The sequence below is a fragment of the Bombus vancouverensis genome, chromosome 1 (assembly GCF_051014615.1).
Source record: "Bombus vancouverensis nearcticus chromosome 1, iyBomVanc1_principal, whole genome shotgun sequence".
NCBI classification, from domain to species: Eukaryota; Metazoa; Arthropoda; class Insecta; order Hymenoptera; family Apidae; genus Bombus; species Bombus vancouverensis.
Genome location: NC_134911.1, coordinates 5709302 through 5953094, shown reverse-complemented (window position 1 = coordinate 5953094; position 243793 = coordinate 5709302). Strand labels below are relative to the sequence as shown.

Genomic DNA, 243793 nt, shown 5'->3' with positions numbered 1-243793 from the left:
AAGTGGGATAATGCAAACGTGTGTAAAATGTACACGGTAAATTAGTTTGCTAATGTGTAATTAGCAGGACACCCCCTAGTCGTATGCATTATTCATTACGTCTTCATATCATAAGAAACAATCACATTCAATGGATTTTTCTTAGTGCAAGTGACTGCATTAGGCTTGTGTATTACTGGAGTAGATAATTGTATATTATAAATTATCATGCGAGCAACGATCTACTTGTTTGATGAAGCATGACACTGGTAGTTCGCAGAAACATATTAAGTAATAAAATCAACTAGTGTATGTCATTTTTCACTAGCAAATAGCGAGGTAAATAGTATTCAATAGTAGAGATGATAAAATATAATTTTTCTCGTTTATTTATATGTATAAATTATGTATTAATTTATTGAGTCATATTTTTTATAGTATTGTCCATTTTACGCTACAAAAAGTTTGCACGCTGAGTCATAGTGCAGTTTGTATAATTTCTTAGTAAGAAGTCCATCAAAGTGAAATTCATTGTTTCCTTAGAACGCAAGCACCTTTGATATATTGTAGAGTGCAGACACGTGTACGAGTGAGTAATTGAATGGGTATAAATTCGTCATTTGATAGGAATAAGTTAATTTATGCGATTTTTGACGGTAATTATAAGGCTATAAATTATAAATAAGAATACATATATATATATATATATATTGCAAATAAAGTGCTATAAAAAGAATGAATATTCTAATTTCTGTTTAAAGGTATTCCATTATTTATTTACTCTATTCAATTATTTATTCAAAATGTCTCGTGCATGGGCTCTTTATTCTGAATAAATTTATTTATCTCTGAATTTAATAAATACGTTCTAAATTTTCGAACATGAAATAAGTAATATAATGGTACACCATGCACGAATCATAGTTAATTATTTCAAGGACGAAATGCGTGCCTTCTTGTGCGCTTGTTGAAAAACTTCTCGAGACAATTATTTTGCAAATTGTTGCAAGCAAAGATATCGCATTGATCAAGGCTATTGAATCGATAAACAATAGGAACTGTGATCATTTGTAGCCTCCTGTCAAGATCAGATTTATTTGAGTATTTAGTAGTGATATAATCTTCATACTATGTTTCTGAAGAAGTTGTCAATTACCATTAATTCAAATTTTTTTTCTATTTTTAATCTACGTAACGAAAAAAATTTGTTTCTTCTTATCGTGGAAAACTGTGTTTTAATCCTTTACGTTATAGGTTTGAAATGATTGAAATATTCAAGAATACTTACAATTATAGACATCATTTATTTTTAATTAATAGGAATAAATATGATACTGTAAGATTAGAATTTTTAATAAATCAACGTTTATCAATACTGAGGTTAACATTTTTTATTTTCTATAATCCGAAAAAATTGGTTTTGTAATATGTCGTTTGATACTTAAAATTATAATTTTTAATTTTCAACTTTTCATATTGTAGAATAGATGAATCTGTTATATTATGTGCAATGTTCATGACATTGCACACATGTTTTGAAATGATAATGGTCTATCAAGAATCGTACTTAATAATTATCATGTTCTGTTTTATCGACGTTACCAGTTTCGTTAGATTACACATTACACATTATTTTCTGTCGAAGCTGTTAGTTTTGATATAGTACTGATATCGATTATGCAAAAATGTCGTACAGTAGAGGAAGTATCGACGAAAGAACATCATTGTTGAGTAAGTTTTATCTCTCAAGTTTCAATTTGTCAACAACATTTGTATATTGTAAACTACAACTCGCCTTATTTATTGTTTCATGATGATTTTAATGTTTTGTACACAATGAACGTATCTTTTGGATTAGACAAATTTTTAATTATGTGGAACTTCTGTATCATTCTGTTATGATTCGTAGATGCATTCCTATTTATATACAATAGTTTAATAGAGATTTTCATCTAGTTACCAAGTAGAATAAATGTTATAATAGTATATAACCATTCTTTTGGTTTTAGAATACTATCTTTACGTTCTATTATATTTATACTATAATAATAGCATATGGAAACTGTGGCAGTCGTGGCCGAGTGGTTAAGGCGTCTGACTAGAAATCAGATTCCCTCTGGGAGCGTAGGTTCGAGTCCTACCGACTGCGGCTGGTAAATACAAAAAATTGTATTTTTGTTTTTTCCTTTTCTACTATTCTCTCAATTACTATGCAGTATATGTTTCGAATCAATTATTTCCGATATATTTATAAAAAATTTGTGATAAAAAGTAAATGTATATATTTTATAGGTCTTTGCTGAATTATATATTTTTGATCATAATGTTTTTAATTAAAATTTATGACAATTAAGTATATTAAATTTTTATAGTAACATCTTGTACATAATACATTTATTTTGTACGTATATATAGATAACTCTTACACGATACTGCACGTCTTAACTCTAAGTTCCATACTCATATGTGTATGACATAGTTGTATGAAAATATGTAGTAGGTATACTTCGAATAGCTCCAAATCTAATACTGAATTCGCAAGAGTAACAGGTTAAGTAACTGGCCAAAGTTTCGTCTACTTTATATCGATGGATATCGTTCGTAAACATTAGATAAGCTCAGAACGCACCAAGGCACGTAGTAGCGTGTTGCAAGAGGCGAGAATTTTGAAAATTTTCTTTCATTATGCATAACTCGAAAACTAAAGTATCATATATAATGTAATATATATAAGACATATAATATGCCTGCTTTAACTGGAAGTGCCTAAATATCTGGAAAAAAACGATTGATACGAAAAAATGTTTCAGACAGAAGTTGTATGGTATTGAGGGGGACATATTCTGTTTTTATCAATTAGATCTCGCGGTGGTCTTGAAAAGTTCTATAAAGATGAGATGAAAATTTTTTAATGGATACTCCACTCTTTGTTACACATTCTTCTAGCTAACATTCAGATGTTTTCAAAACGCAACAAACGTGTGTCTCTTGCATTATTCGGAATCGAGATGTGAGCTTTCTGATTCGACGGATAAATACAAAAAACTGAATTTACTACTAAATGTAGCACGAAACTGACGATTTATTTTGGAAAGTTATGGAACATTGGAAAATTATGACTTGGTGTTCCGACAATGTCATACTAGTAGCGCCACTATCAGACACATTTTTCTGTGCTACTGCGGTGTACATCGGGTAACGCTAATGCCGGCGGCGCATTGAATTTTAAAATTTATATCTCTATGGCGGATGATGCAAAAGACACAAGTTAGTAGTATTTCAAAAACGTTTGAATGTCGGCTACAAGAATATGTAATAAAAATTGGAGGTACCCATTAAAAAATGTTAATGTCACCTTTACAGGACGTTTCAAGATCGCAAGGTTGAATAGATAAAAGCACAGTGTGCCCCCCTCGTACCATACATTTTTTGTCTCAAATATTTTTTCGTATCATTCGTACTTTTCCAGATATTTGAGAGTTTCCAGTTAAACCAGACCATGCTATATATTCGTATATCATTTTTTCGCTTAGATTTACCCTCTGACGTATTCACATGCAGTTGTGAATCTACCTCTATACATATGTATTCCAATTTTGTCGTGTCTTTATTTCAATTTTGTATTTAAAAAGTTATCCTCTTTATTAATAACACTTGATGTATTAATTAATAATTTTAATTAATAATAATAATTTAATAATAAGTGTAAACATATTTTTGTAAGATCCATTCATGTGAATGTTTGATGTATTTCAGTAATATTAATTATATTTAAACTAAATGTAATTTATTAGAATAGATAATTTATTTTTGAATATATAGAATATATCCTATTATATGTGCCCATTATAATTTAAAATGACGAGACTATTTGATTATAAAGAAAGGTAGATTAGAAAGAAACCATTAAGTTTTGAAAAATTTTGTAAGAATATGTAGAAATTATCTGGGTAATGTATAGCAAATTTTGAAGTACATATACATATTCGCGTATGATAACACACAAGACAATCGATATAAAGATAAAGAATTGCAAGGACGGACGTTGCGTTGTCCTTGTTTTTATTATCTGCCTTGTTCTATTTGAACATTACATCTAAGTTAATGGTTCATTATTATTGACTATAAACTAATCTCCTTTTAGAAGTTGAATTTATTTATTTTCATAGTAGGAATGAATAAATATATCGTTGTTATATATTTCCATGATGGAAATCAATAGATAGTAATCCATCTTAATATTAATAACATAATAATATTAATCACAATTTACCTAATACTTTTGAAGCTTAAAATTTGAAATTTATGGTATTTTAGAACCAATGTAAAATTGATATAAATTTATAAAATTGATTTATTAAGTCAAATATTAAATTCGTAAAATTGTAACATTGATCGAATTTAGTATTTCTTGTGAATATGATGTTATATTCTTATCATTATTTTCTATTATTGTATCTTTCATAATATACTTCGCGGGATTTAAATGTACTAAACTATTTGAAAATGTTTTCAATTACTAGTTGCACATTTCAGATTTTTTCCGGTATCTTTTTTGTTTTCTCATACAATAGAAATATGAGATTAAAATATGTAAAGTCGTGGTAAAGTAATCATTTCAATGCTATTTTTCAACTAAATAAATGCCAATTATTCGTAATATCGTATATAATTAAACGATAGTTGCACATTTGGGAAAAGTACCAGCTTTCAATTATAGTCGTTTATTTGTTCTAAATGAAATTATCGTGCCAGAGAAAATGGTTTCTAACTTAAGAATAATAGTATACACAATCAGATATATTGTTTGTACTTTGATTTTAAGTGTCATATGCTTCTTATTACATAGTATTATGGCTCACATTTTATTGCTGTGTATTCACGGGGAATATAGCACAAGATTATTGTCTTTATCAATTTGATGTTAATTTAACGTCTTACGAATTTTACGGTACATACTGTTGATTTTATTAACACATATCGACTGACTGTTTCTCAACGATGATTGCTATTCATTTTTAGTAAAAATTTCATTTGATCGTATTTTTGAAGTTATTCTAGGCATAGAAGTAATAAAATTTGATAAATAATTTAATTCAACACATTAAATAAATATTCTTTATTCAATTAGTTCGAGGATTGTATATCGAAGAAATGTTCTAAATGTCACTCGATAAACGTGTCAGATCATGTTTGTTCTTTGTTTTCGGACAGTGCGTTTACGTATTGTACTTTATCCATTGAATAGTATGTACCAATATTGATCGGCCTGTATGGAATTCAATTTATCGACTCATCATTGAAATTTTCGTCATAAGCTTCTCTTTGCTAATTTCTAGTCTTTCTATGTCAGGCTGCTGTCGTTATTTGTCACTCAAGCGGAACAGATTGCTGACAAAAATACATCTTTTAATTTCATGGAATTATTATATTCGTAGAATATTATATTATCGTTGAAATACATTTTTTCAATTCTATCATAATTTGATGTTTTTATCATTTTTGCATTATCATTGAGGTTAAAGTAAAATTTACACTTGGATGAAATAAATCTCTCCAGACGTTCAAAATCCATTGATAAAAAATATATTTATTATCGATTAATAAATTGCCACATACATATGTATACTTATAGTATCTATAGTAACTGATATTATTCCGTCACACGCTACTTCAAGCATATCGCGTTTGTCTCATAGATCTTAATAGATTTGGCTTTTTATGGATCGGATGTAAAAAGAATCCTTAATAATTACTCAAACATCAACTATCCTTCTCCAATTTTCATATTTATAATCTTCTTTTTCTTACCAACATTTGAAACGTCGATATATAACAATAATAATTATACGTTTTTATGTTATTGAAAAGTTGCCCAAAACTCGATATCCGAATATATATTTGTTCCTTCTGGAAGAAATATATATTAAATAGTACTATACTTCAAAGTATTATATATAGGACTAGCATTTCCTATATTATGATACTACAATAGTATATTCGCTATATTTAGTACAGTATGGTATTCTATAATATTTTCTATATATTATAGTATAGTAATATTTCGTAGTATATTAAATATCATTATACAAATTCTCTAAAAAATTCATCGTTAAAAAATTCTCTATTGAAGCGTGCATATGTAACTCTACATGTAAGTATAAATAAAATGAAATTTCGACATCGTTCTGTTTCCTTTTCTTTTAAGGATTTATCTTTCAAAATCTTTACACTTTATTAAATCGTGTGCTCAACTGTGATTCAAAAGCGGATCAGGGATTTTTCGTACTGAAATGCAATTTCATTGTTGTTATTAATCATGTGATCTGTTATCAAATGGAATTAGTGGGCTCGTCCGATAAAACGTTTCATCTAGACCAGTGTATCTCGGCGAATAAAGAAAGTCCCTCTATGCAGTGTCAATATATCGTCGTGTCGTTAGCTTGAACCGTTGTTATCTACAGAGCTGGGTGGTAATCACACGGCTAAACGTGCTATCTGAATGTTCATCTTACCGCTGAAAATTTATGTTTCAGTGTCTTGACTGCTACGATTTTAATTATAACTGTACTATCTATTAAGCGTGCCACCGTGAAAAACGTGGACGAATAGTGAGAAAGAATACGCCGGTGATATTCTGTGAATCTTACTTTTTACTTTGACGAAGATCGTATTTGATTTTAATCAATTTACGACATCGGTATAGGATTGCTTTATCGATTAAGAGAAGATTGTGGTGCATTTAAATAATGGTGCTATGTAGGTACACATATAAAAACAATATAAGAGATAAATGAATATAGAAATTTTCAAGTCCGGTCGTTTATCGAAATATTTAATAGAAACATGCGAGCGATAATTTAAATGATTCGAAATAAAATATGACATAAAGTATGCCTCTGTTATTTGAAAAAGTCCATCGCTTAGGGTTCGATCTTTGATAGATTCTATACGTAATGTATTTTATTTCCTTTTGCGACATACATGATATCTGATGTCTGAAAGTATAGTAATACAGATAAAGTTGTTTATTAATACTTTAAGATTTTTTAAAGGATTATATGTGACATATATATGGTAAGTGTGTACTCGTAGGAAACAGAAGCTGCTCCTGCAAACGTAATAATTAAACGTAATAATTTAATTCTTATTTAAATTTATTAATCCTTAATTATCAATTCTCGTTCAATTTTTGTACATTTCATTTCTGTAAGAATATTTTAGTTTCATCACTAACGAGAAATACTTTTATGAAAAAGGTTCTGAAGTAAAATAAATATATATATCAAGTTTTTAAATGCATGGTTTATTATTATTTATTAAATATATTTTTATAAATTGCTTCGTTAATATTTTGTTAATATACCGACGTATTAAATTTCTCTGGCTTTTACGTACGTACATTTAACAAGAAAAATGTGCATGTTATTCTAGCTTCAGGAGGATTATTCAAAAGTTTATGCGTTATTTGAAAAATGGGATATGAGTTGTGTACAAACATAAAAGTTGAAAATATAGCTTAGAATATTTTATCTGCTTCAATTTGATATATGTACAACGCAAACACAATTTATGTTATAGCGTTATCTCGAATTACAAATATTGAATTCTTCAGGAAAGTGGACGTGGCTGATATTTCAAGACATTTTTTTTTAAATATACGATGGCCTAAATTACGCAATATTTAAATTCAGTAATAATCCTCGAAACGATGCAGAAGATTTCCACCCCTTTTTAACAAGAAATACAAAAATAAAAACACATCTTGCAAATATTTTGCATGTTTTGTATCTCCAATCAATAGTTCGTACAATTATATCATTGATTCACTTAATTATCTTCAAATTTTGTTTCGACATTTCCTAAATCTGAAAATTTTTCGAAGAAATCCTTGAAATTTCTCATTTTCAGAAATAATCTTCACGAAGATACTTTCAAACTATTTTTAAGCTTATTTCGTCATTATATCGAAAAGAACAGATTTGCAAAATAACGTCGTACTTAGATTAACGTAAAATGATACAGTGCTTCTATAACATAATTATTTAGTTAAACTAAATAATAATCTAATACGTAAGTAGATAGTATACGAGACACATTTCCTGTTTCATACGGCATAACGTTATATGTATTTATCAGTAATGTTTTATTATGAAAGTAATTTCGTGAAAATATGCTGACATCATGAAAATATTAACGGTGTATGCAAAGATTGCAGTCAATGTAACGAACATGTTGTAATGCCTTGCTATTCAAGGACTTAATTTCCGTTCTCTCGATTTTTCATCCGGTGTTTATTGTGTAAGATCAGAGTCTTGTTTCATTCGTCTTGATATCGTCTTGAAACAAGCTTCCTTTACGTAAAATTCCTACGTGAAATATTGATTCATAACAACAGCTCGTTGCTCTCTGTAAAGTGAAGTTTACCGTAAAATAATTAGTGAAAGATGTCGGATGTGGTGTATATTGCCGTTTCGACGAGTAAGAATGTTTCAAAATACAATGCATGTCTATATACTTTAAGGATACGAATAAAAAGATCTTTGTACTTTGAAGTTGATACTTTGAATCAGGAAACTTAGACACATATTTTATCCTGGCTGATTTAACACGAACACGTACATACTTTCAATTTTTCAAATTACTATGACGTTACTATGATTACGTAGATGAATTAGAGATAAAAGTTTCCAACACTGTACTGTTGTATCATATTTAAACATTATAGTAGCAGTAGTTTTTTTTACTAGGAAATTATGAAATGCGAATGTACTAATATAAATATAAATATTTCAATATAAATATTATTTCCAAGAATAATTTTTCGAGAAGCTACGCCCGATTATTTTTGCAACCTATTTTGTCACGATATTAAAAATATAGATATTAAGATAATATTAATATTAAGATAAATATAAATATTAAAACAATATTAAAAAATGCCGTTATTTTGCGTTATCAGCACCGGTGTTGAATAAGATAGTTTACCGACGAATAATACGAAAATTCTTTTACAATACGATGTATTGTATAATTTGATCACCTGATATCCAATTACCCGTTGTATTAATTTTTCATTAAACAAAATTACGTAATATGTGTATGAAACATCAGATTTATTCTGATAATATTCTCCTCGTAGGAGTAAAAGTTAAGAGCCGAAAGCAGAGTTTTATTAATCTCAATATACATATCTTTAACCAAGCGACTTAACTCTATTTATCAGAGAAAGAGAGAGAAAGAGAGAGAAAGAGAGGATACCGTGGCCCGGACATTATTTTCACGGATAAATTAATGTTCATCGGTGCATTATCAATTTATTCGCTGATATATGTATCCGTTATCGCTCAACACAGAATAGTATTTGTCAACGTACGATTGTTTATTCCAGAATTTTTAGTAAATTATCGAAGATGACGGATTTGTTTAAAACGCGATATCCAATACAACAAACCTAATGTTTCATTGATCGAAAAACGTTGTTGGTCGTGATTACAATGGTTGCTTGGTGAGATAGACGAATTCTCGTTCATCTGGCAATCATATCGTATAAACTGTGAAACTTGGGAAATTTCAGGTAGGAACGTGACTTCCAGATTCGATTTGAAGCAGCTCCTTCTACGAAGGATACCGATCCTGGCATGGCTGCCTCAATATAGTTTGTCGAAACTTCTGCACGATGTTTTGGCAGGATTGACCGTTGGTTTGACTGCTATACCACAGGGCATAGCTTACGCAATTGTGGCCGGACTTCCAGCTCAGGTGTGTACATTTGTTCGATAGTGTTGAACTTTCTTCTTGTTGAATTTAAAATAAAGTTTCGGAGAACACAGACGCGAGATAGATCTCCATCGTTGAAACGTAGCTAGCAATTCTTTTACGTTACGCTCTGTCATTTTGTTTTTCATCGATTTTTTTTTATTCCAGGTATTTAAATAGAATGTTTCCATGTTTTTCATTCAGATCGATCCATTCGTCGAAAGTATTTAAACGAATCTGTTGGTTTGAAATTGAACGCGTCGCGTTTTTAAAAGAAGCGTTACGGTGCGAAGAAGCGCGAAAAAAGTAAAATGTAGAATAATCTTATAATTTTATCGCATAATCGTACATTTGATAGTGACAGTCGTTACGAATGATAATTATTCAAAGTCGTTAATTATTTGAGATTTATTGAACACCGAGAGATGGTTTATCCTAACGTTAGAAGTGCTTCGATTTCTTCAAAATTTCATAAAGAACGTAGAATCTAAGTGGACGTAACAACGACGGAAAAAATGTTATGCAAATTTCTGGAATTCCTTTTTACAGCACGTAATGTTAACACTTTGACTGCTACGTTGGTCATATATGACCGGCCACGGTTTCTCCTGTGACGCCACGATGGTCATTGGTAACCGGAGTGCTTGAACTTCTTACGATTGTAAAAATTGCATCAAAATTCACAGTTAGGGCATTTTCAATATAACCGATAAATAGAAGATACTTTGAAACAAAAAGTGCCCCATTGAACAATTAAACATTTTTATTAGAACATCAATAAAAAAAAATGAGAACAAATCTTGCATCTAACGGTGCACTGTGTTTGCGTCCATATCCTTGAGGGATAATCTACGAATATTATTATAAACACAGCTTAGAAAATAATCGTAAATGCTGCTTCATAATCATATAATTGAAGTTAGAAATGTGCACATACCTTACAATTATATATAGAACGAGCAAATACTGTGTACTAATATCTTCTACACGTTTCAACGATATATTCTGGACGTTTTGTTTACCACGTAATAACGAATGCGAATGCTTTGTTGAAATAAACGAAGCCTTGTTATAATATGTCGTCACTATGGTCACCCGTGACCACCGACAAAATAAACGGTTCATCGGTGTAGAATGTGGTCTTACATCATTAATTTATTATTATTTTGCCATTATATGCTTCGAACAATAAAAATACTCCCGTGGCGTCCTGAGCGAAACATGTGATTTCGGCGTGGCAGCCGAAGTGTTAAGAAACAAAATTTCATATAAATCGATTGAAAGAAAAGAGTGTAAATGAAGAATATTAAGGCAAAGTTGATCCTTAACGAGTTAAGATTCGCACATTTCACATTTGCACGTTAGGATAATTAGTAAAAGTATCACTATTAGTGGTAGATGCACAGTCGAAGGAAGTAGGTTTTTAGGTGACTTTTTACGCAAATAAATCATTTGAAATATTCTTTCGAATGTTTTACACGGTTTCACGAGCAATAAAATCCTTCCTAATCGTTGCATGAATTTTAAACGCCGCTATTTTAATTATTCCGAGCGTTCCTGTTAACATATACGAAACAATAAAAATGTATTTATTCGCGTTGCTCGTCACTTTCGTTACTATTTTATATTATTAATTATCGTTTCGAGCGAAACAATATCGTTTGGTTTGTTGAAAAATGCTTTTTGTTAATCAACTCGTTTCCATAAAAGAGAGAAACGTTGTTCGTTTCACAGCGCGAGAAAATCAAGGTAAACGTATTGATCATCCGATATAAACGAATCTTTCACGAATCGAAGCTAGGCTATTGTTCAAATTGCAAGTTTTACATTTTGAATAAAATGAAAATGAAAGAGGGAAGAGATGGAACGTGTGGATAAAACATAAAAGGAAGACTGTAGCGTGACGTTTAGTTTACCTTGCGAATGTAATCGCTTGTTATTGTTTCTCGACGATCGGAAAAAAAATATTGATAAAAACGAACAGTTCGATGGAATGGTAGCCGGAAAGGCGGTTCTCGTTAGATAAACTTTTGAAAACTTCAGTACGGCCTCTACAGCAGTTTCATGGGATGCTTGGTTTACTTGGTGTTCGGTAGCTGCAAGGACATCACTGTGGGTCCTACGGCAATAATGGCATTACTGTCGCAAAATCATGTTATAAGACTGGGAGATGATATCGCGGTAAGTGCAGCTTCGCGTTTCTCATAAGACTAAGCTATCTCTATTTTCGAATCGGAAATTTCTGCTAGAAAATCAAACGTGCTTGATAATAAAAAAATAAAAATCTTTAGAAGCAAACTTTGTAAGCAACTTTAATATTGCTCTTTTCAAGTATATACGCTTTGTTTTTGAGAACTTTTGCGAAATAACGCGATAAACTAATTTATCGCTATTCAAAGGATAAGAGTTGCATCGTTCAGATATTGGCCACTTTGTTATCTAAACTCTACATGTAAGTAAAATAGTTATCTTTTCGTTTAAATAGATATTTCTTTAAATAGATAGTTTCCTTATTTGCAATATTTTGTAATTATGTATTTTCTAATTGAGCGGTATTTATCAACGGTATGTTTAAATAATGTGAAAAAAGGAATTGTATTTAAAATATGAAACAAAGTTCTGAGAAAGAATGATATAGTAAATTTGAAGTGAAGGATAGTGTACGAGATAACTGATATATTTGAGACGGAAATAGCGACTTTTTAAGAAATTGTAGGTGCTACTGGGTTACAAAGTTTTTCCTCGTCCGTTTTGCTCGCCAGACCTTTCTCTTTTAGATTGCTATCTACAATATTTAGAAGTCTGGTTAACTTTCTTAAAGAAAAGCGTCTGATTAACCAGGAAAGAGCGGAAATTCCATTTGAAAGAAGCTCGTCAAATTCGTACAAGGCCAGTTTCTCGCGTCGCAGATTACAATCTCGTTGTTTCATAAAGCTTTCAATGTACCTTTCTAAACATTTCGCGGAGTACATAAAACTATCGCATGCAAAATCTCATAACTTATCCAAATCTCAGAACGTATATGTACATACGTTGCTAAAAACATCGTTGATCATATCTGATTTCCATTACAAAGTAAATGGAATAATTGTTAAATAGAATCTAAAGTAAATGCGATAATTTTCTGAAATTGCAACAAGCGAATCTTTTACTTTCTCAGGTGCTTCTATGTTTCCTGACAGGCTGCGTGATTACGTTTATGGGATTGTTCCGCTTGGGATTTCTTGTGCAGTTTGTTAGCATGCCAGTGATCTCTGGATTCACTAATGCAGCTGCAATAATAATTGGAACATCTCAATTGGGCACGTTGCTTGGTTTGAGTGGCAGAAGCGATTCCTTTATCGACGCAGTTACCAAAGTTGTCAATCACGTAAATGAAATTACTTTCTGGGACCCGATATTAGGAGTCTGTTCGATGATCTTACTCGTTTGTCTTAAAGTAAGATTATTTTTTTTTTCGCTATTTTAATATATGCTTTTAATATATTATATACATATATGTATTTTTTATTGTAATTCCAAATTCGTGATTCGGTAGTATATGGATGGAGGTAGCTGAAAGACACGAAAATATTTTTAGCGTAAATTCCACCTTAATGCGCGTTTTAATTTTTGGAGATTTTAATTCCGCGAATATTTTGATTATGAAATATTCTCCATAAAGTAACCACGTTAAACATAAATTTAGTACTTTTAATTATTGCAATTTATCTATTTACGATTTGGTTGACATTTGTTGATCGGCGATTGATGAAAATTATATCTTCGTCTATTTCTTTTAATTATATTTCTACCGAAAAGTAACAGAATCACAAAAAACATAATTATAGAAACTTCGGAAACGAAAATGATTCACCGCAGAACATATTTAATACTAATCGTTGAAAGTTCCTGCAACGAGAACGCAATATTTGAGATCATTAACGATGTTGTATTAAAAATATCCTGTAAAAATGAATTATATTTAGGAACTGAACTTCACTCTCTTAAATAACATGTTTGCTTAACTATCGCGAAACAGAAATTACCTGCAAAGAAAAGCGGCACGGCGTTGCAAAAATTCATGTGGGTAACATCGTTGGCGAGGAACGCCGTAGTCGTCATTGTTGGAATAATATTAAGCTATTCGTTATACTCTTACGGTATTAAACCCTTCAAAATTACTGGACATATAACGGAAGGTTTACCGCCGTTCTCTCCGCCACCATTTTCTCTCGTGAAAGGAAACCATACGTATAACTTTGAGGAGTTAATTGGTGAACTCGGAAGCACTGTCATTTCAGTCCCGCTGATTGCCATTTTGGAGAGCATTGCCATTGCTAAAGCTTTTGGTACGTCGTTTAGAGTTAAATGAAAATATTAATCTTATAATTTCTTTACGATATATACATCTTTTATCTATATAAATTACTGAATATATAAACACGATTGTTCGTCATTTTTATTTTCTTTGTTCAATCCTCGTTTTATTCGCCGTATCTTAACGCAAAAACGAAGAATTTCTCAACTGTACTTATATTTAAAGATTACAAATAACTCGGCAGCAACGTTAAAACATTAAATTAAAATTCAAACAAAATGGAAGTTAAATTAAGAGAAAACAAAGCTCGTACTTTCAAAGATCCGAAGTTGCTACGTTAAATTATATCGTTTCAACTTCGCATGGAAGTTTCAGTAACGAGTATTTGAAAACAAAATTAATTATAATATCCCTTTGTGCGTATTGTAACGTAACGCAACAACAGATACATCAAATATATTCAATAATTTAATATAAATAAAAAATGCTTCCTTCGCTACTAGTTTATATTACTTGTACGCATATCAGAATCACTGACTTTCCATCGCTAATTATATTTCATAATTTCACGTTTAATATTTTCATCTTTCACAATTATTGTTACCAATGATTTTTCTTGATACCGCGCTGTCTGTTTCGCGTATTTAACACTTTGATTGCCACGTTGAAATCACATGTTTCGCTCAGGAAGCCACGGGAATATTCTTATTATTCAAAGCATATAATGGCAAAATAATAATAAATTGATGATGTAAGACAACATTGTTCCCCAATGGACCGTTTATCTTATTGGTGGTCACTGGTGACCATAGTGACGACATATTATAACAAGGCTTCGTTTATTTCAACAAAGCATTCGCATTCGTTATTTCGTGGTAAGCGAAACGTCCAGAATATATCGTTGAAACGCGTAGATGATACTAGTAAACAGTACTTGCTCGTTCTATATATAATTGTAAGGTATGTGCACATTTCTAACTTCAATTATATGATTATGAAGCAGCATTTACGATTATTTTCTAAGCTGTGTTTATAATAATATTCGTAGATTATCCCTCAAAGATATGGACGCAAACGTAGTGCACCGTTAGATGCAAGATTTGTTCTCATTTTTTTTTTATTGATGTTCTAATAAAAATGTTTAATTGTTCAATGGGTCACTTTTTGTTTCAAAGTACCTTCTATTTATCGGTTATATTGAAAATGCCCTAACTGTGAATTTTGATGCAATTTTTACAATTGTAAGAAGTTCAAGCGCTCCGGTCACCAATGACCACCGTGGCAGTCAAAGTATTAAATGCCTCTTACGTATAACAAAATGATTATATTTTGATATTACGAACGATCCTTCATTTCAACGATTATATTTATTCGAAATTGTATTGCAACTAGTAGAAACGTTTTAATCATTGGAAATCCTAATTTCTAATATTTCTAAATAAATAAAAAGACCCTACATTAGTTTGTATGGTAAAATCTGTGTCTTGTAGCCAAAGGGAAGACCGTTGATGCTAATCAAGAGATGCTGGCTTTGGGACTGTGCAACCTTTTCGGCAGCTTTTCTCGATCAATGCCAACCACAGGGAGCTTCACAAGAACCGCCGTAAACAACGCTTCGGGTGTAAAAACACCGATGGGCGGTGTAATTACTGGATGCCTGGTGCTTTTAGCGTGTGGCCTTCTGACCTCGACTTTCCAATTCATCCCGAAGGCAACACTCGCTGCAGTCATTATAGTCGCCATGTACTACATGCTTGAACTTCATATTTTCACCGTACTTTGGAGAACGAAAAGTAAAGATCCGATTAAGAGGAAAAAAATTACGTTCAACGCATCGTATCCGGCTTCGTCTCAGCTTTTTACCCCTAAGAGATTGAAAAGTCTTTCAAAAGTCTCTCTATGCGTATACTCTGGCGGAAAAATATTAGACGCAATATTCTTTCGTTTATTTAGTCCTTCAACGTGAAAGCAACCGAGACACGTCTCATGGTGAATTTATTTCTTAAAAAGAATATGCTCGTTAACAGGGTAACCGTTAAGCTTCACTAAAGCTTGACGTTGCATAAAAGTCGTAGAAAGTATCGAACAAGGTTTTGCAGTTAGTTATCCAATATTAGAACTATCAAGCCAGCCAAAACCATCGGTACTGGGCTCCTCGTTCTTGTAATTACTAAACGAACGAATGTTTTTAATAACAATATCGATTTTTATTATTATCACAAATACGATGACATATATTCATGTATTTTCGTCATACTGTTTCGTAATTCTGATTAGTAGAATGAAGATTGTAAGCCTTGACAGCCTTGTAAGATACGTTGATATGCATCAACTATACAAAACTGGGATTAAGGAAACGTTTGATACATTTTGATAGTTTACAATGATATTACGTGATAGAGTAATAAGTTACGATTGAAGACCGCGGTATAATTAAATATTTTACAAATCGAAAGGATTTGAACTTTCAATAATTAATTTATACACGAAGATCACGGGAGAAAAACATGACAAGTACATTTTTCCTGATATTCCGATTTTAATGTCGTTTTACGATTAAACCAGTTGAATCCTGATACGATATAATCGAAGACCACAGGACGAGAACGTGAGCGATCTTAAGATTCAATATTCGATTGTATCAACATTAATCACCCCTACGCTATCAAAATTTGTTTGATTGTGGGTTGTGGTCGGTTCATAGATTTATCACCTATTTCTGAGAGACAGTTTGAAACCTAACAAGAAAAGAAAAAAAACGCTGTTCATATTATTTAAACACGACTGTTATTCATCTTGATCAAAGTTCACACGGTAAAACACGATAAATCCATTTCTATTTATTTTGTACTTTCTACGTTAATTTGTTATGTAGTAATATAATATATGAAAATCGTTAATTTTCATGTTTCAACATTGTCGAGCGTAGCAAAGTTAACCACAACAACTGTTATTTGTTAACTTAAATAGAACATTTTAATGCAATGTAGTTTAACGAAAGTTGCCACTTCAGCCTAAAGATTACACCTCCGAAATAAGCGATAAATATATTTATAAACATCGGAAAAATACCATGAGCATAATAAATATTAATCGTTGAAAGGTTCAAGGAACAGAATATACGCGCACTTAATCTCAAATAACTTTAGTACACGAAGATAGTCGACAGCATAGTGAATTTAAAAATTTCCCCGCTACAAAAGAGAAAAATATGATTTATCGTATTTTCCCTGTGATCTTCCATTCATTGTATAATTTATTTTCACGCGCGAACTGGCAACATCTGCCATGTAGAATGCTATTTTACGATATCATCGGTCCTCTTGTCTAGTCCCAATGATAGTTCACTTGCCTCACGGGAATTCTATTCATACGACAATCGGCTGTGTCGTAGGACTGTAGTAATTTAGCGTTTGTCTCTACTCGTAGAGACCGATTTGATACCTTTGACGGTGACTTTGTTGAGCTGCTTGGCAATTGGTCCAGAATACGGCATGATTGCTGGGATCGCGGTAAATCTAATTCTCCTGCTCTATTTCGCGGCCAGACCTGGATTATTGATCGAGGAACGTGTTGTCGATGGGCTGACGATTCTGTTTGTATCGCCGAAACAATCGTTGAGCTACCCAGCTGCGGAATATCTTCGTGAACGGGTGATGTCGTGGTGAGTAAAGTCACCATAATCGCGTTTCACTGGCTTTGTAATTGGATCATAAATCGGCGGTTTCGCGAGCCTCCTGTCAGACCGTTCGTTTTATTTACCTCGAGTAACCTGACATTATTGTTCTTTAGGTGTGATGCCAGAGTAGGAACTATTCCCGTGGTAGTGGAAGGTCGTCACGTGCTTAGAATCGATGCAACCGTCGCCAAGAACCTCGCTTTGCTGCTGGCCGACTTGGAAACCAGGGACCAGAAGCTGGTGTTCTGGAATTGGTGCGAGGAAGCTAAGAGAACTTTGATAAGCTACGACGCTTCTCTCACGATGTCCTTCAGAAGTTCCGGCAGCATAGCTCAAATATTTTCAGGTAGAATCGCGTCACCTCATGTTCCACGCGAGTGAAATTTTGAATCTAACGAATGCACGGGACACTTGCCTCTGAAATCTTCCTAAGCTTCGTTCAACGAGAGCTGCTCTTCTCTTTTCAACCTGTTCGCGTTTAACGAAGCCTCACGAAACGCTGAACGTATTTTATTTAACGATGGAACACGCCTCGGCCAAGATTAGTTCTTCGTGCAACTTCAGTCGCCTTCAATTTGCCTTTCGATGCACCAACATCTATTGAAATTCCACGAACCGCGCCGAAGGTGTCATTTCAAACAGCATCTCGACCAATCGTTTTATGAAAAGACGATCAAGAAATCGTGCTTCTCGTTATTCGATGAAAAATCCGATGGAATAAAGGCGCCACGTTTTTATATGCATGTAAAAAGAGGAAACGTATTTAATCATTCGTATGAAGAAATAATTTTCTTTATCGCGAAACATTTGTACAGCATTTGGCTTGATCGAACGCGTTATTTAAATATTTTTAATTGTTTTCTGTAAAATATTCGATTGCGATGACGATTTAAATGATGTTAGATCCAAATATCCATACGTAGTTATATCGTAATATTTACAGTACTCTAAAATTGACTTCTTTTCTTTTTCTATTTAACGATAGAGATGGAATATGAGAGAGGAATACTATTTCATCTGACATTGGCTTACGAAAGAAGACGAATAAGTCTGATAACGTTTGCTTTAAGAAAATTACCTGCACTCATATTAAAATTAATTCCGCAAATGGTTACTTAACTATTCCGTGGAAAAATAGTGAAAATTTCTGCCACATTTCGTAAAATCACAATTTTAACCATTATTTTAAACGGTACGTTTATTTCAAGATAATACACGTTTTTTATTCTTATCTTCCTAATTTATCTAATTTTACGCTTCAGACGGGAAAACACGAACTATAATCATGTTTTTCCAATTTACAATTATAGATGTAATCTTTTTCAATTTTTCTTCAATTATTGTGAAATAATCGTGATCGCGTGTTGTTTTGCGCTCAACCACGATAACGATAGATTTTTTAGTCCTTAACTATCATGTGTGAAAGTTTTCCATAGTGTATATTTAAAAAATTGAACAATTAATACAGTTGAATGTATCGAATTAAATGTTTTACTATTATTCGATATTAGATAAAGAGTAGAAAATTATTGTTTGCAGCGAATGCAAACGATAACGTTGCGGTAATATTATTACAGGATGGTAATGTTAAAACAAAATTATTCATAGAGGGTACAATTTCACTTGTAATAGCTTTTAAGGATTAACGTTGAATCGTGTAAATATAGGATTCAGTATTGAAAGTATTGAAGGATTTCGATTCGTTTCACCTATAAATAACGTTTGCGTAACCGCGCGATGCCGATTGACGGAAATGCTTTGCTCGGAAAATGAAACTTTATTCGAATGTTTCCATGAATAATCAGCAGAAGGTTTCATACGAGAAATTTTCATCGTGACTATATGATTCTGACGCAGAATTGCGAGTATTTACATATGGTTCTACTATTTTGTATGTACATGTAAAATTAATCTTTCCAGATGTGCATGAGAGTATCGGTTGAATTGAATCAAACGATGATGTCCAATTTTATTTGTTATTCGGTATAAATTATCGCTCGTATATCTGAGAACTTTAGCCGTTTTGTAACAGAAATATGTGTCAACATGTTCAAATTAATAATAAATTAACAATTTGAAGCAACACTTATTATGTTTCCTATGGAGTTATCAGTCTGGAAATCCAAATTACCTGTTAAACATCACAAAAATATATATTATTATTTACTACTCTAATAGACTTTATTATATACTACTTCATGTATTTACCATTTAAATATTGCAACCAGTTATATTAACATCAGAAGACATTTTTTTTACAGTTTGAAAGTCCCACTTTTATTTGTTCCATAACGTAAAAATTTAAGAAACTGGATATTAAGAATTTGTCAAGTAACGAAACAGTTCTACGATACTGGACAATTACAAATATCAATTTTATTATCGCATATTGGTTTTTGCAAATTAATTTTATTGCAAATTATAATCACGATATTTTATTATACATAGCTGAATGTATGTATGGTGATTATACGGAACAAAATCATTGCAATTCGATTTATTCGTAATTTTGTGATTAAAATACATTTTGTCAAAACTAAGTAAGTACTCGGATACTTTCGAGTGATAACGTATGCGTTACATTTGAGATTATGTTTGAGTAGCTTCTTTCAGAAATCTAACATTATCAAATTAGTAATTCGTTTACAATGATAATGTTTACAAATGCACTTGTAATTTAGAAAAAAGTTTAAACAGAAAGATCTGGATATCAAATTATAACTATGTCTGCATAATTATTATTCATATTTCTAATTTGGTATTACGTTGGAATATAATTCTACTCTGTAGCTTTGACGCGAATCTTTTAAATAGTAATCAAATTTCCGAGTTTAGTTCAGTATAATTGAAACAAAATCATATTGTACCTGCAATAGAAATATAATAGTATTTTTATTATGAAATATTTCTATATTTCTTTTACATATACTTTTTGCACTCAAGGTCAGCAGAAATTCATACTATTACAGATCGTTGGATTTGCTTTGATCTTACGTATCATATCGTAATGGAAAAAATACGTAGATTCATTTAAAAAATCTGTGATGACCTTAAAACCTTGAGAAAAATGACCTTCAGGAAATATTTTACCTGTCATCACGTTAACCCCTTCGAACTAAATGTTCTTCTTCTCTGACATTTTTGCGAGATATATCGGATGCTCGAGTTAGGTGGGACATCCTGTACATTACTCTAATACATTTAACTGTAACGACACAAACATGCATTATTTTCACACTGATTGTGAAACAAAAATATCAAGATTATCTACTGTGTACGTACAATAGTTAAATTAAGCTATTATTTAACATCATACTTCTTTGCTTCATTATATCATTTATCAAAATCCAGTTTATTACATATATACACAAATACATAAATACGAAGCTTTAAAATTGCGTACTGTTTTAAACCTGATTGTTTAAATTATTGCAATAATTCTTTACCTTCGTGCCATGTTATCATTCAATTAAAAAGCGACAAGGATAGAGTATAACTAAACTTTTCGTTAATAACTGTGGAACATTCTCTTTCTACTATTTGAAAATAGATTTCTCATTTCTTTTTCTTACATCAATATAAATTATCGACTGATTTGACATGATTCAATGGTATTAAGATATAAAAGTTAAAAATATATTGCGCGAGGGTGCTTCCGCGCCCTTTTTCCCCCGCGCGAGTACGCATGCGTAAAAAATATCTCACGTTCATAGTTGCGCGCGCATCGATGATCGACCAATAAGGAAGCTGGGTAGTAGAGGGTGCTTCGATCGATGCACTCGCCCTAGGAGTGTGCGCCAGTGGGCGACCGTTTACAACGCGATAAGCGTCGCGGCGCCCTCAACGACAGGCAAGTTGAGGACGTTGTCCTAGTACGTCCGCTTTTGCATTCGGTTGTGTTTCATCGCGCGGGTTCGTTCGCGTCAATTCGTAGGGAACAAGGTCTCCGGTTCCGGTGAATCGTCGCTTGTCGGTGTTGTTATATTTTTTGTTTACGACGAGGCGACCGTCAATGCGATCGCGATGAGGCAATGAGCTAAAAGATCACGAGTAACGACGACTGTCAAAAAGATGCCGGTACACCGATTGAACACGGGAAATGCGGGCCAGCTGGAGAGTGTTGCTGCGTAATCGTGAGTAATTTTTGAATTTTATTTGTCGATGTTATTCCGCGAAATGCGATTACCGGGACGTAATTCGAACTCGTGCCAAACACTTTCCTATAAAGTTTAATGTACTTGGCAGTTCAATTTCTGTCACGATTAACCGATATACGAGGACGAAAGGTTGTCTCGTGGATTCGTACATGTGTGTCACGATTCGGATGTCCATAGTCGATTTAACCTTCCGATCAAACCAACTTTCTGTATTTTCTTTGGACTTCTAGCTTATTTTGTATCCTCTTGTTTCATTTTTTAATCTCCTGTCATTCGAATCGATTAACAATTCTCTTTGATATTTTAGAATTAGAAATTGATTCTCCTTTGCGATTTCAGTAGGTTAAGTGTAAATATCGATTGGGATTTGTTTTAAAAATATTTTCCTTGTGATTAGAAATTGTTGGATAAATTTTCTTGCACGAATCACTGTTATAATTTCGTACGTTTAAAAATTGAAATAATTCTAATTGGAGTGCAGGTGATATCATTTTTATTAAAAATACCAAATAAAGGCTGTATTTTAGTCATAAAAAATTATGTGACAGTTTTCATTTAATAATATTGCTTATTATTTACATAGTATCTGATAGAATCATAGAATGTTATACATCGTAGAAAATACATAAAAAATTTTTTATTATTTTTAATTTATTAGTTTCACTTATCGTGACGATATATAATGGGAAAAGCAAGACATGTATTAATACAAATCAATTGAAAAGACGTAACAGGCAATAACAAATTTTTGTGTAGACTGCGTGCAGTTCAGATAGCAATTTTTGATTATATACATTGTGACAACGGAAATCAACATACTGCTGACATACTTATGTACGTATATGTATACCACCTAATGAATGGCAAGAGTAGCCAGGACAAATTTTAATTTAATCGAACGATCTTGCCGACCTCGTGCATAATTATCAACCGTGTTCCATTCATTTAAAATGTTGTTGAAAAGTATTTTTAAACAAAGAGGAATTAGAGATGTGTGAAGACTTTCTATTTATATATTATTTGAAATATTTTATAAAACGAATTATAAAAATTGTAAAAGTATAAATGGAATTATAATTAATATTTTGGCAAGTAACAATATATGGGGAGAAAATTCATGAATCTTATATTTAAAATATATCATGAATTTTGAATGATTTATAAAAATATAAACGAAATTATATTAGATTATTAATTAAAGAAGAAATGAATGAAAACTACAAATATTAATTACAAATATTAAAAATTATAATCAAAATCAATGTAGCTTTATTTAATTTTTACTTAACAATTTTCTTCATATCATGTAATTGAAATAATTAAATAGAAAATAAAGATGCTTGTAGACTTTTTAATCACGTGCAAACAGGTGCTCTCGATGTCCCTTTCCGAGCCATATAAAAAATCCTCTTGATTCATTTGCTTGTGAAGTCTCAATTTTAGAAATTCTACACTGTAATTGGATAAGCTTTATTTAAAAATTAAAAGTATTTTCAACATATTGACTTTAAAGTTGAAGTCAGATAGAAATTTCTATAATGGACAATTTAATGTTTAGTGTAATGGACGAACATTTATTATATCGTAAAGAAATGACGCACAATAATGCGCCGTAATTAGGATACCTATAATTAGAAGTTCATTAGATTTCTAGATAATTTTGGTGAATTAATTAAATGCTGGAAATGAGGTTGATGCTCCGCATTTAATATGGTGGTACTGAACAGAGTGAAATTCATCATTTAATAGTTTAATGGAAATTATTGAGAAATTGGATGAATCATTCTAATTATTGTTCAATCAGTTTTCTATTTTATTAGATCATATCATATACATATTACTATATATATGTTGAATAGAATAGTATAATTTTTAGTATTTTTGTGTATATATATATGTTGAATAGAATAGTATAATTTTTAGTATTAAGTTTTATTATGTTAGTAGATATAATTAATACAGATTTATTATCTTACTTTTATTTTTTTAATAAACTGAAACCGCTACATTATGTTTATTCTATTATTTATATACCATATTTGGTAAGTAACAAATAATTGTTTCTACACAATAAAATTAAAAACTATTTAGACGATAATTGGGAGAATACAATGGTAAGAAAAGAATTCGTGTTAATTTTAAGTTATTATGAGAACATGTGATATACAAAAGTTCCTATAATATATTGTAAAGAAAAATTTTATATAAATATGGGAAAATAAAATCTTATTATGTATTTGGTTGAAAGATAGGTCTAATTTGAATAGATAATTTAACTATTTCGAGTTTCGTCCCTGAAAAATCCTTCAAAGTAACACTTTAGAGATTTTGTTGAATGTTAAACCGTTTTCAGGATCTTAGTTATCCTGTTTTAGTTACGGCAAGTAGCCTGCGGTAATTATAAAAGCTAAAGAACCTTAATTGTAAGAATTGCATAGAATAGTTGTTTTTTTTATGTATTAGTATTGGACAGTAATATCTAATTTAAAATATTAATTTACGATAATTCAAATATAATTTTGCAGTAATTCGGATGTTATTACTTGATAATATCAATATTCTTTATGAATATTAATGTTAATAGCTAATGTCACTTCGATATAATTTCAATACAGATAAATTTTCTATGTATCAATAAATACGTAATTTATAGTTTCAATACCGAAAGGTTATTATAAATAATTATATTAGTTTCATTTGTCTATATATTTTATTACAAAAGATGGTTATGCTACTTTCTCAGTATTTTTTATCATAAATGTTTGTAGCAAAGATAAAAGGGAATTTCATATTTTCATAAGCTATTTTTTGTACACAATGTCATAAATAGATTTTTTAATATTTTTTCAGTATTTTGTACACGCAATATCTTGGATCAAATAGACAATTTAAATTTGTCATAGCTTCTACGTAATGGTGAGACTATGCACGTTTTAAAATTAACAAATTCAGAAACGAATTCAAACTAATCTAAAATAAATAAAGTTATAGTTTATATAAATTGCAAATTGAAGTAAATATCTTGGAGATTTTGGAATACAAATAATTTGTTGGGTTTGAAATATTTTAAGGAATCAGGAACATCCGATGAAAAATTATTCATTTATTTATGTAGATACTAATATTTTCGTAATGCGTTTTCATGAAAACTTTTATAAGAATACGTTTACTATAGAAAACATGTACCTTATATCGAATGTTTTATTCGCAACAAAAATAACAAAATTTCAACTTGTAACAAAGTAACGAAAAAATAATCCAAGTAACAAAATTTCATATTCAGTAGTCGTTTTACATATATTTTTTTAAATTGTACTTGTTGGAAAATATTTATGTGTATAAGAGTTAGATATACGAGTAATAATATTTTGAACACCAAGTTCTAATTTCGAATATCAACTTGTCTACAAATTGGTCTCAAATAAGAAATACATAGAACATAAGATATTTTACACGAGCGTTAAGGTTTTTGGTAAATTTTCCTGTAAATATAAAAAGAAAGAAAGCACATTTATTACAAAATATTTATTCTACACGCGTTAATATATGATCCGAAACAATTGTGTTCCTTTTATTATTTGTTGCAAAATAAATTTTCGTCGATTCATTTAAAAGATTACGTAGAACATACGTATTTTGATTCCCAATTTCACGCGCACTAACTCTTCTCATATTGATTCACAGCTTCTTGCGTACAGTTAAGTGAGCTTTGTTGAATTTTCTATAACCCCGTGTTAAAAACTATATATTGATGTGTCTACGTCTCTCAACATTTTTTTGCTTCAGCCATTACTATACTCTGTTGTATTTTATCAGTGTCGTATAGGTAAGAAAGTAATAGCGTTTTTTATGGATCTTGTGAGAAGTCAAAAATTAAGAAGAAAATGAATTTATATGCATATTATATTATTAATCTTATTTAATCACTTATAATAAATAGTATTTACCAGACATTATATATTAAATATACATATATACATTATATATAATTATATATAGTAATATTATATAGTAATATATATAGTAATATACATATATAGTATATATGTAGGTAACTGTGTTCTATTTCATACTTTGTATATTGGAATATTAATTTTGTCACAAAAATATAAATTCTATTTATAATATATATATATATATATAACTTTTATGAATACAATTTATATTTTTGTGACAAAACAAACATTCCAGTACACGAGATATTAAATAGAATACAGTTAACTACATAATATCCTTTTAGTAGACATTTTTTTAAATAGAAATCAATGTATTTCTTCTTTGTATCATCCCTTACAAATGGGAGGATGTATGTAGTAGGTGCTATGATTTCCGCTGGCTGTATTCACTGGATCAAGCTGCAGAAATAGAAATATATTTTTGTATTATTTATATATGTGAATTTAATTGACAGGAAAAATAATTCCCATCGTCTATGAAGAGGTTGAAAATTAAATGTTTGTATAATTCCATCGTGAAAGTAATTTAAAATAGTAATTGGTTTGTTAAGTTAAATGAAAAGGAATTGCGTATTGTAACTTGTGATTTATGTTGTATCCTTGGAGAGTAACGTTTCAATTAGAAAATTAAATTCTCGGTTGCGATTTAAATAAATATTAAAAAGTAATAACAGAGTAATATTAAAAATAAATAATAATATACAAAATATAATATACATGTGCAGCGTTATATAAAAAATAATAAATAAATGGAATTCTTACAGGCAGATTTGTTTTTGATTGATGAAAATTTATGCATCTTTAAATTTTTACGAAATAATATTCTTTCTGCTTAAAATAATTTTATAAAACTTATCTTAGACTTATCTTAAGACGCTTACAACTTTACATTATTATCTTAATAATGCAATACACATGTTATTATGTTAGTACCAAATAGTTTAAATACAGCTGTTAGTTAGTATTTTTTATTTTTTAAATCATATTCAAAAAGCCTAGTAATTCAATTATATTATATTGTACAAAGTGTCTCACTTAATTATTTTTTGAATTATTCTCTTATGTGTCACGATAAAAAAGAAAAAACGAAATTAAGCTGTGTAAATAGGTCACACTTCTTGAAATTTTACTCGTAGTACCAATCCTTTGTAATAGAATACATATTATTTATTTATCGTTAAAATAGCCTACAAGAAAATTAAAATAGGCTGTCAGAGCCAAGATTCTAAGTCTTCTAAAAATAGTTGACAAATTGAAGAAGTTTTATAGAAGCCAAAGGTGTGATTAGCGATTAAGGCAGATAATATTTCGATATATTTAATATCGTAATACTATAACGAACAATATTTTGAAAACTTTGAAAGGAACATATATTTAACTCGAAAGTGAAGTACAACGTACAAATAATTTTGCTAATATGAGATAGATCGATAACGTAGTGGATATTAAAATTGCCCGCTTAAAAAAATAGGAAATTTCACTTATCGTGTTTTTGCTTGCAGAGAAATCATTCAATTAATAACTTTGATTACTAGTTTTAATTAATCATTTTTCGCGTCGTTAAGCAAAGAACATTCCGGTTAGAAACGTTCAACGTGTTCTGATACGAGCAGAGAAATGTTTCGGTTTCGATTCGGCGCACCTTACATTCCCATTGAAACTTTGTTAGCAATTTCCGATTGATTACCGACATCACTCGTATCAAACTTGCTTTTATGCTTATCGCCGTCTTCGCAAACATGCGTGTTGCGGCGCAGCACACGGTTATATATTATTCACGAAAGTTTATCACTGTTTCAAATGAATGCGGATTGGCACGTGGAATTCACGATGCAACTCGTAAACGGGACGATTCGGACAGTGGAAACAAGTTGAAGGTGTGTGGGGATAAAATTTCACCGTAGTTCGTTTCCTTTTTCCACGGAATTTAATTCGGGGCTCGCCCACTATATACGCGTTGTGACTCAAGTTCAATTAATATTTGATGTGTCCAGCGCAGGTTAGAAGTGCGGGCTAAAATTTGCTCGTACGAAATTTTTGTTGTTTCGGTATCAAATATTTATTCGGTTGGGTATTAAAGTTTCCAACATTGAATATTTTAAATTTTGCATTATTTTACAAATTTGTTTCTAATTAAATCAAGGTATTAGGGTGCGTAACACGGGTTGAATATTATAGCGGTGTAGGTCAAGATATCGAGCACTTTGATTTAATTACTTCAGTCAGTTGGTATTTCAACTCTTAAAATCATCATCTCACCAGGCACCATTTTAGCATGAAAGTTTCGTAATTAATTAAGTTACAACGCTATTCTTTGGCGGGATACGTTTCCATAGTTCGAAAGATATAATTACATTTTTGTAATAACAAACGCAGAACGCTATCTTATTAATGATAACAGTGGATTAACCTGCGCCACTGTTCCTTAGCTCTTTGCACAAAGCACCTATTAATTTTTAATATACGTATAGAACATACATTTTTATCCAAATCGAATATATTGAATTGGCAACTAAGTGATTGCGGATTTTGTCAATACCACATAATGACCCAATATAATATATAATGTCAATACCCGATATATTCGATTTGAATAAAACTGTATGTTCTATACGTATATTAAAAATTAATAGGTACTTTGTGCAAAGAGCTAAGATTGCGGATTTTGTCAATACTACCTAATGACAAAATCCGCAATCACTTAGTTGCCAACCTAATATTGTGACGTAGTATTTTTATTTTGAATTCCTGTTAAGCGATTGAGAATTATCTAATTCTTAAGTTTTTTAGTTTGTGGAACTTCAATTGTCAATTATTAATTTTCTTTTTTGGTTTTATTGGGTTTTTATTGGTAAAATGATCGTGCACACGAGTTATGAAAATCGATGTCAAGAAAGGTTTCGTCGATAATTTTTATGTTAGTTTGTGTCATTTTATGCGTCGTAATTATTTCTTATTCTACATTGTTTCTTTGACTTCGTTTTTTTAGATTACATTGAGAAAATCTTATTATACTACAAATTTGTCAATCGATCGATACTTGTATCTTTCTGCTTAAACCGATTACAAACATAGCTCAAGCATTTATTGCTATCTCAAGAAAAATTATTGAAACATTAATATAAATTACTTGCATATAAATCATAATTACTTCCAGACAAACGCGTCTAAAAAACAATTATATCGCTAGTCTGAGTTTAGATTTAAAGAAATTTAATATTATCAACTTATTAACGAATAAATAATGTAAATATATTCTGAAATAGAAATATTGTTGAGAAATTAGTATTCTATATAATAAGCTGGTCATGTGTGTTTTTCGATCATTTTTGTTGATCACACTGATTCGTTGATGACGATAAGTGTAATTCTTTAACACGATTTTACATCCTCTTCGTTTATTGTGCTGATAGTTCGTTAGATGCGCTCTTTTCCTATTGTATTGTGCTAATTATACTTAATAATAATACTTGAACGCAAAAAGAGAAAACACACGACCGTAGGATTTGGATGAACGCTATTATAAAATTATTACGTTAATGACGTGTCTCTGTTGAATTATTAATAAACCCAAAGGTTTTAATCACTCGGCTATATATTTAGTACGTGTTATTAATATTTTAGCTGTAACTTTGCGCGCATTTTAATGACTGTGGAACCATGATCGAGGAATTAACGATTCATAATGTGTACGGGTAATCGAGGCTAATCTTTTGTTATCAATTTTGCTTCCGCTCGGGTTAAATATCCCTGGTAAACGTGTAAATACAAACTTATAAATGTATTGTTGATGCATTTGCGCCATTACAAGCGGGAGATTAAATTTTCTATACAGGGCGAATTAGAATGTTCAGTTTATTCGCGCAATCATCTTCATTAAATGCATGGCTGTTCATAATTTTATATTTTATGTCGTCACACCCGGTATATATGCCTTCTTCATATGTTGCGTAATATCGGAGTGTTTATTAGGAAATTTTCAGCGAAATTTATGGCAATCTTATAAATAACATGATCGTGCAGAATTCTTAATTCATTAGCTATTTTTAGTATGTTAAAGTTCTTTCAGAAAACGATACCCGTTTTAAAACAACAAGAACGCAAGTTTCTACTTTCAAAATGCATTTTCTTTATTTGTAACTTTAGTGTATGTACTAAGTTATTTTCCAATACAATCATCAGCCCTATTTCAACATTCATTCTAACGTTATACGAGTTTTTGTATATCTTTATCATACACTCGTCAGTTCATACAACCATTGTCTTACGTAGTTTCTTAAATCATCGTTTCTTGCGAAGCGTCATCGACCAAACAACTCCTCAAGTTTTGCAAAAAATGGCAATCTGGTTCATTCGATGCGTTTATCATTTGCAACGAAATCGCAGACACGTTCTTCAACTCCTCCGTAACGAGAGGCGGACGAACCGAATGCTTACGATCGCGTACAATTTCTCTGTCTGTCTCTGCGGATTTTGTCAATACCACCTAATGAAAAAATCCGCAATCGCTTAGTTGTCAACCCAATGATATATATAAATAGCTAAAGAAATGATCAATTTCGGCGTTTTCATGTATGTAAGCTCTCTACTTCTTTGGTAACCGGTAGCTTAATACTGTAGAATATCGAAGTAAACCGACGTCTTTATTGCGTAAATTTAATTAATATTCGTGAATGATTGTGTAAAGTATAATAAAAGCGATAACAATAACGAAATTCTTATGTTAAATAAACATCCTTAAGGAATTCGTTTGGTATAATCAACATCTCATTTCCGTGATTTTTCATTTTGTGTCGGATAGCTTAAGTACTTTTTTCAAGATTCTCTTTCTTCGAGGTCCGCTTTTTCGTAGTACATTTTTCTAAATAGTTTTTTGAGATATTCAGTGTACATCGTAAGTATCCAGTGGCTACTGAAGTTTAGCAAAAACAAGGATGAACGATAGTCGAGCTGTATTACGTTCAGTGAATAGATTCGCTGAAGCCAAAGATCGAAAATCCTTGTTGGCTCTTCATCAATGCACGAGATGTAGCGTGTTTGTCTTGTTGAGAAACAACGTTGATTCATTCGACAAATTTGTTTTTAATTGCTGCATCTAGCTGGTTCGTTATGTAGGGATTACCATTATATGAATCTTGCTACTTGCTGCAAGTTTCCAAATACATTCTGTACGTTTATTTATGCACAACCATACTTTTATGGAAGATTAGTAATAAGATGAAATTTTACCCTTAGCAGATTTTAACCACTTATCTATTTCACATAGTTTTGCATATTTCGCATGATTTTTCTAACAGATCATGCAAAAGTATATGCACTGCATGTTTGAATTTACTGAAACATACAAATTATCAGCTTAAGCAAATGTTATTAGCCGTTTCAAGAGAACTATTAGCCGAAAAAAATTTAACGAATATAGCGGAAATTAAATGTAATTTTGAAATGATATTCTGATTTTTAAAAGCAGTTACTGAAAAATTAAGAAAAAATGGAACAGTAGTTCTGCAGCAAATTTGCATATGCTCCCATCATGTGATATGAAACTATAAATATAACATGGAATTATAAATTTATTTTAACTGATAAAGGTTTATTATTAATTACATATGGCTAATACAGGAAAAATGTTTATAGGTCATTGCAATTTTATCGTTGCAGTGTATCCTCAATTACCGCGTATTTCAGATTTCCCTGCAGATATTCGTTTTTTTCTGCATACCTTTATTTACATTTTTAGGTATAATACCTATTTAGAACACATACACATACGTTTTATTTATAAAGAAAATTTCTTCTTGATAGATATCGCAGAATCCAATACCGATACCTAAACTCAAATATTTGTATATAGCTGGAAATAGTGTGCGAAGGTGTGGCATGTTTATACGATTGGAATCTTGTGGTACAGTGTCGCGCGAAACTTCTCATCCAGAGAAATTCTTCACTTGCTGTTCGAAAAATATTTTCAAGAATTTAAAGTAATACCATATACACAGTAACTATATGTACAACGATATTTTTTTTATTGTGCTGCTTTCGTTTGCTTGCCATGTCCTTACATCCGACGTTAGACAAAATTCTGTTACATGTCGCTTTTGAAATAGTAGAATATAAGGTGAAAATTCTTGTAAAATACAAAGTGAATATTTTGCATAATGCTACGTTTGAATAGAATTAAAAATGATCGTAGTTAATATAAATTAGTTATAAATGTAATCCATCATAAAGTTATGCGTGACTTAATTAGATAATATGGGTTTCCTCGAATTGCATCATATTTAGTGGCATTAATCATAATCGCGTATTAGTTTCTAATTCCATTTGCACTTCGATGTTTATTCAGAATGATCGATGGTTTATTCGGAGCATGTAGTTTCGCATATTAATCACGTACGATAAAAGTGGATTAATTTAGAAAGTATCAATTTTCGAGAAGATATGTTTAAATTTCTTTTTTTTAGATAACAATGAATAATAATCGTAGTTTCCTCCACTTTTTTTTCAAAGCAATCCCAATGACGAATCGTCGTGGTTGATAAATTACATATACATGTTGTATGTTCGCGTGAAAGTCGTAAAAATTTCGAAATTGAGTATAAAAACAGGGGAAAATTTTTTATTTCGTTCTCAGTATTGGAAACGTGTGATATTTTATTTGCTGGAAAGTAAGCTCGTTTCAGAAAAAGCTTTTAAACATGATCGACGTTTTATTATACGACAAACGTTTTATTTCCTCGCACACCAATGGAAAAGTATTTCTTATCGCGTACTTACAGTTTACACTTTCTCAGAAAACAAAAAATGATTTTTTGCCGTGTGCTTATGCATCTAACGTAAAAATGATTTAAAATTAATGTCAAGCGCGTCAGTTTTTATTTTCCATTACGCTATCTTCTTCTCTATTATACATTTATTTAAAAATTTTTCTAACGTTCTGCTATCTACAAATTTTATTTATAAATTCTAACATGATAAATTTAAGGAAATTGAAAAGGAAAAATTTGCCGTTGCTTCGTTATATCAAATTAATCATAAGGGATATATTCATACGTAAAAGAAGAACATTTTATTGCTACAAGAATCTCTAAGATATTGAAATACCGAAATGTTTTCCGTTTACATTTTTTTTATATTGAGTTGGAAACTAAGTGATCGCGGATTTTGTCATTAGGTGGTATTGAGAAAATCCGCAATCATTTAGTCTCCAACCCAATACTTACTTTACGCCTTCCGAAATAAAATAAAACAAATCAAACGAATATTTACAAAATAACGATATTTTTAATAACTTTTTTACAATTTTTTACAATTTCTTTACGTTTTACGTTTTTTTTACAATTAAAACCAAGAGAAAACAAAATTTGCATATTCGGTAGTCGCGAGGATAAAAATTTTCTCGTAAAGAAATGAAGGGACAAATGATATTGCGAAGGAATCGTAAAAATAGTTAAAAATTGGTAAGTTTAAAGGTCTGTATTTTTTAGATAATTTCGATGACAGTAAAATATTGGCTCATGCCCCCACTATTTTTATGCGAATTACGATATATTTCAGTTCAGAAGTGATCGATGCTCTGTGGAATGCAAATTTAACCTTAATGCAAATTTAACAAATTTACCTTCGCTTAATACAAATAAGTTAATAGCCTGGTATATTTAATATCTGCTGGCTTAATAAATTTCAAACGCAAATTATATGTTCACGTACGCGTTAATTAATAGGTATCTATGCATAAGCACATGAATTAATGTATGAAGAGCTCGTACTATAAGGATAGCCTTCGCGATGAATGACTACACATTTGTTTCTTCTTACAGATCTTCCACGTTCATCTATGATTAGAAACATTAAATCACCGGCTTATCGTTGAACTGTTAGTTATACAACAAGGGAATTGCTTTCTCGAATTAGACATCACGTAGCTTGAATGACTTTTCGGCTATGAATCTTCGCTGTCTGTTAATGATCCTGTCGGTGGTGAAAAGTCTTTCGCTGTTAATCACAGCGTGAATAATCCACTGGAGTTCTTTATTATCCTACGCTCTCAAGGTTTTAAAAATGACGATAAATCATTTATCAATGTCGGTGCATCTATCGTGTTTCGTGTTCTTACCGAAACGAGAACTTGAAATCTATAATTCAAATATTTAAAAGCCATAATGTACAATAGAATTTCGACCTTGAATTTTTAATAATTCTTAGTATGTGATTTTCGTATTTTTAATTTGAATCTTCAACTGGCTATCACAGGCGACTAAAATAATTTTCTTGTTACATTTAAGACAGATTATTCGATTTTATAATAGGCATTTAACTCTAGTTTTGTATTTTATGTCAGAAATATCATTGACAGTGTTTCGTCATATAAAATACAAGACTATATAAGATTAAACTAGAACTAAATATTCTACAATTAAGTGATTTAATTCAAACTTTCGTATGTTGTCTACGATTCAATACCAGTTGGAAATTAATACTTTTTTAGCTGCATTCGATTCAGTTCTTCGATTTTTCAATTTTTAATTATCAATTCGCGTTTCAAGCTCGTAATTTGTAATTTTTAGTTTTCAATTTGCGGTTATTGCAAACCGTAAACGTTCTCGGTTCGATTTAGTATGGTTTTGTATTTACCTTATTTCATTTGTCACTCATTTTTTGTCTTTCCTTCGTATCTTTTTTTCTATTATAAATTGAATCAAATTTATCTCCTTTTAGGCTCAAGATTAAAAGTATTATATTTTTGTCTCGTAAATATTCACAAAATGTTAGAAACTTTACAAATATTAGTTAGATCTGATAGATATAAGAATTTAATTCTAATTATTTTTTATTTATATATGACATATATTTTTACGTGAAAAGCTATTATTTAAATGCATATGTATTCCAGTTTTCGTATATTTAAGTTCATAATATAATAATATTTATTTAGAACATTTTCGCATACTGATTTTCATATTTGCTTCATATTGCAGAATAAACTCGGGAGAACTGTATTTGAAATAATAGTTTCTTAATAATAAATGTTTCAAACTACTATATGATAAATATTATGTACATATGTTTCAATTAATGCTACGTTTTTTATCCGGTCAATGATAGAAATTTAAAACTAGACGAATAATTTTGAGAAGGATAAATTGAGAAGCCGATTATTTTATGAAATAACGTTTACTTGTTAATCGAAAGTTTCTTTTTCAGATAACATCTAAAAGGAGTAGTGTACATTAATGGAAAAAAAATGCAGTAACAGACCTAGTGTATAAACGTATAATAGTATTAGTATGAAACAAGCTCACTGTATTTAGTAAATCTATTATTTCCATCAAAATCGATTAACAAATACACATACTCTTAAATAGTAAATAATTTATTTCACCGACTGACAAATAAATCAGTTACAAATAATTTTGAATAAAATTAGCACGGGACATTTATGATATTCTAAAAATACATAGTGCCAGACGAAAGTATTTTTTTTATTATTTAATTTGTACTTTACACTTTATTCAGTTGGACATTTGGTAAATTTTTCTAGTTTAATTGCTAAATAACATGTGGATAGTTACCCCCAGCAGGATACCATCTTCGAGTTTGACTATCTTATTTCTTTAGTAATTTCTTTTTAGTCTTCTTTCCTTGTATTTTTCTGCGTACCTGTCGATTTCTCTTTTGACCGTTGGTATTTTTAAGTCTTTGCGTATATCGTCGTTTCTGACGTATCATGGAGCGTTGACTATTGTTCTCAGTATCTTCGATTGTAGCGACTCTAGTTTATTTATGTGGCTCATTGCTGCTGTCCCCCATAGCGGTATTCCGTGCGTCCAAATTGGTTTTATTATCGTTTCGTAGATTTTTAGTTTATTTTCTATGCTGAGTTTAGAGTTTCGACTAGTTCGCCAGTACATCTGTCTTCTTTTTATTCGCGTTTTCTCTATAATTGATTTAGTATGTTGTTTCAACGTAAGTTGTGTGTCTAAGTGGAATCCTAAGTGTTTGCACAGTTAGGATCTTCGTGTAAAATTCATTGCAAATCTGTAAAAAATGTATTCTCTATTTTCTCCATTTTCTATTTAATTTTTTTGTAAAATATAACTGTCGACTCTAAAGTGTAAGTATACCATGAGTTCTAAAAGTAGTTATAACAAGAAAAAAAGAATGAAGAACTACACATGAAGCTGCATTTTTAGCGAAACAAAAATTATATTTTACGTAAATATATTTTTATATTTACATAAATACATTTATATAACTTTAAAATTCTATTTTAAAGATTTAAATAGAGAATCGCATACTTTAGAGATTTGCAAAGAATTCTATACGAAGATCGGGCCTCTAGTGTCAATACTTTTGTTTGACACTATATATATATATATATATATATATATATATATATATATATATATTTACAGATAACTTTAAAAAGTAATTTTAAAACAACATTATTTAAAAATTTGTAAAATATTCCTACGTACATGCTTGCTACGTAATTCAATCACTGACGATTACGATTCGTTTCGTTTTTTTCCATTTGATTCTCTCATAGCTAGAAAAGAGAAAAAAAATGAATCAGATGACGATCGTTGCTCGGCCGTTCGATAATCGGTTCTTTTTTTTTAACTATATTAATTTTAATGAGAAACGATCGAGTATATATGCAAATGTATATCTGATAACCCTGAAGATAAGAGGATTAAGAGACTCCCACTAGTTAACGTTAAAAAACGTACGAAATAGTTTAGTCCATACACTGCCAGGTGCAATATGTGTAATAACATGGAATATGAATATTTTCCAGCTTTTGTATTTCATTCTGGAATATGTTTTTCTAACAGTAACGTACATTGCACACATGTACCCGTATGTGTTTAAATGATTCATTAGATTGATTAAATAGCAGCACACAAATATGATGCAAACTTGGTTAAAAGAGTGTTCCTAGAACTTGTATTATAATTTCTTGCTAGTGAATTCTATTGCTTTAGGTAAAAGGTCATTTAAAGAGAGGTAGATGCTAATTAAATAACTTGCACTAACTTTCCTGTTGAATATTCTTGTATTAATTTATGGTTAAGAGCATATTATGTCGACTAATTTTTGCTCTAATTTTTTATTTTAACTTTCCAACAGCTAACCATAAAGTACACTTATGTTCTCTTGATTCCAGTACGTATTTTTTCTGTATTTAATATTTATAATAACGATGTATATATTAGTACGAGAGAGGAAGGTTAATTGAAATTAATTTGCATCGTTGCAAAAACTTATTTTTATTTCATCGATCAAGTAAAATTTTAAAAGATTACGTATAGAAAATCATTTATCATTAAATTTATTACACATCTATTGCTATTAATCAATTCTATTATTATCAAACAAACGAATCAAATACAGGTAGTTTTTTTATTTAAGCAGTAAGAATTGTACTCGAAAAAATAATTTTCAAGTGTTTTAAAAAAATTCGGTATTTAATCTTTTTTTAAATTTCATTTGTAACATGAGGATTATTCTGCTCTGTTCTTTCTTTTTTGCTTTCTATTCTGCAATACTTGCGCTATGTAGGACGCTGCTGCGAATTTGTTCGAGACTTTAATTCCGTGACAGGAGCCGGAAGCGAACGTTTCGAACATTGTACTAAATTAGTTCGCGTTTGAACGATTGGCGTTTGTTCTGTTTTTTTTGTTAGTTTAATCTTTAAGAAAGTTGTTTCGTGGAAAGAGTGATTTTTGTATAAAAGTAATTTTAATTTATAATTCCCCACAAATCCAATCAAATTTGTAATTTGGTAAACTTTTTATTCACTTTCTTTTCATTTAATTGACAAACACAAGTTTCATTTTGTTGTGCAATCAAATATTTATATAAGTAATTCAAATTTTATATAGTTAAAGAAATTTATCAAACACCCTATAACTATGCTATCTATTATTTTCAGAGAATAATTTCTATATCATAAATAATCGCATATGCCAAAGGTTATTGTATTTGTACATTTTTGAAAAAGTTTGGTACATTTTCAGGGCTAATTTTATATTCAGTGCAACATAATCTTTTAAAATTAATATTACAAGTTAGATTTGTTTCATTCAAAATGAGTATTTTCACATTTTATATTGCAAGTTTTAATTTTATTTGAGAGTAAAGAAGAATGAAAAAGATAATATTACATCTCTGTTTTCAGATGCATTTGTGTAATTGCTTTTATAAACTTTTATTTTTAGAAAAAGATTTCTTCTTCTTCTCGTTGATGTGCATATACATAGTTTCTTAGATACTTTTATCAAACAATTTAAATATCATTCAAATGCTTGTATTTAGTGATTCAATAACAATATACCTTATTGAATTAGATACAGTGGTTGTTAGAAGTTTTCGTCCAAAGTATAATTTTACTATATCGTTGAAATAGAAAAAGCATATCCAAAAATAAAAATCTGACATATTAAGTCGTCCGAAAAATTTCTTTCGTTTTGTAAGGAAATAATGGATGCACAACATTTTTCGTTTTATATTATTTTATCCAATTACGTATGATCCATTTTGTTCCATCAAAGTAAAGATCATAATGTTCGACAGATTAGGTTTCATGTTTGTATAAAGATGAGTCGTTATAAAAGACGTGTCTGTAAAAGAAAGACACTTTTCGGACAACCTAATACAAGTATGGCCATCTTATGCGCCTTATAAAGTACAATATTGTAAAAATGTTTGTAAAAAGAAATTTACTACCATATAGGTTACTCCAAGATCTATATCTGGCTGGAAATTGTTGGTATGATCAAATTATATATTATTTTAGTATTCTCAAGAAACAAATATTTATTTCTATAAGTTTAGCCACTGTAGAAACATGACATAAATAATGTTAATTTTCAAACATTGATAGCAACTTTCTATACTTTTCTATTTACATCCCTGTATCCGTCACTCACGAAGGTGAGTACGTTGAAACACTTGTAAAAAGCTTTCATGAATGTATTACATGTGTTATATAAAATATCTTGAAATTTCATTAGCTCTGTGGCGAGACTCGCTTATCACTACAGCTACTGCTAAAGTTTGAAACAAATCTAAAAATGTATACGGAGATTATAAGATATTTGGTGGAAGTGTACCTATATTTCGCAGAGATTACAACAGCATTTAAACAATCTGCTGGTCATTACATTAATAATCCTGAATATTAATTGAGATCATATATACTTATTATATGCTTAAGATGTATACTAATGTTCCTTAAGATTCATATCAATATATACTATTGTTCTACCGAATATATGTACGCAGCAAATATCTCGTAACTTCTATATACATTTTTAGATTTGTTTTAAATTTTGTCAATACCATCAGGGTAGTCGTATCTCACTATAGTGCTAATGAAATTTAAAAATGTTTTGTATAATTCTTACAATATGTACATAAATGTTTTCTATAGTAAATGTTTAAATGTTTTTTTTTAATTATTTGTTTAAGGTCACATGCAAGGTTATCAATGACCACGTTAAAGAGCGATCAGCGTGGCAAAACGAATCTATAGCGAGTTGTATAAATTAATGTCTCTCAGGAAATCTAGAGCTTTCTTCCCGAAGTCTTCCTTTTGCAGCATGTTGAACGAATTAATTGGATCATGTTTAGATGTAGTGTAGATCTTGAACTTTTCCATTTTTCATTTCTCACTTTAATCTGATATTTTTGAAAATCTTTCTAGGATATAGATTCATCATTTATCGTAGATGTACTGGAGATAGCCAGGTTAGCCGTTGAGTCAGCTTCCTCGTTACCAGTGACATTAACATGTGGTGGGATCCAAAAATACGGAACATCTTTTTTGGCACACTCGAGTATTGCATATCCATTTCAATAATCTTCCATATCATAGTGTTACTGGTTTTCAAATTTGCTAAAGCTAACACGACGCTTTTGCGATTAAAGAAAGTGACATTGTGTTGGAAACTAAGTGATTGCGGATTTTGTCAATACCACCTTCTTTTTTTTTTGTTTTTTTTTCGTGGAGGAAACCTTCATAGGCGCCCCGCGCCCTCCGGGGAGAGGGCGCTGGGTAGTGCCGGATTCGTACCGGCTAAAACCTCCACGGTGGCTTGTCCTGACGCCTGAGTCGAGATGCACCCGGGATCTCTCCCGAATTACTACCGGTTACCCCCGGGCGTCTATCTCTCCTTTTGTCGAAGGGAGGCGTCCTGCTCTTCTTGGACCGCTGAGGGGGACCACGCCCCCTAGCGCCTCGCTCCTGCTGCGTCATCCTGGGGATCCCGTCCCCTGACGCCTCTTCCTGGTTCTTCGCGCTCCTACGGTGGCCGCGGCGGCGCCGGTGGCGGCGTCGCGCCCCTGCGGCGCGTTGTATTCCTCGGGCGCTGCGATGTCCTGGACGGATCGCGAGCTCGTTCCCGGTTTCTTTCCGCCCGCTCCTTCGCCAGCATGACCTGCTCGCAGTAGGTGCGGATGGCGGCGAACTCCTGGCGCCCTCTGAGCATGGCCGCGACGACCGCTTCGGGGGCTAAGCTCTCGCCGATTTCGAGCCGTAGGACGCGTCGTGGTTCCGCCCACGCCGGACAGAACTCCAGCGTGTGTTGCGCCGTGTCCTCCTCTTCCTCGCAGTGGTGACAGACGGACGTCGCCTCTCGTCGAATCTTTAGCAGGTACTCGCCGAACACTCCGTGGCCGGTGAGCACCTGCGTCATCCTGAAGGTCAGCGGCGCTCCGCCTCGATCCCTCCAGGCCTCCCAGTTGGGAAGCACAGCGCGAACGGCCCGGTGCGGCCGCACGGCGTCCTCCTGGATCAGCTGCGAGCGCCATCGTTCCCACGTCTCCTTCTTCGCCTCCTCCCGGATGTTCGGGGCCGGCTAGCTGGCGGTCGATGGCGTCGGGCCCCTCTAGTGTTCGTACACGCGTTCGAGCGCCAGGGCTTGCAGTTCGAACGGGGGGGATGCCGCCAGCACGGTCGCCGACGCGTACGACGTCGTCCTGTAGCCTCTCGCTATGCGGATAGCGGTCGTCCTCTGCAGCCTCCGCAGCAAGGTCAGGCTGCGGCAACTGGCCGTCAAGCTTCTGGCCCAGACGGGTGCCCCGTAGAGGACTCGGGACCGAACCACTCCCTCGTAGAGTCGGCGGATTCTCGATCCTGCTCCGCCGATGTTCGGTAGGAGGCCGCACAGGGCGTTGGCTGCGGCCGTCGCCTTCGGAACCAGTTGCTCGAAGTGCGGTCCGAAGGTCCATCTGCTGTCGATCGTGAGACCCAGGTACTTCATCTGGCGTTTCACCGGGACCTCTTCTCCGCCGATGTTCACCGACAGTCCGGGAGGAGGTGTTCCTCTTCGTCGCTGGTCGAAGAACCACAATGCCTCGGATTTGGCCGGCGACACCGTCAGGCCGAGCCTTCGAATGGCGCGCACCGCGCACGCCACGGTGTCCTCCGTGCGATTCGCCGTGTCGTGCCACCACCGTCCCCCGGCCAGGACTAGGGTGTCGTCGGCGTAGCACACCATGCCTGTTCCCGGGGGCATCGGACATCGGAGGACGGAGTCGTAGGCCGTGATCCAGAGTATCGGTCCCAACACCGACCCCTGCGGAACGCCGCGCTCGATCCGTCTTCTTTCCTCCCCGTTCTTCCCGGCGTAGACGATGTATCTGTCGGTCAGGTACGCTCGGACGATCCCTACCAGGTACGCCGGGACCTCGAAGTGTCGCAGGGCTTCCACGATCCTGGCCCAGGGGATCGAGTTGAAGGCGTTGGTGACGTCGAGTGATACCGCTACTGCCACCCCTTCTCGAGAGACCTTGTCCTCGGCCATGGTCTTCACCCTCTTCACCGCGTCCACGGTCGAGCGGCCGCGGCGGAATCCGTATTGGCTGTCGTGCCATCCGGGCGCCCTCTCGGCCATGTGAGCCCCCAGCCGGGCGGCGATGATCCTTTCGAGCATCTTGCCCACCTCGTCCAGCAGGCATATCGGCCTGTACGCGGACGGCGAGTCCGGCGGGCGGCCCTCTTTCTGCAGCAGGACCAATCTAGCCGTCCGCCATGACCGGGGGTAGACGCCCTCCTCTAGGCATCTGGTGAACAGGTGTCGCAGGCGGGGAGCCATGGTGACGATCGTCTCCACCCACGCTCGGCCCGATATTCCGTCCGGGCCGGGTGCCACGTCGCGGGATGCCATCCTCCTGGTTGCTTCGAAGAGTTCTTCTTCGGTCACTCGCAGTTCTTCGCTCCATCCTGTTGCGGTTGTCGTCGCTGCCTCCTCGTCGTCGTTGTCGTCGTCGTCTACAGAGGGGAAGGATGGCGCTGGTTGTCTCGTGTCCGTGTCCTCCGGCGGGAACAACGTCCCGATGACGTTGTCCAGCAACGCCGGATCCATGTTCGAGGTCAGTGGGGGCGCCGAGGGTCGTAGCTTCTTCGTAACTACTTTGTAGGGCCGTCCCCACGGGTCGGATTCGACCTCCTCGATCAGTTCCGTCCAACACCGAGCTTTCGCGGTTTTGATCTCCCGCTGAAGAGTGCGTCTCGCCTCTCTGTACTCCTCGTAGCAGCTGGAGATCTGTTCCTCGTCGCGCGTCAGCCTGCGACGGCGGGCCCTTAGGAATCTTCTGCGGGCCCGAACGCAGTTCTCTCGCATCTCCGCGATCTCCGGAGTCCACCAGTACGTTCTTTGGTCGCGTCTCCCCCCCGGGACGGAGCGCGGCATCGAGGCGTCGCACGCCGCGCACATGTATCTTCGGAGCTCCTCCGCCTCCTCGTCGATGCTTTCCTGCCCGGTTGTTCGTCGGGCGTCCCAGCTCCAGGCGGATACGATCGTGGCCGCCCGTAGCATCTCCTTGTCCCTTTCCTTGAAACGCCATCGCGGTGGCGGGCGGCGGCGGTTTTCTCCCGGTCGTCGTCGTCTTCCAGCGTCGTCTTCGGCTCCCAGGGCCACCTCCATCAATATGTAGAGGTGATCGGATAGCGCTTCTACCCCCTCGGCCACCCTCCAATCGTGGATTCGCCTGAGTAGCTCCGGGGTGGTCCACGTGATGTCCACTACCGAGGATCCTCTCCACGCCACGCAGGTGCTCGCCGAGCCCCTGTTTGCCAGCAGGAGCCCCAGACCCGCTGCCCAATCGGTGAGCATCCTTCCTCGAGGGTTGGTCCTGGGATTTCCCCATTGCGTCGAGTGGGCGTTGAAGTCCCCGAGGACGAGTACTTGGCGGGGGAGGCATCTTCCGATGCACTCGCCGACTCGATCCAGGAAGTCCCCGTACGCGGCCAGGTCGATGTTTGGGGAGACGTATACCGCCACCACCGCTGCTCCCTGCCACTCGACCGCGACGAAGCCGCTGCCACGGTCCAGCAGGACGCCCGGGGCTGCCGTCCACGTTATCCCTGCGGATCCGTTCAGGTCCCCGACCCAGTTGGGCGAGTCGGGAATGCGATGTGGTTCGGCCACCGCCGCCAGGGCGACCTCGTTCTCCCGGATGGTCTGAAGGAGCAGATCTTGCGCCCTTCTCGACCTATTGAGGTTGCATTGCAGGAGGCGCTTGAATTATGTGGTCACCTCCATGGCCTCCTCCCGGCCGTCCGCCGCTGTTGATTCGGCGGCGCTTCCTGGTGTCCCTTCCGCGCCTGCTGCTGCTGCTGCTGGTTGGCGGATCGGTCGCTTTCTCTTGACTTTCGGTGGGGTGCATGCCTCTCCGCCCATCCTGTGGTTCGCGGGCGCCCCGAGCGACTCGCACAGGGGGCACTTGGGAGTGGTGGCGGGACAGTCTCTGGCGCGGTGTCCGTTTCCGCCGCACCTGTAGCACAGGTGCCCTCGGTCTTCGCTGGATACGCAGGTGGCGCGTACGTGTCCCAGTTCCAGGCACCTGAAGCACTGCAACGGCCGCTTCGGGATGGCCCTTATCCTCGCGGTTGACCAGCCGATGGCTATCTTCTCTGCCTGGGCCAGCTTGCGGGCTCCTGCTGCCGGACACTTGATCCATGCCGTCCCGAGGCCGCCTCTGGTGGCGCCGATCTCGCCCACCTGTACCTCCGCGCTGCCGCATCCTGCCGCCGAGGCCAGTACTTTCTGCAGCTCCTCCCTCTTGACCGAGATGTCTATCCCGGTCACTCGTAGCTCCGCCATCCTGGTTGGAGTGGCGATTCTCACCGCCGTCGGGTCCAGCGCCTCGGCCAGACGCGTCGCCAGTAGCGTCGCCTTTCCTCTGTCCTTGTCTCCAGGGACTTTGATTATAGTGGCCCCCGTCATCGCCTTTTTCATCTCTAGACGTTCCATTCCGAGTTCCGAAAGCGGGATCCTTGTTCTGGCCGCTTCCAGGACGTCGGCGTACGACATCCTCGCTCCCTCGTTCAGCGTCAGGGTCACCGCGGATGTTCGCGGTGCGCGAGGGGGCGTGGCCACCTTGGGTGTGTTCAGTGGTTCCTTCTGCGTTGCGGGGGCACTCTGTTTCGGTGCGCCTGCCGTCCTGCCGGGCTGGGGCTGCTGCTGCCGTGCCCGCGTCGGTGGTGGCGCGGTCGGTCCTCTTCTTGCTGCCTCTCCTTCGGCGGCGACGGTTGTCCTTGTCCCGTTCGCCTTCCTCCTTTGTCAATACCACCTATTGGGTTGCCAACCCAATAAATTCGTCGTTTATCGATTTTTCTACATACTTGAAAACTTGTAAAACGGCAAATGCTTCAGTGGTGGAAACAGTAAATGTTTGTGGAAGTGGGAATAGCAGCTTATTTTCTGGAATACATACCGCGTATCCAGTTCAATTGCTTTGAGTTTCTTTGTGGTTTGGATATTCGTTAGATAGTTAGCGTATAAAGTTCTGGAAACATTAGGGTCGTTATCTTTATCTGTTTCTAGGAATTGATCGATTTTGCAAGGAATATTTACTGTTCATAATACGAGTTGCTATTGTCTTCTTTGTATAGTAGGATTTTCGATTTTGAAGTACTTTTTTTTAGTTTACCAGCTTAAGTAGTTTAAGAAAGTTTAAATATTTCTGTAAATTAGGCTTTTTCTCAAAATTAACGGTGATTATTGTCTGGGGGTGTCGTAACTTTGTATTTTGAACACTTCTTCTATACCTGCTTTGATTTGGAGAAATCTTGGGTCGAAATTTTCATTACTCGAGTTACTCGCAAAGTTATTGGCAAAGTAGATTGGCAATTTCTGTGGAATCTGTAACAGTTGAGTTGGGAATTTGAGAGCTCGTTTTTTAGTCGTTGATTTTCTTTAATCCATTCCGCGTTTCATCTCATGGAGTGTTTTCTATTAACGAAGAGATATTCTTAATTCACGAGTTTCTTTTACCTTGCTTATGGCTTTCCTCTGTTTCAACTCCGCTAAATTTGTATCGCTATTATGCTCTTTACGTTGAAAGTGTGTTTCTTTTCTTTTATCGCGTTCTGACATTCTCCTTTTCACCATGGAAGGCTGTTTTTCTTCACGATATTTGACGCTTTAGAAAGAAATTTTTGTTGCAGCATCGATTACTAATTCCTCGAACTCTTCCGCTATTTGGTTCACTTTCCTACAATTCGAGGAGTTAGGACATTGTAACATTGAAAGATCTTGAGTAATTCGTAGCGGCATAGTGATCAATCAGCTCTTTTGAATTTCCCTCTTGGCTGGATTATAAAATCTGGCAAAGTGATTTCTATCGTGTAAATCGGTTGAAGTTGAGTATTCAATGATGTTGAGAAGGCTGGGGTTACAAAAGGCTAAATCCATTGAGCTGAAAGAGCCATTTGGCATGTCGAAATGAGTGTATTCGATAATGTTTAACAAGCTGATCTTTGATTTGATTAGTTTGTTTTCAATTATTTTTCCTTTGGTATCTGTATTTGTGCAACTCCGCATCGTATTACGGCTGCTGAAATTTCTTATTAATAAAAATGATTTAGAAAGTTACTGTATACTCGACTAGCTCAGCTTCTTCGAGTTGATGATCGTTGGGGATATGGGCATTGCAGATACAAATTTCTCGTTGATGCGAGATAACTGAAACGTTAATTGCTTCAATATCGATGTTAAGCGGATTTAATTTAATTTCTGTGTAATTGATTTTTTGCTTCAAACAGATTGCAATTCTGTCACTTGCAATCAGAGCACTCGTTCTATTTATTCGAGCTACGTTGAAACTTTTAACGTTTTCATGAATTCGTTTGCTTTGAAATTTGCCTTTTGCAGGCATGGTATACATGATCAGTGATCTTGGAGTAATTTACGTAAGAATTCAAACTGTGTTTTATGGCTATTCACGTTTCACTGTAAAATTCTGCTTCGCTTTAAAGATTACTTAGAACAGTGCTGTATTTATGTTCAGTTCGTACATTCGTCTGCTGAGCTCTGGCGACTGTCAGAATATTTTGAAGGAGCCGAAGGGCTCGTTGGAAGATCAGCATTAGTAGGTTTAACTTTTAATTCCTCGTTACTTTAAATTTTTTAATAATTTTCTCTATTTTTGATGATGCGACTTGTGAGCTAGAGATTGAGAAATGCTAGACATTCTACCTCTTGGCACTGGAAGACCCACATAATTATTCAAGGAAACTTTTAACATTTTACCTGATTTTTCTGGTCTATGTTTAACTGCTTGTAGTACATATTCTATGTTTCGTTCGTTGTTTGTTGTGCTTTAGTAATTTTTTGAATTAAGTTAATTTCTTCTTTCTCCGTTTATATCTCAGATCCCTAATTAAGGTTTGCCTAATTAAGTTTCTAGGGGGTTTCTATAGTGTAGCTTAGGTCTTCGATTACTCCTGTGCTGTGGCTTCAGTCGTCGGTTATTTCCGATCTTACGCGTTTTATCGACTTATGCGAGATCTCAGTATCCGTACTTTTAATTATCTCGTCGCACTTTGTAGCGATTTCTGTTTCTTTTGGTACGTCTGTGTTATCAGTGCTACACATGGACGAGACTGACCTACATGATTTTCATATTCAGAGGTCATTTCGGTGAACCGAAGGGGAAAACTTATGTCAAAAGATTGTAGATTGCTGTAATTTACTAATATTCGCTATATACAGTGGCTCACGCAAGTATTCGAACACTTACATATGCAAACTTGAATGACCGAAATAATGTACATTAAAGTAATTTGCTTAGACAAGCAGATGTCAATAGGAAGATGGAAGTCTTAAGATTGTGTCAATAAAATTTGAAAAAGATTCAACAACGTAGATAGGAGTTATGATACGTTTATTAGTTTTCATTAGTTGGACCACTTTTAGCAGCAATAGTGTGTCTTAATCGACGTTCCATACTGTAAACCAATGATATTGTAAAATTCCATCAATAAATATTAAATTTCCGGTGTCACTGGCAGCCATGCACCCCTACACCATGACCGATCCATCTCCGTGTTTCACGGCTTCATGTAGATATCGAATTTCCAATTCTGTATTTGATTTTCTTCACACATAATTTTGACCATCCTAGCCAAAAATGTTAAATTTTGACTCGTCCGAAAACATGATTTTGTCCCAAAAAGAATTATCTTTATTAATATAGGCTTTTGCAAAAGTCAGTCTTTTTTATGATTTACCGCATTAATATATGATTTGTTTTCCGGTACTCTGCCATGAAAATCATTGCTTCGTAGGATTCGTCGACATAATTCCGGGTGAACTTCTTTATGAAACATATCAGCTACCATACTTGTGAGTTGAGGAACGGATAGTAGGATTTTTTTTTTAATTCGCGAATAATAACTTTCTCCTCTCTTCCAGTAAATTTCTTTGGTCGACCTGATCGAGCTTTGTTTGCAAGTGTTCCCTCATTCTTTCACTTTTTTATGATATAATGTATTGTAGACTTACTTCTGTTCACAATTCCGGCAATCTCGTTATACGATTTCCCATCCTCATGTAATCGGATACTATTTCTGTTTCACATTTCTTTGTTTCAGACATTTTGGTATTCGTTTTAAATACTATTGTGCACACTTTTACGGTACTGTTACTGAAACGATATCCTAACATCAAGTGAACGTACCAATATTTTCATTTAGCAATGATATTTACATTCGGTGCAAAGGAAGATGAAAAACTATCATTTTATTACAGCCTTTGAATACTTCTGTGAGACGCTTATCATGAATGTTCCTAATAAATGTATCATAACTCCTGTCTATATTATTGAATCGTTTTCAAATTTTACTGATGTAATCTTCAGACTTTCCCGTCACTATGGATAGCAAATTGTTTTAACAAATTAGTTTAGTACACTTCATTTTATTAATTGGAATTTGTAAGTGTAAGCGTTCGAATACTTTCGTCAGCCACTGTATGTATTCATATGGGCTTCACAGTTACATAAATCCTCACAAATAAAACGAATTCGGTTAAACGAGTGTACGGTGGTCGCATTCACTTCATGCACATTTATTGGTAAACATGTTCGCTAACTATCGTCTTTGACCGATCTCAAATACTCTTGTGAGCTACTTTACCTTTCATTTAATTTCATTTCATTTAATAAAATTTAATTCATTTACATTTCATTTACTTCATCAAGTATATTTAATAAAATATATTTGTCGTAATTAGTGGATGTTTATGCATTTATGGGAAACTTAAAGCAGCAAAAATGCACGGATAGCACGTAATAGGTAAAAATATTTAAAATATCAAAAGTTTAGTGTATCTAAAATATCTCAAGTTTTTGCGTTCAGAATCTATTGAATCTATTAGGTCGCCCGAAAAGTTTTTTTCATTCTATAAGGAAATAATAAATGCACATTTTCCGTTTTGTTCTATCAAAATAAAGATCACTACCTTCGACAGATTAGGTTTCATGACGGTATAAAGATGCATCGTTGTAAAAGACGTGTCTGTAAAAGAAAGACACTTTTCGGACAACCTAATATATAACCGGTGTGTCCATAAAATTTGCTTAGAGATCCGCGATTTAGTCCTGATTGAGGATTAATCGTGCTAACCGGAAATCATAGTAGCGCTGTGTTCTAGAGAAGTCTGAACGTTAGACAAGTTAAATAATGGCACTTCCACTTAAACGTTTAAAAAGCGAGTTCGAGTGCAAGAATCTCTTTGAGAAAGTCTCACTTTCTATCAAACTATTCCTCGAAGAACTTGGAAGCGCAAAAGGCGACAGGCATCCACCTTATATTTCCTTTTTCTTCCGAACGATGCGTATAGAATTCCTATTGAAAACTTTCCTTCTTTCGTTCGCGGACGAATCTCGTCGCTTTTTCCCTTGCGTTTGTATCGTGAACATCACAATGGGAGATAGTTGGATGGAAAATAACAAAGTTGTCCTCGGACAATAACGCAAACGTTCAGTAGCCTGGCGATTGTCGAAGAAATAACATTTTCTGTTCAGAATTAAAAACATCTATGTATCGATTTTTCTTTTCTTCGATACAAAAGCTTTTTTGTATCGACTGTTTGCCGTAAATCGTTAAAAACAGCACGATTATTGTTCACGAAAGAAAGGAATTTTATGGTGAAAATCGAGCGTCCGTTCGTAAGAATCTACATAGAGTTAAATATTACAGGAAAGCTGTACGCAAAATTCACGTTCTCGTCGTTAAACATTGGTATAAATCAAATCAATCGACCTTTCGTATAAATTAAATCACACCTTAACGGGTTATACCACAAATTACATATAGGACACCTTGTATATTACTCTTAACCACTTTCTTTTTATAGATCTTCCGAATTTGAATATAAATCGTTATAAACTTTGTACACGAATTAAAAAATGCTTATGATATGTAAACAACTGAAATGTACCTGCAATGGAGCAGTGTGTTTCAAGGTTTAACAGCCAAATTTTTTCAGCGCATTCTATGGTTATAATTCAATAAGAAACCGTTATAGAAACCGTTATAAGTTATTTAAAGCTTCAACCACGCCAGTCAAATTATCTGGTTTTACAATTTTATTTTAAAATTCCTACTTCACGTTATATTTTTTCCGTAATGATGTAAAGACTTTCGCAACGATAGTCAAAAGTCAAAAGTCAAAAGTCAAAAGAATAATATAAAGAATTTTATTTTATTTTTTATGTATTTCAACTGAAAATAATTTTGTATCAAGGCTATTTATATCAATACCAGTCAAAATGACTGGTTCTACAATTTTACAAATGTGTCAACCCTCGTTTAGGGATCATGGTCCTAGATGGATTAATAATACCAAAAATGTACCACATGACATGGAATTCTTTCTGTAAAAAAGTAATAAAATATTCCATTATCCTTCTGTAAAAAAATATTCTATTATTACGTATTTTTTAAAGACCAGTCATTTTAGCTTTAGTAGAAATAGCTTCGTGTTAACTATCGGTAGTTGTAGTGTTAACTGGAATTTCCTTCATAACACTAGTCGGCTCTTGCTACTTTGCACCATAATCGCAATAACCGTTTTAAAACCGTATTCCATATGTAGATATTAAAACAACGGTTCTTACGTATTTTCTTACGTGCAGCACTGTAGCAATAAGTATTCTAACAAGAATAAAAGCATCGATTTTTTACTACTATTGTTATATTTTTGTTTTTCGGTGCAACGGCCTTGAAAAGGAAACTTGGTTGGTTTGGCTCCCGGAAATAAAATTAAACCGACGAGAAAATTACATGGAGCCTAAAACTAATGCTTATTTATTGCCATCCCGCCCCATTGCACTTGCCTATTTTTGCCTGTTATTCCTTCCCTTCCCAAGCTCAATAACAGCAGCTCTAATTCTAACTATCGCCTGCAACTGACTCCGGTATCTCTGGCCTCTTCTTTCGTTCTCCATTCGACATGCTCAGCCATTCTGTCCTCTCTTTTGAACTCTTATCGCTTAAAATCTCATCAATTCTTTACACTTCCTTCTGCGAACCCGCTGCGCCACTCAATCTTTTAGGTATTATAAAACAATTATAGTAAAAGATCTTTTCCAGACTATTGAGAGAACTGGAAAGAAATCGGTGATTGATATATCTGTTTTTAAAGGTTCGAGCTTAGGTTGTTTTCTTTGGAAACAAAAGATACTAAATATTTAGATAATTGTTTTATAAGACTACGTATATCTCATTGTATGTGCAAAAACACTGGCGACTTTTTCATATACAGCAAGCGTACTCGCGCATATGTAGGCTGGAAAGGGTTAAAAGTTGTAATAAAAGTGAACAAAAGCCGCACTCTCGTTTTTAATTCGTGTCATTGGAGTTTGAAATGCGCAAAATTTTGAGAAAGAAAGATATATCAAATTATGCATATACCGTGAAAATGTGGGATGAATTCATTCAAAGAGTAAATCGGTGCATCGAGACGAAACAAAGTCAAAATGAACTTACCTGCAGAAACGAAACCAATTTTTTTTTCATTGAAATGCTATTGAATACATTAACAGCTAGTGGTTACGTTAATTGCAACTTGTTACAGGTTTCTGTTAACGATTATGTTGAATTAAACGAAGAAAAGAACACTTGTCGTGTATCTGGCATAATGAACGAATGTTCTTACTGTTTCTATTCAAACATTTTCACGAAACTTTAAGCGACCTGTTTATACAACATTTTGCGTTTAATTATACTCATAAAACTGAAGTTCAAACGTTAAATCTATGTGATACAAAACCTGTATTCTGATGTTGTACAATGATAATTAAAATATGAAATTTGTTTTATGACTTTGTTTTCGTAATACTACGCACATTTGGTCGCATAATCGTCCGAAAAGAGAAGTACGCGTGAATTTCGAAGCTTTTGAGGTTCGTCAGCTTATAGAAGAACAATTCGCCTTTTCAATGCGATGTTGAAAAATTGGATTTTGGCCACGAAAGGTTGTACCATGGTGCGACGCTTAGGTTCGCGTCCTTCTCGTGCTCCCTTTTGTCGTTTTCATTTTCACAGGGGCGAAACGTTGGGCATCCGCAGAAAGTAGCGTGGAAGAACAATTAGGGGAACGATAAATTTCCAGCTGTGCCATGAGCTTTATTGTTTTCCGTCCCGTGACAAATGATCCTCGAGTGCCTCCCTTAATTCATCATTATCATTCGGTTTACTAAACATCGTCCTGTGTCGGAGCAGATCCTCGAGGACAAAACGAAATAAGACCTATCAATACTTGCCAACCTGAACGTAGAACGATGGATAATGAATGTTGATATTTTTGTCGAGATAAACGTATTAAAGCAGATGGAGTCGTGCAATGAATAATTCTGTATCGAGGTCGTTGAATAATTTATTAGACAACAAATCGTGAAAAACGATTATCTTTGTCTGTTTTATTCCCATGGCACGTTCAAGTGGTGAGAACGATATGTTAGATCAAGTTGACTTGGAAATAGTCGGCTTAACGAAGTAGCTTGTAATGTTTTAAAATCTGTTTGAAAAATGTTCATCGTTTTGCTGCCAAACTTGTTAATATTACGCAAAGGTATTCGGTAGTTTAATTAGAAAATTTGATGAGATAATAAAGGACATGTATAGTGTGCCGATAAAAATATATCTGGAGACTTGTACAAAATTTGTTTAATAATATTATACGGTTGAAAATTTTGCAAGAAGGCCCACGTGTAAGTAACATCTTAAAATAAAGCTGTGTGATATACCGGTAAATGTAGCCGATCTATTTTTACGCTTTATCGAACGAAAAATCAATCCATTGTATTCCATTGTTATATATAGTACTTTTATTATACTCTTCTCAAAATTCTCTTGCTACTTTTACTCGCAAAATATGCAAGCATCATTTAACGAAATAAGACCAGCCACGCCTCGTGCACCGCACGAGCAATACAATTTCCCAACTACCAGGCGGTTCTTTTCATTACAACAATTTACATGTTTCGGTTTTTATCGCGAACGAGTGGGCGGTCGTTGATTTTCCTACTCGCGCGAAATTTCGCGAAAACGAGGATTTTCCAGCTGTCGTTCCCCCGTCCTCGATGCTAATTGCAAATTGTACGTGGCCGGTGCTGGCGGTATAATTTGCGCTTTAAAGGACGTAATACAGGAACAAAGCGGACGCACGCGCGTGCGTTTTGCCCACGTTAAGGTTCTCTTGAAACACGCTCCAGGCGTAAATAAATGGTGACAGATGATATTTGGGAAAGAATTTATGAAATGCAGCCTGCGTCCCGTGCATTTCCGGGTTATTAATGCTGATTTTCACGAGTGCGTTCTCGCCCCTTTCCCACCTTTTCTCTTCTTTCTCTTTTCTCTGCTTCCGCTGTCGCGTCCGTTTGATTTACGTCGTGCATTCGAAGCGTTTTACGGGAAATCCGAATTTTTCGAATTAACCGCGCGCTCTGTCGCCTGCATGCAGTTTACTGTAATTACACGTTGCTGCCCGACGAATTAGCGTTACAGTGCAAATTCAAGAGACAAGCTCGCAAAATAGAACGCAGTGTATTTTCAACGTGATATTTTTGCATTTTCTAATCGTTCGTCTGGAATTGATATAATCACCGCTCAAAAGTGTTAGGGCGATGACTGTGTTTGCTGAAAAATTGTACAAAATTTAGTACAGCTAGGGGCGAAGGTATTCGCACAGTTTGAAATTGTAGAAATAAAAGATTTTCTGTTTTGTTAAGTATATTCAATTTCTGTACAGCTATAGTATCTATTATAATATACGAGTATGTATGTGTATCTGAACATATTTAATAGTATAGGCAATTATAATAATAATGTAGATATAATATAGATAAATAAACTAATATATATTTCTAGATTCCAATTATACGAATACGTTTGTTTATCTCTGCATAAATGAATTGTTATTAACATAAACCAATTATGTTAATATGCATATGTATTTCATTAAATGTTGCCTTGCGGCTACGAAACGAGATTGATTCACGTCACAGATGAATTATACTAATAATTAATTTAATAATTCATTCGAATCGATATTTTGTATGTTAAACTGAGAATACGCTACTGATATATTAAAAATTCATTCAAACAATTCATACTGTTTAAAGAGCATAATCGAATATTATTAAGTTAAATATGAAAGTTTTATTAGCGATACGTAAGAGATATCTGAAGACTTTTGAGCAGAAATCTTTATTTTGTTAGATATTCGATCGAGTAATAAACTCGTTCAGCTGTCAAAAGTGTGTACGTTTCGAAGAATGTGTCTGATAAAACTTGTTTCAGAAAGGTCAGAATACGCATTTTTACATATTTTGATGAAAAGTATAGTAAAACTTCGATTATCCGGACCAAAACACGGATATTCAAATAATCGAATAACTCTGTATAATTTGTTGAAAGAAGAATATCAGAAAAATATATTGTGAAATATTTCGTAGATGTGTACAGATCTGAACAAACCGGCCGAAAATTACTGGACGCCACAGAAGAATGCGAAAAGTTAAACAGTTCTCTCTTTACATCTACGGATTTAGCGACATAAGTTAAATAATGTAAAAAACACCACGTGGAGTACTCACATTCGTGTCAATTTGAGTCATCACAGTTTATGCTGATTATCATTGTGTGATGATATTAGGTCGTTCGAAAAGTTTCTTTCGTTTTATAAGGAAATGATGGATGCACATTTTTCGTTTTATATTATTTTACCGAATTACGTATGATCCACTTTGTTCTAATAAAATAAAGATCACAACGTTCGACAGATCAGGTTTCATGTTTGTATAAAGATGTGTCGTTATAAAAGACGTGTCTGTAAAAGAAAGACACTTTTCGGACAACCGTATACATTACAATAAAGACACGTACATGTACATTAGTATTACAGTACACAAATAGAGAAGCTTTTCGGTCAAAATTGAATAATTTTTTTTCAGTGTCTCTCAATTTTTTTCAGCTGCCATTGGGCAATTTGCTTTAATGTTATTATTTCAGCAGCCGTACTCTCCCTTTGTGCTCCAAATCACCTGAAACTCGTTTCCAATAGAATCTAATCTGCATATGTATATACAGCTCCATTCAAAGATCTTGGTCAAAGATTATTACATTTGCCCCGAAATTGAAAAAAATTTCGAATAAATTATATTCTAACGATTCACTGCACTTGATACTTGATGTGTTGAAAAAAGTATACGTTACTAACGTATTAATAATTTTATTAAAAAATGCATGTTAAAATTTATGGTCTGCGCATGACAAAGTAAAGGAAAAATTTTTATGTTTATCGCCTAATGCCATAAAAGATACGAGCACAAAGGATAGCAATAGTAAAAACGTAAAACTAATTTGAAAGTTTTCTAAGCTTTTCTTCCATCTAGCGTTTATTCGTTTGTTTTACTGTTTACCACCCTGTTCATCTTTATTATGAAACAATTGTGTTAATAATGCATGTAAACATTGAAATGCTAAAAACGTTTCTAAATAGGATTTATTGTGTTTTAATGATTGAAGTCAACGAGACTTTCTTTCTCGTTCAACACGTGTTTGCCTAAAACGTGTACTGGATAATAAAATGTGCATGAATAGACGATGTTAATAAATAACATCAACTTTGGAAATATTTGAATCTGAAAATAATAAACGAAAAAGAAACCTGCCTGGATTTAGAATATGAATAATAGGGATGATCGTTCGATATAGGGAATTTTAAGAAAATATTCATTTTTTTATGATAATTATTTTATACCGCAGAAACAATAATATCAGCAATATTAGATTTCCACAAATTGTTTAATATGTTAAATATTACCTATTGGACTATTCAACGGGATTATTCTAATATTAGTAAAAGTAATATTAGTAATAAGTAAAAGTTATCACAAAAGAAATTTTTTTTTTTAAAAAGGGCAACGAAGGAAAGCTTTTCTAACTTTTCCAGTCCGACTTTGATTATCGTGCTATAGAAATAATAATTTTTGTTCGGAAATTTTCAAATAATTTAAAATTCAAGAGTCAGAAGCGTCGAAAGATGTAAGAATTTGTAGATTTTAGACCGAAAGTCGTGAAAATTGTGACTTTCATCATTTTTTTATATTTGCAGCTTGTAGCAATGTTAATCAATTTCGGTGGAACCTTCAGTATGTATACTTTTTTCTTCGCCATTCCGACCAATTACAATTTTTTCAAAATTATTTTATACGTTATCTAATAAATAATCCTTGTAACTTCCAACAAAAAAAAAAAAAAAAAGAAAAAAGTCGTTTGGTTCAATTATTAAAAAGTTATTTAATTTTAAAAACTTGCTCGTCACTACAATTAATAATTCACTATTATTCTGCAAAAATCCTACAGATACTTCTTATAACTATTAATTATTTTTCAAGTAATCTAGTTCGATTATACGTCACGTTCAATATGAAACCAGCAGGTGTCCTAAATAATATTTGTGTATGTCATATAAAGAAAGATGAAAAGCTTTTTATGTATCTGTCTCACTTAATTTCATAGATTTATCTTGGGAAATATTTCATGAGAACATTTGCATATCTCTGGTGAAATATTCTACTGAATCTAATACGTTTATTTACACTTTAAACCATCTAAATGATCGTCCCTTGGTACTATAAATGGTTGAAGGTGAAAATGCTTGTATATTTCAATGGCGTATATTTATACAACCTCTGTCACATTTTTATCGTTTCCTAGTTCTTAAAATGTCTTGCTTCGCTTTCACAGTATCATACGTCTCCTCTTTGATGTCATTATATATATTTTACATATAAAATGTGTTAAAATTTTCACACTACTGATTTCTATGGTATTTCTAAAAATTCGACATATATAGTAGAATATTAATAATAATATCGATATACGATATCAGTAATAATAATTATAATAACGATAATATAATTAAAATACGTATGCTAATAAAATGATGAAGGAGAGATACATGTACAGACATTCATATAATAGAACGTTCAGGTAGTAGGATATTCCAATAATGGAACGTTTAGATAATGGGTATTTAAATAACGAAGTTACTGCAATTCATATTTTAACGTTACTAATGATAATGTCTGCCAGTCAAGTTTAATTTGATATATTACAGTGACAGATGAAAATGTAAATGTTCAATAGGTACGTTAGAAATGGTCGATAAAATTAGGTATGAAACACGAAGAAATGCTTGTATATTTTAATTTCTAATAATTTAATGCATTACCAAATTCGTATAATCACCGAATTAGAAGTCAATGGAATTCAACCAATGTTAGTTAAATTGATTTCAATTCTTGCAAACGCAAATATGATATAATTTGTTGTTAACGGGAATGAAACGAAATATAAAAAGGTAGAAAATTTCTAAATCGAAAAATTATTATGTCCAAGAGATTGGTCCAACGCGAGTGACGAATTAATTCGTTTTTCACGATTAACAATTAATCGAAGCAATAATGTTTAATGGTAATCAATTAACGTTTACATTACGTTCAAGCAACTTATGCATAATTGCGAGTATTGCTATTAATTTTCGTCTTTAATTATTGACAGTAATAATTCGAGTTTTACCTTCTGAAGTTAATACATATAGAAAATATTTCAATTTTTATTATCAAATTGAACGTGAAATTTTAAATAGATACTATGTAGTAGGTATATTAGAATGTTGTTTAATAACATTTAGACAATTCTCTTCAAATATAAAATATGGTAAAAGATATAAAATTGGTACATGCTTGTAAATTACAAAAACTGTAAAATAACGTGTATTATCTAAGAAATCTACCCGTTTTGTAGATCTGTTTGAATCTAACAACATTTTTTTATTTCAAAATATCAGCAAGATATTTCAAGCTCCGAATATTCATACGTATGTGTACTATATCTCTTGATATATGAAATTTTCATTGCCCATAAAGAATCGCGCGATATCCCAAGAAAGACATTAAATCCCAGTTCACAAAGGAGCCACACCCTTGAAATAAACTCAGTTCTTATCACGGTTGATACGTATACACGTATTTAGGGATTGTCACTTCCATTATCTCAATATTTTTCCATAATTCTAAACTTATCATTAAATTATCGATATTGCAGTGTAACACTTTTAGAAACGATCATAGCTGATTATCGCTATATCGAGCGAGTACGACTAACACCGAGATATAGATACATGAAAAATCATTCTACATATCTAAATGTTTCTCATTTCTTTATTTGTTGTAAGATAAAATGAAACTACGTAAACTTCTTCGCATCACTGTACATACTTATCGTTTACGAGTTTACTCGGTCTTAACCGGTCGGTTAGTAAATCCGCGAATACCTGGTATTTACATTAAACTCGTATCGTATGGCTTTCTCTACGACGTACATTTTCAGTTTTATTTCTAAGTCCTCGATTGCTTTGTCACCAAACAAAGCTAATAAAATTTCAAACTAGTTAACAGTTAGCGCAATATCACATAGCATATTCGTAAAGGCTTTCTATGATCAACGTTCAAATTTGTTCGTGAATTCATCGTAGATCATTATTTATAATATAGATTTCAGTATGTTGTAACGTTTTGACTAACAGGCACGTGACTTTTATGTTGAAAGTACAAAATATTGACGCGGGTTGTTTTTATTATGAACCTATGAATTAGGATATAGTACAGTAATAGGATCGTAAATTCAGGAAGTAACAACGGACCGCAGGCTCAGCGAAGCCCTCTCTTGTTTCCGAGCAAAGTGGGATCAGCAGGCTTAAAAAGTGAATCGCGGGTTTTATATCCGTCTGCACAGGCTTAAATGGACCCCTCAACGCCGGATAAAATAATCCATGGACGTATAACCGTATGTTTAAACCGGCTCTCTCGGTAGACCGACGTTAAAACAGCGATTCTCATGGGGGCGTGAAAGCGACTCCGGCGCGCTACTACCTTCAACTTAAGAGGATGATTCGTTAGGGAAACCCCGCTATAATTTCCGGCTAAACGTTCGTTCTCCTTGCAGCTCGCGTGCAGACTCGTAAGTAACGCGTTTAGGACACAGCTGAGCGATATTTTTATTCGGATAACAGAGCAGGGATAAAAATAAGGAATAAAATTCTATTGGCCATTCTATTTGCCAATTCTAACGAACAATCCAGTCATGGACATATCCAATCGAATCGAAGGGTTGGATGTAAAAACAATTTATCCCCGCTTTTACTAATTTTACAGGAACACGTATTTTAGAGAAAGTTGTTTAAGGAGTTACAAAATGATATTACAAAATATCTTCTCCTGTCAATATATTAATCGTAGCTTATCCGTTATACAAGTGTATTCTGTCTTGTAGAAAAATTTTCAATTTCTCCTGCTCATAGAGCAGTAGACTTCCGGTAGAGCCAGCTGATTCTTGCAAATTTGATTAATACCAGATTTTCTGTAATTATTTGCATTCCGTGTTTCAATGTATTCTATATTCATTAATATTTTAAACGAGTATATTACACAAGGAATATGACGTTACAAATATCACATTACTTCAATCGTAGGTTACAGAAATTTTAGGTAGGTACGAATGTTTGTCTGTCCACTGTTGTTACTACCGTTATTATCCACTCGTGACTCCATTCTCAGTTGAATGTCTGGGTACGTTGTTGTCATGCTACTTGTCACTAGGATGTACATAGCGTTCGCCAAGTGTCATTACGTCCCGCAATTTCGCAGTTCCGTATATTTTGAGATGGATAGCTGCTCTTTATTTACAACAATAATATTCCTATTAAGAGATTTTCCAAGCGCTTCTTTGTACAGTTCTCGCACTAAAATTACGACGAATACTATACCCATGTGACTGCTTGCTCACTATAGCGCGAAAGGAAATTATTGGAGCTGCTTGATTCTCGTATCCAACCCTTCAATTTATCCGAAGAAGAATTTGTTCATATAAGAAATTACTGGTGTGTGAACTGACCTTGATAAAACTTTCTTCGAATAATTGATTCTTGTAAGGTGACGAAAATATTCGAACATGCGTTAACTTCTTTTATCAATATATTATGTGTTTTAAACATTTTCCATTGGTGTTGTGATAAAACAGCGCTATCATGATTTATATTGGTCAAATTTGAAACAAATCTGGAAATATATATGGAAGTTGCAAGATAATTAATACAAGTGTACATATATTTAGCATACGTTATAACGTATGTATGTATGTATATATATGTATACTAATTAATAAGGCTCAATATTCATTGGGACCGTATTTACCATTTATTATGTACTTTCTTACTTTTTACTAAATATATGTTTGCAATGCATATCGTGTAATTTCTATATATATTTCCAGATTGGTTTCAAATTGCATCTGTTATTAATGCAATCATGATAGCCACGTCTCGTTACAGCGCTAATGAAATTTCAAAATGGTTCATATAATACATGCAATATGGACATAAATGATCTCTATGATAAATGTAGAAATACAATACTTTCGTGAACTACTGTATCCTATTTGGAGAAGCAACGAAGTATTGAATGTGAAGTATACTTTCAAGATTCATCGTTCAGCTGTGGTAACACTGACTTCTGAAATTAATTCGTTTTCAAATGTTAGATCAGAAAACTTCATCGCTCTTCGATGAATTAATCATTTGGTACATTCATAGTTGAAGTTGTACTGATCGCGAGCATGTGACTGAATGTACTCATGCAAACTCGCATAAAATTAAATGAAAAGTTATGGTCATTAGTGACCATAGTTATTCTTATTATTATTCGAACATTGTTGGAGCAAATAAGGAAAATAATTTTTTATCTGTATAATTACTATTCCTCAATAATTATCATACGGATAAAATATTCTACTGAAATCTATTCCAATAATTATCTTGGATAATTAAGACAAATGTTAAAAATTCTGAGTTTCATTTGAAATAATCAATTATTTCATCTTTGTCAGGAAATCTATACTTCTAAAGTGACGTAACGTAGGAATATTGATTACTTTAGAAAGCGTCTACCAAATTTATATAATTTCTTTAATTATATAGAGTGGTTGGTAACTGGTGGTACAAGCGGAAAGGGGGTGATCCTACGCGAAAAAAGAAGTCGAAAATATAGAATAAAAATTTTTCGTTCGAGGCTTTGTTTTCGAGAAAATCGACTTTGAATGTTCTCTCGGTACGCGTGCGGTACACTATAACGGATCTCACTGTAGATCGTTGTCTCGATGGAAAAATTAAAAAAAAAAGTTAAAAAAAAATTTTATTTTATATTTCCGACTTCTTTTTCGCGTAGAATCACCCCCTTTCCGCTTGTACCTCCAGTTACCAACCACCCTGTATAATGCGAATACTTGACAGTAAATGAAATAAATTACTTCATTCGATAGTCAAATAATAAAACAGTTTCAAGAAAGATCGTTTGCTGGTTTAAATAAAGTACCTAATACGTAATTATTTCAAGATATTCTTTTTGCTTTCTTGGGAAGAACAATGAACACGAACGATGCTCGTTTTTGCTCCGAGCCTTTTAATTTCACAGGGATTCTTTCGGATTGACAGTAGACCGGTATTCTCGAAATTACACGTACGATGTACACGAGATTTTATTTCACTTTGTCGTGGTATCGGATTCTATTGATTTTGGGAGTCCCAGTTCCGAGTGTTTTAAATCTAAAATCACGTGTGTAGTGAGAGACTGTGTCAGACAGTAGAACGGTGTCAGTGGTGACCTATATTAAAATCGTGCTTGGTTTTGCGGCGAATTCTGTGCTAAACTGTAATTGCAGCTTCTTGTTTATTAACACATTTAATACGTGCATACGTTTGGGGTCTCAGTTGGCACGTACTTTTACGATATGAAGGCCACAACACCGCAATATGATAGGTCATATTTTTGCTGAGGAAGAGCGTGGTTCTAGGATACAATACAAAGCAGAGCAATTTTGTTTTACCAAAATTGTTTTGCTGTTTTCCCATGTTATGGGAACTTAACTTAACTTCTTATAGTTTTCATAACTCTTTTTACAAGATTTTAGATTAATTATTGCTTTAGTAATTTGGGTTAATTGTCGCATCTTTTATAAAACCAGGTTACGTTCCAATATGAGCCGAGCTATTTGTATAGTTTGTAATTTATAAGACGTAAGTTAAGATTCAAGAAATTTGAGAAAGTTTCCAGAATTTCATTTAGTTAAATAAGTTTAAATTAATTGATTTATTAATATATTATATTATATATTATTTATTATTAAATTAGTTTGATTTAATTGAATTTAATAAAATTTTTAATAAATTTTCTGTGAAGTCTATTTGTTAGCAAATATTATTATAGACATTTAAAGGCAAATCTGTGATGAACGTTTCGTAATGATTAATATTCGATTAATGCTTATTATACATACGATTGAATGTATCTATATGTGGTAAGCGAAAAGAATTTACGAATAATTTGTGAAAATGTAATAATCGCGGAAATGTATTAATGAAACACATTTGTAATTATTTTCGTTTTTTGTTTCCTTTCTCATTGTACACAAATATGTACATATTTATTTGTTTATATGTCTAAAAGCTGTGAATACATTTCCACGTACTGATCTAATAATTAACAATAGAAGAAACATTAAGAATAATATAATTTTCAGATTTTTTGGCCTTAGAGGACCAGGAAAATTACATTACTTCCCATTTGAATTTTTGCACGTAATCTCGTTCAGTTACGATCATTTAATTAGTTACAACGTAATTATTAAAAACAGCTGCGTTCCTGCATTTAATTACTTCGTTTTAAATCTCCTCGACAATATAATTAAATAATAGCAAGGAACAACGATTAAAATATATCCAAACAACATAATTTTCAGAAATACGATGTTCACGTACTCGCATATGTCTAGTGTCGAAATAAAACTTCAGATACACATGTTCCCAATAATAAACATTTCTTTTTTCCATGAAAATCATCTCATTCTGTTTAAGAACAACAAACTCATGTTTGTTATCGCTCGCGAAGTTAATTTCTGCAAAACATAATTGCTTAGTAAATATCGCTTTCCGATGAAATCTTGTTTCAGTCGCGCGAAAATACAGTGATAAAATATCGAATCGCGAATATCGAAATATCGGATCAGAAAATTTCAGTCCATCGTTATTCACTGGTGTGATGATATTTTAAAAGCGATTACGAATGTCATTAGTACTAGTTAATAGTAATTAGTAAGGAGTTTATGATCCTATATTTTGTTCGTTTTAGTCACAAAATACGCTACCATCGTGTTGCAGAGGAATTTGAAACACCTTATGTCCGCAATCCCATATAATTTCGCGAATAAACTGCAAATTTTTATATATCTATGGAAAATTTAAAAGTGCAGAAATGTAAAAGCACGCGCAATATACAGAAACATAAAGAAATGTTCGAAGCGAAGTATTGGGTTGGCAACTAAGTGATTGCCGGTTTTGTCATTAGATGGTAATGATAAAATCTGCAATCACTTAGTTGCCAAACCCAATATTTGTTATAACGTTCAACATTTTTACGTAGGTTCCACTTCCTTAATTATGTGTATAGTTAGTCGATGTATGAAATTGCATAAAAATCTGCAGTCTACTAATAGCGCATATTTACGTATTTATGGAGATTTAAGAATTCAAAAATGCGCGCAAAGTGTATATATGTAATATGCAAAAATATATAAAATATTCAAAAGACAGTACTCGTTATAATACCTGGTAGGTGATATATAAGCTTCCTTTAGGATCTATGTCGCCAGTTTTGCTTCTAAAAATATGAAGAGGAGGAAAAAGGGGAAGGAAAGAAAGATCATAAGAAATATTCTGCTCTTATCGTTTAATATTCTTCCATACGAAGTGCATTTTGTTTCGATACTTGACCCATAAAATATCCTTCTTTCTTACTGCCTGTAGACTTCTGCGAAATAACAGCTCGCCTTGTACAAGACAGCACGATGTCCCACTCGTGAAGAAGAAAAGGAGTCGTCTTTAGTGGTTGAATTATGTCCAGGTCACGTCTTCAAAAAGCGGCGGGAACCTTGAAGGATCGACGATATTATGAACGAGCTTGAGATCGATTCGATGCAACAAGCGGAAGAAAATAATATCCGCGATGGTCAGTCTCGTCATATTGCCTCGAATCGTTTCCCTTTTCATCTTTTCAGAGCGCACAATATTCCAGAAATAACATGGAAAGTTCGTGTTCGCAGGAAATATTTGACTTCTCATCGCCACTTTATTGCTACCCTCTTTCTTTCGTTCGAAAGGTCGGCGGATGGTGCTCGATGATTTGAATGACTTTCGGGCCCAACAAATATCTGGGATTTGTGATTCTTGGCAATCGTCAAGAATTTTCAGAATTGTTCTTGTTTCATTGAGTTTTGTTTCATGAGTTGTTCGAAATGTTCGTAGCGAAATTTGAGAAAAATTTGTAATTCATGTATTTTCGTGGAATTAGCATTTTATATCGTCTGTTGACAAATTTGAGAAACTTTTACTCTCTACTAATCTATCTGTACAGATTCACGATTATTTTTTAGAAAATAATTATAATATGTTTCTTGCACATTTAACGGGCATAAATATTCGCGGACTAGTTATTAGTATTTCATTTGTACCGGCTTTTGCTCGAGTGCAATTTATTTCGTCAGAACGAACCGTTGTTACTGCATTGTTGCAAAGTTGACGCGAAAAAGATTGCTCTTTAAATTCGAGTCTTTCTTGCTGTAGAACGGGAACGTAACCTGCATTTGCATTTAATGCGCCTTTTAATTAGTCGAATGGTCGTGTACAAAAAGCTCGTTTGACGGAGGAACATTGGAAAAAATGAAATGCAATTGTTGGATGTAAAAAGTCGTTTGTTCCGGTGTACGTCGTTTTTCATTTCTGTTAACAATCGCTTCAATGGGATGTAATAGGATGAAATTTGTTTGTCCGGAACAGGTAGAATGTTAATTGTGAATAAAGTGATTTCTATGAAGGAAAATTTATCTTTCTAAATATCATCGTAAAATCTCCTATGAATTGTATCACTGTCTGTTGAATTCCAAAGGACCATTTATTTAAATTGCATGATTCGTTTATTAAGATTTATTAGGAACTCTGAATACATTTAAATACATATGATATCGATATGTGGTATATAAATAATGAGATATAAGATTGTGTCATAAATACGAAATACCCAATAAAGAAATCATACTGAATTACATAAGAAACGTTTAGTATTATTAATTGATAATATGTTGTGTACTTCGTGTGCGTATTATGTTCAGAAAAAATAGTAGATGTCTGTTGATAATATCCTCCATATGTCGCATAATATACGAGGAAAGCGTGTACGTAAATATCGATGATAATAAATTATAATTTCATATCATTTGCGAAATGGTGGAAAGGGAGCAAGTAAAAAGAAATACATTATACTTCTACTTTTATTTGTGAATATATTACATTTTTAGTGCATCTCGTAATGTCGTAATAAAAATCGTAAATTTACCTGTCATTACTTTATCTGATAAAATTATATTATTTAATAAGAAGAATATTACAATTTCAACAACATTAGCCCTCTTTTAAATTGTAAGGTAATATTATACACGAAGATTATGAAAATCGATTGAAATTTGAAATTATTACACGTAAATGATATTTGATTCGAAATTCTTAAAATGTAATCCTTAAAAATCAACAAAGTCTTTATCGTTAAATTGTTGAATTATGAATATTTTCCTACTTCAAACTCCTTATCTTCAATCGATTTTTTAAAAGATCTATTTCAAACTGATGGTAAGAAAAGTGGTTAAGAAAACTAACACTGTTCTTAGTCGCACAGATAGCATAATATTATAATTCTAATTTCAATGAAATATTTTTATTTTCTCATTGATAATTTTCCATATCTTAAACTACCTGCTTCAAATTGGTTTCCTGAATTTTACTTCTCTCTGTTGCATCGCTCTTCTAATAAACAGACGATATCATTTGGAGAAATTAGAATTTGTTTGTTTATCTAGATACAGTGTACTAATAACGATAGAGTAATAATAATTTCAATGAAATATTTCTACACTTTATTTTCGAATTTATGGGTATACAGGAGTGTCTTCAGAGTTCTTGGGGATCGTTCGTTTGTAAGTTATTATCGACGCTTTCGAACTCAATTTTCTACTTCATAAACTGCGTTGGTAACTTCCTATAGATGTAATCTGTTTCGTAATTTTTAAATTTATTCAGATTAACTTTATATTTCTTAAATGTAAATTATATTCGTAATTAACACGACGATCCTGCAGGATTAGTTTGTCGGTAATTGCATCCGTCGAATACCTGTTAAAGTTGTCGAAAGTTAATTTAGTCCTTGCAAGCTCGACGGAAATTTAATATCTCGGAGATTTATGAACCGTCAACTAAACATTCAATAACGAATATTAAATTTCGATCTTCCATCACGGGCAAGTCACCGTCTTAATTATCTCCTTTGACGAATGAAATCAAAATAATCGTCGCTTAATTGCCCTTTATGAAGTCAACAGTTAGTTGTTTCAAAGCCATAAACTAATTCAATCTTGAAATTAGTGAAATCTAAATACCTTGTTATCCTCATAGATCAGTTTATCGTCCTCAGCTTATTTCCGCATTGCTTTCTCTCTTTTTAATATCTATCTATATATATATGATATAAATAATACATGTATGAACCAATTACTCTGAAGGCAGTGGGTCCATTTTTTGAAAAAATTGAGAAATTGAAAATTTCACATATGCCTTAACGTGAACTGTTTATTTATAAGCAGTTTATAATTTAAATGTGAAAACAATAGGGTGATGCCCAAAAGCAATAGAGTGGATCTACGTGAAAAAGGCAAGTCGAAAATATACATAAAAATTGTTCATGTGAGGGTTCATTTGCGAGTTTGTCACGTTTGCTTAAACTTGGTTAATTATGGATTAGCTGTGAATGAAGAACCAGCGTGAAAGTAAGTGAAAAATGTAAAATACAGTTACTTGTTTTGTGCTTTGTTTTCAAGAAGATAGAATTTGAACATGGCTTCCTACAAGCGCGTAATAAATTTTCGAAAATTTATATTTATGTAATATTTCATTTTACATTTTTTACCTACTTTCACGCGTAGAATGATATGTAGAATAATAACAAGAAATTATAATAGTATACAGTACGAGTAGCTGTGAATATTCTGATTAAATATTAAGACTTATTATTAGTAATGAATAATTGATTGTCTAAATAGTTTTATGAGCTTCGTGTTTTATTATTTTGTAACTTTTATGTTTTCGGATTTGTTTCAAACATTAGCATGCAGTCGTACGCCATACAAAATATTTTTTACAACACACATAATGTAATACATTCAAATTAAATCCCTACGAAGCCCAAATAATTTCACGAAACACTTTATAAGTTTCAATACTCTGTACCAAATACGCTATTACGACAGTAAATAGCTAACATTGTAGCAAACACAGCAACATTTCACTTCTAATCTGTTTCCATTTTATTTATATTACCGCGTGTTTTTTAATATCGTACTTATGAAAGAAAATTCTAAAAATGTGTTTGATATTTTCTTTATCGTTACTTTCTTTAAAACCCCACAATTTTATGAAATTTAAAGAAACTCAAGTATCTATAGCAACGTGAATTATTTCTTTTTAAATCGCGAAAGGTCAATTTGTATCTGCATTTGTATAGTGGACTTCTGGAAAGTATCTATTGTTTTAATACTTTGTTTTGTGCCCTGGTAAAACAACATATAACTTACCTTATTTATGTCTTTCGATACTGTTGCACTTACGCAACTTGATTACATTATTTCATACAAATGTTTGATCCTTCAACCAGGAACAAGGAAGCTTTGCGACACTGTTGAAAGATTCATGTTAGGAATTTTTATATTTTTATATGGATCGATACGAAGTATTGCTCGACCGAATCATTCAGGCACGTGTCCTTTTTCAAAGTCTTGAAGTAAATTTCTTATTCCTCGCAGTCCTTTTACCGGAACGCGTCCTTACTTTCTTCACTCCGCGACCATTTCTCTCTTTCAGGAATAATATTCCTACTTTTTAAGGCTACTCGACCATGAAGCTTATTAAATTCAAATTATTCGAAGAAATCCAAAAATATTTACTTGTAAGTAAAATGTAAAATAAATAAATGTAAGATATACGTGATTTGATGGTAATAAAAGACGCGGTAATAAAAGAATATTGTCACTTTTTTATTTTCTATAACTAGCGCTGATCTTGTTTGTTCGTTACTCGTTACACGGCTATAATGCCGAACAAAATTACATTTATATATTTCATATGTTAAAAAAAAAAAAAATGAACACTTTATACGCCCTATATATCGCATAGCTTCTTCAGAGCAAACACATAAATACCAAGTTATTAGAACAAGTAATTAAGGACATATAACAGAATCTAGGCGAAGAAATTCAAATATAAACTGACTTTGATTGGACAAAATTATAAAACACTTGGTCCATTTTCCATTCTTTTGGTAGACTTTTGTCAGCAACTGTTCGACTGTGGGTAAACGCAAAAGTGTAAATCCATCGCTTACTTATAATATTAGTGCATTTGTTTAAACGAAGAAGAAGTAATTACTCGAGGGAAAGTGACTCTCATTATCTCATGAGTGACAACTCATTAGATAGTTAGAAAGTGTTGAAAAAAATGAAGCTTATGGAAAAACTAAAAGAGGTTGGGTCTTGTACTAAATCTGAACGCGATAGGCAATTCCGTCTATCTTTCAGATCTTTCAAATTTTAAAGAGACTGCAAGGTAAATCGTCGAAAAAACAGGAATGCAAACACATTTGACAAAATGTTAAACCAACGTGTTCTATAACTGATCGAGCAACTACTCTTCATTTTTCGCTGTTCTCGCGTTTTTCTCGTCACGCGCGCACTATCGCACGCCTAGAGTCGCTACAATCGAAGATACTGAGAACAATAGTCAACGTCCTATGGTATGTCAGAAAGGAGGATATACGCATAAAAATACCAACGGTCAAAGAAGAAATCGACAGGTACGCAGAAAAATACAAGAAAAGAAGACTGAAAAGAAATTATTAAAGAAATAAAATAGTCAAACTCGAAGATGGTATCCTGCTGGGGGTAGCCATCCACATGTTATTTACCAAATTAAGAAAAATTTACCGAATGTCCAGCTGGACAAATTGTAAAGTACAAATTAAATAATAAAAAGAAAGAAAGAAAAAAGCTATTGCACGCTCCGAATAGATAACCCAATAACCGCACTCGCATTCAGATTCAGATTCCACTGTGAAGCGTCTTTACATTGCACGCACGCACATGCACAGTTCGGCTCCCGATCCAACATTTTACACGCGTGCCTTTAACGATCGCTTGTCATCGTCGTCGAGATGCTCCGAAGGATCGTGGAAATATAAATTGCAAGTTCTTTTGTACAAACTTTTATCAAGGAACGATACAATAATCATGCAGAGTTCCGATATTAGCTTGACGTTCTATTTTTTCTGTCCTGTCCGTTTCTTTGGGGTCCTATATTTGTACCAGAATTCTTATATTGGAGAATGTTCTAGTTTACTGTCTTGGGAAGGACGGGGGCGATAAATCAGCGCGGGTAATGTAAATATTTCCGCCTTGATAAGGACCCGATAAGACATTCCTCGTATACTTACTTGGAGATTTAGCGAGAGTATGGAACTTTTGAAGAGAAAGAAACGAGATCAGAGTTTGTTTGATGGATCGGATACACAAAATATACAAAAGGTATTTGTATACCGTTGCATTTATTACAGTATTTACGTAGATAGCAATGAATTAGGTCTAAGTACGAGTGTATTAAATTTCGAATCATTCAGTAGTGCTTTCGAATTATAGGATTTTATTTATTCAGAAATATTAGAAATTAGGGTTTCCGATGATTTCTATCCTAAATGATAAGTTTATTGATAGATGGATCTATTTAGGATGGATTAAACAGGAAACGATGATTATTTAACGTGAACTAAATACAGTAATGTGCTATAACTAAGACGACTAAATGGGTAATTCACAACTCAACTAATAGCTTACAACTCATAACAACTCGGCAACTCAACTCTCGACTCCTCACAACTTGACTCTTAGTTAACGATTGACTATTAATTCGTCTTTTCCCTTGAGCATCCCTTTGTCTTTTCTCATACCCCCATCACGTACGCGTTCCGTAACCGTCCGCGATCATGGTCATGTAGGCCTTTTTTCACGTAACTATTCGACTGAAGGACCAACGACGCATTGATTGGCCGCTTGGCCCATTGAAGTTTCCCGACCCTTTCGGCCTGTCGGCACTTAGGCTTTCTCGCAACGTTGTTTATAGTTTACACGATATTTTTCAGGCAATCTGTCCACGATACTATTGAGTTGGCAACTAAGTGATTGCGGATTTTGTCATTAGGTGTTATTGACAAAATCCGCAATCACTTAGTTGCCAACCCAATACAATATGATTACAAGAATTTGATATTATGAAAGTGAAACGTAGAACGTAAATAAAACAAAATGCTTAATTGGAAAATAAGGATACTTGCGAAAGTATTTTGTAGCTACTGAGAGGTCGTTAAAGGAGAGCCTTTCTAAACCCTCTCATTCTAAACATTCACTCTCGATACCCGATGGTTACGTGACTTCGAGATATATGCTATCGTTGAATATCTGCTTATTTTCTCCTGCATTTTCACTGGCCATACACAAGGCTAAATAACGCCAGTGTAACTGACACCGACGACTCTTAAAAATACGTCGTCACCAGCACGCATATAGAGCGACTTATTATTATAAAAGAATTGAATGTCATAAAAAATGTATTAAAGTAGCGGATACTACACAGAAGTCCATTGCATAAATCAGAAATATTCTACGCTATAACGAAAATATTCGATGATTTAAAGAAAATTAATATCGTAATGTTGAACATCTTCGTAATTTCTTCATACCTTGTTAAATTGTAAGGAACGAGTGGAAGAAGAAATGACGACTAGAAAAGCTTTAGCTAAAAGATTCAGAAAATTCTTGCGATCCTATAACTTGCGATTCTATAACCGTAATGCTAAAACGCAAAATTCGATAATGTACTGTAACTGAGAAAGTTACAGATTAAATGTTGTTTCTGATGGGTTAATGGATCGGTTAAGGGATCAAGCCTTAACCCGAGATGACTGAAAACATAGCTACGAACAACGTCGTATCATTGTATCATCGTGGTCCATGATTGGTGGCCGACCGTGAAACACAAACAATCGAACCCTGTAGTTTATACAGCCACGTTGTTTTCGCTGATAAATTAGCGGAGATCCGTGGTCGTTGAAGAGTCAACGATAATCCCTGGGAGATGTTCGGCGGTCGAAGTCAGAATCGATTCAGTGCAACAAGCGGAAGGAAGTAATAACCAGCGCAAGGGTAAACCGCATCGCACACGTTTCTGCCGCACGACTTCTCTTCTTCTCAGGACCATGTATAACTTCGTGACACGACGTGCACACTACTGGGAAATCGGTCCCTCCGGGGCCGTGGAAAATCAATGCTTGAAGTTTGCTTGCTTCGTGTCAGTGAAGAAACTAAAAGGGGCTGTAACAAAAGGAAAAGGAGCGAAAGCAAGAAAGCAAGAAATATATATATATAAATAGTGGAATTGGGTATGTTTTCAAATGGAAATAACACGGGCTGACACTTGGACAGATTACCTGTCGCCGTGAAAGCTTATCGTTTTCGAATAAAGCAACGTTTTATTGATTCACGCACCGACACTGGCAATCGAGTTTAGAGTTTTATGCGCGACACATCCATCCAGCTGGATTTATGCACCTTTTCACGGTACACACAGTCGTTTGTGTAGACCAGTTTTCGGAGATATCGCGTAGCAACCGTGGAATCCAGCATAGAAGGATAGGAGAAGCTACGGCGTTTTATTTTGCCACGATACGCGGTTCGATTCTTTTTGAGCTATTCGTTTTTGGATTCTGGTCTAGGCTGAATTTATGAGCTTCCTGGGACCACGAGTTTTGTACTGTTTTATACGGTTTCCTGTTGGCGTAGCTGGGGAATTCTACGTACAGTAGTTTCTCTGTGTACGCTGCCCGTGAAAAATTCAGCAGAATTCTTATTTTCCAAGAGCCTTTATAGGTTCATGTGCTTGTTCTCCAAACGACGAGCGGTTCGAGGAAACATTGTAATCTTATAAAATGTAGTTTTATGACTAAGACCGCGGATTTTTTTGCGTCTGTAGGAAATTAGTGTTGAGAATTGTGGATCTTAATCGCCGAAATAAAAGTAAAGGAATACTTAGATTACACTTAGAATTTATATTAAAATAGTTTTAGCTTATTTGATAAATGATTTACAGGATCTTCGTCGATATATATTTGGACGCGTTTCAGCACTCTGTTTGTCTCACCATCTTCTATACCACACTACTAACGGAACAATTGCATTCATCTGTTTTTCGACACGCTGTGCACACACATACTTTCATACACTCGTACTCACATACGTGTGTCACTACTACGCGGGTAATCTAATCTAGCATACAAAATTATACATATCTCAATAATTTGGAAATGCAGAAATACAAAATCCACAGAATATGTAAAAATATATAAAATATCTGAAGTGTAGTAGTTTTTGTAGTATTTAACGTATGAAATAACCTCTTATCCAAGCTTCAGTTTTTCAATTGTATTCGGAAAAATATGAATTTGCATAAATATTCGCAGTCTTGTTACGACTGATATTGAAATTGCTGATTGTAAGAGGTAAAGATAATGAACTATCTTATTTTCTATGTTATTTTCTTTCGTAATCCATGAGTATTGGAAGCGAGTGAAGGCTGTTAAAAGCTCAACTGAATTTCGATATATCTTGGTATATTTGTATTTCTGTGTTTTATTGCTGTACAAAGAGGATATAACGATTTTTGTCCACAAGTTGATATCCTTGTTTTCTAATCGCAGTTGGAGAAAGAATAACAAGGGGAATAGTTGAAAAAGGACAATACTTTACAGATTTTTTATACGTGTGTTATAATTTATTTGTGTTTTGAAATGATAAAAGCTTATAAATTATTCATATCGCATATGCATTTAATGTTAGTTTTATTTAAATATGTGACGAATCTATAAAAATGACTAGTTTTGAAATTAGTCTGAATTTCTAAGAAACATCAGCTTCAATTCAACAGAAATTGCGAACATACGTTAAAGAAGGAAATACAGAAATAGAAATGTATGTAACATTTTATCTAGTTTCCTTATCATCCTATCATGAAACTATCGTATTATTAGAAGTCTAGACTCTAATCAATATTTGAATTTAGCACAGAGATCAAGATAAGAAGCTGCACGAGATATATAACGATATGCATTACGGTATAACACATAAAAATAAAGATATTGCCACGAAGAGTATGAAATTCATAAACATAATAGAAATTGATATCAATGCACGTGACTGTTAAGGTTTGAAAAATATTAAATATATTATGATAAATTTTTCAACAAATTTTGATATGTCTTTGACGTGTATGATTTTATTTAAGAATCATTAGGAAGTATACAATCCTGTGAGTAACAAATCTTGTTGACGTCGATGCTTACCAACTGATCTACCAATACGACTTAAACTTTCGCAAATTTTGCGAATACGTATAGGCAAATCGCGGATACTTCATATTTCATCGAATCATTATTTTCCAGAGAAACAAACATTGAAATGCGATCGTGAACACGTATATACGTTGTACGTCATAGATTCATAACGTAATAGATTCCATCAGAAGTCATTGTAATATATCACGATTGTGTGCACCAGGTTAATATTGACTTCATCGATAAGTTGGATCAGATAAAATAAATAAGATGAATCGAACAAACATACGCTTCCCATCAATTTTATTCCTTTGTTTGTAAACCTCGATGTTGTTAATTCTGAAATTGTCTAGCAACAAATTAAAACCAAAAAATATGTTACGCAAATATATCGTGACAATTTTTATATATGAAACTGAATACGTAGAGGTTTGAAGTAAAAAATACAAATTCACTCCTCTACGTGAATTTTGTACTCGAAGTTTCATATTTTCTCGTTTTTTAAATCATTTCGTAATTTAAATACGAACGTTTCATTATACGATGGTGAACAAAAGTATTTTTATAGCAAAACCAATGGTCTCTTATTCAATTTATTCGTAAAATAACGTTTGAGTTTGAAGTTTACACGAAAATATTTGATCATTTATTACAGAAATCTCGTTATATTTTTATTATATTTTACTTTTATACTGGTTTCGTATATCATACAAATATTCGTACTAAATTGGAAATCCACGCATTTCATACATGCAAATTGTAACATTCGAATATTTTCATTATGGTATTATAATTCCTGCGACCCATAAAATGTGGTTAACGAAAATTTACGAACGTTGTAAGAATATATCGCGTTAAACATTAACTTGACATTTCGGGACCACGACTGGAGTAATATTATCGAGAGTAATTTCGATTTAATTTTATTTCCACGAATATTTTTTAATTGATCTAACTACATTAATTATATATCAAGTGTCAACAGACGATCATGATTTATATTTAGCAGCCATTAATAATTCTATTTCACTGTTGGAGATAGAAAATATCAGTTATTATATCTTGTGATATGGATAACGATTTATGCTACTGTAATTAATGTTCATTGTGCTATATGTATATGTCTTTCGTAGTATTCGCAAAACTCGTGCAAGTTCATTATGCAGCATTAATCTACGTACAATATCTAAAATAATCGGTGTATCTCTTTTCTGCAGTATTAATCAAATAACAATGTTTCTGCAAAACATTCATCAAATAATTCTGCAAAAGGAACAAAACCAAAGATGAAAGAACGTTCGTTAAATATTTAGCCTATACGATTCGAGAATTTTTAAAATACTGATTACCTCACTTGAAAGTAGTATTCTTTTGATTTTCTAATTATCTCATGGACTGTATTTATATTTAACATAATTTTATCAAATTCTGGTTTATTGAAGTAAATTCTGTAAATCTTCATATTCGCAAATATCAAATGATATTTAAACATTCCATATTATTATATTACATATTCTATGTTATCTTTCGTATTATGTTGTGTAGAGAAATCAGTGATACTTATATTTGTTTATTGAAACTCTATATATAATTATTATATCATTGATTTTTAATATTATAATTTTAATAATATTTAAAAGGAATAGAAATATGTCGAGAAAATATAATTTCACGTTCATTCGTTCAAAATCAAATGTATGGACTAGCCATAAAAAAATGACGATAAAGGAACGTATGTGGAATTAATGTTCCACATTTTCAATGCATAAATTCATTACAACATATTTTTTCTTTAATACATGTATACTTATCTAGAAGTAATTGCATGTTTTTGTATTTAATTATTGATTACTGAAATTAATTAAATCCAGTTTGGCTGTGGTAATCGAACGAATGGTAATTTATTTATTGAAATATTTTACAAGGGCACAATGGTTGCAAACGGGAAAACAGGACAATTTGAAAGTATCAAGGGTGATTGCAGCTAATCAAATTAAATAATAATTTATATACATAGAAGTAAATATAATTCGTTTATCATAGATGCCATTTTATGATACTAATATGTTATTAAATAGATACATTCAGTTTAAATGAACATGATGATGGAATCAACATAAGTTAGGAGCAAAACTTTGACGAGTAACAAATATTTTGATAAAGGTGATAAGAGAGAAATATTTGATAAAAGTGAGAACGAAGTCAATAAAAAATTGTCCTGTGTTACTATATATAATCCTCACATATGTATATATTTTAATATAAGCACCATTTATCCAAATATGAATACTATATTCCAATCTTAATATAAAAATATGCGTTTCATCTTTCATTAATATTCTTACGTACATCTATTATATTTAGATAAATATACAATATTTGTACACTTAAATAGTTTAGCATAAACACCGTTTCCCCGAGCAAACTAGCATTACTTCTAAAAAACCATATTTCATTTTCCATTTTTTATGAAATATTACTCGCGCTAGGAAATACGAATTCAAACGCGCAGCCAGAGGCTTTTGAGACGGTCGATGGTCGATGTATCGGAATGTCGCTGAGAAAATAATTTTCCGATGTCGATGCCAGGCTTTAACGTTTTTTCCCTGGTCCCGTATTTCTATAACGTTCATACGCGTCGGCTCATAAATGCGTTTTCGTAATTATGCCTTGGTTCTGGCTTGGTGAGGCCGCGCATTCAGATTTTTCGCCGCGTTTTCCTTTCTCTTCTGCCTGTGGCTGTGCAACAGAGAGAAACTCGAACGTCGGATACGACTCTAGCCACTAGGTGCCTCGTGTAGAAAGGCAGCTCTATTAGCGGAGTCGACCGAGCTAAAAAAGAAAGGGAAAAAAACAGAGAGTAAATTTACCATCCCTTACGACCTTAAACGAGCGTTTTAAATTAATATGAGCTGAAGGGAGTAGCACTCTGAATAACGAATGGCACTGTGTCACTGCTACCTGTGTAAGTGCGTTGCTTTCTCCTTTCTCGATCGATCGAAGGAGTCGCAAGCTGCTAAATGCGCACCCAGTTCGATCGTCGGAGAATTTTTTCGCCGAGCAATTTAATGTAATTCAATGATGTTCTCCACCGGGATTCCACTTGTTTCATGATAATTTGATCAACGTGGCGATCGTTCGATCTGCCAGCACACGCGAGAGGAATATTGCTGTCTGGAGGAACTTGTTGCCAAAACGTGTTATCGTTGGATATTTGGAGATGCGAAGAGGCTGCGTTTTTTCATATTTACGTTTGGATTTGCACTTTGAGATGTTTTGGGGATTGATCTTGTGTGCTTTATACGGTCCGATACGAATTACTTTATTTTTGTTTCTATATGATAATCTTTGCATGATAGTGGCAAAAAGACTGGGATGTTCATTCATTCTACTTATTTGTTTTGGATGTAGATTTTCATTGAATAGCGCTCAAAATTCTTAGTCTCTTTGTTGTTAAAAAAGGAGTGAAAGGTCTGTTTAACAAGATATTTTTCATACGATTGAAAATTTTCAATTTTGTAAATATATTTAGAAGCGGTAGCGTAGTCGAAATTAAGTTATTTTTACATTTTTAAAGATGTATGCAATGTGAAATATGATGAATTGAAACTTATTTATTAAGATAAAAATCACTATAAAATTATGTAATTAATAGACTGGTTCAAAATTATTCTAGAGGAAACAAATATATTTTAAATTATAATAGGAAACTTTCACGTTGTTTATAAGTTATTAAATAATTTTGCATCGTCAAAAGATAGATAATAAATTAATGTACGTATATTATGCACTTAAATTAATTAATTCAATTAATTGAAATAATTAGTTTATGTTGAATTTCCTACTCGTGTTATAATTATGCTTTGATTCTCTGTTAATTATGTTGTTCCATTCTTTTCAAAACCAGCAAGATTATAAATATTTTTTAACATGCTAATTTATTATCGTATATTATACATATATTATATATCCTATATAATATATTATACATATATTATATATTATTAATAGAAATGTAAAGCGTGTTGTGCGCGTATATATATTTGTCTTATTATCCGTATCTGTTCTATGCCTAGTATTTTACTTCATAATTTTTCTTGCGAATATTTTATACAAACGCTTTCAACGATATTATTCACCATAAATCAAAACCAATTCACGTTTAAGCTAATTTCGCAATGTCTGGGATTTCTTAGTTTTCTATTTCTGAAACTCACAGTCTTTAATTAGGAAATTAGTTCTGCAATTCAGGAGATCTAAATCTACATATTCTCAATAGAAGGCTGATTGTAGAAGCATAACATCAGCCGGCTAATTTAGCTAATTACTTGGTTAATAACCAACCCTGTCGGAAGTTTCTTAATTTCGTCGTTAAATGAACTTGGCTGACAAAAGTTCATTTAATTATTATGATAACTGTTTTTTTTTTTTTTTGGCGTAGTTATGTCACAGTTTCACACGAATTATTATGTAAATATCGAATACTTTTTTTAAAGAACAATACTGCGGGAATTTTATATTTTCTTTGGTACAAATTTGGATTTAAACTTTATCTGTGTAGATAAATTTAATGTAGTCGCCGTGTAGCATGTGCTATGTGCACTCTCAACGTTAATGTGCTTTAGATGGGTATTAGTGTGAAATATAGAAATGACTGATAGAAAAAATTATGCTTCATCCATTTCTGCTTTCATGAAATGAACACAATAGTTAAGGCAGTAGTTTAGGTGCACAGAGCAACTTCAATTATGAAAATATTAATTATTATCGAGCGTATCGGAACATTAATTAATAAGAGACTAGAGCATGATGTCGTTGTGAGAAAAGTTGAAAGGCATTATTACGTGTGTTTTCATTTTAATGATTATGTTTATGAAATAATTCGAAGTAAATGATCTACTCTGACCTGAAAATGAAGTTATTCGGTTATTTGAAAAATTCGATTATTAGAATAGCGCGTTCGATTTTCTAAAGAGTCCAATTATAAGAATAACGCAGAATAAACATATATATTGCATTTGCAACAAATGATGATGCTTCGTATAAACCATTTAAATTTAGAATATTTAGCATTTGAAGATTCCATAATAGTAAAACTAAATGCATAAGAATGAAGGAACTTACTATACACTCGTATTTAAAAATTTCTTCACTTATCAAAGAAATATTGAATAATTGAGTAAATATGTAAATATTGTTTTATCGGTCAAGCTTTAACCTTTCCGAGGTCACGTTTTTACTCAGAAACAACAGAAATTGTACACTGATAGAATAATATCACCAGTTTGTACACGCTAGAAGATTATTGAACAAAGTAGTGCATATTTCGTCCAATTGTATTATTGCAAGGTGCTTAAAAGAAGTAATTTGTAATTCGTATTAAAAAAAAGTTTGATTTATGCGACAAATATAATGCAATAAGAACGCAGAAGATGCCAGAGTCTCTAATTTGGATATAAAAGATATAAAAAATTTGAGGAATTACCTGTGTCAAAAAGTTAACGTTGATTATTAATTAAAGTGGAAAAAATGACCGACTTCATTGCTAACTTATGTCACTTCTCCTGAAAAATGCTTCAGAGGCATATTTTTGAGCCAGGGGAACCGAAGAATAAATTCGTCCAGCTTGCGCCTTCACGTGTAATCGTTAGGATATAAATTCTGTCCCGGGCTTGATCGATGCTCTGCGAGGAAAGATTTATATCTACTAACCAGATGATCTATGCGATAAACTTTCCCTGTGAACTACCTTCATTCATAAGCATTAGGACACTTGCTGGTCTCGCACGAACTGTGACATAATTAAATCGCAGATATTTATGCATTTATGAGAATATTAAATGCGTTGAAGGGTTTAGAATGCATTAATATGGACAAATATTCGCCATATTCAGAGCAAAATGTCCAGTATAATATTCACAGCGAGCCAAAGTGAACAACACGTCCTTCAAGACAGAATAACTTTTTTTTCAAATTCAATCAAAATCAATCGCTTGATTCGTTCTGAGAAATTTCGAGGATTAGTTTACTAGGTGATATGCGAGAAAAGTGTTGAAGGAATTGCAATTGGTTTTTGCAACATTTTTGTCTCCAACACATTTTGCTGATCTATGTCAATTATGTGGCTACATGCTGAGGGTTTTGTCGAAATCGGTTGATACGGAAACAGGCGACCAAAGACATAATAATCTTTAGATTTTAGACCGGAAGTTGCGAAAACTGTAATTTTCATCCGTTTTTAGTCGTTTGCAGTTCGTAGCAACATTAATTGATTTCGATAAAATTTTCAGAACACAGGTACATAACACTGGTACCAATTCGTTGTCCTAATTTCCATTACAGACTCAGATAAAAATGTTGTAAAAAAGTAACATTTATTTGTTTCTTCGTGATTCCGACAAATTTCACTTTCTTCAAAAAGTTTGTCACATGTTCGAGCCAGTTCCTCTAACTTCTGAAAGAAATCAAGTAGTTTGGTCGTCTTAAGAAAATTATTCCGTTTCAATAAAGCACGTGTGTTCACTTTTACTTTTTACTGTGAGCTGTAACATTGAGAGATTTCTAATTTTAAAGGATGAAAATATCTTCATCTGGAAACAAATCTTTCACGTACTCAACTTTTAAATGTATGATTTTCTCATGTACATTATGAAAGGAGGATGTTAAAAAATGACCACTTTTGGATCTGCTTGCGAGCGAAAAATTCACGCATTTAACAATGTCTCTCAAGGAACAGAAAATGTTACTGGCATTTATCCGAGATGAGATGGGAATGCTGAAAAAAATGAGTGCCAGAATGAAAAAGTGGCAGCGGTCAAATTTCCCTACAGATTACATTTAATCTTCATTTTCTTCAGATACTGATCCATCTATAAAATAATTTTCAGAAATTCTGCTGGTAAATCGATTGAAAGTTCAGAATCGAACAAATTCCAAGTATCACAAGATCGTTGTTGGCTATTGTTCTCACGTAGCAACAATCCGGTGATACTTCAGATCTACTCGATTTCGAACTTCGAGTGATTTATCAGCGGAATTTCCGAAGAATCAATACGTCGATACAGATGGACAATTATTCTGTAGCTGGATCAGATTTTGAAGAGAACGAAGATTAAGTGTAACGTACGGATAAGGCTAACCGCTGCTACTTTTTCATCTTTGCACTCGTTCTTCTCAACTTTCCCATCACATTTCGGATAAACCCTAAGAACATTCTTTGTTACTTGAGAGATGCTCTTAAATGTCCTGCAGACATTTTTTAAAAATGGCCATTTCTTAACATCTTCCTTTCAATTTACCAATTTATGTGTTATAAAGTTATAAAAGAATAGTTTTAAAAATTTGTATTCTCGCTTTATATCTTTTTTATTTGTAAAAAAAGTTTGTTACCAGATGACTATATGTGTATGTGTAGGGCGTATGAACAAATCGAAAATTAATTCTTGTGGAAATAGAATAAATTGTTCACCTTGTTAGCTGTATACAATTTTCACCACATTTTAGTGTACTGTAATCATATTTGAAATATAAGAGAAAGTAATAGCTACGATTAACTGTGAAATTTTTGGATTAGCACGCAAAGATTATAACGCAAATATAGAATGGCGATGCTTCATATTTAATAGCATGAATTATAGTTTATAGTAATAAATGTAGGTACGATACATCTGTGCATGAAATGTATAATTTATCGTAATAATAAACTGTAAATCAAATACGTATTTGTATGTTGATAAGCACTGTATGTATTCGAAGGTTAATTATATCCAGAAAAAAACAAGTTTACATGAACATTCGCAGTTTAGTAATAATTACGGATCATTTAATTAAAACAATATGAACAGAATTGTTAATTTCCAATGCAACTCCATTTGGGAAACCAAAACTTCGAACATGCACAAACTAATTCGTTACTTTAATTATAAAATTCAAGTCAATAAAATAAATACAAAAGATCAAATGACTAGACTTAGAATTAATTAGACCGTAACGCATGGACGCCTAACGGATAAATCACTAAAAGTACGCGAAGAATGCAATATCCCAATTACGACATTTATTACGCAATTGGATAACTCGAGGTATGCAACTGGTATTGATATTCGGGAAACGTTGATAAAACCAGCACACACGCAGAAACTAATTGACTGTTCAAAGAAAAATTCGCTATACTCTAAGACCTAATATAAGCGTGTTTTTATTTAACACTAGAACTACCACATCAGTCAAATTGACTAGTTTTAGAATTTTATTTTAAAATTCCTACTTCATGTTATATTTTTTCCGTAATGATGTAATGACTTTCGCAACGATAACTAAAAGAATAATATACTGAATTTTATTTTCTTTTTTATGTATTCAGACTTAAAATAATTTTATATCAAGGCTATTTATACCAATACCATTAAAAATGACTAGTACTTAGCGTAAAAGGGTCCTGCAATCTGTTTATCGAACTCCAATTAACCAGTTTCCTCGTTTTGTATAACTTCCCACACGTTTTTACAATTTTTACTGCGTATTATACAATATGATGATATCAGGTATCAGGAAAATTTCGAATCAATCGCTAGATCGTTAACACTAGAAATACCACACCAGTCAAAATGACTGGTTTTACAATGCTACAAATGTGTCAATCCTCGTTTAGGGGTCATGGTCCTAGATGGATTAATAATACCAAAAATGTACCATATGACATGTGTTGGAATACAACGATATCAGTCGCATGCGGATAGAGTGTTTGATCGTACAGATTCTTCCATTCGTTGCCCAGCGCCATCCCTACTAGCGTACGTTCGTTAGATGTACCGCGGCGGCTGGCGCGTGCATGCTCTTCCGAGAACTCGGCGGAAGAAACATAAGGATATGGATGGAACATTGGGCACGTCGGTGTCGCGCCTTGACAGCGTAGCGCTTTGTATCGAGAAGCTGCTAGAAAGTTCCATGGCACGTGACGTTACACAGACATCTACTCAGGTCACACTCATTATAGAGAGTGGGGGTTCAAAATCTTTACAAGCGCCACAGGTCACTAAGGCAGTCAGTCTGTGAATAACTAGCCAACTGTCTACATTGCAGAACGCACATTTATAACTCTCGAAATAATTGTTTAATAAATATCACATTATATTATTTCAACATAAACATTGTGTCTTCCACAGAATATTAATCCTAATTCCAAGATTAAATTCTAACAACATGGAATTCCTTCTGTAAAAAAGTAATAAAATATTCCATTATCCTTCTGTAAAAAAATATTCTATTATTACGTATTTTTTAAAGACCAGTTATTTTGACTGGTTTTGGTAGAAATAGTGTCGTGTTAATTATCGGTAGTTCTAGTGTTAATAATACAATTAGCTTTTTATAATAAATAATAAAATAATTTTGTAATAAAATGTAAAACATTTTGACACTCGTGTAAATTATGTCACGTGATGCTAATATCCTTAGAGGTTGATGCGACATTAATAAACAAATTAATTACTTATTTAATCAAAACAATGTCTAATGAAATCAGGCTTCGAAACTAATATTCGAACTTAGCTTGTCTGACCTTAATATTGTCATGCTTCTAAGCTATGTAAATTGTTAATATCACTTTTTCGTCGTTGGGATTCCATGGAGATCGTTTGATTTTCGAGAGACGCATTGGCTAATGGGTGGAAAAGATAGACGATATACATATTCAGTAGCTAGTCGAAGGTTTGCAGTAAGCGTAAGGGAGGGATGATAAAATTCGAATAGCTTGCAAATTACAGAAGCTCGTTGCAGTCTTCTTAGCCGAAGTCGATGAAATGTATTCAAAGCTACGTTGGGCACTGTCGGTTGATAAGATATGAAAATAGGGGAAAAATGTCGACGTCTTTTCTGTTTTATCAGCTTTCCTCTCCTTTTATCGATGCCGTTACGTACCAGAAACATTTATGAATAATTCAACTTCTTTCGTATAGAGAGCTCGCTCCGGGCTTTTTACGTTAATAGATGCATACGATACGATTTCACATTCCCTCTGTTTTCCATCTTTTTTCCATTTTTATTCCTTACTATGCGTGATTCTTGGTTAAAAATAAACTTTTTAATTTAATATACTATAAACATTTCATCGGCTCCTAAATAATTGATACTGGCAAAGTACAACTTGGATAAGAATATCCAAGAATCAAAATGCATCGACTATGTTACTGTTTTAATTTTTATCATTTTTTTAATTTATCCTATTTTATCTAAGCATTTTTAATCGATCGAGAATTTTTCTTATCGTTGACTTTAAATGCAGTTCACTTTTTAAACTACGTGTCTATCCAAAAAATCTGGCTTTGAATCGTCAACCGTGATTTATAAAGAAACGAGAGTTTAGGATTTTTTCAGGACCGAATTTCCTTATGCTGTGAAAAAGGTTATATTTATTAATATAAAGTCAATATGAAATATTAAAGTTTCGTTGGATGGTTTTGTGAAAAAGATGTGACCAGATTAAAATTTTGATTTACTTTATTATTTATCCTCGTTTCCTTGTTCTGTATATTCTTAAAAATTTCATACGGTTCTATTTACATACATTTGATATGTCGTCAGTGTGATTATTATCCGATTTTATTGTGTGAATTTTCGCATATGTTTACGCCTGATTTGACTTTCTAATTTCTAGTTTCAGTCTATCCTAAAAATAAACTTTATTTCTATGTTATTATACGTCAGGTACGATAACACCAAGGAAACATGCAAATATATCGATGTTATCAACTATACTTACATGAAATGCCTTTAACCCCTTCCGTTACAACATTTAATCATACGCGCAGTAATACGGCTTGTACTCCAAATGTAACAAACAGGAGTTCCATGTGTAATTTACTTAAATTTCAATTTACAAAATGAGGCAATATTATTCACAAATTCTACGTATGTATGTAACACGTATACTTTTATACATTTGTCGCGATACTAAAACACTCGATTTAAACTCAGTCTAATTTTAACATTGCTGAAATACATTTAAAAAGGTAAAAGACAAGTAATAATTTTTAATTACTAAATTTTTGTTTTTGAGAGTTGCTCGCAACACAAACGTCTAAACAGAGCTATATTCGTTATCAGAACGTTAGAAATCAAACAGTTATTTGCTGTTCAATTAATACTCTTATAAATTTGAAGATGCAAACTTTCGAATATTAAAATGAAATATTACTACTATGGCAAAGTTTTATAAAGATCTGAACAATCTAACAACCTCTCTAGAAAAGAATCGAAACCTTCCCCCTTTACAAACTTTTTATCTGTCACTTATATATTGGTTTAGCACCTAAGTGAGTGAGTCATTGGGTAGTAACGACAAAATCCGCAATCACTTAGTTGGCAACCCAATAAAAAGCGATATGTAATTAAGATGCACCTTCCAATAGAGCAATCTGTTTATCAAATTTCTGACAACGAATAATTTCTCTAGCAATATTATACTGCACTTTTGTACTTTTTGTTTCGGCGGTAAAACACACACACACACATATATATACGTATGTATAATTGAACTACTTGTAATTTCAAGAAGTTGTTTGTCTTCACTCAACAAGGCTATTTTAAATAATGTGGAATTTGCAGGAATTTCAAAATACGATTGTAAATGGAGGCAAAATCCGGCGCCAATTTTCCGATAAACTTCATCTTTTTATAGCATAACCTAATCTTACAGTTTAATTTCTTAATCTTAAAGGCCATTACGTCATACAGTTATTAATATCTATTTTCTATTTATAAAAAGTTGAAAGTACGTATTACTTGTATCGGATAACAGAAATGGAAAAAATCTCAACTATAAGGAAATAATTACTACTACTAATTCATATCGAGTTCTTTGTTACTTTATTAAGATTGCTAAAGGGTTAATATTATATTTTATATGTATATTTTGATTTATTTGAAATGTATTCACGGTCTGATTATTGTCTAAACTTAAACGCAGTAAGGTAATCTGTATCTTAGAAACTATAATAGATAGTCTTTACTGGGATGTTTTGCTGCCAATTTTGTTGACAAATCTTGCCATAACTTATTCTACTTTATCAGATGCCAACACTCTATTATATATCTATTAATCTTTAAATCACTTTCATCACGTTACATTAATAAAAAATAATAAGACAGAAAGCGTTTAGGATTTGTCAACGTATAATTTTTACCTCTAATTGTATAATTAAATCATATTATGTTAAAAACAAGTATTTGGAAACGTTCGAGCGACATTGAACATCTATTGGGTTGGCAACTATGTGATTGCGGATTTTGTTATTAGGTGGTATTGACAAAATCCGCAATCACTTAGTCGCCAACCCAATACGTATTAAAATATTAGATCATCTCATAAATGACGTGACTTGAAAACTGAGTTTGAGATCTCAAAAATTATTACAATCGAAGTTTTATACAAATGGTATACAGTACATAATCTAGTACATAAATTTGTATATACAGTACTTATGTACTGTTCCATGTACTGTTTCCATAAAGTTATCTTTATGGAAAAAGATAAAGGGTTAAAGAGTTAAAAAAATAAGGACAAATTCATCATTGATTAATTACCAACACATAATTCGTTTTTTCCTTTTTCATTTAATATACGAGAAACGATCGTATTACTTATGAAGTGACTTACATACATACATGTGCCTGTATTTATTCGTATGGAAGCCGATCAACGAGTCGTCAACGAGTCTCTGTCAATAGAGTCTTCATTCGTGTTTCACCCTCAATTCCACCTGTTTCCACATAAAGTATGCACGACTCGGATGAAGCGACGGTTTATTCTTTTGGTCTTTCAGCGCGTGCAAAAGGGGAAGACGGACAAAACGCCGTGGCAAAAAGTCCGGACCAGAAGTTACACGAACCAGTCGTGCATGGCTGACCATGCAAGGATTTATTCGCTGTTTCAAGTTGACGGGGAAATTCTAGTCCATTCGGTCCTTACCTACTACGGCGAGCAAATGGTCAATAATTTATCCTTTCATGGTTTAAGCCCGCTACACTGGCAGGGATCGCGTAATTAATTTGATCAAAAATTCAAACCCTCGTAGAAATGCCTCTTTTTAGCCATTCACCTGACGACGCGGCGCTGCGACGTTCTTCTGATTAGGCTAACATAAAACTGCGCTGGAAATTGAATAATTGACTGGTCCAACCAAGTGGCCCTCTCTAACGATATTTATCCGAGTTCTGGATTTTTGGTTACTGTTTCTTGTTACGATTTGCGGTTGGTTTTTCTAACTTTGTTGATTACGCTGTTGTGGTGTCAGGGAGGTGAACTACGTTCAACTTTTATTTAACAATTATTGGATCCTGGTAACCAGATTTCATAGTTTAATATCACTCTGATTTATTAAATAACATATATGAATTATTGGAGAGTGCAATCTTGTTCACCCTTCAGATATCTCCTTTTAAATTTTTAAATATTTTGGTCCTTAAAAGTATAGAATACAGAAAAAATAGCAGGACTCAGATATGTCGAGTACTGAAAGTAAGTACTTAAACACTATCTATATTTTAATAGTATTTATCGAAATATAGTTTTTATTTCGGGTCATATAGACCCGAGGAGAATAACGGGGTTAGAGAATATTTATTTTTTACGGGAATTTTTTTATCTTTGTTGATTGAAATAATTTTTCTTGAAAATTGTTCAAAAAGTTGTAAGTATATGAATGTAGTAACTGATGGATTCTTAGGGTAAGGACAAGTAATGATGGTAGGTTTAAAGTTTAATGTATTTTAATAAGTGATATTCAATAACAAAAGGAATATAAATAGAGTTTACTCTAGTTTAATAAGCGATATTCAAGAACAAAAGGACCGACTATATTATCGTCGCACGTCGATTCACATTCTGTGTCCGCTCAACTCGCACTCTGCTTCTCAACTGACTCTCTGGCCGTTGTAGCATTCTTTTGTCTTTTGCTAGGCCCACCGCACACGTGTTCCGCGGACGCTCGTAGCCAGGGTCACGTAGGTCTTTTCGGCGAAGCTATTTATTTGAAGGACCCGATAACGCATTGATGGAGCCGACAGCGCCTCGGCTCTCGCGACATTGTCTATAGTTAGCTCGACGTTTCTTAGGCCCTTCTCCCCGATACTACATGAATATGTCAATATATTTGGTTACTGATTATCATTTTTACTTTGATCATCCTTATACCTACAAGAGACAATACGTGAAATTGTCATACTGATTTTGGCGAAGATTTGCATATTCGTAGGTCAGTCAAAAATGCTCAACACGTATCCTTTTTATCGGCAATCGATCACAATCAAGGGATGAGCGTGGCTTTTAAAATTGACGGAAGAAAATGTATCTGCTAGAATACTTCGAGAACTATTAGAGACGATGGAATTGTGTCAATGAATGAATTTTGTATTTTGTGACAAAAGAAATACGTGTCGAATATCTTTGGTTGCGCTATGAGTTTGCAAAATTTAGCGATATTCCTTGGAGAAATAAAGTTTACTTTTTTGGAGTTCTTCAGTTAATCTTTGTCTATAAATATTGCACACTGCCATAGTTATGTACCTTTTTTCTATATAAAGATCGTAAATAGAGTTTCTAAATTTATTGTCAGAAAAATTGTAAATCGTAGAATTGAGATAAATCTCGCGCGATATCTCAAATTACATCTCAAAGTAAATAAATATAATTGTTGTTTTCGTTTCTAGACGTATGTGGTGACGAACAACTTATATTTCGTTTCTATCGTTTGCGTTGCATCCTCTTTCCAATCAATACGTAGTTCGTTATCTTCGTTATAATATAATAGAATCTAAAACTTTAAAAAAGACAAACAAAAAAAATTATTTTTGTACGTTATAAACCATATGAATATAAATATGTTGTAACACGTACAAATATATGTAGAAACTGCTTTCGACATAATTCGATAATTCCTTCAAAGAGATTTATATACGAAAACTTTAATGGTCATCGTTCGTACGTTTAGAGTTTTAAGGATGAGATGATAGATGCATTAGGTCCGCAGGAGTTCCATATTAGTCATCCATTTTCATCTCTTTCTAGGAACGATATAACAATACTGATGGAATAATAGCATTTGTAAATTGAAATAGTTGCGCCAGAATCTGAATTTCGTGAAGTGTCTCGTGAATATTACAGAATTTCCTGCGCATTTCGGATAGTATTACGGAAATGTTAGCCTGGAGCACATTACAGAAATCGTATCAACTGTAAGCATTCCCTAAATTAAACGGAGAACGTTTCTTTTAATATTTCACTCTAAATCGATGATATCTAAAATATTCGAAGGAAATTTTCATATGCTCGTTTCAAATGACATTACCTCATTGGTGCTAGAAATTATTATTTTTTTCCCGATTCTGAAAGTTCATTATTATATCTTAATAGCAGCTGCAATAAAACAATGGATTTTACTAGTAATATTTTCTTTGACATAAGAAATTAGTTTGCGTGTATGTGGAAATTCCAATTTCAATCTTCTGACTAGACTTAATAACATTTTTTATTCGTTTGTTACGAAAGCTACAATTTTATAGAATTTTCAAATTTGATTATCGTCAATTACGTGACTATTATCACATTATGCTTCCTTCTAGAACTTCAATTTTGTCAGTTTCTCGTATTTAAGAGAGATCCTCTGCAGACATATTTTATAAATAAAAATTCAATTCTTTGTATACTTTTAAGCAAAAAATTTCAATAATTATTAAATATGCCTCTCGTTACTGAAGTATGAACATATACATGTTCAGAAAGTTATAAGTTAAAAATTATTACGTCAAAATTATAAAATATCCTTATATATTGAAAAAATATCAAAATATTTATATGAATGGCAGAAGTTAAACTGGTGTATACGTATGAAATAATAACGATGAATTTTGATATTTTTCTAACAAATCTTCTTAATATCGAATATGCACGTAACATATTTGTTTTTCTTCGCTGTAATTGATAATTGATAATGGGAAAACATATAATATAGGTGGTATTGGTTTGTCCAATTGTAACTTCAGGAAAACAATATCCCATATACATCGCTCTAATATTCGTCAGTAATAGATATACAAATTAAAGAAGGAAATTAAAACATAACATAATTTACAAATAAATGTAAGGTATTAAATAATTTGATAGTGAAAGGACTTCGAATCGCTTACGTTGAATTTATCGTACTGAACCGTTCCTTGAAACAAACAGTTGTCAATGTAATCATTGCGAATGCAATGCAATAATTAACAAATAGAGGAACGAAGGTTCAACTAAGTTGGCTGGTTTGTTTATCGGTATCTTTTCGAAGTTATTAAACTTCAATTTGCAAACGTTGTCCTGTTCGTATCGGAAAACTTTTCTAGCTCCGACACAATAGCAATATATCCCTAGGAAGGAACGCGCGGGACCACTATTTTTCTCCAATTTAAAGTTTTCTGTCTTTAAGGCACTGGCTACGAAAATTAAGTGTACAAAAGTTTCCTCCGGACGGATAAACCGAACTTGTTAAACGGTATTGTGCTGGGAACTCTCCCAATATCGTGCAACTTGGGTGATTTCTCCTCGCATTCTTTCCACGTGGCTGCGTTTTTCGCATTGCTCTGATGAAAACACGTGTTGTCAACGCTATTTGACTCTGCAATATACGAAAAAATTACAAAATATGTCGTAGGGCGCGGTAAACGACCGTTATTGCAGCAAATATGCGCGTGAAATTCTTCCAACAAAAGAATCTCATGCGTGATAAAAGAAAGTGTTTAAGTGCTGTATTTAGTAGACCAAAAATTATAGCGGTCTAAGTCAAGACATCTTAATGTTTATGAGAAATTCATGACATACAGGGTGTCTGTAAAACTTAGTGTCAAACTTCAACAGCTCTGATATTGTAGTACTCACCAAAACGAACAGAAAAGTGTTAACCAGTTAATCGCGTTTGAAGAAAAATTATTTTTCTGTGCGTTTGACACGTATACTTGTCGCGTAAAATAAAAAATTACCATTTACTATAAAAAGTCCAAATTCTAGTTAGGAGAAATAAAAGTGTCATTTAATGGTGTGTTTACTTTATATTGCTCTTATTGCCTCTTTATTGTCTATTTATTTTTTATTGCTTTATGAAGAAAAATTAGATTATTTTCTTCGGTACATTGGTTATTTCCTGTATAATGTATTTCTTTTTTCAAACTCAGTCGGTATTCCCGAATTGTATATTGTATATTGTAATAGAAATACTATAAGAAAATATTTCTCTATCTTATAGACGTTGTGTACTTGAACCGTATAGAATACGTATTATATAAAAAGAAAAAAACAGGAAAGTCGATTAAATTTTTTGATGGAATGTGTTGAACAAATTTTTGAGGAGTATGCAATTCAACAAACAGAAACTTCGAAAGTTAGTCGACCAATTACGAGCTCAGTTGCAAAACCTACACGTTTCATCGGAAAGAATTTCTCTAATTTTATACCAGCTGTATCATCAAAAGTAAATGCATTTCGAAGATTTGCTGTCTGTTCAAGAAATGGAATTCGTAAGAAGCCACGACATATAAAGTGCCACTTCGTGCGGTATTCTGTTTCGAAAAATACCATATTGAAAAGGCCAACTGAATTTCTTATTATTTCGTTGCAATTCTGAAATTTCATGTAACAATAATTTTATCGACAATGAATCGGTAATTCTTTCGAATAAAAATGTAAGCCATCAACCGTTTTGCTTTAATTTTGTTATGAAATTTGTAATAGCAGTATTTGCCCTGCTTTTGACGTGTATACTCGTTATCGCTTGATTTCATTTACTGCCTAAACTAAACTAATTTCTAAAACTAAGTTTCCCAGTTAATTGATCAATAAACATAGGTTGAAAAACCGTTAGTTTCGGAGTTGAGAGATGTTCAGTGTATAAAAGTAGCGTATATTAAAGCAGTTGCTTCGTTAAATGAGTTTATACAACGAATCGAAAATTGTTGCCAAAAGGTAAGAGAAATAAAGGAGACCTTTCAACATGTGCGTGCTTTTATGAGAAAACGAGCCGATCTGTGTTGAAATGAACGAGGACATATCGAACATGTGTTACAGAGGTAATGTCCTAGTAACAAAAACATCTCGTAACTCCGAAACTAGTGGTTTTCCAACCCACATTTATTAAGATCTTTTTGCTTGTTTTGATGATAGCTAAAGTTTGGCACCAACTTTTATAATTTACGCTGTATAATCTTCTTCCACGTCCTAGTTAAATGTCAAATGGAATTTAATATCTATCATATAGTATTATATCATATAGTAATATCTACCATATAGTAGATATAGTTTATACTTATCCCTCTTTGTCATACTGCTGTAAATCGCAATATATTTAAGTAAATATTAAAAATCGATAGTTCTTGTGTTAATTCTACGATATTATATTTCTTTTGGATCTCGTAATGATCTTAATAAACCAGTACGCTTTTGTCACGTAGGAGACACAAGAAATCACGAAATTGATACATCACCGGTGATTTCCTCGCGTCGCAGTTTGAACGTTTCACAAATAAGGTAAAGAATTGAACTTTAGATGTAGTAGTAAAATTTATTGTATGAATCCAACAAAGGACGGTTCAGAGTGTTACAACAGAGAATGTGAAGAGCTGATTTTAGGAAGATTTATATATTATGGATTTGGCTCCTATGAAGGGAGTGTCGCCGAGGGTGTCGCCGGGGCACAGGTCAGAGATGGCCTTGCTGTTACTGTTTTCTAATACTGGAACACTCTCTACGTTGTTGTTTCGATGGCCTGCGGGGTGTTCGTTAGATCCCCTTGGCTTTTCTATCGCTAATTTATGACTCTGTGACACCTTCATCGTCAGATTATTGAATTAATCTGCTTCTTGATGGTTCTTTGAAATGTCTTGTTAAATGACTTTAAATACGAATGCACTCTTTACTAGATAGATCGATTGTAATATAATTACAATTATACGTAGACTACGTTATATGAATGTTGCAAATTTTGTGGAATAATATTTGATATCAGCCTACGGGTAACAAACAACATAATTGTTTAAAATTAAAAGAAAATTAAATTAAAAATAAAAGAAAATGAAGAAAATTAAATTAAAAATAAAAGAAAATGAAGTGAAATCAATTGTGCGTGTGTGTGCTTACTTATAATATTCTAGTAGAAAATATCCTATTCGAATAACGAAACGTTCAGCCAAGAGAAGATAACAGAACGTTCCGGTGACACGTGATCTAATAAAGGAGAGCTTGTTGTAATTTAATATCTTTTATGATATTGTTGACGTTGAAAGGGTGGAATGTGTAGACACGAGCCTAGATTTCATTATGGTTAGAGTAATGTTACATAGATTGAGGCATAAAGATTTCTTATGGCCTCTTAAAGTATCGATTGACGTTTACTAAGGCCATAAGTCATCTCGAAAAGTGATCCTTATAGAATTCCATGACACTGATACGAGAATAAGAATACATCTGTTTCTCTCTTCCCCAAATAATTTTGCATTTCTCTTTCCATTTTCAATATACCTTACACGACCTGAACAACATAATTTTAAAGAAATAGATCCTAAATTGAAATTTATCTCATTTACCAAATCCTATGACGATCGCTAGCAATATTTTTGTACATTATGCGCAATTTGTATATTTCTGCATTTTTTAATTTTTTATAAATGCATAAAAATCCATGTTCTGGTAGTAACACAGGTTGAAAAATTAGTTGGAACAGCGATTGAGAAAAAGACGCACAGCCAAGAAAAGAAAAAGTTTATTTTTATTCCTAATGAAATTCTTACTATAAACTCTTTTATCTCTTCGTAGTCCACAGTTCTAAATCAAACAATTATCGTAAAGCTTTCAATAAAAGCTTTGATAAATTTCTAATAACTCTTCGAATGTATCTCGTTTTCCATGAGTATGCTAATACCTGTAAGTCGTATACCCTAGAAAATGTATTCATTGATTTGTCCATAAAAATTACGCTTTATTTCCTAGCTGCGTTTTTTAGCCAAAAATTTCAATCGCGAATGAGAGACGTCGTCTCAAGCCGAGTATTTAAAATTAAGTTTTCCAAAAGTTAATTAACTTCAGATTCCTTCAGAATCATAAACGACGCTAGTTACGTAATATGCAATGGTCTGACGAAATCAAGATCAAAATCGCCAACATCGTAGCAGATGTAAACTAGTGTTGTGCACAGCGCTGTCCAATGCTGATCCAACATTCTGCGCAGCGTCGTACGAGTTTCAGCTGTAACACAGTTAGCTGGAATGGTAAGGCCGGTTGCATACAAACAACGCGATGCACTTGTGATCTGGCAATGGTGAAATGCATACATATAAGCGCGCGATTCCGCTACTAGAAATATAAACTTGCCGAATCGCAGAACGTCAGCGGCTGCGTCGCATCGACCTAGTATCCTCTGTATCGGAGTCTAATTCGCGTTAATTTGTGCTGAATCACGTGCATTTGATGAATTTCGCTGGCTCGAAGGAAACGTACGCGATTCCGCGCACTCGCTTCGAATACCGCACCGATCTTCCTATCTTACGCATTGTTTCTGTTGCGTACGCGTAATCTTCTGAATTCATTAACGAAACATTGTATATGCTGATTTCTCTTCTTCTCTTCGCGTGGATAGAAATGGAATTCAGAGACGGGATATTAACTTTATTCGTTGAACGACTCTGTTCGATACTGGAACTGAAAGATCGATAAAAATTGTCAATTTTACGAAACAGTTCGAAAATTGTTGACCCGAAAGGGAAGTGAGTATCTTGTTGCGTTTGTTTTTTTAATAATAGCAGATTGATCGGTTCTTTAGCTATCGAATACATATGCAATTAAATTGAATTATTGAATACAAATTTTTCAGGGAAAGCAAGAAATTGTTTGGAAGCTTGCAAAAACTCATTTACTAAACACAAAATGTTGGCAGGAACAATAAAATCTAGGAAACTCTAATATACAAATATTCTTTAAATTTCTCCTTGAACTTTGTTTCTTCGATACAATTTTCGATGAAAAGTTTGTTTCTTCGATAAAATTGATATTTGACGTTGCTGTAACTGTACGTTTAACAACGAGTAAAAAGTAATTCGTTCTTTGTCAAATCTTTTTTCATTGCAGAGGAACGATTTTGGTCAAAAAGCGTACAGCACGATACGAAAAAGTCAGCGGAATTCAATTGTTGATAACCAGTTTATCGATTACACTAGTTGCTGACAATCAAATTAGCGTGCAAGGCTCACGAACAGAGCACCATCGAAGTTAACTGAATGAGGAAACAGGAACAGGAACAGGATCAGGATCAGGAATTACAATTTCGAGAAGGAAATAAATCCGTGCGATTCGATACGTGAACACAACACGCATTCGGGTTCACAACTGCGAACACGAAGTAACATTTTCCGTTTTCGTCCAGTCTCACTCAGTTTCACATATCTCTGTCTTGTTTTTCATTGTATGGCGTTTCATTCGGCGTTCGATTTTCCAATATTTTCCAGTGTTTTTAATCTTGTTCCTTTTTTTGCTTCTAAAAAAAGGAAAGTTTAGAATTGGAAGGAAGCTTTAAGAGATTTAGCGCTGCTGTTCTCCCATTCCTCCTTGTGTTCCCTCTTCTCTTCAAATTTTAAAATACAATAAGACTTCCTATGATACGGAAGGTACATACTGCGTTATACGAATTTCGTGTGGCATGGGATCCAAGACACAGTCGGCATTAAATAAAAAGTTCATTTTAATATGACAGAAAATAACGTATCGTCTATTTTATTTTTAAATAATAGAAACTCACGATTTTTTTTTTTATAAGCATAGAATGACTTGAAGCGTGTAAAATTAAGATTCTCCTACTGAAATATGTATTATAAATATTTAGAAATAAGTTTCATCGATATCGTTTCTCGCATGCTGTTACATTTTGTTCATGGGCTGAATATCTTCACTTTCAGTAGTTCCTTATGTTCCTTATTCGCAGATGTTTCATTTGGTATTATTTGGTATTCTCTTTCATACGAGGATAGTAGAATTTTTTGATATGAACACGGCGTTATATGGAATTCTACTGTTCTTTATTCATAACAGGTATAGAATATAAAAAGAATGGTAAGATTTAAATACACAGGCTCGCGAAAGTATTCAAATACTTATAGATAGCTGTCACGAATACATTGTGTGCGTTTCATACAAGATTTTCAAATTTCATCAGCTCTTTTATAAGACTCGATCATCGTGATTATATGAGTGAAGTTTGAAATCAACCTGAACTCTGTGATATATGCGTATTATAATTGATATACATATATGGAAATCACGAGTTGTTTAGTACAAATTTATATTTCGCAGAGAACACAACAGTACTTAAACCGTCAATTGCCCATTACATAAATAAGTCTTAGTATTCAATGGGACCATTAGTAACTTTTTACTAGATATCTATTTGTAATAAATATCTTGTAACTTCTATATACATTTTAACATTGGTTTTAAATTTTATCAATAAAATATGATACAATATTATACAAATATATCATAATGACAGTCGTGTCTTATTACAGTATTAATGAAAATTCAAAGTGTTTTATATAACATACACAATATGGATGTAAAAGTTCTCTATGGTAAATGTGCAAATAAAAAATATCGTAAGCCAGTATATATCGATCATTAAAGCTAAATATTAGGCTGTCCCAAAAGTTTAATTCGTTTCATAAAGAAATAATATATGGTGGAAATAATATATATAATCATACTTGGAATTATACAATCTTTTGTTCGAAACTGTTCTTCTCCAAACCTATTTGTCTTTATGTACCTCAAATTTCGTATTGTCATCGTCGCTCTTCTCGAAATTTCAAAATATTTCCAATAACACCCATAACATATTCACAGTACGTTGCTACAAGTATTCAGATATTAGATCGTCCCAAAAGTCTCTTTCGTTTTATAAGGAAATAATAGATGCACAACAGATGCATTGTTCCAATAGAAAGAAATGGATCATACGTAATTCAATAAAATAATATAAAACAAAAAATGTTGAGCATCTATTATTTCCTTATAAAAGAAATTTTGATTTAACAAATTTGACTTTGAAAAAAACAATTTTAGGACAACCTAATAATTAAAAATTGTGTGCATTATAATAATACCTATTCAGATATAATATTTTTATTTTTGCTCATACAGACCCGAAAAGAATAACACGATTAACGTGACCTTTCCCGCTTTTTCTCCATTTCCATTCTGAAATAGAAAGTCATTCGTGGGGATGAAAGAAAAGCATTTAACTCGCGAGTAAAGTTTGGACAGTTCTGACTGATACGACTTTGTTCTTACCCAGGTGTCATTGTTATAACGGCCAGAAGGAGATCAGCGGAGCTAACATGATTTTTCTATTTTTCTACTTCTACCTTTATTCCTGGAACAAAACGACATAGATAAGAGGTTTATGTTGGTCATGAACGCACAGCGTAGCATCCGATGAAGTGAAATAGATTGTTAATTTCTCGAATTTAAATTACGGTACAGATACTACTGATGTCAACGATTAGTGTAAACGATAAGTTCGTTTTCTAACTAACCATTTTCTTATAAGAGATATGTGTTGAACGCTATTAGGAAAATATATATTAAATGTTAAATAATTGAAATATTCCATACGTTTGTGAATAGAATTATGACACAACGAAGTTAACACAATTAACTTACACAGATGTACGTAGGTATACTTGGAACTATTCTGTGCACAAGTTTGGTTTTAAGACGAAAAGCAATTTGTGTTAAAGATTATTCGAAGCATGAATATTCAATAAAACAATTAAGTTATATTTGTATGGTATTGCATTGGATAAAGTTTTGAAGATCCAAATGGTTGATATGTTATAGTACTACGTGACTTCGATATTGTACTCATTTGTATTGTTATTAAGTTAGCAAAATTTACCAAATATCCAACTGGACAAATTGTAAAGTGCAAATTAAATAATAAAAAAAAATTGTATTGTTCACGTCAGTAGCAATACTGATAAATGGAAAAGTTGATTTTCGAAAATAATGGATAAAATATTCCAGTTGAATATTCCTTTCTTCCAATTTAAATTAAATCTTGTACTCACAATCAACTATCAACTTCTATATTTATATTTAACAATTTACATTTTACTTATTTTTATTTTTATTTACGTGTTATATTTGACAATATCTTCTGTTATAAAAGTATCAAAATATCATTCTCATTTTTTGAAGCTCGTACATTTATATCGATCTCTGTTTTAAAAACATTTATATACGCAGAAAGTAAAAAATTTTGCAACTTTAAAATTTATACGCTCGTTTAATACCCGGATAACCATACGAAATATATAGATTGTAGTTAGATAAATTATAAACAGGAACTTTACGAAAGAATTACATAGAGCAAGAGCTTTAATTAATACTAATTAATTAAATTAATAAAAAAGATTAATAAAGCTTTAATTAATAATTGTTTATTGATATAAAGTGTATGAGCAAACAAATAAAAGCGTATAATTTGAATACTTAAATATTTGATTTTATGAATGTTATAAACGCATACACTTTTCAAGAATATGCATCTGGAGCAATTTTTCCTTGTTTTAACAAGAACATGGAAAGATCGTTAAAGAAAGTGTAGAAATATAAAGAGAAAATACGAAGCCTTAAATATAGAACATGGGGGTTAAAACAAGTAATACTACTTAAGGGTTAAAGATTATTAATAGAGTTCGTTGAATATGAATTATCAATAGAAATTTTCATTAAGAGAATGGTGCTAACGGTGTTATTTATTAAAAACATACACAGATCAAAAAAGAACCGTATGTGAAATTTTTATGTAAACAGTAGTATAAAACCATTGAAATCATTTTATTCTTTCTTTAACTCATCCAATAAAAATGTAAATTTTCAAACTGTTGATGTTCATGCTTACATAGGAAATTTAAAGTTGCATAAATATGCAAAATGTACACGAACTAAAAAAATATAAAAAATGAAAAACAAAAGTAACATAGGTCAAAAAATATAACGATAAAAATACCAATAAAAATATACAAATGTACTCGCTGCAATATTTAGTGAATGAAATAGGTCTCTGTTTATATACTGTCTCTTTAGTTGTATTGATAAAAACATGAATTTATATAAGCATGCCCAATCTAATAATTATACTTTGTGTCGTCGCACGAATACCAAAAAGACAGGCAGTAAAGGAAAACTCGGTCAACGGTATAATAATCGTGCAAGTGCTTTCAAGCTTGAACGTGAATCGCAATCCGATTTTCCCTTGCACGGCCGATTCGCGGAAACGTGAATCGATGCACGCAGCGTGAAGTTTTAATGCTCGAAATATCGCAGCTGTTGATGTCGCGCATTGTACCCTCCGATGAATTATAAAAATCTCCATAAAACATGAAATAGTTAATGCCATTACGTGAAACGCTTTACCGAAGGAATTTATTCGCGTTTCCCTCGGTTTTTTTTTATTTCTGCCTCGTGCTCGTTACCGCGTTTTTCATTTTCGTTCTACGCGACCGCGTTATTGTGGTTTGCACTTTATACACGCAGCCCGCGCTCGTACAAATCGTGTTTCTGTTCCATAAGAATAACCGATTTTAATAATACGTGCTTTTGAAAATGCATGCAATTACTAGATATATATCGCGCCAGTGTGTGTAATCGAGGCTAGAGCTGCAGTTTGAAAATCCCCGTTAATTGCGAATAATTGCTACGCATTGTTTACGACGAAACATTATGTCGGATATTGAAAACCGAATGGAGGCAGAGAGAAGGGAAATTTGCGAAAATTCTGCGTCACGGTTAGGTCATTCTATGAAAAGTTGCTTCATGCAGGTTTTGAATCAAGATTTGTTATTAGACTACGGTTCGAGTGTTCAGAGTATTCATTCGAGTTGCTAGAGTAGTGTTGAAGAATATGTAGAATGTATACGATATTTTACAATGTACAAGATGTTCGATGTATTTGTCGTAATATCTATAAGAATAACGAATTTGTCTTTGGCTTCCATTTTTTTAATTTTACTCGTAGCTCGTGCTTTGTACTTTGCATTTAACTTTAGCTTTAGTCATAAAAATCTGAATTTTCATAAATCTTCACAGCCTAGATATGTGATTTTGACCCGAAATAGCATTATAGCGACATAATACGTTTATGGAATATTTTCCTTACACAACGAAAAATATTTTTCTACAAGTTAATATATCTCTTCGTGTGTACTTTGTAAACAAATTGTATCGCTTACGTTCGCGTTCAATTTTTATTACTGCTATGAGTTTTGGAGAAAGATCCGAAAAATTTTCTGACTAAAACATTTTTATTGTACAAAGCCAGCCATTGACTTAATTCTTCTGAAAGTAAATTAACGTAAAATAATATTTAGAAATATCTAAAAGATGGTATATTACACATACTAATTTTATTCTCTAAAGTATAAAAGAGGGTTGAAAAATGCGTATAAAGGTTAAACAAAACCTTTTAAAAGGTAGTTCGGAAATTAATTATATAGAATGGAAAGAAAGCTTTCCCTGGTTGTATGTAATCCATTAATCAATAATTGGTTGGGTAAAATCCACTTAAAAAGGCAAACGTTTGTGTGTCATTTCCTGTAAGGAAATGGAGGAAATCTCTCCATTTTATCCCTTCAAGAGAGGGATTAAGTAGGAGTAGATTACCTTAGAATTAAGATGATGTTACAGTAAGTCTTAAATAAAAAATACCAATGAATTTTTCCCTTTTTTTTTGCCATAATGAATTCAGGAATATCTGAAATTATATTCTATGAAAATATAAATATATTAGCAACATGTATTTCATATTGACCGTTATATCTCATTCGTAACATAGCTTAAAGAAGCATAATTTAAACAAACGAGGGAGATATTTTTATGCGAGAAATAAATTATAAAGCAACAAGATGAAATTCCTCTGCACAAAGTATCTCTTTCCTTACACAAAGTTAGTTTTTGAAATCTCTTGAGCACACATTCGATTGTAGTATTCAAATGACTTTCGAATCGAACACTACTACCCTACTGTTCGATAAAATATATATATATGTGTATGTTATGTATCGTGTTTGTTGAAGAAACTTTTGCATATTCATACGTGATTCCAATACCAGTGATCCAGTAACTTTATTAGCATATATTTTAGAAATTACTCAAAGCGTTTTCTTTTTCTATAACAAAGACGAAAGAACATTCTAAAATTTGTATCAATGGTAAGTTCAACGATCATAATTTTTGACGCCTTATTTAGTTATTAATTTCGAAAATCATAAGAGAATATAGAAGCGTGAATTTTGATTAATGTTTAAAACTCACTATGTTTTTATGTATTTGTTACACATAGCTATAGTGAATATAAAAAATAGTTGCACATTTATATGTGTTGTAATTAATTATTTTCATAGCTAGTTATTTATATAAGTATAAACGTATCTCTTTGACAAATAACAAGTTTTATACAATGTAATACGTATATATATGAATAATTAATAATTTTAATTATATTTTTAATTTTAATTTTTAATTATATGTATACTACTGGTCAAAAGTTCGAAATCACTACGTGCTCCATCGAAATCAAAATTTAAGAAATACGTCTTTTTAGGTTTCTCGTACCTTAGAAAACTTACTATCTAACCATTATTAATAGCCCTAAATAAACAAATAAATAAAGAGAAAATAACTATTAATGATGGTAAATAATAATAATTTACGAATTAACAACAAAACTAACAGAAGGTGCGATATAAATAAAACTGACAATGAGAAATTGTTGCAAATTTTGATTCGCAGTATTTTTGGATACCAAAACACGTGCAAATCATGTTCATGGCTGTTGTATTTAAAGAGGATGCTACATTTATCTTCCATTTCGTATCGTAAATTAAATATGTCACTCGAACCAACCGATTTTCTTTATTTGTCTCTAAATGCGCAAAAACCATAAGCACGGTCGACAGCGCAAAAGAAAAAAGGAATAAAAAGTAAAGAGGAAAGCAAACGTATTTTACAACAAGAAGCGATATTTTCCAGGCGTTAATGCGAGGGCGAAGATAAATAATTTCGAAGAATTCACGTATTAACAGAAGCGTGTTATCTCTCATAGCAGAGAACTAGAAGAATTAATTATTACTAGACATTTTCTTTTTATTTGCTTTCAGAACGAACTACCGTCCCCATGCTTGGCAGTGCCTTTCCTGGGACCACTTTAGGTGAGTCGGGCGTTGCAGTAATGGAAATTTCTCTATTAAAATTTCAGGCAATAAGATTGTTTGCATTCCATCTTCCGCGCTTTCCCATCCCTGGTGTGATTCAAAGCACTCCACTCGCGTTTATTATCGACCGATACAGAGTACTCTTGCATTTTAAAGAGAAATCGATAGCCCGGGAGGGGTGGAGACTGTAAAGAGCTCGATAGCCGAGCGAAAATTCTTTTTCATCCTTCATAGAATGTAGGGAAGTCCAAGTTTCGTATCGAGTTAACAAACGTAATCTATGTCGGCCAGTGTAGCATTAGTTCGCTGATATATCAATAGAAAAAGACCTCGTGTCTATTTTACGTGAATCATAAATAATTGCACAGGTTCTCCAGAATTTTACCATATATACAGTTAGTCACGAAAGTCTACACGTACATCTGTCGAATTTTCTGTATCTGACTTATCATAGAAACAAGAAACGTACTTGGTCAGAAAATTATTTATCACCTGCCTGTCAATACAATTATTATCGATATATTTTTAAGAGGAATTGAACTTGTAAAAAGCTTGTAAAAAATTACATCTGAAATTGCAAACTTAATTTCTCGAACACCAAGGAGATACTTACACTCACGCAGTACTTAAATCATGCTTATATAAGTACACGTGATGTAATGTAAGTACTCTAATTATATTAATTATAATGAAATATATTGTTATATTTTATTATATTGCGCTAACATTTTATCAAATATAATTAACATTTATCGTCTCATGTATATGTTAACAGGTGTATGTAATTTCTGTATTTTATATTTTTTTTACTTCTCTGTTATTTATGTCGTAACGTCTTCACAAAATTCGCAGAGTTGACGTTTTCATTATAATAATTTATATCGCTATACATGTATAGTACGTAGACTTGTGCATCGTAATGTAACGACTGTAAATAGAACCAGAAGGACATTTACTATCTTTTGCGTTTATTTTCTTTCTTCGAAACAGATATTTCTAAGCCAATGTTCGAATATCCAAACGTATGAAACTACAGAGGGAATGTTTGAGATAAAAGCTCGAAGACATCTGAAATAAGAATATAAAAAGTTCTCGTGTCAATTCAACCCGAATAGCAATTTATTTTATATCCGTATGAAAATCTTCCTCCGAACAGAAGCGGAAGACAGTTTCTTACTTTTTTGCCACGTCTGTACCTACTCTTTGTTCGTAAGAGAGATATCTCTAAGTTGACACAGGAATATTCAGAGCAATGGATAAAAGTACGCTTGCGAATGTTTGATAAAAGGGAAGTTCACTCTGAGAATAGTTATCGCCTTCCCTCTCTGGAACGTTTGTGCCAGACAGCGGATGATTCGATAAAAGAAACTTCTTACCTTGTGTTATACTTTTCAGTGGTAGACAGATCTAGCGTAGATAAGAGGAAAACGTACGAGACTTGTGACTTTCCGGAATTTAATTCCAACTTCCTTGGAGATCGACGATTTGATCTAAATCCCAGACTGAACTTCCCCTACACTGTATGCACATACGTAAGTAGGTGTATTTGTTCGGTAGTTGGTATCAGAAGTTCTTCTCATCGGCTCGTGCTTGGCTTAGATACATATGTATACCAGGTAAAAACAGAGCTTTGTTAAATAAAACTTTTGTTTATTAATTCCTTTCACCTGTGAGGTGATAAATATCCCATATATATTTACTGTTGCTCACTAAAGTATTTAAACACGCCTGTAGAAACTTTTAATGAAGAGATCACGTGTGTTATATGAAATATTTCGAAATTTTATTATCACTGTAATGAGACTCCGCCATCATAATTATACTCATAAAATTTGAAACAAATTTAAACATGTACATTGAAATTACAAAATGTTTGGTGCGAGTATATGCTTCGAATACGTCGCAAATGAAACGAAATATTTAATATTCTAGTTAATAAGACTTAGTATTCAATGGGCTGATCTTCAACACTAATTATACGTTTAAAGTGACTATTCGTGTTGTAAACTAAGTTTTTATTAAATATATGCAGGGCGTGATAGAACATGCGGGACCCATTTTACGCCTGAAAACAATGAAGAAAGTTGCTAGAAACCTGTTCTATCTATCTTCGTTTGTGAGATACAATGAATTTTACGTTTTGATCTTGTGTTATGCAATTACCTTAAAAGAAGATGCTCAAAGTTACCAACTCGCATTTCAAGGCAAGGCTGTAAACGTCTTATCATGAATCCGGTTAAACTTTGAATGATTCCTGATGTTGAAAAACTTGTTCCATTCTGAATATATCAACATTTTTAATAGGTATTCCGTACACAATAGATTCTATGTTTATATAAAATTCTTTCATTGTTTTCATTGGTGTGCAATCAGTTCCCTGAGTGGCTGCCACATGTTCTGTTACATTCTGTACTTGCAATAAATATTTTGTAACTGTAACATACATTCTCAGATTAGTTTCAAATTTTATCGATGTAATCATGATACTTCTTACGACGCTAATGAAATTTCAAAATATTATAACACACACAATTATGTACGTAAAAGTTTCCAAGATATTTCCATGAGCCACGTAGTACATAGGTCAGTGAATAAGCAAGTTACTGCTTTCGTCTAAAAAACTTATGAATAGCTAAAAAAAAGTGTTTCTTATCGTTAACGTAATAATATGTATGGCCTAGAAATATCATTGACTTAGGAACACTTCATATCGCAATATCAGCATTTGCACGTTTCTAGCCTCGTTTTAAAGCGTTGCCTTAAATAATATTTCGCAAGGCTAGTAAAACTTTACTAGCGTTGCTATCCGCTGTCCCAAAACATACACCAAAGACCAATATGAAAACCATCGCGTGACCGCTGGAAAGAGTTCGTCATTCATAAATCATCGAACATCATGTAACTCATATTTATCAGACACGTGCAGCGTATAACTTGTTCGTCAAGCACCGAGTTCTTTGAGTTGTTCAAAATGTACGTGTGAAAACCGTGTTTTCGATCTTCGTCTTCGTTACCCTGACCCGCTGTATTCGGATCCCGGACCACTTTCTTAGAAAATATCGTCGATTTTTTACGAGCAATCTTCACCTTTCTCGACCCTAATATCGCGGTATAACAGTAACCTTACATTCGATCGTTACATTTTTAAGTAACTAACGTAGTTCCTCAGCATATGCTAACGTTTATCGTAACAAGAAGCTAATTTGTGAATTGCGCTTTTGGAGTATTTGCATCCGATTTCCTAACGTCATTTTGACGTGGCATCTTTCACTTTATCATCCGTGTTAGAATAATTCTCAGCCATGCTTTCCATTATCCGGGCAAACATGAAAATCGTATGGTGATATACAAGGTGGATATTGCTTCTATTTAAATTTACGCAAGGGAATCTGCCTATAGGAACTGTATCCAGCATACATTTCGATATACGACGTTTATAACAAGGAAAGAATGCATATTTGTAGAGACAAGAACTGTATAAATCTTTTTGATAAAGAAAGATTACAGTTGTTTTATAAAATTGTAGATACGTATACGAATCTTTTTAATTCCCTTTTCCTTTTTATTACACGACTTTCTATTCTTTTTGCACTGTTTGATATAAGAAAGTTTTCATGCTGATAAATGTACGCGTAACAGAATTCTTATCTTGGAAAAAATCTTACACCTAAGTTTGAATTGATAGCTAATATCTTCGTAACGACCTTGTAACAACGTTGAATCGGGATATTAACAAAAGAAAGCTTTCCTTCCTTCCGGCTAATTTTCCTTCCAACGAGATGCTTTTAAACATTTATCCACATAACACGAATTGCATTGTTCATATTTTCGTTTAATCCGAGTATAACGAAGATTAATTATTATTGTTATAATAATTCTTTTCTTGTATAAAGTTTTTATCAGATAATTTTGTATTATATATTCCAATATATTGGATATATTAAGCTAGTAACATTTCAAAGTTTATTAATGTAAAGAATCAAAAGAGAGTTGTGTAATAAAAAGGTGGATAATGCTTTTAATTAATTTGTTAAGCATAAATGAGATACTATTAAGAGAAGAAGAAAATATTAAGAATTTTTCTTTTATTTGTAGCAAGAATCTCCTGGAAATGAGAAAATTCTTTCTTTTTTCTATTATCATGGCTTTAGAATCTCTTCCTATACTTATTTTGTTGTTTTATTATTCGATTTTCAATTAATTTACATCTACATTATCTCTGATTACGTATACATTGAATTCCATTAATAGTCTTCTGTGTCCAGAAACGTTCAAATTACACCTGTGAAAATAAATATCTCGTTGATTAGAAGTACTATTTACATTGTCTCTGTAAACAAACATTAATTCTATCGTAGCCGGCGTATGACTTCGATTGATGTGGGTTTGAAGCTCTCGTAATTTGCAAACGATCGAAGGATTAGAATTCATTGGGCAACTTCGATAACAATGTTCTTCATTGAAGACGACAAATTTGATTATTTTCAACTCTACCGTATTCGTTTTTCCTAAGACATTGAAAATCTTTTTCGAGAATTTGTTTGATATATCAGCATAAACATACACGTTCTACAGAGACTTATATAAAGAGGAGAGGTGTTGAGAGAAATTAATCATCGGACGAAAATAAGCGGATAGCATCCTTAAATGAAGTTTTTAAAAAATCAGGAAAAGCTGTTAAAATGCATTTTATGATTATTTGCAGACTAAAAGCCAAAAACTGGGGCCTTGTATGGATATGAAAATAATTTTTAATTAACTTCTAATCTAACCTAAACAAATTTCAGATTTTGGTGTGATCTTTTGAGGAGGCACAGATAACAACCAACGTAGCAACGTAGCGTCTCCTCGTCGTCAGAAATAAACTCTGTCCCTGATCAAAATCACCTTCACCTTTGACCTCAGTTGACTATCATGCGGTCCATAGGGGCGTGTATATATATACCAATATGCTATATTAACCAATATTGATATATCAAATGTTTGCCTCTTTTCGTTTGTTGTCAACGAAAGTGAATATGAATTTCATATTTAGAATATGAAAATTTGAAGTTCGTGATAGATTTAAGGTAGACATGATGCAGGTTGCACGCTCGCATATTATGCAAGTTTTAGTAAATGAACCTGTCTTCCATCGAAATTTGATAATTTTATTAGTTCGTCTGACAATGAATGTGATTATGCGTTGTAATACATGTACGATGAGCATAATAAACGATCTCGAAAGAAATTCTATTAATTAATATGATTACTGTCGCTCGAATTTTCATTATTTCTGGTATACGTTAACGACGTAACTTTTCGCGCAAACTCTATGTTGTAAAATTTTACGTACGTATAAACCTTGTATGAATTATAACGAAAGTTCCGTTTAATGGTTTATGATTTTTACACGGTGAACACGCCAACGCACCGAAATCTAAATTATACTGCAGATATGTATATAATTATTGTTTAGGGAATTCATGCCCTAACAGTAAAAACAGAAAAGTATTGCTTTCTATTTCTATTTTCCATCAACGACGTCTGTAGTATATTCGCTTATTCATATTTTAATATTTTATAAAAAATATCCAAAATGTTTTCTTTGAACGTTAATTGATTCTCTAATTTTTTCTTGGGAAATGTTCTTTTCTATATCACATTTTATAAAAAGCAAATGCCTCTGCCTTTATCACAAGCATTAATGAGTCTTTGACGCATATTCTCACGACTAACCAGGTTTGCGCTTTATAAGCTGCACGTTTTACATGATTCCGTAGAAAGAAGAAATTTGAAAGGAGTTAAATAGGGAGAAGTACCTGAACGATTTCTAAATCTTAAAATATGTACTTGTTAAAATATGTAATTTGAAGCTTCAATTCATCAAGTATGTTAATTCCATAAGTTTTGTTATGAACAAAATTTAGCTGCCGCTTATCGTAATTGAAAATGACTTGGAAATGAAAAATGATAACAAGGAAAGAGACACGAGAAGATCGCATAGAACGGTCCGTTTTTAATTGCATAACATTCGTTTATTATAATTCTTGCTAAAGTCCCGGAATAATTACGAGGTGAGTTATATTTATATGCCCCACCCTGTATACTACATTATTATAATAATTATCGCATCATATATTTGAAATTATTTTATCAGGTTACGTTAAATTACTTTAATTACGTCTTGAATGACATTTTATCAAAAAAAAAAAAAAAAACACAATTCTAACCAGCATCGATCGAGATAAAATTGAATATTAAAATACACTTTAAACGTAGAGGAAAATCGAATAGCTTCTGATAACCTTACGTCGAAGTCATATCGTAATGTCAGCGAGGAACTCGTTGCTCTGATGCTGCACCGCTATCGGAAAACAATTTTTCGATGTTGTGCAAGAAGCGAAGGTAGAACGCCGATTCGACTAATTACGATGTCAACAACACCGCTTGACGATTAATGCGGGATTTCATGGCCAATTCAACGCTGATTTCTGCTTTCGCTGCGTTTAGTTAAGTGTTGCACGAAGCTTTCGTTTTTCCCTTACCTTAATTGATTTCCGTCGGACAAGTACGCGTAGATTGCGAGTTTAATTTGTAATAATCTGCATTTTTATCGTGTATTGCTAACTCCGCTATGAGAATTATTTCAACTTTATATATTACTTTTTCGTGGTAAGTATTCTATTTGTAATTTATTCTGAATTTACAAATTTCAGCCTATAAATGTTAGATTTTGGTGAAAATTGAACTCTTCACATTTTATGCCAGAATTAATAACAGTTACTATATTTCATAAATTTGATGAATTGCTTTACATTGCCGAACTTTTATCCGATTCTCCTGGTCAGTTTCTTTTACATGTTTCATAAAATAAATTTCGGAACATTATATTATTACTAAAAAGATTTATGCGTCTCTTTTATGTAGATTCGAGAATACACCCATCTGTTCAATAGAAGAAAAATTTCTCAACTTATAAATCTTAACAAATTTATAGTATGACGTAAACAAAATAGAAATCTAGAAATAAGATAAATTCGATTTGTAAGCAACATATCTGTGATAATAAAAAATCTGTCTGTTTAATGAGAGATTAACTTAAAAATGTCTAGATTTACAGAATGACACGAATAAGATAGAAATTTGAAAACAAATGGATAAATGTTATATTTTTAAAGATAACACAACTGTAATAAAACCCGGCTCTAATAAAGCATTGATCCAAACATTTCCAGAATTATACATTTCTATGAAATTAAAATATAACACTTTGAACAAAATCGGTAAATTGGATTTAGAAGTAGCTTAATGGCGATAGTATAAAGCCTTTGAGAAGGTTAAAATAGTAATTAGTAGTTTTGCTAAGGAAACTAGCATCTTTAATCGTTCGAAAGTTCATAGTCGGCGGCTGTTGGAATGTATTGCGTAATGGATGGTAAGGTTCGTTGCGAACCTCAGGCTCGCCGCCCCTTTCCGTTTTCTACCAAATTACCGAATTCCTGCTACTGTTCATTTACCCTTCTAACTTCCTACAAGATCCTGCAACTTTCCAGTAACATTTCACGCATTAATACCAGTTTTAAGATGCTTTTTCAGTTCTCACAGCACGCGTGTAATCCTGATTATAATAAATTTTACCGAATCTCCTTTAATTTCCGGTGCTTTTTAAATTACTACTAAGTTATAATTTAAATCTAAAAGAAATTAAGTTAAAGTACTATTAAGTTATAACGCCCTTTCAGCTTCGTCTCTGCTTAAATACTCAGAGTAATTCATTCGACAATGAATAGCATCATGAAGTATCTTTTCTTAAATATAGGGATGTTCTATTATATTTAATTAGTAAGTGGGGAATATTACAGACATAGTATGCAACGTTAATTTTTTTTTTATACAATAAAAATATTTCGTTATATTGAACTGTGGAAAATAAAAATAAATAAGTATACAAAATAAATAAATAAATAAATATATTACTCCAATTATTCAATTTTTACACAATAACAATAATTTAGTGTATTAAATCGTACTCGATACATGTTAAATTACAAAGTTATTTAACTCTTAAATTGTAAACGTTTTTACGGTACCTTACGGTAAACGAGAATCTTTTATACCCAGATGATACATTTTTCAGTAGGTAATATTTGTTGAAAAAAATCCATTAAAATTCATATAATACGTTCAAACGTTCTAACTTAAGGTTATAATATTTTTACCAAATAGCTTCTTTTTGGAAAGTGGGGGAGCGGGAGGTTCGCCGTCTATTACCTTGCGTGAAATTCAATCCGGTTGAAATAGCTCGAGCATGAAATACCTACATTCACAGTTTAAAGGTTAATAGTTTGAAATATTATAGAATCAAAGAAAAAAAAGTTATTATGCATTGTTAATTCTTTTACAACAAATATGAAGAATAAATCGAATAACAGAATGTAGAATAAAGTGCCTCAATTATTCAGTTTTTACACTATAGCAATAGTTCATTATATTGAATTGGAAAGAATAATTTAAAATAATGGGTAGATACAGAGTTATTAAATTAGAACTAAGCCTTTCTGCTGCGAAAATTTTAATATTGTTTAACGACTTACAAAAGTACTTGAACATTTATCTCACCTTAAAACTTCGTTAGCATAGATATAGACATAGAGGTATCATATTAATGATATTTACAAAAATTTGCAAAAATTAAAAAAAGACATAAAAGTTAGAAAATTATTTATTACAAGCGGATGCTCCACAAAGGTTACCAAAGTATTCGAACAGTCAATTATTTATTATACTAGTAAGTCACGGTATTTAGTGAGATCATACGTGATAGTGATAGATCATATACGTACTAGTTTTTTACTAAATGTACATTTGCAATAAATGCGAGTATCATTTATGCACATTTTCGGATCGTTTTCATATTTTGCCAGTTTATCAGCTTACCAGTTACGGTAATCGTATCTCATTTGAACGTTCATGAAATATCGAAAAGTTTTCTATAACGCACGTAATACGTACATTCACAAATATTTTCTATGATGAATGTTCCAATACCTTTGCGAATCACTGTAGTCACTTTGTTCCCGTTCGTTAGTTAGAACGACGTTACGTGTGAAAAGTTGTTCTATCGAAAAATTGATTGATATCGGTGTTAATTGGATGGTATTAAATCGACAGAAGGTGAGACTTCATTCAGAAATAAAATATATCGTTAAACAGGCGATTAAATAACGTTGAATTTAATTTATGCATTATTGAAATGTTAGTTGATTGTTTGAGAAAGTAGAAGTAATAGAATGGAAGAAAATGAAATATTTGTTATTTTTACTAAAACGGTTTTTATTTTTTTTTTTTAATTATTTTAAAGAAGTTAATTATTTATTACCTTGTTCCTATGGAAGATATATGTATGTATTTATACCCTCAAATGTTGAAATACTTCCATGATATCATTGTGTGTTGAATTTAAAATCACAAAAGGTGTAAGATACGTTGTTCACGTACGGTTTTCATTTTAAGAAACAGTTTAAAGGTATGTAGTTCATTTTGTATGTTGTTATAATTTAATACAACACTGCTACGTATTGTCTAAAATATACCATCACGGTAATATGTATAGCCATAAATTTAATGTGGGAATGTTAATTCTCGTGTTACTCCGAAATATGTGGTGAATTTGAATACGTTTCACATAAAGTCCGAAGCAAGTTTAAAGACCACGTGCATTCTATTACGAAGTCTGAGTATGTCGCCTATGCGGTCCGGCAAATGTTCGGACGAAATTCCAGAATAATTCCATCGCTTTCTAATTCGAAATACTTTTCAATTTAATATTCGTTTCAGATCTCTTTAACGTTCAAATATCTCCTGAGTTTTCCTTCTCATTAAATAATCAATTAGATGACGTTATTGAAAAAGCGGTGAAACGAAACCAATTGACTGGTTGATGGAACTAGCAGATGTATATCACGGAACAATTATTAAATAAAAATATGAAACGTTTTTCGGTTTAACGGCGAGGTCAAATTGTGATATTTTTTTTGGAAATTATTGGAAACAATTAAAAGTTTTTCATTTTGAAACTTTAACCAACACATATACAATTGCATTTTTATTGGTTTCTGTTATTTACAGTAAGAACTAATAAATTTTATATTTAAAAGTTACTATTTCATATATAAAATAATACTTGAAATAACCGCTTTAATTTTTTATATAAGATTTGATGTGAGAATTTTTGTGCATTTCAAAATATGCATTTCCTCATGCGTTTAAATTTGTCATTTTAAATTTGGAAGAATATAAATGCAGGAATTATTAATGAAATAAAAAGATGCATATTTTATATTAACTGAAATTTAATTTTCTTTATATATTAAACATTTTTTTATAAATTATAATTCCTTAATACGTATCTCCTGTTGATTCTTCAAACTAGTCTTAGAAATAAGACTTTTATCTTTTAAATTTATTATTTTCCGTGATATGGCTGCTTCGATTTTTGGTATAAGCGTCTTTACAAATCTTAGAACTGTTTTCTATTAACTCGAGAAATTTTTCAGTCCGTAACATAAAACGGGGAATGAATAAAATATGTTGGAAGTCTTAGTTTCAGTTCCACGATATTAGCTACGTTTGAATTGATAAATACGATTACTAAACAATTTTGTTCTTTTTATATTTACGAAATAAGTAAAAATTTTAGGACACTTCAATTTCGATTATGCTGGATTCGTTAATATTTTACAATTATGTAGTTATTTTGGCGATGTAAAAAATTGTTTTCAGGACGTTTTGGAGAAAAATGATCATTGTTATTGAATTTTTCAAAAAACGAGCCTATAGGTATACCTTTAATTACGCCAATCGATATATTTTCTTTATTTCCTATACAAAAATTAAAATACTTGCGTTTGAAAATGATTAACTTAAAAGATATTATTTTATCTCTAATTTTGTAGAACTTATCGCATGAAAGATTAGAATGACATAAATATTAATGTATTCAAGAATGAACGAAATATTTTGTATACTCATATTTACTCTACTTATAGAGCTACTTAAGAAGCTTCTTGCTTATTTATTAAATTCGTCTCTTTAAATTTTTACAGTCTTCAATGTATCTACTATTCAGTGGATTACAATTTAATTACAGTTAATCAAAATATAATTACAGTGAGCCACCGTAGTAAAAATTAATAATTAGTGCTTTTTAATGATATACATTCTGCAGTGTTTATTAATAGAAGTATATAACATAATAATCGAGCGTTTTATTGATATTACGTGGTTAATTAAAAAATGACAGTCCATTATAATACAAATAAAAATATACGCAAATCGAATTGAATAATTGCGAAGATACGAATATATGTGTCTAATTACAGTTCGTCGATATTTCTCGTTCAACGTTTAAATTAGAACTATAACCATGTTTGGAAAGTCGAAGAACTACTGTGAAACGCTTTCTGAGAGCTTTCATAATGTAACATTGTTGGTATGAATCTGCGAATTGAATTAACGTTAGGAAATTGATCATTACGAGATCAAAAGCAGGTGCGCAAATCGTGACCTAGTTACCAGGAACGATCTAAAAACTGTCTATCATCTGTCTCTGTAGCTGTTATTGACCAGCACTCACGAGTCAATTAGAACCTGAGTGTGAAGCTTACGAGTCCTTAATGAAATGATGATCTGCGTCCGTCATTTTCAACGTTTATCAATTATACTGTGTAGTAGTCAATTGATTTACAAAAGCAAATAGGTCAGAGTCAGAGTATTTCGTTCTTTGCCAAGAACGTTGAAAATATAATATGTTTAATTATCATCAGTATAAGAAATTTTGACATAAAATCTGCATAAAGTCCAACATTGTGCTTTCAACTTTTCTTTTCTACGTGGGAATCTCGACAATTGAAGAAATAAGAAATTAATAAAAACGTTTGTTATCGTTGAACATACAACGAAAGGATTCTAAATTTGCATAAAGTCCGAAATTGCATTTAGTTTCTTTGAATGTTTGATATATTATAATTTTCATAATATTCGATACAAATCAGAGATAAGAACTATTAATCTTAATTATTAAAAGTATGTGAAATTATTAGGGTTGCAGTTATAAGACTTGAAGAAAAAGAAAGTATTCAGGATAAATTAAAATGATATGTAAATACATAGATAGCGTGTGCGTACATTAGTTCATTAATAACAGGAAAGATTTTATCGATATTGAATATTTCATTGTGAGGCAATTAAAATAATAATTTTTCGACTTAATATCAAGTCTGTCTGCAAACATTCGATATTGATTACGTATGCAGTTATTGATTTTTTTTACATTGAACATGCAACCGTGTTTCATATAGTGATGGAGTATCTGAAGATTCTCGACACGTTCTACCAGTAAAATCAATAATTCTAGCTTAGCTTGTAAAAAAGAGGAAAACTATTGAAACATGAAAGTGATATTATTTTAAAAACTAGGTCAAATGTGATATATATGTGCATTTAATGTGATTTTATAGTATATCTGTTTCTGTATCATATAAGTGCTGAATTTTTGTCTTAATAGAATAATATAGATAAAAGGAGAGGATAAATATTTTTTAGATAAAAATAATAGTAATAAATTATTATTTGCTCTATTTTTTATATGCCGTTATACATTATTTGTCGTATGATGTAAACCAATTTTTAATAGAAAAAGTAAGATACTATTTAATAAAAGGGTGAAGACGTTACACAGGAAACAAATGATTTCTTAAAGATGATGTTCAATATATCAATGATTGAAAGTAAATCAATAAATATACTATTGTTGTATCTACTGTTGTTGCATTGTTATGCTGAAAAGGTAACTGCATATTGCGTACAAAATTCTCAACAACGACTTTACTAAACTTTAAGGGTAATATAGTGGCAGATAAAACAGGCAATAACATTCTGATAAATGATTCCATTTATTATGTGCATTTAGAATTATTCTAAATTAGAACTTGAACTATTGGATTAAAACTACCCAAAATTAGGATTTGAGCTATTGAATTGGAACAATTCCAAAAAATGTATTCTGTTAAATATTTAGAAATTATCTCTTTCTATAGTAAGTATCTCCTCTAGACGAGTTCCTTTTTTTTAAAGATTATTGGACGTTCTTCAAAATTAAATTCCTTTTTTCCTTTATTTCCAGATACTAATTTTTCTATTCGCTACATTAGCTTTAAGTCTATTATTTTTAAATAGAGCCATAAGTACATATAGACTTTGTATAAACTTTATAAATCCTCGAAGTTTATAATAATTCCAGAATTAAAACTTTCGTAATATGCATTCGTAGTAACAAAAAGATTAGATTTTCCATATACTTTTAAATGAGACCTAAATTTTCTGAAACGTTTCATCTAAGCTATTTATTTTCGTGCCGCAAAACAGACGTTTGTTCAATATTCGATCGAATTTGCCCTGAATCTTTTTCAACGACTAAACTTTCGCTTGAAACTTCGCTTTTCAGACCGATATCACTTATGTATAACATTACTGAGGAAAGTGAGTTTTAAAACTTCACACGTTCGAGCCTGTGATCATGTAGTACAGTCTTCCTTTTTTAAAGGATTTACCATGACTCCGGGGAAACTTTTTAAGTTTCAATATGTAGAGAACAGAAATAAAGGATGAATATTAAATTATTAAATAATTTATTCAATATACACGTATAATAGAATCACGCGATTTTATGATGCTATTTTCGTTTTATTTCGGGTTTGATATTTCCACTGTCATGATATAATGTATAAACTAATTCAAATTGTTATTAAAAAATGTATATTGCCGTTCAGAAATTCATGTAAATTGTATTTTTATTATGACACCTCTTTTATAATATCGATACCTTATTTTCTCAAGGCAACGCTGGAACGAAAAATGTCGAAATAGTTTCAGATGAAAGCTTTACCAAAAAAAAAACAAATTGGGGTCTGAGAATAAATCTTTTTATTTGTTTCTTTCCCTTAAAAAAATCGAGGTAGCTTGGAAATTCATAAAATATGGATTTAACTACTTGATGAATTTTACCATACGTTGTGCGCTTCAAGTAACATGTAAATTAATTGAATTCCTTAAGATGTTGAAAGCTGTCTTATTGCATACTGTCGATTACCATAAACGATGAATATATTCGTATATACGTATACACACACACACACACACATATATATATATATATATATATATGGTATACGTATGGTATTATATATATGTATATATGTATACTGTGTATACATGGAGAGTACGACTGAATCAGTATACAATATATAACTATAGATTTCAATGATAGAAACACTCTACATAAATAATTCTTTAAAGTTGTAAATGTTTTTCTATATTTCTAAGATTGTACAGAAGTAACAGCGTACATACAATCTCCATAAAATATAGTTAACGCTAAGCATATTTTTTCGTCATACTCAAATCTCTTATTAAAAAAAAACACATAATGAAAGTCTCGCTAAAACCTCATCCAAGCTTTTCAAATTCAAGCAACTTGAGAGCATTTCAACAGTTTGAACCGGTTATTTAACTTGAAATATTATTTCAGGTTTCTATCCTTCTTGCCATTAGTCAATTCGCTTCGCTTGAAATCATTTGGGTTCGTGTAACTCGACTAATCTGAGCAACGCTTAAGAACACAATGGCTGGAAGAAATAGCTGCGCACACTTTTATTCTCTAACGAGGCGCATTTTCACCAAGATCCATACGTTTCATTTTCGCAGTATCAAACTTTTGTATACGTCGTATGAAAGTATTACTAAATGATATGAAATTTCACCTAATCAATTAGTATTTAAATGCATACTTTTAGTTTATTTACTTACAAACGCATCTACATCTGAGATAACAATAACAACTACGGTCGTATACGATTACATTTCCATAGGTTTATACAATATCACATTAAATTACTATTATACTATTGTTTGGTCATAGATATGTACGATATTTAAATTGTATTAGTGAGCATAGTTAAATACCTAAAAAACATGTCAGTTGTGGTAAATTCAGTTACTTCTCTGCGGCTAGATTAATTGAAAAATGTTTGTGTTCCTTTTATTTCTTCCTTCTTATTTAGAGTCGTTTTGACGTTACTTGGGACGCTGTGTTGTTGTCTTTCGTTTTGAAATTTAGAACATTCAACTAACAGGCAAAAAATATTTCTTACATGTCATATGACAATAATTTTTGTATATGTTACACGTGAGCGCTACTGAATGATACGAAGCCTAATCTAATTAATTACTATGCAAATGCTACAATAACGTGCAAATACATTTTGTAGCCACTGTATACAAAATCATATCTACCAACATGTAAATATCTACCATATGTACATATATACATGAATATATATTAGGTTGTCCGAAAAGTGTTTTTCTTTCGCAAACGTGTTTCTTACAACAGTGAACCTTCATACAAACCAAATCTGTGAAATGTCGCGGTGTTTATCTCGATAGAACAAAATGGATCGTACGTAATTCGACAAAATTTTCGACGTCTATTATTTCTTCATAAAACGAAAGGAACTTTTCGGACAACCTAATATATATATATATTATATATATATATATATATTATATATATATATATATATATATATATATATATATGTAACTTGCTTACAATATTTCCTTAATTTATGATGTATCTAAACGAATCCTCGAATTCGAGAACACCACTGACCTACAAATCGCTCGAATTCGTCCCTCCACTCTATCGATCTACACACTGACCTAAACGACCTGACAATTTCTCTGATGATGTCGACAGAAGCTTTGGAGGATGGGTTCCCGAAGGAGCGGTTTCAGCGGGAGCCGGGCGAACGCTGGCGTTCTGAAGGAACGAGCCAGCATGTCGTTCATGCTGGTGGTCATGTTCTTCGCCGTGTTCGGTTTGATCGTCTTTACGGAGATATTCCTGATCGACGAGAGGCGTGGCGGGGGCGTAGGTGGCACCGGGGCCCTAGGAGGTCACAGGAGTGGACATCGATTGCCGGCTGCGCCCGATCGTCCGGATTACGGGGAAATCGGAGTAAGTACGCAATTAGGACCATCTGTATCCACTTGATTAAACTTCGCTATTGCTCCATATGAATCTCATACTCTACAGGGTGTTTCGGAAAGTTGGTTATCAAACGTTAGGAGCGTGTAGTACTCATGGAAACAAGGAGAAAGGGCATAGCGAATGTAGTGAATGCAACTGTCATTAGTTTTGGAGTTATAAGATGTTTCGCAAAAGGAAAATATATTACGCATTGGGCTGTTGGAAAAATTTGTGGCCTTCTTGGCAGTTAATGCCGCGTAAAAAGGTACGATCGAATGAAATGCTGAATCGTGATCCTGATGGCATAAGAAGAGTCTGATGCACTGGAAAAATGCAATTTAAGAGAACAATCCGAAATTCGTTAATTAGTTTTGCATTTAGAAAGTTCTGTATTTATCAAGGTAATTAGGGGCTTTGTGTGGCGGTGAAAAGCGTCTGCTTACTTTTAGACTTTTAGTCTAAAAGCATCGAACTTTGGCTGGGATGTTCAATTCCATTCATTGGATATAACATACTCACACTGATTTCGTTTAATCTAACTTTCGTTTTAATTACGGGCAACTGAATGCTTCAAGAAAGAACGAAGAAACTCGTCGCTAAAAAGAATAATAAGTTTCTTTTTTAAATGGCACCATAGAAAGGAACAAGAAATTCATTGTATTATTTAATAGAGTATTCAATTTCTTTAGAAATTTAATTTCGCAGCAACGTTTTCCAACAAGCCAATACTCGGATATATTGCGTGATAAGAAAATGACGATCGGTTATAATATAATTTACTCCATACGGCAACATGGCAGGAACTGATTTCGATCTTGCGCAGTCTCGAAAGTTATCGTTTCTTAATAACCTAATCTCGCGAAGATTTTTTCATGCAGTAGAGTCTCCTGTAATGTTACAGGCTCGTAGCTGAAAGCGTCTTATAACTCCGGAACTAACGATGTTTCGACTCATGTTTATTAAGACGACTTTGCCTGCCTGTTTCAAAGCGTACTGCTTACACGCTCCTGAAATTTGATACCAACTTTTGGAAACACCCTGTGCATTTAACAGCCGCACCGTTGAAATAAATGTCGGGAGAAAATGGGCTCGGTCGTTTCGGACTTGGTACGCGAGCAGGTCCTCGCGATTAACCGAGCCGCGATTCGTTTAACGAATTATTTACTATCGTTCGATGGACCGTTTTCACCAATCAACGCTATTTATTTCCGTTTTGTTAACCGCTTTATTCGTCGTTAGTCGTATGCAAATATTGATCGGATAATGGAGTAGAGGGTGGTATTCCTAGCAAAGGGAAGAAAAAGCGGAAAATAGTTCACCCTTATTTGATCACCGATCGCGGTGGCACGACCGTTCGTTTCTGATGATTTGAATATGTATTTAATCGCTACTGTGTCGGGACCACAGGCAAACAGCGGTGATTTCGGCACAGATTGTCCGATAAAATAAATAAGCGTCACATGGGATAAACATATTGATTTTCTGATTTAACGACGATTCGCTTTGATGGCTATGAGAGAGTATTTTAGCAGTTGCAACGGGACGAAGTTGTGGAGGAAACGACCTCTTAGGTTCGAAGATATAAATCTCATATTATAGAATAAACCTATAAAGTTTTTGTGAAGTATCAAAGACGTAGTAATGACAATTAATGTCCTTGAATTTTCAAGATAAAAAGGATATGTATTCGACCCTAAGATTAAATGTACAGTGATACGAATTTGATCGACGATGTAGTAAATTTAAAAACCTGGTTTTCGCAGAAAATAGAAGATTTTGATCATCGTACTTCTTCTTTGTAGTTTTCTAATAACGGGCATATGCTACGATATTTTACTAATAAGTTTATAGAGGATTTAAGGGAAATAATTTTCTCAGAAAATTCGCCACCAAATTCTTGTCATTTCAAGTGATGATTAAATAATAAATGGTAAATGGCTGCCATTTTTTTTTATTATAGAATTTATTTTATTTCATCCTTTAGGACGTTTCATCATGTATTTAGAATCAGTTTGAAATGTATTATACTACATGTGTTTTACTAATATTTACTTAATTTAACTCTTTATCAATATGTTTAAGTGCTTATGCTTTTTTATTTTCAGTACACCTCAATAATCGATAAATGATCAATATAATAGAGTTTCTTTTCTGCAAGTTTCCATAGTAACAATGAGTTGATCTACGCTAAATATTTGTTCGCTTTCGATGTATATGTATAATGCAATAATAATTTAGTTCAGTAAAACGTACATACGATTGATGGTAGAAAAAATCACAAATTAATGCAGACGCTTTCGCTTTTCTAAGTTTTCAATAAAATTCGCACGACAAATTGTTTCCAATCGATCAGCACTCTTTTTCACTGACTGCTCTAACGCTCCAAATAAACGTGTAACCATTTATTGTGATTACATTCGATAATTCATATTTTTCAGCGGTTATTCAATAAAAGTTTCCTGTCTGCGCATGATATATCGTACGCAGTGAACTACGATCACAAAGAACATTTTTCTCGACGCGGCTATTTACATACTTCGTCGATTAACTGTGAATCTATGTGAAACAAACGTTGCCAGTCAATTTAACAAATTAAAAGTTCGTTAAATTCTTGGTTATTCTCTCTCTCTCTCTCTTTCTCTCTCTTTGAATGAGTTCCAGTGTTTCGTCGTTACGATCGAAGTGGTTTAAGAGATGATTCATTGCATTAACGGTTCGCGTTCATTGATTCGGCACCGAGATTAAGATTGCGATATTAAAACGTGATAAATGATATACGATGTCAGTTTGCTGTAACGAGCGTGCATATCGAAATTATTGTTTGTGTGCACACGTGACGCTGCATCAACGTTTACGATACTTGTTAGTTGGATAACGATAACGTCAGAATCGCTGACAACGTACAGGCGTATGTGCAACGTGTCTTGTAAAAAGCTATACCGTAGTGAGGTGTAGAAAAAATTGATAACGCGAATTGCTTATCGCGATTTTTATTCATAGTTTATAAATATAGTTTATGTAGAATGGGAAGTACACTTGTAAAGGTAAAAACATATAAACTTCAATGCAGCGTTTGTACACGATGACGCTACTGATATGTACACAGTTGAGCTAATTAATTATAGTAGAAAAGAAAGGAAAAATTATGAAATTAATATTGAAATAAATATACTCGCATATTTGATTTTAGAATTAATAAGAAAGATCGCATGCGATATTAAAATAATATTTTGATATTAGAAGCATATTAATTTTAATCGAATGTTATAATTTCATAATAAATGCTCAAAGTAATTTTACATCGAAGGTAGATTATCTCTGTCTCATCACTGATCTAACAAATGTGAATATTTTAAGCGTACAACTAATTAAACAGAACTACGGAGTTGGTTATATTTTGTAAACAAAATTTCGTCGTGAACTCGTGGAAAAGTCAATTTACAAAGATCCTGATTGCGAAGTTTACAGTTCAGCATTTTTGAAATTAAAGATATTATCGTAGTATAAATATACATATACTACACTGAATAATTTTATAGAAAGCATATATAATAATTTTAAAAGTTGTTCGAGGATCAGTTGAGAAAGATAATACTTTTCATTAATTCATTTATTTAAATCTACTGTTTTAACATTTTCATCAATTTTATTAACAGCTTACAGTACACGTTCATCTAAATGTTTGAAAATGATATCATTTACTCGTATCGCGCAACTTTCACGTGACCTTTCGAGGTAGATTTATAAATTGAAAAATCAATCCGAAAGACGGTTAGGAAACTAAGAATTTCAGTATTTGAGTTTTCCACGGTACTAATTAACTTCGATCATAACAAAATCAATGTTGTATTTTATCACAGACATCGTATGATACTACTCAATCGATAATATATCATTGAAATAAAACAAACATGACAATAGCAGCCTCTTTGCGACGCAATCGACTAAATAAATTTTAATTTCCTGGAAAACCGCTCTCTATCTGGGCTCATTCGATCTTTTGAAAGGACAAAACGAGAAGGACGAGCGAGAGCGTATTAGGGGTCGTAGGTGAACCCGAGGTTCCCCTCTGCATCGGGTCCGGAAACCATTTTAATCTCCGCTATAAAGTTCGCAATCATCGCGAATAAAAGGGCGCAGATTATGACCTAAAATCGTGCTTTGGTGTTCGCGGCTTACCCTCGGGGAAATTAAAATGTCTCAATGGCCGTTGGCAATCCGTGACAACCGAGTTACTCCTTCTGACCATCAGAACTTTCTTCGGGGTCCTTCTCCTTTTCTTCTTACTTCTTCGTCCACTCCTTCTTCCACGGTAGTAATAAGCAAGAGATATCGGGCGAGTTCGGAGAATGAGTGGGTTTTCCATTGGAGAACTCGCACGTTGCTCGCGGGGTCGATAATCCTCAAACGTTTCCTGTTGGAAGCAAAAGGGAACTGGCAAAAGACTTTCGAACTAATGGCAAGGGCTCAACTTTATACTCGGTCGCTCTTTGTTCGTACAAAGCGGAAGAAAAGTGGAGACGGAAAACTTTGCCATCCTGGACCATCGATTTCTGCCCCTGTCACTGCTTTCCGCTGCTACTCACGCTCCTATTTTTATTCCTCCCTTTTATTTCGTGCTCTTCTACCTCTTCCCCTTTAGCATAGCACACGCCTCACGCGTCTCTTAACCTCACTCCAGCTGTTTTATATGCTCTTTCTCTTCTCTCTTTCATCCGGTATAACCGTGTCGGACAATGATTCACGGTGGAGCGAAAGAGTCGAATAAGAAGCAGTTCGCGTGGCATTGATATAGCCGCTACTTAAAACGAATATCGATTGCAGCCTGCTTTTCCCTGTGTTTCGAGTTTCCGTGCTAGCGACGCGTCGGGGTGAAGGACGCGCTCGTCAAAAATTCTGATGCCACCCAGATGATATACGTATACGTGATGGCCCATGCAGTAACGCCCACGGGATACGATATGCCATTGAAGCTGGGAAGAAATGGAAAACACACAGGACAAAGTGAAACGATACGGGAAAAATGAAAATTCTAAGATTAATTCTATGCATTTTTATAGATACAATGGCGATACGTATATAGAGAGTGTAATTATATCTGTTTTAATTTATCAGGTTTCGAATTTTGTGGTAATCGTAAAATTGAATTTCGGTATAATTTTGTGGAGAATGAAAAGAAAGCTTGATTGATAGATCGCATATTTACATGAATTTAGCGAATTTGAAATGCAAAAATACACAAAATGTACGTAATAGGCAGAAAGTGTATAAGATATTCAAAGTAGAGTACTCGTTACAATACTTAGCAGGTGACGTTGATTAATCTCTGCACAAGTTCCGTTTCTTCTACTGTGACGAAAGGTTTGCTTAAGTATCCAATTTATCGATCGACATGGACGAAAGTATGGAATTATATTTAAAAAAGAGCCGTAATTCCACTTTTTCAATTCATTGATACATAGAAATGTGTCCAATTAATTCTAGAATATTTTTCATTCTACAGTTTTGACTGATTGAACATTTTGTTGACTCCTTCGACGATTCGATAAAAAACTATTTTGAACAAAATTCTTAATAACCTTTCATGCTACACCGCGTGATCGATTCAATATTACCTAATATTTGTTGAGAACATTTTTCTATTAGATTGTTTAAAAAATCGTGACGAACGTTACCCAGCATATTCTCTGTGCTATTTCATTTTACCTTATGAAATTTCCATTTGATTTAAAAAATATATTCTCTTTCAATCATGCAGGACACTCTGTGTATATAAAAGCGGTTAAAATATTTAGAAAAAGGAATTTTAGTGACATAAAGTTCGGTTCAAATACCTGAACAAGTTTTATAGTACATTGTTGATAATATACATACATTCCCAATCATAAGTATTAGGGTATTTATTGGTATTCGGTATAAATCGAATGCTTTCTTCAGTGCTTTTATTGTTTAATTATTTTGTTAATTTATTGTATAAAATATGTTATTTCGTTCTCATCATATGTGTTTTATAACGCAAACTATTAAGTAAAATAAAGAACTTTCTTCTCTCTTTTGGAGTTGACAATGTATGTAAATCCACACATATGTATGTATTTATATCGTACGATGTATAAAATTTGTTTTAATTTAATAAGATCATGAAAAATATAAGAAATAATTGTTATATAGAAAAAAATTGGAATTTTCCATTATATACGCTACTTGAAGTTTAATATTTTAATTTTTTTGTGCAGATAATATTTATGTATAGAGTTATATTGATTATTTATATATGTTTTGTTATATTTATGTTTTATGTAAAATAGCTACAAAACATGAAAATTAAAATTTCTAAATTAAAATTCGTTACTGCAATAGAAATATTCTCGTGACATAATTTACGCACCTGCAATAGGCTTTGCATGTTATTTTAATCAGAAATCTTAAAATATTTATAGATGTCAAGCATTCTTCAGAAAGAAACGTACATAACTCAACTGATAAAAAGATATAAAAGCATAGATAAAAATATCAGACAAACTTCAACTTATATTCACTGCATAGCAAAAGTGAATCTGTATTAAATAAATATTCTTTCGATAAAATTCTGTTTATATCGAAATGTTTGATAAAATAGGACATTTAACATTTGATAAAATGGTCTTTTATTCGAATAAAAGAACTTTTAAGAACTTCTATTTATATCACTGCAATATTTATTTATATCTTTATTTATGTTTTACAAATTTTTGTACCGTTCACTTTAAATGATGAGAAATGTTTTAATTAAAATATTTTTATTCACACCTACGAGCTTGTATTTTCGTAAAGTTTTGCTTGCGTTCACGCTTTTAATAAAACGAAATGAAATAAAAATTGCGATAAATTTTAAAAAATATTATACACAGAGAGAAAATATTTCTCTTGTTAGGATTCCGACAATAAAGATAAAAAATTCTAAATAGCACTAGCATGTGCTAGATAAAATACCAGTGCAAGAGATAGATAAACTAAAATACGATTCATAGATCCGCCTCTATTTCGTACTAGTTAATAGGTATTTAGTTTCACACTGATTGCGCATAATGATATTTTCATTTTATTTCACCTCCCATTTATAACTGGTTATCGCGAATGCAATTCAAATGGGGGATTACAAAAATGAAGTCGAATCAATTCTTTCTGAATATCTTAAAATAAATTTCTTTTTCTAAGGTGTTGTCATGTAACCCGGAGAATGTATTTCCATATCGTTCCACTTGCAGCCGACAATTAAAATTCCCAATTATTTGATTTATTCATATTACTCGGTTTTCAGAATAAATATTCGTCACGCGAGATGTTAAAGCAAAATTACTTCTTCAAAATTAGTATATTACTTTTTGATCGTAATTTATAATAACTTCGACATATAAGGTTCCAAAAAGACCTAAAAAGTATAATAAATGAAATATAATAAAATGAGAATTCCTTAATTTAATAATTATTATTTTATATTATTTTTCAAAAATTAACGTATCATTTTTCCATGGTAATTTATAGTAACTCAGTTATAAATCGATCCATGAAATAATCAAAGAACTCGTATCAAAAATGGCTCTTGCTAAATTTTTCGCCTTTTTATATAATAATGCACTGTACCTGTTAAAAATAAATTATTATGAAAAATGATCCATGTCCTGGCTTACAATCGAATGGAAATCGATCGGTTCTACAAAGGTTCTAATTCCACAAGTTCGCAGTTCTTTCGTAATATCATCATAAACACATCTACAGCAATTGTGTAATGTGATGAATATTTTGTTGAAAAGAAGTTGACATGTACTGAACAGAAATTTGAAATGCTACAGAATTCTTTCGTTTTCATACAGAAAGACACAAGACTAACTTGAGACTAACTAACTTGAACAAGAGTCATTTTATGATCTCTCTGTAATTAATAAAGGAAACAAATTAAACGAAAATTTATTTCAGCAATAATAAACGATAATATGAGAATTCAGTAATTTAATAATTAAAGATATTTATCGACAAGGAAATTATAATACGAACAATTCGCACAGAAAAAATTGATATTTTCCTATGTTTCACTTTATACTGTTCATTACATTTTACGTAATGGTACCAACAAGTTAACACGTGTCGTGAATATTTACAAACTACAATATTAGTCACAACCAATCGAGGAGCACTTTCAAAAATCGATCTCGACTAAACTTTTTTTCTTAAAACGTTCTCATTGCAGGATAGAAATCTTTTTGATTATACCCCGTTTTAGCTGTTCTCGCGTCATTATTTGCTTCCTGTCTTCCCACTGTTCCCTTTTTCTCGAAGCGCCGTTTCTGCATTTCCTGGTTCCGGAACGTTTGAAAAAGCAACATCGAGTTTAGGGGCTAAATTGGTCTCAGATGATTTCCGAGATGGAAAAGTGGCTTCGTCCAGCAGGAAATAGCTTTTATAGGAATGGTACACGTGATTCCGTTGAACTGTAATGTAAAGCTGTTCAGAACGAGCGGGAATTCTATTGAATCGTAATAAATACCGGCGCGATTCGCTCGATCAGATCTTTAATTTCGTTCCGCGTCCTTTCCATCGTTAAAATTCAAATGAAACTGTATTGATTTCGTTGGCGTCTCCGTGATAAAGTGCTTTAATTAGCAATAAACTATGAAATTATCGAAATGGTCGAACAATAATAAGATTACGCGAAACTTCGCTGTATTTAACCATTTATATACAATTTTACTATAGTCTAAAGACGCGATAACATTATTATTTTAGAGTTCATAGAGCTTTCGCAACGTATTGTTTAAGTTTCTATAATTTACGCCGTGTTTCATCGATGCATGAATCTTGTGGTTGAAGTCAGAAATAAGGTTCACATAATACGTTTAAGTTACCAAATTTTCTTGCTGTGAAACTTTATAGTAATAAATCTAATAATAATTCTATTATTAGAGTAATAATAATTAAGTAATAATAACTCTAATTGGTTATTTTATTAGCTCTTGTGATGATTAATCGTCTATGTTATAGAAAATCTTCTTTTTCCAAGACTCTCTTTTCGCTAACCTGTTAGGCTTGTGAGAAGTTACCAATGTGACAATTATTTTTAACATATCTAAAATTCGAATTTGCACCATTACGACTACTTATGAATCGTGTAGCTTTTTAAAAAAAATTCTATAGTATCAGATATCGCAGAAAGTTCGCGCTGTTCTTCATGTTTATGCATTTTTTATCAAAATATTGTCCAATTTTTTTATAGAACCCGTGTATCCTGTAACTAGGAAAATTTAAACGAATCGGCTAATAGAAATAACTTCTCATTAATACAATTCATCAATAAATATATTGCATAAGTTATCTACAATACATTTATTGTCGACCTAAATGTTAACTATTTGCCTGTAATGTAGCATTTTAAAACTCAAATTTACGTACAATGTAGACGAATAAAATTTATTTGTTCTGGCATATCAATTAAAAAACATTACTTTATGATTAGAGCTTTGGGAGTCACGAATTACTAGAATCTTTAGATAGTATCTATAACTAATGATACACATATCATAAACTACAAATCCTGTCATAGCATTAGTAGCGTAGTATTAGCCAGGGGCATAACCCCTTGTGACCTATTTTCTGTAATGGACGATTCTCCTAAATGCCTGACTATAAGTAGCAGTTGCAAATCCCAAAACGATTGTCCACAAAGCTTTCAAGAAACATTATTCGTTAATCATACCACAATACCTTCATCTTTCTTTAATGTGTACATACGTGTCAAGTGCGCATTAAATTTCACCCTGTTAGGAATTAGAATTCATGTTCTAGGTCATTTGAAAGTTTCTTTCGAAGCTGCCATAGCAACCTTTCTACAATATTCCCATTGCAAGTGCAACTTGAACGAAACTGTTTTCTTATATTTATTGAAATTAATTCTTTAATGCAAGAATGTATTAATTAGAATTATTGAGTTGGCAACTAAGTGATTGCGGATTTTGTCATCAGGTGGTATTGACAAAATCCGCAATCACTTAGTTGCCAACCCAATATATTACTGCTACTACTATAATAACCAGAAGGTTATTATTATTTATCTAGTATTATATATAAAAATAAATTAATACAAAGTAGTATAGTATGTACAAAATATGTAATTCCTGACACATATAAACGGGTGGATGTGTAAGTTTCAAGTTTAAATACTATAACAAATACCTTTTCATTTATAATAAGGAACTTTATATAATATTCTATGTATTTTTCCGTCTATCTTGTACTTTTTTCTACACTTAAATTTCCCACAAACGCGTACCGATTCTCAGTTTACTTATAATTTATCATTTGAAGATTCACCGATGGTATCAGCGAATCGTTGTTCAAATTGACTTAGAATTGATTTCACCAGAGTTCGGAAGATTGAAAGAACGAAGAAAGCTGAAGACGAATGGCGAATAAGAAGAACGGGGGACTAGTTGAATTCATCTTCCTTATCGCGAAAAGAGCCCGCGTGCTCGTCTGCCACGCGACCAAGAACTAAAAGGGAAATGTAGAACAATGAGGGAAATGTAGAGATCGTTGAAATAATGAAAAGGTGAACGATACGTCAGGCCGTTATCAAGATGAATAGAGGCTTGCGTTGATTTCGTCTTCCAGTGAAATAAATCGACGCTTAATAAACTATTGAGCAGAAGCTGACGCTGTAATGCCGTAATGCCAGGCAAATGAAGCGGCCTGAGGATGGCTGTGACTTTCGCTTATTAACGCCATAATTACCACTGGCGAAAGAGCTGAATCATTTATTCATTATATATCAGTGAACTTGTATATGGCTGCGTCTACCGCGGTTAAAGAAAAACGAAATGTTTATTAACCAGAAACTTTCGCTTTGCCTGTGCAAATGCTTTTAGAAACTCGTATTCCTCTTTTTCATTTATTTCACTGTGTATGAAAATCCTTTTGGATATATGATGCCTTAACGTTGGAAATTATAAAGTAGTTAGAGTGACTGGTTTATTACTCTTTTTTCTACAAGTTTAAGTTCGCAATGGTGCTTTCTGCGTTGTGTATTTTGTTTTAGAATCGTTTTTGAAGAAATAGGTATATATTAGGTTGTCCGAAAAGTTTCTTTTGTTTTATAAGGAAATAATAGACGTACAATGTTCTTTGTTTTACATTAGCTTATTGAATTATGCATAAACGTAATAATAGAAATATAACGAAATAGATCATACCTAATTCAATAAAATAATATAGAACAGAAATTGTTGTTCATCTATTATCACCTTATGAAACGAAAGAAACATTTCGGACAACCTAATATATATATATTATCAATCAATATATGATAATCAATCAATCAATATATATATATATATATATATATAGAGAGAGAGAGAGAGAGAGAGAGAGAGATCGTTGACGGCTTCAATTTTCATAAAGAATTTGTTGAAAATGACAACGTAAGTATGGGTTGCTCGCCACCCATATGCAAATGCGTTAGTTATAAGAAATAGTAACTAGGAGATAATCCTAGTTACAATCGATAGATTTAATCGATAAGCTTAAGATGCTTTTTTGTTTTTATCCCTAGCTTTTGTAAAGGTTTTTTTGGCTCACAACGATGTGATAGATTTATCCATTCAATAAAATAATAACTATTGTGATCCTACCTCTGGGTATAGAAATAACAACAGAATTATTTACTGCTACGTATGTATTCTTATACTTTGATGTTTTAATACCGTTATTATTACTTTTAGAATTATTAGAGTTATGTAGATTGTATGATCTGCTTATTACTAGATATGCTTTATAATGCTGAATGCATCACCTTCGTATGTATTACAAAAAACATGTTTTTATATCTTAAAAATCTTGAAAAAGGAATTTTGCTGTGGAAGATGTAGTTCTTCTGAATTATATTTTAGTATAATACTAGGTTAGTAGGAAATAAATAATTGAATAATTGAAATAAACTTGGATTTGTTACATTAATAAATTCTGTTAATGTTTGATTATTTTCAATACTTTGTGTGTTCTACATTGAAAAATTAGTTTTTTTATATTCACGTATTTCTGTTTTTCTGTACATTTTCGAACGAATCCTTACGTCGATATATAGTATTTGTAATACGAATTACGACTTCTAATTGTCAAAAACTTTTGTATAAGAACTAGCCGAATTACAATAGAAAATTCCACGACATACTTTCTTCTCTAATTGATTCGTACGGTTCTAAATAAATTATTAAAATTCTAAACGCTTAAACGGTTCTTTAAAACAGACAAAAGGTTTTTTAATTGAATTTTCTTCTTTGAATTTGGTGAAGATATAACTAGTAAAAATTGATTTGTTATGTAAGTTTTATATAATGTAATATAAATGTACTACACAGTTCCAATAACTGTTCACATTAAAAAAAAGGGATGCATTTTATTTATCTAAAAGGAAAGGGGAAAAAGATAAGACGCGAGAAACATTTCCAACTTCATAATTCAAAAGCGAAATCAGAAACTGAATCACACGGAAGCACATAATTCAGCGAAACGTAGCAGCACGTATCGCGCTGCTGGTATTAATGACGAAATAAGGAAGATTAAAATAGTTGGCGTAAAATTAACAGCGCGCTCGCCCGAGCTGCATAATTAATTTTTATAGCCCTCGCGACTCGCCTACGATTTATATCTATACAGCTGTTAGTGTGAGTACGTTGAGTACGCAAGAGCGTACTGAAACCTGTACGTACGTCGTGGATTATGGCGGGCGATTTGAAATTCACTTTACGACTAAGAGTTTCCCGCGCGAGATAAAAGCTGGTGTACGTCGAATTTTCGTTCCGAGGGGAACAACGAAAGTACGTATGTTGTATGTATGTGTCCGTTCCAGAATTTCGTAGCGAAAGTTTCACGAATCTCACTTGGTTTCCCACGCTGCGCTGGTAGAAGTGCGGAGAATTTGCATTTACGGATGCTTTTTTCTCAGTTTCGTTATTAGTGCAACGAAGGTCTCCTTCTTATTTGCTCGGTAGCCTAATTAGCGATCTCTGGGGCAGCGGTTTTCAATCTCGTCGGAATTGCAGAATACTTTTGATCGCGACTGTGTCTATTGCCCCTTCTTTTTCTCTTTCTTGTAATTAGCACAGCGTGTCTTTTGTAACTCGGCCGTATTGTCTGACACAAACGGTATATGACTTTGGCGCGATTAATTGATCAAACAAACATTTAATTAGCAGCTGTTAATTTAGCGTAGAATGTCGGAGAAAAACTTGCAGCAAGTTTTGTTTGCGTAATTTAGAAAGTTTGCGGAGAATTAATTATAAATAAATTAAACAAATAAATATAATTAATTAAAATAAAAAATAATAATTATAAATAAATTTAAAAAATGAATTATAAATTAATACGGAGTTATCCGAAAAGTTCGCAGCGTTTATGAGTCGAGCGGATAGCAACCAGGGACATGGTAACGATGGGTCTTATGCATCCAACTCTTCTTAGATGGTCAAGTACCGTAAATATTTGATATTTTCAATATAGCTGCGCTCTTTCCCGTTATAGTTTGGATTATTTTCAACTAACATCGTAGTATCGATGTCGTTAATTATGAATGGTATATCGGAACGTTCTGTATCCTCAAATAAAAAATTACCGGTTTCAAATTGAATTAAAGCCATTTTTTTCAAAATGCGGTACTTTCAACCGCATCATTTCCATAAATTGAATAAATCCTTTCTTGGTTTTGGGCGGTATTTTTACCTTTGCACGCTCTTCAATAAGTAGACATTAGGAAACTGGATAAGATTTAAAATAACAGACATAGATATCGTAACTTTATACGTAGTATTTAACTATAAAAGGTCTTAACGCTGACATCTACTAAAAAACGCTGCAAATTTTCCAAACAGTCCAATATTTTATTGAACATTGTGTATGGTTTTATTTATGCCTTTTAGAAGTTCATAAATTGTACTACCTGAAAGCTTGTTTTGTGTATCAGCTGGATGCTGTGTAAAATTTAGAGATTAAAGGGAGGAATTTTCCAGACGTATTCTGAAAAAAATATTTTTCAATATACACTGTACAATTTATATGTTTTTCCTCAGTCATTTAGAAGTTGATCAATTACATTGTTTAAAACAAACAGTGTAGTACTTTAGCACGATTAATTGTTCGAATTAAGCGGAATACGTGGGTTTAAAATATGCAACCGTGTGAGTAGAGATCTTAATTAGACGTTGTGAATTTCGTGTGGAATGCTCGGGGGTAGTTCAGAGTGAATTTTACGACTTCTCAGAGGAATTTAATTTGTGTAATATAGGAATCTCAACATTTCGTACTCTTTATTTTTTTGTAATAAAAATTTGTAATGGAAAAATATTAAGCTACACTCGAAATACGAGTATCGGTGAAAAGATTGATATCGGGTCAGACATGAAAGTTTAAGGAATTAGGAAAGACTACTTAAACATTTGTGAAACGCTATTTAAGTAATCTGTATTAATTTAATTTTATATTTTGCGTTGCTTTTCGATTTAAACTTTAAGAAAATTTACCATCAAATAAATTAGTATATGTAATATTTAAATGCTGAAGAAACTAATTTAAGGAATTAATATAGAACTTTAATGAAAGACAACTGGTTCAATATTGATTTTGTTAGAAATACATAAGCAGAATGTTCTCTAAGTTCTGGGTGATAAATAGAAGGGTAGTTATAAATTACAAGTTGCTAAGTAAGATTGGTAGAGTTATTGAAACAAGGTTGGAAGTTTCCAAGTATGTACATAAACTAAGAGGAAGAATATTAGCTGCGGTATTTAATCAGAAGCAATTAGAAGCTATATTTGATTTCAGTTAATTTATGATGAACGATTTGAGTGAGTTGAAACTATAATTTTGGTACTGTTAAATTATAAGATCACATGAAATATGGGACGAAATTTAAATGTCGAAAATAAGAAAAAACATATCACCAATGAAAATTATCATTCTGTTAATATTTTATTTATTTATGTAATTGCAACGGGATTTTTCGTTTCAAAACACAATTTTATATAAAAATCATTTGCTTTTTAGTTTATTTTTATTATTCTATTTATTATATTATATTATCCTATTTTTCAATTTATTCTCAGACAGATTATGTTTACATAATATTTTGCAAAATTCTCGATCTCTTAACTCTTGATCTTCGTTGATTCTAATTATGGCAAAATGATGATATAAATTTACTATATTTGAGTTAAGAAAATTCATTAAAAGAACTAATTGTAAAGTAGTTTAATGAAAAAATAGCAAAAATAATTAACATTAGAATATGCCTAAAGAAAGTTAACTGTACTTTCAGTTTATATAAAATATATGACGTGCAGTGCAAACGAAGCATACTGAGAAGAATATAAGCTGTGACGAAAACTATAGTGAAAACACAAAATATTAATATGATATACAAAAATATATACAGGTACATGTACATATGATATAAATATAAAAACTATTAAGTTTATATATATGTTATTTATATATAGTATAATATATTTTGATATATGTAGTCATGTTGCGTCCATTGCAAAATTGTTATAGATATAAATGTATACTAATCATTCACTATGTCCATATTAATTAATTTATTATACATTATTTAATTATTTAATTATCTGTTATATCATACCACTTTATTTAATTATTTAATTATTTGTTATATTACAACGTTTTATAGCAATTTATAAGTTTTACATTTAGGATTATTCATGCGCTTTGTTTTTGCCAAAAAGATGAAAAATATTGAAAATTTCGAATAGTCCTAATTCGATAACGAAAATACTATATAATAAATGAATTCCACATGTGAAAAAAAAAAGATAAGTCACTTTTACTGACTTTATATAATGTAAGAGCAGAACTTTCTAAACCTAACATGTTATTAATAAATTTCACATAAAACTATCTTTGCATTTGATGTTGTGATTAAATATGTCCTAGTCAATTCCTCGAAAGTTTAAAAAATATAAACTAGATTAGTGTTATGCAGATTAATATTAATTAAATTAATCTAACGTATCAACCAAATTAGTATTATTCCTTTCTTGCAAAATATTTTAGAATCATCACCTATTTTCAGACAAACATGTTCAAATCTATCAGGTTATTCACTGCATTAAATTATTAAATAATATTTCATATCGTAAAATTCATCTCTTCTGTCATCGAGTAACATAAAATTCAAGAATGGCAACGAAGATGGACTTATCATACTTTTCCCACGTGGTCTCCAAATAGAAGTTTTAAAACTAAAAAGGTTTTTATATATTCGGCACGAAAAGCTAGTGTAACGCGTTTCATCGTGTAAACTAAGCAAATAGTAATGGTAAGTAGGAGACAATGTCGAGACAGTGTTTTTCGTTCCGAGCAGAATTAGCCGCGAGCCGGCTGAAAAGAAAGCACTTGGCTATAAGGTAAAGCCAAATTAAATTTGTCACGTGTCACGAGTCGTCTTACGCCTTAGCGTGTTCCAGAATGGACAAGTTTGCATTCCATTAGGCAAATGTGCGCTTGTATTGAACGTCAAATGAACGGATTTGCAACGACTAAGTATTCATCATAACGCGTCTACGTTTTTCTGTTATCTTAATTAAATGCTTTGTTTAATTTTCTCGACACGAATATCAGAACAAACAGATCGGTTATAGGCAGATTAAGGTCTTGCTTCGTAATATCGAAATATGTCACAGATCAACATAGATTATTATTATCTGTGTTATATAGAAGCAAATTGAATATACAGGATGTTGCGAGGGCTAGGATTTTGGGAATTTACAGTATTTACTGAAAGAAAATAGAATGCTTGTTCCATTCTAAAATATTGTACAATCAATTTTTTTGATTAATGGTATGATTATATTTTACAGATAGTAATCTATATGTTCTTATATACTATATACATAATTTCTATCAAACTTAAGAAGACATTTTTATTTTACTGTAAAAGTTGCATTATAAAACTTATCACATGTTTACTGTCATGTTGCATTATAAAATTTATTACATTATAATAAATTTAATGGAATTTAATTACAGTTTAGTCTATATAAAATTTTAGTGTCCCTTAATGCATGTTCTATCGAATATTGTTTTGAGCGTTTAAAAAATATTAATAACGTTAGGTATACAAACTAATATTGCTTATTACAAATTAAATTAATATAACAGTTAAACTAATATTATTCATTTCTTACAAAAGATCATAGACTTAACATCTATTTTCAAAAGCTTTATATCTTTGAATATATTAGATTATTTGTTACGATCGTTCGCGGAGAGACGCGGTCCCTAGGAAAACGCGTCAGCGAGAGGCGTAAATTCTCGCTACGATTATGTTAATCGACGCCGCGAAATAGTCGTTCCCCCGTTTCGGTTAAGATAATAGAGGTGGTTTAATGAATGTAACGCTGTATTAACAGGTTAACATAGAATAATATATTTTATAATAATATGCTGAATATATTACAGAAAGTTGACTCGACTTTACGATATCTCTAGATAAATTCGTTTGCTCGTCAGATTTGTCGATGTGTCACGTTTGACTCGTCAGAAGGAACTGATCGCCTTTCGATTATTCCTTTGTCTCATTTGGAAGACGACCCCCACTATGCTCGGGTCACGCCACCGCTCGCGCCTATGATCACGTATGCCTCTTCTTGTGTGCGAAAACGTAACGGTCAAAAATCGACGTTTCTAGAGCTCGCTGCTTGGCGACAACTATGCTCTCGTCGATACATTGTATATGATCCGGCGGACAGATAAGACGATCTGCCTGAGACACTGTAAGACCGCGAGCGACGGTTAGAAAATACAGCCTGTGGTAAGCCTCGTAGCGTAACATTATTCCTTTCTTCGATTATTCCATATTAAAATACTTCTTTTTAGATACGAATTAACATAAAAATTAAAAAATCAAGAAAAGTAGGCTTATCATATTTTCCTCGCATAGTTTTCGTCCATTTACTAAATTCTACATAATTTTACACATTCTTGAAATCATTTGTTTCATATACAACAATCTAACTCATATAGACAGGGGGAGGGAGGGAGAGGGAGAGAGAGAGAGAGAGAGAGAGAAGTATTCGTACACCCTTTGAAATAGAGTAACTTTCTTCAAATTGGCCCAAACGAGTTGAGCTTTTTTGATAAAGCGATATGCGCACGCGAGCGGTTACGGTAGCAACCACAAGACAACCGAATAGCCGAACGAGAAGCGCCTGAACTTTATATTCATTTTATATATAAATTACCTGAAACGTATTGATGTGGGAGGCTAGGAAAGAAAAGAGAGAGATACATAGTAGAATTCATAATTTCCGCGTCACAATGATCGGCATCTGTCCACTCGTTCACACATGCTATTAAAATTTTAACATATCGCTTGCAAATGGAGATAAACCTTGTTCCCTTCCGTTTTTCTGACTTCTCCTGTCTTGTCGTGGCATGCACGACCACTAAGAAAGCGGCTAAGACAACAGGACCCATATCGTAGTGCAGCTTAGCATCCTGGTCCGGTGACAGAATTATTTTCAAGGCTGGCTCCAGATGCTCCACAAGTGTGTCTATAGTGTCGAGGCTTTCGAACGTATCGAGATGGAGGTCGATAAGGATTTCCTTGAAGTCTGTTTGCGTAGCCTTAGGTGCGATGCCAGGTCTGTTTCATTGATTTAACATCGCAGCACAGTTACTTTATGCTTAACCCACAGTTCCGTCTGGATTCCAGTATTCATTTTTGGCTTGTACCTCCATGTGATACGTTGCGCTGTGGACCTCTTCGGCTTCATGATCCCTTGGTTGTTTCTCGCGAAACGCAATAGCTGCCCCCTAACTTGGCCCCTGTCGAGATAATACACGTCGAACTTGGACCGACGGTTGACGTGGCAGATGCAGCGGCCTCCTGCCGGTCGTCCCCATGGGTTGACGTTTGCGCTGGAACCACGTTGAGCTAGCGGGCTAGACATCTCTGGAGATGTAAATCATACACCTTCCCTAGGATGAACTGCAGGGGCCGCAGAGGACGCTCGTAACAAGATTTCTTGCTGCTTGCTCCCTGAATTCCTCCATACAGGAGAGGATGTACTCCACCCCCGCATCAGTTTTCCTTAACGGGACCAACGTTCTGCAATACATGCACTATTTCATCGTGACTGTCGCTTTCCAAATGAGTTTTCGCTTCATCCGGGTTCTAATTTCTAATTTATTATTGCGTTTCACTTGGAATTTTCCATGGTCCTATTTCCATGGTCCAGTCTTAGTTGTTTCCAGTGGTTTCCAGTCTTCAAGAAGGGTGTTTGCGTCGTCTCAGGGACATTATGAGTATCACGGAGTCTGACTACTATACGTATATCTAAACGCGATCTATTGCTATTTAATTACGTATTTGTATTTTGTTACGCGCTCGTACAGCTGAATAGCTCCCATAGCTAAATTATTTTAGTTCATCGAAGTTTATGCACACGTCCTTTCTTGTTCCTAATATAATATTGTTATTGTCTAATAGCGATTCTTTTTGCACATAGCCAATATCTACTATTTTACCGGTAAGAGGACTTATAAATATAGGGAAGGTCAAGAGACAATTTTTAGTTATAATTGTAGTATCGTGGATAAATTGTCTAAGAAATATCGGGTGAACCATAAACAATATTGCGAGAAAGTCTAAGTGCCAACAGACCAAAAGGGTCTGGAATCTTCAATGGACCGATCGGTCTATCAATGTGTCATCAGTCCTTCGGTCGAATAGTTACGGGGAGAAAAAGCCTACGTGACCATGGCCGTGGACGGTTGCGGAACACGTACGTGGTGGGTTGATGAGAAAAGACAAAGGGATGCTTAAGGGAGAAAGACGAATTCACGGGTAATCGTGAATTGAGAAGTCAGAGAGTGTGGTCAGCGTTGTTAAAGAGTGTTGTCAGCGTCGTGAGAGAGTGTTATCAGCGTCGTGAGAGAGTGTTGTCAGAGTTGTCAGAGAGTGTTGTCAGCTTTGTCGAGGAGGATGGTCCGCGTGAAAGAGAGCGTTGGAACCGTGGTGACGAGAGATGTTAATTAACTATTTAGTTGTCTTAGTTATAGCACATTATTGTATTTAATTCGCGTTAAATAACCGTCGTTTCCTATTTAATCCATTCTAAATAAATAAAAAAATTCTACATAATTATTATTTAGTTATCAATACGTGTAGTAGGTTTTATGGCCATTCACCTCATGGCAGTTGGAATAAAAAGTTCAACACAAACCTAACCCAATACAGGCCACTAAGATTTTTTATTTGACTTGAAACTGAAGTTAAACATGAACATAAATTGATTGAAATCAGATAACAACTCATTTAATTGCTAACCAGCTTTATGATTTGGGTTAGGTTCGAATCAGATACTTTAATTCGGCAGTTGTGAGGCGACCGGATAACATTAACTGCAGCAATAAATGTAACCATAAATCGCCTCTCACCTTCCGCGAATAGCTGAGGTAATGCTCTCGAATAACTAAGATAAGTTGCATTTCTTTCTTGTCTGTGTGTTTTTTTTCTTCTCTGTATTTACAAACTGGAACGTGACATATAGATATAAGCATCGCGGCACGAGCGTGTGATATAATTATATTACACATAATTATGCATATATTATGCCCGCAGAAGCCTGACCTACACGTAAGCGGCATCCAGCGTACATCAAACTACATATGTCGAAAATATTTTCATAAATACCCGGAAAACTGAGGCCAAACAGGGATTATATGATATAATCATATATTATTAATCATTATATATATATAATTTAACAAAATTAGAAAATACATATATATAATTGAAAAAATAAAAAATATATATATAGTAATTTCCTATATATATATGAAAAAGCTGTGTAGAATATGAACTTCTATAAAATCTTTAAAAATCATCGAAATCGATAAGATCGCTGATCTTTAAATAATTACCTAAAGAACTGAAATTTAGGAAGATTGAAGTATTCCAGAATAAATATGGCAAGGTCGAGGTATTTCGGGTATCCGTTGCCAGCAATTCGGTTGTGACGTGCGGGCGCAAGCATAGCGGTTACGGTAGCGAGCACGCGACAATCCAATGGCAGAGCAAAAAGCGCCCGAGCTTTATATTTATTTTTATCGTGGGTCCGACCTTTGTCGGTCTGATACAGGCCTCGTTCGTTCTAAATTACTTACCTGAAATATACTAATATGGGAGGGTAAGAAAAAAAAGAGGGAGATATTTCGATCTAAGAGGATCGAATACAAATTTATTCGTAAGATTTATAAATTTATAGATACCATAGATATTGTAAATATTGTAGATATTATACACATTAAGACATTATAAATATTGTAGATATTATAGATATTATAGATATAGATTTCTAGGTAGATTTCTATAGATATCTTGGGCTAAGACTCGCGATGAATGCTGTCCACTTTACGTTATCGCTTTTCACGCAAACACTCACGCTCACGATTTCGTTCCATGCACTTGTTACGTATCGGATAATCGAAATTTCACAATAGGTTACAATATGCACTGATGACCTCGACTTGCGAACACTCACTTCCACACTATCCGAAATTTACTGCCGCCGGACAGTCCTCCATTCTATCTTACAGACTGCGGACTATTGCCTTAGTAGGATGTCGATCGCACGCGCAAGACTTGTACCAAACGCGAGCAATTCATAGTAGGAGGCTTGCGAGCCTGAACTCACCTCATCGACTATCAGCGAACTCTCAACAACAATCAACTGATAAACTGATTAACTAGGACTCAAAGACTTTTGTCGTAGAACTCGTCGACAACTAGTCCGTGACTCCTCCACTCTAAGACTGACCGAACACTTTTTAAAGACTCTCTCAACTCGAACTTCAATCGATAACGTCGTTGCAGTGCCTTTAGAATCGCCGAATTTACACATTCCTGGACAAGCTCATGGAAAACGCATGGACGACGGTGCGCTCAATGCATTTCACCTACCTACCACGCCGCACGAGGCGCACGTGCAAAAATACGCTTATTCTGATCTGCGTGAACAGGCAATACCACGCTGCACTGTTGCGATGTTTTCGAAATCTGGCAAAGATGTGGTCGTAATTACGATCATCCCATACGAACTCGGATGTTATCGGGAAAATACAGAAACGCGATGTATTAGGTTGTCCGGAAAGTGTCTTTCTTTCGCAAACGTGTTTCTTACAACAATGCACCTTCATACAAACGTGAAACCAAGTCTGTGAAATGTCGCGGTGTTTATCTCATCAAAACAAAATGGATTGTATGTAATTCGAGAAAATAATATAAAACAAAAAACGTTGTGCGTCTATTATTTCTTCATAAAACCAAAAGATACTTTTCGGACAACCTAATAATAAGAAGTTGGAAGGATTAGTTTACTAAATAGCGTGTAAAAAATGTTGTCAAATAACTAGAGTTGGTCGGGATCGTAAGATAAGAAGTAAAAGTAGCTTCTCGAAAGTAACTTCCTCGCGTGGGTCTGTAATGAAAATTTAAACGACACATTTGGAAGATTTGTGTCAATTTTAGACGTATATGTGCAGTGTGTCGGGTTTAACTCGTACCGCTCAAATATCTCGAAAAACACGAATGATACGAAAAAATGTTTCAAACAAATATGGCATGACATGGGGGAAACGTACTATGCTCTTGCGTGTTTGGCTTTGCGGCGACCTTGGAACTTTCTGTGACGGTGACATTATAACTTTTTAATAGAGACCTCCATGTTTTATCGTATCTTTCGCATCATCCGCTAGCGGCATATGAACTTTTAAATTCGGTATGTCGCTAGTATTAGCGTATTATCCGACGCCATACGGACACATACAGCTGCTTTTCATAATTCTATTGCTGATATCGCGTTGCCAAAACACAAAGTTACGTTTTTCTAGTGTGTCCAAAACAGTCAGTGAGTTGACAGCAGTTTTGGGTAATTTCTTGAATCGCTCTGTGAGATTTGAAAATTTATATGACGACACATAAGTTTGTTCTATTTTAAAAATATCTGACTGTCTGCTACAAGAAGTCTCTATTTAAAAATTGTAATGTCAACTTCACAGAAAGTTTCATGGTTGCCGAAAGGTCAAACATACGAGATCATGATATGTTTCTCCCTGTATCATGCAATTTTTGTCTGAAACATTTTTTTCTACCATTTCCTATTCGTGTTTTTCGAGATATTTTAAGCAATTCGACATAGACTGGACACACTGTACATATGTATAACTGTCTTCACAATGTGTTGTTTAAATTTTCACTACATTTAAACATTTTAACACGTCGTTCACAGCAAGTTTCAAGGTCTCAGCGACGTCAAATGTACAAGTGTATATAGTACATCTCCCTCGATATCGTGCAACTTTCGTAAGAAACATTTCTTTGTGTCATTAACGATTTTCGAAATATTTGAACGAAATATTCAAGATGAACCATACACGCTGCATATGCTGAATATTGTATCGAAATCAAATGATGCGGGAACAAGGGACAGGCGTCGAAAGATCTAAGGATCTTGAGATTTTAGGTCGAAAGTTCTTAATCGTTTTTTCATTTGTAATCGTTTGTGTAGTTCATAGCAACTTTAACCGATTTCGATGAAATTTTCAGCACGTAGGTATATAATTGGTATAAATTTTCGAAAGATGTTGTTCAATTTTTCATCACTGACTCAGGTAAACAATTGTAAAAAGCGAGCTTTACTATTTTCTTCGAGATTACGACCAATTGCTATTTTTTGGAAAAAGCTTTTACGCGTTATCCAATTATATAATACTCCTAATTTCTAAAAAAATCACGTCGTATGATCCAATGTTAAAAAAGTTGTTTTATTTTGAAGGCTGTGCTAATACCTTTGTCCCTCACTGTATGTGTCTGATTAAAATTAAGCAGCTGTTATCAAATATTCGAATACAACAGTAAATATCATAAAATATTTCAATGAATAATTTCAATTAGCCGATGTCAATAAAAAATTATTGTGCAAGACAAAGAGCTGTATTTAACATTTTACAGTTATATAATTCTTATGTAAAGAGGAAACAATATCAGTTAATGATGTTCCTTATTATATAACTATAAATGACAGAAGAATTTATGTTTTTATTCATAGCAAATACACGAACTGAATTTTGAAATATTTGAATATTTCAAGTTATTTGCTCGTTGAAGTAATCGTATTAACTCCATATTTATCAATTATTTATTATTCTCCAGCTCGTATATGTGTCAAGTTACGATCGCCTCGAATGATTTATAATATGAATAGTTTAACATTCTAAGCTCCCAACTTGCATTTTCAGATGAAGATATTCTCCTTTGAAGACAAAGATAACCTATGCAGATTTAATCATAACTGCAACATACATATGTATGTATGTACGTATGTGTACAGTTTATGTAGCGTGGATCTAACGGCATAATTGTTCACACAGCGTTGCTATGTTATTAGATGAGAGTAATGTTTCGTATAGACATCAAATATGACATAATTAAAGATTATTAAAGTCGCAAAGCGGTACAAGTAAACTATGGTAATCATAAATTAATAATTATAGAGATTAAAACGAAATGTGTAGACATTGCTGAAGGTTATCTGCAACATTTATCAAAATTGCTCGCTCGATGAATATCATACAGGTAATATTCCTACGAAATAAAAGTAGATAAACCTTTTGCTTTAATGACTAAGGAAACGTAAAAGGCAATATCCATCTTTGATTATACTCAGCCTGATGAGTATTATTACATATAATAAATTATTTTCTAAATGTCGTTTAGATTATCTTTCCACGAACTGATATTTTTATTTGCAGTAATTTTTGTGTAGTAACATTTATGCGTATCATTTTTGTTTACATTTCTGTATACTTTAAATTTATAACTTGTATACAATTTTTCTACAGAATCTGTTGCGCCAAAATTATTACGATAATTAGATTAAAATGCTTGAAGATAGTAATTTCTAAGTACTGGTAATATATAGCTAAAGCCAGCAACATTCTTTTATTCATGAAACATGATTACGTATGTGAATTTTTTTTAAAGCGATCATTCTTCTGTTCAACATTATAAAAATCATTGAAATCAATTAATTATAAAGATAAGAAATAACCTAACCGTTTAAACAATGCAAATATAAATTAAATGTCAAATTGGGCAAACCTGATGTACAAAAAAGATTCAAAATATTTAATTCAATAGTTCGTTATTAAAAGCAAATTTATGTATCAAGTCAGTTCATAATCGTTGCTGTACATACTGTTTTCAACAACCGATATTTGTTTTTAGATACAGTAGAACTGCTCTTATCCGAATAATAATCCATTATCCAAATATTCTAATATCAGAACGTTATTATCCGACCATACTATCTTCCAATAACGAATATCTTTTTCCGTTTGAAATATGTACATATTTTATTAGTGTTCGTATGTATATGACGTATTCGTTTCTTTATTCGACGATTGAGCGAATTCCGATTATAAGAATTTAGTATGAAGCTAATAGCGTTCTAACTATAGGAACAAAGTACGAAATAATTAAACAACTGGAAAGTGATGTAAGTGCAACGGAGATAGCAATACACGGTGTTGGAGAAACCACAATCAGGGACAATAAAAAACAAAAACGTGATAGTGAGAATTATTTAAAGCGTGGATTCCTCTGCTAGCGACGGGTAGAAAAGCCTTAAATATACTGATGCGATGAAATGGTATCATTGCGTTAAAGACGATGTCACACAAGCGGGACGAGCAAACGAAAGCGGCGATGAAGAGGTGCCTTCTCATACCGAAGCATTCGTGACATTTCAAGAAGGATTTCGATGGTTCGAAGTATAAAAGGAATCTGTATGCAGTTATTCAGATTGAAAAAATTGTGTGATTTATCGTTAACAGGCAAAAAGATATGGGATCCACAAATACTTAAAGAAATTATCAATTAATTTTAATTTGTGCTTGAATAAATGAAATCTCATATCGGAAAAATGATTGCTCTATTATCCGAAAATTCTATTATCCGAACAGTTTTGCCTCTCTATAAATAATTATTAATTAAATCGATTTAACCTGATTTTTATAAATCGACGACTTTTTCCTTTATATTTCAGGGATACAGTTAGAGATATACAGGAATAGTTTCGTTACTGTTTTGCCACAAATGGTCCTTCTTCCGTAGAATTATTTTCTTAAAACAATGAGTTTCCCTTCTAGGTAGAAATAATTTTGAAACCTGGGAGCACTGAGTATAATCTGAAGAAGATATTTGCATTAAAACATCCAGTACTCCTCCTTGCATCTAATCGCTTGAGCCGGTATCTAGAATTTTAAAACTACGCAAACTTCCATCAGAATTATTATCGTCGCAAAGTAAACCTATTCAAATCAAGAAAGAACAAAAATCAGCTACCACATAGTACGATAAAGTCGATCTGTGCTCGAGTTTCCAAAGTCAATAGGAGCAAGTTTCTGGACAGAAACAGAAAGAGAAACAGAGTTATATAGATAGGCACATAGAGGAAGGGAAAGAGACAGACAGCAGTTGCAAGTAATTGCAGAGATACGCGTGAAAGACAATGCACGCGAGCTCTCTCAAGGTTAAATATACGCTCCTATTTACACGTATTAGGATATCTATTGGTTTTATACGAAACGTAACGGTTATTCTAACTGAAGTACAAAACAGCGCCTGTTCGGTCGGAATTCTATAAATATACAAAATTGCATTCCAATATCTGTGAAAAACAGAGATTTGTTAAAAGTATTTGAGAGAATTATAGTAAATATAGTAAACATAGTAAATATAGTAAATATAGTAAAATATAGTATTATAGTAAACAATAATATTACGTGTCTCGACATCTTTCTAATCGAAATGTTGCTTACAAGATCTAAATGAATTAAATAAAACATTACAAAAAGATTGCTAAAAATCTAAATTTCTACTATAAAATCTCCTAACAAAATAGCAATTAAATAATGAGAAACAATTATATATAGTATGAATAAATGTTATAATCGACCAAAATAGTGATCAAAAGATGTGACAAACATAAACAAGCTCAGAGAAGTATATGAAAATTTATAGATAACTTCTATGAATATACAGAGTGTGTCAATAAGAAGTACTATCTAAACTAACTCGTTCTGTATTGGTTTTATCGAAAAGTGTTGTAAATGAATTATGTTGTATTAATCTATTAATGCCGAGAAAGATAACGTATGAAAGATAAAGACAACACAGTGAACAACGATATCGCTTTGCCACATTCCTTGCCTTTCATACATTAAATTTGACAAATTAAAGTTGAAATATCTGACGAACTTATGGTTTTCCGATATAAATAAGTTAATACCTTTTTGTAGAGAATATCTAGATCGATTTATGTTGTAAAAAGTAAAATTAAAAAGTAAAAGTAAATTTAAAAAGCATAAAATCAACTTGATATCTCAGAATATATAAGATATAAAAAAATAAAATTGCATCCGTTCGATGAGTCCTTTGAAATACATCATAATTCATTTAAAACTGTTGAGATATGTATAATTTTCTGTGCTGGACTAGGTTAAATGTGTAGTAGAGATACTTGTATGTGAATATCAGTGTGTGGAAGTATGTGTGTCCGCAGCGTCTCGAAAACAAAGGAATTTTTTTTTTTATTTATTAAAATTACAATCAATTCTCGCGTTGAGAATTGAGAACAAAGGAATGTAAACTCTTCAGTCGGTTAAGAGTTGGTTAACAGTCGGGTATAGAAGAAAGTGCTGAGACGCGTGCAAGTGTGTATCGATGAATATATAAGGAATCGTCCATGAAATAAATATTTCATTATTTTAATATTAATCCTCAGTATAAATTTAGTGTTCCTATAACATTATTTCGGCTTCAAAGATCCACAATTTTCAACAAAAACATTTTTCGATAAAACCAATAGACAATGAATTATTTTACGTAGAACTTCTTATTGACTCATCCTATACATTGCATGTGTTATAACATTTTGAAATTTCGTTAGCACTGTTATGAGACTTGACTATCATCATTATATTGGAAAAATTTCAAGCAAATGTGGCATGTATATAGAAACTACAAGATATTTAGTGGATGTATGTGGTTCGCGGATATCGCAAAGGTAATTGAACGGATAATTATCCAGTATAGTAAAAAGCTTCAATATTCAGTGGGAGCATCTTTAACACATACTGTATACTTAAGATGATTATTCATGCTGTACACTAATTAAATATATTTTCTGTCTTACAATTTATCCACGTGTTTTCTCTGTTTACACATCGAATACCCTCAACATAGAAGTTACAGGATATTTATTCTAAATATATGTCGGAGACGAAAGAACACCGGAGCCTCTGGAATTTTGGATAATCCAGCAACATTGTAATCTAGAGTCTACGATAGCTATAATTAAACAATTGTAGTTATTAAATCCGATTGTAATTGTTCGAGATTAGTGATAGTGAGCTTTGGCTCGAGGCGACAGTCTGTCGCCTAACGTAGCCGCGGTCACGGGATGAACGCTTTGTCTAACAAAGGTATGGAGTAATTCTATAGCTCTCCTTAAAAGAAATATTTGTGGCGGCACGCGACAGTAAACATTCCAACCGTTTCTGTTCCGTGGCTCGCCATACGCAGACCCTATTCTTCGAGTAAGATGATTGCCAGATGTCGATGCGTCTCCGCAGTAGATGTACAGCTAGCTTGAGGACCCGTTATAAATCTTAAGATTTAGCTTACTAAAGTCCTTCAAACAAACAGTCTTTGTCCCAACTACGAGAAGATAGAGGAGACCTATTTTTCAACAAACGACGTCTCCCACTAGCAACTTTCCCTCGAGGGCGGCTAGCATCTTCTTCTAACCACCGATGTAGAGATTGACCAATTAGCAACAACGCCAATTTCCCTTACTTTCTGAACGAAGGCCATCCTCGACGAATCCGATGATCTCGTGTCCTTAGACACACCCCATTATAGTTTTCCTCTGTGGTATAATCGGGACGGAAATTCATTCTCTCTCGCGATCTCATCGACGAAAAGAGTAACCCCTTACGACCAGTGAATATTACGCGTCCAACTTAGATTTTGTGAGCACGTTCATCTATCATCCTGTTGACCGTGGATTCGTTATCGAACCCAAGACCAACGTCACTAGTATCGCAAGTGCACAACCACCGCGGTTGATTGTCGAATCGGTAGTATCCATACTCGTATTACCAGGCCGTACCTTCGTTATAACACAGCGATGGCCAATTCCAATGAAGATCTATCAAACGCCCACAACCCTATTCCTGACGCTTCTCCGACATATATATAGAATAGAAGTGTAATTATAAGTACGAATACAATTTGAGCTGGTCCAGATCCGCACGCTAGTGTAACGTCAATCCACATCAGAAACCAGGCCGCTGTCACGACCGGCTCACTTTAAAATCGGAGATAAAGATGTGGAGGCACTCAGTGGAGCGGCACTCAATATTCGAGGAGAAGGCGTGCGTGGCGGCGATCGCGGATGCCTAACAAACTCAAGGATAGTGGGGATATTGAGGGGTGACAAAAGACAAATAACCGAATCCGATCGGAAGTCGAGTTGTAAGAGTCAGTCTTAAAAAGTTACGCCTAGAGCTCGGAAGTAAAAATTGTGAATTATGTTAGAAGAAAAATAAAGTTTCTTTTTTTCTATTTTTTTTTTTTTTTGTTGTTGTTCTTTTGTGTTATTTTACGTGACACTAGCTGTGTTACCCAATAACTGAAAACCCCGAAGCCAACGTCCCCTGTCTACTGTTTATGGTCTGTCTTCGTCGCAGTCTTTTGTCTATACGCTGTCGATGGCTTCAGTGCTTGAGAAAACTAAAAAGATATAGTTTTCTTAAAAGTGATAACCACTTCAACACCTTCCCTAAAACTCTACATCCCTACAAATTTCTCAAATTTACAAATTATCTCTTAATATTTTTCTAACTCTTGTCGTAAATATCTGAAAATTAATTTGTCAATGCCTTCACAAGTACATTTGCCAGCCGCCTTTCTCTTTTCCATGCAAATTAATTTCTTACAAAAAAACAACTAGAAGACTAAACAGATCATGTAGAGTTTTTTCTTGATAACCACTTCAACACCCTCCCAAAAATCTCTACATGTCTACAAACAATTACATTTTAATATCCTTTTTATTTTTCAAACTTTTGTCTTAAATATTCAAATCTTGATTTTGGCAACGCCTTTGTACATATATTTGCCAGTTGCTCTTCGCTTGTTACATACGTTATATCAATTTCGCCTCTATTGTATAAATCTCGCAAGAAATGATATCTTACGTCAATATGCTTCTTTGATGGAATTCTGGATTCTTAATTAATTTCACGGCACTAGTATTGCTTACACATAGCATATACTTAAGGATCTCTATTTTACATTCAAGAAATATTTTCTTTAACCACATAATTTCTTTCGCTCCTGAGGCTGCACTGACATACTCAGCTTCCGTCGTAGATAGAGCTATACATTGTTGTCGCTTACATTGCCATGTGATGGCAGCATTCTCATACTTACATACAACGCCTGATGTCGACTTTCTCGTTTCTTTGTTGCCTGCATAGTTAGCATCGCTAAAGGTTTCGGGACCTGCTTTTGTATATAAGAGTCCGATGTCTGCGGTCCCTTTTATGTCGCGCAAAATTCGTCCCGAGTTGTCCGAATTTAGCTTTACCGTTAAAACCCACCTATTACCTTCTGATCTTTTGGTTTTTCTACAAGAATCCACGTCTTATTTTCATGGTGCGATTTCATTTCATCATTCATAGCCGTTTCCCATAACTTTTTCTTTTCGGAACTCATCGCTTCGTTAAAATCCACCGGTAATTTTTCCGTTACGTACGTTACTGGGCTACCATAAAAATCGTTCGTTCGATCTTACCTCTATTTCTCAATTGTCTCACATTGTCGCTAGTTCCATGAGGTTGTTTTTATGTTCACTCCCTGCACTTTCATACGTATATGCTCTATCGCTCTGCGCACACATTGCTCTATTGCTAAAATTACAAACTGACGGTATGATAACTCGCATATCTACTTTATACAAATTTCCGATAACAGAACCTCTTGCTATTATTTTCTGGTTTTGTAAAAACATACAATTGATCCCTTCCTTTAAAACACAGAAATCTATGCCCCTTCTTGCGACAGATCTAATGGAAAATAGATTTCTTTTCATACCTGGTACGTACAGAACATCGTTCATTGTAGATGTTACCCATTTGCCGTCCACAAAAGTTTCTACTTTCATTTTTCCTTTGCCGCACGCATCCATGAACGTTACCATCGCCGATCTCTATCTTCACCGTATTATCGAATTCTTCGAAGACGTTGAACCATTCCCGTCGTCCTGTCATGTGATCCGTAGCTCCTGAGTCCATTATCCAAACATCAGGGTTTGCCGTTTGTATCGCTGAGGTACTTCCTAATAGACCAATTCCGCTGTGATCCCGATTTTGGTTTCTAGGTTCCTGGTTGTCTCTACTGTTGCTTCTTTTGTTATTTTTAAAACAGTTTTTGCTGGTGTGGCCTTTCCTTTTGCATATAAAGCATCTAAAGCAATCCTTCTTTAGATGGCCAACTTTTCCACAGTTAAAGCAACTTGGTCCTTGTTTCTCGTATTCACGTTTACTTGACTGCTTCTGCTGTTCCCTTTTATAATTATTACCTTTTGTTACCAGTGCCACCGATGTTTCCTGGTCGTCTTTCTTCCATCTGATTTCTTCCGTCATCAGCCTGGTACTAAGCCTGTCTAAGGTCTTCTTTCTTTCTTCCACCGAATCCCACGCACTGTGAAAGTGGTCAAATTTGTTTGGTAACACCGATAAAATGCGTGTTATCAGCATTTTCTTGCCAATTTCACTCCCAAGGGGTTTCATCTTCCCCGCTATCAGTTCCAACTCTGATAGGTTGTAAGAGACATTTTCAGATTCCTCCCATTTAAAATCGAAGAACTGCTTCTGGACCACATTTAGATTCTCATCCGACTTCATGTCATATACTGTATTCAACTTTTTCCACATTTCATATGCTGTTGTGCAACATAAAAGAAGATCCAACGGTTTCCTTCCTACTGAAGTCACGATTAATTTTCTCGCTAACCGATCTGCCTTCAAAAATCTTTCACGAGCGATTTCTTTCTCCGCGCTGTTACCTGGATGACACAGATTCCCTTCACGCACGTTGATTATCTTCCTCCAAAAGTGTACACGTAACAAAACGCCACTGGAGCCAGTTTTCTTCGTCGCGTAACATCTCGATCTTCGCACTTGCTGATTCCATTTTAGCACTATCCCTTACTTTACTAAGCACAACACTTTAACAATTTATTCACTTCACGTTGCTGCCTTGCAATTTACAGCTCTGGGCCCATAACCTGTTAAGGTTATTCGATGTGTAAACAGAGAAAACACGTGGATAAATTGTAAGGCAGAAAATATATTTAAGTAGAAGTGTAATTATAAGTAAGAATACAATTTGAGCTGGTCCAGATCCGCACGCTAGCTATGTTACCCAATAACTGAAAACCCTGAAGCCAACGTCGCCTGTCTACTGTTTATGGTCTGTCTTCGTCCCAGACTTTTGTCTACGCGCTGTCGATGGCTTCAGTGCTCGAGAAAACTAAAAAGACCAGATGTAGAGTTTTCTTAGAAGTGGTAACCACTTCAACATTCTATATGTCGGAGAAGAGTCAGGAACAGGGTTGTGGGCGTTTGATAGACCTCCCTCGGAGTTGGCCATCGTTGTGTGATAACGAAGACGCGGCCTGATGCTGCGAATAGGGACACTACCGATTCGACAATCAACAGCGGTGATTGGGCACTTGCGATGTTAGCGACGTTGGTCCTAGGTCCGGTAACGAATCCACGGTCAACGGGAGGAGAGATAGACTGACACTGACTCGAACGTGTACTACTCGCGGATCAAGCGGTGTTGGTCCCTTCGTCGATGAGATCTCCCGAAGGAATGAATGTTCGTCCCAATGTCACCACCGAGACAACCTCTGGTAGTGTATCTAGGTACGCCAGCTCCTCCGATCGGCGTCGCTGTCGATTGGTCGATTTGGGACAAAAGCTGCCTGTCCGTTTGCAAAAATCTTAATTGCCGAAAACCCAGGTTTTGTAGCGGGTCTTCGGGCTGGCTGGGCTTGTGCTGTTTACGTGCCTCCACATCTGGTATTCATTGTCCGAAGGGACCGTTGGAATGTATTACTGTCAAGTACCTCTATGGGTGTTTCTTTTAATGAGGGTCATACTGTAACTCCGCGCCTTTGTTGGACGGAACGCCCGTCCCGTTGACCGCGGCTACGTTCGGCGATTGATGGTCGCCTTGAGCCCAAGTTTATTATCACAAATCGCAAACAAGTACAATTGGGCAGGATGACGGCAAATTGTTTAATTACGACTGTAAACTTTAATTGCAATTTTACGGATTTTCCCGAAGTTCCAGAGGGACGGCTCCGGCGTCCTTTCATCTCCGACATATATGTAATTCTCAGATTGGTTTCGAATTTTATCAAAATAATCATGATAATCGTCTTTTATTTTCTATAATATAATCTTCCGCCAAAATTTTATTTTTATCGCAAGAAAGTTTAAACATTTGGCTAAAGTATTGCCTGTGTGGTAAATTAGATACTATAGCAGATATGTCAGAATTTGGTCAAATTTGTGTGAAGTCCAAAACAATAAGAAACCAGGCCAGGAACTGAAAGACACATAATAACAACCGAGTTAGTGAAAAGTCATATTCCGGATACTTAACGCTTATATACTTAATACTTATATACTGAAGAAGATTATTCATGCTATGTATTAATTTTCTACTAAATATATGTTTGCAATAAATCTCCTGTAATTTCCATATACATTTGTATATTGATTTTCAATTTTATAGTCATGCTAATCGTGTCTCATTGCAATGCTAATGAAATTTCAAAATATTTTCTACAAGTATAACACGTGTAATGTAAAAGTTTTGGCAAGTATGCAAATACTATTGTAAGTTAATGTACACAGTCAAGAGGAAATATTTTGTGGACAGCCTACAAAATACTAATTACAACGCGAACATTAATTACTACAATCCTCGATTGGACACGTGGGGTTTAACAAACCGCAGGCAATTTCAAAGTTCATAGTATTGTTATTTCAATGGTGCGAATTTTGTACTTTCGTATAGCTGAGTTTCGTTGTGCACTCTAGCGGTTTAGTTATGAGACAGTTGAAAATTTGCTTTGGAATTACAAAGCTCCACGACAGTAGACACGCGAAGAAATAACGAAACTTGCATTGCTTTTGCTTATCCTTACCAAGAAAATATTTTTTCACGTTCTGGTTTGTGTTTACAGTATAAAAATAAAAATAGTATATTACGTTTCATTTTTAATTTAAAAAACATAACATTTCTACATAGAAGTCATTATGAACGCCCGATATAGTAATAATAATAAAATAGATTATATGTGTATTTTGTATGGGATCTCATAAACATCGCGTGATTCCAAGGCTCGTGACCAGTCAAAGGTTAATACTCAACAAATATATTTATCTCGATAAAATATTATCGATGTGTGAATCTTATCTCATTATATTTATAATATAATCTTTATATATATTATATATATAATTATTATAATATTATTTTTATTTTATAATAATATAATATTATTTATTATTATAATTATTATAATAAATAAATAAATATATATATATATAATACCGCATAAGAGGTGTACTTAATATAGCGATGACAATTCTGCTTTGAAATTGTCACGGCACAACGCGTGACCATGACACGGTTGACATATTGCGTTTTTAGACTGTTCCGCGGATAAAAAAAAACACGCTTTCCCTCGTGGAAACTCTGCTATTCGTTTGAATCGTGAAAACAAAATTACCACTGTTAAACGCAGGAACTTTTAAATAGCTCCATTTAAAGAATGGCATACAGATAAAATCTCTGATAGAAAAGGGAAAAATGGGAATTTTTGTGAGCACCGGCTTTCGAGTAGATAACGTTGAACAGCTTTGATGAAACAACGCGTAACACTCCGTTTCAGGGGTAGCTTAATTGTATTCCTTTAAAAGGGTTTTCATAAGGGAATTGTATTAAATGGTTCCAAATGGAACTGTTTTAATGGTAAGAAAGGTATCGTTGATGTTGTATTCGCTTAAACTTCGTGTTAGACCGTTTTCGATTGAAACCTTCAAAGTACAGTTTGTATTATAGAGATAAAAGATTCATGTCGTTTCTTGTTTGGTTGTAAAAGTTTTTATATTTGTCATAGTGAAATTTATTGAGGTTATTGACGTGTGATATATTTTTATGCGGATGGAATGTTCATTTAAGGTATATTGAGGAATTAGAAAATGAGAGGACGAGATATTTAACGTAGTAGTTAAGTTCTTATAATTTGAATAATGATATATTTTTGTATTTTGTCTGGTTTTTGAATGTTTCAGTTCCTTATTCTATTGAGAATGCTGACATGCGATATTTCTTGCAGAAGATAAAACTGATATAGAATCATTCGTAGAAATAGAGAATTCGAAAATGAAACAGGGTATTTAATATGTACATTTAGTATTACACAATAGTATTAACACAGTATTTTTCGTTTTATATTAGTTTATTGAATTATGCACGAACATAATAATAGAAATATAACGAAATAGATCGTACCTAATTCAATAAAATAATATAAAATAGAAATTCAGCTATTATCAACTTATGAAACGAAAGAAACTTTTCGGACAACCTAATAGTTAATCTACTTTTTGAATAGAGGTAGTTTCGTTTCCTATTTGATTTTAAAGTTTCTAAATTTCTTATCATTACATTTATCGAGGGTGTGTCGGTTCATAATATAATTGAAATATAATTTATTATTGATTGTGTTTGTAACGTTTGTAACGTGTGTAGTATTCATGTTGATTTGTACATCAAGGAAATTATTAGTACGTTTACTAATTTATCAATTCTCCACTTATACCTGATGTATATGCTATATATTTTTTACTGTTATTTTGATAAATTTATAATATTAGCCCCGAGAGCCATACCTTAGAATACAGTATAATAATTATAAGGAAGAAGAGAGAAGGGTATTATTTTTCATTTTATTATCAAACAATCAACATTAAAGAAGAATGTTCAATGAAATCCGCAATTTATAAAAATTTAGCACATATTTAAACATTAAAAGAAAATATTCAAAGATTTATAAGCAAATATGTCTAAAAAAAAATTTTTTAATAATTAAAGGGCAGATATTTGATATAAACATGTCAAATTCATAATTCATATTTAAGTGCCCAAGTTTCATGAAACAATTTCCTAACAAATATTTTAAAAATATCCCCTTATGTATATTATATTTTTATATATAATCAATTTATTAGAAAATTTACATAAAATAGGATTTATCTCTCTTTAAAGATAGAGTTATTAACTGGCTGAAATGATTTCAAGTTTGGAATAAATTTAAAACTCATTGTCATTTGAATAATTACAACTGCCATTGTGCTAACGGTAGTTAATATTATTCAAATACGGAATTATGCAAAAATTACGGTGGCCATTATTTGAACAAAAATTCATTTCGCCTGGGATGTTTATGACCTGGTGCGCGCGTTGTAACGCGTAAAAATAGAGAGCCATAACCGAAGAAAAATGATACCATTTTTCACGTGGCCACTGTGTCCCGCAATCCAGTCGAACGATCGATCATCGTGCAATGAAAAAATGCACAGAAGCTGGTACAAGCGTGTGTACACGCAGATGATGATCCCGACCGTGCATACATGACACACAGGAGTGTGTCGTATAACCTGACGAAAGGCATGAAAAAGCCTGTGAAATCCGTGGAAATGAAATTTTTCAAACGTCAACGGACCAAAATAGCGTTCGAAAAATCCATTTGAAATTGCCCGTAAAATAAACGCATTTTCCTACTCAAACTTCGATAGTGTCAAATCCTGCATATACCTCTTGTACGCCAATTCTATTAATTGTTGTATTAACGCATCTCCATGTTTGGATATTCATTTTTATGTCATTGTATCATCTATTGGATTTTATTGGAGATGAAAAGTGAATTGTGTAGGGTTGTGATTTCTTTATTTGTTGAAATTACGCTGTAACATATGAAACTGCAGATAAATCAGGAAGGTCTTTGATAGATATAGGAGCACGAACCTTTAGAAAAGTTTGTTAATTATAAGAAAAAGAAAAAATTATAAGAGAGATCCTACAATTTGAAAGGAATCTTTAAAAAAAAGAAGTATGTATAACGGTATATGATACCTAAGTATATAATAAAAACTGAGAAAAAAATAAGGATTTGTTCGATAACCTGTAAGGAGGACAGAATTAATTCTAAGATATATAAAATTGAATTATGATTTATACTTTTCGTTTATAGTAATAAGTAGATAATAATTACAAGGGTTTTAGAAGTTTTTTAATCTTTCCTTTAAAATGATACAATACATACATACAAAATTTTAATGACTTTTTTATGATTATAAGCCGGTAAGTTGGATAATTTTGCATCCAATATAAATCTAAATAAAATTTCTGATTCGTATATTCATATTTTCTCTGTGACTTCTTTATGTCTATACCATTATTTTATTGAATTGCATGCAAAGTGTCATTTTTAACAGTACATTTACTATTACGTCAGAATAATACAATAGAGGCTGTAAAATTAGAAGAAAATCTCGAAAGATGTGATGTAACAAATGTTATTAAAATTATAAGGCTACTAAGGTACAATAGTGAATAAAAATTGAATCATATTACTAATATTCTTTTCTTCTTTTGAAGGATTAGATTATACTACGTGGTACATTAAAAATGTACTCTTTCGTTTTGTTTAACATTTGGATCTAAAACCATCTGTTCATAATGGAGCGAGGATTAGTAAACATCATCGTTGCTGTTATATTCTTATTTTGATTATACTGTTATGTACATACTGTCATATGAATTTTTTTTTTTAATTCTTTTTATAGTATAATGTATAAAAATATACTTTCTATACTTTGAAGTACTATAGATACGACTTAAAAATTTTAAATTCGAGTAATAATTATAGATTGAATTAAATTGAATTCGCCGTCATTCGTCATTAAAATGATTCATTATACAAATGATATACAACGATACAAATACATGAGCCGTTTAGAAGCCATATTGATCAATTTTATAATTGAAAGAGATGAAAAAGTGATGATTACAAACACTATCTTTTAAATTTACTTTCAGATTTGTTATTACTTATGCCATCCTGTAGTAATAATTGAACTGATGGAAGCATCAATCCTGTACTTGCGTACATGAAACTGAGAAATTGATAAAAAGTAGATGGAACTGAACAGTTTCGCTTCAAATAGTCTCGTATGTGTGAAACCTATATATCAAGGTTTTAGGTATACGAAGTCACTTGCATTATACTTTTTAGTTAAGGTATACAGTCTTATCTGAAGTAGCATGATAAAATATATGTGTAGTTGGAAACTTTGATGTATAACGTAACTTTTCACATAAATAAAATACGCTTGGGACACTTGATACATCATCTCGAAGCACAGAACAAGATAGTGGGAAACGGTGAAAAAAGGAAAGTGGGGAATCGATATTGACGATCTAGGAGTGATGACACGCGATATTGAAGAATGTAAGTATCGTATGAACTGATAGTACTAATTATGGAGCTGCGGAAGCCGATATCGATGACTCTGAGGGCTAGAGTTGACGATTTCGTAGCCAAGCAAATTAATATCGATCACTTTGAAACTGGAGATTGTTAAGGAAATTAGAGGATTTGGGAATACAAATTATTGACTATATTTCCCATACAACAGTTATACATCTATATTCCTCTCTAAGAACGTCTTGCACGCACGCTGGTTGCCAACCGACTAGCCTAGATTCTTCTAACATCTGGCAACAGTCTTTTGTCTCCACTGAGTCCTTGACGCCCTCTAACCCTTACACACACACTCTCATGTACAGTGTAAATGTATCACTTCCCTAACACGCCTCCTTACATTTATACTGTACACTTAATTTTATTTACATACTTGTCGAATTAACAAAATATTTAACATTTATCGCTTTCTTTACATTTCTCTTATTTTACATTCATCCATGACCTAAACCTTTCAAATTTCTCTCTACACAGTGCCTTCGTAAAAATATCCGCAGTGTTTTCTTCTGTACTTACTTTTATTATGTTTATCTTATTTTCCTTTACGTACTCGTGAACGTAGTGGTAATGAACTTCGATGTGTTTAGAATTTTTTGTAAAAGTTCCGTATTTTGCTATACTCATTACTCCAGAGTTATCCTCATAGATTTTTACAGGGTTATCGTCTACATTTACATCGAAGATTTTCATTAGTTCTCTGATAGTCATTACTTCGCTCACCGCTTCCGATAGAGCTACATACTCTGCATACGTCGAGGCTTTTGTCACACACCTTTGTTTTTTAGACTTCCATCCAATTACATTTCCATACAATCTAATTACATACCCAGAAGTCGATTTCCTATCTATATGATCTCCTGCCCAATCAGCGTCCACATAACAATCTATCGTTTCGCACTTTTCATTTCTTTTATAATGTAGCCCTAAATCTCTAGTCCGGTACAAATATTTCAATATTCGCAAGGCATATTTAAAATGTGTCTCGTTACAACAATCTTGAAATCTACTCAGATAATTCACACTATAACTTATATCGGGTCTGGTATTTACACTAATATACAGCAATGCGCCAATTAAATTCTTGTATCCAATGTCCTCTCTATTTATCTCAGCTTTTTCAATTTTTAAGTTGGTCTCCATAGGTGTACAGTACAATTTGCTGTTATGTAATTTATATTTGTTTGCTAATGATTCTATGTATTTCTTTTGGCTTAATCTCATTTCATTTTTTAAATAATCATACTCTATATTTATTCCAAGATATTCTTTTACTTCACCTAAATCTTTCATTTCAAATTTATCAGTTAATAATTTTTTTTACACTTTGTATCTTCCCTTTGTTTTTACTACAAATCAACAAATCGTCTACGTATATTAACAAATAAACAACATTTTCTCCCTCTCCATAAGTATATAGGCACAGCTCTATATTGTTCTTTTTAAAACCTAATCTCGTCACATACTTATCAAAACACTCATACCAGTCCCTCCCTAAACACTCCCTCGGACTTTCTTTTAACCCATAAAGCGCTTTCGATAATTTACAAACTCTATTCGTTCCGTCCGCATATCCCTTTGGTTGATTTACATATACCTCCGAGGTTACTTCACCATTTAAAAAGGCAGTTTCTACATCCATTTGCTCAATTATTAATCCATTTTGACAACAATATGATAGCAATATCTTAAAGGTCTGATTACTCGCCACTGGAGAATATATGTCATCGGCTACGTTTCTTTGTTGAAATCCCCTTACCACTAATCTAGCCTTATACCTGTCCTCTGATTTTTTCGTGTAAACCCATTTTACATCTAATACTTCTTTGCCTTTTACCCTTTCTACCAATTTCCAAGTTTTATTCTTATAGAGACATTCTATTTCCTTATCCATAGCCTGTTTCCAAACTTCATTATTTTCGCAACAAATCGCCTCCTCAAATGTACGAGGGATATCTACTTTACAATAATTTGCATGAATCTCGCAAATATTTTCCTTTTCTGGATACCTTACTGGAGTTTTCTTAATACGTGTAGATCTCCTAGGAGTGTTTGAGCTTTCAATACTACTATTATTTTCATCTTTCCTACCTTCTAACTCTTCCTTATCCATACCATCCAATGAATAGTTATCTTCGCTATCATTTCTATCTGCCTCTAATGAATTTTCCTCAAAACCGATACATTTAGTGTCTGTCTCTATGACCTCTACATGTCTAGCTATTGTTATTTTCCCACCTAATAAGACTCTGTATCCTACTTCACTATATCCTAATAGAATTCCCATATCTGCCTTCTTGTCCCATTTGGAAACTCTTTTTTGTTCTGGCCTTCTTACAAAAACTTTACTTCCATATAGATGTAGATTTTTAACACTTGGTTTTCTCCCGAAGAATATTTCAAAAGGTGTCTTTCTTTCTATAGTATTCGCTAATATTCGATTTTTCAAGTATGCCGCTGTACAAACTATTTCCGGCCAGTACCTTTTATGTACTTTCGCTTCCGCTAACAAGCAACGCGCCATGTCCATCACTGTTCTATTATACCTTTCCGCTGTCCCGTTTAATTCATGTACGTATGTTGGGCAATTATTTATTCTTATACCTTTATCCCTAGCAAATTTATAAATTCGATTATTTAAATATTCTTTACCATTATCGCATCTTAATATTTTTAACCTCTTGCCCGTTAAATTTTCGGCTTCATTTACGAACTGTACGAAAGAATCAAAGACCTCATCTTTTGATTTTATACAATAGATCCTAGCTATTTTACTATAATCATCGATAAATGAAATGAAATATTTTTCTCCATTGAATCCGGTGGTCTTAAAAGGACCACACACGTCCGTATGAATAATTTCCATTATTTCCCTAGCCTTAGTTCGATTATTTTTGAAAGGTAAGTTATGCATTTTGCTTTCTATACACACCCTACATTTCAAAAGTTCCTTTTCAAATTCATTCGGTATGCCAGTCACTAGCTGCTCTTTACCCAAAATCTCTAAATATTTAAAATTTACGTGTCCTAGCATCCTATGCCATCTTTCCTTTTTACTCATACCACTACGTTCGGCGCTGTTTACTAAGTGCTTCTTCCCTTTCAATATACTTTTTATTCTATATGTCCCATTTTCTTTGAACGCTACAGCTGTAAGTTTATTATCCTCGTCTATTACTTTCGCAATATTTCCTTTGGAAATAACCGTATTCTTATTGTCTGTTAGTTTACCTAAACTAATCAAATTTGCGGACATTTCTTTCGCGTAAAATACTTTCCTCATATTTATTTCATTTTGTTTTCCGAATGCTTCAAAATAACTTATAACATTCCCAACTTTTGTCGCTTTTATCGGTCTATTATCGCCTAAATATATATTTACCGGTTCTTTTAGGTCGATAGATTTATCGAAATAATTTATATTATTAATTATGTGATCGGTACAACCGCTATCTAATAGCCACACTATTTCGTTCTTACTTATTTCATTCGTCTCACTGCTGTTTGCTGCGTGCGCCGTTGCTATCCATATGCCTGCTCTTGAGTTTCCATGCTCGCCCGTGCCGGTTGTTGATTGACGATGAAAGTTTCCACGTCCTCTGCTCGTATTGCCTTTGTTCCCTCTTCCTCTGTTTCGACCACGTGTTGGCCCATGCCAATAGCCGTTACTGCTTCCCGTTTGGACGCCATTTTGACACTCTCTCGCAAAGTGTCCTAATCTTCCACATCTGAAGCATCCTTCCTTTTTTGCAGAAAAGGCGTTGGTTTGCCTTTCTCCTCGATTGGATTTATTTTTCTTCTCTGCTATCTCTATTTTATTTTTTACATACGCTACCGTTTGATCCTCTTCTTTCAATGCGTCTATTATGTCCGCTATGTAGCTGTATTCTTCGGGTAACGTATTCAGCATGTAATTCAGCTTTTCCCTCTCACTTACTTGTGCGCCCGCACTTTTTAATTCATTGATTAATTTCTCAAAATCGTTAAAGAATGATGCTGAATCACTGTAGTTCTCCAGTCTTATGTTTTCCAATCTCCTTCTGCATACGATCTGCAGTGCCGTCGACTCTTTCAAGTACATTTCATCGAACCTTTTTATTATATCATACGCCGTTTTTCCTTCCCTAACATACTCCAATTGTCTGTTCGATATTGCACTATAAATTATATTAATCGCCTTCAAATCCTTTTTGTCCCAGTCTTCATCGTCTCTTTCGTTCTTCATTCTAGTTGTAACAACCTCGCATTCCTTATATTTGAGAAACATCGTGATTCTTTGCTTCCACATTCCATAATCCTCACCATCGAATATAGGTATCATGATTTCCGATCTCTCCATTTTAATTGATTCTTCTTTTTTTCTTTTCTTACTCAAGCGTTCCTACGTGCTCGAAGTATATTTTTTTTCTGAAAGTTTTTTTTTCTTTACTGAAAACTCACTCGCAAGATCGTAATCACGCACTAAATATCTTGCAAAACTAGTAACCACGCTCTGCTACCATGTTAAGGAAATTAGAGGATTTGGGAATACAAATTATTGACTATATTTCCCATACAACAGTTATACATCTATATTCCTCTCTAAGAACGTCTTGCACGCACGCTGGTTGCCAACCGACTAGCCTAGATTCTTCTAACATCTGGCAACAGTCTTTTGTCTCCACTGAGTCCTTGACGCCCTCTAACCCTTACACACACACTCTCATGTACAGTGTAAATGTATCACTTCCCTAACAGAGATTTTTTTAATTGATAGACGTTAGTGATTCTAAAAGCTAACATTTGTGAAAATTATTGTTAATAATTCTTTTTAATATAACTGTGTAGTTGATATAGTACTAATTTTTTGAGATTAGTATATTCTTATGAAATTAGCTGAAATTTACTGTATGATCAACAAGGTGGATTTCAATATGATATAATTGAACATAATTGAGATGTAATTGTTTTAAAAATAACTAATAATAAGTTAACGTTTTGTGAAATCATGCCACTTTTGTTTGAAACATTTTTTACGAGTTATTACGAGTTATTTTATTTTATTACAGAAGTTTTATGAGAAGAATATATAGCTCAAAGAAGACGACATAAGATGTAAAGATATTACCATTTAATATAATGATAACTATATAATGAAAATAAAATGTTAAGTTTTATCTATTGCACAGAAACCTTTATCGATATACGAGAACAGTATCCAAGCCACATTTAGTTTTATATCGTAATTTTAGATATGTGTATAGTAAGCAAAAGATTTCTATAATTCATTGCCACATCAACTACCTTTTCTTTTTTTCTTTAATAATCAGAAGTTCTCGGTAATTTCCTTTGACATTACTCATTTTTAGTAGTATCATTATAAATATCATAAATGTTAAAGATAATTATTATATTTGTCTATAAATTATATGTTTACTTATAAGTTACGTTAGAAATTATACTGTGTAAATTCGACCAATCGCGGGGAGACGTAGTCGCTAGGAGAGACGTCAACGAGGGTCGTAAATCCCCGTTACGATTATAACAATCGACACCACGAATTGATCGATCCCCTGATTTCCGTTGAGATAATAGGGGTGATTGAGGTTGTATAACACTGTGATTCACAGAATTATAAATTATATATTTCCAACACTTAGATTACACTGATGAGCATAGATAGATAGATAATCACTTATCGCACGAAGATAAGATACATATGTACGTTAGAGCAGGGCTCTTATAATTAGATTTAGTGTATTAGTGGACGTAGCACTATAAGATATTTAGGAGAGGAAATGTATGCTCGACAATACCGAGACCGACTCTCGCGTTATGCTTAGACTGCCCGATGGGCATTAGCGGTAGACTTAGTAGTTGACTTTTCCAACGATGTAGAAGAAGTGAAGTTGAGTGACGATGCTGTGTCGGAGGAAAGCTAAGGATGGGTGTGTCTAGCGCACGGGATCATCGGATTTGTTGGTACCGATGTTAGTTAAGAGAGTGAGGGAAATAGGCTTCGCTGTTAATTGGTTAAACGAAGGGTCTTAACCGCCCTCGAGAGAAAGTGGTTAATGGGAGGAAAGTTGCAGCGTACGTGAGAAAAACTAACTTTCCCTTGTCCCGCCGTGGTAGACAATAGTCTTTAGAAATTCTTCGGACACAGATGTTTGTTTGGTTTGAAGGACCTTAGCAGGCAAGTGACTCGGGTTTATGACGGGTGCTTAAGGCTATTGAGGGTACGCCGTACGGAAGAGCGGACATCTGGTGTCCGTCTGGCCCGCGGTGTGTGACCTGGGCCAGGCAGAGAGTCGCCCGGCGTAACATACTGTATCTATTAATTGGTTACAAACCATACATAGGAATTTTTAAAGCTTTATTTTGGTGGAAATGGAAATAGGATATGAAATTGGAAATTTGATATGATTATTATTAGTGATCAAAGTAGTTACGAAAGACAATTATTATTTCACAATAATAACCGTACTACTGACTTTACAAGTGGCCTAAGTCACAAATATATATGTTTCTATACAAAGATGAGCTATTTTTTAAAGATATAGAAGATTTAAGTATTCTATAAAATTAATTGTAAAAAAATATTCAAGATTTATTTTTCGCTATTACTCTTTGGCGGATGATTAAGTCACATACATTCAACGTAATGGATGATGATTTAGTAAACCCGAAGACTTACATACATAAAGCAAGTAACTCTGAAGTTAAAAAAGGTCACAGACAATAACTGTTCCAACACTTTGTATCATGGAATAGGTCTCTGACGTCCAAACATCGCTTGGAACATATTTCCCCAATCATGTAAATCAATATTTATGATTTCATTTTTGGGTCAAATGTTCGATGAGTTTCGAAATTATGCGAGTAGAGTAATTATGGTCTGATTAATTATACCTGTACACATTGTGATAGGCAATTCCCAGAAGCTATGATTTATTGGAAGATATTATTAGGTTGTTTCTGCAATGTGTAAAAGCTTTATTAATTCATCTTTTCGTAATTGCATTTCAATTTATTTAATCATGTAATATTTTTCAAATAAAATTAGAAGAATTTCCATTAGGAAATGAACAATTTATTTTTTGAAAATATATTTATATAAATGACAAATATTATTTATTTAGGTAAATAGATTGTAATCATTTTTAAATAAGTAATTGAGTTCTTAATTGTATCGCAACATACTATCTAGTTCATAATATTGCTTATTAAATAAATATGTCGGAGATAAGAGGACACCGATGCCTTCCCTCTGAAACCTCGGGTAAATCCATAGAAACATTGTAATTAAAATCCACAGTTGTAATTAAACGATTTACCGTCACTCTACCCAATTGTATTCGTTTGAGACTTGTGACAATGAGCTTGGGCTCAAGGCGACAATTAGTCGCCGAACGTGGCCGCGGTCAACGGGACGAACTCTCCATCTAACAAAGGCATTGAGTAACCCTATAGCTCTCCTTAAAAGAAAGATTTGTAGCGACACGTGACAGGAAACATTCCAACGGTTTCTGTCCCGTAGCTCGCCACACGTAGATCCTATTCTCCGGGCAGGATGTTTACCAGATGCCGACGCGTCTCCACAGCACGTGATCGGCTAGCCCGAGGACCGTCATAAACACTAATATCTAGTTACCTAAAATCCTTCAACAGATACACAGTCTTTGTCCCAGTTACGGGAAGACAGGAGAGACCTATTTTCCACGAAGGACGTCTCCCACTAGCAACCCTCCCTCAAGGGCAGCTAGCATCCTTTTCTAACTACCGATATGGAGATTGGCCAATTAGCAGCAACGTCAATTTCCCTTACTTTCCGAACGTAGGATGTCCCGGACGAATCCGATGATCTCGTGTCCTTAGACACACCCCGTCATAGTTTTCCTCGGGGGTATCACCGGGACGGAAAGTCATTCTCTCTTGCGGTCTCATCGACAAAAAAGAGATTAACGCCAGCGACTATTAACACAGAATCCGACTTAGATCTTTGCGAGTGCGTACGGCTACCGTCCCGTTGTCCGCGGGTTCGTTATTGAACCTAGGATCATTGTCATTAGTTTCTCGAGTATCTAATTACCACGGTTACTTGTCCGGTTCTATGGTAATCGTATTTGCACTAGCCAATGTCTTCTCTATTGCATAACGACGACGTGTAATCTAAACGAAGATTCGCTTTACGCCCCTAACCCTAATTCTAATGTAAACCCGACAAATATATAAACTGGAAGAAATATAAACTTTAAAATCCAATTCATCGTTGTTGGTATAATTAATTCTATGATGTTATATTAATATATATATATATAAACACTAACAAATAATATGAATACATACAATATATATATATATTATTTATATATATTATATATATATTGTATATATTATATATATATATATTTATATATATATATTATTTATATATATATATATATATATATGTCGGATTTGCACTGGGAGTAGGGTTGTGGGCGTCAAATGAATCTTCTTGAGAATTGGCCATTGGTACGGTATACACAGGTGTAGTTTATTACAATGATAGAATTATTACAGTCTTGACAATTGATCACGGCGGTTCGGCACTCGCGACACTAGTGACGATGGTCTCAGGCTCAATAACGAATCCGCGGCCAACGGGATGACAAAAGAACGTACTCACAAAGTCTAAGTCTGGTTAAAACGTGAAATAACCACTGATCGCGAAGTTGTTACTCTTTAATCGGTGAGATCGCGAGCGAGAATGACTTTCCCATCCCGATGATGCCACAGAGGAAAACTATATTGGGGTGTGTGTAAGGACACGAGATCATCGGATTCGTCGAGAAAAGCCTTCGTTCAGAAAGTAAGGGAAATTGGCGTTGCTGCTAATTGGTCAATCTCCATACCGGTGGTTAGAAAAAGATGCTGGCCGCCCTCGAGGGAAAGTTGCCAGTGGGAGACGCCGCTCGTTGAAAAATAGGTCTCCTCTATAGTTGGGACAAAGACTGTTTGTCTGTTTGAAGGACTTTAGTTGGCTAAATCTTAAGATTTATAACGGGCCCTCGAGCTAGCCGAACATGTACTGCGGAGACGCATCGACATCTGGCAATCATCTTACACGAAGAATAGGGTCTGCGTGTGGCGAGCCACGGGACAGAAACGGTTGGAATGTTTACTGTCGCATGTCGCCAGGAATATTTCTTTTAAGGAGAGCTATAGAATTACTCCATACCTTCGTTAGACAAAGCGTTCATCCCTTGGCCGCGGCTACGTTGGGCGACAGACTGTCGCCTCGAGCCAGAGATCACTATCACCAATCTCGAATAATTACAATCGGATTGAATAGCTACAATTGTTTAATTACTGCTATAGTAGACTCTAGGTTACAATGTTGCGGGGTTATCCGAAGTTCCAAAGGCTCCGGTGTTCTTTCATCTCCGACATATATATATATAAATATATATATATGTCGGATCAGGATTCGAATTTTGGGCGCGCGACGACTCTTCATGTGGACTAGCCATCGTTTCACAAAGCCGAGATTTTATTTACACGTATATACAGGTCTATCACTAAGCTTAACAAATAATAAGTACAACTAATAATAAGTCTAACAAACACTAAGCCTAATGAATAATACGATCTACGAATAATTAAATTAAATAATACTATTAGCAATGTTTGAGTTCAAACGAATCCACGGTCACCGGGATAACTCCTTACTAAGCGAAACTAACTTAGACGCAAATGCGATCCTCGAAAACGCTCGATGTATCACTCTCCAAGGCAATCGCAAGAATGCCAGCCTCGTGGAGATTTTTCTCCCTGTACGATTGCATTTTGTTTTCTATCCCCGTTTGGAAGCATCGAGAAGGTTCCAAACGCCGTTGCTAGGCACACTCGTTGGAAGCATCGAGAGAGTTCCAAACGCCGTTGCTAGGCAGTTTCTGCCTGGAGTTTTGGTTACTAAATACAATGTATGTCCCATTGCATCGGCACCTCCGAGGCAACATCACACGTGGCTCGGCCCGCTCTCGAGGCCGCATGCCGCCACAACCACACTTCTCGGAAAACACATACAACCACTCCAGACCTCCGTTAGATAAAACATCCATCCCGTGACCGTGGCTACGTTCAGCGACCGATTGTCACCTCGAACCCAATCTCGCTTATTACAAATCTTAAACAATTACAACTATAATAAAATCTAGGCCAAGGTACTAGAGGATGTTCCCAAAATTTCCAAGGAAGGGCTTCGGCTTTCCTTTCATCTCCGACATATATATATATATATATATATATATATATATATATATTATTTATTTGTTGAAATTACAATCAATTCTCGCGTTGAGAATTTTCAGTAATTTTTCTGGCGTGGCGCAGTGACATGGCTGTTTATTTACAATAAGTTAATACTTATTATAGATAGGTATAATTTATAAGTATTATAAGTAAGTGCATATGCTTAATTTGGATAACTAAATGAATCTAGCGTTTAGGTCTAGCGGGTAGTGCCTCTTCAGCCTGCGAATCTGGTCCGTCGTATCAAGTAGTCCAGTGATTAGGGGGTTTCGGTGTTTGTTGACTCTTTTGCTATATCTGTCGCTATATTTTGCTATTTCCTCTTTGACTGTGGGTATCTTGAGGTCGCGATGGATTGTTTCGTTGGTAACATATCAAGGTGCGTCTATTAAGGGTCTTAGCGTTTTCGATTGGAAGCGTTGAAGTATTTCAATGTTGGAGTTACTTGCTGTTCCCCATAGTTGGATTCCGTAGGTCCAGACAGGTTCTGTTACGGTCTTGTAGAGGGTAATTTTATTCTGTATGTTTAGTTTGGAGCGTCGGCCCGTGAGCCAATAGAATTTTTTTAGTTTGTCCTTTAGTTGCTTGGTTTTATCTGAGATGTGTCTTTTCCACGTTAGTCTCCTGTCCAGGGTCATGCCCAGGTATCGGACTGAGTCCCTGCTAGGAACTGTTGCATTGTTGATGGTGACCTGGGGGCAGGTTTGCTTTCGGAGCGTGAAGGTTACATGTGAGGATTTCTTTTCGTTAATTTTGAAGCCCCATTTATGAAACCACTTTTCCATGGAATCGAGACTTCGCTGGAGAGTGGATGAGGCTATTACCGGGTCTGCGTGGGTAGCTAATAACGCTGTGTCGTCTGCAAATGTCGCTATTGTTGTCTCGTTTGATATAGGTAGGTCGGCAGTGTAGATGGAGTACAGTAGGGGTCCGAGGACACTACTTTGGGGTATGCCGGATTCTATTGGGAATGTTGCGGAAGTGGCGTCTAGGCATTTAACCATGAATTGTCTATTGGTTAGGTAGGATTTTAGGATGGAGTAGTAGGGGTGAGGTAGGATCTTTTTAAGCTTGTATAGTAGCCCTTCATGCCATACTTTGTCGAATGCCTGTTGGATGTCTAGGAAAACCGCTGAGCAATATTTTTTCTTTTCGAGTATTTGGCTGATCGTATGGGTTATGCGGTGGATTTGTTCTACTGTTGAATGTTGTTTTCGGAAGCCGAATTGGTGATCTGGGAGTGTTTTCAAGTTCTCTAGGATTGGAAGGAGTCGGTTCGTGAGCATCTTCTCGAATAGTTTGGACAGGGTAGGTAAAAGACTGATTGGGCGATAGGAGCTGGTTTCGTATATCGGTTTACCGGGTTTAGGGATGAGGGTAATCAATGAGATTTTCCAGGCCTTAGGATAGTGTTCCAGGCGAAGGATAGTATTAAAAATCGATGTGATGAATGCTATCCCTTTTATGGGAAGTTCCTTGATTGCTTTATTGCCTATTAGGTCGTGTCCTGCTGCTTTCTTGGGGTTTAGGCGACTGATTGTTTCTATAGTCTCTGCAGAAGTGAAGGGTTTGATAGGAGGGGACATTTGGAAAGGGGTGTGCAAGTATTCAGTAACGTCCGCGGCAGCTTTGGGGGAATGGGGTTTGAATACTTTAGACAAGTATTTAGCAAACAGGTCGGTTTTTTCTATAGGGCTTCGCGCCTATCCACCTTGCGGACGGCGGATTGGTGGGATTATTTGTGGGGGGCGTGTGAGTTTCCTGGAGGCCTTCCATAGTGAGTAGTTGGAGTCGGCTGTGGGGGATAAGCTGGCGAGGTATTTTTGGAAACAGTCGTTTTTATAATTTTTTATGGTTTTGGATAGCTTTCTAGTTGCGTTGTTTAGTTTGCGTTTGTCATCCGGTGTTCTATGGGTCTGCCATACTCTTCTTAGTCTACGTTTTTCTGCTATTTTTTTTAGTATGTATTGGGGATATTCTTGTTTGCTGATAGACGTCTTTGTCGGTGTGGAGAGGCGGATGGCGTTTATTATGCTCGTGTTTAAGTATTCCGTGGCTGCTTCGATTTCTTCCTTAGTTTTTAGTGGAGTTAAGGCTGAAGTTGAGTGTGTAAAGACTTCTCTAAAGAACTGCCAGTTGGTGTGTTGGTTGTGAATGGAGCCATTAGGTGTATTCTCGATGATTGTTGAACTGACTGTTGCTATCACGGGGGAATGATCAGAGGAGAGATCAGCCGAGGAGTTGATTTGGACGTGTCTTGATGAGATATTTTTAGTTACGAAGAAGTCGAGAAGGTCGGGTATTTTGTTGGTGTCAGTGGGCCAGTATGTGGGTTCGTATGTGGTGAGGTAGTTGAGGTTGTTGTTTATTATGCTGTTGTTATGCAAGAGGTTTTTGCCTCTTGCTGTAACCAGTCTGCTGCCCCATTGGGTGTGCTTGGCGTTATAGTCTCCTCCAGCTATGAATCTATTGCCCAGGGTGTCCAGGAAGTTATCAAAGTCTTCTTTGGCGATGGAGTGTCTGGGAGGGCAGTATACTGCTGAAGTGGTGATTGTGCCATGACAGTCTTCTATTGCTACGTTTGTTGCTTGGAGGTGGTCTTTCTGGAATGATGGAAGTTCGTAGTGCTTAATACTTGTTTTGATTATTATTCCAGTGCCACCGTGGGCCTTTCCGCTGGGGTGTTGGGTATGGTAGAATTTGTAACCATTTATTTCAGGTAGTTTTTGTCGGTGAAGTGGGTTTCCGATACGAGCATTACGTCGATTTGCTGGTGTTTTAGGAAGAGTTCTAGTTCAAGTTTGTGTTGCGCTAGACCGTTGGCGTTCCAAAGAGCTATGCGCCTTGGTTTTATTTTGCGTCGGGGCGTATTAATTTATCCATGATGAGTGTTAGTAGCGATAGCAAATTATTTATTTGCTCTGATTGTTTCTCTATTAGCTTTTCAAGCCTAGAGAAGCTGTTTGTGCTAGGTGGGTTGGGGACACTATTTTGGGAAAGATCCCTTTGGCTATTCGGGTTATTTTGGATGCCTTGTACTGCTTGGGCATAGGAGGTTGAGGTGGTGATGAATTTGGTAGGACTGGGTGTTTGGTTGGTTGAGGGGATTGAGGTAGTCGTGAATTTCGGCGGGCTGAGTGTTTGGTTGGTTACCTCTTTTGCTCTGAGTTTAGGGTACCTGTTTGTGTATAGAGTTTTATAGGCTGAGCAGCTTTTGTAGTTGGCAGGATGGTCACATTGACAGTGGATGCATTTCGCTGGGTTTTCCGGTGATTTAGCGCACTGGTCAGTGGGGTGAGTGCCTGCACATTTAACGCAGCGGAAAGTATGGTTGCAGTATTTCTGCGTATGACCGTACCTTTGGCACCTTTTGCATTGCACTATTTCTTTTTTCACAAGCGGTGGTTCGAATTTTACTATTGCGTTCATTAGGCGACTGATGTTGTAGATTTCCTTATTGTTAGGCTTTTGTTTTATATCTATGAAAAATAAGGATAACGGGTGTTACGACCGTTCGCGGAGAGACGTGATCGCGAGATAGCACGTCAACGAGAGTTGTAAATTCTCGCTACAATCATGTTAATCGACGCCGCGAAATAGTCGTTCCCCTGTTTCGTTTAGGATAACAGAGGTGGTTTAATGAATATAGCACTGTATTAACACTAATAAATTAACGTTTATTTCAACAACTTATTAACTAGAAAGATATAAATGGAACAACAAAAGAAATGTAACTACGTAATGCGCGATATAAGATATGTATTGACTGTTTGGCTTCTCGAAACGTTCTGCCCGTCCTTCGATTTGTTAGTTTTTTCTGGAAGGCGACCCCCACTACGTTCGGATCACGCCACATTCTTTTACGCCAGATAAAATAACGGCCACGAATCGACGTTTCTGGAGGTCGCTCTGCTTAATGAACCATGCGCTTGCCACTACAATGTTTGTTTGCCGGGCAGCCGCGACGATCCGTCCGCGACATTATAGTGCCGCGACCGACAGTTAAGAATATGATCTATGGCAAGCCGTATGGCGTAACAACGGGTCTTTCGAGACTCTATGCCTTATATTACTTACGTTGATGACTTCGTGGCCGAGTTTTGAGAGTTCGTATTTGAGTTCGTCTATGTCTGCTGAGTGGTAGATGTTTCGTAGGACCACCCGGAAAGGCCTTTCCTGTTTGAGTTGGTAGGTGTGGAAGTTGGCGTTCAGGGTCCTAAGTATCTTGGTGAGTTTTCTGTAAGCTTCTGTGTTCCTCGGCAGTATTTTTACTTTATTGTTATTTATCTTTAAGTTGTAGTCCTCCTTGGAGATATCTCTCTCTAAGGACTTGATCATTGTTTGTATGTCGATGACGTCATCCACAAATATTGGTGGGGGAGGGGGGATTCTCTGTGCTTGTGGGTTTGGCGGCGGGTCTGCGATTTCCATGGCGTCGTTAGTGGATTGCAATACGGCGAATCTGTTATGGGTGTTTACTTGTATCGTTGATTGTTCGTTCCGGGTGCCGTTCATGTCTGGTTTTGATGTTTCTATTTTCCGTTTCTTTGTAATATTAGCGTCGTTGGTGCGGAGAGTTCTGCTACACTTCTGCCACGGAGGAGGTAGCGCGGGGTAGTTGCGAGTCTGCTCCGGAGAGCCTGGTCGCGATTGCTGGGCCATCATCGAGCCAGTTAATTCAAAATGAATAACTAGTCGTGAGGCTATGAGGCTAGTATTCGGGTTGGGGTTAGGTGCGTGGGATTTTCTTCTCCCTAAAGAGTAGGAAACACTTGGCTGTGTTCACTTTCGACGGTTGGGCGACACGTGTTGTTTTCGGATTACACTGGGCACTAGAGATACGTCTGCACGCTTTGGCACTCCACAGCGAACAGCGACAGTAAACATTCCAACGGTCTCTGTCCCGTAGCTCGCCACACGCAAACCCTATTCTTCGACTAAGATGATTGCCAGATGTCGATGCGTTTCCGCAGTACATGTTCAGCTAGCCCAAGGGCCCGTTATAAATCTTAAGATTTAGCCAACTAAAGTCCTTCAAACAGACAAACAGTCTTTGTCCCAACTATAGGGGAGACCTATTTTTCAACGAGTGGCGTCTCCCACTGGCAACTTTCCCTCGAGGGCGGCTAGCATCTTTTTCTAACCACCGATATGGAGATTGACCAATTAGCAGCAACGTCAATTTCCCTTACTTTCTGAACGAAGGCTTTTCTCGACGAATCCGATGATCTCTTGTCTTTAGACACACCCCGCTATAGTTTTCCTCTGTGGCATCATCGGGACGGGAAAGTCATTCTCTCTCGCGATCTCGAAAAGAGTAACCCCTTACGACCAGTGAATTTTGTGAGCACGTTCATCTATCATCCCGTCGACCGCGGATTCGTTATTGAACCTAGGATCATTGTCATTAGTTTCTCGAGTACCTAACTACCACGGTTACTTGTCCGGTTCTATAATAATCGTATTTGCACTAGTCAATGTCTTCTCTATTGCATAACGACAACGTGTAACCCAAACGAAGATTCGTTTCACGCCCCTAACCCTAATTCTAATGTCCGCTCCGACATATATATATGTCGGGTTTACATTATTATAGAGCCGGACAAGTAACCGTGGTAGTTAGGCACTCGAGAAACTAATGACAATGATCCTAGGTTCAATAACGAATCCGCGGTCGACGGGATGATAGATGAACGTACTCACAAAATCTAAGTCGGATGCGTGATATTCACTGGTCGTAAAGGGTTACTCCTTTCATCAGTGAGATCGCGAACGAGAATGCCTTTCCCGTCCCGATGATGCCACAGAGGAAAACTATAATGGGGTGTGTCTAAGGATACGGGATCATCGGATTCGTCGAGAAAAGCCTTCGTTCAGAAAGTAAGGGAAATTGACGTTGCTGCTAATTGGTCAATCTCCATATCGGTGGTTAGAAAAAGATGCTAGCCGCCTTCGAGGGAAAGTTGCTAGCGGGAGACGCCGCTCGTTGAAAAATATGTCTCCCCTATCTTCCCGTAGTTGGGACAAAGACTGTTCGTCTGTTTGAAGGACTTTAGTTAACTAAACCTTAAGATTTATAACGGGCCCTCGGGCTAGCCGAACATGTACTGCGGAGACGCATCGACATCTGGCAATCATCTTACTCGAAGAATAGGGTCTGCGTGTGGCGAGCCACGGGACAGAAACCGTTGGAATGTTTACTGTCGCGTGTCGCCACGAATATTTCCTTTAAGGAGAGCTATAGAATTACTCCATATCTTTGCTAGGCAAAGCGTTCATCCCGTGACCGCGGCTACGTTCGGCGACTGACTGTCGCCTCGAGCCCAAGCTCATTATCACAACTCTCGAACAATTACAATCGGATTGAATAACTACAATTGTTCAATTACAGACTCCGGTGTTCTTTCATCTCCGACATATATATACTTTTTCGTTGATCTACATAATCTATCCTTTTCCTTTACGTGAAGTATTCACAACACTGTTTCATTTAACACTTAACCCACTGTCAAGATTTTAATTTCCCTTCAGAGAAAGAGAGAAGCGACATATTTCTTTGTAACGTAACTATTCTTAGCTTAATTTAGCTTTATTTAGGCGAATCGGTCGTCAAAAATTACCAAGTAATAATATTCAATAATTATCACGTGGCGCAGTACCCTTCCTTGCAGCAATAAATGCTCAATAATAGCAAAAACTCGATACTTGTGTAAACAGTGCTGTTAAAATAATCGACGAAACGCAACTGACACATCAATAGCAATAAAAAGTTTAACGAATCAAAGAAAAAGAAACTGTCACAAAATATCATCATAACATATTATTAACATAAGAACTATACAGTATCAACTTTTAGCGCATATATGAATTTATCGCATATAGCTAATTACATAATTAAAAATGATATAATGAAAATAAATAGATATGCACATAAAAATAAACATGTTTTCATTTCAATAAAAATCAATACTTTATTGGAAATACTTGCGTGTGCAAAATCTTAAATCCGTCAATAATAACGTACGTATTACATAATGAAACAATCTCAAAATTATGTCAAATAATAATTTATCGAAAAATAGAGATTGGAAACGTCTCTAATTCCCTTCTACGAAATAGCATCCTCGGTCAAGATATATACACAGTAGCGATTAAACGTCCTGTTGGCTTTCACAGGCTGAAGATTACATTGGATTGAAGGGCAGCTTCGACGATCATATCGGATTATTGATGCGTGGGGAAGACGGAGGACAGAAGACCGCGATACAACCGGACCCGAGAGGTTTACCGAGCTTACCACCCAACTTGGAAGCTCGTCTGCCACAACTCGATCAGAGTTTGAGGATCACGCACGCCGAATGGTTGCCAGTCACGAAGACTAAGTGTGTTCACGATTTGATAAGGCTTTTTGAATATTTATTGCAGATAATTATTCACGTTTAATGCCAATCGATTATTTTATTGTTAGTCTATAAAAATGTGCCGCTTACACTTATATTGCTTTCTATTAAATATTATTGAGGCTAAATCATTTTTCAAACCAAGTTCGTGCACGTTTAATTAATTTCTGTTAATCTCCAATTTAGGAATTTAATATTATTTTATGCGACCAGCTAGGATATTTAAATTTATTAAAATTAACTTCGGTTACTTTTTACTTTCAGAAGTCCATTTCTTTAAGCTATTGGGAAGATCAACTTTTATTAATTATTGATAACAAAAAAAAATATTTCTTTCATGTTTTTGTAAAGAACGTACGATGCACTAAAATTACTGCTAATTTTTTCGAACGTAATTAGTTAATTAACTTCTTACGCATGCCGGTTTGCAAATAATCGATAATACAAATAAACGAAATCAGTTTCCTTTTTTATTAATTGACTAATACTTTTTCATTGAAAATGATGATGGTAAAAAATAATTTATTTTATCAAAGGAACAAGTTAAAAGCAAACAGGTTTATTTGCTTATGTTACGTATATTGTAATCTTGCGTAATTAATTATTAATAATCTTCTCCTTCAATAACAACATTTCCTGTTTTGGAAATTTTAGGTATTCGCGATGAATCGGTGAAATATAACATAGTAGATCCATTATGTCTTCATATTTTTCTTTCGTTTTTGGCCTCTCATTTGCATATAATGAAGGTTACCGTGAATTACAATATAACTTTGACGTTCCCCTTCTCGATGGAAAGTCTAATACAAGAAATTCCGCTTCAAGATTCATTGATGTTTCGCAAAATATTTTATATGTGGTATTACCACACCCCATACTTGAGCCTTTATTTAATGATATAATGTAAAAACATGTAATTATTATTTTTCCACTTTTTCACATTCTCTTTCACGTTTCTCTTAATTTAAAAAAAATTGGAAATTTTTTTATCGGAAATAATTGTCCAGGTAGCTAAGATAAAATCTGAAAAAATCTTTGTCTTCCAATGTGTTTCAGTGTATATTATAATCAGATGACAGTTAAAGATTAAAAGTAAAAAGTAAAATATCTAAATTAAAAAATTCAAAAGATGTAGTTTTATTCAAAAATGTACTAAAAGAAAGAATATAATTTTCTGAATAAGGTTCATTCAATAGTGATTGAATGTAATAATAATATACAGAATGAGTTCATTCGTTGAACTCATATTATTAAAAGTAAGATTGTGACAGGCTCCTATTGGTTTAGTTTCAGTGTTTTCAAAATTTTTACGCTTTCAGACACTCTCTATTTGATTAAGTAAATTTCGGATTCATGATCATCAGATGATTGCCTTACTTCCCTTCGTTTAAAATGTCTTCGTTTAAGAAATTCATCCAAGAGAACAGAAAAGGTATTGGTGCCTTCACTTTTCGATCTGCTCATTCCAACATTTCTCAGAAACTCATCTCTTTCCTTGCCTCATTTCGTTTCAACCCAGTTGACTTGGCCCATCTCTCTCGTGTATTCTTTCAACAGGGAGTTTTCGCAGCTACTTTTAATTTCTTTTTCATATTCTACAACTCTGTCTTCCATTTCTATACATATTTTTCTTATTTGCTTTTCCTCTCTTATTAGATACCCTGGAGGGCACCTGTTTAACCTTAGTATTCATTTGATATATCTTTCCTGCACTACTTCCATCTCTTCCCTTTCCTTATAGCCTCAGATACCCGCTCCGTATATCAGAATACTTTTGATCATCTCATTAAACATTAACATTCCCGCACAGAAGTTATCGGCAAATTTTCTTTCTCCGATTCTCCGGATCCGCGCCATTGCTACTGTCGCTTTTCTACACACGTCTTTTACCACTTTTTCGCTTTCTTTACACTTCCAAATCCATTTCTGCGTGTTTTCTGAACATTATGATCGTCGATTTATTCGAATTCAATTCCGGTTCCTTTCTATCAAAAAATATTTCTAGATACTTCAATATATTTTCCACTTCCTTCCGAGTTATCATCATGACTGCTGGATGATCTGCATACGCGAGGATGAATATTTTCTTCGTTCCTACAATAGTTTTTTCTTCTTGTGTTCTTTTCAAGTAGTCGTCTATCTCCGATATAAATATTGCAAACAATAGCGAGCTTAAGCAGCAGTCTTGTCTTAGGCCTTTTCTGATCCAGAACGCTCCTGTCCTTGAATTTTCCCACCTGTACTCTATTTTTTGCTTCTTTATAGATTTCTTCGATTCTTTTCGCTAACGTTAGATCCATTCTTTTACCTCTCATGTTCTGCCACAGTTTTTTCCTGTTTACCGTATCTTCAAGTTTGCTAAACATATACATAGCACGCTTCTTTTTATCTTAATTCTTTTTGCTAATGCGGGTTTCAGTATGAATATGTTGTCTATGCAGCTTCTATCTTCTCGGAATCCAACTTGTGGATCCGGCAATACTTGAAATATTTCTACTTCGATTTATTTCCTTAATCTACTTTCTAATATCGAATACAGTAAATTTGACATCCGCTGTCCATTAACGTTATCCCCCCATAATTTTTAACGTCTTTCTCACAATAGAAAAGTCTCATCGAACCTTCAGACGATACTTCTCCTTTCCATACTTTATTGATAATTTCCTTAAATCTTTCTTTGATTTTCTCTGCTGCGAACACGCAGGCCTCGCTTTTCAATGTTCCTCCTGTTGCTTTCTTCTTTACCGAGTTTACCGATAACCACTCTCGATTTCTTCCTATTTCTCTTCAGTTCCGCTTTCTTCTTCTTTATCCACTCGTATTTTCTTTATCCATACGTATCTTCTGCTCCTACCATATGCATGAAACGATGTTTCTATTCTGATAATTCTATACTTTTCCGGGAATTTCACCTCTTTTTTTCTTTCTTGTATATACATACGTCTCTATTTCTTCCTGGTACTTAATTTCCATTACTTTTATTGTTTTCTTCTGTTCTTGTTTTCCTGCTCCTTCTGCCTTTTCTTTACGTAGCTTGCCGTGTCTTTGTTTCTCCTCTCTGTATTTGACTTCGTTTATCTTATCCTGTTTCCACATTACCGCTTTATTTATCTTTTTTCTACTAAGCCTGCATTCTTCATCCCATCATCATCCTGTTTCCTGGGTTTTATCACGCTTCTCGATCTTCTGTTTGTTGATTGCCTTTTTCATCTTCCCTGTGAGTCCGGGCATTGCTCCCTGCACTACGTCGTTTTCAAAATTTCCTTTTTTTCTTGTGCTTCCTCGTAAATCTGTATCCCTTCTTCATTCCAATTGTCTACCTCTATCTCTGTCTCCTCTTCTACCATGTCCTTAGTTCTGCAATGTCGGCTGCGATTTCTATTTCTGACGGCCAATGATCTGACCCAATTCTTGTTCTTACTTCTATCCTTTCTACTTTATTCCACGTGGCTATATTTATTATTCCCTAGTCTATTATCAAGTAGCTGTTTCCTCTGTCGAATGTCCATTCACTCGTTGTATTACCTGTTTTGTTTCCATTTATTATACCCCATTCGTTTCTTTTTCTACCATCCGCAGTAAGTGTTCTCCTTGTTTATTATCCGTCTTATCCTTGAATCGTCTTAGTTTTGTATTTTCTTGTCCATCCCAAAAGAGTTCTCCTTTCTTTTCGATTCTTGCATCGAAGTCGCTTCCAATTGAGTTATCAATTTCTGTCTTCCGTCAACTCTTCTAAATCTTCTAATGATCTCCTTTCGTCAGATCTGTTATGTGCGAATTCCATCATCGTTGGATGGATCGTTCTACCTTGTTTGCGCTTTTCCGATCTATCGCTTTATTCCTGTGAACATTCCACCTATTGCTGTCACTTCTATTTTCATTTTATATTCTTTTGTACGCCGTGTCACCTAAACTTCTGTTAACCTATGTTCCACTTCTTCCCAATCTGTTTCTTTGAATCCTCTTTCAGGAAGGTTTACCATATCGGATTTATTTACGTAATTCCAGAAATCTTCGATCCTTTTGACAAATCCAGCCACCTGGCAGGATAATATTTACAGGTTTACTTTCTCGTGTTTTTCTTATTCTTTTGATTTGCCCTGTTTCGTTTTTATATTTTCTTACCTTTCTTTATCTTTTTCTATCCGTGGTTGAATTTGTATCTCCCTAGTCGGCCTAAACGAAAGCTTTTCTTCGTCTTCTGCGTAAAATTTTTCGCCCTTTAAGTTTTCCGTTCAATTCCATTTGTTCCATTTCTTCTTATTTTCGACATTTTGCTATTTTTACTACTTTGCTTTGTATGTTTCTCTTTATCTTTGTTTTATCACTTCCTATATGCACGTATTTTCTTATCTCCCAGTTTCTTCTTATTTTCCATTATTTTGATTCTGTCTTGTCACTCTTTTGTTCTTGCTTGAATCACTCTATCATCTTCTATCTCTCTTGCTCGTACAACCTCCGCGCTAACTTCCAGTTTGCTTCTTAAAAACTCTTCTACTTCCTCTTCGAGATCCTTTCTTTCCATCCTCATGTCTATTCCTTTCATAGTTTCTGTTTTTTCTTCCTTATTTCCGTCGTAATTTCTATAGTCTTCAGCTGATTTTCCAAATTACTCAGCTTCACTCCTGTTTCCGCGATATCCCCTACTGCTGTTTCTCGCAACTCCACTAGTCGTTTCTCCATTTCTATTGCCTCCATTTCGCTAGCTTCGTTGTTAATTCCGAGCTTTCGAGAATGTTTAAGATCAATTCCGCACAGCGTACCTCGCTGTTAACCCTTTTGGGCCAACGCACCGATACAGCTGACCCTTCCACTACTATCGCGACTCGACTATTGCCCCGAGAAACTTCCAACGTTCGCGAAAATTCTTTACGTGTAAAGTCGTGATTGTACAGAAGAGCGATAAGCGGTAAGCGGTAGAGTCATAAAACAAATGACGGCTAAGCGACAGAAAATTGATCAAACCTATAAATTTATTTTCGGTCGCTCTGTTGCTATGCCGCTTAACGCTCTTTTGTATAATCACGGCCTAAATAGTCGAGACGAGAGTGTTTTTAGGTCACCTTTTTATACGTGGCTGAATTTTTCGTAAGATCCCCTATTCATCATATATTTTACTATAAAATTGAATTCAGTTCTGGCATGAGAAGTCTTGAAATTATATTTAAAAAAGTTGTTGAGTAAAGGAAACTAGAGGAAATTAGGACAGAGGAAGTATTTACTCTTGCACATTCTCTTTATTTTTCTTTATTGCTTTCCCTGTTACACGTTTCACAATAATAAATTTCATGATAATCTTATTTCTCCCATAACATTTCACGATTCCGTGCGATAGATTGCGATATATTATAGAGTATTATGCGTAATTATACTAATTTACTGTTACATGCAGTGGCTCACGAGAGTTCTCAAACACTCGTGATTATTATCGATAAATTTTGAAACAAATCTGAAAATATGTATAGAAACTATAACAAATTTAGTGCAAATTTCGTGGAAATTATAAAAGTATTTAAATAGTCAATTATTTATTATATGAATAAGCCTTAATATTCAGTGGAACTATATTTAACACTTATATACTTAAGATGACTGCTATTCATGCTATTCCAATTTTTTATTGAATATATTTTTATAGTAAATATTTTGTAATAACTTCTATATATATACATTTTTAGGCTGGTTTCAAATTTGACCGATATAGTCATGGCAGTCGTGTAAATTTTTTTTACAGTGCTAATAAGATTTCAAAATGCTTTATACGACACATACTTTCGCAAGCCAATGTAATTGTATATAGCACGAGTTGATCTGATTCTAAAAGGATGATATTTCTTTTTTCAATTCTCAGATTCAAATTCTTTGTATACTCAGCGTACTTCGATAACAGGGTTGGTGGCACGGGCGCACCAACAGGTAAAAATCAAGGAATGGTTCGCATAATAAGCGCAACAAAGACAAGAGGACCAGAGCGCGTTTGGTGTAGACTTTGGTATCGACCAAAGAACGGAGGCAACGTAACAACTTCCGTAACGGTAGCTGCTAAAGTGAAGGTGCGTTAAGCAAATGAAGAAAATGGAAAATAAACTGTAACGTCTATAACGTTGCCTTTGGAACAAGATCAATTATTACAAAACAAATAGAACAAAATATACATAGCATGGTCCGCAAATCAGTCAGCACGATATTTTTATCCCGGTTCAGATAATTCAACGAAATAATGTTTCCAGTGGAAATTTATTGGTATCGGGGGAAGAATTTACTGATGTAAAAGGAGAACAATTTTTATATTGTTTAAAGAGCGCTGTGTATTAGGTTAAACAGTAAGCTCGTTCGCTTCCTTTTGAAAGAACGCGTCAAATGTTATACTTGTATATAAAATCTATTTGATCAAAAAGTAGCTTATTTATTACATCTCTAAATCCGCCCGAATACGATCAGGAAAGTATATCGTGCTATATAAAAAATACAAAGTGACTGTCGTTTTGTATTTAAAAAATGACACTTTTGAAATCTCTTTTTACATCTGCTGTTCGAAATATTTTTTGTTAAATCTGTCATAATCAGCTGAAGTATCATAAAAGTTCAAAATAAAAAGAATTGAGAAAAGCTAGAGAAATTAACTTCCATAAAAGTAAAATACCGTAGCATGCAGGTAGAAGCTGACGCTTTACGTTACTTTGCATAATATTCATCCTTTTTTTTCTTAGTGTCTCGAACCAGTTTTTACCCACCCCATATGTTGGATAAATTAGAGGCAACACACTTCGACTTGCTCGTTGCTTGTAATTTCCGTTTTCCCGGGAGAAAGCTCGTTGACGCAAGCACGCGGCATGCTCTTCGATAAAGCTAAAGTGGTTATCCTTGATCGTTTTGATAGGTGATCAGAGAAAATTGGAACTTGAAGTACAGTGCCTGCTTTGTGATTTGCCCGCTACCGAAAGATTCGCCTACGTCTGATAGAGTACCGGAAACCGTGAGCGTTGTAGCCAGGCTCAAAGCAGCACCGACGAATCGTATCCTCGTACAGAATCGGCCCGAGACTAGGACGAAGGACAAGGAACTGTTGGCCGTTTGCGTGAAACCACTACATTACGATTACGACAGAGTAAGTTCGAAAAGTACATGTTGAGAATTCACTTGACCCGTTGATTGTCACGCAAATTTTGTATACTTCAGTCTTGCAGACGCCATACAGCAAAATACGCTACATCAGAAAATTAAACTCTTGCAAATTATAGTATTATATTTGACAACTTCTTCTAACAATGTTATCGAAATCGTTCTGATTGTTGAAAATTTGTTAGCTCATGGAATTTATTTTAATCATTCTGAAATATTTAGTAACGTAAACCAATTATAACCAGCGTTACGATCAACGTGTTCAAACTGTGATGATTTCCGTGCTGAGTTATGTTTGAGACTTGCAATAATTTGCAACTTTACCAAGGGAACCCTTAGTTTTCTAATCGAAAACCTTCAAACCAAATTCAAGGAATAAAACGACTGCAGCTTAACATAATTCGGCTTAAGTGATTTGTGCGTAAGAAAGGCTTACAATTGGGGCAGAATTATAGTGAGTAGTGAGATGTGTGTTCTGACGACGATCTAAAAATAAAGTATGAATTTACATGAATATCCACAATCTATTCGTAAGAATCTATTTATTTCTTTATTTGTTCTTTTATTTGTTTATTTGCATTCGAATGATAGTTTAATCAGAATAAGTATCTACTGCAACTACAGCTATGGACGGTACATAGTATAAATACAAAGTGACAGGTACCAAAGAGGAGCTAAAGGATCAAAGTCGCAATAAAGCCTACTCGTGCAATACGTTCATTCTTCTCAATCCTCAAATCTTTGTTTAAAAGTCAATAAAGAGAAATTAATTCTAGTCGATTTCAGTTGTTGGAAATATGAATATGATATAATTTATTTCTAATAGGAATGGTAAAGAATATAAGACCCACAAATACAGGAATGGTTATATCCAAGGTACTAGAAATCCCAGTGACAAATCAAATCATCTCCCACGGTTAACGAGTTAACCTACTGGACCAGTCTATGCAGTCTGCCTTATGCAAATGACAGGATCGTTTCATCAAACGAGACTCTATCGTAATCTGACTGTTTAACTTTTACTTGAAGAGCTGCCTTCTTTATTTCGTTGTAGATGGTAATTACTCTCTATTAGAAGTTGATGGCGTCGAGTCACGACAAAAGCGTGCTTAGCCGATAGAATATAGACGTATGAATTAAGCCTATCGTTCACTTAACTAACAACTTATGTATTGGGCTAGCAGTAATTGTCGCACACCTAAAGTATTTTAATACGACTTTTGGAAAATTTAGATTAATTAATAATATAATAATAAATGATATAATAGTAAATAATAGTAATCTAGATTTTCAAAAAATCGATTGTTCGATCGGTATTTTATGTCCTGCGATCCAATATACATAGAATGATGTACGAAAGCTCTTGATCAGATAGATTCTTCGTTTTATAATCTAAAAACGATATTTTAACGTTCTATCTGTATACTGGATCGTTTTCGATCGGTAATTTCAAGTAGTTTCTTATTTTATTTATATCTTTGTTTAAATTTTGCTTTGCTTAAAGAAATTAAAGTAACAAACAATAAAAACTGTTGAATGATATTCTGGAAACTTGAAAAAGGTAGGTAGCGTTCAAATATTTTCGTGAGCCAGTGCATACATACATGTATAACAGTGCACTAATGTATAATATGTTAAAACTTGTTTAAATATCACTGTTAGAATATAAATTGAAAAATCTGTCTGGCCGAAAATCTTTTCACAGTATTGTGCGCATGGAAAATAAAAAAGAAATAAAAAATTTGCTCAAACTACGAGAGTAGCTAAAGTGATAAAATTGGTGAAATTATTGTTATATTACATTATATTTTATTTTTATCATTAAATTTTAATTGTCGAATACTCATGAATGCAGGTATACTAGATATTGAAAGAACGTCTACGCATGTGAATCCCTAACTGATAACAATAAAAATAATAGAAGAAGGTGATACTGAATACATAAGAGTGTATAATTAAGAATCGATATCTATTATCTTTTCATTATCATATGGATAGTACAATTCGGCTGCCAGCTATAGAATAACTACTTCATTGCCATAATGCGAGCACACAATCAGTGTATGTACATAATCGTTACCTGATAAATAAAATATTCATGTCGAGAATGCTGCCACTGTCGAGGCGATAGAAAGCAAGATAGTATACTGTTAAATTTGTTCAGATTAGTCAGATTACCTTATTCAAACGATTTAAATTTAACCAACTTTAAACCAGTTTACCGATGTAAATCCATTATCTGCTTGATTTGAAATATCCTTTTAGGTTTCTACGTTGATTCTTATTAATCAAATCTTTCGATTTCGAATCACCTGCATTCAAGTATGTAAATACCATTTGCCAATGTGAACCTGTTATTTTGCTCGACTAAGATACTTTACAACGTGCGGGTAAAATTAAACACACCTTAACTATTCTTTAACATGAAAAGAACAATAGTTGCTAAATAATATAATATTTTCTCTAATTACGTGCTTGTTGATATTGGCTCCTCAAATCGAGTCCACTCTAATGGTATACTTATACCATTTTAGCTATTCGTTTTTCAATAGATACTCAAACAAAGTCAGCTTATTTGAATGCAAAGGATTTCACATTAACGCATTTACGTGTTCATTAATATAGTAACTTAGAGCAAAGTGTTCACTATAGATCATTTAGTCCTTATGCGTTTTTATAATATATTTAATAATACAGTATAAGTTTAATACAAATCCGTATCTGGTATTATCTTATTTTACAAAACGTGTCGGTTACATGCTCGTTTATTAGGTTGTGTAGGTTAAAGTTAAGTCTAAATTAATCTTCACTGTATATATTACGCTGGTAGCAAATGTGTTAAGGAACTTGACACACACTCATACGAACGCAATTTTGAAGTCAAACAACTTCATCAATCTTAATCAGAATTTGTAAATGTACGAGTAGGTTTCTGGACAGTTATATATTATAAAGTAAATCTTGCATGAAATTTCAAATGCTTTTAGAGTTTACAGCGCTTAATAGAAACGGTGAATTCATTTATATTTAAACTACATATAGCAATATGTAAATTGTAAATATACAGGGTTTAACTGAATGAGATGTACAAGCATTCATGTGGACAATAACTGAATTTTACGATGATTAAATTAAAGTAAAGAAAAGAAAGAAATAAGTAGAAAAAACATGTTACTTTTAGTCGTGACAGTAAAAATGTTAATGAGTGCAAATTTTCTAGGTGTTACAGCTAATAGAGTTCATTGAGTTATACAGACTGCTTGGCGCTAGCCATGTGACTCTATACAACGACACGGTTGGCACGGAGGCTGGATGTGCTCTTAAGTACTACGAAGCTAAAGGTCTCGTGACCGTGTTACCTTGGCATCATTTGGACATGATTTCGCAGCGAGAAATTCGCACGGAGGGACTGTTCGCTGCCCTGAACGATTGCCTTTATCGATCTATGTACAAATACGAATATGTAGCGTTGGTGGACCTCGACGAGTTCATTATACCGAGGCACAACGACACGATCATTGATCTCATTAGGTGAAAATTTGTTAATTTGTTATAATTAAACTTGTGGTTATTTAATTTCTTTATACGTAATGTGTGAATGTGCCAGATGTTTAAAACTAAAATACTAAAATTTTGAACAATGATTAATTAACATACGATCGGAATTAAATGTAATTTTATACAACTAACTGCGTTCTTCTGGTCAGTTTCGACTCAACTATATGTTTCTAAAGAGTATCTCAAACTCAAACAAGACATGAAAAAGTTTTGATTAGTATGCATGATCTTTTGTTACAGCATCATATTACATATTTTCTTCGTCCCTTACAGATACTTTTTAGAATAAAATTGAAACACATATAAAACTTTTTAAATAAACTAAATTAAACTTAAATGGAGAAATCTAAGAGGGAAATATTTAATTACAAAAAAAATAGTTATTAATATAAAAACAGATTGGTGTAAAGATTCGTTTTTCACTTTCATAAAAAATATTTTGTGTGTGTTTCTGCCATTCAAACACAATATTCACATCTGTAAATTATGACTCGTATGAAATATGTAGGAATATCTGCATTGAAAAAAAAACACTCTGTTTCAGGGAAATTAAAGCATTAAAATTATTACAAGACAAAGTTCTTCAAACTCTCAGATCATATTGATTTTAATGAAATATGCAGATAAATTAATAACCGACAGCACTATATAACGGCCTTTATATTACAACCAAATATATCTATAATATTTTCAATATTTTATTTTACAGTAGTTTTACGATATTTTCTGATACAAAGTCTTATACACGACTCATCGATATCCGTGTACCCCGATTTAGAGACGAGAGATTATTGCTCTATATATTTGTCATAATAATCTAATTGACTCAATTGCTTTTTTTAATAATATGGAGATACTTCAAACATATCAAATTCAAATTTATATGTATAAATTTTATCCTAGATACGTACATTATAATATTGTATATGTACATATTTTATATAAAATTCATGTAATTTACTCATTAGTTGACATTCTTTGCAATCTTAAATGACGTCATTATTTAATGTTTACATTTTATGTTTCTACTAACTACAATAAGTATTTTAATATATTAAAAAATGTAAATGTAATATATTAAAAAATGATACTTTAGCGACATTGTTATAAATAGGCATATAAAGCAATAATTTCTCGAATATCATGGTATTCGAATATCGATAAGAACCACTATATTTTTCAATTAATATAAAAATAAAATAAAAATGTTATATTTTAGATGGATGAGCAGTCGTACAAATACAAAATCCACCGGAGCGTATTCTTTTCAAAACGCATTCTTCTATCTGCAGTGGGTGGACGATCCTTTCGTGATGGCCAGTCGAACTCCCATAGAGGCAGGTTTGATTACTCTGAAGAAAACCAGACGTAGAACAAAACTGCATCCGCACAAGCAACGCTCGAAGTATATTTGCAAGCCGCAAGACATTGTGGAAGCTGGTAATCATTTTGTCTGGGAATTTATTCCGGGGCATGGAACTTTGAACGTTCCATCGGACGCCGCAATTTTACATCATTATCGGGTCTGCGAATTCGGCGGTGATGATTGTATAAAGACTCAGTCGGTAGTCGATAGAACGGCCTACAAGTACAAGGATAGACTGGCCGAAAACGTTGGCAAAATCTGGACAGACCTAAGCACCGATTGTTCGTTACCAAAGTTAGAACCAGTGCCGGCGATGACGCCGCGGATAAAAGCAAGCCCCGTGTTAAAATCGGTCAGGTAGCAAAAGACTATTATCGATACTCTTTGGGATATTAGTAATTTTACTGGTACCCCAAAGGTAGCAAGAACCTATTTCTATAACTACGGTGGCCCGTAGTTTTCCTCTAGCGAAATCCAGTTTCGACTGAGAGAAGAGAATTGCAGAGAAATTCGGGATTTATGGAGTACCATAACACGTTTTTTCTACCTTTCGCGGTCCACGCCTGATAAATCTCGTTTTGGAAACACGGAGAACGGTGCCTGTTTAACAATGAGCCAAATGATGAAATGAAGTGTGGTAGCCGGTAGCATTCTGAAAGGCGCGATGCTCATTCGAAAGCTGACGAATAATATTTTTCTACGTGAGGAAGACTCATGATCGATCGGAAAAATACTTACATGACGAATGACTTTCCCGAGCGATTCTGTATCTCTTACGCTATGGTGCTTCTTTCACGATTTTATACGGTATTATATTTATGTACGAGTTTCCTTTTCGTTCGAACGAAGCCGAGCTGCATGAAACCGACTACCTACATAGTAATAGGAATGTAGAAGTTACCAAGCAGGGCCTATGTTTACGGTCTACATTATCGGCTATAATGTAAGATATCTGATATTACATTGTTGTCTTGTTGATACGTTTCTCTTTCCTTTTTTTGACACCTATAAATCCGCACAACGTATAAAGAAAAACGTACGCATATCCATAGGATCAATACTTATAGTCGTAGTTTATGTATGTATAATATGTATCTAGAACATCTAGTATTTAATCTGATAGTAAACGCGTAGAATGCGAAATGTTTTTAAAATGCCGTTTAAACATAGTCGATTTATATCCGATCGGTTATTGACACTACGAAGAACGTTTCAGTTCTAGGAAGAATTCGTCCGTCTTTTATCATGGATTAATATTAGTTGCGTTTTATTAGTTGCGTTTTACAATTTTATTTGTTGTCGAACTGCCTCGCGAATAGTTTTTATCAGCCCTTTAAAGTGATTTCAGGAAACGTTGTTACATAATAGGAGCTACATTTCAAGAAAAATGTGATTATTAATTGTACTCAGAATGGATGTAACAAAGGAGGAAGTATTACGGTCAGCTAGAGATAAGAGACTACAGATTTGAGCGTTATGACAATGAATATTGCAAACTGTTTCTATTTCTTTCATAATGTCACATTTTTTACGTGCACATACATTTATGTATATATGTGTATACACTGAAGTGTACATACATTTACGTACACAACATGTAGGATAGGTGAATACGTACATGTGATCGGTGCTAAGCCACAATCAACATGCCGTTTGATCATGTTGAGAAAGTTAATAAATATTATACGACGACAATATGTATTTTGATTCCCTTGAAAATATATTTCGTAAATATAAGTCTGGAGTACATGTACAATTATATGAATAATTGAATTTCAAATTATTTAACACGCGTATGTCATATATATACAATAATTGTGTGTATATATATATATATATCTTAAGTATTTTTTACCACCGTCAAAATTATTCGATCACGACGACTAATAATATATTACCTTTTATTGACACCTATTTACAGTTATTGTAAAAATATGCGTATAGAGATCGATAATTACATGGACGGTATATTTTGAAATTTTTGTAATTGTTTTCTGTAATCGTTAAAAATCCTCATCCGAATGATCTAGCTTACTAACGGCTCGTTTTTCTTGTCCAACCTTTAAATCAAAATTCCCAATTTCTGGTCCTCCTACAGAGTCTAGAATATCATCATCATCATCGTCATCGAGATCACCATCGATTAACAAGTCACTGTCACTATCCAGCGAGCCACCACTGTCATTTGATTCTTGAATAGTTCCTCTCTGACGTCCAGACATACTTCCATAAATACGACGCTGTGATATTTGTGTTCTTGATGATCGACCAGCTATTGTATTATAAACATGTTTTAATAGCTATTATATTAATTTTGTTAAAGTTATTACATATTATAACAAGCTCTTAAAAATGTTGAGAAGTTTTAATAGTTATTATACATGTTTTAATAGCTATTATATTAATTTTGTTAAAGTTATTACATATTATAACAAGCTCTTAAAAATGTTGAGAAGAAAACTGCACTATATTTTTACCTGATTTCAATCGACTACTTGGTGTTGTTTTCTCGGTATTTTGTTTTTCTGTATCAGCGAGAGGAGGCGGAGGCTCTTGAAGATTAATAGGTAATATGGAATCATTTCCTTCCATTATACTTTCAAAGTTAGCGTCTTCTGACCTCATTTTTTCTAATTGTTTCCGTGTTGCTTCTTGCCTATTATGAGTTGGAAAACATTATATTATGTTTTCTGCATAGTAAGTATTAATTTTTATTATTTATGTATGTACCGTCTTTCAAATCTTTCTTGTTCTGTCTTAGCTGCATCTTCATACAGATGCTCAAGATATGCAAGATAACGAAATTTTTGAATGTAATCGTTATATAAAACTCTTAATTCAACTTCAAGTTTCTCAAATTCCTCCATGAAAGCTGGGCGTACCTTTCTTAATGTTTGCAATCTCTTTTGGTTTCTATCAAGCTCTGCACGTCGTCTTTCGATTCTTGTATCCAAACTTTGCTCTGTATCCTTTAATCATTACAGAAATTATAACAGAACATTTAGAGATTAGAGAAATTACTAAAGAATATTTTAACGTTCCAAGAATAAAATGACAACGTGGTAATACCTTAACGTTCTCAATTTGTTTTTTGGTATCATCAATTTCTTTATGTACATTTTCTATAACACTTTTCAAGGCCATCTCAATTTCTGTGATGTCAAATTGTCTAGCAACTTTTGAATTACGAATCTCTCTGAGATCAACTTCACGACCTAATAAGTCAAAAAGTGATGCACCAGTAACAGTCAACTGACTGGCTAACTGCCTAGTTGATTTCAATTCATTTACTTTATTGGAAATGTCAAAACTAACTGTACTAAAATTATCATCAGACATTATACTGTTATTAATACTATTATTTTGTGCATCATATAGTAATGTGGCTACTTTTAGTAACTCTTTTACAGCATAACCATCAGCTTGGTATAATTTTTTTGTATTTAATTTGACATTTGTTTTTAAAGCCTGTATTAAAATCATTTGACAATGATAAATTTCAGTATAAAAATATAAAAACAACATAGTATAAACAGCACAATATTAATTCATTAAAAAATACTAATATTATAATACTAAAAAATATTAATTTGCTATTTTTATTTTTTTATAATTTCGTTAATAAGACGTTGATACTTCCGGAGAAACTTAAAATTAAAATTACAAACTAAATTAAGTATCTTTTCTATGCATGCTTAAAAATTAAATAATAATGAAGAAATAAACATAGATGTCAAAAATATAAATTATAAAATTCAATGAAACATTTTATTTTCATATAAAACTAAATATCAAATATAAAACAAAAAAAATTAAAAACTGCATGTTTTATTACCATAAATTCAGCAACTGCACGTATTAATGAAATACGCTCTTCTTCGGTATTATGCTCGCTAGATACATCCGCATCTGGGTCAAATCTTTTGAGTAGCCAAACAAGAATTTCAGCAACCAGTGGAAAATTTGGCAGTCGAAAATTTCCAACAGAAATTAATCTAGGATAACCAAGGACTCGCATCATTTCTGTAAAATCTATCAAAAAAATAAATATAATTCTCGTAGAAGCATACGTTATATTGTAACATCTATTTAAAAAAGGTTGTTATGTACTTCTCAAGTCACGAAATGACATTTTTCTTCGAAAGGCAAGTTTTAAATAAATCTCAATACTTTTCGTCCACTTTCGACGTTATGTTTTGATTTACGTTGAGCACGTTGTCAAGGAAACAGAGTTTCATACATTGTATATGTAAGTGTATTATTTTTCTTTGAATCATAGGCTCAAAAGAAGGCCTTTGAAAATATTACTCGAAATTTTGATTCATACATGTTTTCTACTTCTGTTGTAACCAATACATATCAAATTAAAAAATTTAATTGAAATTATAGTAACTAAATCGTAATATATCAATTTTTTAAAAGAATTCCAAGTTTATGTAATGTAATACTTATTTACATATGTACATACGAATAATGGTACATATTGGCATTCAATATTTACATCAGAATGACAATTATTAATTAATTGAATTGTTTTTTTCTAATGTCGATTAAATATAGATTTAAAGAAATTAATAAAAATTAATAAAAGTCAAATTAATAAAAATTAAGAAAGCCACCATCTAATATTAAAAATCACTAATATTCAAAATCATTACTGTTACAATAATACGTACATATATTTTATGATTACACATTTTGTATCATATCTCATTTATTGAAAAGTATATTGTTCTATGTACAATATATAACATAAAGAAGATTAAAAGTCCATAGTAGGAGCTCCTCTAGATTGTTTGATTTCAGAACGTCTTCGTTTTTCAAAAAGCCTTTGTCTTGCTGCTCGAAGATGCTGTTTTCTTTTCATTTCCAAAGTTTCAGGAGGTATTTCTGATGGTGGTTTTGCCACTTCCCATATTATTTCTCTCAATTTTTGAAGAGCATCAGCTAAATTTAATTGTTGAGATCTTGTTAACTCTGACTTGATTATTAAGTAACCCTCTTTAGATAATTTATTTTTATACTGTAATGATATCATTATTTAAAATCTTTCTTATGTGAAATTAATACTTATAGCTGTAAAATTTGTTTGTAGTTGTGAAAAATTACAAACCTGTTCCAATAATTTATTTCTAATACTCTCTGCTAGCCACGTAGCACTTTCTACATGCAACCTTAGATCTACTTTACTATTTGTGCGATTTACATGCTGTCCTCCAGCACCGCTGCTACGACTATAGGTGATATCAAGTTCTTTAATTGGTATATAGCCATCAAATTTAGCATTTGGATCATCAGGAACCTGAGACTGTTATGCAATTATACAGTAGAAATAATTCTTAATCATAAGCCTTTATATTTCATAACGTATAAGATAATTTTTAAAAATTGTTCAGTTAAAGATACATGTTAATTTTATTTTAAACATAAATATAGAAAATATTCCAAACAAGGATTTGAATAAATAATTAAGACATTTCGTACGTGAAATCAACAAAATAAAATGTACAAAATAGTAGATTCTAGTACGTTAATAAATTATAATAAACTTACAAAGGTTGGCGTGAACAGTTTTAAATTGCTTGTGGGATATAGCTTATCAAGAGAAAAAGCACTTTTGTAAGCAAGGGCTCTTCCAAGAATACAAAATTGATTATGCATTATATCTGTCTTAAAAATTCGAGTCCACTGTCTGCTAACAATATTCATTTTGTCGTTTCTTTAAATTTTTAAATCATAACATAACCTATACCGCGGTAATAACAAACGTATCATCTGAAGATTGCTACTAGCACTACAAGTTCCAGAATCGATTCTCACAAAAATTCTTTGTAATATTGTGATATTTCGATTTCAATATATGTTAAGTAATCAGTAAAAGATGCTCTGTTTTGTGCCTATTAACGCAATATTGATTTGATTTATTATAAAAAGTGCATGATATATTAGTGGTTAGTGTCCTGTTTATGCTGATTACAATAAAGCACGTGGTAAGATATTTTAAGTAAGCAACGCCAGTAAGTTTTTCAATGCCTCAGTACTTTTTATAAGTTAAAATCAATTCACTTTATTTCAGTTCTCAATATCATGCTTCAAATGTCCTCGCATCAATAGGATAATCAGGAATGACTAATTTAAAATAATTTAATAATATGCTAAAAACTTATTACAATCTCTTGTATATATGTACACATGTATTGTAAGTATATATACATAAGTATTAATATACAAGGTAAAACTATAAAATTTTACGTAAAATAGAAATCAATTGAGAGAAACAGAAACCAATAGCAACTAACAAATAATAATGAGTAAATCGACGAATTTCGAAATTTGAACAACTCTGTCTCGATGCTTTTGCAGCCTATATTATCACATGGCACTGTTACATTTAAATATTACTTTAGCTAAGACAGTTTGAAGCTTCCTGGACAGATCTGTGTCCAAAGGAAAAAGATTTCCGACATTTCGCCAGCATTGTAGCTGGCTTCAGGATATCGCGCTAATACTTGGAAGATGAAGTAGTATTAAATGTATACATTATTATTAAAGTATTATTAGTAGTATTAAAAGTAGTACCAAACGTAATGTGAATTGCGATAGGAAAGGGACAATTAATATATGAATTAAGGCCTCTCTGATTTTGTTAAGAAACACTCTTGCTTTCGAAAAATGAAAGTAATTTCAATTACCAAGTGTTCACCATTATTCATTTTTTAAACATCTCAATTAGGCATTATTCTTTTCCTAGGTTGTAAAATTGTTGGAATAACAAACTTTTTTTTAAGGTAAAATCTCTCTCGCAATTTTTATTCATAAGGTTCTAGTTTTAAGATTAGTTAGTAATCTTCAAAAAGAAAAACCTCGAAAGTAATGTTTCCAAAACTATAATTTCTGCAACATATTAAATATTGAATAAGTATATTCCAAGAAAATCCCTACAAAACCCATTTTATTCATTCAATGCGTATAAAATTCAACAAGCACTTTTAAACTCACAATACTATCAGATAACGATACCAATAGCTGCCATCGTACAATCATTCTCAATAATATTTAAACTTTGTGACACAGTCGTTTAATTTTTAAATTGTTCACCTTCCGAATAACGAGTCCACTTATGCGCACAGTCAGAAATGTGGCAAAATTTCACTGGTTAGCAGAGTTCATGGTGATTCAATCGAACTAATTCTTGAAAAAATTGATGATAAAAGTTTATTCGTGACTATGTATGAGTCGATACTGCTGATAGCATTGACACGAAATTGCAATTATCGTAACGTTACGCGGACGACGTGCGTTTATATATTTATGATGCGAATTTTCGTATAAGTGTTGTTGGATACTATTTGATTACACATATGTACACTAACGTCCATAAGTGTGGTCAGTTTAGGAGTAACAGTAGATACTTAAATTTGATGAAAGCGTGCAGATGAATGATAAATTAATTAAAAGCAGTATTTACTATCTTTTTATGGGATTGGTAAAATATGAATTTAGGTTGGTTATTGAAGGGAATATAGCAATAATATATGTTACTATTTAATATGTATTCTACTGCACATATTTGCTATTTAAATAGTACTAACTGTATCAACATTAGAAATCTTTCTATCAGTTTAGAAGATCCTTCTTAATCTGACTTATGATTCAAAAATCCAGAAATCTAAAGATAAGAAGTTTACAAAGTAACAAGATGATTCTAGAAGGTTTGACAATTACAAACACCAGCTTTACTACGATACTACATATCACATTTTAAAAATTAATATCATTGTGCCATAATATTCTTATATATTCTATTGTACTCCATTGTATCTTATATAATCTTATAAGTCTATTCTTACATACGTAGTTAAGGTGATTATAAAGGTAAACGATCATAATTTGATTTATCTGTAATTTTAGAATTAAAATATATCTTGAATTAAAGAATAAGCAAGTTTCTGGATATTTTGTTTGGTAGTGTATATGTATAATATTACCACGTATGCGATTTAACATTCTCTACTTGTGATTTTGTCTAACAAGGTGTTGAGAAAAGTTAGGTTGGTATGATCGCTAGTTACTACAAGCTGAGTTGGTACGACCTCTAGCGACGCTCTTTTGTCTTAGAAGTAGACCACGTGTTAATTGGCCAAGTGTATCCTGTGTGTTAAGATGTGTTGTACGAGGCGGAGAAAATATGGAGAAAATCGAATCTGTGTGAATCGATTAATCCCAAACCCACATCAATTAACACAAGGAGCATCCGATAGAACGAGCAAATAGAGAAGGAGTGGACGAGAAGGAGAAAAAATGGAAAGAAGGATTACACAATTTGGTGCGTGACCGCAGCCTGGTGGAACGCGCATGCACGTACAAACGCACGAATATGCGATTTATCTCGTATGTGTCGCGTGACGGTTAGATTCAATTTTATAAGTGACTGTGTAATTCACGATATAGTTGTCGAATAAAATATCTTCGTGCCACGCGAATGTCACGCAAAATAACAAAATAAAAAAAGAAATTTGAGGTGAAAAATAAAAAAAGAAAACTTTATTTTTTTTTCTAACAACAATCCACTTTACAATCCACTTCCGAACTCTAGGTGTGACTTTTTAAGACTGAGACTCTTATGATTTGACTTTCGATCGGATTCGATTACTTTCTTTTGTCATCCCTCAACATCCCCAACGTCCATACATTTGCTAGGCGTCCGCGACCGTTGCCACGTGCTCTTCTAGAACCTTCGGTGGAAGGACCGTTGGGATGTTGATGGTTCATTAGGCACTTCAGCGATATACATTGTCGCCGAGTGCCGCCACATCTTTATCTCCATCGTCAGTCCATTGGATTTGAAGTATGCCGGTCGTGACACGAACCTGAGTAGCTTGCAAACCTGCTTTCGAATGTTTCAAGCATTTTGGTGTTGATTGTCTCAGGTTTAATGAGGAATTTTGTAAATATTTTATTTTCTAGATTCTTTCTTTCTTTTTCCTTCTTCAAATGTTGATTATTTAGATAATTAGTTGATTATCCATATATGGTTTATTTCTGGAGAAGAGAAATAAGAAAAGAAGTCATCGTACGCAAATTAGGAATCAACAAAAATCCTGATCCTATTAATCTATTAACCGAATTAAAATATAGAGTACAATACATAGAATACATAGCAGGAATTTCTTAGATCAATTTTGTTGTTTTATTAGTCTCACATGCAAATGGAATTATATAGATCTTTAATAGAAGCGTTCAGTAAATTTGAAATACGTGTAATTGGAAAATTAGTAAAAACAATCGGAAAAATATATAGCGAAAAAAACAGACATTTTTGTATCAAATCATTCTGAAAGGTGAAAATGGCATCCAACCAATATTTCAAATGGTTTCAGAAAAGCATAATGCGAATTTAATTATACGTATAAGATCGTAAGTTATGGGACATCAGTGCCTCCAAAAGTGAACTGTAATCGTTCAATGGCGCCTTTAAATTCTGTAAGCTTGGCTTTCAAGGAACGCAATATAAAAAAATTTATTTCTGATTATCACCATTGAATTTATAATACGATTTTACAATATCAACTTTAATGTAATACAAGAGATGATATTGCTCACTTAATTAAAATTATTCGTAGTAAGCATGTGTTTAACAGTAAACTTTTACTTCTTAAAGTCAAAGATTCTTTTCTAAGATGTATAGGAATAAAATGTACTGACCGTTCATCTTCTGTTTGTAAACGTGGGTCGTGCGAGTTTAAAAGTGTGAGTCAATTACTGTACAGATTAAAAAAGTAGTTGTGAATTACTATTTGAAAAAGTGAAAAATATTATATTCCTTATGTTCGTCTAGATTAGATAGAAAAATTGTATAATATAGAATATATAATATACAATATAAAAATAATGTATAGAATGTAATGTATAATAATAATACGTATAATATATATGTCGGGTTTACATTAGAATTAGGGTTAGGGGCGTGAAACGAATCTTCATTTGGATTACACATTGTCGTTATGCAATAGAGAAGACATTGACTGGTGCAAATACGATTATTACACGACTTGACAAGTAACCGCGGTACTTAGATACTCGGGAAGCTAATGACAATGATCCTAGGTTCAATAACGAATCCGCGGTCAACGGGATAACAGGATGCGCTTTCTTCCAACGCCCAAATCGTATTCGACTTGCTTGGCTACGGTGGAAGTATAACTAAACTAACTCTTTGTTAAAACGTGGAATATTCACCGAGGGTAAAGACGCTAAGTAATTCGCTAATACGATCTCATGAGAGAATGACTTTTTGTCGCGATGATGCTGCAGAGGAAAACTAAGATGGGGTGTGTCTAAGGACACAAGATCATCGGATTCGTCGAGAATAGTCTTCGTTCAGAAAGTGAGGGAAGTTGACGTTGCTGTTAATTGGTCAATTTCCATGTTGGTGGTTAGAAAAAGATGCTGGCCGCCCTCGAGGGAAAGCTGCACGTGTACTATGGAAACGCATCGACATCTGGCTATCATCTTACTTGAAGAATAGTGTCTGCAAGTGGCAACCTACGGAACAGAGATCGTTGGAATGTTTACTGTCGAGTGTTACAACTATTTCCTTTTTAAGGAGAACTATAGAATTACTCCATACCTTTGCTAGGCAAAGCGTTCATCCCGTGACCGCGGCTACGTTCTGCGACTGGTTGTCGCCTCGAGCCCAAGCTCATTATCACAAATCTCGAACAAATACAATCGAATCAAATGACGACAATTGTTTAATTACGCCTATGATAGAATCTAGATTACGGTATTAAGGTTGTAGAGGATGAGGTAGTTCAAATATCGATATAATATTCTAAGTGTCGTGAGCACTTTATTTGTAATGCCTTGATACAAAGCACGAGTCCTGGTCTAATATTAATCGCGATAAATACGCGCGTGTGTCGAGAAACTTTGTATACACTTTGATGCGTTGATATCTTCGATTGCTAAACTCTCTCGCTTGATAAACTCTCTCGCTCGTCAATTTGCTCGTTTATTTATATCGGTCGGGGGACAGTCGGAAAATTTGAACTCGACTGCGTTTGACGGTTGAAAGTAACGGCGACATTGTTTTGCCTCGGAGTTTGATTATTAATACAATATGTGTGTGTCCTACGATATTGATGCTCCGAGGCAAAACAACAATACGATTTGAATTTATTAGCGTGCCGCTACAAGGTATTTTCCCGAAGTTCCAAAGGGGAGGCTCCGATGTCCTTTCATCTTCGACATATATGTCGGATTAGCATTAAAATATAGAGCGCGTAACGATCCTTCGTTTGAATTAGCCATCGTTTTACGAAACAGAGATTATATTTACGCGTATATACAAGACTTTACAAAGTATAATGAATATTGAGTTTAACGAATAATATGTTTTACCAATAATAAGTTTAACGAATAATGAGATTAACGAGTAATATGTTTTACGAATAATAAGTTTAACGAATAATGAGTTTAATGAACGCTATTAACAATGTTCTTGGGTTCAAACGAATCCACGGTCAACGGAATAACTCTTTACTATGCGTAGAATAATTTTAGGCACAAAAATACGATTGCTGAGACGCTCGGTATACTGCTCGATGTGTCACATTCCAAGGCGATTACACGAATGAATAAAACTGATGGAAATCTTTCTCGCTGTACGATTGCATTTGTTTGTTATATGCTCGTTGGAAGCATCGAGAAGTGTTGAAGTGGTTACCACTTCTAAGAAAACTCTACATCTGGTCTTTTTTAGTTTTCTCAAGCACTGAAGCCATCCACAGCGTGTAGACAAAAGACTGCGACGAAGTCAGGCCATAAACAGTAGACAGGCGACGTTGGCTTCGGGGTTTTTCAGTTATTAGGTAACACAGCTAGCGTGCGGATCTGGACCAGTTCAAATTGTATTTTTACTTATTACACTTCTATTTAAATATATTTTCTACCTTACAATTTATCCACGTGTTTTCTCTGTTTACACACCGAATAACCTCAACAGGTTATGGGCCCAGGGCTGTAAATTGCAAGGTAGCAACGTGAAGTGAATAAATTGTTAAAGTGTTGTGCTTAGTAAAATAAGGGATAGTGCTAAAATGGAATCAGCAAGTGCGAAGGTCGAGATGTTACGCGGCGAAGAAAATTGGCTCCAGTGGCGTTTTGTTATGCGTACACTTTTGGAGGAAGATGACGACCTGATCAACGTGTGTGAAGGGAATTTGTGTCATCCAGGTAACAGCGCGGAGAAAGAAATCGCTCGTGGAAGATTTTTGAAAGCAGACCGATTAGCGAGAAAATTAATCGTGATCTCAGTAGAAAAGAAACCGTTGGATCTTCTTTTATGTTGCACGACAGCACATGAAATGTGGAAAAAGCTGAATACAGTATATGACATGAAGTCGGATGAGAATTTAAATATGGTCCAGAAGCAGTTCTTCGATTTTAAATGGGAAGAATCTGAAAATGTCTCTTACAACCTATCAAAGTTGGAACTCATAGCGGCGAAGATGAAAGTCCTTGGGAGTGAAATTGGCGAGAAAATGCTGATAACACGCATTTTATCAGTGTTACCAAACAAATTCGATCATTTTCACAGTGCGTGGGATTCCGTGGAAGAAGAAAAGAAGACCTTAGACAGGCTTAGTACCAGGCTGATGACGGAAGAAATTAGATGGAAGGAAGACGACCAGGAAACATCGGTGGCACTGGTAACAAAAGGTAATAATTATAAAAGGGAACAGTAGAAGCAGTCAAGTAAACGTGAATACGAGAAACAAGGACCAAGTTGCTTTAACTATGGAAAAGTTGGCCATCTAAAGAAGGATTGCTTTAGATGCTTTATATGCAAAAGGAAAGGCCACACCAGCAATAACAAAAGAAGCAACAGTAGAGACAACCAGGAACCTAGAAACCAAAATCGGGATCACAGCGGAATTGGTCTATTAGGAAGTACCTCAGCGATACAAACGGCAAACCCTGATGTTTGGATAATCGACTCAGGAGCTACGGATCACATGACAGGACGACGGGAATGGTTCAGCGTTTTCGAAGAATTCGATAACACGGTGAAGATAGAGATCGGCGATGGTAACGTTCATGGATGCGTGCGGCAAAGGAAAAATCAGAGTAGAGACTTTTGTGGACGGCAAATGGGTAACATGTACAATGAACGATGTTCTATACGTACCAGGTATGAAAAGAAATGTTTTCGATTAGATCTGTCGCAAGAAGGGGCATAGATTTTTGTATTTCAAAGGAAGGGACCAATTGCATATTTCTACAAAATCAGAAAATAATAGCAAGAGGTTCTGTTATCGGAAATTTGTATAAAGTAGATATGCGAGTTATCATACCGTCAGTTTGTAATTTTAGCAATAGAGCGGAGTCAAACGCGGACACATTGCAGTTAAGGCACGAACGGCTATGTTATCAGAACATCAGACATGTTAAAGAATTCTTAAAGAATTCAAATATGAAAGTTGTAGAAAAACCTAAAGATCAGAAGGTACTTAGCAATAGGTGGGTTTTAACGATAAAGCTAAATCCGGACAACTCGGAACGATACAAAGCGCGACTTGTAATAAAAGGGTGTTCACAGAAAGAAGGCATAGATTATAAGGAAACATATAGTCCCGTTGCTCGGTTTGACACAATTAGATTAATGCTCAGTATTGCAGCCAAAAATAATTTACACCTCGGACAGTTCAACATTAAAACCGCATTCTTATATGGAAGTCTGAAAGAAGATATTTATATGAAACAACCTAAAGGTTATGATGATGGTACAAATCGGGTTTGTAAATTGCTAAAAAGCCTATATGGCTTAAAGCAGTCTCCAAGATGTTGGACGGAACGTTTCACAAAATTTATCTCGAACTTAAAATTTTATCAGAGTAATGCAGATCCTTGTTTTTATATTTATACAGAAGACGACAAATTAATGTTGATGACCATATACGTAGACGATGGACTGGTAGCAGCTTCAAACGAATCTTTAATTGATAAATTCTTCGATGATTTAAATAAAGAATTCAAAATTACGAGTTCGAAAGAAGTAAAGAGTTTTCTTGGACTTGAAATTAATAGATTAGAAGATGGTTCAATATTCATTCATCAGAGTAGGTATATCGAAAACATATTGGAAAAATTTAATATGAATGAGGCAAACAGTGTTTCTACACCTATCGAGACTAATTGGAACGAAAGTAACATAGGCGATAATGATTGTAACGCACCATACAGAGAAGCCGTAGGGAACTTAATGTTTTTACAAACCGTAAGTAGGCCAAATATTAGTTTTGCAATAAATATAGCGGCGAGACACTTAGAGAATCCAAACCAGTATCAATGGAAATTAGTCAAACGAATTTTGCGCTACATAAAAGGGACCGCAGACATGGGACTCTTATATACAAAAGCAGGCAGTCTCGAAACCTTTAGCGATGCTGACTATGCAGGCGACAAAGAAACAAGAAAGTCGACATCAGGCGTTGTATGTAAGTATGCGAATGCGGCCATCACATGGCAATGTAAGCGACAACAATGTATAGCTCTATCTACGACCGAAGCTGAATATGTCAGTGCAGCCTCAGGAGCGAAAGAAATTATGTGGCTAAAGAAAATATTTCTTGAATGTAAATTAGAGATCCTTAAGTATATGCTATGTGTAGACAATACTAGTGCCGTGAAATTAATTAAGAATCCAGAATTCCATCAAAGAAGTAAGCATATTGACGTAAGATATCATTTCTTGCGAGATTTATACAATAGAGGCGAAATTGATATAACGTATGTAACAAGCGAAGAGCAATTGGCAGATATATGTACAAAGGCGTTGCCAAAACCGAGATTTGAATATTTAAGGAAAAAGTTAGGTTTGAAAAGTAAAAAAGATATTAAGAGGAAATTGTTTGTAAACATGTAGAGTTTTTAGGGAGGGTGTCGAAGTGATTATTACTTCTCAAAAAAAAAGAGGAAAAACTCTACATGATCTGTTTAGTCTTCTAGTTTTTTTTTTGTGTAATAAATTAATTTGTATGGAAAAGAGAAAGGCGGCTGGCAAATGTACTTGAGAAGACATTGACAAATTAATTTTCAGATATTTACGACAAGAGTTAGAAAATATTAAGAGATAATTTGTAAATTTGAGATAATTGTTTGTAGGGATGTAGAGTTTTAGGGAGGGTGTTGAAGTGGTTTCTCAAGCACTGAAGCCATCGACAGCGTGTAGACAAAAGACTGCGACGAAGTCAGGCCATAAACAGTAGACAGGCGACGTTGGCTTCGGGGTTTTTCAGTTATTAGGTAACACAGCTAGCGTGCGGATCTGGACCAGCTCAAATTGTATTTTTACTTATTACACTTCTATTTAAATATATTTTCTACCTTACAATTTATCCACGTGTTTTCTCTGTTTACACACCGAATAACCTCAACAAGAAGGTTCCAATCGCCGTTGCTAGACAGTTTCTGCCAAAAGTTTGATGTATACTCGTTGGAAGCATTGAGAAAGATTTTTGTCAATGTAGACACATTAAACTCCACTTAACAGCAACCGGTGCGAGTAGGGCCAATGGACAGGTAGAGCGTATGATGCACACGCTAAAGAGTATGTTTACAACGGAAGAAACGACTGGGCGATCGTGGCTAGACGCGATTGGCCAAATAGAGTTGGCTTTGAATTGCACCACCAACCGCGTGGTTAAATCGAGTCCATTGGAACCATTTATTGGTAGGACAGCAAAGACCTTATGACTCATTGATACTTGATAATATCGAAGAGAGAGAAGTAGATATCTTTGTAGTATCGTGGACGAAAGGCCTGGGAAATATCGGACGAACTATGAACAGTGTCGCGAGAGCCGAGGCGCCGTCGGGCCCATCAATGTGTCATCGGTCTTTTCAAGTGCATAGTTTCGTGGAAAAGACCTACGTGACCCTGGCCACGAGTGTCTGCGGAACACGTGTGCGGTGGGCCTAGGAAAAGGACAACAGAATGCGACAACGGCCAGAGAGGGTTAGTCGAGAAACAGTGTGCGAGTCGAGAAACAGTGTGCGAGTCGAGAAACAGTGTGCGAGTCGAGAAACAGAGGGCGAGTCGAGAAGCCGAGTGCGAGTCGAGCGGAGACGGAGGTTGCGAGTGGCGTTGCCGGGAGAGTGTGGATTACGCTGTTTTCTGTACGTTTGGTATGAATAGTTCAAGTTAAGCCACAATCGTCTTTTCTGTCTGATTAACATCTCTATTGTCCACTCTTTGTGAACATATTACATCACGATATTACATCTTTGATGTAAGACAGCAAGCAATAGAGAACCTAGAAATTAGTGCTAGGTACTATAAAGGTGGATTTGACAAAACTAAAGCTAAAGTAGTTAGGTTTAATCCTGGTGATTTTGTATCACGCGAGAACGAGGAAATAAAATCAAACTAAATTAAATCCAAAATTTAAGGGCCCCTTCGTAATAGCTGAAATTTTGGAAGGAGATAGGTATGTTTTGAAAACAGTAGATGGTAAACGCTCCTATAAATACAGTCATGATAGGTTGAAGAAAATGCCGAATAGTCGTATCCCTGCTGAATTGGACGTCTGTAGCGATGGCGAGAACAGTGACCATGGCGATATGAGTACCCCGATCTCGGAGGATCAGAAGCATGATACCGCGTAGCAGAGTAATGTAAGGAAGCTCGATGTGACCGTGTGATGGACCCTACCTGTGAGGGATTCCACATGTGTTCAGAACGATAATATAGGAAATCTCGATGTGACTGTGTAATGGACCCTACCTGTGAGGAATTCCACATGTGTCCGGGGCGATAATGTAAGAAAGGTCAGGAAGGCCGAGCAATGGGTTAAATGTACCATTGGGTGATAATGTAACAAAACTTTGGGCGGCCGTGCGATCCAGAAAAACGAGATTCACGTGGGTGCGAAATCGAGAATGGTCCATCATGTCATCGCGACCAGATTAACAACCTGCAGGATACAACTAGCATTTTGAATAACAATCATGATGTCATTAATTTCTTTCTCTTATTCCTTTTGTTACCAAATCTCTGAACAAAATTTGCTGTTAAACCGGACCCTTGATTTAGTTAAGTTGTAAATAATGTTATTTGTACCAAATCTAATATTGGAAAAACTCAATATTTTAGTAACGCGGGGACGTGTGATAGTCAGGATGGCCGTGCCGGAGATGAAAGGACACCGGAACCCTCCCTCTGGAACTTCGGGAAAATCCGTAAAATTGCAATTAAAGTTTACAGTCGTAATTAAACAATTTGCCGTCATTCTGCCCAATTGTACTTGTTTGCGATTTGTGATAATAAACTTGGGCTCAAGGCGACCATCAGTCGCCGAACGTAGCCGCGGTCAACGGGACGGACGCTTCGTCTAACAAAGGTGTGGAGTTATAGTATGATCCTCATTAAAAGAAATACTCATAGAGGTACTTGACAGTAAAACATTCCAACGGTTCCTTCGGACAATGAATACCAGATGTTGAGGCACTTACACAGCACAAGTCCAGTTAGTCTGAGGACCAGCTATAAAACCTTTTTTTTTTGGTAATTAAGATTTTCCAAACGGACAGGCAGTTTTTGTCCCAAATCGACCAATTGGCAGCGACGTCAATTTTCCTTACTTTCGGAACGAGGGCTATACTCGACGAATCCGCTGATCTCATGTCCTTAGACACACCCCATCATAGTTTTCCTCTGTGGCATCATTGGGACTCCACTGCCATAATCCTCTATTGATAGACCAAGGCGGCACCAGCTCTTGAACGGGTGTTATACTGCTCCTAATGGTCTTCCTTCTTAATGCAATATTTTTCGGCCCGAAGCTCAGTTGTGAAATAAATGGGCATTATGCCCATAAGCACGCACACTGCTGCATGGGTCACTGTACGGGAGGTCGTCGAAACTCTTGTCAATGCGGCCCTTTGTGTCCTTTTCAAGATGTTCCTATTCTTCTTAATCTCTATTACCTTGGCCCATACAGGCGCCGCATATAACACTACCGACTCCCAGGCCCCATAATAGAGTCTTCTAACAGAGCCGGCGGGCTCATTGACATTGGTGAGCAAAGAACAGTAATCTAACCCCAATTTAAATCGAAAAATGAATCCATCATCGAATCCAAAAAAATGTAATCGTACGTGTACAACCAATCGACAATACACATTCGATTATTAATTACTTGCGACGCTTTCAATGCACTTTATCGTAAATTGTGCTCACAGCAATGGAAGGTGGTCGTTGCTGTTGGCCACGTGGCAAAGTGCTTGGTGGCAGCAGCACGATAAACGGTATGGTCTACATTCGTGGTGCCAAACGAGACTACGATATATGGGAACAGCAAGGCAATTCGGGATGGTCCTACAAGAATGTCCTGAGATATTTCAAAAAATCGGAGCATAATTAGAATCACAATTACACCGAGACACCGTATCATTCGTCCGGGGGTTACATAACCGTCTGAGGTGGTATGCCGTGATAGGTACGAAAGGAATACTCAGATGTTAAACGAACGATAGTTTATTAAGAAGCGATTTAACAGACAGACTCAACAAATAACAATTAACAGATATGATCAACAAATAACTGGTAACGATTAACAAATAACAATTGACATCAAGAGTTCAATAGACGCGTTGCTATGCAATGTCACTGAGTACTTGTTTATTTCACGGCGCAAGACAGACTGCTGTCCTTTTGTTCTGGATCGAACGGATTCTTCCCTTCGTTGCCCATCGATATCCCCCACTAGCGTGCGTTCATTAGATGTGCCGCCGCGCCTGGCACGTGTATGCTCTTCCGAGAATTCGGCGGAAAGAGCGTGAAGATATCGATGGCACATTGGGCACGTCGGTGTTGCGCTTTGACGGCGTAGCGCTTTGTATCCAGAGCCGTTGGAAAGTTCCATGGCCCGTGTCGCCACACGTCCAAGAACCACCATTTCACACTCCTCTGGCCGCTGCGTTTGTTCAAGCAGGCAAAGAAATGGGTTACGAGAATAGAAGCGTTAACGGAGAATGGCATACTGGCTTTATGAATCCTCAGGGAACCATTAGAAATGCGGCTAGCTATGTCGCGCAAGAATTTAGACGTCGCAATGGGAGCGTACGTTACCAAAATTTTAATAGATCCGTCGTCGAAGCGTGCTGACGGCGTAGAGTTCGTTAGAGATAGAGAGACGTTGCGCGTTTATGCCAACAAGGAAGTGATCGTTTCCGCAGGAGCTATCAATAGCCCTCAATTGCTGATGTTGTCGGGAATAGGACCCAAGGAACATTTATCGGAAGTGATTCAGGATTTAAGTGTCGGTCATACTCTTCAAAATCATATAAATGCGGGAGGCCTTACGTTTTTTATGAATGATACAGTTTCGCTTGTACAGAGCAGCATGAATAATATTAGCTACATCCTAGAATACGCCATATTCGAAGACGGACCTTTGACCAACTTAGCATCTATAGAAGGAGTAGGTTTTATCAATACGAAATATGCGAATGCCTCTGGCCATTTCCTAAACATACAGTTGCTTTTTTCCTCAACGGGGCAGAACTCTGACAGCCAGAGACGGACTCGTGGATCGAACAAAGAATTCTATGACGACGTATATGGAGAGCTTGGCGATAAGGACCTGTGGAGCGTGTATCCCATACTTTTAAGACCGAAAAGTAGTGGTGTTATCAAGCTTCGAAGCAACAGTCCTTTCGATTATCCATTGATTTATCCGAACTGTTTCGACAAAGCGGAGGATATGACGACACTGATCGGAGGAGTTAAGTTTGTGCTTGAGATGAGCAAAATTGCTCCATTTAGGCGTTACGGGAGCGAACTGAATCCTAAACCATTTCCTGGCTGCAAGGATATTCCGTTCTATAGCGATTTATACTGGGAGTGCACGATCAAATTTTATCCTCAGACTATATTTCATCCTGTGGACACTTGCAAGATGGGGCCTGATTCGGACTCAGAAGCTGTGGTAGATCTTCGGCTTCGAGTTTACGGAGTTACTGGACTACGAGTTATAAATAGTTCCATTATGCCAAGTATAATCGGTGGTAATATTAACGCACCGACTATCATGATCGCAGAGAGGGATTCCGATATGCTAAAGGAGGAGTGGTTGAATAAACAGAAATACGAATATATATGTTATAAATTAATTTAAAGCGACTGTGAATTTAACTGTCTAAATTTAACTAATGATATTATTAGGGAAAGAGGGAGCAATATAGGAACGCTCAGAAAAAACAATCCGCGAATTGTCTGCAGTATCAACATTCATACGCTGCCATGGACGTACGATTATAAACAAAATTCACAGTAGCGGTAACAATAGATTTCAGAGTTTTTAAGATTGCTCAGAAGAGTGTCTTTCACAACATACGTTAAAGTCAAAGTAATCAGAGGTGATTCCCTTGTTGTGAACGATTACCAAAAAGCTTTCGAATCTATACATGGAGCGCGCATATACAGGGTGGTTGGTAACTGGTGGTACAAGCGGAAAGGGGGTGATTCTACGCGAAAAAAGAAGTCGAAAATAATATAATAATATTAATTAAATTATTAAAAATAATAAAAATTTTTCGTTTGAGGTTTTGTTTTCGAGAAAATCGACCTTGAATTTTCGCACGGTACGCGTGCACTTTATCACGTCTCGTTATAACGGATCTCACTGTAGATCGTTGTCTCGATGAAAAAATTAAAAAAAAAATTTTTTTTTAATTTTTATTTTATATTTTCGACATCTTTTTCGCGTAGAATCACCCACTTTTCGCTTGTACCATCAGTTACCAACCACCCTGTATATTCCATTCAATTCAGTTTGTTTTATGCATTTATTAAATGGGAAAGATAAAGGTAACAAAAATTGATATTGTCAAATTATATTTAAATATACTATTTTACTTAAATTTGATATAAATGTTGCCTAAGGATAAGTAACCAAAACACTAAATAATAATAAATGACCTTGGGAGTATAATAAGAAATGTAAAAAAATTGGAAGATGTGATGAATATGAACTAGTTGGAAATAGCTTCGGGATAATTGATGTTGTATGCATAAAAGAAGTCGGAATAGATATTTTAATTTTTATATAAACGAAATAATGTGTACTTGTGCATCGCGGATCGTTACCCTCACTTTTCGTTAGAAAAGTGTAAACAACGAATCCACGCCCTTAGTTCAGAAGACACATCCACACCGAGCTTTCCTCCGTAATCACACAAGAACGAACTTCACTTGTTCTCATCATGATAGACCAGTCACTTCATCCCTCTACACTTGTGATCTAGACTATAGAGCAGCCACTTCATCTCTATACTTCGTTTACGATATCAGGAGAGTCTATTCAATTGCTACTTCTGCTACATCAAGAAAGTCACCTTCTTTTTATATTCAACTGTAAGGGCCTTGCTCTACTACGAAAGAACATTCAGTGTTCATCTATCGGAGTTTCATACATCAAAGTATCTTCTAAGATATTTATATCATACGTAACGGTGTAACTATTCAGTGTATTAAGTTATTGGAAATATAAATCTTATAACTCTGTTAATCGCAGTGTTATACCACATCAATCACCCCTATTATCCCACAAGAAACAAGGGGATCGATCTGTTCGTGGTGTCGATTCTTATAATCGTGTGGCGAATGAAAAGGGAGTTTTACGTTTCGTCCCGGGACTACCGGTGGACTCGTCAGTAAGGCTATGCCCGGTTGTTTCGACCATTCGCGGGGAGACGCGATCGCGAGGAAGCACGTCAACGGGAGTCGTAAATTCCCGTTACGATTGGATAATCGGCGCCACGAAATGATCGATCCCCTGATCTCGTTTGCAATAATAGGGGTGGTTAAGTTGATTTTACACTGAAATAACGAATACAATTAATGTTTATTCCAACAACTTCTTAACTAGAAATGTACAATTAATTCGATTGATAGCTAGAGTAACAAGGTGTTGTACGTGACGCACGCTTAGATGTTGAAGGTTCAAAAAACGTATAAAGACTGACTTTCTGTAACGATGATGCAGCGGAGGACACTTGCGATGGGTGGGTCTAATGATGCGAGAAAAGCTGATTTGTTAAGACCAAGTTCTTGTTGGGAGAGTGAGGGAAGGACTTCTCTGGTAATAGGTTAATTTTCTGGATTGGTGTGGAAGAGTGGAGGAAGGGTGTTAACCGCCCCGAGAGAAAGTTGCTAGTGTAAAACATCGTACATAAGAAAGACGAACTTCTCCTATCTTTCCGTAGTAAACAATAACCTTTAGACAGTGATTTAGTGCAGATGTTTGGTTCGGTCCGAAGGACCTTAGAAATTCCTCTAAGATATATGATCGGCTCTTAAGACTATTGAAGGTACGCAGTGAAGGCGTGCGGACATCTGGTTGCCATCCTGTCCGCGGTGTGTGGCCTGGTCTAGATAGAATGTCGCACGACGTAACACAGTGATTACGGTGTTTTCAACGCAGAGAACATCTATAGTTTTTCGTTTTCCTCTTCCCATCGTTAGCAGATTGCTCATCCTTGGGCGAGGCCTGCGAAGCCACACTGATTGTCCACAGTGAACCTAGTTGCCAATTAAAATAATCATTTCTCGCTTACGACTCCACTAGTTGCCAAGAACGACTTATATCTTCTAAATTGTTAAATCTAACTGATTATTCGCTGTGTTAAACCTGTGTTAACGGTGTTTCCAATTATCGAAAACACTTATCGATTTTCGCATTCCTCCTCCCATCGTTGGCAAATATCGCCCGTCTTTGGGTAAGGCTTGCGAAATCGCACAAGTCGCACACAGAGAATGATATTCATTTCACCTTGATCATATCAGATGACAAAATCAAGAAAGAATCGAAAAGATAAAAGTCACCTCAGCAAGAAGCGAGCCGAACTTTGGTACAAACGATTAATTCCTGCAGAAGTTAAAAGGGAAGAAAAGAGGCGCCTAGAAGAGTTAGAATTAAATCGCGAAGATTCTGCACCGAGTTTTTCGCCCTCGAGTTCACTTATTTCCGAACATTGCGAGACGCATTCCTTCCAATCTCGATCGCCATCGCCTACATCTTACGATAGCGTTTGTCATAAACCGTATTATGCTAATCACCCGAACGAGTAGAAATTAGTTCTCGCCATTAATCCTATCACAATAAGTAAATCTTATCGAACATTTCTGAAACCCTATCCGACCAGTAGCTCGAACATTCACTATATCTATATACATACTTACTATATACTACCGTATAATACATCTATATTTGTATCCGACGATACTTATAACCGCCATTGTAATACCTTTAATCGACTAAAATCGCATAAATTATAACATATTTACATTAATATAACTCAATTGGACAAAATAAATACATTTGTCAATAGCAATTGTCTATTCCGAATAACTTTAATCCTCTCCCGTTCCAGTACTCCTGCGCATAGCAGGTTAGCCGAAAAGTGGAATTCGTTTGCCAGTTGCACTAAACGTTAGTTAACGCTACCCATTAAACGTAAATTATTGGATAAGCACTTACGAAGTAATAAAACCCCGACAGACGAAGGTACAAGGATTGTTTTCCTACAGCCAAGAAGGAGCTTACAGAGGCACTTCCAGACTGGGAATTCAATCTAGTAGCTACCAAAAGACACGACAGACGAACAATACCCATCACACACTAACACTCCTAGCTTAAAGAAAATAATAACAATAATAACAATAAAAAAAATTTTTTGAAATAGTCCTTAGATTATTTCTGGTGGCAGCAACTACCGTATTAATCAGAAACCTAAATCAATATTTCACACACAATAATATCATTTCAATATTTCCCTCCCGATTAAATTCAATTCAAACAGAAAATAAATTAAACAAAATTTTAATTTTAATACAATTTAAACAAATAAATACGCAACAACTGAAACCGGCGTGCATTACATTTGGCATGTAAAGTGGAGCGAAATGAGCGCTTAAACGTCGAAATATCTCCAACGGGAAGGAAATGACGGCTAGTTTTCGTCAAAATCGACGAAATCATCGCGATTTGCGAGCTGTTGGGCTTCTTTCGATGCTGAATCGGCCGTGCATTACATTTGGCGTGTAAAATGGAGTGAGAAGAGCGCTTAAACGTCTAAATATCGCCAACGGGAAGGAAATGACGGCTAGATTTCATCGAAATCGACGAAATCTTCGCGATTTGCAAGCTGTCGGGCTTGTTTCGATGTTGAAACGGGCGTTCAGTACACTTGGCGTGCAAAATGGAGTGAAAAGAGCGCTTAAACGTCGAAATATCTCAAACGGGAGGTAAATGACGGTTAGTTTTCGTCAAAATCGACGAAATCGTCGCGATTTGCGAGCTGTTGGGTGTTACGTACTTATTTGTTTAAATCGATCAAATTTTTTAATTTTAATTTTATTGAATTTATTTTCTGTTGGAATTGAGTTTAATCGGAAGGGAAATATTAAAATGATATTATTGTGTATGAAATATTGATTTAGATTTCTGATTAATACGGTAGTTGCTGCCACCAGAAATAGTCTAAGGACTATTTCAAAAAATTTTTTTTTTTATTATTACTATTATTATTATTATTTTCTTTAAGCTAGGAGTGTTAGTGTGCGATGGGTATTGTTCGTCTATAGTGTCTTTGGTAACTAGATTGAATTCCCAGTCTGGAAGTGCATCTGTAGCACGTTCTTGGCTGTAGGAAGACAAATCTTTGTACCTTCATCTGTCGTGTATTTTCGGTAACTATTTGATTGAATTCCCAGTCTGGAAGTGTCTCTGTAAGCACCTTCTTGGCTGTAGGAAAACAAATCTTTGTACCTTCGTCTGTCGGGGTTTTTGATACTTCGTAAGTGCTTATCCAATAGTTTACGTTTAATGGGTAGCGTTAACTAACGTTTAATGCAACTGGCAAACGAATTCCACTTTTCGGCTAACCTGCTATGTGCAGGGATACTGGCACGGGAGAGGATTAAAGCTGGGTACAATAAATATTTGTCCTCGTTGAATGGATTTTTATTTGAATGTCGAATTGCTTAGATTGTTACCTATATATATGTCGGAGATGAAAGGAAAACCGGAGCCTTCCCTTTGCAATTTTGAGGAAGCCTTCTAATGCTTTAGCCTTGATTTTATCATAACTGTAATTAAGCAATTGTCATCTGTAATTGTTTGACATTTGTGAAAGCGAAAGTGGGTTCGAGGTGACAACTGGTCGCCGAACGTAGCCACGGTCACGGGATAAACGTTTTGCCTGACGAAGGTGTGGATCGGTTGTATTGTTCTCCCTAGAAATCACATAGAATTGTATTTTAGAGATGTCGATGTAATGGGACACACGTTGTATTAGGAATCAATCTCCAGACAGAAACTGCCTAGTAACGGCGTTTGGATCTTTCTCGATGTTTCCAAAGAGTATACAACAAACTTTTGACAGAAATTGCCTAGCAACAACGATTGGAACCTTCTCGATGTCTCCAGCGAGCATATAACAAACAAATGCAGTCGTATAGCGAAAAAGATTTTCATCAGATATTCATTCGTGTGATCGCCTTGGAAAGTGATACATCGAGCAATTTACCGAGTGTCTCAGCAATCGTATTTTTGTGTTTAAAATTATTCTACGCATAGTAAAGATTTATCCCGTTGACCGTGGATTCGTTTGACCCCGGAACATTGTTAATAGCGTTAATTAAATTCATTGTACGTAAAACCTATCAATCGTTAATCTCATTATTCGTTAAATTTATTAATCGTAAGACATATTATTCGTTCCTCTTATTGTTCGTTAAACTTATTATTCTTTAATCTAATTATTAGTTAAACTTATCGTTTGTTAATCTTATCATTTATTAAACTCATTATTCATAATATTTTGTAAAATCTTATTTATTCGCGTTAATATATTCTCTGTTTTCGTAAAACAATGGCTAATTCAAACGAAGAATCATTACGCGCCTTAAATCCTAACGATAACCCGACATATATATGTCGGAGATAAGAGGACACCGATGCCTTCCCTCCGAAACCTCGGGTAAATCCATAAAAACATTGTAATTAAAATCTACAGTTGTAATTAAACGATTTGCCGTCACTCTACCCAATTGTATTCGTTTGAGACTTGTGACAATGAGCTTGGGCTCAAGGCGACAATTAGTCGCCGAACGTGGCCGCGGTCAACGGGACGAACTCTCCATCTAACAAAGGCATTGAGTAACCCTATAGCTCTCCTTAAAAGAAAGATTTGTAGCGGCACGTGGCAGTAAACATTCCAACGGTTTCTGTCCCGTAGCTCGCCACACGCAGATCCTATTCTCCGGGCAGGATGTTTACCAGATGTCAACGCGTCTCCGCAGTACGTGATCGGCTAGCCCAAGGACCGTTATAAACACTAATATCTAGTTACGTAGAATCCCTCAACAGATACACAGTCCTTGTCCCAGTTACAGGAAGACAGGAGAGACCTATTTTTCCACGAACGACGTCTCCCACTAGCAACCCTCCCTCAAGGGCGGCTAGCATCCTTTTCTAACTACCGATATGGAGATTGGCCAATTAGCAGCAACGTCAATTTCCCTTACTTTCCGAACGTGTGATATCCCCGACGAATCCGATGATCTCGTGTCCTTAGACACACCCCGTCACAGTTTTCCTCTGGGGTATCACCAGGACGGAAAGTCATTCTCTCTCGCGACCTCACCGACAAAAAGAGATTAACGCCTTACGGTCAGTGAATATCAACACAGAATCCGACTTAGATTTTTGCGAGTGCGTACGACTACCGTCCCGTTGTCCGCGGACTCGTTATCGAACCTAAGATCATTGTCACTAGCGTCGCGAGTGTGTGGTCATTGTGAGTTTGTGTCAACTCTGTAACAATTACGTGTGTGTCAATAAAAATAACTTCAGTGTAAAAGAAAACATGGATAGCTTCAGTGAGGAATACTTACCTGTCTCAAGCCCCCGCCACGAGGACGACTCGGGCTCAGACTCGGAACTTGACTCCACATATATATATATATATATATATATATATATATATATATATATATATATATATATATGTCGGAGATGAAATGAAAACCGGAGCCTTCCCTGTGCGATTTTGAGGAGGCCTTTTAATGCTTTAGCCCAGATTTTATCATAACTGTAATTAAGTAATTGTCATCTGTAATTGTTTGACATTTGTGAAAAGCGAAAGTGGGTTCGAGGTGATAACTGGTCGCTGAACGTAGCCACGGTCACGGGATAAACGTTTTGCCTGACGAAGGTGTGGATTGGTTGTATTGTTCTCCCTAGAAATCACATAGAATTGTACTTTAGAGATGTCGATATAATGGGACACACGTTGTATGAGGAATCAATCTCCAGACAGAAACTGCCTAGCAACGGCGTTTGGATCTTTCTCGATGTTTCCAAGGAGTATATAACAAACTTTTGACAGATATTGCCTAGCAACAACGATTGGAACCTTCTCGATGTTTCCAGCGAGAATATAACAAACAAATGCAGTCGTATTACGAAAAAGATTTTAATCAGAGAGGCATTCGTGTGATCGCCTTGGAAAGTGATACATCGAGTAATTTTTCCGAGTGATTCAGCAAACGTATTTTTTGTGTTATAAAATTGTTTAAAGTTTTCCCGTTGACCGTGGATTCGTTTGAACCCCGGATCATTGTTTATAGCGTACATTAAATTCAATATTTGTAAATTTATCAATCGTTAATTTTCATTATTCGTTAAATTAGTAAATCGTAAGATATATTATTCGTTTCTTTTATTGTTCGATAAAACTTATTATTCTTTAATCTAATTAATAATTTAATTTATCATTTGTTAATCAATCATATCATTTACAAAATTCATTATTCATAATATTTGTAAAACCTTGTTTATTCGTGTAAATATATTCTCTATTTTGTAAAACAATGGCTAATTCAAACGAAGAATCGTTACGCGCCTTAAATCCTAATGTTAACCCGACATCAGAAGTGGGATCAAGCCCAAGTGTCACTTTGGAACAACTCCTGAAAATCATGAACCAGATGACTCAGCCTAGGGAGCAAAAGTCGAGTATGGAACCTAAGGCTGTAATGTTGTCACGTTTTGATCCTGAAGGCACGGGCGCTGATCCATTCGCGTGGTGCTCATACACAGATGTGATTTTGAAAGACTATCCGATGCAAGATAGTGTGTTACTTTCTGCTTTAAATCGTGCTCTAAAGGGATCTGCTGCACATTGGCTTTCACAAATAGTGCGCGGTGGAAAGCTTTCCTGGCCAACGTTTAAGGAACAATTCCTTTCGCGTTTTGGTGGCTGTTGCGTCGCATGGAGCAGCGGAACCCCAGCCAACGCTACCTGGCGGCCAGCGGCCCACCTACCTGCTTCCAGACCCCCAATAAACTCAATGACCGGCCATAAAACGTCACCTTCTAGCTAAATTGTTTCCAGATGTGTGTCGAGCAATCTAGTTGTCTAGAAGCATTTCGGTTTATGTCCGGATTAGCAAAATCCTTGAGTTTGTTATAGGCTCGGAAAAGGCAGGTAGTCACCGAACGAGAAAACCCAACACATAAACATAGGGTAGAAACGACTGGTTTTCCCCAGCAATAAAATCACCCCGGACACTGGTGAGAAGTTCCTCATGTCCTGCTTCTTTAGCGGGGTCACGACCAATCGGCATCAAGCCTTCCTTCGGGGAAAACTAAGAGGGAGTCAGTCAGGCAGTCAGTCAGCAACCTCGGGAAGTCTCAGTTCGCAGCAACGATTCGCGCTTACGCTCTCGCCCTCTCATCCCCTGATCTTACGTTCTAACCGAGTCCAACCGTATCCCGGTTGCTGTTAATTCACCACTCAGTGTATACACAGTGTCTCAATAAAACACAACTGAAAACCCGTTACAGCAGTGTGCACTTCAATCAACCACCTCTATTAGCCTAAACGCAATAGGGGATCGATCATCTCGCGGCGTCGATTGAACAATCGTAACAGGAATTTACGACTCCTGTTGATGCGCTTCTACACGATCGTGTCTCCCCGCGAGTGAGAGAACATTTTGGTCCTTCGAGCCGGATACGTGTCAGTGAAAGAGTGCACCCCAGTTACCACGCAACATCAAGGTAAGCTCGCTCAAATTGTCGAAATCCCTCATGGCTCCTCCTCAGGAAGAACGCGTTCGGCAATTGCTGCGGAAACGCGAAGGATTCAGACAAGAATTAGAAGCGTTTCGCACATTGCTCAACAATCACGAGGAAGGGACACCCGTGCATGCTATTCAGCGTAATTTGCAAGACTTAGAGGGAGAGTTTGCATCGTTCAAAAAGAGCCAATGCGAATTAGACGACAGAGACGAGGGTCAAACACTGAAGGACCGGGTTGACCTACAACAGAAGTTCTACACCATCGCCGGACAGGCGTCCGCCATCCTTGAGAAGGCAAACAAGCAAGCAGAACCAACCACCACAAATCTTGCAACAAAGCCATCGGACATGTCATTGCCGGAACCCGTCGATTTGCCTAGAATTCAGCTACCCACTTTTTCTGGAGCCTACGAAGATTGGCCGGGGTTCGCGGATCAATTTCGCTCCACGGTCCACGATAACCCCCGCATAGACGACTGCAAGCGACTGATGTATCTCCGTTCTTGCCTAAAGCATGGGGCAGCTCTAGCGATCGCGTCATTAAGCAATGCGGCAGCTAACTACGCAGTCGCCTGGGAAATATTAGAACGACGGTATAACAGACCAGCCAAAATTGTCGAGAGACACTTGCAGGAGATATTTGACGCAGCCTCCTCATCACGGATAGCACATCGCGATTTGCAGTCCTACACGACCAAGTTGGAAGCTCATTACAAAGCCTTGGCCGCCATCGGACAACCAACCGCAGATGCCCTGCTTTTGCACCTATGTACCGCCAACCTTGATCGGGAAACCGATTCAATATGGAAGGAAAAGATAAGGTCCACACCATTCCCCACGTTCCCGGACTTCTTGCAATTCTTGAACGATCGCTGTCAGGTCATAGAACCTGCAAGAACGACACGCCCACCACGAGGGCAGGCATTTGTCACGTCACGATCACCGCCACTCTGTCCAATCTGCCATGGACCACACAAAATTTGGCGCTGCAACACCTTTAGGACGAAGACGATCGACGAACGGATTCTAGCCGCCGAGGAAATCTCAGCGTGTACGAATTGCCTGCTACCAGGACACAAATTGCAACACTGCACCTCTGGCTCTTGCCGCATATGTGATCAACGCCATCACACGCTCCTACATCGATCAGACGCGCCAATGAGCAATCAGACGCCTCCCACCACGCCCCCACGCACAAGGAAAGCTCCGTCATACCATCCAAATAACCCATCAACCGGCCCCGATCTGCGCCTGCAAAAAACGCGATTCGGGTGGGTCATCGGGGGGAGCCCACCTTCCCCAGGACCTGCCAGGGTCTTCCATGCCTCCACAACGGAACTAGAGACGGACCTCACCCGCTTTTGGGAACTCGACGAGGGACCTCAGATAAAACACTTATCGGAGGCGGATCGACGATGTGAGGAGCATTTTCAAAATCACGTCCAACGCACCAGCGATGGGCGATACATCGTCGCACTCCCCTTTAACGACAAAATCTCGTCACTCGGATCATCCATGGCAATGGCGATGAAACGACTCGCCTCTCTCCAGCAGCAATTCAGACGAAATCAACAGTTCGAAACAGCGTATCGGGCGGTCATTCAGGAGTATCCGGACTTGGGCCACATGACCAAGGTTGCATCACGCCACGGACCGGAGAACGACTATTACTTGCCACGAGGGCCTACGGATAAGGAAAGTAACAATGACTTAAACAAAACACGCAACGCTATTCAAACTCCGCTGACGGAGAAGATCGCATCTACTCGAACGCCGACCTCGCCGCGAGTCACGCGCAATTCATTGCACAATACTAGCAGCGTGTCACCTACACGCGCCTTGGCGACAACCACGTTCGCGTCCTCATTATCTCAACAATCTGATACAACGCTGCCGAGCGCCTTAAATCAGAAAACTCTTCCTATTCGCAACTCATCGCATCACACTCGCAACGTGTCACCTAAACGCGACTTGACAACAATCACGCTAGCATCGTCGCTACATGAACAATCTGATTCAACGCTGCCAAACGCCTTAAATCAGAAAACGCTTCCCATGCGGACCTCATCGCGTGACACTCACAACGTGTCATCCACCCGAGACCCAACGACAACCTCGCTCACATCATCAGCATCGCAACAATCTGATTCCACGCCATCAGACGCCTTGAATCAGACAGCCGCTCAAGAGTCTCTGGATCAACAGACGGATGAAACCTTACCAGCCGACATGCCGTCTCCTACTACATTATCGCCGAAATGGAGCACACCGACGAATGGGCTGAAACAAAACACCATACTCGTCGATGTCAGTGCAGCCTACAAGGTGGACCACTTGCTCTCAACGCAACAACCCTTAGGCCTGGCCATCCATTTTCCCTGGCAGCTACGGCACCTACGGACGGCAACGACTCATACGGAGCCGAGCCTCTTGGACCGAGATGCAAAATCTTCCCACTCCAGATCCAAACCTAACCAAACGGAAGGTAAGATGTCTCTAATTCTGTCTTTCGCAGAAAACTGGACCACGCCGGTCCAACCATCAATCATCATCAAGAAGGCGCGATACGAAGGGGTCAGCGGGGGGAGCCCTGTCCCCCAATCCACCGAAGACCTCCTTCACGTCTTCATTGTGCAACCACACACGCATTTCACGTGCCTTTGTGGAATCGGCGAGCTGTACGACACCTCCTGGGACGAGGTGTCTCACGATACTTCATGGGCCGAGCCGTTTCACGACACGTCCTGGTTCGCGAACCGCAATAGAAAATCGCCAGGCAATGCAGATGACCACGGCGATCCAGAACGCAAGGAAGACAACATATCCTCTACGCACCGGACTTTCGACCGTATCTTCGAAGTCACCCTGGCGACAACGGCCTCATCCAGACTACCACAAGTCATACGGCAACGAGCATCTTGGAACGACGTGCCACACAGCTCGTCCTACCAACGAGCCAACCCGATCAAGCAGAATAAGGACAATCAGCAATCAACAAGGAGTCGGGCGGCTGCTCCAATTAACTCCACCTTTAATGAAATTTTGATCGGTGCCCTCTCAACGGGGGGAGGATGTTGCGTCGCATGGAGCAGCGGAACCCCAGCCAACGCTACCTGGCGGCCAGCGGCCCACCTACCTGCTTCCAGACCCCCAATAAACTCAATGACCGGCCATAAAACGTCACCTTCTAGCTAAATTGTTTCCAGATGTGTGTCGAGCAATCTAGTTGTCTAGAAGCATTTCGGTTTATGTCCGGATTAGCAAAATCCTTGAGTTTGTTATAGGCTCGGAAAAGGCAGGTAGTCACCGAACGAGAAAACCCAACACATAAACATAGGGTAGAAACGACTGGTTTTCCCCAGCAATAAAATCACCCCGGACACTGGTGAGAAGTTCCTCATGTCCTGCTTCTTTAGCGGGGTCACGACCAATCGGCATCAAGCCTTCCTTCGGGGAAAACTAAGAGGGAGTCAGTCAGGCAGTCAGTCAGCAACCTCGGGAAGTCTCAGTTCGCAGCAACGATTCGCGCTTACGCTCTCGCCCTCTCATCCCCTGATCTTACGTTCTAACCGAGTCCAACCGTATCCCGGTTGCTGTTAATTCACCACTCAGTGTATACACAGTGTCTCAATAAAACACAACTGAAAACCCGTTACAGCAGTGTGCACTTCAATCAACCACCTCTATTAGCCTAAACGCAATAGGGGATCGATCATCTCGCGGCGTCGATTGAACAATCGTAACAGGAATTTACGACTCCTGTTGATGCGCTTCTACACGATCGTGTCTCCCCGCGAGTGAGAGAACAGTGGCAGAGAGACAGCCGCCACGGCATTAATAAGGATGTCCAGAGAACGACCGACGGAGACCGAAACTCTAGGAGCTTACGGTAGTCGCCTCCGTTCCATGTTGCAGATGAAGATGCAAGATCTAACGATGCCCGAAGTACTCAATGCCTTAACTCTTTATATGCTAAACTCACAAGATCAACGCTTTCATCGATTAACGCTCGCAAATAATATCAAGACGGAGGAACAATTTTATGATGAAATGAGAGCTTATCCTTACAATGATCTGCCGGCAACTTTGTTAGGAAATACATCGGAGGAACCTGAAGTTAAACGACGCAAGTTATCGCATTACCGGGTGAAATGTCATTATTGTGGTACTCTTGGACACAAAATAACGGAGTGTCGCAAGAGGATGCGTAGTGAACAGCGGAAGGATACAAAGGATACAAAGGATACACAACACCAGGAAAGAAACCGTCCAGCTTCATCGTCCAAGGTGGTTTGCTTCAAGTGTCGTGCGGAGGGTCATATCGCACCTGATTGTCCACAACTGCAGAACAGAAAATCCGGCTTCAAGAATGAACGTCGAGTCGACTCCTGTGTGGTAGAGCCTCCAGCTGGTAAATTAAGTCATCTGGGTGAGTCGTACCCATTTTATTTCGATTCCGGAGCCGAATGCTCATTAATCAAAGAATCCGTAGCTTCGAAATTTTCTGGCAAACGAACGACTGATGTAGTAATAATGCGAGGCATAGGGAATACTTGTGTTAACAGTACATCTCAGATTTTATCCACTGTATGTATTAACGGTTTTACATTGGAGATAACTTTTCATGCTCTTTCTGATAATTACTTAAAATACGATATCATGATTGGTCGTGAAATTTTGAGCCAAGGTTTTGACGTGAATGTTACACGAAACAGTGTCGATATTTGTAAGACAAAAATAGTTAACGCTTGTAGCAGAGTCGCGGAAGATGTGATCAACATTAATGAGGTCGACACTGATGTAGTTGGTAACGATAAAGATCGATTGATTTCTGTTCTCGAGAAATACAAAGAGTCATTTATTACGGGTTTTCCGCGGAATCGTGTAAATATGGGTCAATTAGAAATTCGTTTAATTGATCCCAACGTTACTGTGCAACGAAGTCCTTATAGACTCAGTGAGGAGGAGCGGGGAATAGTTCGAGAGAGGATAGGTGAACTGATCCGAGCAAAAATCATAAGACCGAGTAATTCACCATTCGCAAGCCCTATATTACTTGTTAAAAAAAAGAACGGTTCAGATAGATTATGTGTAGATTACCGAGTATTAAATAAAAACACCGTCGCGGATCGGTACCCTCTTCCTCTCATAGCTGACCAGATCGCGAGACTGAGAGGGGCGAAATACTTTATAAGCCTGGATATGGCCAGCGGGTTTCATCAAATTCCTATTCACCCGAATTCGACTGAATATACCGCGTTCGTTACTCCTGATGGTCAATATGAATACATGACGATGCCGTTTGGATTGAAGAATGCACCGTCTGCTTTTCAGAGGGCCATTTTCAATGCCTTAGGTGATCTTGCTTATTCGTATGTTGTCGTTTATTTGGATGATGTTTTAATTATTGCCGATACGATAGATCAGGCGTTAGAAAGATTAAACACCGTCCTAGATACCCTTGTAAACGCCGGATTCTCTTTCAACTTTTCTAAATGTTCTTTCTTGAAGACGTCAGTACTTTATCTGGGTTATGTGATTCATAACGGAGAAGTCCGACCAAACCCAGGTAAAGTACAAGCCTTGAGTTCTTTGCCCGCACCAACGACTGTTACACAGCTCCGGCAATTCATTGGTTTAGCTTCTTACTTTCGAAAATTTGTTCCTAAATTCTCACAGGTAATGAAATCTTTGTATGCTCTCACTTCCGGTAGCAAGAACATAAATTGGACGGATAAACATGAAAAAATTAGGCAAAAAGTAATTTCTATTCTGACCAATGAGCCGGTGCTAATGATTTTTGACCCCAAATATCCAATAGAACTACATACGGATGCTAGTTCCGAAGGATTTGGGGCTATCCTAATGCATAGGGTCGAAGGTAAAAATAGAGTAGTTGAGTATTATAGCAAGCGGACTAGCCCTGCGGAATCTAGATATCATTCTTATGAGTTAGAAACGCTGGCAGTGGTAAACGCCATCAAGCATTTTCGTCACTATCTGCACGGTCGGGAATTTCTTGTTGTCACTGATTGTAATTCTCTGAAGGCATCCAGTGACAAGGTACATTTAAATGACAGGGTTTACAGATGGTGGGCTTACCTGCAAACTTTTACCTTTGACATTATGTATCGGGAAGGCAAACGAATGGCTCATGTAGATTTCTTTTCGAGAAATCCCGTAGATCTGGATCATCGTACGATCAACAAAATTGTAGAGAAAGAAATCAATCTATCTGAAATCTCCGATGATTGGTTGTTAGCAGAACAACGTCGCGACCCACAAATCTCTGAGATCGTCCGTAAGTTGCAAAATGAAGAGCTCGCGGAAGATATTGCGAATACGTATGAATTACGGTCTGGTACACTCCATCGGAAAATACAGAGAAAAGGTAGAACTCTTTGCTTGCCCATTGTCCCAAGGGGTTTCAGGTGGTCCGTCATTAATCATGTGCATCAGTCCATTATGCACTTAGGTTGGGATAAAACGCTTGAGCAACTATACGAGTATTACTGGTTTGAAGGAATGGCGAAATATGTTCGCAAATTCGTTGAGAACTGTCATGCTTGTCGAGTTTCGAAGGCTAGTTCAGGTAAAGTACGAGCTGAACTACATCCCATACCTAAGACCAGCATACCCTGGCATACGGTACACATGGATATAACGGGTAAATTAAGTGGTAAGAGTGACTCGAAGGAGTATATCATTGTTTTAGTTGATGCTTTCACAAAATTTGTATACCTGTATCATACTCGTAAATTAGATTCCTTTAATACCATTATAGCACTTAAGTCCGCTATATTTTTATTCGGCAATCCCTGCCGGGTAATAGCAGACCAAGGAAGGTGTTTTACGGGTAAAGATTTCCAAAATTTCTGCCAGAATAGACATATTAGACTTCACTTAATAGCAACTGGTGCGAGTAGGGCCAATGGACAGGTAGAGCGTGTTATGAGTACGCTGAAAAATATGTTAACGACGGTGGAAACGACCGGGCGATCTTGGCAAGACGCGATTGGGGAGATACAACTGGCCTTGAATTGCACTACCAATCGTGTAGCCAAATCAAGTCCTCTGGAATTATTAATTGGGAAGGCAGCTAGGCCCTACGGTTTATTGTTGCCTGATAATATTGAGGAAAAGGAAGTAGACATCTTCAATGTAAGGCAACAAGCGATACGGAACATAGAGACTTGCGCCAGTTATGATAAAGACAGGTTTGACAAAACGAAAGCGAAGATAGTTAGGTTTAATCTCGGTGACTTTGTGTTACGTAAGAACGAGGAGAGAAACCAAACAAAGCTAGATCCGAAATTCAAGGGTCCATTCGTGATAACGGAAGTTTTAGAGGGGGATAGATATATTTTAAAAACTCTAGATGGCAAACGGTCATATGAGGATAGACACGACAAGTTGAGAAAGATGCCAGATGGTTGTATTCCTGCTGAGTTGGATGTCTGCGGTGATGACAGCGACGGTGATAATAACGATGCGAGCACATTGATCTCTGGGAATCATTAACGCCGCATTGTGGTCATAGTAATATACCCAGTGTAGTGTATGCGCCTTTTATAATACTCCCAGTGTAGTGTATGCGCCTTTTATAATTCTCCCAGTGTAGTGTATGCGCCTTTTATAATTCTCCCAGTGTAGTGTATGCGCCTTTTATAACACTCCCAGTGTAGTGCTTGTATTTTTATAATATCCTCACTGGTGCCCTGCGCTTTCTATAATATCCTCACTGGTGCCCTGCGCTTTCTATAATATCCTCACTGGTGCCCTGCGCTTATTATAATATCCTCACTGGTGCCCTGTGCTTTCTATAATATCCTCACTGGTGTCTTGTGCTTTTTGTTATGCATCCAACGTGGTTATGTGATTCAACAAACTGAGATCTTTGTGTGGAGTCGAAAATGATCTGTCGTGTCATTGCGGTCTGACTGGTGATTTACGGAGTGCAACTGGTACTTTGAATACAAACTATAACACTAATTTGAGTTCTTTTTCATTTCCTTGCTTGTCAAATTTTTGAACAGAGCTTTGTTGCTGAATTGGACCCTTGACTTATTTGGAACATCTAATCGAATGGTAAATAATATCAGTTACACCGAGTCTAATGTTAAAACTCTGTATTTTAGCTGCACACGAGGACGTGTGATAGTCAGTATGGCCGTGTCGGAGATGAAATGAAAACCGGAGCCTTCCCTGTGCGATTTTGAGGAGGCCTTTTAATGCTTTAGCCCAGATTTTATCATAACTGTAATTAAGTAATTGTCATCTGTAATTGTTTGACATTTGTGAAAAGCGAAAGTGGGTTCGAGGTGATAACTGGTCGCTGAACGTAGCCACGGTCACGGGATAAACGTTTTGCCTGACGAAGGTGTGGATTGGTTGTATTGTTCTCCCTAGAAATCACATAGAATTGTACTTTAGAGATGTCGATATAATGGGACACACGTTGTATGAGGAATCAATCTCCAGACAGAAACTGCCTAGCAACGGCGTTTGGATCTTTCTCGATGTTTCCAAGGAGTATATAACAAACTTTTGACAGATATTGCCTAGCAACAACGATTGGAACCTTCTCGATGTTTCCAGCGAGAATATAACAAACAAATGCAGTCGTATTACGAAAAAGATTTTAATCAGAGAGGCATTCGTGTGATCGCCTTGGAAAGTGATACATCGAGTAATTTTTCCGAGTGATTCAGCAAACGTATTTTTTGTGTTATAAAATTGTTTAAAGTTTTCCCGTTGACCGTGGATTCGTTTGAACCCCGGATCATTGTTTATAGCGTACATTAAATTCAATATTTGTAAATTTATCAATCGTTAATTTTCATTATTCGTTAAATTAGTAAATCGTAAGATATATTATTCGTTTCTTTTATTGTTCGATAAAACTTATTATTCTTTAATCTAATTAATAATTTAATTTATCATTTGTTAATCAATCATATCATTTACAAAATTCATTATTCATAATATTTGTAAAACCTTGTTTATTCGTGTAAATATATTCTCTATTTTGTAAAACAATGGCTAATTCAAACGAAGAATCGTTACGCGCCTTAAATCCTAATGTTAACCCGACATATATATATATATATATATATATATGTCGGAGATGAAAGAACACCGGAGTCTGTAATTGAACAGTTGTAGTTATTCAATCCGATTGTAATTGTTCGAGAGTTGCGATAATGAGCTTGGGCTCGAGGCGACAGTCAGTCGCCGAATGTAGCCGCGGTCACGGGATGAACGCTTTGCCTAGCAAAGGTATGGAGTAATTCTATAGCTCTCCTTAAAGGGAATATTCGTGGCGACACGCGACAGTAAACATTCCAACGGTTTCTGTCCCGTGGCTCGCCACACGCAGACCCTATTCTTCGAGTAAGATGATTGTCAGATGTCGATGCGTCTCCGCAGTACATGTTCGGCTAGCCCGAGGGCCCGTTATAAATCTTAAGGTTTAGTCAACTAAAGTCCTTCAAACAGACAGACAGTCTTTGTCCCAACTACGGGAAGATAGGGGAGACATATTTTTCAACGAGCGGCGTCTCCCACTAGCAACTTTCCCTCGAAGGCGGCTAGCATCTTTTTCTAACCACCGATATGGAGATTGACCAATTAGCAGCAACGTCAATTTCCCTTACTTTCTGAACGAAGGCTCTTCTCGACGAATCCGATGATCTCGTATCCTTAGACACACCCCATTATAGTTTTCCTCTGTGGCATCATCGGGACGGGAAAGGCATTCTTGTTCGCGATCTCACTGATGAAAGGAGTAACCCTTTACGACCAGTGAATATCACGCATCCGACTTAGATTTTGTGAGTACGTTCATCTATCATCCCGTCGACCGCGGATTCGTTATTGAACCTAGGATCATTGTCATTAGTTTCTCGAGTACCTAACTACCGCGGTTACTTGTCCGGTTCTATAATAATCGTATTTGCAGTAGTCAATGTCTTCTCTATTGCATAACGACAACGTGTAACCCAAAGGAAGATTCGTTTCACGCCCCTAACCCTAATTCTAATGTAAACCCGACATATATAATAACCTAAGCAATTCTACATCCAAATAAAAATCCGTTCAACGAGGAAAAATATTTATTGTACCCAGCTTTAATCCTCTCCCGTGCCAGTATCCCTGCACATAGCAGGTTAGCCGAAAAGTGGAATTCGTTTACCAGTTGCATTAAGCGTCAGTTAACGCTACGCATTAAACGTAAAAAAAATAATAAAAATAAAATATTTTGAAATAGTCCTTAGACTATTTCTGGTGGCAGCAACTACCGTATCAATTAGAAATCTAAATCAGTATTACAAACACAATAATATCAATTCAGTTTATTTCCCTTCCGATTAAATTCAACTTAAACAAAAAAAAAAATTTTTTTTTCAGTAAAATTTAAACTTAAGATTTGATCGATTTAAACAAACAAATTGATACGTAACAGACGCTTAAACGGTAGTGCATTGCATTTGCAGTGTAAAATGGAGTTCAGCGAGCGCTTAAAACGTCGAAATATCACCAACGGGAAGAATATTACGGCTAGATTTCATCAAAATCGACGAAATCTTCGCGATTTGCGAGCTATTTTGCTTGTTTCGACGCATAAACGGTAGTGCATTAAATTTGCAGTGTAAAATGGAGTTCAACGAGCGCTTAAACGTCGAAATATCACCAACGGGAAGGAAATTACAGTTAGTTTTCGTCAAAATCGGCGATATCTTCGGAATTTGCGAGCTATTTTGCTTGTTTCGACGCTTTAACGGTAGTGCATTACATTTGCAGTGTAAACTGGAGTTTAACGAGCGCTTAAACGTCGAAATATCTGTAGTAACTGGTGGATTCTTAGAGTAAGGACAAGTGATGATGGTAGAGTTTAAAGTTTAAGGTATTTTAATGAGTGATATTCGATAACAAAAGGACAGACTACGATATCGTCGCACGCCGACTCACACTCCGTGTCCGTTCAACTCGCACTCTGCTTCTCGACTGACTCTCTGACCGTTTTAGCACTCTATTGCCTTTTGCTGGGCCCACCGCACACGTGTTCTACAGACGCTCGTAGCCAGGGTCACGTAGGTCTTTTCGGCAAAGCTATTTACCTGAAGGACCCGGTAATGCATTGATGGAGCCGACAACGCCTCGGCTCTCGCGACATTGTCTGTAGTTAGCTCGACGTTTCTTGGGCCCTTCTCCCCGACACTGCACTCGGCCATCCTGCAATAACATCTGCCCTCAGATGTTATGTCCGCTCTCGCTATCGTCTGATGCGTCATCTTCGGCGTTCAGGACCCAAGGCTTCATGAAATCTGCAGTCGTCGAGGTGTGCGCGGGTCCTTCCTTCGGTACTGCTTCGCACGCTTTCTTCTTTTCTTGTAATTTCGCAGGTTCCCTTCTAGCTTACCTAATTTTCGCTCGGTTAGGATACAGTCAAGACAGTTGGATACCACGTGTTCGACCTTTTCGCGTAACCCCTTGAACCAGAAGTCCTTCTTGACCATAGCTTCTGTTTTGGTAACCCCGAAATGCCCACGCTCGTGCGCTTGCCTGACTACTTGAGTCCGCATCGCCTTCGGTACTACTATTAGCGCATCGTCCTTACACTCCTTATACAAAATATTGTTTCTTATTACATACTCATCGGCCTGACTGCACGTTGCGGCGTCCAAAATCCTACGGACTTCAATGTCCTCGTTCTGTGCCCTTCTCAACCGTGCAATCAGCCCGTCTTCACTCTCCGTCACATACATAGTGCTCGGCAGGGGGTTTCTACTCAGAGCATCTACATGCTGCATACTTTTGCCGCATCGAAGAAATTCTCGTCGAAAGTAGCCAAATCGTCAAAGCCCAATTTCGACACGGCCTTGGCATCAATGTTGAATAGTTCCTCCAACCACTCTGATACTCATGGTTTATCACAGGGCCGCATGCGTTTGATGGGTCCTCCCGAGTCGCCCATGGGTTCTTCGGAATCCCTCTTTCGCTTGGGATGAGAACAACACGGTATATTCTAAATAAAACGAAACAGAACGAATCAAGCAGACTAAAAACAAGACTAAATACGTACCAGGGAAGTCTGGAAAGGAACCTCTGATGGAAACGACTCCGCAAACATTGTCCGAACGTCGATCACCGAAGCCCAGGGGAACAACAAAAAAGGGAAAAAACATTAAGAACACAAAACAACCATAATATGCGAATATCCAAACTTACGAAAAATAACTCAACGAAGGAGGTCCTTGTTATGGGAGAGCAGCGGAGTTGCGCGTGTTGCCCGAGCAAACATTGAAATGATAATGATGCTGCAGCCACCAGCCTTTCCACGCGCCGAAGAAACACCGGTAATTCCCACGGTACAGCACGTGGAAGTTTCTCGCGGAACGGACTGGATCAGCGTGGAATGCTTCAAATCTCCTAAACGCTAGCTCAGCAGAAACACAGGACTGATAGAAACTAAGTCGAAATACGGAATTTACATTTTGTCACGTACGATTCCAAGAAGCCCAAACTGCAACATCCCGATTCCCACGGAAGCGTACCCCCAGCGGACCACCACCCCGTGGGGGATGGCATTATAAATAAGCGTAGCAACAATTCTTGCGATCGTTTGTTATTACGGCTCATTATTCTTTGCGTTCGTTATTGCGCTCATCACTGCGTTTAGAAATTTTGTATTGTATTTTGCGTTTCGGGGTCTTTAGTTTTTTCGGTAAAGAAAAGAGAGTCGCGACTAAGTAAAAGAAAATTTTATCTTTGAAGTCCTCATTTCATCGTTTAGACACAAACGCGCATTGTAATTGCGGTATTAATCCAGTTAGTAAATTGCTCAGTCTGTATTAAAATAGATAAATAAAGTAAGAGTTGATAATAAACTACATTCGAGTTCAAATAATAAACCCAACAAAAACTTCGACGACCACCGGAGCGGCTGAGGTAATGGCACCAGACAGCACCTACTCCTCAAGGTAAGAAAATTAATTTTGAAAATTTCCTTCTTCTCTGATAATCTCGTTGTCCTCGAGAATTGAATTAGAACTTCCTATCATTGATCTCGTTTTATTTTCGTGAACGGTTTTGAAGATAGAATCATTGTTTAAACTTTAAACAAAGGAGTTGTCCGCTGTGTCGGCTTGTGCGAACGGTGTTTTCAGCTACTGAAACATCCGCTGATCTTCGCATTTCTCCTCCCACTGTTGGTAAAATATTACCCGTCTTTGGGCAAGGCTTGCGAAATCACACAAGTCCCGCACAGAAAGGACTATTAAATACATCGTCGGAATCGATCGAAAATTAAGAACAATACCGGCATTGCTATTAACCGATATTCTTGCCATCATTGCATGCGACTGTAAGAGAGAAATAACAGAACAATTTCCCTTCGAAAATTTAACCAAAAGATCGTTCGCTGCGTTGGCTTGTGCAAACGGTGTTTTCGATTATCGAAAACAGCCATCGATCTTCGCATTCCTCCTCCCACTGTTGGTAAAATATTACCCGTCTTTGGGCAAGGCTTGCGAAATCACACGAGTTCCACGCAGAGAGGATCGTTAGAATCATCCTCGATTATTAAACTCAAAAGGCAAGAAAATCGTGGTAACAGAATCCATCGTAGTAAATGAATTGAGTTTCGGTTCTAACGGCAAACTACTACAGCGAAATTAAAAGAGAAGAAGTCAAACGTAAAAATAAATTTATATAAAACAACGAAAAATCTTACGTTCCTATCCAATCCAGCAACGCTAAAATATAAATATCCAGCTAATAAAATATATATACAATAACCTAAGCAATTCTACGTCGAAATAAAAATCCGTTCAACGAGGAAAAATATTCATTGTACCCAGCTTTAATCCTCTCCCGTGCTAGTATCCCTGCGCATAGCAGGTGAGCCGAAAAGTGAAATTCATTTACCAGTTGCATTAAGCGTCAGTTAACGCTACCCATTAAACGTAAAAGAAAATAATAAAAGTAAAATATTTTGAAATAGTCCTTAGACTATTTCTGGTGGCAGCAACTACCGTATTAATTAGAAATCTAAATCAGTATTAAATACACAGAAATATTTCAATTTATTTCCCTTCAGATTAAATACAAACTCAAACTATAAAAAAAAAAAATTTTCAGTAAAATTTAAACTTAAGATTTGATCGATTTAAACAAACAAATTAATACGTAACATTTAGAGTAGTAAATTTTTGGTGGCAGCGGTGGGATACGCTCCACGGAGGATTAAAGTTGGTTTAAACGGTTCGATTCGCTCCAGAAAGGATTAAAGTTGTTACGATTATCGATAAAATATATACCTAAGAAATAATGTCGACTAAATTAGAATCGTTGGACAAAGACATGATCTTGATGTTATCGGAAAAACTTAAAGCATGGGATGCGAATTTTCGCGACATGAGTACAACAATGAATAAATTACAAGACGATGTGCGTTCACTGAAAATAAAAAAAGAAAGCAAGACACCCGTATCATCGCCGATAATTTCCCAAGCGACAATACCGATAGAAGTTAATCCCCAATCAATTAAGTTAAAAGATGCCATAGAGACAGTACCAGTGTTCGACGGACATCGACCCTCGGTATTTCGATTTTTAAGAGCATGCGAGCGCGCACGAAACATGGTTCCTAAGCATCAAGAATCTCAGTTAGTAAAATTATTAACGAATAAACTTCGCGGACACGCATTTCTCGCCATAGAAGACACAGAAATAATAAGTTTAAACGATTTCGGGAATAAATTAAAAGATATGTTCGGTCCAGGAAAAACGGTTAACGAATATAAAGGGGAATTAGCTAGAATATTTCAACGACCGGGAGAAGATATTTTGGACTACGTAGATCGCGTCAAAGATCTCAGACTGGCGATAATGAACGGGGAAAAATGCGAGTACGGCACCGTATTTCAAGATAGGATAGATCGAGACACGAGGGAAGCTTTCGTTAAGGGGCTCCCAAACGAGGTGTATTTACGAGTAAAGATAGCAGGATACCAATCCTTGGACGATGCGTACCGCCAAGCCGTGAAAGCAACACGAGAATTAAAACAAGTAAAAAATAGAATTCGATATCGACATCCGACACCTTCGGATAATTATAACCAAAACAACGTTCATCCACCATACAATAGTATTTATACTGTAAACAACCGCCAGAACTGGAGATTTGTACCGCCGTCGCGGAAACATCTAAACAACCCGGGAATAGAAGAAAATGTCAGGAAAGAAACAAGAGCAATAACTTGGCAAGAAAAACGCATAAATAAATACCTCGATAGAGATCTAAATCAAAAGAGAGATGCTGATCATTTCAATCAATCAACTTTTCAATGCAAACACCATTCCGTTGCTGTGATAAGGGATAATGTCACGTTAAATAATAAGAGGACGCACGGTGCCATAGACAGGATCATGAGTGAGAAATTTTCTGAGTTACCAAACAAGATAAATAATATTAGTGCCAAAGAACTTTCAGACGAAGCAGAAACTAGGAAATTGAACGACGAGACGACAGGCAATGCTTATCCACTGCCTAACATCACAGAGATATTGGACCCGCTGGGAAGTGCAAATTGCCTCTCCACGTTCGACTTGGCAAAGATGCAAAAGCAAGACTCCACGAATTTCGTGAATGTTTCAACCATAATAGGAAAAGAGATAGCGAGTGCATCTCACTCAAAAACTTCTATAAAACCATCAGAAGAAAACTTTATCGAACTCAAAGCCAAATCATTAAATTGCAAGGAAGATCACACTATAGAGAATAAAAATATAGCTATCCATAAATCCAAAACAGAATCTATAAGCAAAAAGGTTTGTAATAAAAATTCAAAGAATAATTCCAAATCTACCAAAAATATTCCTAAACGTTCCTTACAAATAAATAATAATTTAATTACAATAAGCACTTCCAGTGAAACTATTCATCCTGAAAAGGTAGAGGAAAATAAAGGTGTTGTGAATAAAGTAAATAAAGAAGAAAAAGGGGTAACTAAGGAAAAGGATTCTAAACATTTTCAAGCTGAAGAAACACGAGTTCAACGAGCTCGAAGAAATCAAAAGGGAGAAAATAGGGAATCACCAGTCGAAGATATACCTAAAAACTTGAATAAATACGCTAGCCATTGGATTATAATTGGATTAAAAATACTTTATTGGTTACTACATCTAATATTTGACGTAGGTAACATAGTAGGTAGTGCTGATCTTATGATTTCCCTAGGAAAATATAGATGGTATCACACTATACTATATACAAAATATTTTTGGATTAATATGGCTGCCGCACTTTCAAAAATTTGTATCTTGAATGCTATTAGCAAGCAATTGGGTAATTGGATCAATGTCAGTAAACCTGCGTCTTGGCGCAAAATAAAAACTAAAATGAAGGAAAGGAACGAAATTCTCCCCGCACGAATTAGTTTCGGACATCTAGCCAAAGAACCTATTGGTGAAGTAACAATCGAAGAGAACACGGAACCAACATGCGCAGAATATCTCAAAGATCTGTTCAATAAAATTAACACTGTACGACGAATGGCAAGAGAAAATTTGATAAAGTCCAAACTAAGACCAACAATCGACGAATCAACCTCCAAGATTTTAAAACATGAGACTCGATATATCTATTAAAAGAACCTAGTAAGGAAAATTCTCCCATCAATATATTAGACGACACAAAGTGCTAGAAATCTTGCAGAACAAAACGTCAAGATTGAAGTAAAAGGGATTCCGCGAACGGTGCACTTAAATAAGCTAAAACTAGCGCATAATCGAAATAAACAATGAATAAAGTGATTTCAGTGGGCAACGTAGTGCAGTAGTGTATGTTGTAGTGCTGTTCGTCGAATAATACAGATATCGAACACCTAAAAGGAAAAAGGGAAAATTATTATATGTGTTTCAATTATTGCTTAAATATAAAACGTGTTAACTCGTGACGTGAAAGTGAAAGTTACCTTGTGAACAAGTGATCAACATACAAGAAAGTGTACGTGCAAGTATAGGTTATGGATCGTTGTTCGTGGAACATAATGTATGACAGCTACCTAAAATAAGTGAATAAATTAGTCTCAATTGTCTCAGTGCAAAATACGAGGTTACTAAGTGTTATAACTATATTGTGGATAAATCAAAAGGAAATGTGACACTGTTCGTCGAATAATACAGATAGCGAAAACCTAAAAAAGAAAAAAAAAGGAAAATTATCATGTGTACTCCAATTATTGTTTGAATATACAACGTGTTGATTCAATAAAATTAAAAGAGTGAAAGTGAAAGTTACCTTGTGAACAAGTAATCATCATACGAGAAGGTTTACGTGCAAAATAGGTTATGGATCTCTGTTTGCGAAACACCATGTACAACAGCCAGCTGAAAAATAAATGAACCAATTAACTTCAATTGCGTTAATGCAAAATACAACAGTACTAAATGTTATAACAATACTGTGGAAGCATTGCACTGTTCATCGAACAACACAGTTGGCGGAAACCTGAAAAGAAAAGAAGTTTATTACAAGTGCTCCAATTACTGTTTGAATGTGAAACGAGCTAGTTCAACGAATAACTAAAACGGTGAAAGTGCAACTTACCTCATGAACAATTAATCACCATACAAGGAAGCGTACATGCATGAATTTCGCAGATTAACAAGAAGAAATAAAATAGTTGATAAAGTATAGAAAGCGGTTAGAAAATAATCAAGATAGATTAATTGAGAGTTAGTAATAAATGTAACCGGAGTAAAGGGATATTTGGTTATGTATTAATCTACGTAATATTGTGATGTTAATTTGTAATGCACAATAGCGGTCGCACATACAATGCATTATATATATATATTAAATTAAATAAATTAAACACCACCTTTATGACCACAGATATAAGACGATTGAAGGCAGCCGTAGTAGAAGGCAGCCGTAGTAAGTATCCAAGGCATATCAAAGAATCGGATGATGTTGCGGGAACGATCCAGGTAAGTGATGCAGCATCGAAAGAGTAGAATCTGAAGAATTACAGACAATGTTAATCTAACAAGTAGATTTTAATCACTGATAAAGAAACCAATTCATATCATACACAAAATAATAGCAAATAGCAAGTACATGCAATAATAAATTAATAGGGAAAATAAGAAAGGTTAATAAACACAGGAATAGGTTAGAAATTAATCAAGATAGACTAACTAAATATTAACAACATGACTGAACTCGGTGCAAAAGAATAAAGTTACGCTACACAAAATATCTGGTAACACAATACACAAAAAACATTAACTAAATTAAACAAGACTTATATAAATGCAAGTCACGTATAATCAAAACAATGACTATCGAAATTCGATAACAATACAATCCATGCTATCACATTAAGGTAGCACACGGTATTGACACACACAATATCATGAAACACAAAACAATATTACAAAAACACTACTAAGTAAAATTATAGTGATTAACAATTAATTAACTATTTCAACGACACGCTACTGTTGACATTAACCAACGCCATACCAAAGATACACGCGAGCGGCCATGTTGAAAAATTCGTCGCGCGCACATACAAATAATAGCCAATACAATGTAATGCAGCATCATAATAGCAATGTTAGGTACTAAAAAAAAAAAAAAAAAAAAAAACAACAACAAGAAAAAAAAGGGGAGAGAGTTAAGGAAAATACATATAATAAATAACAACTAACATAATCATAACATATTATATATATTATATTATATACAGAGATACAGTATTCATACAAGGAACAGGTCCGAATGAAACATATATATATATAAAAAAAATATAATATATATATATATTAACTATTTTTGTATGTGTGTACAGAACTGATGGCGAATTCATCAACCATTCTCTGAACGACGGATGGAGGAACATGTAGGTGTTGTCCAGACGTTTCACGAGGAATCCAGAGAGCATTTTGAATCTCTGCAGAAAATCCTCCCATGCATGATCGTTTATAATAATCTGACTGACATCGAAAGAATTTTTTTTTAGTTCAAGGAATAGCAATCCGCACCGTAGAACTGTAAAGCACCTGTATGCCACTCACGAAACCAAATACTTCTGCTATCCACCTGTAAATAAATAATATTTATACATATAATTTCCACCTATACTTACCAATATATATATATATACATGCATATTATAAAGTAGGCGATATTTTAACACTCACTTGATTAATAATGCGAATAACTTACAAGGTAAATCGTCATAATCACCAATTATACGCACATATATATATATACTCGAAGACAAGCTACATCTGTAATATATATATTCCTATTGATAATATATACTTATATATATATTTATAGCAGTAAAACAGATCTTATTTATATTACTTACCAATAGCTACGCATATATGTATATAATTATAACTCAAGTAGTATTCATAATATTTATTTTCACTGATAACATGTACGTAAAACCTAAAATAAAACAAAAGTTTTAATAATAAAAAAAAAAGAGAGAAAAAAAATAATATAATATATATATATATAAATATAAAAATTTTCTTTTTTTCTATACATATATTAATAATAATAAAAGGTTATTCTTATTTCTGATAAACTCGAAAGTAAAACGACAAATGACAACATTATACCATGATATACTGACACAAAGACGCAACACACAGAAGAAACTAATAGAGAATGCTTTAAGCTTGGCAAACTTACCGCCCGACGAATTTGCATACGCCATAACCAAAACCCAGGACACATGGATTTGATCGCAGGAGAAGCGGTCCATATAGTCAAATACATTCCGGTACAAGTAAAAGTACGACATACAACAAAATGCTACTCGGAGCTACCCGTTTGGCAAGGGAATCGCACCACACAAACTCCGCCCGGACGTGCGCCAAACGTGGCGATATTCAGCACCATCGTCGTTGACCATGAGCGGAATATATACCCAAGAGGACCTGGACGCACTACGGGACCACGTCATGTTCCCGGCAGAAAAATTGCAGTCTTAAACACATTGGCCAGAGGAGCGACAGGAAAAACAATCGTCCCTGGAACAGTAAACATCCTGGGAATGATGGACGATAACACCGGTAGTCACTCAACAACAAACGACATCTACGTCCGCCTTGAGCGAACTCAGTGACACCATCAGTCAAATTTCCTTTGGAAATTTGAACTCCAAGGGCGGGGGTGTCACGTCCCGCGCTCCGCACGCGTCGTAATAAGAACAAGAAAACTATTCTATACAAAACGCGCGAATAAGGATTTGAATGCACAAACGAACACACGGGGCTACGAAACTAAAGGAAGGATTAACGAAACGAGGGCGACTAATAAATCCAATCAGTATAAAATAAAATAAATAAAACCAGCTAATGGATTGAACGAGTTACGAACCAAACAAATAAACCGGGAAATAAGAATAACTACAAAAGGGAAATAATCGAAACGCCAGAAATACATGTATATATAAATATATTTTAATCAATCAACTTGGAGAGTTACATACAAGTATAAACATATATGCTAGACATGTAATAAATTAGTAAATATTAGAGACAGTGCTTCCAATACAATATTATCAATCTATGAAATATAAGTATATATGAAGTCAAAAACTAATAGTTTAACGAATACATAAAACATACAATATTGTATTATTAAAGAAATAAAGGTTACATTGTCAGAAACATATATATATATGTGCGCATTCTATCAAATAAATAATCTAAAGATACATACTTAAAACTAGCCTACGTTCCGGTAAAGAATTATAAAATAAGAACTACATTACGAAACATGCATGTCTATATATAAATATATAAATCATATTCTAAACTAAACTATTATTAATGTATGCTCTTTCTACATTATTGATTCAAATCGACAATCTAAGATACATACTTAAAACTAGCCTACGTTCCGGTAAAGAATTATAAAATAAGAACTACATTATGAAACATGCATGTCTATATATAAATATATAAATTATATTCTAAACTAAACTACTATTAATGTATGCTCTTTCTACATTATTGATTCAAATTGATAATCTAAGATACATAATTAAAACTAGCCTACGTTCCGGTAAAGAGTTATAAAATAAGAACTACGCTATGAAACATGCATGTCTCTATATAAACATATAAATAATCTATTTTCTAAACTAAAACTACTATTAATAATCTATAAAAGAAATAGAACACACAACGCAACACTTGGGACTAAGCGACAACCTGTCGATAGCCCAAACGCACAAAATAATTAACAGCGCAACGACTTGAGGAATTGGGTACAGAAATTCTACCATCAAACACAAATATGTAAACACACATTAAACGCACAATAATCTAGAAACAAAACCTTCAATACTATGTTGTCACAATACAAGATATATATGTATATATGAAATCAAATGATTGACACATAACCTCAAATACACAACACTATATCACTAAAGAATCTGAATGAAAATCACTTTGCCAGAAATATATACATATATACGTGTGCGTGTTCTATCTTATTAAAAGAAATTAATATAAAATAAATAATTAACATTTCATTTCGTATGAACACTATATGGGCAAGAGAGATATGCATATAAATACGTATATATATATATATATATATATATATATATGTGTGTGTGTGAGTGCACATGTTTTATATTATCGAATACTCTATAAAATAAACTACTCAAAACAATAAATAATGCAATCGAAGAATTACAAAACATTAGCCATACTGAAGTGACACACGACATAAACATATATATGTAGTATCGTGGACGAAAGGCCTGGGAAATATCGGACGAACTATGAACAGTGTCGCGAGAGCCGAGGCGCCGTCGGGCCCATCAATGTGTCATCGGTCTTTTCAAGTGCATAGTTTCGTGGAAAAGACCTACGTGACCCTGGCTACGAGCGTCTGCAGAACACGTGTGCGGTGGGCCTAGGAAAAAGGCAATAGAATGGGACAACGGGCATTCCAGAAACAGAGCGCGAGTCGAAAAGCAGAGAGTGCGAGCGGAGGAGCCGAGTGCGAGTTGAGCGGAGACAGAGGTTGCGAGTGGCGTTGCCGAGAGAGTGTGGATTGCGCTGTTTTCTGTACGTTTGGTGCGAATAGTTCAAGTTAATCAACAACCGTCTTTTTTCTGTCTGATTAACATCTCTATTGTCCACTTTTTGTAAACATATTATATCACGATATTACATATATATCTACGTATATCGACGAAATCTTCTCGATTTGCGAGATATTTTGCTTGTTTCGACACATAAACGGTAGTGCATTGCATTAGCACTGTGAAATGGAGATCAACGAGCGCTTAAACGACGAAATATCTCCAACGGGAAGGAAATGACGGCTATTTTTCATCAAAATCGACGAAATCTTCGCGATTTGCGAGATATTTTGCTTGTTTCGACGCTTAAGCGGTAGTGCACTGCATTAGCACTGTGAAATGGAGTTCAACGAGCGCTTAAACATCGAAATATCTCCAACGGGAAGGAAATGACGGCTATTTTTCGTCAAAATAAACGAAATCTTCGCGATTTGCGAGATATTTTGCTTGTTTCGACGCTTAAATGGTTGTGCATTGCAATAGCACTGTGAAATGAGGTTCAACGAGCGCTTAAACGTCGAAATATCACCAACGGGAAGGAAATGACGGCTATTTTTCGTCAAAATATACGAAATCTTCGCGATTTGCGAGATATTTTGCTTGTTTCGACGCTTAAATGGTTGTGCATTGCATTAGCACTGTGAAATGGAGCTCAACGAGCGCTTAAACGTCGAAATATCTCCAACGGGAAGGAAATGACGGGTATTTTTCGTCAAAACAAACGAAATCTTCGCGATTTGCGAGATATTTTGCTTGTTTCGACGCTTAAATGGTTGTGCATTGCATTAGCACTGTGAAATGGAGTTCAACGAGCGCTTAAACGTCGAAATATCACCAACGGGATGGAAATGACGGCTATTTTTCGTCAAAATATACGAAATCTTCGCGATTTGCGAGATATTTTGCTTGTTTCGACGCTTAAATGCTTGTGCATTGCATTAGCACTCTGAAATGGAGTTCAACGAGCGCATAAACGTCGAAATATCTCCAACGGGAAGGAAATGACGGCTATTTTTCATCAAAATCGAGGAAATCTTCGCGATTTGCGAGATATTTTGCTTGTTTCGACGCTTAAATGGTTGTGCATTGCATTAGCACTGTGAAATGGAGTTCAACGAACGCTTAAACATCGAAATATCTCCAACGGGAAGGAAATGACGGCTATTTTTCGTCAAAATATACGAAATCTTCGCGATTTGCTAGATATTTTGCTTGTTTCGACACATAAACGGTAGTGCATTGCATTAGCACTGTGAAATGGAGATAAACGAGCGCTTAAACGACGAAATATCTCCAACGGGAAGGAAATGACGGCTATTTTTCGTCAAAATAAACGAAATCCACGCGATTTGCGAGATATTTTGCTTGTTTCGACGCTTAAATGGGTGTGCATTGCATTAGCACTGTGCAATGGAGTTCAACGAGCGCTTAAACGTCGAAATATCTCCAACGGGAAGGAAATACCGGCTATTTTTCGTCAAAATAAACGAAATCTTCGCGATTTGCGAGATATTTTGCTTGTTTCGACGCTTAAATGCTTGTGCATTGCATTAGCACTCTGAAATGGAGTTCAACGAGCGCATAAACGTCGAAATATCTCCAACGGGAAGGAAATGACGGCTATTTTTCATCAAAATCGAGGAAATCTTCGCGATTTGCGAGATATTTTGCTTGTTTCGACGCTTAAATGGTTGTGCATTGCATTAGCACTGTGAACTGGAGTTCAACGAGCGCTTAAACGTCGAAATATCTCCAACGGGAAGGAAATAACGGCTATTTTTCGTCAAAATAAACGAAATCTTCGCGATTTGCGAGATATTTTGCTTGTTTCGACGCTTAAATGGTTGTGCATTGCATCAGCACTGTGCAATGGAGTTCAACGAGCGCTTAAACGTCGAAATATCTCCAACGGGAAGGAAATAACGGCTATTTTTCGTCAAAATAAACGAAATCTTCGCGATTTGCGAGATATTTTGCTTGTTTCGACGCTTAAATGGTTGTGCATTGCATTAGCATTGTGAAATGGAGTTCAACGAGCGCTTAAACGTCGAAATATCTCCAACGGGAAGGAAATGACGGCTATTTTTCGACAAAATAAACGAAATCTTCGCGATTTGCGAGATATTTTGCTTGTTTCAACGCTTAAATGGTTGTGCATTGCAATAGCACAGTGAAATGAGGTTCAACGAGCGCTTTAACGTCGAAATATCTCCAACGGGAAGGAAATGACGGCTATTTTTCGTCAAAATAAACGAAATCTTCGCGATTTGCGAGATATTTTGCTTGTTTCGACGCTTAAATGGTTGTGCATTGCATTAGCATTGTGCAATGGAGTTCAACGAGCGCTTAAAAGTCGAAATATCTCCAACGGGAAGGAAATAACGGCTATTTTTCATCAAAATCGACGAAATCTTCGCGATTTGCGAGATATCTTGCTCGTTTCGACGCTTAAATGGTTGTGCATTGCAATAGCACTGTGAAATGAGGTTGAACGAGCGCTTAAACGTCGAAATATCTCCAACGGGAAGGAAATGACGGCTATTTTTCGTCAAAATAAACGAAATCTTCGCGATTTGCGAGATATTTTGCTTGTTTCGACGGTTAAATTGTTGTGCATTGCATTAGCACTCTGAAATGGAGTTCGACGAGCGCTTAAACGTCGAAATATCTCCAACGGGAAGGAAATGACGGCTATTTTTCATCAAAATCGAGGAAATCTTCGCGATTTGCGAGATATTTTGCTTGTTTCGACGCTTAAATGGTTGTGCATTGCATTTGCACTGTGAAATGGAGTTCAACGAGCGCTTAAACGTCGAAATATCACCAACGGGAAGGAAATGACGGCTATTTTTCGTCAAAATATACGAAATCTTCGCGATTTGCGAGATATTTTGCTTGTTTCGACGGTTAAATTGTTGTGCATTGCATTAGCACTCTGAAATGGAGTTCGACGAGCGCTTAAACGTCGAAATATCTCCAACGGGAAGGAAATGACGGCTATTTTTCATCAAAATCGAGGAAATCTTCGCGATTTGCGAGATATTTTGCTTGTTTCGACGCTTAAATGGTTGTGCATTGCATTTGCACTGTGAAATGGAGTTCAGCGAGCGCTTAAACGTCGAAATATCTCCAACGGGAAGGAAATGACGGCTATTTTTCGTCAAAATAAACGAAATCTTCGCGATTTGCGAGATATTTTGCTTGTTTCGACGCTTAAATGGTTGTGCATTGCAATAGCACTGTGAAATGAGGTTCAACGAGCGCTTAAACTTCGAAATATCACCAACGCGAAGGAAATGACGGCTATTTTTCGTCAAAATATACGAAATCATCGCGATTTGCGAGATATTTTGCTTGTTTCGACGCCTAAATGGTTGTGCATTGCATTAGCACTCTGAAATGGAGTTCAACGAGCGCTTAAACGTCGAAATATCTCCAACGGGAAGGAAATAACGGCTATTTTTCGTCAAAATAAACGAAATCTTCGCGATTTGCGAGATATTTTGCTTGTTTCGACGCTTAAATGGTTGTGCATTGCATTAGCACTGTGCAATGGAGTTCAACGAGCGCTTAAACGTCGAAATATCTCCAACGGCAAGGAAATAACGGCTATTTTTCGTCAAAATAAACGAAATCTTCGCGATTTGCGAGATATTTTGCTTGTTTCGACGCTTCATTGGTTGTGCATTGCATTAGCACTGTGAAATGGAGTTCAACGAGCGCTTAAACGTCGAAATATCTCCAACGGGAAGGAAATGACGGCTATTTTTCGTCAAAATAAACGAAATCTTCGCGATTTGCGAGATATTTTGCTTGTTTCGACGCTTAAATGGTTGTGCATTGCATTAGCACTGTGAAATGGAGTTCAACGAGCGCTTAAACTTCGAAATATCTCCAACGGGAAGGAAATGACGGGTATTTTTCGTCAAAATAAACGAAATCTTCGCGATTTGCGAGATATTTTGCTTGTTTCGACGCTTAAATGGTTGTGCATTGCATTAGCACTGTGAAATGGAGTTCAACGAGCGCTTAAACTTCGAAATATCTCCAACGGGAAGGAAATGACGGGTATTTTTCGTCAAAATAAACGAAATCTTCGCGATTTGCGAGATATTTTGCTTGTTTCGACGCTTAAATGGTTGTGCATTGCATTAGCACTGTGAAATGGAGTTCAACGAGCGCTTAAACGTCGAAATATCTCCAACGGGAAGGAAATGACGGCTATTTTTCGTCAAAATAAACGAAATCTTCGCGATTTGCGAGATATTTTGCTTGTTTCGACGTTTAAATGGTTGTACATTGCATTAGCACTGTGAAATGGAGTTCAACGAGCGCTGAAACGTCGAAATATCTCCAACGGGGAGGAAATGACGGCTATTTTTCGTCAAAATATACGAAATCTTCGCGATTTGCTAGATATTTTGCTTGTTTCGACACATAAACGGTAGTGCATTGCATTAGCACTGTGAAATGGAGTTCAACGAGCGCATAAACGTCGAAATATCTCCAACGGGAAGGAAATGACGGCTATTTTTCATCAAAATCGAGGAAATCTTCGCGATTTGCGAGATATTTTGCTTGTTTCGACGCTTAAATGGTTGTGCATTGCATTAGCACTGTGAAATGGAGTTCAACGAACGCTTAAACATCGAAATATCTCCAACGGGAAGGAAATGACGGCTATTTTTCGTCAAAATATACGAAATCTTCGCGATTTGCTAGATATTTTGCTTGTTTCGACACATAAACGGTAGTGCATTGCATTAGCACTGTGAAATGGAGATAAACGAGCGCTTAAACGACGAAATATCTCCAACGGGAAGGAAATGACGGCTATTTTTCGTCAAAATAAACGAAATCCACGCGATTTGCGAGATATTTTGCTTGTTTCGACGCTTAAATGGGTGTGCATTGCATTAGCACTGTGCAATGGAGTTCAACGAGCGCTTAAACGTCGAAATATCTCCAACGGGAAGGAAATACCGGCTATTTTTCGTCAAAATAAACGAAATCTTCGCGATTTGCGAGATATTTTGCTTGTTTCGACGCTTAAATGCTTGTGCATTGCATTAGCACTCTGAAATGGAGTTCAACGAGCGCATAAACGTCGAAATATCTCCAACGGGAAGGAAATGACGGCTATTTTTCATCAAAATCGAGGAAATCTTCGCGATTTGCGAGATATTTTGCTTGTTTCGACGCTTAAATGGTTGTGCATTGCATTAGCACTGTGAACTGGAGTTCAACGAGCGCTTAAACGTCGAAATATCTCCAACGGGAAGGAAATAACGGCTATTTTTCGTCAAAATAAACGAAATCTTCGCGATTTGCGAGATATTTTGCTTGTTTCGACGCTTAAATGGTTGTGCATTGCATCAGCACTGTGCAATGGAGTTCAACGAGCGCTTAAACGTCGAAATATCTCCAACGGGAAGGAAATAACGGCTATTTTTCGTCAAAATAAACGAAATCTTCGCGATTTGCGAGATATTTTGCTTGTTTCGACGCTTAAATGGTTGTGCATTGCATTAGCATTGTGAAATGGAGTTCAACGAGCGCTTAAACGTCGAAATATCTCCAACGGGAAGGAAATGACGGCTATTTTTCGACAAAATAAACGAAATCTTCGCGATTTGCGAGATATTTTGCTTGTTTCAACGCTTAAATGGTTGTGCATTGCAATAGCACAGTGAAATGAGGTTCAACGAGCGCTTTAACGTCGAAATATCTCCAACGGGAAGGAAATGACGGCTATTTTTCGTCAAAATAAACGAAATCTTCGCGATTTGCGAGATATTTTGCTTGTTTCGACGCTTAAATGGTTGTGCATTGCATTAGCATTGTGCAATGGAGTTCAACGAGCGCTTAAAAGTCGAAATATCTCCAACGGGAAGGAAATAACGGCTATTTTTCATCAAAATCGACGAAATCTTCGCGATTTGCGAGATATCTTGCTCGTTTCGACGCTTAAATGGTTGTGCATTGCAATAGCACTGTGAAATGAGGTTGAACGAGCGCTTAAACGTCGAAATATCTCCAACGGGAAGGAAATGACGGCTATTTTTCGTCAAAATAAACGAAATCTTCGCGATTTGCGAGATATTTTGCTTGTTTCGACGGTTAAATTGTTGTGCATTGCATTAGCACTCTGAAATGGAGTTCGACGAGCGCTTAAACGTCGAAATATCTCCAACGGGAAGGAAATGACGGCTATTTTTCATCAAAATCGAGGAAATCTTCGCGATTTGCGAGATATTTTGCTTGTTTCGACGCTTAAATGGTTGTGCATTGCATTTGCACTGTGAAATGGAGTTCAACGAGCGCTTAAACGTCGAAATATCACCAACGGGAAGGAAATGA

The 243793-nt window shown here is 34.9% G+C and overlaps 5 protein-coding genes, 1 long non-coding RNA gene, 1 other non-coding gene and 1 pseudogene across 17 annotated transcripts; 4 read left to right on the top strand and 4 right to left on the bottom strand.

Moving 5' to 3' along the window:
- The first annotated feature begins 1589 nt into the window (after nucleotides 1–1589).
- Nucleotides 1590–19800, top strand: LOC117160658 (sodium-independent sulfate anion transporter). Of its 3 annotated transcripts, XM_076620401.1 has the most exons (9): nucleotides 1622–1710; nucleotides 2032–2132; nucleotides 9557–9741; nucleotides 11782–11919; nucleotides 12899–13177; nucleotides 13760–14069; nucleotides 15529–15831; nucleotides 17468–17702; nucleotides 17831–19800. In XM_076620401.1, the coding sequence occupies exons 4-9, from the start codon at nucleotides 11803–11805 to the stop codon at nucleotides 18096–18098; spliced, it is 1512 nt and encodes a 503-aa protein (XP_076476516.1). In that variant the 5' UTR covers nucleotides 1622–1710; nucleotides 2032–2132; nucleotides 9557–9741; nucleotides 11782–11802; the 3' UTR covers nucleotides 18099–19800. The 3 variants fall into 3 exon arrangements, with proteins under 3 accessions (XP_033197442.1, XP_076476516.1, XP_033197443.1); XM_033341551.2 differs by lacking the exon at nucleotides 2032–2132 and having other exon boundaries at nucleotides 1590–1710; XM_033341552.2 differs by lacking the exons at nucleotides 1622–1710; nucleotides 2032–2132 and adding an exon at nucleotides 8301–8460.
- TRNAS-AGA (transfer RNA serine (anticodon AGA)) lies at nucleotides 2047–2128 on the top strand. The gene has a single exon. It is a non-coding gene; the product is annotated as a tRNA-Ser (tRNA).
- Nucleotides 19801–21255: 1455 nt separating the features above from the next.
- On the top strand, nucleotides 21256–187836 carry LOC117160626 (uncharacterized). 3 transcript variants are annotated; one of them, XM_033341492.2, is made up of 8 exons: nucleotides 21257–21850; nucleotides 101497–101547; nucleotides 117347–117607; nucleotides 173872–174077; nucleotides 179947–180148; nucleotides 180976–181203; nucleotides 184438–184748; nucleotides 185995–187836. In XM_033341492.2, exons 3-8 carry the CDS (start codon nucleotides 117359–117361, stop codon nucleotides 186500–186502), a joined length of 1704 nt encoding a protein of 567 aa, XP_033197383.1. In that variant the 5' UTR covers nucleotides 21257–21850; nucleotides 101497–101547; nucleotides 117347–117358; the 3' UTR covers nucleotides 186503–187836. The 3 variants fall into 3 exon arrangements, with proteins under 3 accessions (XP_033197384.1, XP_033197383.1, XP_076476632.1); XM_076620517.1 differs by lacking the exon at nucleotides 21257–21850 and adding an exon at nucleotides 52154–52335; XM_033341493.2 differs by lacking the exon at nucleotides 101497–101547 and having other exon boundaries at nucleotides 21256–21850.
- On the bottom strand, nucleotides 95084–104172 carry LOC143303014 (uncharacterized). The gene is made up of 5 exons (XR_013058978.1): nucleotides 104081–104172; nucleotides 103714–103983; nucleotides 103083–103615; nucleotides 96626–96707; nucleotides 95084–96532 (listed from the first exon to the last, which is right to left on the bottom strand). It is a non-coding gene; the product is annotated as an uncharacterized LOC143303014 (long non-coding RNA).
- Nucleotides 187837–187948: 112 nt separating the features above from the next.
- On the bottom strand, nucleotides 187949–190489 carry LOC117160628 (clusterin associated protein 1). The gene is made up of 6 exons (XM_033341494.2): nucleotides 190252–190489; nucleotides 189977–190173; nucleotides 189211–189609; nucleotides 188872–189110; nucleotides 188619–188797; nucleotides 187949–188413 (listed from the first exon to the last, which is right to left on the bottom strand). The coding sequence occupies exons 1-6, from the start codon at nucleotides 190271–190273 to the stop codon at nucleotides 188145–188147; spliced, it is 1305 nt and encodes a 434-aa protein (XP_033197385.1). The 5' UTR covers nucleotides 190274–190489; the 3' UTR covers nucleotides 187949–188144.
- A 333-nt stretch (nucleotides 190490–190822) lies between these two features.
- Nucleotides 190823–192249, bottom strand: LOC117160629 (large ribosomal subunit protein mL62-like). Its single transcript, XM_076620661.1, has 3 exons — nucleotides 191695–192249; nucleotides 191255–191449; nucleotides 190823–191164 (listed from the first exon to the last, which is right to left on the bottom strand). Exons 1-3 carry the CDS (start codon nucleotides 191848–191850, stop codon nucleotides 190904–190906), a joined length of 612 nt encoding a protein of 203 aa, XP_076476776.1. The 5' UTR covers nucleotides 191851–192249; the 3' UTR covers nucleotides 190823–190903.
- An 8050-nt stretch (nucleotides 192250–200299) lies between these two features.
- LOC117160606 (glucose dehydrogenase [FAD, quinone]-like) lies at nucleotides 200300–206324 on the top strand (annotated as a pseudogene).
- Nucleotides 206325–226190: 19866 nt separating this feature from the next.
- On the bottom strand, nucleotides 226191–235741 carry LOC117160690 (uncharacterized). Of its 7 annotated transcripts, XR_013058493.1 has the most exons (9): nucleotides 234945–235739; nucleotides 234686–234768; nucleotides 234513–234602; nucleotides 233790–234411; nucleotides 233186–233324; nucleotides 232603–232812; nucleotides 232277–232498; nucleotides 227383–232186; nucleotides 226191–227298 (listed from the first exon to the last, which is right to left on the bottom strand). XR_013058493.1 is itself a non-coding variant. In XM_076618706.1 (8 exons), the coding sequence occupies exons 1-3, from the start codon at nucleotides 235127–235129 to the stop codon at nucleotides 234562–234564; spliced, it is 309 nt and encodes a 102-aa protein (XP_076474821.1). In that variant the 5' UTR covers nucleotides 235130–235741; the 3' UTR covers nucleotides 226191–227298; nucleotides 227383–232186; nucleotides 232277–232498; nucleotides 232603–233324; nucleotides 233790–234411; nucleotides 234513–234561. The 7 variants fall into 7 exon arrangements, 2 of the variants coding, with proteins under 2 accessions (XP_076474821.1, XP_076474847.1); XR_013058488.1 differs by having other exon boundaries at nucleotides 226191–227325; nucleotides 232603–233324; nucleotides 234945–235740; XR_013058461.1 differs by having other exon boundaries at nucleotides 232301–232498; nucleotides 232603–233324; nucleotides 234945–235740.
- Nucleotides 235742–243793: the final 8052 nt, after the last annotated feature.

Coding starts and splice junctions, on each gene's coding strand:
- LOC117160628 (XM_033341494.2), bottom strand. CDS start 190,273: ATGTCATTTCGTGACTTGAGAA. Junction 190,174..190,251: donor GTCATTTCGTGACTTGAGAA/GTACATAACAAC, acceptor TTTTTTTGATAG/ATTTTACAGAAATGATGCGA. Junction 188,798..188,871: donor CAAGAAAGATTTGAAAGACG/GTACATACATAA, acceptor AACTCATAATAG/GCAAGAAGCAACACGGAAAC.
- LOC117160658 (XM_033341551.2), top strand. CDS start 1,665: ATGTCGTACAGTAGAGGAAGTATCGACGAAAGAACATCATTGTTGA. Junction 11,920..12,898: donor GACTGGGAGATGATATCGCG/GTAAGTGCAGCT, acceptor TTACTTTCTCAG/GTGCTTCTATGTTTCCTGAC. Junction 15,832..17,467: donor CGTACTTTGGAGAACGAAAA/GTAAAGATCCGA, acceptor CTCTACTCGTAG/AGACCGATTTGATACCTTTG.
- LOC117160690 (XM_076618706.1), bottom strand. CDS start 235,129: ATGTCGTACTTTTACTTGTACCGGAATGTATTTGACTATATGGACCGC. Junction 234,769..234,944: donor CTTTGTGTCAGTATATCATG/GTATAATGTTGT, acceptor GTTTTATTTTAG/GTTTTACGTACATGTTATCA. Junction 234,603..234,685: donor ACATATATGCGTAGCTATTG/GTAAGTAATATA, acceptor TATATATTACAG/ATGTAGCTTGTCTTCGAGTA.
- LOC117160629 (XM_076620661.1), bottom strand. CDS start 191,850: ATGAATATTGTTAGCAGACAGTGGACTCGAATTTTTAAGACAGATATA. Junction 191,450..191,694: donor AACTGTTCACGCCAACCTTT/GTAAGTTTATTA, acceptor ATTGCATAACAG/TCTCAGGTTCCTGATGATCC. Junction 191,165..191,254: donor GAAATAAATTATTGGAACAG/GTTTGTAATTTT, acceptor ATATCATTACAG/TATAAAAATAAATTATCTAA.
- LOC117160626 (XM_033341493.2), top strand. CDS start 117,359: ATGGGTTCCCGAAGGAGCGGTTTCAGCGGGAGCCGGGCGAACGCTGGC. Junction 181,204..184,437: donor TACATTACGATTACGACAGA/GTAAGTTCGAAA, acceptor CAAATTTTCTAG/GTGTTACAGCTAATAGAGTT. Junction 184,749..185,994: donor ACGATCATTGATCTCATTAG/GTGAAAATTTGT, acceptor GTTATATTTTAG/ATGGATGAGCAGTCGTACAA.